The 265,518-nt window shown below is 36.9% G+C and overlaps 14 protein-coding genes and 3 long non-coding RNA genes across 52 annotated transcripts; 8 read left to right on the forward strand and 9 right to left on the reverse strand.

Moving 5' to 3' along the window:
- Positions 1–17,270: 17,270 nt before the first annotated feature.
- LOC113112959 (spermatogenesis-associated protein 48) lies at positions 17,271–28,943 on the forward strand. 3 transcript variants are annotated; one of them, XM_026278956.1, is made up of 8 exons: positions 17,274–18,301; positions 19,498–19,568; positions 20,044–20,182; positions 20,868–20,935; positions 22,500–22,541; positions 22,685–22,792; positions 22,879–22,980; positions 24,926–25,407. In XM_026278956.1, exons 1-8 carry the CDS (start codon positions 18,032–18,034, stop codon positions 25,077–25,079), a joined length of 954 nt encoding a protein of 317 aa, XP_026134741.1. In that variant the 5' UTR covers positions 17,274–18,031; the 3' UTR covers positions 25,080–25,407. The 3 variants fall into 3 exon arrangements, with proteins under 3 accessions (XP_026134743.1, XP_026134741.1, XP_026134742.1); XM_026278957.1 differs by lacking the exon at positions 24,926–25,407 and adding an exon at positions 26,699–28,943 and having other exon boundaries at positions 17,277–18,301; XM_026278958.1 differs by lacking the exon at positions 20,868–20,935 and having other exon boundaries at positions 17,271–18,301; positions 22,647–22,792.
- Positions 18,167–35,720, reverse strand: LOC113112960 (uncharacterized). Its single transcript, XR_003293518.1, has 3 exons — positions 34,718–35,720; positions 24,080–24,428; positions 18,167–18,255 (listed from the first exon to the last, which is right to left on the reverse strand). It is a non-coding gene; the product is annotated as an uncharacterized LOC113112960 (long non-coding RNA).
- On the forward strand, positions 33,468–56,561 carry LOC113112958 (DNA-binding protein Ikaros-like). 10 transcript variants are annotated; one of them, XM_026278945.1, is made up of 10 exons: positions 33,474–33,780; positions 41,289–41,342; positions 42,816–42,935; positions 49,788–50,066; positions 50,563–50,604; positions 52,831–52,998; positions 53,116–53,241; positions 53,656–53,781; positions 54,108–54,209; positions 55,292–56,561. In XM_026278945.1, exons 1-10 carry the CDS (start codon positions 33,483–33,485, stop codon positions 55,993–55,995), a joined length of 2,019 nt encoding a protein of 672 aa, XP_026134730.1. In that variant the 5' UTR covers positions 33,474–33,482; the 3' UTR covers positions 55,996–56,561. The 10 variants fall into 10 exon arrangements, with proteins under 10 accessions (XP_026134740.1, XP_026134737.1, XP_026134730.1 ...); XM_026278952.1 differs by lacking the exon at positions 49,788–50,066 and having other exon boundaries at positions 33,471–33,780; XM_026278946.1 differs by lacking the exon at positions 50,563–50,604 and having other exon boundaries at positions 33,475–33,780.
- Positions 56,562–58,492: 1,931 nt separating this feature from the next.
- On the reverse strand, positions 58,493–63,101 carry LOC113112962 (fidgetin-like protein 1). Its single transcript, XM_026278959.1, has 2 exons — positions 62,947–63,101; positions 58,493–61,970 (listed from the first exon to the last, which is right to left on the reverse strand). The coding sequence occupies exon 2, from the start codon at positions 61,951–61,953 to the stop codon at positions 59,956–59,958; it is 1,998 nt and encodes a 665-aa protein (XP_026134744.1). The 5' UTR covers positions 61,954–61,970; positions 62,947–63,101; the 3' UTR covers positions 58,493–59,955.
- A 1,296-nt stretch (positions 63,102–64,397) lies between these two features.
- LOC113112963 (tubulin--tyrosine ligase-like) lies at positions 64,398–70,922 on the forward strand. Of its 3 annotated transcripts, none has more exons than XM_026278960.1 (8): positions 64,398–64,809; positions 64,904–65,078; positions 65,976–66,054; positions 66,282–66,514; positions 66,599–66,734; positions 66,868–67,137; positions 68,002–68,145; positions 68,867–70,922. In XM_026278960.1, exons 2-8 carry the CDS (start codon positions 64,910–64,912, stop codon positions 69,048–69,050), a joined length of 1,215 nt encoding a protein of 404 aa, XP_026134745.1. In that variant the 5' UTR covers positions 64,398–64,809; positions 64,904–64,909; the 3' UTR covers positions 69,051–70,922. The 3 variants fall into 3 exon arrangements, with proteins under 3 accessions (XP_026134745.1, XP_026134746.1, XP_026134747.1); XM_026278961.1 differs by having other exon boundaries at positions 64,399–64,809; positions 64,942–65,078; XM_026278962.1 differs by lacking the exon at positions 64,904–65,078 and having other exon boundaries at positions 64,399–64,809.
- A 1,251-nt stretch (positions 70,923–72,173) lies between these two features.
- LOC113112964 (kinesin light chain 1-like) lies at positions 72,174–104,583 on the reverse strand. 5 transcript variants are annotated; one of them, XM_026278965.1, is made up of 17 exons: positions 104,214–104,583; positions 97,206–97,482; positions 97,040–97,105; positions 95,839–96,003; positions 95,675–95,753; positions 93,273–93,498; positions 91,691–91,778; positions 90,472–90,573; positions 89,061–89,234; positions 88,309–88,408; positions 87,122–87,174; positions 86,975–87,042; positions 86,749–86,857; positions 85,724–85,858; positions 78,273–78,403; positions 75,325–75,388; positions 72,174–74,381 (listed from the first exon to the last, which is right to left on the reverse strand). In XM_026278965.1, exons 2-17 carry the CDS (start codon positions 97,479–97,481, stop codon positions 74,316–74,318), a joined length of 1,902 nt encoding a protein of 633 aa, XP_026134750.1. In that variant the 5' UTR covers position 97,482; positions 104,214–104,583; the 3' UTR covers positions 72,174–74,315. The 5 variants fall into 5 exon arrangements, with proteins under 5 accessions (XP_026134750.1, XP_026134749.1, XP_026134751.1 ...); XM_026278964.1 differs by having other exon boundaries at positions 85,697–85,858; XM_026278966.1 differs by lacking the exon at positions 75,325–75,388 and having other exon boundaries at positions 85,697–85,858.
- Positions 104,584–105,967: 1,384 nt separating this feature from the next.
- On the reverse strand, positions 105,968–107,794 carry LOC113113281 (apoptogenic protein 1, mitochondrial-like). The gene is given in 6 exon segments (XM_026279421.1): positions 105,968–106,116; positions 106,457–106,547; positions 106,741–106,804; positions 107,079–107,221; positions 107,224–107,269; positions 107,774–107,794. Coding segments are annotated over 6 exon segments (489 nt in total). The 3' UTR covers positions 105,968–105,992.
- A 917-nt stretch (positions 107,795–108,711) lies between these two features.
- LOC113112965 (BAG family molecular chaperone regulator 5-like) lies at positions 108,712–124,127 on the forward strand. 3 transcript variants are annotated; one of them, XM_026278971.1, is made up of 5 exons: positions 108,712–108,881; positions 115,212–115,485; positions 115,580–116,008; positions 116,487–116,710; positions 118,672–124,127. In XM_026278971.1, exons 1-5 carry the CDS (start codon positions 108,859–108,861, stop codon positions 119,195–119,197), a joined length of 1,476 nt encoding a protein of 491 aa, XP_026134756.1. In that variant the 5' UTR covers positions 108,712–108,858; the 3' UTR covers positions 119,198–124,127. The 3 variants fall into 3 exon arrangements, with proteins under 3 accessions (XP_026134756.1, XP_026134757.1, XP_026134755.1); XM_026278972.1 differs by lacking the exon at positions 108,712–108,881 and adding an exon at positions 108,970–109,292; XM_026278970.1 differs by lacking the exon at positions 108,712–108,881 and adding an exon at positions 110,444–110,986.
- Positions 124,128–132,529: 8,402 nt separating this feature from the next.
- On the reverse strand, positions 132,530–147,018 carry LOC113112970 (tRNA (adenine(58)-N(1))-methyltransferase catalytic subunit TRMT61A-like). 5 transcript variants are annotated; one of them, XM_026278986.1, is made up of 5 exons: positions 146,782–146,850; positions 146,328–146,401; positions 145,435–145,824; positions 141,624–141,890; positions 132,530–135,286 (listed from the first exon to the last, which is right to left on the reverse strand). In XM_026278986.1, the coding sequence occupies exons 3-5, from the start codon at positions 145,763–145,765 to the stop codon at positions 134,970–134,972; spliced, it is 915 nt and encodes a 304-aa protein (XP_026134771.1). In that variant the 5' UTR covers positions 145,766–145,824; positions 146,328–146,401; positions 146,782–146,850; the 3' UTR covers positions 132,530–134,969. The 5 variants fall into 5 exon arrangements, with proteins under 5 accessions (XP_026134771.1, XP_026134772.1, XP_026134776.1 ...); XM_026278987.1 differs by having other exon boundaries at positions 145,435–145,819; positions 146,782–146,847; XM_026278991.1 differs by lacking the exon at positions 146,328–146,401 and having other exon boundaries at positions 145,435–145,819; positions 146,782–147,018.
- On the forward strand, positions 146,310–154,052 carry LOC113112969 (creatine kinase B-type). 3 transcript variants are annotated; one of them, XM_026278984.1, is made up of 8 exons: positions 146,310–146,391; positions 150,547–150,734; positions 150,878–151,032; positions 151,262–151,394; positions 151,935–152,106; positions 152,603–152,726; positions 153,397–153,586; positions 153,691–154,052. In XM_026278984.1, the coding sequence occupies exons 1-8, from the start codon at positions 146,381–146,383 to the stop codon at positions 153,867–153,869; spliced, it is 1,152 nt and encodes a 383-aa protein (XP_026134769.1). In that variant the 5' UTR covers positions 146,310–146,380; the 3' UTR covers positions 153,870–154,052. The 3 variants fall into 3 exon arrangements, with proteins under 3 accessions (XP_026134769.1, XP_026134770.1, XP_026134768.1); XM_026278985.1 differs by lacking the exons at positions 146,310–146,391; positions 150,547–150,734 and adding exons at positions 148,480–148,627; positions 149,948–150,152; XM_026278983.1 differs by lacking the exon at positions 146,310–146,391 and having other exon boundaries at positions 150,512–150,734.
- Positions 154,053–154,168: 116 nt separating this feature from the next.
- On the reverse strand, positions 154,169–185,986 carry LOC113112966 (MAP/microtubule affinity-regulating kinase 3-like). 7 transcript variants are annotated; one of them, XM_026278975.1, is made up of 20 exons: positions 185,861–185,985; positions 184,964–185,677; positions 182,846–183,037; positions 181,959–182,012; positions 171,804–171,852; positions 168,480–168,545; positions 168,291–168,361; positions 167,008–167,064; positions 166,626–166,862; positions 166,430–166,549; positions 165,550–165,649; positions 161,525–161,637; positions 161,295–161,445; positions 160,917–161,119; positions 160,723–160,826; positions 160,224–160,463; positions 160,003–160,029; positions 158,028–158,137; positions 156,842–156,886; positions 155,017–155,322 (listed from the first exon to the last, which is right to left on the reverse strand). In XM_026278975.1, the coding sequence occupies exons 2-20, from the start codon at positions 185,015–185,017 to the stop codon at positions 155,234–155,236; spliced, it is 2,082 nt and encodes a 693-aa protein (XP_026134760.1). In that variant the 5' UTR covers positions 185,018–185,677; positions 185,861–185,985; the 3' UTR covers positions 155,017–155,233. The 7 variants fall into 7 exon arrangements, with proteins under 7 accessions (XP_026134765.1, XP_026134758.1, XP_026134759.1 ...); XM_026278980.1 differs by lacking the exon at positions 158,028–158,137 and having other exon boundaries at positions 154,169–155,322; positions 185,861–185,986; XM_026278977.1 differs by lacking the exon at positions 156,842–156,886 and having other exon boundaries at positions 185,861–185,878.
- Positions 185,987–187,326: 1,340 nt separating this feature from the next.
- Positions 187,327–196,095, reverse strand: LOC113112968 (eukaryotic translation initiation factor 5-like). Of its 2 annotated transcripts, XM_026278981.1 has the most exons (12): positions 195,991–196,095; positions 195,606–195,773; positions 193,500–193,779; positions 193,283–193,364; positions 193,008–193,180; positions 192,067–192,178; positions 191,755–191,882; positions 191,511–191,672; positions 189,174–189,335; positions 188,446–188,610; positions 188,219–188,362; positions 187,327–187,852 (listed from the first exon to the last, which is right to left on the reverse strand). In XM_026278981.1, exons 3-12 carry the CDS (start codon positions 193,569–193,571, stop codon positions 187,757–187,759), a joined length of 1,296 nt encoding a protein of 431 aa, XP_026134766.1. In that variant the 5' UTR covers positions 193,572–193,779; positions 195,606–195,773; positions 195,991–196,095; the 3' UTR covers positions 187,327–187,756. The 2 variants fall into 2 exon arrangements, with proteins under 2 accessions (XP_026134766.1, XP_026134767.1); XM_026278982.1 differs by lacking the exons at positions 195,606–195,773; positions 195,991–196,095 and adding an exon at positions 195,128–195,150.
- A 5,923-nt stretch (positions 196,096–202,018) lies between these two features.
- On the forward strand, positions 202,019–205,033 carry LOC113113187 (uncharacterized). Its single transcript, XR_003293561.1, has 4 exons — positions 202,019–202,234; positions 202,786–202,871; positions 203,036–203,114; positions 204,351–205,033. It is a non-coding gene; the product is annotated as an uncharacterized LOC113113187 (long non-coding RNA).
- A 712-nt stretch (positions 205,034–205,745) lies between these two features.
- LOC113113188 (uncharacterized) lies at positions 205,746–211,601 on the forward strand. The gene is made up of 11 exons (XM_026279358.1): positions 205,746–206,104; positions 206,672–207,173; positions 207,841–207,934; positions 208,038–208,151; positions 208,628–208,728; positions 208,842–208,940; positions 209,114–209,246; positions 209,646–209,762; positions 209,867–210,019; positions 210,461–210,582; positions 210,709–211,601. The coding sequence occupies exons 1-11, from the start codon at positions 206,026–206,028 to the stop codon at positions 210,839–210,841; spliced, it is 1,647 nt and encodes a 548-aa protein (XP_026135143.1). The 5' UTR covers positions 205,746–206,025; the 3' UTR covers positions 210,842–211,601.
- Positions 211,602–212,001: 400 nt separating this feature from the next.
- On the reverse strand, positions 212,002–217,858 carry LOC113112971 (tumor necrosis factor alpha-induced protein 2-like). The gene is made up of 11 exons (XM_026278992.1): positions 217,654–217,858; positions 216,426–217,077; positions 215,800–215,911; positions 215,122–215,244; positions 214,930–215,024; positions 214,700–214,792; positions 214,484–214,610; positions 212,996–213,121; positions 212,756–212,911; positions 212,471–212,592; positions 212,002–212,390 (listed from the first exon to the last, which is right to left on the reverse strand). The coding sequence occupies exons 1-11, from the start codon at positions 217,709–217,711 to the stop codon at positions 212,228–212,230; spliced, it is 1,827 nt and encodes a 608-aa protein (XP_026134777.1). The 5' UTR covers positions 217,712–217,858; the 3' UTR covers positions 212,002–212,227.
- On the forward strand, positions 217,089–220,906 carry LOC113112972 (uncharacterized). Its single transcript, XR_003293519.1, has 3 exons — positions 217,089–217,184; positions 219,903–220,037; positions 220,550–220,906. It is a non-coding gene; the product is annotated as an uncharacterized LOC113112972 (long non-coding RNA).
- Positions 220,907–237,196: 16,290 nt separating this feature from the next.
- LOC113112973 (exocyst complex component 3-like protein 4) lies at positions 237,197–250,603 on the reverse strand. Of its 4 annotated transcripts, none has more exons than XM_026278996.1 (14): positions 250,579–250,603; positions 246,231–246,524; positions 245,926–246,006; positions 245,148–245,360; positions 243,551–244,169; positions 242,189–242,306; positions 241,945–242,070; positions 240,769–240,869; positions 240,309–240,407; positions 238,961–239,084; positions 238,554–238,676; positions 238,269–238,421; positions 238,064–238,182; positions 237,197–237,973 (listed from the first exon to the last, which is right to left on the reverse strand). In XM_026278996.1, the coding sequence occupies exons 2-14, from the start codon at positions 246,508–246,510 to the stop codon at positions 237,757–237,759; spliced, it is 2,373 nt and encodes a 790-aa protein (XP_026134781.1). In that variant the 5' UTR covers positions 246,511–246,524; positions 250,579–250,603; the 3' UTR covers positions 237,197–237,756. The 4 variants fall into 4 exon arrangements, with proteins under 4 accessions (XP_026134781.1, XP_026134778.1, XP_026134780.1 ...); XM_026278993.1 differs by lacking the exon at positions 250,579–250,603 and adding an exon at positions 250,404–250,546; XM_026278995.1 differs by lacking the exon at positions 250,579–250,603 and adding an exon at positions 248,262–248,323.
- Positions 250,604–265,518: the final 14,915 nt, after the last annotated feature.

The raw sequence follows: 265,518 nt of genomic DNA on the forward strand, positions 1-265,518 counted from the left end.
TAATTTTTCTTTCAGTTTTAGTAATTTTAGTACTTTAGTAGCCCATTTTATTTATGTTAGTTGTCAAAGAAACCGTCATTTTAAGTTTGTTTTCCATCTAACATTTATATTTTATTTCAGCTTTATTTTAGTTATAAAAATTCACTTAACAAATACGCTTTTTGGTTTTATTTTATCTTTACTTCAATCACTAGAAAAGTTTTCTTTTCAGTTTCAGCAAACAATAACACTGTTTTAGACACTAAATGGCGTTTCTTCATTAGTATGCACCATGTTTTTAAAATTGACCTTTATGGGCATGTCAACAATTTGATTAAGGTCAATATTTTTTTTAAAGGTCAGATTCAAAAACAATTGCACAAATGACTCATGTTTTTAGACGACATTTATCTCTGTAGGGACAGTTCAAGTGTTAACGCACAATGATTGCTGTGATTTGCTCTAAACAAAACAAATCAGCGTTGAAAATGCTGATCATTAACTTAACGCAAGAGAGGCAAAGTGAAGTTGACAATTTCATGTGACAGGATAATATTTGCCAACGTCAGATGTGATTTCAAAGATGCACATTCAATCTTGCATCAAAGTAATTCAGTCAGATTCCTCCTGCCATATGGTAGCTCTTAAATGCAGTTGGGTTTGATGTCGAGGGCTCTGCTGCTAACTGAAAGCTACAAAGAGCAGAACACGGGTTAGCGGAGTAGATTCTACAGTACTACATTTCGAGTGTGTTGCAAACAAACAGAAAAGTCTATCTTCAGGATTTTCTTCAGCAGCCTCATTTACACATAGAGAAGGGGATTAATGAAGAGAGTTTATATTGCAAGGTTTATATTTCCCTCATGATGTTTTATCAGCAGTTAAATAATGTTCAATCAATTGAAAGAGCATAAAACTACACAACATAATTACAGACAGATTATGAATAACGAAGCAGAATTATGAGTCGTATAATACAATGTTACTGGATCACACAGAAACAGATGTTCAAATATTTGTTTATGGTGCACCCCTTCATGCTCTTTTCCTTTAAACCAGGGTTGCCAGACAACCAACGTATCCCTCCTGTAGCAAAACGTGCCTTTGGGCAAGACTGGGGAATTGTGGGAAAATGAAGCCAGATGCGTGCACATACATGACAGAAGAGCTGATCACCCCCCGGCTTCTCCCTGTGCTTCAATCTATCTCATTCTTTATCTCTGATCACCTCCAATGTCTCTTTCTCCCTCTCAGCATCTCAGCTGTGGGGCTCAGTGGATTTGGTATCATGGATTTCTTCATGCGTCCTTTTGTAAAGTTTGACACCCTGCTGGTTGTGCACAATTGCCATTTAAGTGTCTCTTTCCCACAGTATCGCTAACTCCCCCTTCGGCTTTTCTTACATCAATCTACCCATCTATCAGATGAGAATACTTTCTTTTATATTTCCCCTGCTCAGTTCTTCAGCTTTGACCTTAAAATGAGCTTTTATCAGGGCCATTAAGATATGCACGCTTGGCTGTTTTATTTATCCTGCACACATTTTATTTTTTTAAAGAAAACAGCCTTTTTGTGATTGTTTCAGCTCTGTTTGGTCTTACTAGTTAAGCTCGGTTCTTAAAACTAACTCTAATGACTACACAGTCGAGGGTAGCCTGAATTAGTTTGCCCCTTTGAAATCAAATCCCCCAAGTGTATTAATACCAGCAACCCCGTCTGTCTTCAAAAGGGTACTTTTAATGAGGGAATCTGTTACACGAGCTAAAACCGATTACCCTGCGCTGCATATAAAACTTCCCTTAATATTTGAATATCCCCTGGTCATTGAAATGGTAGTAAATGCTTCTCCCTTAACAAGCAACGACATTCATTTCTGGCTTGTAGCCATATTTCTTCATACATGGCTAATAACCTGTTAAACATGTCTGTCAATCTGTGCTGATTTCCTCTGGACAAAACTGCATTCCCACTTCCCGAAATCTGAAGGAGTTTCTGATACAGTAAACACAAACCACTGTGATTTTGTTGGTAATTGTGTTTGTGTAAGGTATAGAATGAACAATAAGCATTTGGCTGCGTTCCATTAGCAGCATGTCCGCAGATAAAGAGGAATTTCACCCTCTGATTTCTAGCCTTATACAGCCTCTACACACCATTAAAAATGGCAATTAAATGATAGCAGTGACTCAAAATTAAACACAGCATCCAATTTATTAAGCTCTGTGATTGTTCATTATAAAAGAGAAACATGCAGAAGTGTAAACCAATCACCAGTTCATGAGCAGAATAATGTTTCAGCTAAAGCAATAATGTCTTATAGGAGTAAGTCAAATCAATGTGTAATCGATGACATTTTATACTATTTTTCTCTGAACCCCCTAAGAAGACCAACAAGTAAAGTGCACCACTGTGTGTAACTGTATTTAGTTGTGCACTGCATTTAACCTGATGACTTTTTATTATTTGTTCAACTTTTGAATCTCATTTAATTGTATAAGATGACCAGGAAACATTTCTATCTCAGAGGCCAATTTACATTTCTAATATTAACTATAAGTTCCAGGTCATTTCCAGTTAACCATGTGACGAGATATTGTATAACATTCTGTCATACTAGTCTACATTTAGTCATCCAATTAACTCATGGCACCCTCGTTCCCCTCAAACTAAACCTCATCTGTGATGACGCGATGCTGCTGCTCTCGCAGTCCCTCTTCAGGGCTGTTTACTCTGGTCCAGTTTTCCACAGCAAAACTAGTGCTAGCAAGTAATTAGAAGAGGAAGATGAACAATAACACAAAAATACAGGGCAGACCCTTCTGTTTGTCAAAACAAACACCACACGGCTGAGGCGATGACCTGCTGGTCTGTCTTGACAAATGAGGTATTATTTCACAGTGCACTGTAAAACAAATGGGGCCATTTCTGTGGAAGCTCCAGCTGGGAAAAAAACAAAACAAAAAAAAACCAAGATGTTATGCTGTACTGGAAAGTCACCAGTGAAATCGATATGCCTGGTTCTCACCGGTCCAGTAGCGCCAGCTGTGTGTGTGTGTGTGTGCTTGTCGTCAGACTGTTGTCAGCAGCCTGCAGCAGAAGTGGCAGATGGAAACGCTGCATTAAGAAGGTGTGATGTGGTCTGAGACGAGGTGATATGCCTAACACCCTCAAAAAACACCTCTACCTCAATCATCCTCCACCTCACAGCTCACGTCTGAATAGTTAGTACAAGAGAAGACATGCTAGTCCCTCCATTAATACCAGAGGGGGGAAACAGATGAGCATTGGCTATCTGTTTTCGTAAGTTGTGCCAACCACCTGTTGCGTCTCCCTGCGAGTGTGTTATTGATTGGCTCGCGTGTGGTTGGAGGGGATGCGAGTGATTGCAGGAGAAGGCTAATCCTGCTCATCCTCTTTTTCGCCGGAGTTATTGTGCTGGGGGAGATGCCTCGTCTCCTCTCTTCACCGCTGTGACCTGAATACGGAGCGCGTCTTGATTCAGCCTGGAAGAGCATTGTTTTGATACGGATGTCTGCATAACAAGATGTCAAGCTGTCTGAGCGTGAGGTCATGTTAACATAAAAAAAACCACTCTGTTCCCTTTGCTTCAAGGAATGTTGAAATCCGTGTATTTGGGTGTCTTTTTTCATCTTTGGGATTGGCGAATCCTTGCTAACAGGGACCCTGTAAGGTTATCTGATGCAAGCTACTGAAAACGGTGAGATTCTGTTCTCATTGTGAAACTTAAGGGATTAACTTGCCCCCAAAAAATCATTCAGTGATCATTTACTCACCCTCATGTCCTTCCAAAGGGAAAAGACTTACTTTTATCTGTGGAGAATTTTTAGTATCGTCCTGGATGCTTTTGTCTATCCTAATACAAATAATGAGGACTAAAGCATTTAAGGATCATACAGCATTTCATAAAAGGCTTATGTGCCGTATTCCAAGTCTCCTGAAGCCATATAATAGCTATGAGTGAAAAACAAACTGAAAATCAGTTTGTTCACACTAAGTCATTTTGTCACTACTTAAAGGTGCACTAAGCGATTTTTGCTGAATGATGTTGATATTTGAAAGCACCAAAACAAACACGCCCATACCCCAAAAGGACCTCGTCCCTATTTTTAAGAACTCTACCCCACACGTTCATACACAAACCTGGCAGCGATGAAGGAATCTCCTGTGCCTGCTGGCCGCAATATACACAAGCAAATCCCAACAAAGAACAATTGTGTGAAAAAGCAAAATCAACGTAACTCATCTATAAAGAAGAAACAAATCAACCTCGGCGTCCAGTTCCAGGTATTTCCACTTAACTCTTTGGTCAAAATCGGTTTTCAAATATTGCTTAATGTACCTTTAGTTTCTTTATGAATCAGTCCGATTCATAAATAAATCATTCAGGGTGGTTTCATTAGAGGAATCAACCGATACATAGAAAAGATTCAACACGAAACTGATTAATTCACAAATTCAGCATTGCTGGTTCTCCCATTAGTGAACAAATCATTTAAGGTGCAGTCACAGTTTTTAGAAAATTTTTACAAACACAATCCAGTCATTTTAATAGGAAATCATGTGATTCTGGACTTTTGTGTGAGATTTCATTATCCACTCAAGTGAGCTTTTATGTTGTTAATGAATCAGTATGATTCTTTTGAAGTACATCTCATTTTAATGAATGATTCATTCATGACCAGACCATCAATTTAATGAACTGAACTCGACTACAGGATCAGTCAGATTGGTGAACAAATTAATGAAGGTATGTTCATGTTTACTATTCTTTACCTAAATTTTGTGAATGAAATTCTTTTATTTCAATCGAATCAGTCCAGACTGAATCAGTCCAGATCACAAAATAAATCATTAAGTACACATTCAGATTGGTTATGTTGAGTTAAATGTGACTACCGGATCAGTCCAATTAGTAACCAATTTTTTTAAGGGGAACATTTGGCACGTTTTTGTATAATTTCAATAGAAATCTACAGGAATAGAAAATATTCCCAACACTGTTTTTCACAACAGTTTCAAGTTGATCACACTGATTCGTAAATAGTGTGAAATTGACTTCTGTGTGAGTGGTGCTTCATAAAATGATTTATAATAAACATTGGACCTTTTTGTGCACAGAATTTCAACAGAATTTTACTAATATGAACACACTTTTATACTGATTTTGACTAGATCAATAGATTAATTTAAGAGGGCTTTCACACTAGCACTTTTGGTGTTCCCACAGATTCGTTTGACGTTAGAGTTTGGTTCATTTGGATAATGTGATTTCTGAACTCATGTGCACACATCTACAAACCATTCCTGAAAAGTGTGACTAACTCGCTGCAGCAGAGAGAGTTTACATCTCATTTCTACTCTCAGAAATTGACTCCCACGTTCTTTTGAACCCTTTGCATTAAAGTCGTGACAAATATATGGATGTGCCATTCTGTGTTAGCAACAAAATTGTCAAACTCTGAGGTAAAAAAATGAAGCAAGCAATCAAGGTTTGGACCAAACAATCAAACCAAGTGTGAAAGCACCCTTAAACATGAACTTTGCTACTTCACTTGTGAACTAATGAAGTGTTGATTTTTTTTTTTTAATCTGAAGTTTGACACCTACAGTCCTCATTTACAGTTATATTGAAAAGAGTGTCCAAGATATTCTTCAAATGTCTCCTTTTGTGTTCACATAAGAGAGTCATACAGTATTAGAGTGACATGAATGTGGCTAAATGATGATATAATTTTCATTTTTGGAACTATGAACTATGCCTTTAATTTTTCTTTAACATGACTCCAAATCATATCTTAAAAGGAAGCAGTTGTTAGCCTGTTTGTTCCTGAGAGGACACAATCAGCACTGAGCAGAAATTAAGGTCTGATGTTGGCCCATTTTTAAACGAAACTATTAAATGTCAAGACAGTTGACAGCAATTAAGGTTCTTAGAAAAGGCATTTACTCAATCGTCTCTTTCTGTTGCAGTCGGTTTCTCCGGTCCAGGTAATTTCGAACCGGTCTTAGGGAATGAAAACAAGTTGGCTCTGCAATTGTGTGCCAGTCTAATAATGGAATCTCGTAAGTCACAAGGGACAGGCTCATTTTTACAAAGCAACAGAGAAAGTCCATTACCCTCTGTGTTGCCTACCTCGTGGTGCCTTTTATTTCTTAATTGAAACTCTTGGCTGTGTTATAGCACGGACAGAAACACTGAGAAACAGAGGCTGTAGAAGAGAGGAGAGACAGCAGACAGCCAGATCCAGAAGCCCTCTCTTCTTTGCCACCTTCGGGCAATGACGGGTCTAAAAATATCTACAAGCTTCATTGGACATGATCTTTCCAGTGAGGACACTATCACCATCCCCACTCATCTCACAGCCACGAGGGAACTAATAACCAGTGACTCCAATGCAAACAGTCAAATTATTTGCAAACTGTCAATAGCTTTGATGGATCAATCATTGATGAGTAAACATACAGCAATAACGTGATTCTTGTTATAGTGCCCAAACAGTCACGTCATATGTTTTTTTTTTAAAGTGTCCTAATATTGTGTCGGAGTCCCCTACAACAGGTTTAAATGCGTCCAAGGTCAGAAAACATTGTAATTTTATCAGATTATACATTTAATATTAGAGTCATTTGCCAATGACTTCGAAATGATTTGTTCCAAGCAAGTTTGGACTAAACCCCTCCCTTCCATAAGTCTACTCTGCTCTGATTGGTCAGCTGGACAAGTCTGTTGTGATAGGCACAGAGAGGAGTCCTTGAGCCAGTTAGCCAGCGCTACCTTTGACAAAGCACCTTTACATAAAACAATAATATAGTGCAAAAAATGTAAAAATTATGCAAGCGAATCGGGCCCACAGCTAAAGTTTAGCTGCGAAATGGTGAACACTTAAAACTAGGGTGACCATATAAGCCATTTTCCCATGATGCGTTCTTGCCAGGATTTCTATATTGCCTAAAACATCCAAAGTAGTTTGACCAATAACATGCAGGTATGGTACATAATCAACCAATCGTGGCGTGTGAGAAGGTGAGATCTACAGAGAACGGTCAAAGCAATGCAAATACACGTACATTTTAATGCATAATGATCCATCTGCTCTGCTCTTATGAATGTCATACAATGATCGATCTGCACAGCACAAACAGCCAAAATCTAGATATTTTAGGCAATATAAAAATCCTGGCAAGGACGCGTCCTGGGAAAATGGCTCATATGGTCATCCTATCAAAACAATAAAGGTGGATAGCCTACGTTAGCCATATGCTAATGTGACTAACTGATGAAGCAATACAGTTTGTAAACCAAAATATGACTACTGTAATATTTGACAAAGTACAACTCTGTCTTAACTGATAACTCGCTCATCTCTTTTATTTTATTTTAGTGCACCTTTAAAATTATTATAAAGTCTGTCGGCTACAATACATTCTTTATTATTCAATTAAATAATTAGAACGTCAGTCTACAATAATCAACATATTCTTAGGAAATATTAGGTTCACAGCGAATTATCAGAACTACTTTGGTAAGATATATGGTGCTCTACCTGGAAACCTAAAGATGCACTAGTTATACATCACATATTAGCACAAAAACCTAATATTTTGAGCACTCAATTGAAAACATACACATAACATATCAATCGTACTAACAGGTTGTGGTTCAGAGAGCTTGTTAGTCCAAATTAAGAAGATTAGAAGCCATGATTAGAGAAACAGTAATTGATAAAATGACATGCACAAAACAAAAGGTGCGACTTGTATTTCTGTGGTATCCTTGAACACAGCATCTTCTTAGAATTATAACACACTAACTAGCAGAAGTGTTTGTGGGCAGGTCAGACTCTGTTCATATTTCCTGGGCAGGCGTGGATTATGCAAATGTCTTACGATGTATACCAGTAAGAGGCAAAAGATTCGAAAATATAACGACTCGTTAAGGATACTGAGTCGACTTTCTCTTTTGAGAGACAATATCTTTATTTATCATGCACTTTTTTGATCAACAATTTTCATTTAAGGATAGCTACGTTATAAACTACAAAAAGAGATATTTTTCAAAAACCCATATGACCTGCTCTTTAAGATGCACCTATTGATTTTTCATTGGTAGCATTTCCACAGAGCAAGTAATGCAGGGGTCATATTATGAATCAGGTCATTTCTCATGCTTGATTAGGTGATTTCTGTTTTTAAAGAAAGTTTTTAGCTGTTAATAATTGCATTTGAGATTTAAAGGTAAAATAAATAAATGAAAATAAATGTCAGGACACAATTATGCCTTCAGAAAGGTAACCATTTAATTTTTACATCACTAGAAAGAATGTCTACATTAATTTATTTTTTATTATTATAATTATTATTATTATTATTTATTTTATTTTTTTGGTAAAAAAAAAATATCAGTTATGAATTTTTTAAGTTTTTGTTTACTAACATGTATAGAACACAAATGTTATTGTTTTTCGAATGACCCCTGGACTTGTGCCATTGCATGTTTTCCAAGCACAAGTAATAAGCTATAATTTTTTGTTTTAAATACATGTTATTTTCATTGATATCTAATAGTGTTTTGTCTGTTGCATTTGTTTCTCCTTGTTTTATTGTTTTGCCCATTTTATTTATTCATAGGTTTGCTGCTGCTATGCATTTTAAGTGCTCTGCAGCTGAACTTCTCTCTGGCAATTAAGCAGATCTTATGTTATTCAATGTGTAAGTGCAGTGATGGTGTTTAACAACACATCGGGTACATTTTTCCCCCCACCATGATAGAGCTGACTAATTTACTAATCAGATTAATGTCTATTATGCATCCGCCTCAAGGTGGGAACTTAATTTGGCTGTAATCTCTAAGAGACCCTTCAGCTTCCTGACAATCAGGCTGATGCTATTGTCTGATTTCTTGCGCATACAAACCACTCCCAGTAAAAGGGTCTGTGAATATAAACCCCAGCACGTTTCGCTCAGCACCTCTGAGTGCTTTTGTTTTTCATTTCCTATTCGCACGTTTTGTGACAGCTTCTCAAAATGTTGCTTCTGATTATGCGCGTGAGACAAGCCAAACCATTCTGTCTCAAAAATGTCAATTGGCTCTGACTGATTTTCATTTGAGCTGTCTTCTCCCAACACTGCATTGATTTGTAATGAGAGAGCTGAGTAAACACTGTCATCTGAGGAAATACATACACTGATTATAAACTTCCCTATACTGAGGGAAATGATGGCTCACAGATATCTGTCCGCTCCCTCAGTCCCCAATGAAAAATATAGAGTGGCAGATTTGTTACTTCATTGGACTAATTGAGTGTGACAGGCAAAGAGCAAGGAAGAGGGAGGGTGATAAAGCAGCACACAGAAGCTGCCAAAGGCCACACTGGCAGGACAAGCTCACCCCAGGTGCTCATGGGGGTTTTATAGGATGACTAGTGTTTGGATGAGCAGTGATGCCGCTGAGGCCAGCCAGGCATGGGAAGACGGGAGACTGCAGAGGAAGAAAGGCCAATGATCACTCAGACTTACGAGCTTTGGCGAGGCCACAGCTTGGGGCAATGTGTCATAAACATGGCTAAATATTCACTTTCATTAACTGAGCATGCATTTGAAGCAGCATACATCATGTTACTTAAGAAATCTCGATTGTTTGAGCAAACATTATGGAGATATTAAAATTATAGTTTAGCTCAAAAAAAGAAAATTCAGAAAACATATATTTTCCATAAAATGACAGTTCATGGTGACAATAAGCCAAAGTTTGGAATAACATCGTTTTTTAATATATTAACTATACCTTTAATTGGTAAAAGTAATCATTTGGATGGTTTATTTTGTTGTTGTTGTTATTTATTTGTTGTTATTGCTACCGAAAGACCGTTGTTCTCAGATACATCAAATGAATGCTTATAAAATGCTCAGATTAATGCCAAAAAGCTATTCTGTTCTGTAATGTAGTTGTGTCTTGCAAAGAAAATGAAATAATTCAATCTATAGTCTCACATAGGCATATAGTCTTTGGGGCAGCTGTGGCCTTATGGTTAGAGAGTTAGACTTGTAACCTGAAGATAACCAGTGAGTAACTTCCACCCTCAATACCACGACTGAGGTGAAACCCTTGAGCAAGGCACCAAACCCCAAACTGCTCTGAGTGTGTGTTCACTACTGTGTGTGTACACTTGAACCCCTTTCACACTGCGATTCTGGAAAATACACGGGTAATGTGTCCTGGCAATTGTTCCCGGGTCACTAGATTTATCACTTTCACACTACCAGTGATTACCCGTAATATGTAATCAACGCTCGTTCCGGGACTGACGCCGGCAATGTTACTAGGTCCTTGACCTGGGATCAATCCCGGGACGTGTTTGCGTTCACACAGAAGGCGACCCGGCAATGTTCCAGCAATTTTTATGTCCAAGATGCAGTGTGAAAGAGGCTTTGGATGGGTTAAATGTAGAGCACTAATTCTGAGTATGGGTCACCATACTTAGCCACATGTCACTTCACTAGTCTAGTCTCAAATATACTTATAACTATAAATATATAACTATAACTACTATCACAAATATACTATAATCAAACTGTCTACATGATGTCGGTGAATTGCAGAGCTTGTTCAAACATATCCATATTGCTATGATCAGATGCTTTCTTAACTGCTGTTTTCTCACCACTGTCATGTTTGTTGTGTGCTCTCAGAGCCTCTACATAACTCTCTCAGCAGCGTGGACGGCGTTGGGATGTTAGTTAACTGTAAGCATTTCCAACTTATTTTTACTTTTAAGAAAAATAACAAAAAATAAATAAATACCAGGGCCTTGAATCACGTTCAGTCTGTTTTTGTATGTTGTGTGCGCATAAGGATGTGCAGGAGTGCATATGTTGCTGGCTGCAATTCACTTAATGAGTGAACAAGATAATAACAGAGTTTCTGAATTCTACATATAGCCCCTTTAACCCTTTGGAGTCAATTAACGCGTATATGCGTTATGAGTAATTTTCTCCTGATAACCCCGAAGACTTAAATTACACTTTCAGTTTTGATCGTACAGATAAGAGCAATACATCAATCAAATCTGTAAAGGGTCTACTTTTTTGTATACAGACATAATAACAACAAAACTTTGTGCATATATAAAATAAAGATAACAAACAAGGTGTGCTGTCTGCAGCCTTTGTCTGTGAAAACTTCTCCAGGCCCCAAAAATATCCTTAGACCTTAAGACATAAAAATGAGAATATTGTATCACTATGCTGTAAAAAATAAAGGTTCTTTACTGGTGTCATTGGTTTCATGAAACATGAACATGTCAATGGAACATGAAAGGGTTTTTTTTTTTTTACACTAAGAAAAATGGTTATTTTAGAAACTTGACTTAAATGTTCTTTGGGGGAACCCAAATGGATCTATATCACTGAAAATATGCGAGACCTTCTCTTTTAGCATTGTAAAAGTATCTAATTTAATAATGCTGGCGTACTGCTGTGAGACATCAAGGTAAATACCAGTGCATTTTGTTTACAAAATAAATGAAATTCAATCTTGATTTTTAAGCCCTGTAATACTTTAATGTACCAGACAGTAAAAGGCACTTTAAGGTCTTTAAGGGAGCAGCTTATTAGAGAGGAAATAAATAAGCATCATCTGAGCAATCAGTGCCGTCTCTCCCTCTTTTTGCTTCACTTTTTATTTCTCACACTTGCACTCACAGTCTCCCACTTTCTTTTTCACAGTCCCAGGCTTTATTACAGGTCAGCATCCATCCTGGGTCTGTTGTCTAATTAAAAAGACACAGCCAAAATGAACCCTGGCCAAAAAGAAAATAAACACACATAGCCCAGAGATCAGTGTAACCAAAAATTTTAAAAATAAGTGGTTTCTAACAAGTTCATCAAGACAAAGCTTTGAAGTTGTGTCTGAAAGTTTACAAAATGTTAAAAGCCTTTATGTTTGAAGGCTGTCACAATAAGATTGATATAGGTTAAATTTTGTTTGGACCCCCCAAAAAAAAAAAAAAAATTGTTGAACGACATTATGGTGAGTAAATGACAGAATTTTCTTTTTGGACTGAACGAACCCTTTAAGAGTTAAGAGACAGAAAAACAGACAGCCTGACAGAAATGGCAAAGTGATACATGAGACATGAAAGCAGCACTGATATGTTGCCTTTGTGTCAATAAAATCCACCCAATCTTTGTCTGTATCTATGTGGGTTAATAGCACTGTGTGCAAAGAAGATATGTTTCAGTTCCATCCTACCATTCCTCCTCAAAACTGACTTGTTATCAGGGCAGGACTTAGGGGACCGGGGCCCCTGGGCTTGAGGTTATGTTTGGGCCCTATAAACTACAAATCCCTTCAACTAGAACATCATTATGGAGTAATACAAAAATACACAAAAAGAAAAAAGAAAGAAAAGAAAGAGTGCTCAAAACTCTTCAGGTCGCATACAGTATATCATCCTCTGTAAAGAAATGAGACTTTATATGAATATATGAGATTTTATCTTTCTTAATGTACGTTCTTTTGAGCTAAATGCTTAATGGAGCTGTTTAAAGTAGCCTTTAGATTTTAATCGACGCAGATGCGATTCAATACATGTGTCCTTCTTCTATGTGAAATAATCATGAATACCAGTTTATGCTGTTTAAATTATGGCCTCAAATGTAATAGTTGGAAGCTGTTAGCACATCTGGCCCTTTTAGCCCTTGTGTGTGCAGTGGAAATGCGGCTAATAATTTCTTAATGGCGTAACTGAATAAATAAAACAAATGTAAGCGGGCAAAGGTGAGCCCTACAAAGCAGAGCCCATGGGTACACACAAGCCCAATGGTAAGTCCGACCATGCTTGTTACTCTAAACTTATGTAAGTTTGTCAGATAGCACAAAGGCCACTCTATCAAAAGACTTAACAACTTCAAGCCAAGTATATTTAGAATACTAAGTTAAACTGTTCTTACGTTCCTCGAACAAAAGATTTAATAAAAGTATAGGCAAAATATAATTTGACTTGTTCTGATAGGTACATTAATTATACAAAGTATACCCTTTTATAGCAGTATATTAATACTAATTGTTTTAGCAGCAGCATAAACCAGTCGTCTGTAATTCATTGCCAAGGTAGTAACATCAAGTGTTATAAATGTAAAAAAAGAAAATATAAAAAGATTTCATTTACGATGTTAAGACCTGTGGAAACGCATCGTCAGTTTGTGAAAAGGGTCCATATTTGACTCTCAGTACCATAACAGATGAATGAGAATCAGGTATTTCAGAAATAAAGTGAATTCAGTCAAAACAGACTGAAGGTCTGTGCCAAGTGGTGGATGGGGCTTGCAAGCCCTAAAGCCAATTAAAATTTTGATGAAACCATAACTCAGGTTTATGCATTGACATTATGTAGGCTTGACTAACAAACTCCACAGCAGCTTCTCACACTATCTCTCTCTCTCCTTTTTCAACCATTTCATTTCCCTTTATTTTCCTTTCTCTTATGTCATCTTCTAAAATATACAGTTGCATTTTATTCTTCTAGTTGAATGAGGCTTACCCAAATTAGCCACCAAATTAGGCACCATGGGATGGGTGTGCGGCTATTTAAATAATGTCAGGGCCTGCGAAGAGAAGGAGGGAGCAGACAAGCAGACTAATAACCACATTTCAGCAACATGGCACTCTCACTCTGTCTTTCTCTCCCCTTTCCCTCTCTCTCTCTCTCTCTCTCTCTCTCTCTCTCTCATGTTCTCTCTCTCTGAAGAAAATTATTTCTTGGACTAAAAATACCCATATCCCTGCCAAAAATACTTTCATCTCCAAGCACCAAAGATGTTCTAATTCATTAAGAGCTCCCCCACTGAATGAACCCCAAGTGAAGGAGAGAACAAATAAATTAAGGATCGAGCATTAATTAAACGGAATAGACACGCTGATGTCAACACAAAGCTTGTCACGTGTTTTCAACATATTATTTGGCAATGTGAAGGGAGCATCTATACTGCACACTCCTGGCGAATTCTCGTTTAGTTCGGGGGGCCGCTCTCAAGGATCATCTAACACTGGTTTATCCAAATGCCTGTGGAGTCTTTTACCAATGGTGTTTAAAAATGTCATCACACTGTTTTTGTCAGGGATAATATGGCCAATTAGTGTGAACACAGACCAAGGATGATAAAAAAAAAGCACAAATTGCAGGCCGTGCTTTGGATGGAGTTCATTCAGGAGTACAATAATTTATAGAAGTGAGCAGCACTCTGGCATTTTAGGCCCATTAATTCTTAATTGTTTACAGAGGAATTTGTTGATGTCTCTGCAAACACCACTGTGGTTGTTTGTGTGGCTTCAAACACACAGGCGATGCATTACTGAACGAAAATGCAAATTGAAGCCTAAAAAACATAAATGATTGTTAAATGACTGTCAAATGGCCTTGATTAATTCAGTTAACCATTAGAAACCTTTTGATCTGTTTCCACATCTTAATGAGCACCATCTCACTGTATATTTTCGCATTGGTGAGCATGAGTTTCTAGTTTAACTGGTCACTGGTTAGCTGGAAAGTCTTTGATTGTGTCACATGTGATTTTCCCTTGTGGTTCCTGGTGCATTGCAAAAGTCATAAAAAAACACTATGCTTTTTGCCTTTTCTAGAAAGCTTGTAAAGGAAAATGATTAATATTCAGCCTTGAAGCTTTATATTTAAGGTTACATCGAGTCGAGTCCATTTTCTGCAGTAAAGAACATAAAGCATGAGATACAGTATCCAACTTTCATTTCTTTTGAAACAAAGCAAGCAATATAAAAGGGTGTATATTATTAAGGGGAGAGTCTGCATTTGAACCTCCACTGAAAACTGTGCTGACTTACTGTTTTTGGATTTTCCTCTCTCTCTCCTGAGACCCGGCGTTTCCAGTCCATACAGCTTCCTGCATGTTTGTTGGGTGTTTATGTTAACGAAGCTATCAGCGCTTATCACAGTCATCAGTACCACACTGTGACACCCAGATATGCAAGGGCATTCTCATCAAGAGTGCAAGCACACACAGCCATATTAATGACAGAGCTGTTTTTATAAACCAATGTAAAGAAGAATATTGCATTTTTATCAAGCCAACCATCTACTAATCTTTGGCCACTGATGCACACTGTATGAGATACATTTTGCTTCAGTGAACATTGCAGACCATATAGAGACCAAAACACCATAGACTCAAGATTATTCACTAAATAATATTTTTGTTATGCTGATTGTAGTCCAAAGCTAGCTTTACTTTTAATGTTTTTATTTTAATATATTAGGTGCATAGGAAAAATAAAAGCAAAAGATCACACAAAAATTATGAATCCCACACAATGCTAATTGAATTCCTGTTTAAACAATGCCTGATAAATGTTGTGTTAAAATTAGTCAGCAGTGTGCATATTAAAATGTAACATATATTTGTTTGATTTACCATAAGAACTTCATTTAAATCGTGCAACAGAGCTTTTGGTTTTTAATAACAGCGACGAGGCTCAAAATAAAATACCTTTCTCACACAGTGTTGCTTTTGCATACCTCATGATTTCTAACTGCTAACAGTACATAACAACAACAAAATATATAAATTAAAAAAAGAATAATAAACATTTACTTGGTCTACATTTCTATAGTGAAAGTGTGTGTGTGTGTGTAGATATGTTTGAAACTGCCAAAAGATGTCTTGTAAGATGTAGGGTTATGCTTGGGGTGTAGTCATGATATTTGACTTTATTTAAGAACCACCATCACAGTGTGAATCACCGTCATAGCTCAAATTGTCTGATCTAGCTCTCCACCTAGTGCCCATTACATGATATTGCGGTTAGTTATTTTATACATCCTATATACCAGGCTTATTCAAATCTTGCCCTGGAGGGCCAGTGCACTGCAGAGTTTAGCTCCAACCCTGATCAAACACTAACAATCATCATTACTTCTATTAATTTACATTTACTGTTCAATTTGGATGAAAAACTAGAACTTGCTGTAATTCTACTCAATAATGAGTTTTAGCTTCGCTTGGAGTCCCAGCATCAATTTACAGACACATGCCAGTAATCTGACCTCCTGCTGACTGCAGTGACACAGCATGCAATCTAATGACAAACTAATGACACAGTCTCCTGGCAACAGAGGACGCTGATGATTACACCTGTGGCTGCCATCTGCATAATCCCACTTCTAGAAGAGAGATTCAGCGTTTACGGAAAGATTTTCTGTTTATTGGTTAATTGTTTGCTTTTATAAATCATTAATGGAGGAGGAACCAGAACCTTATTGTGTAAGACTTCTTCAGGCTCCCTGTGTGAGTTCAGATGAAGTGAGCAGGTGGCTGTGCAGGCGTATGAATCTGCCCTGTGGGAAAGGTCCAGAGGGAAGGGATGACTTTGAGAGCATGGTTGAGACAGATAGACGTGCGTTCTCCAAATTCAATCGTGGAGCCCAGCTGCCTGATGAAAGAGCTCCTCTGGCACCGCTGCGTGGCGATGTGTCTCTAATAGATCCGTGCTCCGGTCAACTGAGTGCAGGGGCACAGGTGCATCTGGAGGCAAAAAGCAGAACCCCATTCATCGACACGGTTTACACTGCATCCGATCTGTGGGTTCCAGCAGGAGTGCGAGACAGGCCTCAGACTCCCCCAACCAGACCTTCGGCTCTGATATATGACATGTCCGAGCACAAGAGGTGGAACTCCAGGATGAAGGCAAACCTCGGTGGTAACTGCAATCTTTTTTTGTTATACGAGTTTGGGCTGACTGCAGCAGTGTGTAACAAAAAAACAATTTAACAGTATTAGACTCTTACATATTTATTAACAAATTCCACCTACTTTGTTATCAGGTTGGACAAGTGCCCAGAGTATTAAACACCCCTCTCAGGACAACCATGAAATGAATGCGGTCAGTCATAGACATGCTCAATTATTCATCCCTGCTACTGTAATAATACTCCAATATGCTGTTTGTTTGAAGCTTTAGAACTTTTCTATTTACATTTAGTAATTTAGCAGCAGTGTTAGGCCGTAACTAATTAATAGTAACTCAGTTATGGCCGTATATGGGTAACTGAGAAATTACAATTAGCTTCAAGCTACACATATTAATATTGTAATAAAAAATATTAATACAACACTTCTACTTGAATGTCACTATCAGTCACCACTGAGTGTTTGAAATAACTTCTGACTGTGATCCAATGTGGATTTTGCTCAAATGATGAGAAATGAGGCAGAAATATGTTCTTAATAATATTCTAGAATAACTTTATTTGGAAGATGCACAGTTACGACTTCAGTGTGGTGTGAAGAAAAAGTAATGTAATTAGTAGTGTAACTAATTACTGTTGCTAGAAAGTATTAAGTAAAGTAACACTATTACTTTTGAAAGGATTGACTAGTAATGAGTAATATATTAACAACACTGTTTAGCAGATGCTTTTATCCAAAGTGACTTACAAATGACGACAACTGGAAGCAATCAAAATCAACAAAAGAGCAATGATACACAAGTAAACTATAACAAGTCTCAGTTTGTGAAAAACTCCTCCCTCCCATAGACGCTGCATTAGAAACACCCACGCATATTTTTTTATTTTTTATTTTTTGGTTATAATACAAAGAATAGTGTTATAAATGTACATACATTTAAAAAATTACAAAATTACAAAAACAAATAATAATAATAAAACTTCTATTTATCCACTAACTTTAAATCACATCTTATTTACTTTTAATAATTTATACAGTATGCTACACTGATTAGGGTGTCTCTGATGCCCCTCACAGCACACGATCCGTTCTCATCATGTAACAGGATCTTCAATAATTGAGTTACAGTGTGAAAGGGGCTGAATTATCTGCCTCCATTGACGCTCGTTGGTTTCTCGCATGACCCAATCAGAGCTCTGTGCGCGTCCCCTGAGGAACAGTTACGTTGGAGACAACCAACACTTTTGAACCCAAACACTTTGTATCTATTCGAATGGTTCCACTGATGGTGAATTAGTAGCTGAGTGCCGTGATCATGAAGCGGTCGGTCCAGTGCGCTCCTCCGGCTGTGGTTGTGGGATCTGAAGGCTGGAGGGATGCGATTCTGCGCGCCGAGGATCTTCTGCTTCAAACTCACGCAGATCTGCACTCATCGACACGCTGCTGCAGCCACAGAGCTGGGACATTTACCTCCAGACTTCCTCAGTTAACAGCTTACAGTGTGAACAGCAGCGTCGATGAGGAGCACAATGAGAGTGACTTTGAAAAGAAAGAGGAATTACGATTTAAATTCATTGGAAGTATGGTAATGTAGCTACATCAGAAGTCGAAACAGTGGCTGATTTGTTACAAAACAAATAATCAAGCAGCGATGTGCCTAATTGCGATTATAAAACTGATAGTAGTAGGCTATTTTACAGCACTATACATTAAATATGCAAATTAAATGAGCTGAAATTAAATAGGTCACTCAAAGATGAATATTCTGTCATCATTTACTTATGTTGCTCCAAACCCACTTTTCTGCATTCCTAGAAACATAAAAGGAGAAAAGGACAATAATTGTAGCCTTTGCTTATATACATGCAGGTACTGTACTATGAATGCGGATTGAGCTTTTAATCTTCAAAAACAAAAGCACCATAAAGGTATCAAAAATGTGTTTATACAATTTATGCTTCTATATTCTCAGAATTTAAACTAGTTTTGTGCAAGGAACAGACCTTATTATTCATTCCTTAACTTCTGCCTTCTCCTTGGCACATCTATGAGAGGGGTAGCGATGCTCAATTTCTGAATTAATTGTTATGTTTTTGATAAGTTGGACTAACTGAATAATTTGTTTATGATTTGAACTGATCTGTCTCTTAAGTTTAACTTACTGACCCCATGACCCTGTTTAGATGAAGATTATTTAACAAGGTTTGGGAGGAACATACAGGTTATCCAACCAATCAGCATGGGGAGAGGCCTGTGTTTATAGCTGTTCCTCACCTCTGTTCCGAGACGCTCCAACGCCTGGTTCCTATCCCAGTCAAGGACTGCGGAGTACTCTGGATTTGGGCCAAATTCTGAGCTTTGAGTCTTCCCTTGGACAGCACGCCAAATATACTGTACATGTCTGTTTCTCAATCCAAACTTTTGTTATGGCATCATATGTAGCATAAAGCGCATGCATAGAGTCATCAACTACTTTTATTATAGCTTACTTTTATGGTGCTTTTGCATATATATATATATATATATATATTGATATATATATATATATATATATTTTTTTTTTTTTTAACAAGGGTTCAGTCCATGTTCATTATCAAAAGAGCTAAAACTAGTGTATTCTTTAAATTATCCCTTTTGTGCTCTTTGGAAGAAAGAAAGAATTGAAAGAAAGAATGAACTTAGCTTATATATTATATTTCCCTATTTTGTCACTCTTTTATATGGGACATTTGCTAAATTATTGCCATCTTTCCACTGTATCTCTGTACTATCCCTTTATAGGATGCAGAACCATCTGTTCTTTCTGCAAGTCCAGCAGCTCGACGATACATCTACACCTCTGCAGCCCAAAGGTCTGATTAGTTGCTCTAAAAACTCTCTTAACAGCACAGCTACCACATTTTATTTCGCAAGACTCTCTCAACTTGACCAAATTTTTGAAAGATTTCTCTTTTTATCATTTGTCTCTTTATACATTTGACAGGCACTTTTATCCAATACTTATAGAGCATTCAAGGTGTACTTCGGGGTATACATTTTGTCAATATATGTGTTCCCTGGCAATCAAACCCTTGACCTTGCCATTGCTAGAGCCATAGTAACACCTATGCTGATGCAAAGATTATATGCTGAAACAAAACAAAACAAAAATGTATAAATAGCTTATCTTTCTTGCTATAATTTCAACTGAAATCAATGTGTCATGTCCATGTATTTATTTGTTTATTTGTTATCAACCAAAAGCCAATGTGCCAGCTGAGTGTTTATACCCCTTATATAGTACATGTAATTATGTGATACATGTGATTGTGATATGCTTTGGTATAGAGCTTATGAGGATGTAGACTGGGACTTCAAGTTACCTCCTCGCCACAAACCACCCTCAACTACTCTGGAGAAAATGGCTGACCCTGTGAGTCAACGTTTTGTGTTGAAGCGATACCACAGCAGACCTGAGCTTTGGCAGGTGAGTCTGCTGCACTGGATGTGAGGTTACTTCCAGTGAAGATCTGAGACATTAAAGGAACAGTTCACCCAAAAATGTAAATTTGCTGAGGATTTTGTCACCCTCAGGCCATCCAAGATATCAATAATTGTATTTCTTCATGAGAACAGATTTTGAGAAATGCAGCATTACATCACTTCCTCTGCAGTGAATGGGTGCCGTCAGAATGAGAGTCCAAACTGCTAATAAAAACATCACAATAATCCACAAGTAATCCACATGACTCCAGGCAATATATCAATACAATGTTCTAACTGCAAACTGTTGCTTTCAGCTAAAACAATTAATAAGTAGAGAGATACAAGTGAAAACAGTTCTTAGCAAACATGTTGGTGTATTTTAATTGTTTTTTTTTATGTGGATTTGTTTGTTAACACAGCTTTTTTGCTTCACAAGATGTTAATTGATGAATGTGGATTACTTGTGGATTATTGTGATGTTTATTTCTGCTGTTTGAACTCTCATTCTGATGGCACCCATTCACTACAGAGGATCCATTGGTGAGCAAGGGATGTTATGCAGCATCTCTCCAAATCTGTTGCTATGAAGAAACAAACTCATCTATACCATGGATGGCCTGAGGGTGAGTAAAATTTCAGCATTTTTGAATGAACTATTTCTTTAAGAGAGATTTCCTTGCTTTCAGGCCATTGGATCCCATTGGAACAAACATCAGTTACGTGCCACATTTAATGCAAGGAAACCCATCAGCTTGTATGTGATTTAAATAACCTTTTCTTTTATTATTATTATTTTTTTTTAGATTCTAAGAGTCTCAGCCTTAAGTGTACAAACACGATTCCAAAAAAGTTGGGACAGTGTACAAATTGTGAGTAAAAAAGGAATGGAATAATTTACAAATCTCATAAACTTATATTTAATTCACAAAAGAACATAGATAACATATCAAATGTTGAAAGTGAGACATTTTTGAAATGTCATGCCAAATATTGGCTCATTTTGGATTTCATGAGAGCTACACATTCCAAAAAAGTTGGGACAGGTATCAATAAGTGGCCGGAAAAGTTAAATATACATAGAAGGAACAGCTGGAGGACCAATTTGCAACTTATTAGGTCAATTGGCAACATGATTGGGTATAAAAAGAGCCTCTCAGAGTGGCAGTGTCTCTCAGAAGTCAAGATGGGCAGAGGATCACCAATTCACCCAATGCTGCGGCGAAAAATAGTGGAGCAATATCAGAAAGGAGTTTCTCAGAGAAAAATTGCGAATTTCAAGAGTTTGAAGTTATCATCATCTACAGTGCATAATATCATCCAAAGATTCAGAGAATCTGGAACAATCTCTGTGCGTAAGGGTCAAGGCCAGAAAACCATACTGGATGCCTGTGATCTTCGGGTCCTTAGACGGCTCTGCATCACATACAGGAATGCTACTTTAATGGAAATCACAACATGGGCTCAGGAATACTTCCAGAAAACATTGTCGGTGAACACAATCCATCATGCCATTCGCCATTGCCGGCTAAAACTCTATAGGTCAGAAAAGAAGCCAAATCTAAACATGATCCATAAGCGCAGGTGTTTTCTCTGGGCCAAGGCTCATTTAAAATGAACTGAGGCAAAGTGGAAGACTGTTCTGTGGTCAGACGAATCAAAATTTGAAGTTCTTTTTGGAAAACTGGGACGCCATGTCATCCGGACTAAAGAGGACAAGGACAACCCAAGTTGTTATCAGCGCTCAGTTCAGAAGCCCGCATCTCTGATGGTATGGGGTTTACAACATCATGTCTGCGTAGAAGGAGGATCCGGGTACTGAAATGGCCAGCCTGCAGTCCAGATCTTTTACCCATAGAAAACATTTGGCGCATCATAAAGAGGAAGATGCGACAAAGAAGACCTAAGACAATTGAGCAACAAGAAGCCTGTATTAGACAAGAATGGGACAACATTCCTATTCCTAAACTTGAGCAACTTGTCTTCAGTCCCCAGACGTTTTCAGACTGTTATAAAAAGAAGAGGGGATCCCACACAGTGGTAAACATGGCATTGTCCCAACTTTTTTGAGATGTATTGATGCCATGAAATTTTAAATCAACTTATTTTACCCTTAAAATTATACATTTTCTCAGTTTAAACATTTGATATGTAATCTATGTTGTATTCTGAAAAAAATATTTGCATTCTGTTTTTATTCACAATTTGTACAGTGTCCCAACTTTTTAGGAATCGGTTTTGCATATTTACAGATGTATATCAGATTGTGTATTAAAAATTGTGTTGTCTCAGTTGTTTTCTATTATGTTTTCAATTAACAGCACCAGTCCATGTCCAAAATCAGGCCATATACCTTTATACTGGTAAGCAGATGCAGAGATCTTAGAGAGTTCAAGTAAAATAATGAACATTACTAAACACACCTGTATACATTATAAATTCAAATCATGTCAGTTGTTTTCTTTAAGGCTTTGAATAATATTTGTGATCTCGCTGTACTGTACAGCGGTACGGTGGGCTCTGAGAACATGGATAGTGTGGACGTCCCAGGAGAGGACTTCATTCCTCTGACTGTTCTGCGCACCACAATACCTCCTCACACCCCTGCCAGCTAGTATGACTCTGATCTGTGTATCCGTATAAACATCAAAACTATTCTACAGAGCTTGTTATAATGAAGGTGTTTTGTTTTCTCTGTAGCAGAACTACTATACCTGGTTACACTGGAAAAGCCCGGTTTGACAGACCAAGGACCTCAGGTGTCAGTCTACCTTCTTTACCATATACTCCACAAACAGCAGGGTAAGTCAGTTCAGTTTAAGATATTTTGTTTTGTCTGCTATGGACTGGCCATCCCTCCATGACATTTCCCTGCCTAGGGCCTGAGACACTGGCACTTATTCCAGCCTCTCTGTGATTTGGGAAAGTGGTCTTACACCTCACTGTAAGACCACTTTGTCTCAGTAGGTGGCAGCAGTGCTTTGATTTCAAAAAGTTCTCCTGTAAGTTACCTTTTGTGGTCAACACCACAAAACTACACACATTCTCTGAAATAAGGCACTTAGTTTATGATTTTTTTTAAATAATAATATGAATTAATAATATATATATATATATATATATATATATATATATATATATATATATATATATATATATAGTGCTCCTGTGACTCAAGTGGTAGAGCATTGCGTTAGCAGCGCAAGGCTGTGGGTTCGATTCCCAGGAAACACATGTTGGGTAGCCTGAATGCACTGGAAGTCGCTTTGGATAAAAGCATCTGCTAAATGCATAATTTAATTTTATATATATATATATATATATATATATATATATATATATATATATATATATATATATATACACACACACACACACATGTCTGGTCAGCTATCCTTGTGGGGACTCTCCATAGGCGTAATGGTTTTTATACTGTACAGACCGTATTTTCTATCGCCCTACACCAACACTACCCCTAAACCTAACCCTCACAGGAAACTTTCTGCATTTTTAGATTTCCAAGAAACTTCATTCTGTGTAATTTATTAGCTTGTTTACCGGTGGGGACCTCAATTTAGGTCCCCACCGTGACACGAGTCCCCATGAGTCTGTGTGTATTCAGGTTTATCCAACCAATCAGCATGGGGAGAGTCCCCACCAGAATAGGAAAACAAGTACACACATACACACACACACACAGTGGGTACGGAAAGTATTCAGACACCCTTAAATTTTTTACAACTTTTTAAAAACACAGAATTGTTGACATTTTTGCACATTTACAAAACTGAAATATCACACTGTTCTAAGTATTCAGACCCTTTGATCAGTATTTAGCAGAAGCACCTTTTGATCTAATACAGCCACGAGTCTTTTTGGGAATGATGCAAGTTTTTCACACCTGGATTTGGGGATCCTGTGCCATTCCTCCTTACAGATCCTCTCCAGTTCTGTCAGGTTGGATGGGAAACATTGGTGGACAGCCGTTTTCAGGTCTCCCCATTCAGGATGCTCAATTGGGTTTAAGTCAGGGCTCTGGCAGGGCCATTCAAGAACAGTTACGTAGTTGTTGTGAAGCCACTCTTATGTTATTTTAGCTGTGTGCTTAGGGTCAGTGTCTTGTTGGAAGGTGAACCTTCGGCCCAGTCTGAGGTCCTGAGCACTCTGGAGAAGGTTTTCATCCAGGACATCCCTGTACTTGGCCGCATTCATCTTTCCCTCGATTGCAAGCAGTCATCCTGTCCCTGTAGCTGAAAAACAGCACAGCAAAGGGTCTGAATACTTAGGACCATGTGATAGTTCAGTTTTTCTTTTTTAATAAATCTGCAAAAATGTCAATATGGGGTGCTGTGTGTACATTGAGGGAAAAAATTAACTTAAATGATTTTAGCAAATGGCTGCAATGTAACAAAGAGTGAAAAATGTAAAGGGGTCTGGGGTATACTGTGCATACATACACACACACATACACACACACACACTATAAAAACATTAATGGTGATCATATATAACTATCTAATGGATAATGCTAATAATTGAAGCCTAATGTTTGTCATTGCACCGATTTGTGTCAGGTTTTAGTGGTACAGTAGTAAACACCTCCTGTAGCATTAAGCACATCACAGGATCACTCTGAAGAGGCGTTAGAGTGTTCATTTATCTTCTGATCTCTTTCTCTGTTTCTGCCTTAGTATGTGCAATGTCAAACTTAGTTTTTTCAAGCTCCTGCATGTTCCCCTTCTGTCAGTGTCTGCCCTAGATTTACAGCTCTTCATCGCTCTGCAGCGTGTGTCTCTGACTGGAGGTGTGTGAACCGTGTCGTACAGCATCACTTAGTAGAACCCAACATGATGTTTATGGCTGAACTATGTTCAGGTCATCTCATAAAGCAGACAGGATGAATAAAGAATAGAAAGTGGAAGAGTATACTATAATTCTCCAGGAAAAATCATGAGGCATTGATATTTTCTGTGGGTTTCTAAAGAGTCAAATCAGAAAGACAGTACCGGGAACAAAACCAGACAGCTTTCTTCCACCCTCCGCCTGCAACGGCAAAAAGTCCTCGGCTTTCAGAATGAGTAGGAATGAATGAGGCATCTGCAGCTCAAGTAAAGAGGAAGAAGGAGGAGGAGGTGTTTGAGAGAAGCACTGGAGGAAAACCAAACTCCTCACCCAGGGACCGGGTGGTTTTTTGAAAACGTGTTTCCTAGCTGGACCACAGAAAAGCTGGTTTACCGTCTTTTTGGAGCAGACCTCTCCAGATGGCCCTATCCAGAGCTGAGCTGCTCTTGTTGCCGGTGGTAATCGTGGTTTTTGCTCAACCCAGATCCATTTTCCTGGAGTCACTGGTGTTCTGAAATCTGTTTCCTTTGCCGATAAAACAGGCCTCCCATCTCTTTTCCTTACAGCAGACAGTCAGCACCTTTACAGCTTCCTCTAACTCTCTCCTCTGTTTTATTTGGTGATAACTTAAATGTCTCCAAACCATTTTGGTTCCTCTGCAGCTTTGGCAACACTCAGTCAGACTCTGACATTGTTTGTTTTATGGAAAATCAGACACAAGTGAATGAAACTCCCTTTTCAAAACATTTATTGACACATAATGAGTCTATGGACTTTTTCCATCAACATCAACATTTTAGGTAAAAATGTATTGGGATAGGCTATATAAGAAAAATGTAGGCTATATTTTAGGTCATATGACTCTTCTCCAGTTCTTTTAAATGTAATTTTTTTTTAACTAAAAATGTCCTGCAGTGTGACAAATTATATATATATATATATTACCTTATTGAATGAGAATGAGAATATTAACCCTCTCAGGCTCAAATTAAGTTTTAGTAACAAGTTTTTAGTACTCCAGATACATAAAATATGTATCTGGACTAATAAGGTGGTTAGTTTTTAACTGTTGCAAATCAGCAATGCCTGCCTTGAGAGGGTTAAAATGAATCAGGTAACTCGATTTACCAACGTTTGTGCTCGTCAAATGACTGGTATTTGCGCCATTATTTAATGCTCCAAAAACATGTCTTGAAGCAGACGCTAATTTGGTAGATTGTGGCGGTCTTTATAGAAATGATATATAGTTTCTATGTTCTTTAATTTATGGTAAATCATTAAATCATCTGTAAATCACCCGCAGATATTTCACTCCTAATAGTGCTGGAATTGCGCTCTCTGCTCTCACGCTTATTTGCCCTGTTTAGTAAATCTTGCCCTATATAACTTATACACACACACACAAATTAGAGTATTATTTGAGATGTAAAGTAGGTACTGTAATTTTTTGTTTAGTTTTTTTCTCACTCAAATCATCTTAACATGCATATTGATTATGTCTTGTGGCTATGTGACTAAAACAGTGAGTATTTTAACATTCACAGATTTAAATGTTAAGTTTGGTGGTAATCAGAAATGCTTTTCTCGTAATCAGGGTTCTGCCACATTTGCTGCTGATTGAATCCAGAATATTCCTTTAATTTGAACATTCCGAGTTTGACAAGTGTTCCATTTTTAGGAGTGGTTCTGGTACCTGGAGCACCCTCGACTTCGGACACAAGGCTCCTCTGTCAGGAATGATCACTACTGTCCCACCGGGAAACCCTTTCCTTCATCCCAAAGCCCCGGTACTTTCCATTAAAAACCTCTAAAAGCACACACAGCATGTTCTTTATAAAAAGAAGAATAATTGATGAAGAAGTCTGGGAAATGAAAGTCTCCTTTTTGATGAAATCTGTGTTTGCGAATAGATCTATAATGATGCTGTCGATGGCTGATTCTCCAAGCCCTGAATAATTAGATGCTTTATTAGCATAATTTCCCTTGATTTAGATGAGCGCTTCTGAAAATGTGGAGGTTATGCCATTGTCTTAAACATTCGGTATGGGTGTGTGTGGGCTTACATATTTGACTACTCACAGATCCTCTTTCGCATGCTTTTATTATTCTGGCTCATACGAACAGCACTTTCAAACTGCTTGTGGAGCTTAAAGCTTCTTTGTGGTTATGCAGCAATAGCAATGCAAATAAAACCTAGCCTGTTATCATAAAAGAAAACAAAAGACATGCATTTCTCAAATGCTCTAGTTTTGCAGCCCAAGAACTGTGGTTTGGACAATAAAAGAGAGAATACCAGTGCAGCTTCACCTGCTTACAGGAAATAGGAACATGCTGGTTTCCTGTTTCCCCCTTTGTCGTCTTTGCGCTTCTGTGTTGAAAACAGTCCGCTCTGGAAGCGGCTCAGTCGAATCCAGCAGTTAAAGCAAACACTCATGATTGAAAAGTGCTCAGAACCAAACATTTTCTTTTCTAAAAGGCCTAAACGGTGTTCAACTTACAAATCTCACGTTGAACACACGGAGCTGCAGAAATAAGATGTCGTTCTAAGTTATGCTTTGCATGATGGGAAAACATTCTCTGTTTTCAGTTAGCTTGACAGCTGAGCCATGGTGGGAATAAAACCCTCTCTGTGGTATTTCCAGAGATGGAGATGTGGTTAACTGATAGCTAACGTCCATCCTGGGGCCAATAAAAGGGATCAGACTAGTCTTTTGTTTCAGGGTCTGAAGTGTTTTCTTTAAGGTGACCTTCAGCCCATCACTATGAGCCCATGTAAGACAAAGTGAAGGCCTTTCTAAAATAAGAAGGACTCAACAAATAGTTATTTAAACAGTCTCATATGTTACTGTGATTTTTCTAAGTATTTTTAATAATGAGATCTTCATCTACAAAAAGGCTACAAACTCATGTCTGAGGATTGTAGGTGTCACTTCATCTGTGAGATAAATTGATTTAAAGCTTTACCTGCAGTTTCGCAGTAATGCAGTGAGATGTGAAGCATAAAAGTGAACAGTCAATACATTTACTAAATCTGACATTATGATGGTGCAGCCACATTAGCGAAATTGTGAAGATGTATGACACACAGCTCACACAGAAGTCACCCTCAAACCAGGTACCTTTCTGCTGGCCGGCGAAACAAACCCGTGTAGTTCACTTGAACCTGCTGCGAAATCTGAATTTTCATTTTCACTTAATTTTTCATGCAAATGATTTACTTTGAATCATGAAATCTATAGCTGTTGCTTAATTTAAGCCATAATATCCATCAGGTGTTTGTCTGCTGTGGTGTTGATTCAGCACTGATACAGAAGTACCAGAGTCAGAATAGTAGAAGAAGAAAATAGATATAAACCCAGAATTACAAGATATAAACTTTACATCTCACCATATGTTCATATCTTGCAATTCTGAGGAGGAAGAAAGTCAGAATTGGCAGATAAAAAGTCACAATCTGGCGGTGACAGGCTTCAACTGAATAGAGTCAGGAGGAGAAATGTGTATTTACAAACTAAATTAGGTACATTTTGATTTCTTGTTGACTTTTCTGGACATATTTTATTTCACCACACTTTCACAGTGAAATGTGCAGTGAGTGTAACTAAAAATATTGAACTATGTCAGAACATATGCCAGACATATGGAGCTGGTTATGTGATGCAAATGTTAAACTTAAAAATGTTTTAAAATCATAACAGTATTGTGTGAAGAACTGTGCAAAAATAAGTATTTATTAATCAATAATCTTCCCCTGAAATCATAATTTCTTTAAAAAGGAATAAACGTTGTTGGTGTTTTACGAGTGTTCACTTTACCTGCTGGCTGGAGTTTTTAATACATTTAGAGACACATTTTCCCAATGAGCCTATGTTCATGTTTTGTAATAAACTGATTCAGAAATCTAGATGTTTTCAGTAAACATGAAGAGAGATCACAAAATTAATTGAGGCTATAGAGTCACCTTTGACCTCAGTGTGCACAGCAATGCCATGTGACATTTAACCTCCGTCCAGTCGAAGTATTATCATATTTTTTTACTAGTCAAGCTCATTGCACTATTCAAAAAGTTCTCCAAAATGTAGAGGCATGATCGTTTTAGACTAACTCCTTGAGCTTAGTTTTTTTTTCTTGTCTACATCGTATCATTGGCTCAATTTTCAAGATGGGGTCACAAACATAATGACTGATTCAGCGTCAGTCCTTTAGGGTCTTCACCATACTCGCTCGGCCGAGAGATTAATTTCCCTCCCGCCGCTTAGTTTTTTTGTGTCATTTCCACATAAAGAGGCTAAATGTCAAGCATGCCTGACTCCCTCCAGTGACACATCCATTCCCGCAGATAATTACCATAAGGAAATTGATGCTTTAGTGTGCAGAGGGGAATTTAATTTACTCTGACATCCCCCTGCATAATGCATTCCCAAAGAAAGAAAGTTTTTCAGCCCAAGATTAAGAATTTAAATACAGCAGACTATTAACGTGATCACCAATCTCGAACAGCTCCAACTTATTTAGGTAGTTAAACCAATTATGGATTACATGTTGTTAAAGTTAAAAATTAAGAGGGTGTGAAAGCTGCTTAAAGATCCATGAAATCAGCAATAAGAGGACGTCTCTGTTTTGCTACTGGATAACATAAGATAATATGTTTATTAGCTGTTGTCAGCTGGCAAATGTTCATCCTATCAAATTTTTATAACAACATTTATTAATCTAGGCTAACGATAATTTAGAAATATATTATTGTTTATTGTTCATTTATGCTTGTTAATAATACATAGCTGATGATTTACAGAACTTGACATTAAAATGTGTATAGGTAGAAATTAACATTTACATTATTCATTGATATTTTGTTTTATAAATATAAGCTAATGCAAACCTATTGTAAAGTATCACTAGAATTTTTCATATATTTTACTTCAGTTATTTAGTACTTTTAGTATGTTTTTCTGCCTTCAAAATATTATTTTAACTTCCATGTAAATCATTTTACCACAGCAAATATTTTATTTTGCGAGTTGATATCTAGGTTAAAAATTAACATTTGTTTTTGTTAGCCTTTTAACCCTGTAGGTCAAGTGGTTTGGAGAATGGATGGATAGATGGTGTTTCTGAATTTATTATTTAAATAACGTAAGGGTAGTGCATTAACACTGCAAAAAAAAAAAATAATAATAATAAATACTATTGAAATTATATTTTATTCTAAATGTTTTTGTATTGTGTTTTACAAGAAAATACTATTTAAGTTTTTCTACTTCAGAATTTCAAATCTAATACAATTAAACATTTTACCAGCCATTTGTAATTGTTTGTTAAATTTACTAGCAATTTCTGTGTGAAAAATGTTTCCAATAAACAATTGTTTCTACTCAGCAAACAATTAGAACTTGGATAAAAACTTTCAACAAAACATTTTTAAAAGAATACAGAATATGAGACAAAATTTGAAATTCTTACACACATTTTGAACCAAATATTCATCGCAAAAATATTTGTTTCTTGAATTGTTAATTTATAATTGTTAATGCAAAATGTTAATTTCTCTATTTAATGTTTAAAACATAACAGTCTGTCGAAATTTATTCAACGGAATAGAACGCATTCATAATAATTTCTCCCCAAAAATGACAGGCTACACATGCTCTCAGTCACACCAGTTTGTGCAGTGTCATGGTGCGCCTCTGTGGCACAGCAAGTCTCCTCTCTGCTCTAATGACTGGAGCTAGAACACAGTTTGCTGAGTCACTCTACACTAAGAGCATTCCCACAACATTGTCCATGTCACAGACAGTTTTTACTCTAGTTATTAAGCTGTCAGAAGAAGAGAACTCTCTGGCTCTTACTGACTTACACAAACAACAGGTTGTCCTGAAAAAAAAAAAACAAGCCCACATCATCCAGGGTTCCCGTTTCACCCCACACCCAACTGCCTGAAAAGTCCTCCTGGAGACAGGAGATAAGAGTGGCCTCCTTCTGAACATGACTCAGCACCAGCAGCTCCTGAGATATGGCTACCTGGAAGGGTCAAACATTTGGATCACCGGGAGCCAAAAAGACTCTTTTATTACGCCAATACCACAGCCATGAGGCAATGTACCGGAAACGTCATTAAAAATATAAGGGGGAAACATGGAAATTAAATGACCCTATTTGTTTAAGCCAAAATTGCTTTCTAACTCATTATTTATTGACTATTTCTATAAATATTAATTCAAAAATTATATCTTTTTGGATGATTGGTAGCAGTATTGTTAGTATTCTGAGTCTAGTGATGTATTTCAATAAAGTAACAGGTCAGATTGCGCTGTCACAATCTTACTATATGTCAAAAGAATGAAATTTGTATTCCATACATTCTCCAAACCACTCGTGCTTTATAGAGTCACATGGACATTTTATTGTTAATCAATTAATCAATCAATAAGCAAGAAAAAAAAAGCTGAAAAAACAAAAACAAATTCTGTGCACCAGAAGATAGTAGCTAAGTAAGTACATCCAGTCTCAGTTGTATACTACTGTTCCTTGATGTGAACTTGAAGTACCCTTCATACGTACAGTAAAAATACAAACTAGAAACTGACAGGATGTACAGCTTTCATCTCAAACAACATCTGTTTAATGTCAGGTTTTCTAAAACTTAATTGAAATCCTATAAGATGCAAATGTATCAAGTGCGCTTCATGACCAGGTGTTATGTTTACAAACAATTAGACATATATATCATATTTTGCATTAACTGTTACGCATACCCTCATGCTAAGAAAATATATTTCCTAATATATGAATGATCAATATATTATACGGAATAATATATTGTGTAAATATATTATAATATATTGAATAATGCATAAGGAATTGATGCTTTTCATATATAGAAAAATATGTGACAATATATTTACTTATATTTCATAATATATGTAATTTTATATTCAGTTATACACTTTATAATATATAGATAATATATGGTGCATGTCTAAAATATATGAAACATATAAACGTTACATATTCTAAAATACAGCCAGTACACAATAGCATAAACAAAAACTGCTCATACTACACACTTAGTGAACAGACTATCACTGTGCTGAAAATTGCACAGCCATTATTGTTTTAAATAAAATAACATAAATTCTAATGATATTTGTCCAGTCATCATTTCTAACTAAAGGCTCTACTCTTCTGCACAAACTTACAAACACAAACTTCACACACCAGAAACCCTTTTACATTTAAATTACAACATTAAACACTAACCGATCCCCCCATATTAAATAATGAGCAAAAACACATGAAACAACACTTAATTTGAACATTTTTACTCTCCTTTAGCCGTCAGAAGCAAAGCATGCTGGGAACTAGAAATTGCTGTGTGTGTATATATGTGTACATAGATTCACATTTATATGGGAGCAATATATGAGCAATATATACAGTACTAAATAAAAAATCAAACAATGAATATTTATTTCTTAATTTCTAAATATATTTACTTGTATCAATACATAGCCGTATATTGTCAATGCATATATTGCTAAAATATAGATTGAAAAATATAAGCACTGGTTTCCAATATGTATTATGTAATATCACATTATTGCAGTATATTCCAATATAGTTTTGTTTTGTAGGTAATGCATGTATAGACTTTAGACTTTAGCATAGACATTTTTAACTTACAATCCTCCCACAGACAATATTCAAAGCCCACCACCATACCTCTTTAATGACTTCTCATAGATTTAATTTATGGCTCTTAAATACAAATACAGCATTTGATAAAGATGACTGTATGGCATTAAATTAAAAGGAATAAATAGCTACATGCACACTTTATATAACAGTTAGTTCTTGTCCTATAATCTGATTGGTCAAGCAGCATTCCAAGCGTGCCAATATTTAGTATAACAGCACTGGGACTTTTCACTGTTTGAACCATCTTATCCATTCACAGCATTCCAGACCGGAGCAGAAGTGGATCATGGAGTGAACTTTCCATACTCTGTAGACTGTGATCACTCAAAGGACTGAGCAGTTCGCAAAAAATAACCGTTTCATAGAACGAAGCATTCGTGAACCAGACATCACTAAGCAGTATATCTGTGGTTCAGCCGTAAACATAAGCTGCATGTGTTTAAATTCAATAAAACATCACTCTTGCTACTGCTATTCCTTAAATCAGGTATCGGAAATCATTTAAAATCATCTGGTGTCCCTTGTAAGTTTAATAAGGCCCTCTAGTGGGCTCCGGCCCTTCCCCTACACAGCAATTAATTAATGAAACCTTTTCCGTTTCTCGTTTAAATTAACATCATTTCATTTCTCATTTAAGAAAGGTATTCTACTAGCATCATTAAAACAGGTGACATGAGATCAAGAGACCCCTGTCTCTCTGAGAGAAATAAATAAATAAGAAATGATCAGTCCACTGTCCCAACCCGCCTCATCCCATCTCATGCATGGCTGCCAGTGATGGTCTACTGGGTGTCAGCTTTTATTGGAACGATACAAAGCGAAGTGCCAAGCTCTGCTGCCTCGATTCCCCGAGCAGACTCGGCCTCTGGAATAAAAGCCTGCAAAATACCTCGCACGAGCACAGAGACATAGCAATGCTGGGCTGGAAGGAGGAAGTGCAGTGGAGAGGGGAGGGACCGCGCGCAGAGTTCCAGACTGCAGCCGCGGCGCTGAGAACTTGTGCGCATGGAGCGGCGGGGGACAGCTGGAAGAGCTTCATACTGCACACTCAAGGAATAGCAGGTAAATAACTCTCACTGGCCGGTCCAAGTGACACATATCACAGACTTAGTATTGAAGAGTGGATAAAAATGTACAGTTCAACTAAGCGAGAGCGAGGAGATCTGGCGTAATGGAAGTTTTTGTCCTGAACTGTAGCAGGTGCAAGCGCTTCAATCCTCTTGACAAGGCGAAAGGCGTGTTTGTCGCGCGCGTAATTACTTTATTTTGCGCTAGGGCTTCTTCATCGGAAGTTTTAAATGTACTTTATATGTTTTGCTCTTCTTTCTCTATTCTTTTCGTTTTCGGCTCATCGTCTTTTTTCCAGTTTTCCATATGGAAAAAAGTTTCCCGATGTCCCAAACGTGGAACTGTGTGGAATTTTTTTTCCAATTACTTAATTGATAATACAAATTAAATAAACCCAATATATTTCTTAGTTATGTATGTTGCTATTTATTTTTATTTTATTTTATTTTTTGTTTAAATGCAACTTTGAACGTTACTTTCATTATCTTTCGATACGCACCTGTTGATCAGAATAAAAATAAAACAACTTCACTACTTGTATCAATGTGGACTTTTGAAAACATTTTGTCCGAAAAAAAGTGTGTTTTAATAACACATACAATATATGAGTAATATGTCTAAGGAAATGTATGAAATCGAAGAGTTCGTTTTCTCCATCCAACTAGGCTACAGATGCATTCTTCAAAAATAGTTTTAGGAAGTTTTACTGAGGACTTTTTTCATTATTATAGAACCGAATCTTTGGTTCCATTAATTTCACTTTCATTTTAACTTGATTTTCTTCATCAGAAATTAAATTCAAAGTGGATTAAAAAAGTGTAAGGAAGTGATCACAGCAAGCTTGTTTTACTTAATAATCCTTACATTTTTTAATTATTTTTTTGTGCGAGTTTCCCCCTTTTTCCAGGTAAAACATATGAAAATGACTTACACGAATTCTTTGGTCATTTTTTCTCCGGTGATGTTTGTGTTTCTCGAGCTTCTCTTTTGTGCCCTTGTTTGGTTTCATGTACACTCGTTAGTGCTCATGGCACAGGTTATATGTGCAACACAAGAGAAACTGTATTGAGCGATTGTGTAAAAATACACCGCGTGCGACAGACAAAAACACACTTCTCACATTTATTTGAGAGAATTGATTCATCAAACCTTCTCACTGAGAAACTAATAAACGCGAATTTACAGTAAAAAATTATTAAATTAATTATTACCAATTAAAAATATAATTACCAAATCTGTAATGTAGGCCTTCATTTGAAGCTAAGAGAGTTAAATATAATAGCCACTTTATATTTGAGTACAGTTTGCTGCTGCGTTAAAATAACTTTATTCTGTCTTTTAAAGGGGAAAAAAGAATGGTTTTCACATCCGCGCTCTTAAAATAAGTTTCACAGTGTTTGTTTATAACTTTTGCGCACTTTAAAAACATAATATCTCCACACGACTACATCTATGGCACTTTGTTTCAGGCACCTTTAACGTTTAAAGCATATTGTATACATTAATGTGGCACATTAAAAATGTAGGCAGAGAAAGAGAGAGAGATGCAGTGATGAAGCGAATGAAATGAGTGCTCTCAATGGCAGTGTAGTGAAGTGTGGCCAGTGTAGATGAGGCTTCTAAAGTCAGCTTCTTTTATTTCTGTGAAAGCCTCAGAAAGCAGTTCCTGCATATCATCTTTGACAGATAGTAATCACTCTATCCTACGCCCTCAAATGTGATGAAATCCCCACTGATGCAAGACAGGCCAGTCAATGGATATCCCATTTGACAAAAGATAGTGAAAAAGCTAAACATTGTTTAGAAGTTCAGTTCTCCTAAGAAATCCTTATTTTCACATTATTTAACTGGTGCAAACCCCTTTATCCAATGCTATTTTTATTAAGATATTCACACTAACTATCCAGAATTGTAAATGTTTATTTTAGGTTATATTAATGTTTTGTTTAATCATGTTTATTCAAATATAATATATATAAACATAGTTTTTTTAAGAAAGTCAAGCTTTTCAGTATTTTTAACATTATTTGTAACGAGAGAAATGTTAAATATTATTAAGTATTATTTAAATATAAAAAATTATTCAGGTGTCCACAAGTATAACTATTACATTTTTTAAATCTAAGATTAAAATCTAACTGACCAAATAAATCTGTGAATAATGAATAATTACATATTTATATATATATATATATATATATATATATATATATATATATATATATATATATATATATATATATATATATATATATAAAATATTGCATTTGTGTTAACACCAATATATTTCTTTGAATGTAGCATCTGTTTGACTCAAATTGCACCATATTTAAAGTGGCTAAAACATTTCTGTTATGACTTAAATCAGTTTTGTTTTTATTGAAACCAAGAAAAATTCCCAGAATTGTTTTGCATCCTTTTAGAATATTGCTGTTTTATGCAAAGGAAAAAATTCCACCATTTAACCTCTGCAATCCTTCTTGACTCATTACATGTAGATTTCATTTATGTAACAATCCCTGAGTAAAATGATGAAACGGCACTTGTTGCAAGTAGTTCTTTAGTTAAGTCATACTCACCTTTGAATGCTTCAAAACACAGCAATGACATTTTGTCTGTTTAACGGTTTTGCAGAGCCGAGTCTCCACCCATCTCTTCAACTTTTTTTTCGCACATAGATCTGTTTTCCTACCCTTACTACTCTGTCTTTTCACACACAAACATACAAACACAAAGACACCCTAAGGGTGTTTTAAAACCCACAGTGCTCTTCCTGTCACTATGATAATGTGCTTGACTATGCTAATCTCCTGTCTTGACTGTGAACAGTGTCCTACACGCATACTGGGGTTTGACAACACATTCTAAAAAATGCTGAAAAAAAGAGGTAACTGAATGTGTGGACTGAGATAACATGTAGGATAGTAACAATTTCAGTTGCACTACCTGTATATAAATAAAGTCTGGACAAGTCATACCAGTTGCCTGCTCTCAGCTGATTATGGTATGATAACTAGTCCAGAGCTGTTCGCTTTTTTAGAGTGGGAGAACAAAGTGCTGGTTTAAAAAATATGTATGAAGAGGCTTATTAGTGAGGAGCATTTTTACATTTCTTCCCCCTCTTTGTCTACACCATCACTATTTCCCGTCTCACATCTGCTCAGAATAGGGGGCGCAGGGGAATACCATACACCGCCACCCACCCAACACACATACACTCTACTTCTCCACTCCATAAAGCTCGTTCATCTGGCTCAGTTACCAAAAAATAGTGCAACAAACTTGGTGATGGTTAGTTTGTGGCATGAGGAATGTGTCGCGTATGATGCATTTTTATTGAATCTAACACAAACCCAAACCTGACCTGACTCTAACCTCAGCCAATTTAATCTAGTGAGAGCTGGGCTAGTGCAACATTCATGGTTTTAATGTTTCCACACATGCTAGAACACATTACCAAACTTTGCTAATATTTACTACTCGCCATATTAACATTATACAGAGAGAAAAAAAAAATGTGCCTAAATTAAAGTAAATATCACTGAACATTTAATCAAGCATATCAAAAGTACATTTCTTACTGTAGTTAGTTTTTTATCTCAGTTTTGTGTGTGTGTGTGTGTGTGTGTGTGTGCTTTAGAATTTTTTTAAATGAGACATATTTGCTGTTATTTTAATCTCCAAAATAGATTTTAATGCTAATCTAAACAGCAGAAAGCACATGCAGTATATAACTCTTATTAATTCGATTGAGAAACCGTGAATAAAAAACTGAGAGAGAGAACATATAGGTTCAGAAAGAATATTTCAGAATAAAACTGAAGCACTCTTACTAGCTCATCTAGAGAGGCTTGTGTTCAGTTCAGTGTTTTTCCCTTTGTGTTTCTTCATCTGTTTGCCCACATTGTTTTGAGCTATGCTTTATAGTTATGTTTTATGGTGTGTTCATTTTCCAAAAAGAATATATTTTTTCATTTCTTAAAAATGCCATTAATTTAAGAATATTTTTTTTATTGTACTGTACTTTATTGACAAAACATTTGAGTCTTTCTTGTATATTTTTGAATTGGACAAGATAACATTTTAAGCTGTTAAATGGTCATGCTAGAGTGTGCCCAGCGTATGGGGCATGTTGTCACATTTTACTCCCATTCTTTGGGGGTTATTAAAGGAAATGAGCACAGTGTTTTAATGAAACACATATTTGTACATATTGGTGAAATTAATGTGGAAAGAATGATCTGAACCCCAAGTGTATTACATAGACGGAGAGAGTAAAAAAACTGCTCTCCCCTACACCGTGTAATTAAAAATTACGGTAAAAAACTGGCAGCTGTGGTTACAGCATTAAAAATACAGTAGCAACATTGTTTTACAAATTTAATTTCAATTTAGAATTATAAAACATGTTTTATTAACTGATATAACGTATATACCAACCTGTTTAGTACCTTTGTAATACTCTGACAACCACCAAAAGCAGGTGATGAGAAAGTCCTGATGAACCAAAGTTCATCACAAACAGCTTCTTCACAAGCTAATATATATAGAAGGTCTTTTACACAAATACTAAACACCATCATGGTAACACACGACACTAACGGAATGAAAATAAACAGAAAAAGATTAGATGTAATTCCTTTATGTTTTCAACATTTTTTATTTTACTGTAAAATTACATGAAATTTCCATCATAGATTTTCACTGTATATATGCGGGGAACTTACCATTAAACAATGAATAGCTTTTTACTTTAGTATTTTTACAGTCTTTTATGTTAAAATCATGATTTGTTTTACAGTGTATGCTATTATTCAATATGGAAAATTACAGAGCTGTTAGAAAGAATTCACACTCTTTAGTTTAATTTTTGCATTTTTTTTATATAGTTTATAGTATTGTAAAATCCTATTAATAATACCATAAATACATTTATTAATTTTTTTTCTCAATGGGACACTTAATTCAATATATTTTGAATGGAAAAACATTTCAAACATCAAAACATTTTCTCAGAAAGGACTATTGGATGTTTAATTTATGAAAAATATTAATCCACGAGTCAAACCTTTACTTTGACTTTTTTCCACCTTAGTTAAATGCAGTATTTCTCCGGTCCTGTCACAGATTTTCAATCATACTTGAGAGATCCTGGGACAGTCAAGAATAGAATTAGCTTGTATTTACCCATCCCATGTTGCTTTTGATGGCAACAAGCGCCTCCTGGTGAAAATCAAAGTCAGACCAGGCCCAAGATACATGGCAAAGAAGCCAAATGCCTTTCTTCTAGCCACTATCTTTAGTGGCCAACTGTGTGAAGTGTTGAAAAAAATGATGTCCCATTTAGACAGTCAAAGAGGTCTGCGAAGATCCATGAGCAGCTCCTTGGTCTTCATAACAGCTGATCTGATCTGCAATTTGCTTGTAAAATATCACCAATACTACTTTATATTTACTTATATTTATACATAATACTGTAAAACCATAAAAAATAATACTGTATGTTTGTAGAAAATATCATTTAAATAAATATGCATCCAGTTTATTTAGCAACACAATCGGAATGAGAATCAATTAATGGAGACAATGGAGATTTTGCATATAAGGATATGAGAAATACACACAGAAAACGTATTACTTTTCAGCTAAATACAATTTAATTGTGTCTAGCTTATCATGTCCACCTGCAATCCTTCATGCACCAGTGACCTTTAAACTCTCCATTTCACACACACAATGACGCCCCGGCACATGCACATTCGTATCTAAAAGCAGTCACAGCGAGCCCACACCAGGGTTTTGGGTGTGCGAGCTGGTCGTAAGTCTTGCAAGAAGCGCGCTCCCCAGGAAGACTGGGACATTGCGACAGACGGTGGGCCGCCGGTTTCCCACTATTTGTTCCAAGTGCATGGAGCCATCTGTCATTAAAAACAGGAAGGCCTATGTCCCCCTTCTCCCAGGAGCTCTCTTCAGCTTGCTTGGCTATTTTCAGGAGCTTCACTTCTCCCTGTGTGGCTGGCGAGGCCGGGCGTGGGGCCCTAGCGGAGCGTCTTGAAGTGGCAGCGAGGCCGAGGCTGTTGTGCCCATCTGCTGTGGGCCCAAGTGGCCGCTACATTATTAATGGGGCCATGAGCGCTGGTGACTTCTCAGATATGCAGGCCTGGCCTGAGGAAGTGCTCACCACTGACTCCTTCAACATTTATTCTGCCCCTCCACTCTAATTCCTTTTCTCATGCTTTCTACCTCTTTAAGATAAGAGTGTGTGCGGCCATTTGTAACTCAAATGTAAGAAGCTTCTGGTGTCATTCAAAAACAGTCCGTCATGCTGCTTGATTTTGCAAACTAGTATTGGTTTTCATATTATTTTAATGTATTGTTATCACAAACTTAAACTGATTTGCAGCACAAAATAGTTTGCTACATTCTCACAACTTTCACTTTAAAAGCAAAAGACAAAACATTCTTAAAGTAATGTTAGCGGAACTTTCTTATAACCTTCATAATATCTTTGTCATAAGGTTCTGAGATCAACATTCCCGGAACGTCCTTAGAATGTCATTTGTGCTTGATGAACTTTCTAAGAAATGTTTTTTGTAACCTTGAATTAACATTTCAGTTATGTCAAGAAAATTGCACAATTTAACGTTCTTAGAATATCAAAAAGAAATCAAATGACATGTTGAAATAACTTATTTTGGGTGGAAATAAAGTTAGTACCATTTTTGTAACCTTATATTAACATTACAACCACAACAAGAAAACTGGACAGTTTAATGTTCTTAGAATATTAAAATAAACATTCAATTTTGGACATTTTAGTGTTTCAGAAAAACTCATTCACAGAAAATATCTGGACTTATTTCCACCTTACTTCTTAATCTATTCATTTCTTGTCTCTGATAAACCTGCTTTGTGTAGTACCCTCTGTGTCTTCTTCTTTCTGTCACCTTACTCATTGCACTCTCTGTGTTCATACATCTGTGTGTTCCTATGTGTGTGTGTGTAAGAGTTGGTCTGCCGGGCTCACCCATGCATGCTCAGTAAATTAGAGTGAACACGAGCGCCAATCAGCTGGTGATGCCAAACACCCGCATCCTCCATGACCCCGGGCCATCTAATTTTCTGCTTAATTTTGCCGCAGTCAGTTTGCATTTTTGGATGATTATGTGGTAGGAAATTAACAATAAATAACAAATGTGGTCTGAAAGCCTGTTCCTTTCGAGACTCCCCACTCCATCGCCGGCCTTGTAGCCCACCAAACCTATTCTCTTAGTTCACCCCGTTTGTCAGAGCGGTAATGAAAATGTCTGTAGTTCATTGTAATGTAATGTGGAAGACAGTGGTGTGTATGGCTGGAATAGGGCTGTTCTTGCCAGGGTGATGGAGATACACAAAGAAAGGGCATTCTTCTTTAATCACCAACCACTTCTCTTATACAGGCTTATTTTTTGAGCCAGCGATCACTGATGATACTCTTTCTCTCTTGGTTTTGCTCCTGTTAGAATACCTGCACAGGATGGAGACTGAGGAGGCACAGGAAATGTCCCAGATAACAGGTAAGAGTCGCCTCTCAGACCGTCAGACGTTCAAAGCCACAGTGAAGTCTGGATGATCAAAAATAGTCGAGCAAAGATAACTGTTTTTTGACTGTTCAGACGGGCTATATATTAAGGTCTACATAGGTGATTCTAGACCAGACTGAGGAGACTCCCACTGACAAAAATGTCGGATTAACTCTTTATTAAGAGGTTAAACAAAAACATTATTCAAAAATGTTTTTGTTCTGCAGAAGAAAAAAGTCACCCTGGTTTGGAATGACACAACCGATGTCTATCTTTTATCAGAAAGCTCCCTTTTCCAGTGAAGTACCAAATCAAGTTTATCCAAATGTGGCCCCATTACTGATATACATCTACTGACAAACAGATTCAATTTTAAATTGTATATTCAGCAAGATTTTAACTCTTGCACATGAAGCAAGAAATATTGCTCTGTGCCACAACACCTCAAGGATCTTGAATCGGCCCGGGGTTCATTCAAACACTTTCCAGGAAAAAAGTTCAATGGAAAAGGGAACACAGTGGGCGGGCAGGAAAAGTGTCAGCATTTGTGTTCTGACTACATTTTTATATCTAAATAAGGTTACAAAATTACACAAGACTTGTTATAGTGAGATCCAAACTTGTTGCATTAGCAAGAGTTACATATTTAATGCCCTGACTGTCAACACTGGGATGCAATACATCCTGGAGCAACCACAATACAACCCTTTTACTTTGAAGGGAAGTGTGCAAATTTTACACTTGTAATGAAAAAAAAAAAAAAAACAGGTTTGCTCGACTTGGGATGGTGTACCCATTTGGTAAGATTTGCTCAATTAAGCAAAATGCATTGCTCCAAGTGAGACACAGATCAGAGCCGAATAAAGTCAGACACAATGACTGTTTCCAAACAGTTCTCCTGAACATTCCCATCACCTGTCATTGGTCAGACACACAGATAGTCCCACCCCCACTTCATGCCCCCACTAAAGCTCTCATTCACTTCAGTTCATCGCAGTCTCACGATGTCCCATTAATCAATGAAGCTGTCTGCACTGCTCAGTGAATCTCTTATTTACATCCTATCTACACATTGTTATAATGAGAGGATTCGCATTCTTGCAAAACTCTGCACTTGACAAAAACTTAGTGTTTTGAGAGGTGAACATTTGACGCTCTCCAGAACACAAATACACACGGGAGCATTTATGCACCAAATATGTTTTGCCAATATCAGATGGTGCACCCTGATTCCCGGGGGATCCTAAGCAGCTGCTTACCTCCCTTATTGGTAAAGTCCGCCCCTGGATATCACTACCTGAATTTTTGGGAGTCAGTTTGGTTGTAAAATGTGATTGTTACAATCTGTACATGGCCATTGCCTCAGCATATAAAACAAATAAATGACATCCATCAATTTTCAGTTTAAAACTATGTAAAATGGATGGACCAGCATCTATATTTGTGACTTCTCTACTCTCTGTTCAGGAGGGGACAGCCCGAATGCTAACGAGGGGGGAGAGGACCAAGATGAGGCAATGCCTGTTCCTGAGGACTTGTCAGCAAGCACTGGCCTCCAACACAACAACCGCACGGACAAACCACTAGGTGAGTCAGCCCAGCCTAAGCTGGGACACAACCACAAAACTACCTCATTTACAGATTAACGCAATACTCAGTCTGATATAGTTACCACTGTAGCCCACTTTTAAAGTCAGCCTCATACAGAACGCTTTAAAATGTAAAACTATCGATGAAATGAGTGCATGTTGTCGTCCCTACAAGATCACAGATCAAATGCACTGGATTGTACAATCACAATCGCAGGGTTCAAAGCATTCAATTTAGCTCATGGTGCGCATCTTCAGATTTTGGAATGAGATGATTTCTCTTTTTTATATTGGCACGTATAGAAAGAAATACGTGTACCTGTAAGACTGATAGTTATACCTACTGTTTCCTGAAACTGTGGGACAATTAAACAGCAGACTGCTAATTTAATGCACTGAAACAGTGTTTACTCCCAGTCTGAGCCTACACATAACATGCTCAGTTGTGCCATGAACTCTTTAACCCACTTATTAGGAAATATTTCTCTCTACTTTTTTTTTTAAACACTTCTCTTCCTTTACTACTTCTGTGGTTTACTCTTGAAATTCTCTATAATTTTTTTCTTCATCATTCATAAGTCCTATTTGGATAAAATGTCTTAAGGATTAAATGCAAATTAAAAATTTCTTGCAAAACTGTTCGAAGAATCATCAATTAACTAACTTTAGCTGGAAAAATGACTTTTAGTTATTGTCCTCTTGTATTATTGACAAACTGTTTTCCTGTTTGACACTGTAAAGCTGCTTTGACACAATCAGTGTTGTGTAAAAGGTTCACTAACATTCAAAAGTGTGGGGCCACTAAGAAAGTTTTAATGTTTTTGAAAGTCTATAATGCGCAACAATTATGGTTTTATTTATTTGATCAAGTAAAATAGGGATTAAAGTAAAATATAATTATAATTCGTGTTACCCTTTTCTATTTTGAGATATTTTAAAATGTCATTAATCTCTAAATTTTCTTTGGTGTCACAATCCTTCAGAAATCATTCTAATATGCTGATGTGCTGCTCAAGAAATATTTCTTATTATTATCAATGTTGAAAGCAATTGTGCTGCTTGATATTTGTGTGGAAACCATGACTTTTTAGAATTGTGGATGAATAGGAAGTTCAAGAGGACAGCATTTATTTGAAATAGGCCCCTTTAGTAACATTGTAAATGCCTTTATTGTCACTTTTGATTACTTTAAGACATCCTTGCTGGAGTATTCATTTCTTAAAAATAAACTTTTTAATGACCTCAAGCTTTTGAATGATAGTGTGTCATGTTTGATCGATAGTTAGTAACAGAATGTTTAAGCTAGTCATTATATTAAGAAATATACCATTATCAGTGTAAATAGAAAGTGGGTTAACTGAAGGCGAAAATGGGTGGGAATAAATTTGGCTAACCAGAAGTTAACAGATGGCCTGTTTAATATCTTGATGTATTTTAGTTTGGAATTTTTCCCTCCAGAAGTTCCAGATTAACTTGGACTTAATGTGTGACCTGCTCACTTTTAAGCTACTGAAAGTAAAGAAAACTGACTAAGAGAGAGAGAAAGAAAGATAAAAAAAAAAAGATGCGAGAGGAAACTGAAATAGGATGTGCAAGAGTTTCCTAAGAAGAACTTACCAAAACTCAGTTTCAGCGCTCACTCAGGGAGATAAAATGTTCAGGAGCAAAAGCAGATAGGCGCAGTATCGCAACAAATGCGAGCGTACGCTCTCTCTGACACGCGACACACACAACTCTGCACCTGCACTTATGCCATGCTTTCACTTCAACTGCCACGATATTCACAAACTTCCACACACACCCACGTTCAAATGCAAGTCCAAAAGACATGCTTCACTCTAAGCAAAACAGCACTTCCATATATCACTCATGTGTTATGTATATAAGAGCAAAGTCATATCGATAAAGTAATAAGAGACCATAGATGCTAACAGAGGCTGCAGTGTTCTCATTACTTGACTGGTGAAAAGAGACCCCTTGTTAGTCAGCTGTTTGATCAGTCAGGATTGACATTAAGAACACTAATAAGAGTATTAAAACAATATTTAACTCAACACCACCCCCTTTTTTTTTGCCCACTTATTCACAACTTTAGAGATGCTTACACTGATTAAAATTCTGATTGAGATGTGAGTGTATTTGGGATGTACAGAAAGAATAATAATTTCATTAGGATTTAGACATAGAATTTTAATTTTTTTTCGGAGGATTGTTCGAGAGAAACAAGGAATTAAAATTCACATGCTCTGAACTCCTCTGCAAAGGTTTGCGTGTGCGTGCATCTGTCTGTCTGCATGTTGTCCCTGAAGATATAATCAGCCAGTGTGCAAGAGGATGTGAAGACAGTATCTTCACAGTGCATCATTGCCTCTCTGATTAAGTGTATCAAGGCAGTATCTGTGCAGACTGTGCAGTACACGGTTCGATCAGACGCATAGCAACGAGCGTAGAACACCAGGAAATCAAAACATATAGAGATGGTTCTTAAAGAGCGCTGTCTCTTTGCTTTCCTGTTATGAAAGACTCCTCTACACTTATGAAAACATTTGAGGATTGAAATGTAATATCTGTGAGAAGTACAAAGAGACTCATTTTAATCCTTCAAATCTTAAATGTATATATTTTTGAAAACTGACAATACATTTTTAATGAAATAAAAGGCCACTTAAGAGTACAAAAAATACACTTCCTAGTTTTAATAATATTTTGCTGTGCTTTAAAGTGTAGTGTTTTTAATAATACATTTCAAGATAATATATATTTCAAATGTTCTAAATTGCAACATCATCATTACAAATGTAAGTCTGTAAGTATATAATTAATTATGACATACAAGTTTCAATAGAAATCACATTTAAGTGTATTTTATTTTGCCATACAGTATATGCGTGTCCAACGCTATCTCACGACCAATTCGTACTTATTTTACGAGGTGGCTTATTCGTACGAATTTGTACGACCTCACTTGTACGATTTTATACTATTTTATATGATTTTAGGGGCGGGGTTAGGTGTAGGTCATGCGTACAAATTCATATGAATTGTGCAAATCGTAAAATACATACGATTTGGCAACAATCGTATGAATTTGTACGAGTGTGGTCGTACGAATTCGTACAAATAAGCCACCTTGTGAAAAATGTACGAATTGCCGTGAGATCCGGTTGGCATGTCAGTGCTTTCAGCAGAACAAGTTAACCACAAGACCATAGAGCTAATGTACTTAAGTCATGACCCAGGTGGGTCAAAAAAGGGTTGATGCTTTATTTTATGGTGGCATTGTCACAGTGTAATTATAAATTTAAGTAATATTAATTAACTAAACTCAGAATTTAATTTCAAATACCTGTAACATGCAATGAAGTGTCCAAAAATAATGTATCAAAAGGTTCACAACCAAATTTGTTCCCGTAATGTGACATTATTGAAAAAAGACACTCATTTAAATTAACTAAAAAAAAAAAAAAAAAGCTAGCTAAATGGCAGCAGAAAAGAAAAAGACTTTGTCGATTTTGATTTTAATTAAAGATTCTGAATATAAACTATTTATTTCCATTAAATCAAACATATCAAGACACAAAACAGCCATTAGCAATAAACAATGCATTTTAATTACATGTTGACTTAAAGCATTGAGCATTAGCATTGAATGGAAAAATAATGCTGTCCAGTGAAGTGCAGAAATGTTTTCATGGTGCAGGGCCGATTTTATCATGTAATTCCTCTTTTTAAATGTATGAGGGTGACAGCCTGCCCTTAAACCTGTTGCTATATCAGATGCAAACATTTCACTAGCAAGTTCCTAAAAATGTGAGCGAAAGCAGGGTTCTTTTTATCACATACGACACACGAATGCATTCACATGCATGCTCAAACATATTCTCTCACCCACTCGCTGTGGAGCCGTGGTTAATGTGCATGTAGCTCTCCTACACCGCATAAGCTATTCATAGTCATTTTCAGCACCTCGACTGGAGCACATACGAAAATTAATTGTACTAGCAAAGCGTTATATTCGTTTATAGTGCCCTCGCCATGAATAAATCCCTTGCTAAAGTGCAATGTGGTGATAACGTTGTAATTGATGTCACAGAGAGTCATAGGTTCAAACAGCCAAAGGAAGACTGACTTATCACTAACATGGTCCTCAAGACACTGAACCACTGCACTTCCAGAGAATTGCTCTGAAAAAAAAAAAATCTAATTTAATCCCGTTTAAAATTAGTCACTGATGTTTGTGAGGTTTGCCTGTTCTATTCTATGTAGAGCTCTTTTGTTTGTCCTTGTCTGTGGCTTTTGACACTTGCTTCCCAAAATGGGTAAATTAGGATGTGTGACAAACGTTATACAAAGTAAAAGCTCCTCTTCCCATCCCCAGTTTAGTCACAACTTCCCCAAAAGATCCATGAGAGACCGTATCATGACAACAAGCCTAGTTCCCTCTGCCAAACGCAGGTCACATCACACTGGTTAAATCATCATATCATTTAAGCAGAAAGACTGTCAGTGGATCTCTCTCTCTCTCTGTGTGTGTGTGTGTGTTTGTGTGTGAGTGAGAGGAAGAGATACATCCTTTTATGGGTGTTAATAGGAGATTGCATTCCTGTATTGACGTTATGTTATTAACTGCTATAATTCATTCACACATTGACACTGAAATCCATATAAACCTTCTTTAAAGTCAACATGAAATGCCGTTTACAACCTGTTTTACTAAATCAGACAAGCTTTATTAAAGTTAAACAGAATATTAAGCAAGAAATAAAATGTAGGACGGTCTATTTGATTGGATTGTGAAAATACTAATATAGCCAGGACACTGGAGGGGAGGGATTAAAAAGTACATAACAAAAACTGTTACTGGGTCAGTTCCCTTTCAAAAAAGTATTTATGTGTATAATTTAGGTGCACTTTAAGTAATAAAATTTACATTTAGGTAATCATTTCCTTTAGGGCTAAATAAACTGCCCCAGTTGTTTTTGTGTGAGAGTTTACAACGGATTTATGACGTAGCTGAAAATGAATGCTGTCATGGGGTTATTATATTTTGATAAAAGTCAAAGATTTTTTTGTTATGCAGAACAATGTCCACCAATGAATAGTGCACAAAAAGACCAGGAACATGCATTAAAGATGAAAATCTCTGGCTTGATTTTATTATGTGATTATGTTCAGTCAAGACCCTATCTGAAATGAAAGAATATAAAGTTTTTAGTCAACTAGCTTTTATCTTTAGATAGTTATTTGATTAGCGTTCAGTCTTTTTCTTAGTCATTGGAGTCGATTATACTGGAAACTGGATCACTTGCTGTAAAACACAAGACAATTCTATATCTATTTTGGAAACAGAGTCTGGCTGCTCACTGTCAGAGAGTAACCTGAACACTGAACGCAGTTTTGTCTGCCGGTACTCTCCAGCTCAATCACATGCTTCAGTTGGTGATCCCTGTAGTCTGAATGCAGAAAATGAAAAAGAAAAACTGTTTCACTTGTTGTGCTTAACAATTCCCTGTCTGTGCTTCCCTTTCTGTCACTTCTCCATAACTCTTGTCCTTTTTTTCGGTTGGGCCGACTCGGGCGCTGAAGCTTCCCCTTTTCCCTTGGATTCCCATATTTCATTATTTCTGCTTGTTCCTCTTGAGGCTGTACAAACAGAGGCTGAAGCGTGGGGAAATCAGCCTGGTACCACAGCATGTTAACCACAGGACCTTTACCCTGAGCTCTAACTGCCTGAAAGACTCGAAATGTTTACTTCATTAGACTAAACTGGCATTTGAACAATGCTCTTGCTTATATATTTGGACATTACAGAGAATAATCTGAATATTTAACAGTTTAATTTTTATTTGATTGTGTGCTCCTTTTTGCATGCTTCTGTAGGCTCGAATGTGAGTCTATGTGTGTGTGTTTACCACGGTTTGCTGGTCTGGTTTACACCGCTGAGAGTCCTCAGTTTCACAGAGCTTCCTGTGTCTCTGTTTCCTGTTTATCAGTCATTTGTTTCAGAGAAGTGTGATGGTGAATGAGATGGTAAGATGGTTTGAGAGCAGGCGGTCTGATAGAAGAACATTGGATTATTTAAGTGTATCTTAAATATATATATTTTTCTTTTTTCTTAAAGGGAGTTGGGAGCCATTATGTAATCAAATGTCTTATGTACATGTCTTATCTTTATAACACATAATTGTCAGTTTATTTATCCATAACACCTGGTAGGAATATCTAGTGTTGGGGAAGCTAAGTTGAAACAGCTACATAGCTAAAGTAGCTAGCTAAATAGCTAAAGTTCCTAGCTACTCATAATTCAAGGACTACAGTAAAGTTTCTTTTTTTTTATTTTTTATTACAAACTACTGATAAAAATGTTTTAACACTACTGTATATGAATGAATGAACATGTACATCAATCATCAGAACAAAATGATTCAGTCAAATGAACCTGCCTTCACTGTGCTTCATAAGAATAGCATTTTAGATTGATGTCATCTGCAAGACTGTGTGCTTTTTTTTCTGTAGCAGCTGAAAATGTTTTTAGATTAGTAACTAGCTACTACTTGCAGTTAGCTACCTACCAACACTGATAATATCTACACTGGTGCTCAACAAATGCTGCTAATGTTCTCTAATGCCAAGTGAATGTTTCAAACATGTAATAAAAGGTGTTGATTTGCACATACGCACACACAAAAGCTGATAATAAAAGGCTGAAGGAAAGAAAATAGTTGCTTTGCAGGTGCACTTTTTGCTGTAGAACAATAAGATTGACAAAAGATGACGCTGTTAGTTAGTCAGAGAAAATAACCACCCAGCCTGCCACTGTACTTAACAGGCCCACTACCCTCTTTTCCAGCCTGTAATATAAAAGTTGAGGCTCGGAGTGACGAGGAAAACGGGCTGGCCTGTGAGATGAATGGAGAGGAGGAGGAGGAATGTGCAGCCGAGGACTTGCGTGTGCTCGATGGCTCAGGGGCCAAAGTGAACGGCTCCCACGCAGGCCCTGACAGCAAGCCGGCCGCCTACCCCACGGCCGGGGGCATCCGCCTCCCCAACGGGAAGCTGAAGTGCGATATCTGTGGGATGGTTTGCATTGGGCCCAATGTGTTAATGGTGCACAAGCGAAGTCACACTGGTAAGCACAACTGCCATCTACTCTTCCCTCCTTATACTATCACTCACAGATCACAGATCACAGGGCGCAGGGCGCAGGGCTGGGTAGGTTGAGAGAGACACACAGAGAGCAGGACAGAGACAGACGCTGGATGTGTTTTAAATGTAACCATCCTTTTCTTTAGCAGAGGCTAGAGTAGAGCAAACTACAGTAAATGTGCATGGCTTGACTTGAACGGATGCTGTAAATTGATGTAAATGACCAATGCGATTTGTTTTTAGAACATTATAGGACACCATTTTTGGATAATGTCCGCAGTTTGTTGCATCCGAAATGTTAATTCGGCCATTATTTGCGTATGTCGTTCCAAACCTGTATGACTTTTTTTTTTTTTTTTGCGGTACACAAAAGAAGATATTTTAAAGAAACACACCGTTTTGGTTACCACTGACTTCCACTGTAAACAGACTAAACACCTTGAGACATCTCTCAAAATATCTTCTTTTATGTTCCACAGACGAAAGAAAGTCATACAGGTTTGGAATGACAAACAGTAAGGGTGAGTAAATGATGACAGAATTTTCCATTTTGGGTGAATTATCCTTTTTAAAGCTTACTTCTAACCTATTGTTGATATAATTATGATGAGATGTTCATATATGTTTTTTTTTGCATTAAAAAAAAGAGGTTTGAAAATGTGTTTAGATTGCTTTATAACACTCCAAATGCAGCACCAACCAAACTAAGTAAGTCTCTCTCATATGACAATTATTTCAGTAGTTATTTTCTCCCTTTCTCAAATTATTCCACTGTGATGAAGCCAAACCAGTGGGTGAGAACTTTTTTCAAAAAAAGGCACTTAACTTCCTCACTTGACAAAGTAGTAATGAAACTCAAAATGCAAGAAAGGAACAGTGGGCTAATGTCAATTCAGAAAAGAACGTATAATAAAAGATACAATGAAGTGCTTCCTGTTTAAATCTAAATATTCGCAGGAGGTGCCGTGCTCCTCAAATGCCTTTTTAATGAGTTTCTTTCTCCGTCTTCTTGCTGCTTCACTGGTGACTCTTATTTTATAGGGCTTTTGAAGAGAGCGCCGTATTAATAGCGTTCTCGGAGAATGCCACAACAGTCGGAGGAGCTGGATATTGGTTTATTCCAGGGGCGCTGATCAGGAAGACTGGCTCTCAAAACACAAAGTGTTTCCTTCACTTTATTTAAATGAGCTCTGCATTTGCATTGTGATGGGCCGCTCTTATTTTAGAGCCGAAGAAGAGGAAAAAATGAGATTTTCAGATCAAATTGACCCAGGCAGTGGTGCATTACGAAACTGGCAGGCAGCGTCTGAAAGCCTCTTGTTCGAGGAGCCAGGCAGCGCGCGCAGAGCGGAGAGCGGCGCTCGCGTGCGGGGTCCCGCCCGCGTGTTTGATTGAGCTTTGGCACGAGGCGCAGCGTTGTTGAAGATGTTGCAGCACGGTGGAGCCGTGTAGGACAGTGACCCCGCATTCACAGCGTAATAGCGCTACAGCGGCGGACGCTTTGCTTCCAGAGAGCCGATGCAGTGTCTCAGACGCTCGCCATTTACATGACCATTTGTCGCTGGCATTCTATGTTCAGGCGAAATACAATTAGAAAGAACTACAGGTGTATATAGTGCATGTTACATCACAATGAGTCACTTCTTTGTGAACGCAAGTAACTTTATCTCACAAGGGTATACAGAAGGCACAAAAAGTATTTGCACTTTTAAGCCACTCGTTTTTGCAATAGGCTCCAAAGCAGCTTTGGATGAAGTCCATTATAAATAAGATGTATATAAGTCAAGTGACATAAGGCTTTATACAAAACAGATTGTGTCAAAGCAGCTTTACAGCAATATAAAATGGAACCGTTTATTTTATGAATCATTCAATTTCAGCAATAAAGCAGGTCTACAGAAGACAATATTAATTTCAATATAAGTGTCTGCATTGCAAAACTCATTATTTATGAAACAAGGTAAATTCAGCTATAAACAGCTGTAATTAAGGCAATAGTGTATCTATTCAGCTCAGCTTAGTTCAATGTTGATTCAGTTCAGTTGATGTTACAAAGTTAGTGTCATTATCCAACTCAATTCAGTTAAGTCCACTTTATATTATTAAGTGGCCTTAACTAGTATGTACTTTTAAATAAAAAATTTGGTACAATGCACTTATTGTGTACATACATGTTTAACAATGTACTTTACATAACAATGTTTAGATTGTACTTGTATTTAAAAATATCTGCATGTGAAATACATCTGTACTTAATTTCTGTAATTACTTTCATAACTCCTTACACCTTAACCCACCCTTAACCCCACCCATACCACCAAACCTGTCCCTTACGTATCCCACCTCAGTAGCAGCAAAAGTGTGTTACAGTAAAATATAAACACAATAAGTACATTGTGCTTATTTTTGATGTAAGTACTTAGAAGTTAAGGCCACTTAAAATAAAGTGGGACCGTTTCAGGTGTCCTATATTGTTGCACTTAACTGTATTCTACTAACATTTGATTGCAAGAAAGTGTCCAAATACTTGAACAGTACATCTACTGTTTTATTATTTACAACCTAAAAAAATATTCTGGTTTAATGTATTGTTTCAAATTGCAATAAACTCAACCATTTTTAAGGTGGATTAAGTGTCCAAATATGTTTTGGGACCACTAGAAAGGAGAACATGCTGAAAAATCTAGCTCCTTTATCATTATGCATGCTTTACAGAATTTAGTATTTTTACTTTTCTCTTCTCCTAGGAGAAAGGCCGTTCCAGTGCAACCAGTGCGGTGCTTCCTTCACTCAGAAGGGTAACCTGCTCCGACACATCAAACTGCACTCTGGCGAGAAACCTTTCAAATGTCACCTGTGCAACTACGCTTGCCGCCGCAGAGACGCCCTCACCGGACACCTGCGCACGCACTCGGGTAAATGCCTCTGTCACCTGGATCATTCAAACATGCCTTCATTTCTTCATTAACTCAAACCTGCACTGATTGCATGAGACTGTATTGTAGTGGAATTTGTTTATTTTGAATTTTCAGTTGGAAAACCTCATAAGTGTGCATACTGCGGGCGCAGTTACAAGCAACGGAGCTCGCTGGAGGAACATAAGGAGAGATGTCATAACTACCTGCAGTGCATGGGCCTTCAGAACAGCATTTATACAGGTGAGTGATTTCTGTTCTTTAATAAATGGAAATGCTGCTAATCTATGACCCATTAACATAGCTTAAATGTGGTTTATTTTCACTACAATGAAAATTAAAATAAATTGTACCGTTGACGTCCAGGTAGTACTTAATGGTGACAAAGCCAAAAAATGTCCCAAATATTCAGAATTACAGAGCTATAATTGAATGTGTAAAATGATGCACAGCAACATGCCTGTAAAGTCCCAAAGCTTAAAAATTATCTTAAGAAAAAAAAAATCTTAGAGTAAGGGCTAGAAAACCATGTATCAGTTGCATGATTGAAGGAACATCTTCATCTATTTTAGTTAGCAGCACATGTCAGAGGATGAGCTCAGGTTAGATAAGGACATCTGAATCTTATGCGTGGTTTCTTTGTCTTGCTTTCCATAGTGAAGGAAGAGAACAGCCAGAATGAGCAGAGGGAGGACATGCCTGCATCTGAGAGAGCCTTGGTGCTAGACAGGATAGCTAACAATGTAGCTAAGCGTAAGAGCTCTATGCCACAGAGGTTTGTGGGTAAGAGTTGAAGTTTGCTTTCATTGTACAGTGTATATCCTAGATCATCCAGATATCATTGTCAAAATGCATTGATGTATTTGACTGAAAGAATTAAGACACAGGCAGCTCCCTCTTTGCTTTCTTTTCTAATGAAATGACTTTTAAAAAATCTGGAAAAGAAACACTATAATGGCATGCAACATCACTGTTGCTTATTGGTTTATAAATTCTTATATATTTGCATTTGCATCTTTTATAAAAAATAGCTCATGAAGTGCTATTAGAGTAATGTGATGTGTTACTAAGCCCATTTCTCTTCTTTTCATGTTGGTATTTTACTGAAGATTATTGTAAAAATATAAAGATTAAAAGGAGACCCCATTTGAGGTTTCTCAGACTGCCAGACTGGAAGACGCATCTGGAGGATCTGTTGGCACCTGCTGAAGGTGCCTTAACGGAAACTATTGGCATCTATGGTTCCATGAAGAACCTTTAACACCCATAGAACCTTTCCATTACACAAAAGGTTCATTTAGTGGAAAATGGTTCTTTAGATTAATAAAATGTTCTTTTAAGAACTGTTCACTCAGAAAAGCATCTCTCAATGAACTGTCTATTTTGAAAGGTTTTCCCCTAAGAGGTTCTTAGGGGAACCCAAAATGCTGCTTCTATTGCATCACTGCGAAAACCTCCTTTTGCAGTCTATATATTATTAAGATAGTACTTCTAAGTATATTTTTCCAGTATCTCAAAACCTTTATAAACCATTATGATCCCAGCTAACAAAAAAAGTATGTTCTAGGAACATTTTGCTAATGTTAACATTAAGTTATAAAAACATCTCTTTTGAATGTTCTCCGACTGTTCAAAATGTCATGAATTAAAATCTTCTCGGTTATTGGAACATTATATTTTATCATTTTGGAAACATTATGGGACTGTTATTTTTTAATGTTCTTTGAACATTCAGAATAAAGTAATGATATAAAAAAAAAATAGTAGACCAAACAATGTTTCAGAAAAAAAAATTGAACCATGAAAAAAAGTATAAATAACGTTTTTTTTTTTTGTGTTTTTTTTTAAAGAACAGAAAAAAATTTTAACCATGAACAAAGTATAAATAATGTTGTTGTTTTTTTTTAAACATTTTTAAAGATCAGAAAAAAAATTGAACCATGAACAAAGTATAAATAATGTTTTTTTTTTTAGAACGTTTAAAGACCAGAAAACTTTGAACAAACATTCTATTAACGTTACAGGAAGAATGTTTGTTCATAACTTTGAGAGAAACTTTTCAGAATGTTGGCCAAAGTTCTGAGAATGTTCCTTATTTTCTGGGATGGATTTGAGTTTAATGCAACTAAGTGTCTTTTCATTTCCACAGTAATAATAGTTAATAAAGACAATAAAAATTTGTCAGAATTTGTGCAGTAATGGTCCAGTACAGTTTAATGATGCATCAATTCTCATTTAACATTTCACAGAACTCAGAGGAGTTAAAACCTTTGCTCTTTTGGCTTTTCCACAGGAGAGAATCGTTTGTCGGAGCTGTCATTCGAAGCCGGCTCAGGTGAGCTCATGCAGCCTCATGTGATTGATCAGGCCATCAACAGTGCCATTAGCTATCTGGGAGCGGAGTCCTTGCGGCCTCTGGTTCAAACCTCCCCTGGCTCCTCCGACATGGTGGTCAGCCCTATTTACAACCTCCACAAGTCACAATCAGCTGAAGTCAATGGTGTATCTGCTAAAGACAGCGCTGCAGAGCATCTCCTTCTGCTGTCCAAGTCCAAATCAGCCTCCATGGAGAAGGATGGCTCGCCCAGCCCCAGCGGCCAGGACTCCACTGACACCGAGAGCAACAACGAGGCCGGGGCAGCGGCTGCAGGTGGTCTCATCTACCTGACCAATCACATGGCTCCAGGAATGCGAAACGGAGGTCTGCCAGTAGTGAAGGAAGAGCAGCAGCGGCATTTTGAGGCCTTGCGGGCAGCGGGGATTGAGCTGAGTATGGCATCATCAGAGGGGTTTAAAGTGCTGAGCGGAGAAGGAGAAGAGTTGAGGGCGTACCGCTGCGTCCACTGCAGAGTTTTGTTCCTGGACCACGTCATGTATACCATCCACATGGGATGCCATGGCTTCCGAGACCCCTTCGAGTGCAACCTGTGTGGTTACCGCAGTCAGGACCGCTACGAGTTCTCATCGCACATCACGCGTGGAGAGCACCGCTTCTGAGTTCACACACAGAGACGTTCCACATACACTTGACTACACACACACAGAACACATTTAACATTTCAGTATTTTTTTAGACACTGTCCAAACACTGGAGTTTTGTGTAACATTGATTTTTTTTGTACATACAGTTGCCTATATATTTCACTGTCTTGTCTATTTTTCTACAATGGTGTGACTTGTATGTAAACCAGTTAGACTTTTGAAAAAGAGAGAACTGTAACTGAAAAAAAATGGGTGTTTGAAAGTGCTACATTTTGTATCATTCCACATAAAAGTGAAGTTTTTGCTGCCCTAAATAAAATAATGCATAGATATATGGTTATAAAATATTTGCAACAGATGTAAACTTCTTACGTAACTCTTACGTCCCTGTGTTCCAACTTTTCACTCTCCGTTTTAAATATATTTTTTTATATTAAGCAGCTTAAAGAAGTTCTGGAAGTTCATATCATTTTATAATTTATTACAATGAATATGTCATGATATGTCCATTTTATGTAACAAGACTCCCTTTTGAAATGCTCCCCTTGTATATTGAACCAAATATATGGCAGTACATATTGTACCTGTTTTTTGTCTTTATTTCATAGCTTTTTTCCCCTGCTTGTTTTATATTGTATTTAAAAATACAGTTTGAAAGTTATTCTTACTACATATTAACATCAACATCCTAGATTAAATATGCTTGCAAAAAATTGTACAATATAAATTTATATAATTTATTCAACCTCTGATAACGTGTCAATTTTTGTAAAGGTAATTGGAGGTAAAAGGCTCATCCAGACTGAGTATCTAACAAATCACAAATTATGAAATGGTGTTTATTGTCACATAATCATAAACATATGCTAAAATAATTAGTATAGACTTAATAATTCATAAACCTCCATAAACTCTAAAGTCCAAGCATCACACTTATAATGCTCACTTGAATCACTTTTTATCTAAATTACTGAGCTAAATGAACATCGGTCAAAGATTTGTCATCTTTCAGACAACTTGCTTAGAGACAGCTGAACAAGAATTTGAGAATAAAATTGAACACCTACCTCTGTTACAATAATTGCATTTTGAGAACTTTAGGCTAAAAAGTCTTCAAAAGTCTTGCTGATTAAGTTTGTAGTTGAAATTAGTAGGGTTTGTAGTTTGTAGTTGGGTTGAAACAGCATTTACAGTACTGTGGATTTATTGTAATAAAGAAATCACCACTTCTCAGGTATTGACAATTAACAATATACAAAACATCATGTTTCTTGTGAACTAAAATGTTTAAGTATTTGTGCTTTGGCACTAATAGACATCTGTAAAAGTGCGCAATGACCAAAGGGAGATGAAGTAAACTAAAGAAGAGCAGATCTGTCAAAAGTGCATGAGGTAGCCCAACCCAAAAGCTCACCAGCTTTTCGTCATGACATGCGTGTCCAGATGGTTGTTGTGTGATTGGGTAGAAACGGGAAGCAGCTGTGGCCAACGCAGAGCCCCCACGCTTCAGTGGGAACTAACCGTGGAGAGAGTGCATTTGCATGAAAGGGATAATTTGGCCAGCACCCCCTCACACCACCCCATCCGCCTCAATCCCAAATCTCACTTCTCTTTTCCTCTTTGACTTATGATACTTAAGCACAAATAGACCACACCCATTCAGAGAAACTTTAAAGATGTCAAAAGCAGTAATAAGAGACAAGAATAAATTGGTCAGGCAGATAAATCAATGCCCCTTGTGTTTAAAAATCTACTGCCAGATTTATCAGTTAATCAGAATAATATAAATACTTATATTATATATATATATTGTTATTTTTATTTTTTTGTAAATTATGAGCAAATATAAGAAAAGTAAATGTATATTACACCCTATACATACAATTAATATTAAAGACTATTCCATATCTCAGCATCATAATGACCACAGGCATTAGCCATTTAATAAAAAATAGTGGTCAAACACTACGATGAAACAATCTTATGTCAGCACCAAAGGCTGTTTTCAAGGAGAAAGTAAAAATAAAATGAACCCAAGCAAGCAATCTTTATACAGAAAGAGAGATCTATTAATGCAGTTTGAAATAACTAATTGTCTAAAAACACACAATGGAAAACAACATTGTAGCTTTATACAAACAAGAAAAAAAGATGATGCAATGGTTAATATTAGTTGTAGATATAGTGTGGAGGAATTCTGTGTGCCTGTCCTTCTATAGTCCAGCTGTAGGCTACCCCTGCTGTTCTGACAGCCCTCCTCCTCTCCTTGGGGATGGACTTACTACTTGCACTGCTGGCTAATTTTACAAAGTTTCAACACTCCGGCCAACCACATAATCCTAAAATATTAATTAACCCTCTTGACAAAAAGATAAAAAATAAATGACACCCTTTTTTCATGGGCTTCCAGTCTTTCTAAGATTGATTCATGAAAATTAGATGACTGATTCATTTCATGTGAGCACAATCTATAATCGGATGCAGATGAAGACGACACAAGAGTCAGAGTCTTGACTGTTAAATCCCATTTTCCTTATGAGGTTTATTAACAGTTCAGCTTGACTCCCTGAAAGAATAGTTTTGCAGTTGCAAGAAGCAAACCAAATCAATCAGCCGTCTCTCTTTCAATTTTCCCAGACAGCAGTCAACACAGACTTTGCGTTTTACGCCAACACAAATCAGCCGTACATTTGACAGTGAAAATATAACGCTAATGCAGTGGCATAAAAACAACAAACACAAAGACATTTCAGGGACGCCAGTCTCATCCAAATAAAGTGACAAGTCAAAACCTGCTGAAGATACAAACTTTACAAAAAATGATTCATTTTGTAACCCGGCCAAAACCATTCGTGTTCAAATTCATTCATTCATTACTTTGTGATTTGGCCTGGGTGAGTTTCCTCACCACTGGACCAGCAACTTTTACCCCTCATGCCATCTGTGGCCACTCATTTAAAACTCCACAATGCTCCTCTCCATCCATCAACAGTAAACGCATCAAGCCACAGCTCTTATCTGCTTCTACAATGCATCATTTTTCACCAGGTTTATGACTGGTGTCATCATAAAAACCTCTCTTTCTAAGACCTGGAAGTCCTGTAGTTAATGAAAACAGCAATTCTGATGGGCTTCCCTCCAACTTTCGTGTAACTGAAAAAACTAAACCAACCATACTGTCCTTTAGGAGGAGGATGAAGAGGATTGAGAGACCATCTTTAAAACCCCTTCCAGGGCCCAAAGACATTCCTCTGGTTTACCAGATGTGGGCCGAGACCGCATTAGCTTAGCAACAGGAAGAGCACTGCAAGAGTTGATCTGTGGGTAACTCTTATCATGAGACCAGAATGCCTGCAGTGTTGCCCAACTTCCCCTCCAAATCCATTCACCAAGACACAACACAATGGGAGAGTTGGCCCTAAGGTGTCTAACGCTCCATCTATGCAAGAGCGAGAGCAGTTAAACATGGAGAGCTGCTGAATTCATTCTGTGCACACAGAAGGTAGGGCGAGCTGGACATTGTACTAGCTGACAGTTCCCTTTTGGATAAGTGCATTCAGAAGGAAACAACATACTCAAGACCCCATGTTCCCTTTTAGTGCAAACTTGGCACATTTCCTCTACATTACAAGGAAAAGAGTTGCAGCTCCAATCAGTGATGCAACTGTTTTCAGGAAGGCACAACTGCGGTATGTTAATTTTGAGGCCATGCACACGGTTAAAAGCTCAGTTTTACAAAATCATGAGTTCTGATTTGAGTCAATCCATTCTGACTGCATAAATGACACTAAATATGAAACTTTGCAACAACAAAAAACAGATTGTCTTTTTACACCACAGCTCTCTAAAAGAATGTTCATGAATAAGATGGAAAAAGACACAAGACAAATCAACCTTTTATTTTAAGAAATTAACCCAGCATCATAGTCATACTAACATAAAACTGATAAATTAGTGTAAACGGAGCACAAATGCTCAGCGACCGCAGCCAAATGTCTTGTTCCACTCTTCATATAGCTCCAGATCTTTAGAAGAGACACTGGGCCGCACAGTTTTGAGAGCCTCCTGGAAGTCATTGTAGAGTATCGGCCGAACCTGATCTGCCGAGATGGTAGCAATGTCACTTAGATGAATGCTTCGGATGGGGCCTAAAGCTGCTTCTCGACACAGCTGTGTCATATCTGCCCCTGAAAACCCCTCTGTGCCCTGTACAACATTCTCCATCTCATCTGCTCCCAGCTGGCATTTCTCACGGGTCATGAGGTTAGTCACTATGTGCCGGCGAGCCTCAGCCTCTGGGAGAGGGATGTAGAGTCGCTTGGCCAGGCGACGGCGAGCTGCTTCGTCAATCTCTTGTGGCCGGTTGGTGGCACCAACCACCAAAATGCGATCTTCTGCTGAGGTGGCGGCACCATCCAGCTGGACAAGAAACTCTGTTTTGATCCTACGGGAAGAGTCATGCTCTCCATCTGTCCGTTGAGAAAGAAGAGAATCGATCTCATCGATGAAGATGACGGCAGGTTGGTGACACCGAGCAATGGCAAAGAGTGCCCGTACCATCTTTTCGCCCTCTCCAACCCACTTTGAAGTGAGTGACGAAGCACTGATGCTGAAAAAAGTGGCTCCGGACTGGCACGCGATGCACTTCCCTATAAGTGTTTTACCAGTTCCTGGAGGACCAAAGAGAAGAATGCCTTTAGGTGGACCTCGAAGGCCAGTAAATATATCAGGCCTCAACATGGGCCAAACTACAATCTCTTTGATTGTGGCTTTGGCAAACTCCAGACCGGCAATATCATCCCAAGCTACCGGGGGGCCATGGTCCATGATCTCACTCATGATAAGTTCAATGATTTTGGGCTCAAAGTTTTTTAGTCGCTCATCAACAGGTTGCATGTCTTGTGGTGCGTTTTCCTTCGAGCTGCCCTCTTCCTCTTGCCTTGGCATAGGAGAGATGAATTTGGAAGACGCCCCACGAGCCCGATTTGCCCCAAGGGATTTCTTGGTGACTGCAGCAACGTTGGCCGCAGAACCTCGCTGACCCTGATGGGAATGCTTTTTTTGCTGGTCAACGATGAACTGCTCTCGTGCTGATCTAAAATTTATGCTGACACCTTCCTCTCTCCTCTGTCCCCTCCCTCGGGGTTCCTGCTCGCCTTGTGATGGGAATGAGCTTCTGTTGCTTTCAGCTCTTGAGCCGTAGAAGTTCTTCCTCTTGGAGGGGTTTGTGGAGGAAAAGTACACAGGTTGATTATGCACATTAGATCCACTTGTGCAACCCAAACTAGAGTGAGACACGTTAGTATTGCCTGTGGAACTGAAATTGTTATGGGTAAACATAGGCATAGTTCCTGTTGGAACATTCTGTGCCAAGGACATATGCAGCGGGGCTCCTTGAAGTCCTCTCGCCCGCTCTGCAGGACCGCCAAGTAGGTTACTGACCCCCCTTCCTATCTCAGCCCTAGGTGGAGGCGCAGTGGGCCCATGTGCCAGAGGCTCTCGTTTTAATCCACAAGAAGGACCAGAGAGATCACTGCCTTTCTCCCCTCCCCTGCAGATTTCAACACCGACAGTGATGTTAACATCTACCGGATCTACAGGGAGAGCACCTTCTTTTGGCCTGTCCTGCATCATCCTTTGCACACACGGCAGGTTGAACACGTTCTCGAATGTTAGGGACGACTCCCATTTGTCGCTATGGTTCTTTTGATTGCGAGCTAGTTGCAGGGCACTCTCTGCATAGTTGTTTAGCCCTGTGCGTGGGTCGTCTGAGTCCAGGACTGCGGCGTACCTCTCCGAGTAGGTCCTGAGCAGGCTGCCAGCTCCAGCCGTAGAGAGCTCAGCACTCGCCCATGCATACTGAATGGACAGGACATGTGCCCGATAAGCATCGGCCGTCTGTTCAGGTGTACAGGAGCCAGACGAAATGTCAAAGGACCTCCTCTGCCACTCGTCCAGGTGTGCTCTGCTCATGCCTGGCGCGCTCCAAACTGCATAAGAAGAGGGCACAGGATCAATCAATAATGTATAAAAGTATAGAAATACCACACAGCAATAGCATGGAAGTTCATATAGGGCTGAGAATTATAGCAAATATTCATACTATTTTTTATAATGACATAAAAGGTGATATAAAACTTCAGCAACACTGCGAATACCACAATAACTTGAATGCACTTAAGTAGCACATTTTCCTATAGTGTGATTTTTGAGTATAAGAACATGAAGGCAGAAATGTTTTAATAGTGTAATAGTTTAATAATTTAAACTTAATTCATGTGAAATCCATTGAAACTATTCTAATGAATCAACTCAAAAATGATTCATTTGAATTATGAATTATGACTTTTATTATTAAAAAAGCTGTCAACTTTTATGTAAATTTAACTTGGCTACAATGGCTGTGGCAATTTATATACATATATATATATAAAATTCTAAGTGAGACAGTAATTTATGAGTATTTGTATATAAATTACATCTAATAAGAGTAACCAGCAAGTTACACTGGATATATATGTGTGTACTGTGTGTGTGTGTGTGTGTTAGTGTGTATGCATGCATAGAGAGAGAGAGGGTAAAGTGAAATATCAGTCAAAATTTCAACAATTACAACTGAATTTTTCATTGTTTTGATGACTTACTCTTTTAAATTGTTTAATGTGTTAATAATAAAGAAAACGCACTTGACTTGTACTTTACTTATAATAAATTCAAGCATATCCAAATGTTATGTGACAGACAAGTGATACACGAAAGCCCACTTTCACCTGAACCCTAATAATGTACTAAATAAGTAAGGTTGTATTAAAAGTATGCCAGTATGAAATATGAGTAGATCATTCAGACAAACAGGACAATGTTTATCTAAACTCGGGAGCTGACAGCAGGAACACACATCACAAATACAGCTTCAAACACACTCTTGTGCTCGTTTTGTGTTTGGTGATGAAAGTAGAAACCTACCTCTGGGATAAAGGTATTTCTTGTGCGAATGCTGTAAAGTTCAGAAATAACTGAAAATCTATACAGCGACGTGGAACAAAACAACCATAACTTTGACCAAACCTCGCGCCTCCTGCTTGATCTGCGCCGATCTACGCAACTTCCGGCCACGCCATACTAAGAACGCGCGCGCCACCGCCTGGCGAAACAAACACAGATTTCACTTTTTTATTATAAATAAATTTATTTATTTAGCTAGTAAGTTAATAAATAAAAGTTGATAGATGAAATAAATTATATAGATTATTAAAGATGTAATTTAATTGTTCGTTTTAGTGTTCATTTGATTTGATTTATTGACTTGTATAACACTGAACACTGATGTCCCAGTAAATAAATAAATATCAGTTTCAGTTCTCTTAACATATTTATTCAGTCCAGGTCTGAAATGTCACTTTGACTAAGACGGGATCCTAGAAAGTGATTTTTGCCTAGATTCTTCAGTCTCATTCTAAGACCTTGATAGCACTTTTATATAAAAAAGAGACTGCATCCGATTTATGATAACATTGTTCATAAACAAAAGTTTGTTGATAAATCATAATTTTCACATCATAAGTATAAGTAGGCCTGTTTGTATGAATCATAATAGTCTTTTGAGAAATGAAGAGATAAGTTATATTTTACCATGCAAATTATAAAAAATATTGAAATAGCCAAATTATATCACAAAAGCCATATTTATGAGAAGAAAAGTGGAAAGTATTACATAAAAAGTCACATTTAAGGGAAAAGTCATATCTATTGACATACGGCATAAAAAAAAAATCAAAATTATAACATACACTAAAAAACAATTGTTATTCTCTTTACAAACATTTAGCATGGTTCACATATGGTTAACACATCACAGATATGGTATATCAGATCAGGAAATTAATTTATTGCGCCAATAAAAGAAAGTTTACTAAACAATAAATATTTTGTTGTCTTCATGAATATATTGGCTAAACGATGCATTTAGTAAAATCAAAATTACAAAACACACTAATCACATTTAGTTTTAAAACAATAATTTAGAGAACTTAAAACTTTGAACGCAACAAGGTGCCTTGAAATTTTACGTTTTCTCAACAAATATTTATTTACAGTGTGGTTGAGTCATAATTTTGACATAAAAGTCGAATTTAAAACACAAAAAAATTACACCTCGTAATTTCTCGTCTTATATTCGACATAATTATTATTTACCATAATTATTATTTTTTTCTTCTTATATAATATATATAATTTTTGTTCAGAAAATCATGACAAATTGTTCCAATATAGGCCAAACTCAAAGTGCCGGGAATTTTCTTTTTTTTCTTCTTCTTTTTTAGCTGACACACAGACTATTATCATTCGCATCATCTTTCGTGCTGTTGAAGTCGCGCACAAGTATCATAAAACTACAGTAACCAGAAGTCTTTGCGGCGTACGTGCGTCGACTCCCAGCGGTACGTCACATCATGAGTTTGCTGGGATAAAGAGGCTTCATATGGGGATTTAAACTGATGTCTAGACGAGCACAGAGGAAGCGAGGAATTATATGCGCAGTCTCGTAGTCGACCTCTATTCTTTAGACTCTGTATTAAGCCAGCTGTGTTTTTAATATCGGCTGTTCATATACAATCATAGGAACGGAGGAAGCTAATGTAGACTGTTAGCTGCGAGAATTCAGAAGCCGAATCGTTCAAGAGTCACACCCTAGTGTTCACTGTCCTCCCTCGGCCACGCGACCGCGGGTACAGATGCGCGGCCACGCTTCTGGGTCCGGATTACAGCGGGACTCTTCCCTGCAAAGATCTCTGTGCTGAAACAACTAAGACGCATCAAGAAAGTCATGTATGTCCGGTTTCACTCTACTTTGTTAGAAGACAGATAACGTTAGTCGACTAGCTAGTGTGTGGTCATCATCACTGCTCTGTGCTCTTAGCAGAAGACTATGTGTTCACCGATGTACACGTTTGTTTTGAGAGATGACAACAGTACTGTGTATGCCGAGGTCGCCAAGATCCTCATCTCTACTGGGAAATGGAAACGACTGAAGAAGGACAATCCTCGGTTCAATTTAATGTTGGGAGAGAGAAATCGGCTGCCTTTCGGACGGCTGGGTAAAGGGTTTCAACAGCTGCATATTAAACATACATTGCCATCTCGTAATAATCATATGTTTTATAATTCCATGCAGTTTACATGTTGTAGTATGCATTGAAAGTTAGGAGTTTCAGCAAGTTATAATGCATCTAACCTACAATATGCACAATTTCAGTAAATCATGTTTTTTTTTTTTCTGGAGATAATGGATAGTACAAGCTATTAAACTTATGATAATGAATGAATGATGAAACGGTGCATGTATGCAGCAATGTAATAATTATCAATTATTAATAATTGAGCACTGAAAACAGGACACAGCCATGCTGATCACAAAGATGTAGCTCTATAATGCAGTCTTGTGGATCTGTATCTGTGTAGTAATATGTAATCAGGTTGACATCAACTTTTTTAACATGAAAATATTAAGCATTAATATCAATAATTTATTAGATTTTATAAAGGTTAAAGAGAATGTGTACCTTAAGTATATACATACACGCGTACATCGGCCCAAGTGTTAAAATAATACAAGTTAGTAATGTTTGTATTAATTTTTTTGTTTTTGTTTTTGATGGTCTCTTTTGTTCCCCAAGGCATTGTGAATTGATTTGGTCAAAAATACAGAAAAGCAGTATTATTGTTGAAATGTTATTACAGTTTAAAATAACTTTTTATTGTAAAAAATTATGATATTTTAAAATGCAATTTATCTCTCTGATCAAAGCTGTATTTTCAGCATCACTACTTCAGTCTTCAATGCCACATGACCCTTCAGAAATCATTATAATATGCTGATTTACTTCTCAAGAAATATTTTTTACTGTTATTTTATTATTTCATTGTAATCGTTGAAATTTGTGCTTTTAGCTGCAGGACGCTGTGATCAACACATTTCAATGTGTCCTCTACAGGTCACGAACCAGGACTGATGCAGCTGGTGAATTATTACAGAGGAGCTGATAAACTGTGTCGCAAAGCATCACTGGTCAAGTATGTGGTTTATTTAAACATATCAGATCAGATTTTCTCTATAACCACAAGTGACTTTAATGAGAGTTTTAAAATGATCTTCGGAACAATACTGTTCAGTTAATGCTTGCTTAAGTAAATAATGTCTTCAAATCACACTAATTTCCTTTTTGCCATGTCACTGAGTTTGAAACCCCTGCAGTTCTTAAGTTGTGAATTATGTTTAAATAAGTACGTTTGATGTTTAGGATTATCAAGACCAGTCCAGAGTTAAAGGACTCCTGTAACTGGTTCCCTGAGTCTTACATCATATACCCAACCAACCTCAACACCCCAGTGGCCCCGGCCTCCAATGGCATCGGCCACATGAAGAGCAACCCAAAGACAGATGAGCGAGAGGTCTTCTTAGCTTCTTATAACTCCAGAAAGGAAAGCGGAGAGGGAACGGTGTGGATCGCCAAATCATCAGCAGGTGCAAAAGGTACGTACCTCCATCGGTCCAAAATGGCAGGTTAAAAGAAGCAGGTTGATTTAATAGTATGAGATTGTTCCTCACTTTGTTCAGGTGCAGGTATTTTGATATCTCATGATGCAAATGAGTTGCTTGAGTTCATCGATAATCAAGGCCAAGTGCATGTCATTCAGAAATATCTGGAAAAACCGCTGCTGTTAGAGCCGGGACATCGCAAATTTGATATAAGGTAAGATGATGCGTATAATCCAGTGTGCAGAACATTTTTGATTTGAAAAGCATAGAATTGCAATGCCCCATCCTAATGGAGTCAAAGCACTTCTAAAGTCAGTTGGTATTCTGTCTGGCTGTCGTGTCTGCAGGAGTTGGGTGCTTGTAGACCATCAGTATAATATCTACTTGTACCGTGAAGGAGTGTTGAGGACGTCTTCTGAGCCCTACAACAGCTCGGATCTGCAGGACATGACCAGTCACCTGACCAATCACTGCATCCAGGAGGAGCACTCGCAGAACTACGGCCGCTACGAGGAGGGCAACGAGATGTTCTTTGATGAGTTCAGACAGTACCTGTTGAGCACACACAGCGTTGCCATGGAAACATCGATTTTACCTCAGATCAAGCATATCATCAGGTGCGCCTTCACCGAAAATCGGATTGCATGTGTGCCTGCAAATGAGTTATACAAGTAGAAAATGGCATAACTGTTTTTGTGTTCGAGATGTATACGGTGGAGTCCAAAAGTTTGAGAACTTACTTTTTCTTTTTTTTACAGTTGAATTTTTCACAAGTATTTTTTTTTCTCTCCTCAAATCAGTATTTTAGTATTACATTGTATATTGTTATAGTATTTATTAATACTTAGATTTGGCTTTTATTTTTTGATTATACATTTACATTTAACTTTGAGTCATTTTGGTTTTTGCTTTATGTTTCTTATATATATATATATATAATTTTTTTTCTTTATTTCATCTGTATTTCAATTAACAAAAACTATTTTAATAGTTAACTACTCTGTTGCTAATTAAATTACAGCTTACATGTTTAAGTGAACATTGAGAATACTTTTTTTTCCACAATTTTTTCTGAAAATCAAATGTTTTTACAAAGAATTAATGATCTTGAATTAGGGCAGCATCTTGAATATTTCTAACTAATTTTGTCAGTTCTTGAATAAAACCTATGAGCTCTGTGTTTTTAGTGCCACACACTGTTTGAGCTACAGGAAACCTAAGGATTTTTTAAATTTCTAATGCAAAATATATAATTTTCACTCCGATTTTTGCACCCCGCTATATTCTGACAGTGACACCAACAGGCTTTCAGTGACTCTCAGTAACCAAATTAACATACAGTTCCTTTAGTTTAGAGATCAATTATAACATAAAATTTTTTCTACAAGACTGAGCTCACTGACACATTACAGAAATGCGTCATTGGACGATGTCTAACCACCTGTGGTGTTCGTCTGAAGTCCTGACTCTTGTCTCAACAGGAGTTGTCTGACATGCATCGAGCCAGCCATCAGCACGAAGCACCTGTCCTACCAGAGCTTCCAGCTCTTCGGCTTTGACTTCATGCTGGACGAGAGCTTTAAAGTCTGGCTAATTGAGATCAATGGGGCACCTGCCTGTGCACAGTCAGTACACACTTATCATTTGTTATGTCAAGAATGTATTTGCTTCTTGCATCTGTCCCAAAAATTTCAAAATCATGCTTTAGTCCCTTATTTTCATATTTGGTGGCTTTATGCATGTAATATTGCTTTTCTTCATCTGGCAAATAATGATGTTCTTGCCCAAGTAATATTTTACAACATATTTTCCAGAAATGCACACTTTTAAGTTGCAAAAAAAAAAAAAGAAAGAACGGCACAAATCACATCTTACATTTAGAAATATTGTAAAATACTGGTAAAACAAGACGTACTGTATAGAAGCATTATAAACACTATTTGAGTTCCCTTCACTCCATAACAAATCTTTATAAATGTAACTATTCAAAACAGAACAGAAATGCAAAATGTAAGTATAAAACAAACATAAATAATAGTGGCATTCATTACAAACAATGTTTGTTATAAATGCCAATCCTAAATTAATTATTTAAAGCCAAACTGAAACTACTGGCTTAAGGGATATAAACTATACAAATAAACTTTGTTCACAAAAAAAAAAAAAAAATCCCAATTTGTGTGCTTTGTACGTTTTGCATGCTTGAGTTTAATTTCATTAGTCGTTTTGCAATAATTAAGTATATTTAAGACCATGATTGCAGTTGGTAAATATTTCTCTCCTACAGATGTTTCTCCAGTTATGAAATTGAAATGTTTATTGAAATGTAAGTTTCCTCTCTTGTAGGAAACTCTACCCTGAGCTGTGTCAAGGCATCGTGGATGTAGCCATCTCCACAGTCTTCTCTCTGAGTGCAGATGCCATCTTATCCTCACCTCCGTTCTCCACTTCTCCATCTCTGTCCTCCAACTCCTGCTCCTCACCCAAGATCAGAGCGCCTCATCACTTCGGCCCATTCATCAAACTATAAACTGCCCCTCCCCATAGTCCTGCCCAAAAACATCAACCAATCTAGGAGGCATAAGGATGTACACCTGATCTTGGGGATGAGCATGCAGGGGATTCATCACTGTCTGAAGAGGACAGAAGGGACATGAGGTCACCCCTGTAAACTCCTCTTCAAAACCCAGAGGAGTCCACAAAGTAACGACTGGAAGGTGAGGAGAATCCTGCACATACTGATGTAGCAGTACCCAGAAAAGTGTGATTTGTTTTTAAAGACAAGCATGCACACTTATAATTGAGACTACAGTTGTTTGAGGGTTTAACACTCAAAAGACGTGACTTTGCAAGCACACATTTGAATAAGAAGAGGAAGGTTTACAGTAGCTCCCTAGATCTGTTGCATCCACAAGACTCCTCAGGGCTTTCCCAGGCACCTTGATCAAACGGAGGGTGGATTTGAGACTTTAGTGCCTTACATATTCACGTCCTCGCTAACACTAACTCCCAACAAGCTACCTGGCTTTTTGTACGTCTGTATGTGTCCCATCAGCTCTGTTATCTGTCAGATCCGGTGTTTTATGCTGATAGCTTAAGTGTGTTTTAAACCGTTTTGAAACCACAAAAGAATCGTTCTCAGATGCATATATGTATGATTTGCAGTGTATTGTACATTGTTGTGATGTCTTCAAAACAGTATTTGGTAGAAGTGGCAGAATATATGTTTGCTTGCATATTTATTTGGTTTTGTATTGTCTTGTTACTTATTCGGACCAGATTTCGTCTTCCCACTGATTCTGTTGCTGTTAATACAGACACATTTTAGGTCTGGTTCATAACTACTTTGTGACAGGCAATCAAGCTCATCTGGGAATTGGGGACACTCTTCCTTCTGCTTGAATTGTCAGGGGACAAATACTAGCATTCAGAACTCGCTTATTATCCAGGAGACAAATCATATATTGAAATGTCTATAATTGTCCATCAGTTCAGTTTAGTTATTCCATTCATTCCCAGTCATGTCGAGTTATTTAAAAAACAAAACAAAAAAACAACCTTTGATGGACTGAGATGTTGCATATTAAAAGCAAGGCTCTTTATACATAACTAGAGGAAGGTAAGAATGCATCACTTCAACTCATTTTCTATTGTTAAGTTTGTTGATTTTTAGCACCCAAGTATTTTGAGTCGTTGAATATTATTTCTCCAGACCTATTCTGCACATGTTCATGACCCGTTTCATCTTTGTGTGCAAGGAGAAACGAGTTCCTGTGGTTGGTGTGGTTCATTGAGAGCAATGGTTGACCTTTACACTGTAATGATGTCTGTGATGCAAATGACACGCATGAAAGTGGATGTAGAAGAAGAAGGTGATATTAAACATGTGATGGTCAGATATCAGTATTGTTGTTTGGGGAAAGAGGAAGGCGTCCTTTTAAAATGGGCTTAGGCGGTATCACATCTTTTTGAATCTGAAAGAAAAGGTTTTGAAGGAAAGGTCTGCCTATTTGAAACATACTGAGAGGGTCGACAACAGTAATAATAAGAAAAGATCAGTAATCCAGTTTTATTATGTGTCTTTGAACTACTTCTTGCCATAAGGTTAGTCACATTTTTACATAAAGATTTTGCTGTACAGTCTTCGCGTTGGCTGTTTCGAGTTGTATGTAGCCTGAATAAGGGAAAACATGACCATCTAGCCAAAGATGAGTGTGATTAAATATCCTCACTGCTGTCTAATAAACTTTACTGGTTTGAGTTAAGTTGTGAAACATTGGGAATGGTGTTGTAATGGTTTTTCTCTGTGTCTGTTTGAGGGAAGATCAATGCAGTGTATGTTGAATTCTTGAAAGCCTAAACGTATTTAAGTCATTCAAATAAAAGCCTCAATCATGTGCAATACATTTGTTTCCTTAATGCTCAAGCATTGTGATTCTGGTTTTAAAAAGCAAGTACAAGTTTGTAACATTTATATTTATCAATTACCTATTATGTTTACATAAAGCCTGTGTTTATTCCTTACTATTATAGGCTAATCAAGTAAACAAAAAAAGAAAAAAGAAATAGTTCACTAAGAACTAGTTCAAGAAATAGTTAAATAAAAAATACATTTTGCTGAAAATGTAATCATCCTCAGGGCATCTAAGATGTAGATGAGCTTGTTTGTTCATCAGAACTGATTTGCAGAAATTGTGCATAACATCTCTTGAGCACCAATGAATCCTCTGCAGTGAATGGGTGCCATCAGAATGAGAGTCCAAAGAGCTGATAAAAACATCACAATAATCCACAGGTAATCCACACAACTCCGTGTCATCAGGTCATGTCTTGTGAAGTAAAAACCTGCTTGTTTGTAAGGAACAAATTAATTATCAAGGCATTTTAACTTTTAACCTTCAAAATACTAGTCCATAATCCATAATAAAGCTTCCTCCATTGAAATAGTCCATTCCCAGCTGTCCTTATACATCACTATATCAAAATCCTCAGATTTATTTGTTTAGAACTGTTTTTGCTTTTAAACTGTGCTTGATCTCTGCATATTATTTCTTTCCTGATTCAGGAAGCAACTTTTTCACTGGAAAGGTCATATTACATACTAACGTGTATTTTAGCCAAAAGCAATAGTTTAAAGTTAAAGTCTTGATGGATTGGTTTATTTCACACCTGCATCTTTTCACAAGATGTTAATTGATGGACTGGAGTCGTGTGGATTACTTGTATAATATTGTGATGTTTTTAATCAGACTCATTTAGACGGCACCCATTCACTGCAGATGATCCCCTAGTGAGCAAGCGATTTCCCCAAATCTGTTCTGATGAAGAAACTCTTGGGACGGCCCGAGAATGAAAAATTTATTTTCATTTTTAAGTGAACCATTCCTTCAAGTCGTTTCTCTTCCAAGTCAAGAAATGTTAATAGTACCATGATAAATACAATTATTTTCCCTTCCCCATTGTGTTCCAGGTAACTTCATAAAGATAAATCAATATATTTCATTACACTGTGTATCAACTGTATATCAGCTTTTTAACCCCATTAAGAAGCACAAAGAACCCAGAACATAGAATACAGTTTATAGAATGAAAGGGAAAAGTTCTAAAACGCTTCGACTTTCCAACAGGGGGAACTAGAATCCAGAAACTCTTACAGTAGAAGAGTACTTCCGTTGTCTTTATTCAAGTTCACCAAACATACACATCAAAACAAACATGGCAGTAAATGAAGCCTGAGCAAGTGGAAGATACATGAGTCCAGTGCGAAGTTGAGAATACACACACAAATATAGACACGTACAACATAATACAAAACATTATGAAAACAAACAGAAATGCAACATCCACAAACAGACAGTATGTCAGGGTTATATCATACAGGCCACAATTAAATTGGAACCATTGAGAGTATTTTAGTGAGTGCCATAACCCGGTTTAAAAAATTACAGCAATGACTAAATAATAACACAAACTGATCAACAGCTAAAAAAAAGGGCAGAATATAAACCATATGAAATTAAAACTTAAAACATGTGAAGGGCACATTTAGTCCCACAAATGTGTAACAAAGCCTGAAATTAGTGACTTAAACATCTGGATACTATGATATATTTATTCGTTTAGAGTACAAAGAGAACCGAAACACAAGTCAAGCAGATATTCCAACTTTTGTCAGTAAAACACTGCATGTGAGATCAAAACCAGCAACACAAAGCAGCTATCCTATTGCACATCGTCACAATGCAGAGCATTAACATGCGTTTTACAGAGAAAACACACTTATACACACACACACACACACACACACACACACACACAAGATGAATGATTACAGGAGGAAGACCCACAGAAAGTGTTACATGGATATGGAGAACAAAGAAAGTAGAAAAAGTCGAGAAGGTCAGTTGAGCAGTGCACTATATTAGCATAAATCCATGACATGATACACTGATATATACTGGGCATTTATTTGACAACAGTATTACAAATTATTAATTACTTTGTAAAATCATGACTCACGTTTGACCTTACAGAGCTCAAACTGTTCTGCCGTCACACTCAAAATCAATAACTTCCACATTCATTCGCAAGAACCTGCCTGAGGCACTCACAAGGCACACTGCTTTCAAACAGGTACTGTAGTTCAACATCTGGGGGCAGAATTCACGTTCCAGTGCATTATAGTCTGGAGTAGCCGTACTTACAACTCCATTTGAGATCATGCTTTATCTCATAAATAACAGAGATGTTCATTTAAACTTGTTATATTAAGTTTATAAACCTCTTTAGTAACTATTTTAGTGCTGGAGCTGGTGTGAGAGGTGAAACCAGTCCATCAACCGATAGCATCTATAAACCAAACGTAACCAATAAAAACTGAGGTTAGCATCTCAGTTTAGTTCTGTAACACACAAAGGGCTGATAGTGTAACATTATCCTATCAAACTGTTCAAAGTGCAGTGTTACGTCGCTAAATCAATCTGTTCTTCCAGTCCTGAGATTGAATCCATATTCCGAATGTACAGATCTCCATGGCATGCGTAAACCACTTTAACTCATTTTCTCTTTTACCACGAGGGAGGAATTTTCCTATTTCTTTTGTTACAAACCAGATCCTCAAAAGCGATAAAAAACGTGCATCATTGAACCATAACTCATGTAAACATAGAAGTTCATAAACACGGTGCAGTTCTCTCTTTATCAAGGGAATACGTTTGATTGAATCAGTACTTCAGCATCGTGGTCCTCTAGTGTTACTCAAGGTAGAAACAACACTAATGTCAATAGCAGAATATTAAGTCACAAAGTGAGAAATTGGTACAAGCTAAATTAAAAACAAGCCAATTTTTATCTCAAAACGCTCAAATATGCACACCTCTGTCTCTATTATCCTTAATTATTAAAAACAGTCCTACAGTTGTTGGTTTTAAAAAGCGTCAAAGTACATCTCAAAATAAAACAAAGGAAAATAAACCACAGGAAAGCAGCAAAAATGCCATTAGAGAGTCTAGTCTCAACCTGAGCCCAATGGCATGATCTATTTTCTGGCTCCGATAAATGTTAATTTTCGCAGAGCATAATGTTGTCAAATTTGTTGTGCACTTTGGTTCTGTCTGACTTTTTACATCAGTTTTCATTTCTACAGCTAACTTACAAGAAATTAAATACATGTACAGAGACACCAGAGCAAAAGTCCCATCCGGAGAAGGTAGTCCCGTCTAAAACACAGTTCACGTCAGCCCAATGATGAGACCTCTTCATACCTCTCTTCATCGGGACGTCCGACAGCACACCTTCAATGCGCCAGGTCAGTGTGACTGGAACTCAGGTCCCGTGACTTCCTTAGACGATTATTTCGTTCCTGACGGAAATGAAAAGAAAGAGACAATAAACAGACCACAGAACATCCTGATGGAAGTGAACAACTGTTCAGGGTAAAGCCACCTCAAGATGTTTAGTGAACTGAATCAGTACAAGAAGCATATAAACTGCAGCTTTGTTTTGCAGTCTATTTGACAGCTTATACCATTCAATCCCATCATTAATTGACATGTTAAAAATTGCATTAATTGACTTTTTGCCAGGACACAGAGTTGGAGAAAGCCAAGAATATATACACTATACAGTAGGGAAGCAGCCATATTTTGGTAAAGGGTGTGACCTAAAAGAAGCCCACAAAAAGGATAATTAAAGGCATTGTCCCCATACTATATATGTGAAAACTAGTATGCAACCTACTATGTCCACCGAGATTCTTTAGTGCATATCTAATTGACACTTGAGGTCACATGACAAAGGCAGTCAAGTGATGCAACTGATGGCATAAGTCACATGACAATAACTACATGCAGAATCCATGCATTAATCTTTTTCTTTTTTTACAGTCGTGAAGTTTGTTCCTCATTTTGGACCATAGGTTTAGTTTACAACCCAAGAAACATAAAATATTGTATTTTTAATTGCTTAAATGTTACAAAACTCTAAGGATCATGTTAGCATTTAGATATAGACCAAAGAACTGAACAATCAGAAAAATATCATTTGATATAGTATTGTTGAGATGACTGTACAGTTGCCTTTAGATATTTTAAATGCACTGAACAATGCACTAGCTCAACTTTAGGATTGTTTCTTAACATGTTTATTATATAACCCAACACCATCAATGGTGATGAAAGGTTTTAGCAAACAACCAATGGTGTTTTTCTGTGAGATCTCACACATTCATTAACGTGTGTTAATATGGTGACGATGGAGCTGTCAGAAGAGAGAAGGAAAGAGAGCAGTGAAGGATGTGGTCTTACGTTGAGTTGACCCACAGGTTTATCCGGCTCGTTGAGGACTCCAAGAGAGCTGGCCCTCTTCATGCTGCATCCGAGAGAGCCACATGCAAGCACGTGAGTTAGGTCAAAGGCCGGGGGTGAGGGGTCACGGTGAGGTTTGTGGGATGGGAATGTATGGGTTAAAACATGTTAATGCAAATTTCACTCAATGATGTTACCTTACAAAACACCACAGTGGAAACACATGCACTGACATACTGTGTTACGTTAGTCATCCACCATTCAGTTTTTGACACTTCTCTCATTACTCACAGATAAATATTTTCAAACGGAACAAAAAATCTGTTTAAACGTACAGTGATAATGACACTGCTGAGATATTTCAATTCAGGCCTCTGATGTTTCACTTATTATGTAAAAGGGGTGTGTTTGTTCACAAATCAATTAATAAATGCCATGTAAATGTATTACACCACGTTTGACATCATTGATGCCAAAATGCCATTTTCAGATATATTTTATCTGAACGTGACATGCTAGATTGAATATGAATGATGCAAAAACATTATTTTACAAAAACTCTTTCACTTTTGCATCTCTCAAAAATATAATGGGCTCACTTTCAGTCTGTTCCTCACACAAAACCATTGTAGTAGTCATTTGGACCACTTTTAGGGTTCCTTTATGCGGATTTCTTGTCCTTTTTGGAACATGACAGGTGTTAAAATGTTTGAAAAGAGATGAGGGTGAGTACGTGATGACATGTTCATTTTAAGGGTTAACCATTCCTTCAGGTCCAGTGTTTTTATTACACTGCACAAAATCATAGAGATGCCAAACAGGATCTGCAATGGATCAGTTTCACATTTCCAGTCTTTTCAGAAGCAGTTGTCGATATAATTAGCTAAACATCTAGAGTGGAGAACAGAGGACTACAATAACTGTTGTATTGTTAATATTTGCTAAAAAAAATTATATACAGTACAGACCAAAAGTTTGGAAACATTACTATTTTTAATGTTTTTGAAAGTAGTTTCTTCTGCTCATCAAGCCTGCATTTATTTGATCAAAAATACAGAAAAAAACAGTAATATTGTGAAATATTATTAAAACTTAAAATAATAGTTTTCTATTTGAATATACTTAAAATATATATATATATTCCTGTGATGCAAAGCTGAATTTTCAGCATCATTACTCCAGCCTTCAGTGTCACATGTAACATCCAGTCTATCACATGATCATTTACAAATCATTCTAATCTGATTTATTATGAGTGTTGGAAACAGTTCTGCTGTCTAATATATTGGATGAATAAAAGTTTCAAAAGAACTGCATTTATAAAAAAAAAAAAAAATATATATATATATATATATATATATATATATATATATATATATATATATATATATATATATATATATATATTCTAATAATATGTTTTCTTTACTATCACTTTTTATCAATTTAACAAATCCTTGCTGAATAAAAGTATTGATTTTATAAAAAAAAAAGAAAGAAAGAAAAAAAAATTACTGACCAGTATTGTGTATATTGTTATTACAAAATATTTATATTTTAAAAACATAGCTTCTTTTTTTTTTTTTTTATCGAGGTATCCTAAAAAAGTATCACGTTCTAAAAAAATATTAAGCATCAGAACTGTTTCCAACTTTGATAATGAATCATCAAATCAGAATGATTTCTAAAGGATCATGTGATAATGATCCTAAAAATTCAGCTTTGCATAACAGAAATAAATGATCATTTAAAGTATAATAAATTTAAAAACAATTATTTTAAATTGTAATAATATATCACAATATTAATAATTTTTTTCTGTATTTTTGATCAAATAAATGCAGGCTTGATGAGCAGAAGAAAAAAATATTAAAAATAGTAATGTTTCCAAACTTTTGGTCTGTACTGTGTATATATATATATATATATATATATATATATATATATATATACACACATTTACAATGTTAATAACTGTGAAAATGAAACTTCTAAAGGGAATTTCAAATAATAAAAAGAAGACATTTGCCAGGGAGTTGGTAGAAACAATGTATAAGAAGATGAGAAGAGAGGTAAAAAAAAAACTTGGTAATTGCAAATGAGACCACAAGACAGAAACTGGAGGAAACAGGCATGCAGCAGACAGCAAATTTGCATGGAAATGTTTATTCAAAATTAAACAAATGTACAACACAGCACATAGAAATAAAAGTCCTCAAATAAAATAAAAAGATCCAAGCAGACATGAAAAGGCATTGAAAAAAGTCACCAAGCAGAAAGGCATAAAAGATAAAGTAACCATAATCACACTCACCAGAAAATAAAGTTAAAATGCAAGGAATAAATAAAAACATAAATTGCATTTTACAGGGTAAGGAGAGAAAGACAGTCACATCTGGCAAATCAGATGCTACAGGGACCCCAGTAACAGACACACTGCATCATCATGTCACCCGTCACCGCAGATGTCGATTCAGGGTTACCAAGGTTTGTGCATGTGCAAAAAACACAGTCCAGTTAATAAAGCAAGCAAATTCCTTCATCCACTTAAAACTGGGTGAAAGAGAAAAAGGCTTTGCATATACCAGCAAAGGACTTTCCTTCAATATAACGTCATCACAATGTGCAAAATCCCATCTCCATGTAGTAACCTCCTGCCTCCCTCACATTAAAGAGATCATTCTATAAATCGCTTTTCAAAACTGTTTTGAGGAGGGGAAAAGCTATTTTTTGGTGTCATCCAGTGTTAAGAGTAATTCAGATTAGGGCATTCACTTTAATCTCCCAATGACCCTTTCAATTATTTTTAGAAAGTCCTTAGCAAGTAAAACTATTATTCCAGTGTATGTTGTGTCTGAGTCTTAATGGTCATAGTTTATTCAGCCATTGTTTAGTCCACAGTGGGAAGGTTTGGTCTCTGAATAGTTAGGGAAAGTTATGATATTTACCCCGGATTTTTAGGTTCGTTTTCTCGTAAGCCGCCTCCTTTGAGCTTGCGGACCAGTTTCTCACTGCTGCGGCGGATAGAGGCCCGCAGTTTACTAAAGGAACCGCTGCGCTTCAGCGAGCCCGAGCCGTCCTGCGAACAGAAAAGCTTCAGCGTCAAAACCACACATCCTCAGTTACATGCTGCACATTAGTGAAAGAGAGCACACACTCATTAACACACCCAACTTACCAGATCAGTACATTTGGTCCTCAGTTGTGTAAGATTTAAAGGGACAGTTCACCCAAAAATGAAAATCCTGCAAATTCTTTGTTGCTAAACCATAAGACTTAGCGTTACCCATAAGTCACATAATTATAATTAACATGAAGCAAATCAGAAGAATAGGATTAATCCATACGGAGTAATATGGAGTACTTGACAAAAATGTATATGATCTTTTTGAAGCTTGAAAATGTTGCTTGCTTGGACTTTCAACAGACAACAATAGTAAAGGATTATATAAAAATAACTTCACCTGTGTCCCAAAGATGAACTAAAGTCTTGTAAGTTTGGAACAATATTAGGATGAGTATAAGACTATTTTAATTTAAGGGTGAACTATCCCTTTAAGGTTATTTCTACATCAATATTATGAACCATTTAACCTTTCATCACAAACAGCTAAAATTCAAAGCATAACAAAATTACCAAAAATTAAAAGTGTGTATATATATATATATATATATATATATATATATATATATACTTTTATTTTATATTCAATAAATTGATTTACCTAAAACACTCATTTTTAAATCTCTTTAAACACAGCTTACACACGACCACAGCTAAATATTCACTATTTTTTATTTAGTTCTTTTTATCTTCATTTGCAACTTTCTTTTAACAAAGTTAAATGCAGAACAAATTTTTTTTTTTTTATCTAAGGCTTTTGCAAAAAGTTCATGCAAACATACATTTCATTTTTAAATAAAGAAAAAAACATATATTTTTTAACATTTCTTAATGCCACTCTATTACTTTCCCATTCATTTTGATTACTGCATGAGGATTCCGAATTATTAAATAATTAAAAAAAATATTTAACTATTTAGAGACTGCTCTCACAAAACAGCTAATTCTAGCTAACAAAACATGAGCATAAATACAAAGATTTATATTCACTACAAAAAATCGAAAAATGTAAAATCACAATTTTTAAAAATGGTTTAAAATTCCTAGATTTGAAATTTCCCTGTGATCGTGTGAACCCTGTAATATCCTGTAGGTCCCCCATACTCCGATCTCTGCTGCAGTCTCTTCTGCTGCGACCTCTCACCTTTGACCCCAGAGCCTGGCTAAGCATCCAGGGGCTTGGAAAAGTGAGGAGGGGTTGATGGAGGGGGAAGGAAGGAGAGGGTTGAAGACGATGCACACTGACCCAGAAAATATATGACCAACACCCTCTATTGAAAAGACAAGCTGTTACAGCAGTCAGCCACAACACATTCAACTCACAAACACACACCAACATCAGGCTTCAGTATTTCACCAGAAAACACACACACATTCAAAAACAGATGAAGAGAAAGAGCACACAGGCAGAGGCTGTGGTGAGCAGTCAGTTTTTATTAGAAGTTATGAAACACAAAAATGCAGCAACACACCAGAGAACAAGTTAGTAAGAGAAAGAAAACAAGAGCATCCGATTCATGCTTCTACTCATCCCTCTCTTTCTTCTCATCTCCCTTCTCTATTGTTTTACTATATACAATAGTCTCACAAAAGTGGTCAATATGAGATGTCTGAAAAAGTGTGTGGAAGCTGAACAACACAACCATGCCACATTAATGCACCGTTCATGAAGTGTGTGTGAGATAGCAGACTTTCAGACAGACAGAGCAGGTCAGAGTTCAGATGGCCCCAGCACTGCAGGACATTAAGGGGAACCAATGAGAACGGTGTCACAGGCTCTGCGGCGTAAACCAATTTGAACTTAAATACAAGAGAAGCTCTGTTCATAGCATTTGAGGCATAATGGCAATTTTCACTGCATATCATTTCCTCCATCATTCTATTATTTTGTCTTTGGTCTTGTGGACTTATTGTGGACAAAACGTATTTGTATACTTCAAAGGTATGGTCACAAGTCCAGAGTAAAACTAAACTGTATTGAATAATGTTTTATTTAACGTGATTTTAAATTTACAGGAAGCTTGAAATTTTACTGCATTGCTGTAACCATGATTTTTACATTTAAAATTATTTTGTGGTAACTGACATTATGCCAAGAATGCTGTTGTGTTTAATCTGTATTGAACCCAGAACACATTGCTTATGGAGGATGTGTTACAAGTACAGCACAAACATTAATCAGAATAGTTTCTTTTAAAGCCGAGTTAAATGTGACATCTTCTCTGACTACGGTTTATTTTCAAGTTCTGTCTTCCATTAAAGAATCACTTCACATCGTTCCAAGTGTGCAGGTTTATTTTCTCTTTTATGCAGACTTAGAATATAGTGCAAGTCATGGACTCTTTTTTTTTTAATGGTAGCTTGACGTATATGGTCAATATCGAGAAAAAAATCAATGTGTGTTCAAATATAAATAACAGCAAATAGGTTTGGAACAACATGAGGGTGAAGAAATAATGAGAGAATTTTCATTCTTGGGTGACCTATTGCTTAAACACCAAGGCAGCTGAATTAAGACAATATAGCCGAGATGAAAATACCAGTCAGTGTTAGAGATGGGAAGGAAAATGGAGGACAGTCCCTCTGGAAAACAAACAGTGAGAGCTTTATACAGTAGGAGCTCAACGGGAAGTTCATTAGAGACACAGTGACAGTTACATCCCAGATGAACAGATAAACAGTTATAGAGAATGAAAGACAAGAAGAGATCTGTCTACTGACATATTAAGGACTGAGAGATTATTATAGCGCTGCAAAATAGAAGAGCGACTTATTTCAGAAGGAAAGGCCAAGGATCTTGGCCAGTTGGGCCGGCTTTAGCCCACAGGAGTAGGAAGAGGAGGAGGAGGAAAACAGCAAAGCTGGAGAGGGGGGTGAGGAAGGTGTCCATCATGCAGAAGGTAAGTTCAACAACCATAACAAGGCATCTGGAGTTACACCTGCCAACCACACCAGAAACAGAGAGAGAGAGAGTGCGAGAGGAGGCAGAGTAAGTACACAAGAAGCAGGGAGAGGTTATAGAGAAAGAGGAACAGAGACAAATCGTTACATTATTACAGAGACTGAACTTGAAAGTTCTTACAAAGAAAGAGTCAGAAAAGAAGAAAGAGAAATAGGAAACATACAAACAAAAGATGGGATGGCAGAAAGATCTAAAACATACTATACGCAAGCAAATTAACACAAACGCTCGAATTCATGTCGCTGGGTTCTGAAATGTGCCACAGCTCACATTGTGTTCTCAAAGACTGCCACAAGGGGCGCTATAGCAGTAGAGCAAGCAAGCGGTCTTCTTCTAGTCAATTTAGTCTTCTGGTGAACTAACAGTTTTTGCTGAGGAAGTTAAAATGTTCAATGCGCAGGAAAACTTTTCCACAAGAATCAGCAGTTGACACTTTTGCAGGAACAAGGTTTGAACCCAGAGACAAGTTTGTGTTTATTCTTACAGTTCCATTGTCCTTAAAGGGATAGTTTACACAAAAATTCTAATTCTGTCATTTATTACTCACCCTCCTGTCGTTCCAAACCCGTATGACCTTCGTTCATCTTCAGAAAACTAATTAAGATATTTTTGATAGCTTTCTGACCCTCTATAGACATCAAGGCAACTGAAACATTCGTTGCCCAGAAAGGAAGGACATCGTTAAAATAGTCCATGTGACATCAGTGGATCAACCATAATGAAGCTACAAGAATACTTTTTTTGTGCGAAAAAACAAAAACAAAACAAAAGACTTCTGTGTCAGTCTTCGAGACATTAACAAGACTACGACGCATGCGTGTGATGCTGCAGACGCAGGAGCCGGCGTTCTGTCTTAGTTTATTATTTGCATATTATGGTTCGAATAAGTAAGGCTCGGCAAAAAATTGCAAGTCATCCTCTCTGTCGAAATCTTTAGACATTTTTGTGAAGACTGTTTTATGTACTGTACAGCATGCATCTTCCTCTGCTTGTAAACAAGGCGCAGTGCATGTGTCTTCTTCGTCATCATAATCTCGTGAACGTGCGGCAGAGACATTGGTTTTCTTTGCACACAAAAAACATGAACTATTTTAATGATGTCCTTACTTCCTTTCTGGGCCTTGAATGTTTCAGATGCGTTGCTGTCTATAGTATAGAGGGTCAGAATGCTCTCGGATTTCATCAAAAATATCTTAATTTGTGTTCTGAAGATGAGGGAAGATCTTACGGTTTGGAACGACATAAAGCTGAGTAATTAATGACATAATTTTCATTTTGGGGTGAACTAACCCTTGAAGTCAATGGGCATTTTGAATGGGTTTTTGGTTAAATTCCTGAAATGAGGTCTGTGGTCAACACAAGCTCAACAGTTTTCACATTTACTGTATGACATAATACACATTAATAATATCCCATTTGTGATGTTTTTAGGTGTCTTGAAAAAGATGGTCACTAACAAGTGGTGAAATAAGACTACAGAGATTGTCTGGGACATTAAACGTCATGACACTGAACTGTTAAACTCATCCACTCACTAGTTCTGCTTTTACAGCCTCTTCGTGCTTATAGTTGGACCCTTGCAAGCAATTCTAGCACAAATTTACAACTTTTAATTTTAAATAAAGATATAAAGAGCAGTCAGAAGCTTAGTGATGTTAAAGCTGTATGACCATGGTCTAGTCCATTTATAACCTAACTATAGCATTTAATTCTAGCAATATAATTAAGCTTCATAATTCATAAAAAGTGTGTTTATTTGTCAAGATTACCTTGAACAAAACGTGAAAAGAATCGTAAACTTTTATTGGTCACAGATCTTATTTTCTGCAACAATCAAAAGTGAATGGACAAAATGTTATCCGTTTTCTGTCAGAGGAACCAGAGAGATGCTAACTTCCAATTCTAACAAAGTTGTGTTTACAAGGTACCGACCGATTTATGTGCCTTTCAGGATGATATTGAACTGTTTTTGCCATTTTATTTGGATCTGCCTTTATTCAAGGCATCAGCAATTTGCTGCATTTGTGTTTGCATTTGCATATAGTATGTTATTAAGTCAGGAAGGAACATGTAAATGGGTATTAAAATGAGCTGAATATACTCCTCAGAAGAACTAATGCTAAACTTAATAATCAAAGGCACAAACAAGCTGGTAAAAAAAAAGATCCAAAAGAGAAAACAATCTTGTGCTACAATGATCGCACATGGGATCATGTGCTTGCTTTGAGGGAAATGGCCAGCCGGAATAAATTCAGCATAAATTCAGCCACAGGCTGGTTTCCATGAGCCCGTTCCATCAACCTTGGGCACGGTCTAAAAATGGCACACTATCAACCCTGAGGACTCATCGGTTTGTGCAAGCTGATATATTATGGACCTCAAATTTGATTGGGAGAGAGATATGAATAGATGAGGACAATAGCATGAAAACGGTCAGGCAAGAGGTAAAATGCAATAGGAGATTTTAAGAGTGCAAACAAAAACGCATTTCACAAATAGGATTAGAGCAGGCATTCAATGAGACAAATCAGAAAAGACAAAAAAAAAAAAAAACACATCAGGAGTACAGAACACACAGCCCACGCCAACATGTGAGAGACCATGCCATGTACGTCAATGTGAGGTTTGCTGATTATATGCTATGTATGTGAGTGCCTGTTTGTGTAATATTAACAAACGCATGTTTGCAAAAGATTAAAACAGTACAGTATATAGTGAAGTCCTGAGCTATATGTGTGTGAGAGAAATAAACAAGGACATATAAGCAAGAAAGACAGAAAAGGGAAATTCAGGTTACTGAGGCCAAACCAGCTTGATGGGAGCCTCCCACAATCTGAGTGGGGCGGGATCTCACTGGGGGGTGCTGATTGGTTGTCTTGGCACTATAGTTACTGTTGCTAAGGCAGCACAAAAGTTGTGACTCAGAATTGCAGAGAGACTACAGCAGAGGGGTGATGATCAAAACAGCAGCTACAAAAGAGCTGCTTTACAGAGATCGAGCAAACAGTCATCTAATGAACCGCTACAGAGAAAAAGTTAATGAATGAATTCTGTTTCGATTTGAGAGGAGTCACATCATTCAGTGTTCATTCAACTTGTGGAATATTTTGATTGTATTTGGCACAGAAATAATTGTTAATATTAGGGTGCTTACTAAAATACAGCAAGTGCATGCATTTCAACAATGCTTGGCGATTATTTTTAATTATTTTTATTTTTACTCTCTAAAGACGTTTTTCATATACACATTTCATATAAATACAGTTAATTAACTTAAAAATTAACAAACATTGATACCTCTGAATATAGAATGTGTTTAAGAATACACTACCACTTAAAAGCTTGGAAACACCTCTTAAAATAATAATAATACAAAATGATAATTCATTAATAACAGAATGTATTAAATGTAAAGATATTAAAAACACAATAATTGAGTTATTATTGCTACTATTATATATAATAACATTATTATAATAAACATCAAAGTACATCGAAGGATCTGCTTGCAAAATTAACTTTCTGCATAAGACTTTAAACCAAAAGGTTGTCAAATCAAACAAATTCAGTCAAGTGTCTCTAAATGTTTAACTGGTAGCATATTACATATAAATGAATATGTATAAAATATACTGTATGTGCTAAATATAACAGTATGCACAATACAATCTCAATGATGAATGGAGTTAATTCAGGGTTGAAAGGGTTAATAGGGTTTCAGCTCTACAAGCAAACAGATCAGACACTTAATCAGCATGAGGACTATGACTGCAACAATGTACGGAGTCACAAAGTATAAAGAGTAACTCTAATACTAATTCTTCGAGAAACACAGGCCTGGAGATGCCTTCTTGAGGGTCTTTTCCCCATGACTTTAAAACTGTTGGTCTGTGAGAACCACAGTACTTAACTGACCTTGGTTACTTTTATACTTTTGATACTAAAGCTCATACAAGCCACTGTTACCAGTCAATAGTCATCTAATGAAATTAAAAAATATATAATTAGCCGCATCTAATTTCAGGTTTGATCTGCTTCCAGTGACTTATGTTTCTGTTTTAAGTAAAGCATTTGATCAATGCAGTGGAACAGATACGAATGCATTATTCTTCATGTCATCTAATTCTGGATGTGAGGTGGGCTGGGTATATCAGGAGGCCCATGAGGGGCTTCATTGTGTCTGTTCTGGTCAGAATTACAAGCTGTCCTGAGTTACTATCCTTCCACTGTGAGACCCACGGGGCATTGTAGTGTGTGTGAGGCTGGGCAGTGTGTGCTGTACTTACCCCGTTCCACTCCACGCTCATACTCACTTCCTCTCCTCCGTCAGGGCCGCTCTCGTACTTCACCGTGTCCGAGTTCAGGCTCTCGCGGCTCCGCTGCTTCTCTCGTACTTCAGGGTCTCCCAGCACCTCCGCCACACGCTGCTTATGTGCCGTGTCCAGACCCTGCAGGAGGAGAGACACAGCAACACACTGGGAATTAACAAATATGATCTGAACTACATCTTTTTTTCAACAACCTATACATATTACCTATTTATAGAAAATGGCACTGACTGTATTCTAGAAAATCTACCTTGATGACATTTATTCAACACTTTCTGTACCTTTTTAATCTCACCACACGTCTGTTGTATAGAAAAGGCATTTTGAACATTTAGAATAAAGTTAAATATTTTACACATTTTATTTCATAATAAACAAATAAATATAAATAAATAAACAGTAATGATAAAATACTGTTGGGGAAAAGTTTGGAATAACTAAGATATGATTATTACAAAAATGGCAGTAAAGAGCTTTAAAATGTTACAAAAAATACATATATTAAAAACAAATATGCTGTTCATTGAACTTTCTATTCATCAGTATACTTACACGGTAATTATAAAACATTCAAATAAAATAAAAAAAGTTATTTTAAAATGATATAGATCCCAATATTACTGTTTATATATATATATATATATATATATATATATATATATATATATATATATATATATATATATATATATATATATATATATATATATATATATATATATATATATATATATATATATACACACACACACACACACACACACACACACACACCATACAATAATTTTTGGCATTGACAAAACCCATTTCTATCGTGAACCCACCCCCCGAAGGCTCTCATTAGGGAAAGACTGCTAAACATAATTGCAGCCAAATGAGCTTTAACTGTAATAGCATTACAGAAATCTTTAAACACCTGGCTACATGCCTAACTAAACCTTTATGAGGCCTTAATAAAAACCTATTGAATCCTGAGTGACAGACACACACACACACACACACACACAGACCTGTTTCCTGGAGCGCAGAGCCGCCTCCTCCAGAGTCTCTGCAGCCTCAAACTTGCCCTGTCTCCTGTAGAGAGCTCCGAGGTTCTTCAGTGTGGTCGTGACAGTGGGGCTGCAGGCGTAAAGGTCAGATAGGAAAACACTTCATTATGATGCTGCAGCGGTAACACCGCACAAACAAATGTGTGTGTTTGTATCAATGTATGCAGCAGATGAGGAAATATCTGACCTGTCTACTTTACAGGCCTTGTACCAGCCACCATACTCTCCAAACGGAGAACCATCCTTCTGCTTGCCCTGAAACAAAGAAAGCACTTAATCTCGCAAAATCTCAGAAACACTGAAAGCACCATCTGGACAGAACAATTGTCCTTACCTTGCTCTGTTCTTCTCTCTCCTCTGCATGCATCCAGATGGGTTTATTTTCATCTGCAGGGGGAAACCAAGGACATAAAAACAGCATCAGTTCAATATCAGTTCAATCCCAAACACACACACACACACACACACACACACACACACACACACACAGAGAGCTATTAGGTTCAATATAATTAGTGATGGTGTTCTAGTGCCTGAGGTGAACAGTGAGTTCACTGACACACATATTGGGAGCTTTTAGCTTACAAATGAGCTCTCTGTTAAAGCTTCACAACTGATCAAAATCTTTACTTGTCAATAAATGTGTGTGTGTGCGAACTAGTGAGAGAGAATGAAAGAGGATACTAGTGCAAAAGTCAAAAAGTTGTGCAAGCATTAGGGCTGGGTGCTATAAATATTGTCTTGATATTTTTAGCTTTCTGACATAAATTAATACATCTCAATATTTATGTATTTTCACTGAAATGGCTAAAAAGAGCAAGAAATTTTTTCCTAAATAAACATCTAACTAATTAGATTACAATTTATTTATAATTATGTTTTTTTTTTTTTTACATAATGTTCACAGTTATATAGTCATATATTACATGCTATAGGGACTAATATAGCAATGAAGCAGTAATAAACAGCACATATTTCTTTTATTTAAACATCTTAAGATAAGAAAAATGGCACATAATAAGCTCTTTTGAGTGATGAGACAAATTCAAAGCTGATTGGTCAGTTTTAAAGATTCACTGAAACTATGGACAATAGTTTGAAATGAGTGGCACATGCCAACAGATACTGACAGAGACTATATTAAACCATTTCGGGCTGAGCTCTCTCAAGCGATCTCGTGATAACAGAATTAGTCTTCTGAAGCAATCTTTAGGAAACAACGGCCAGATATAGCCATTTTCACAATGATGACGAACTTCACATTTCCAGCAACATCATCACACATTTAAAATGAACAAAATCATATTCCCCAGCTCTACAGAGCACGTTAAGCTTCATTATGAATTGTGTGTAAATTCCAGTGTGCTTAACTGAGCTGCTGCTGACATAAGCATAAGACAGCATCAGAACGTCTGTGAGCTGTAGTTTTAAGTTGAATGTTATACCCTACAGAGAACAAAATAAAATATGTTCTGAAAAAAAAAAAAAAAATACTTTGATCAGGAATAAATGATCATGTACCGTCCACAGAGCCAAACTCTCTCTCATGGGCTCTGGTGAGGATCTCTTTATACAGAGTCTCCGCCTGCTTAAACTTCCCCTGCTTCAGATAGCACGAAGCCTGAGAAACAGAACAGATGGATCATAAGAAGGACGGATTTACTTGAATATTATAAGTAGATAACAAAAAAAATTGCATGCTCCAGATTTCACACGAGTATGTATATTCATTGATTACATTATGTGCAGAAAGACATAAACTACAATAAATGCACATAATTAATTAGAAATAAAGCAGTGCTTGTACTTGATTGCAGATTGCAGTGTTAATTTGATCAACGATTACTGGCTGATACATTAGCAAGTCTAATCATATCTGGCAGAAAACCTAAACCTCAGTCTGCTGAAAAATGTCTGAATCGGAGCAGTATTTACTCTAAAAGCTTCTTCCATTACACTAAAAGCTGAATGATCCGTATCTGATGAGTACAATCTGCTGAGACGACAGATATCCTGCAGCAAATACCACCGCAGACTCCACACCATATGGATACATTTCTTAAAGTTACACAAAAGCTGACCGAGTCAGATCATCATTTCAAAATGAACATGTGGTATTGTAAAGGGATATTTGATTGCGAAGTTAATCTATTATTTAGCTCTGACGGTCTGCAGGAGGTTTTGTTGTCTCTAAACAAACTCAAAAAAATGCATACAGTACATGTACAAATGGAAGTGTGCATGTTTAAATGAATGTGTGGGTGTGTCTGTACCAGGTTGTTTTTGGTCTTGGCCACATTGGGGTCGTCGGGGCCCAGTTTGGTCTGGTAGATCTCGAGGGCCCTCTGGTAGTAGTACTCCACCTCTTCATACTTGCCTTGGTTCTGACACAGCAAGGCCAGATTATTCAGCTGCTTGGCAACATCAGGGTGGTCCTTTCCCAGCACCTGACAAACAAAAATAAACACACACCAGGTTATTCAGCTGCTTTACACTGATTGTAGTAGTTTACACACACACAGAGAGACAGGGGATCACCTGGTTATTCGTCTTTTTCGAAAGGTTAGGTCTATTAGTTAAAATAGCCATTCACACAGCACGAGTGTTTGCATTCCACTGTGCTGCTTTCCCATTGTTTTTCTATGCAAACATCCACTAGACGGATGTGTCTTGAGCACATCTTTAGCAGCGTCTTGCACGATACAGCTGTTTTCAGAACGCTGTCATGCGCAAAATGCTGCAAGCAAAATGTTTCTCAACCTTTTAAAAAAAAAAATATATATTTTTTTTATCTCAGTGCCTTGCGTCTAATGTTTTTGCATTTCATGCATTGTTATTCTATATAAATATGCACTAGATTTGACCGCTGCACTTGCGTCTCACATCTTTTGCAGCAACTTGTGCATGAGGTGTTTTAAAGACAAACTGCATTTTTGCATTCCACTGCGCTGCTTTTCTATAGATTTTCTATGTAAAAATCTGATCAATGGATGTGTTTGATCATTGCATTTGTGTCTCACGTCTTTTGCAATGTCTTGCAAATGACATCGTTCTAATATGGCGCTCAAGTTAAAAGTATCAAGTAATATTATGAATGTCTACTGTCTTAATTTCACGTTTGCTCAATTTCTTTAAAAACGAACAAACAAATCTTACGGACTTTTGAAAGGTAGTGCACATTTTGTTAATACCGCCCAAGAAAGGACAATGTGAAATGAAGTTCTGCAGAGGTGAAGCAATGAGAGTTTGGATTCAGCAGGTTGTCTAAGCTCTTTCTCTGTGTGAGACGCAGCACTCGGAGTAAGACTCTCAAGACTTCCAGCGAGAGCTTTATCACACAGGCTTAGATAAAGAGATGGAAATAAATCTGTGACACCGCGTGTCTAACACCATCCTCATCTGCACCCAGGCTGTGTGGCTGCTGCAGGTGTGCTCTTCTACAATGTGTTATTTTTGGATAGGAGAAAAAAGTTGAACAGAGAACTGTGGAAGGGGAAGATCACAACTAAAAAAAGTCAGAACTTCTGAAGTTCCATTCTTTGTTCTTTAGTCTTTTAATGAAAGAGATGAAACGTAGAGAGAGAAAGGCAATGTGCAGAACTCAGAATATGAGTTATGCTTTGCAAAAGCGATTGGGAATAAAGACTAAAGTTATTATAAAGTCATAGGCATGATCTCACTCACCTTTTCTCTGATCTCCAGTGCCCTTTTACACAGAGGCTCTGCTTCCTTGTACTTCCCTCGTTTGCCATAAAGAACGGCCAGGTTGTTCAATGTGGCAGCCACCTGCATACGCAGGAAAACAAGAATATATATTTATATACATAGATGCATTTCAATCATACAGCTACAAAAGTCAAATAAAACAATCAAAAGAACAAATCAACAATTGTGAATTGGTGCAATAATTTATATACAAGCAGTCATTTCATTTTACTGAAAATAATTAGTTGCTGGAAATCTGATCAAGATGAAATGTTCCCATTGTGGGCTACCTAGCACGCATGCAACCATAAACCCCCTGTGTGCTGTGTTACACAACTTTGATTATGACACCTCCGTGCATGTGAGACACATATCTGTGTGACAGACGGCAAGAGTGAGAAACAGGAAGAGAGAAACAGTAGGGCTGGGCGATATCTAGCGAATATTTTGTCTTTTAATGGTATTACATATTCATAATACTATATGTATTTATTCTGAGATTTATTATGGTGTCAAAAAGGGTGATTTCTTCAATCAGCAGAACCATCATTTCATCAAACAGCGATTTCAGACAATTACTAGATTCGGAAGGTTTCATGTAAGCACTAAAAAAAAAAGTCAAAAGAAAGTAAATAATCCAGGCATGTTTTCCCCCAGTTTTCCAATGACACGATGAAGAATTATATTTAGATATTTTCATTCACCAGTATAGCAGTACACATTAATAATACATCTACCAACTTTTTTTTTTTTTTTTATAATATAAATATTATATACAAAGACTTTTGATTGGTGCAAATGCAAACAAATAATGAGGTGCAAGTTTTATATCTGGAGGATACCTTTTTGAAAAGTGCTTTAAAATCATTACGAAATGTTGCTCAATTTCGTATCGGCCAAAAATCATCAAATCGATACATCATTCAGCTTTAGGAAACAGTCTGATAGAAGATAGAGAATGAAACAGAAGAGGTGAAACAGACAGATCTATAAGAGGTGTTAAAGTATCTGACCTCTGCAGAGAATTGTGGGACGCTGGTCCTGATGAGAGGGCAAGACATAAGCTTCACAAACCCAAACGTCAGCAGCCTGTGCTGCGTATTTCAATATACACACACACAATATGCTCACAGCAGAGGCAAGCGGTTTACACAGTTTTCTCCTGTAATGTGGAGAGCACATAGAGCCAGGTTCTTACCGCAGGGTGGTCTCTGCCCAGGGTCTTCTCTCTGATGGACAGTGCATCATTAAGGAGGTTTGCTGCATCTTTGTATTTATTCTGGTCCCTGAAGAGCAGAAATCACATACAAATCAATCGACTGCAATTCGTTGGGCAACAAAGGGCTACTGCTAAGGTCTTTCAGAAAAAAATAAACCGGCAACACGGTGATGGCAAAATAGCCTAATGTCCCAAATGGTTTGCAAACCCAGATATTACCATAGTTTACAACAAAAGCTATAGACGGTTTCATCGGGCGCACACGCCTGGACCTAAGTTAACTTCCGGTCTGTGTTGTGTATATCGGTCTGGCTGCGGTGCCATCTACAAACGCAGTTAAAGCCAAGGTGATGAGTAGACTGAACTTGGGCTCTGGTGTTTGTGCTGCGGGATGCGTTTCCCATACATTTATTTATTTTTGGAGACTCGCCACAATTTTAAAACTGATCGATTTTCAAAAAGGCTTCGTTAAATAAACATGAGTAACGTAACATTACGTAACGTACTGCACATTTAATAATAATAATTACTTACATTTATGTTTAAATATCAAAACGAGGCACGGGTGTTTTTATATCACTGTATTTCTGAAAGAAGACTTGCATGTTATATACCTGATAAAGCAGCATGTGAGCGTACCAGCTCTGCTTCGTTTACAGCTGTTACTGGGGAAACCTCTATTTCTCGCGCTTTATGTCTGTGCTTTAAAACATCTCCTGCTGGCAAATAATGAATTGCATTTTCATTAAGTCCGCCTGATCCACACAGAAAACACATTTTGTTTGTTATCAAAAAATATCTACTCTAGAGGGACTTGGCTGTTGTTATTGATTCTATTTGGAGTCTACCGGAAGTTAAGTTAGGTCCACAAAAGCGCTCACGCGCAGTAACGTTTGTTTATGTTGATGCCGTTGAAACCGTCTATAGATGATGATCTCAACCTATTTGTTTGAAGCACTTGCTGATACCACAGTGCGGTTTAAGGTTCAATAGAGGTGCACCAAGTCATTTTTCTACAAAAATATTGACTCTGCATATTAATAAGGAGAAAGTATTTTAACACGAAACAAACTAAGTAATCTTACTGACACCAAACTTTTGAATGGTAGTCCACATACGTGAGCAGGACTTGTGACTAACATGCTTAAAACTGTACAGTAAAGTCAGCTGAGTGGAGAGTGAACACATACCGTATTTTTCGGACTATAAGTCGCACCTGTATATAAGTCGCATCAGTCCAAAAATATGTCATGACGAGGAAAATAACATATATAAGTCGCATTTATTTAGAACCAAGAACAAAGAGAAAACATTACCGTCTCCAGCCGCGAGAGGGCGCTCTATGTTTTTAGTGTAGACTACAGGAGCATGGAGCAGCATAGAGCGCCCTCTCGCGGCTGTAGATGGTAATGTTTTCTCATGGTTCATTTCTCTCGGTTCATGTCAAATTAAATTTGATAAGTCGCACCTGACTATAAGTCGCAGAACCAGCCAAACTATGAAAAAAAGTGTGACTTATAGTCTGGAAAATACGGTATATATTACGCCGTGTTCTGCTGACCTGTAGACGAGGGCAAGAATGTTGAGCATGGTGGCTACGTCAGGATGATCGTGTCCAGATGTTTTCTCCAGATCTTCCAGAGCCTGTTTGCAGAGAGGAACGGCCACCTCATACCTGCCCTGCGAGGCGTACTGGATCACCAGATTGTGGAGGGTCCTGAGACGAGCGGGGATCTCGTAACCCCCCTGCTGCGCTGCTGCCACTGCACTGCTGTGAGGAGGCTGGACTGAAGCACGAGAGAGAATGAGATACGGTAAAACAAAGTGTATTATACTTGGTGAACATCTTACAACTCAATATCTGCTGTGTCTATGGCTGTTTCACTAGATGGCCATCTGCCAAAACATTGAAAACAACCTTGAGTTGGACACGGAAACCGTCTGCACGGTCACAAAAAATTGGGCTTCATACGGACGGTGTATGTGGATCACGATGCTGGCTCAAAATCATGATGTCAGTCTCAATCCTAGGTCCCATACCTAGTGAGCTGCCTACCTAGACAGTATTTGTAAGCATGCAGGACAGTATAGGCTGCAATATGCCCCAGCAACTTAAGGCAGACATATAGAGGCAGACATATAACTTTTTTCTCAAACAGAATCAGTGTGTTTCAGTTAAGATGATCAATTAGCAAAAGTCAACACGTAGCTTCTTTCTAAGCTCTTCTTACTAATACTGTCGCTTATGTGCACAAGATCTAAAAGCATGTATTTTCCGTTGTGAACCTGCCTCAGACTTAAAAGACCAAAGCAAACTTCAAATTACACAGCTCAAATAAACAAAAAATTATTAAAAAACATGGCAAGTTGACAGTGAAAGGACTGCATTGGCAGCACTTCAGGAATGAGAAGAAGAGATTAATGCAATCTTTCTTAGAGCAGATTAATGTCGTCCTTATTGAAAAAGCCTGCTGGAGATGATTGACTGCAGAGATGCATCGCTGAGAGAGAAACAGCCACCTGGCATTCATGTTTCAGGATGAGGGCTAATCTGAGGACGCTCAGGACTCAGCAGTGTCAGCCTGCGACATACGATGCCACAAACTCCCGTGCACTGGAGCGCTCTCTGTCACAACACGAGCCGTGCTGCTCTTTGATCCTGCTCCACTGTCAACGAGCCAATTATCAGACAGGAGAACAGAGAAAGTGAGGGGATGAAAGGAAATACAAGAGAGGACACTCTTTCTAGCAGAAAATAACTATTGTTTGTTCCCCTTCCCCATCAACCCACTGCACATTTTAGTTTTCCATAAATTACACCTTTTATTTCACTAAATTACAATTGTAGTAAAGTATACTGATTTGAAAAGAGTAAAAGGAGAATGTAATAAATGTAAAATGAATGTAATCCCCCCCCCCCCCCCACATTCAAGAAAATTATATTTCGAGGTTACTGAAATTTTTCATTTCATATAAAAAAAAAAGTGCACTTTGATGGTATCAGATGGTGTTATGATATCACACTACAGTGAAATACAGCGGAGTACAAAAGTCTGAGACCACCCTGAAAATCTGTGATGGTCTCATTTAAACCCAGATATGAATAGAATATTTGTTTGTGTGTATATACATTTATATAAATATAGAGATTCATTTAATATACATGACTGTTCAAAATGTGGAGTCATTAAGTACATTTTTTAAAGAAATTCATATTTCTATAAATTAATTTAAATAAATGAATCCAAAATGACAGTGAAGACTTGTTACAAAAGATTTGAATTTCACATAAAGGGTGTTCTTTTAAACTTTCTATGCAAAGAAACTTAAAAGCATACCGATTTCCGTAAAAATATGAAGATATTAATACTGTGTATGAAATGCTTCTTATGCACCAAATCAGCATACTTAAATTATTTCTGAATGAAGATGGTAACAATGGCTGTTGAAATCACAGGAATAAATCACATTTAAAAATATATTAAAATAGAAAAAAAAAACTGTATTAATAATTTAACTGTAATTTTAAACTGAATTAATATTTCACAATATTACTGTATTTTTGGTCAAATAAATGCATACTTGTTGAGAATAAGAGACTTTTCAAAAACAACTGGAAATCTTACTTAAAAGTTCTGAATGTTAGTACAGAAATTTAATCAAAAATATACATTTTATATTTATAATTAATTATAAATGATCAATTCTTTCATTATAATTTACTTTTAAATAACGTTAAAACTAAATTGGTGACAAACTGTATAAAATTAGAAACTTTTTACTAATGGTCTCTGACTTTGCGGAGACTTGTATACCATACGCCTGAGTGGTCACCACTTTCTAGTATCATGGTATTTCAAACCACAGTGTTTTAATTGGGACAGGTCTATATTTTGAATTGGACTATTTTCTATGTGTCCTGTGTTTTGTCAGGTCAGGGGTCCAGAGATGAGAGCGACTTACTGCCAGGGCCCGGCTCATCCTGCTCATCTGGGAAAAGATCATCCAGTGTCTCCCTACTGGAAACAGAGTCCTTATCATCCTGATGAGGGTGAGATGGAGAGAAGCACAGAGTGAGATAAAGGCTCTATGGTAAATGTGAGGAGGACAATAAGATGGAGTCTCACTGAAGGGCTGAGGTCCTGGTCATATTTCTTGAGCTGGTTCATGAACTCCAGATGTTTCTTCTCCTCCTCCAGCTGGGCCACGCTCTGCTCACTCTTCTGCAGCCGCTGCTGGGTTCCTGCCAGCTCGTCTCTCAGCCACTGGTTCTCCTGACACAGCCTCCGCACCTGGACAACAGGAAGAGCAGCCCCAGGGCATTTTCACTCATTTGGAGAAGCGAACAGAAACAGTGACAGCCCACTTTTTCAGCCGCCCTCCTTCAGGAAAGATTTTCCCTTTTATTTTACCTACCCATAGTCATTAAAAGAAAAATAAATCCAGAGCAAATCCCATATACTATTGTACACTGTAAAAATTATAGTAACAACCCGTTAATTGGTGAACTATTAGTTAACTTACTATATACAGTAAATACTTGCATTATGTAATTTTATTTTAAAATACTGTTAACTGTATGGTTTCTAAAAGTTAAAAACTATTAATTACCATGTCATTTACAGTGAAAAAAAAAACAAAACAACACAGACAAGTTTAGTTTCTACCTTTTATTTTTTATGTTAACTTACAATAAGATGAGTTTGTGTTACATTTATGTTATGCTTAATGCATTATCTCATCTTTGTCATTTCAGTCTGTTCCCGTTATAGTGTCTTTTTGTGTATCACCTCATTTTATGGATATACCACTTATAATTAATTTATCTTTCTTATTCACCACCTGTATTTTTATTATTATGGTGCCTCCATAGTTCTGTTTCCATAATAGATTTGCCTGTTTTCCTGTTTATCACACATCTCTACTGTATATAAATTGCTTCAGAAACAAAGGTGACTTGACTTACAGTATCACTACATTTTAAAGTAAAAAGCAGATTTTCTGTTCATGCACATTGGTTTACTAAAAATATATCACTATTAAATAATATAGTAATATATTTTACAGCTGCCAGTTTTTACCGTAAATTTAACAGGGTACTTGTTTACAGTGTATGATATTTCTAACTAACCAAGAATTTGATTAATAATGTGATTATGACTTGTTCGCACAACTTGGAGCCAAATAATACAATGTGAAATACTATATCAAATTAGAGCGGGGGGATGGAATCGAATTTGAGTTTGGATCTTGCACTCAAACCACACCTGTGTGCCTGTACGCCACCGAACCCAAGAGCACAGATTAATTTTAGATGTGGTGCAGTACCTGTGCTCGAAGCTTCTGTTTCTCTGCCTCCACTGCACCCAGATGCCCTGACAGAGCCATCATCACCTGCACCGATCGATAAAAGAGAGAGAGAGCAGACGTGGTGTTACTATGGTTACAAGCTAATTTATTCAAAAAACAATCCCCACATCATCCCACACTGCACCTGTGCCTCGCTAAGGCCCAGCTCCAGCATCTCCATAGAGCGCTGGATCATGGCTGTCTTCTCCTCAACAGCACGACCCTCCTGGCTCTGTTTGAGGCAGCGCAAGGTCCCCATCAGCCCCTCCAGGATGACCTGATGTTCTGACCGGAGCGCCTCCAGCCCCTGCATGACTTCCCGTGTCCGACATAGCAGCTCGTCCTGGGACAGCTTCTCTCCGGGGTCCCCCTGCTCATCCGTCTCCTTCACACACAGCACGCTCGACATGTCCTCACGCATCCTACAGAGAGATAAGACACGACATAAGAATGAGAACAGAAGTCTGGGAACTTCTCCTGTTGAGATGAGTGTGTTTGTATAATTGATCAGACGTGAAGACACTGAAGGCAATTAAATGAGAGTCGTCTCTTCTTAGTCTTGTCCTTGTTCTAGAAACCCTTAATGAATAATTCGAGTCACTGTAAATGTGAGGTGCGTAGAAAACGCTAGGACTTTCCAACATCTCGAGGAAAAACAATGAATTCCCTACCAACTCCCAGAAAACACCATGGGAACTGGACCTGGAATGCGCTGTAGAAGTTACATGGCCAACTGAACCAAACATCTCCTCAAACTGAAATTGATTTGCTTTTAATCCAGATTTTTTTTTCCTCACTGAGCCAAACATCCACATTGCCTTCAGGAACTTATATAACAGAACTAGGAACCTATAAAATAGCTTGCGTGTAGTAAATCTGCTTAGCCCACTTGCAAAGCTTAACAAAAATTACAGTTTCACTTAACAGTATTTAAGCTGAGGCAACGGGCATCAACTAGATCAAGATCATGTTAGCTCAGATTTAACCAAATTAGCTGAGATGGACTACTTAGATAATCACATTTTTCCGGGTGGTGCTTGCATGGGCAAAACACTCTGATACAATGCTATGGTGCTCTAGTTGGCTGCCAGGCCATTACTATGTGATTGCCAAGACATTTTTAGCATGTGCTATGTGGCTATTAAGGTGTATTTTGTGGTTTTTAGATGGTTGCTTACTGATCAAACATTAGTCTCTAGATATCTAGGCTCATATCTCTTCCTCATTGAACATCTATGGGATTTCAGCTTGTTTTAAAGCCTTCACTTGTGCACATTAAGCCCAAAGTATACTTCAGTTTGAAAGCTTAGTGAATGCCTTAAGCAAGAAGAGTGGAATGTGGAAAATAAGTGTATTCTGCACAGATGGACCCCCTGTCAGTAGATTTTCGACTCATTGCACATGTTGAATTGGCGGCAGGGCCCTAATACAGATTCGGGTGTGCAAAGGAACTGTATTCATCAAAAATGAAATTAAAAATCACATTGACTTATTGAGCAAGACTGTTCTTGCTCTACTGATTTATTCTTCTGAGAGCCATAAATACCATATGTGTGTTGGGTAAAACCATAAATCAAAATGTGAAGTGAACAACGCTTCCCATTTTTGGCACACGTCATCTTCCTGAATGATTATCTATCTGAAGTAGTAAACTGCCATTAATCCCCATGATAGTACTCATGGTGATTAAATAAATGCGCCACGATTCGAAGCCAAATAATACAATGTGAAAATCCGTGGGTGAGGGCGCACACAGTTGCTTTGTTTTGAGTCCACCTTTCATTTTTAATGACAAACAGAAACTACTGCCACCTTCTGGTATGGAGATATTTCCACTCACACAGGTGCTGGAGACACATGCTAGTTGGCCGTGTCTTTGCGGTGTACTCAAGTGCAACATTTCCACCCCAAATGTAGGACGACTTAATGTAACACCACAATAGACTTCCACTGCCGCTAGCTCTTTGATGTCGGTTTAATGTGTCTGGGCCTTTATCATCCACCAGGTGAAATCATAAGTGTTATCTCTAAGGAAAGTGGGAGCAGACCACATCATTTGAGGGATCATTCAAGTCCGTACCACAAGTGTTATGTGAGTTACACACCAAAGTTTAATACTTACAGTATTAATCAGCAATCATAAGTATTAGCTAGTAGCTTGCTTTAGCAAACACAAGAAACATGGAATTCAAAACTAAAAATGACCAAAAATAAGTTCACTCTGAAGTGCAACAACAACGCAACCTTCAAGATTTTGAGAGGCTCCTTACTCTTTCTAGCCTGACACAGTGACACAAAGCAGCTGTCGCTGTTATTGCCAAGACACTACTCACCTGCGAAGGCAGATCACCGTTGCTAAGGCAGTGGGTGAGGCACGTTAGCGTACGCGTACTGGGAGTTATAAAAACCCAAAGAGAAAGAAGAGAGAACCGGAGATTGTTGCCCTTTCCAACGCAATACATCTAGAATAAAGCGAAGATGTTGGGAAAACCCATTTATTGGAAATTAACACGTCTCCTCAGCTTTCTTTTCTCTTGTGAAAACAACCCTACAGTCTCCTCCCTACAATGCTGATGTAAAGAAGAGGTTGGTCTACAAGCTGCTCTAGTGCTTTGGACCTGTGCTGTATTCCTGCGGGACGGGAAATGGGAAGCGAGACGGCAGAGATTCATGTGACCCATAAAGCAGCTTGTCATCTGGCATGTGACAACCACTGAGCAGGAAACACCATAGCATGATGGGAATCAAAGTACTGATTAATGCTGCACAAACTCTTCAGAACCAACCAATTTCCATAGCTCTTTTCCAACAGGCAGCACCCACTAAACACTCTCATTTAACTTAGAACCCCCAATAATGTTAAAAACAATATTAAATGTTATCATTTTTGGTTGATAACCAATAATCTGCGGATATTAAAATGGAAAAACTTTTTATTTTTGTCCAAATTAAGAATAAAACGCAAACTAAATCTAAAACCTATTACAAGTGGCTTCATACATTATGTACACATGACAAACGTATATTAATTTTGAGACTTGCTAAGACTATGTTTGTTTAAGTGTTGTTCATGAAATCTTATATACAATATAGCAAACGTAACAGGCGTATTAATTAGAACAGTTTAAACTGGTCCTTTCACAGCCCCATTCGTTCAAGTACCTTTTTATCAACACCTTAACAGAAACGTGTCCCTTTTAAATCATATTATACTGGAAGCCAATTATCATTACAATAATTCATTTTAAAATAAACTATTGATCAGTAGCGGCTCCTGAGTGTAAATTTAGGTGGGGCAGATTCTGGGTCAAATCACTAATATGAAAAACATTTTGTAAACTTTATATTCTAATCTCGAACACATGCTGAACATTTTTTGGCAAAGATGTCCTTGCGTTATCCTGTGGGTGGCGCAGTAATCTTGACTGACAGGCACGGAGAACAGCATAACATGCTGTATTATAATTGCCTTATAGTATTTAATCACCAAATTTCCCACATTACAAGAGCAGAAAATGCGGATAGGAGTAGAATTCTGCGCAAACCCGCGCCAAAATTCTAGTCTTGAAAATTTTGAAAATCTGACACTAGTCCGTTTAGCAGTTTGCAATCAATGTTCAGCAAAAAATAAATAAACTTGAAATCCATTCGTACGTGTTTAAAAAATAAATAAATAAAAACCTTTACTCATATTTTAAACAGATGAGGCTTTAAGTAAGGTTTTGTTTTCTTCAGTTGCTAAATAGGTTTTCATCACACAAAATTCACAGCTAAACTAAGCAGTACACACCATAAGAAACTATTTTGAACAGAACACATGCATAAACATGTCAAATTCAGCAATACCACCTGCGTGTATGTTGTCTTGTGAGCATCAGTCGTTCAGAACCATGGCAAGATCTCATGATAGACAAGAGCAGAGGGAAAATTTACACTTTTCCAAAGACAAAAGTGCAGTGTGAACAAATCCCAACAGAATGAGATCATAAATGAAAAACACTGCAGGCCTGAACACCTCTTATACGTGATAACAATCAATTCTTTATTACTCAATCTGGAGAGGTTGAGACAGCGAACGCTAAAGATGCAGTGTTAAACAGAGGAAGTTACGGCCTGAAAGCAGAGAGCTGAAGAGATTGAACAGGTTGGGTGAAAGACTCATTAGAGCTATTCATCCGATAGAAGTACTCTAGCAAGACTCACAACACCGTCTATTGGGAAATACTCTCCTGTGGCCTCAGGGGGAAGGGAGAGGGGGTCGAACCTAATGCCTGTAACTATAACAACATCCACGCTGTCCAGTCACAGGAAGAGATATTGCTGACATTACAGGAAGGCCACACACCAAGGGGAACAAACAGGACAGAGATTAAAGAAATAGTTCTCCCGAAAAATGACAATTCTATCATTCACTCGTTCAAAATCTCCTCTTCTGTTAAACACAAAATGAGTACTGCACAAAATTTTTAAAGACTATCCTGGTCATTATTTCAGTAGCCTACAATTTTAGTGAATGAGGGTGTGTATCATTTACAATAATAACCCATACAATAATCCATCCATTTTGTGTGCTATATTCCAAGCCTTATAATGTCTTGTAACATCTTTGCATGAGAAACAGAGCCATATTTAAAGTGACATCCACCCTGCATCATCTAAATAACGTGTCAATTTAACTCTCTTGTTTTTAGTTTCAGCATCATTACTCCAGTCTTCAGTGTCACATGATCCTTCAGAAATCATTCTGATATGCTGATTTGCTGCTCAAGAAACATTGCTTATTATTATCAATGTTGAAAACAGTTGTGCTGATTAATACTAATGTGGAAACTGCAATACATTTTTTTTTTTAATTCTTCGATGAATAAAGTTTTAAAAATGGCATTTATTTAAAATAGATAACTTCTGCAACAATATAAATTTATTTTCTGTCACCTTTGATCAATTAAACGCATCCTTGCTGAATGAAAGCACTCATTTCATTAAAAAAAAAAAAAAGGATCTTAATACCCAAACATTTGAACCATAGTGCATACTGTGAAAGTGCATTCTGGTGCTTCATTTAAATGATCTCTATTCAGAGTGTGATTGCCCTGACACTTCAGTCCAACCCACTCAGCACCTCTGATTTCTCAAACACTATTGTGAATGTTCAAGCACTGTGTTACACTCTTTCTGTGTTATTTTTGGGAAGCATCTTGATGTCTGAATTTTTAAGTGTCAGCTGTGCATGAACAAAAAAGGAAGTGAAGTGTTAGCATAAACAATGAATCAAGAAACCCTTGTTATGATGTTACTTTTAATGGAAATCATTAAAAATCAGGTGTATTGTGTTCCAAAAAATCCAAGTGTGAAGACATTAGTATTAGTATTACATACTAATACTAAAGCAAGCAAAAACACAACAAAAATAGCAGTGTGCCTGTGTTTTTGCACATATATCATTGTAATAACATTTATTATTTTATGTACATAAATACCATGGTATATGAAAAAGGTAATTGTTCAGCAATTATGATGTATATGTCAGGGATACACATTTTTTTTATCAGCCAAGCCTCTTTGACCTAAAATAATCACTTAAGTTACCTTTGAGGTAATATTTTACTAATATTTAGCCACATTCTCAGCTGCTGATTAATAGTCACATGACATGCAGGTAAACAAATCAAATATTGAATCTTTTGAAGTGTTTTTTATTTTGATTGTTTTATTTTAAAATTACACATTGTAAATGTTTATGCTGTTTTATAAATTAAATCATTAAATTATTAAATGATTTAATTTAAATAATTACATTTCTATATTACTACTTACTATATTATTTATTATTGGCTTTTCATTCATATAAACCCCATTTTGTGACAGTTTCAAAAATTTACAGACAGCATAGTCAATGAATAATAAACTAAAGTTATAACTTTGCCATTGATTCCCCGGAGGAGAACTTGCCACTGAAGCCCGAGCTCCACACATTCACACGGCTCAAAGACTGAGATTCCTTCACTAACACACAAACGCTTTCACTGAGCAAAACAAGCCATCTGCATACTAACTAAAAACATCCACGTCAAGCACCTTGTGCTCAGATGATTCCAAGATTTTAACTGTCAGGAATTTATATATATATATATATATATATATATATATATATATATATATATATATTTGGGTAACAATGAATGAGTTCAATGATGGTGGTGAGTCAAACATTATGCTTCTCATTTAAAACAATTAAAACCAATTTCTTGCAGCAAACAATTTCATTTGATACGATTCCTCACTCAGTCAACTGGTCTAACAAGCTGAGACCAGCACAACCAGTTCATTAAGACATTTATTAGACAATTAGGCAGTTCTTAATAGGAAAAAAAAATCTAGAGAGCTGAGTCATTATCATCAAAAATATTTCATGTTGCAAATCTCAGACATATAGCTGAGCTACCATTCAGAAGTATTTATCACTTATTTGGTGCTCAGAAATTAATATTGGTTCTTATGGTTATCAGTGTGTGTGTGTGTGTGTGTGTGTATAGATTATATACTATTGTAGAAATGCCTTATCATGAGGCAGGCTGTGATGTGGTGCAGTGATATTTAATGATCTCCTGGTTTAAAGTGGATAGTTCACCTTCAGTTGCTGGTCCCCATTGACTAGTGTTTTTTTTTTATCATACTGTGGAAGTCAATGGGGATCAGCAACTGAAGTTGAACAATCCTTCAAGGCAGCGGTCCTCGATCCTGCAGACCCCAGTCCTGCAACTTTTGATATGAATCTGGTATATTCAATAATGGATCAAAAATACGTGCTGTGCCATGAACAGAGCTCTGGTGCAGTGACGGACAGTGAATGAACACAGATGTATCCCTGGGTTAATATTGATCTTCTAGATGGTTAAGCGTTGTCTCTGGTGCTCATCTGATGCATGTCACAGCCTCACTGGACTCCTGCCTTCTCTGACTCCCTCTGACTCAACATCACACGTCTGACTCTCAATATCAAGCCTCTGAGCATCAATCCAAACCTTTTACCGGGTCTAATAAAGAGACAGCGATCTCCGAGTGGTTTAAACGCGATGTAAACACTCATTGACAGCGAGCGTCGGACGGGAGCTGAGCGCGTGTTAGCTCGTTAGCATAAACAACATCTTACCGTTCAGCGGAACATCCAGATCACCCACAACGGTAACAGGGCTGGTTCTTCCCCGTCCCACCGCGAACCTCAAATCAGTATAACGCTCTGAAGCCTGTTTGGGAGGGTTGGGGCTGAAATCGGGCAGCCGGGGCAGTTGTGTGTGTGTGTGTCTCTGTGTGTGTCCAGTCTTCCGGAGCTCGACGGGGAAGTTCCTGTCCCTGACAGTCCGATTCCTCGAGCACGAGCTCAAATCACAGAGTGGCGCAGAAACACTAGACTCATAATCACACAGTCGTTGGTGAAACGCTCGGATCTCAGCGCAGACGCATCTGTCTGGAGCTGCTCTGGGTGAAAATGGCGTTGTGTTCCTCCTCCTCCTCCTCCTCCTCCTCCTCATGATGTCATCCCAGGACTGAAGGAGAGCGCTATTGTTTGACAGTCTGCTCTCTGATTCTGAGCAGAAATGTGAGAATACTCTACTCTCTTAACTAGTAATATTAGCTGCACGGATTGTTTCTGTTCATTTAACATTTTAGTTTGCAAATGATACATTGTCAATATAATGCAGTGTGGTATGCCATGATGGCTTTGATTTGGAAAATTCTATAAATGTCCACGTTAATCAAAACCATCATGCCACGTTTTTAATAAAATATTATTTTCGTTTAAGTACGCAATATCAGTAATAAGAATTGTCACATTACTCAAGCTCTTATTAGCCTCAAGTATCATTTTTGTTCATTTTACTTTGAACCTTGTGCTTTTCTTTTGTATATTTCATAAAGGATTAGACAACTTTCCATTTTATTTATGGCAAGCTGCTTTACTAAATATTAGGCACAAGGAGCTGATATCGATTAATCTTAAGATTATGAGATCAATTGGCTAGTAGTTTATGTATTTCTTCTGTGGCAATAAAAGAGCTCAAAGCATTTGGTAATCACTCCGCTTCATCTTTGAGACGTGAAGAAATATGTTTTCCCTTTATTTCACAGTTATTTCTTAAACTGTATTTTTACACCTCGATATGACAATTCATGGATTGTATAGTCCTTGATATTTATTATTTAGCTGTGATAAACTGCATTGACAAAGTAGCAAATAATTTAGCCAAATTAAATGTAATCCTTTTTTTTTCTCACCAAACATTTTCCAAAACCATTTTTGAATTACAGTGAGGCTTTTACTTCATCAGTGTTTTAATTTCAAAAATAAATATATTTTATGTCTAATGTTCAGTTTGAAAAACGTACTTAAAGATACATAGTTCATCAAAAATGAACATTTTAAAACCAAAACTGAATGTCACAATTTAATCACCCTCACGTCATTCCAAACCTGTATTTCTCAAAATATCTTTTTTTTTTATGTTCCACAAAAGAAAGTCATCATAAAGTTTTGGAGGGTGAGTAAATGACTATAGAATTTTGGGTTGGGGGGAACTATCACTTTAAGAAATGCCTGTAGCTTTCTATAGGCCTCTACACATAAGTGCATCTTTCCACTCCACCTGTGTAGCTACAGCAATGTCTGTTAATGATCAGGTTTTGAGCTTAGTTAGAAGATTGAAATTGTAAAAAAGTACTGCTTCGCTCTATTGAAAATTGAGAATGGAAAGTCAAGCCTGATGAACTGCATTACACTCTCATATTTAGAAACACAGGCAGACAAGCATCTTTAGTATTTCACAAGAGTTCCAGATTTTGTTGCAATCTTTGCTCTAATCTTAAATGCTTTCACTTCGACACAGAGACAGCACCATAGAGTCGTGATTGATTTTCAGTCTTTATTTGCATTTCATGTAGTTTTGCCTTTCTCTCGTCCAGTTGCCCTGGTCTTTCCAGTCAGTGTCCTCCATGTGTTATGTAGAGCTACTCTCGCCATCAGAAGTGTAATGGTGAAATTCCTTCTATACCATTCCCTGAATAACAAAAACATTTGTAAGAAATGAATAAAGGGGAATTAACGGAAGAGTACATTACCGCTCTGCATATTTTGTATGTCTGTCTTATTTAACACAGCTGATTCAGATAACAAGCTTTTTTAATAAGATGATTTTTAAATGCTTAATGATCAAAGTTATGTCGTTTTTATTATGGGTGCAAAGCATGTAATGCAGTGTAATACAGTGATGACTGAGATGAACAAATAAACAGTCTTTTACTTCTTAAAGAAGCAAGCATGAGTTATCAATCAGAGGGAATGTAGAAGATTATATACAACATATTATATAATAATAGGTATTTGTGTATTTATTTCACCTGTTATAACTGGCATGCCTTGTAATGTTTTTGTCCAAAAAGTGTTTGTAGAATACTGCCATTTCCTCACTACATAAAGTCCTTTTCCTTCCTGGAGCTGTAGGAAATGACACATTATACACAACAAGGCATGTCCTCAACAACTTTATGATTCAATTATCAGGTCGATCCATATGAGTTCGTAAGTGACTGATCCTTAAACATGTACATTTGGTTATATCTTTGCAAGTTTAGTGTGATACATATACAGTACTGTAGTTAATGTTCCTATTTAGACAGCTCACCATCGTCATCTCTCTCTGACAACCCTTTTGCCGACAGTTGGGATCTCACATATTCCTCCTTTTCCTGTAAGACAAAAAACATAAATAAATGGGTCAAAATTTGCTATGTGGTTGCTTTTTCGCAGTCCAGGGTCAAAAAAGTCCATTCTCTATGTATTTACAGCAAAATGTATAAGCCTATATGACTAAGGAAATAAACATTTACAGCACAAAACTACCCTCTAGTGGTAATAATGGTAAAGAAAGAACTTCATGGAGGATTTCTCAACCTGTTAAATGTGTTTCCTGCATCAAACTGTGTTGTTTTTAAACTAGCACCATACAACTGTGGTTCACACCTTGCTAATTGTGAAGTTCTGGTTAGTCCAGAGCTTGTGGCTCCAGTCTTCAGTCTCCTGTCTCAGACGCCTCAAATTCCTTTCCAGGGGTGTCTCTTTCTCTGGGATGTGGTATATGACCGGCCTCAGGTTTGACAGGCTTGACCAATCCAGTCAGATTCTGATGTTGCTTTTGGACTGAATCTAGTCCTCTGCAATGAAAAGATTCAAACAATGCAGCATAAGAAATTTTCAAAAACAAAACTATAAATCTGGTTGCAATTAGACTGAATTAGACTTTTTCTAATTTATATAAATTATTAAATTTCCATAATCATTAAGAAACTGAAATGAAAATTTAGGCAAATATGTGCATTTCTAAATTAAAAGCATTAATAATTACATTTAATTGGGGTATGTATATATATATATATATATATATATATATATATATATATATATATATATATGTATGTATGTATGTATGTATGTATGTATGTATGTATATATATATATATATATATATATATATATATATATATATATATATATATATATATATATAATGCATGCCATTGTGCATGTAAGTGATAGATGTGTAGTTAACAGTTGCATTGCTGTTAATCTGAAAACAGTTGCTGAACGACAACTCTCTGCTCGCTTGACATGACCACGACAGCACAGGGACCTACTTATTAAACAACAGCCTTTTTTACATTCATCTTTTGAGGAGCCATTGACCTTGACTAAATATATTATTTATATCTTGTATTTGTACTTGTAAGTACACTTTTTCCATTGGGCTCCGTTACAGCGTGACCCTTCAGGAATTTTTTAACATGGTGAATAAATTTAAAACAAAAGTCCTTCACCTCGGATATATATTATTGCTTACTGAGAAAATAATAATAATAATAATAAACGTAACAAATCGCGTCCTGTAACGAGTGCATTGAGTTTTAAGTAAATTATATTTAGATAACAAAATGTACTTGTGATTTAATAAAACTGGACGACCAAAACATACCATGAGTTACGAAACGTTTTTGTGACTATGCCTTCAATGTATCACTGTGACGTATCATCACTGTAAAACAATATATCATACTCACAGCAAATCATCAAATGAGAATGATTTCTGAGGGATCATGTGACACTGTCACTGAAGACTGGGGTAATGATGCTGAAAATACAGCTTTGCCATCACAGGAATAAATTAAATACTTTGTAAAATTGCAATAATATTGCTGCTTTAATGTATTTTGGGCAAATAAATTAAGACTTAGTGAGCATAAGAGGTTTCTTAAAAAAAAAAACATTTAAAAATCTTACTACCTTTCTAATCTTTTTGGTTCTATTTTCTTTACATTTATTATAAAATTATATATATAAAAAAAGACCTAACACTAGCTTGCTCTGTTCTTTTTCTATTCTACCTGTTTTATTTTTATTTATTATATTGTTTAAAAGCCCTTGCTACGTGTAGTGCATTTAAGCTAACTGAGACTTGTAAACACTATTGCTCTTTTGTTGATTTTGATTGCTTCCATTGTACTCATTTTGTAAGTCGCTTTGGATAAAAGCGTCTGCTAAATGACTGAATGTAATGTAATATCCTTCAGGCCGCACAGAGATACCAAACATCTTACATTTTTGGACAGGTGTTATTGGTGTTTAATGAATTCAAACCCATCGGTGGTTTTCGCTTGGCCAGCTGGTTTCCGTCATTAGACATGTACAATCGGTGGGTGTATGGTGTAAACACAATGGCGTTGTTTTAATCTGTAAACAAAACACACAGATGGCTGTCCGCTGGATGTGCAGGTAGGATGGACAGCCTGATATAACTCCTGCTTAATAAGAAAAATACTCGTATAACAATGTTGTTCATTCACGCACACCCTCACCTCGCACTGCTGAGCTCTTAACGAGAGATGACCCGTGTGTTTGCGTGATTTAAACGGACGGGACAGCAGGAGCAGGCGGATCATTTCACGTCGTTTGTGTTGTTTTGATCGGTTTCACGCAGCTCTGATGTTACGTTTACAGCAGATTCGTTGACGTCGTCGCACAGAAAAGATGAAACCACTTAGTGTTGTGGAAGGGAGTTCGCGTTTGACTTAATCGCCTTTATTTGTTTATCCAAACGATGGAGAGAGGTGAGGCAGTGCACCCCGTGCTGCACCGATAACACACGCCCCGGGTGCCGGAGAGACGGGGTTATTCACTGAGCGGGTAAATGTGGTCATGTTAAAAACCTTACAGTGTGAGGGATCCCTCCTGATGTGAAGAATGGTCTCCCCAGAGTGGGACTTCGTGCGTGAACGAGTCGCTGTGTTTGAACGAGTCTTTTAAGTGAACGAGTCATTCTTGTTAACCTCCATACAATTAATTGGTATAGTTCATTTACCGAAGTCTCTCCCTTTTGACTGCTTTCTGAACTTCAGACACTGACTGTAGCTTGATATTTAAATGGTTAGATTTACCAGCATCGTAGCAGACTGGAAATGTCTTTAAATATCTTATGTGTGTATATCTTTTATAGGCCTATCTGTATCATATCTTTATATATCTATATCTTTACATGCTACCATTATACTCTTACAGCCCATTTACATTAAGAGCGATATCAATAAAGTCCACACGTTATGAGGATAACAGAGGAAAGATATTATTAAAATCATATTTTGAGGGGTTTTTTTTTTCGGCTGATGAACAGAAACAAACAAACAAACAAACAAAAAACACTGATAGCCAGTCGGAATCTACCTGCCTTTAAAGAGCTCAAGAAGTTAGAATAAATATATGTCATTATAGAGATTCATATATTTCTGGTACAATAAATATAATGATTAAATTTTAATAGTCTTTTTAATTCTATAAGACAACTGAATCCATGGCACAGCTATAAATTTGGATCTGTTAATGTTGCATCACATTTCTATTTACACATTTTATACGGCGTTGTGCATTATAACCAATCCCACACGATTCTGTTGAGTTTATGAATGCAATGTCCAATCAGAAATCAGATGTATGTCGAAGCAATTGATGTCAGTTTTGGGGGATCTACATAAAATGGTATTTTTACTAATACACATTTTCATATTTAGGGGCCAATCCCAAAGTGCTGTAGCCCCTATTGTATCTGGTTGTTTCTTTATTATTATTATTCTACTTTTTCGTCCTCTCCAATGGGAGTCTATGGCAGCCCTATGAAGAGAACATGGGAAAATGATTAAATTTGGCACACTTGTAGAGATGGTCATTATTAATGATCTGACCAACTTTGGGGTCTCTAGGCCCAACTCTATAGCGCCACCAGCAGTCCAAAATTTCAACATTCAAACGTTAATAACTTTTTAACCACTCAGGGTTGGAGCTAAACTCTGCAGTGCAAGATTTTAATAACCCTATATTACATTGAGGGAAGATGAAAACAAAACACCGTCATCAAATATTTTCTAAAGACAGTAAAAAGACAGAACAAGGTCTGTACAATTAAAAATTCTTGTATGAAATGTTTACAGTGTGTCCGAGTAGTTTTCATTAACAAGGTGTGTATGCCTTGCAGGTGATGTTTTCTATGAGTAAGCGGCACAATCATAACAAAATCACATTCACTTGTCGCCACCTATCGACGCAACGATGTCACTGCATGAAGAGTCACTGAGTGAACTGATTCAAAAGAGTCACTGAGATGAATCACTAGCGCTTATAGTGGGAGGGAAAGGGAGGGGCACGAATGCAGTCCATACCGATGTGATGCTGCTGCTCTAAACGCCAGTCTCACTCCCTGTCAGTGCCACTGCACGTCCACGATCCAGACATTACAGGAGTGTTGCACCGCGCAAAACATTTCAGTAGCGTGTCTGATGGAAACGGAGCCCGCCAGACATGTGCGCGAACATCCTCGGCGCGTTGAAAAGGTGAGAAATGTGCTGCGCATCTTAGGAGGAGGTGCTGAGATAGATTGTGTCGGATAGGGTTGGCTGGTGTTAAGAAGCAATAAAAATGTCCTTCTACGATGGTTTCATTCATGTTAATCCAGGCACAGAGCTGTCAGATTGCAGGGAGCATCTGTCTTGGTGAGGCATGTTCAGGTTTGTGTTATATTCTAAGTCTGCCTCATTGATTTTATAGTTAATGTCACGGAGGTAGCCACATATTCAGTACTGGGGGACGAGCAAGTGTTGTAATTTAAGGTTCAGCCACTGAAAAAAACATTCGGGGGGGCATTATATGTTCCTTGTTCGTTTATCAGGGTTCAGATGTGAGACTCTTCATGAAGGCACAGATGATGATGATGATGATGATGATGAAGAGACGTGTGTTGCATTCATCCTCCAGAAGACAGTTTTCTCTGCCATCAGCATCAGAGCTGCTGTGGACCGTTCCAGAATCTCGACTCCTTCCCTGTTAGTGCTGATGCTGAAGTTTGAATTAACTGTAATAGAGCAGAACTTTGCTCATTTTTAGTTTAATAAAGATAACGGTCTTGTTCTACCAGGACATTGTCCATTAAATTAACGGACATTTCTTTCATTTTAAAACAGCTCAATGATTAAGTCAAAATATGGGTAAAACACACGTGAGAAAATCAGTACGTATACATTATCCTGATGGCTGTGACAATATTTCTGATGTGAATTTCTGGCAACCATCAATTTAATAGTAGCGTTTAAAAAATATGAAACTAGGCCTGCTTTAGGATTATATTGATGATGACGATGAGACATTGGATTCAGCCTCCATGTACAGAGATACTGTGACTTTTTTCCTTCTATTATTATTTTAAAATAAGGCAAACAAGAATAGAAGTACAGTTGCTTAACAACATACAGATTGTTCAGCTGACTAAGTTTCCTATCAACCTCAAACTTTCAACCTTTTTGTTATCAAAAGCTTCATAAAACAGTTTTGAAAGTTGTGAATATGACATGATCCTGGAGGATGAGTCTATCCTTCACAAGCCGATTTCCATCGGTGTTAAATAATGTGTTGGTGACATAAGGTGTTTGTTTTGTAGTCCGTGAAGTGGTTCTTGAGGCTTATTGACAGTGTTCTTGGGGATACAGAAGGCAAAAAAAGAATAATTAGGAAATAGTGCTTACTCATTTGGCTCAAAAAGTGGGGACCATCCATATAAATATTGTCCCAGCCAGGCCATGTGAATTTGAGGTTTAGAAGAGAATTATTTGACTCTGATGTGGCACAATGCCATGAATGGTGAGAGAAGCAGTGATTTATATGGCAGTTCCCATTGATGGATGGCACGTTGGCTCTATGTCTCCTCATAGTCCAAAGTGTTTGTGCCCATATTTACTTGCAAGAAGTTGCAACCTATAATAAGAGATCTTCTGTGGCTTAATTACTGGATCGAGTTGGGGCGACCGGAAGCTGGGTAGCAGGTGGAGAATCTGGACAGATGATATTCTGACTCCTCTTTATCTGACCCTCTCTTCCTACAATCACAGCATGACGTCACATTAACGTTGTAGTTTTGCTCAACTGTGAGAACCAGGACTTCTGCAAGCCAGATGAACTGTTCATAAGTTCTCCTGAACCTGGGGGTTTCTTGGGAGTATTCAAGGAGTTTGTCTTTGATATTTTTGAACTTGACAGTAATGTGGAACTGGTTTTGTTAGATTGGAGCAGATGATGCTTTTCTGTGAGATTGGCCTAAGTATGGTGCTTATTTTTACTTGTATATGGCTACTGTAATCATATTTATTTATACTGCCGTGAGTTTTTTTCTTGACTACGTCCTGGCTGTTTACCTGGTTATATAAAAGGATAAAGCACCCAAGGCGTACTTTTGGAGGGAAAAAAAAGCTATATAGAACAAGCTTGATATCACAGATCCTGAGGCAGGCCTATTTAAGAACCGCATTCTCACTGCACCGTTGTAAATGTAGTGTGCATTAAAGTTATGTTCAGGATTAAATGCAGTTTAATCTCTTTCACCAGCATGTATGTGACATACTCTCGATTACCACAGAAAATAATTTGACTTATGCCTCAGTTTGTAATGTGTGTACAGCTGTAATATTGTATAAATTGTACTGCTGAGGTTTACGTCCCCCATTGATGTACACTGATATAAATCAATATAAATGTAACTCAGGTGCCATTGCAGTTTGGATTCAAATTGCAATTTGTCTTCATGATTGCATTTATTTACATATTAGATTGGTTTCATCTCCACTGCATAAAGACATGTCACATTGACTGTGTTGATTCATGTGTGCAGTTGACATAAACCGAGATGTGTTGAAAATAATGACAACAGCAAAGCGGCTCTGGTGCAGATCCAAAGCCTAAAATGTACATTTACCTATACTTTAACCCTATTCTTTTGCTGCCTTCCCTTGGGAAATGTGCATCTAATGTTGATCAAAAGAACTGCATTTTTATATAGTGCAATAATAATAAATTACACACATGCTGTTATTGTATCTTTAACTTCCTGCTCCATGATCTTTTAGTTACATGTATCAGAATGCATTTACCATTAATTTAAATGCAAGTTCTCAATAGTAAGCCTCCTGCAATCTCTTCCATGTCTGTTATCAAATTTATTTGGTGAGCCCTATGGTGTGAGCCCTAAAGGACCCTGTCTCTTTAAGGACCACGAATATGATCCGTCTGTGACATCATAGACTCTTCCCTGGGGAATAGCAGGGCAGGCTGCTGCCAATAAAATATTGTCTGGGACCTTGAATCTGCAGAGGTAAGACCGCACTGAATGGACTGTGTTTTTGAAGGGCATCTGAACTTAAGGACACTAAGTGAATTTCTTTAAACATGGTCTGCAGTTTGGGTTTGTTGGAGCATTTGGGTTGATGCACTTTTTTATAACGTGTGCTAGCCACGATTACTATCTTTTTGTGGAAATGAGTTGGACCCATGGTGTTATGACTCTGGCAGGTATGAAGTACATTTTTCTAGACCCTCCAGTAAGTTGGGTTGTCACTCATAACCTGACTGTTGTTGTCAAAATCAGATGAATGGATTCATTACAGAAAGCCAGAGTTGGTACGCATGGACCAATGGATGGTTGCATTTCAGATGGACAGATTAAGTTATAAGTTATAAGAACCTTCTGGTTTTCAGAAACTTTTTGTTCACAAAGTTTGCCACCCTAATAAATGGAGGTTTGTTTTAGTGATCATGTCATGCATTCAGACAGTTCCCATTTCCTGCTCTGGCATGCATAATTCGGTTACTGTTTTGTTAATGATGGGTGTATTGGACGCATCTGGCTGAATAAACGTTATTCATCACCGCTGTATACAAAACCTCTCCTGTATTTTTCATCATGGATGTTTACCTGGGTTAGGCATCCACTAAAAATTACACACTAAAGTAATTTGAAAAAAGAAACCTTTGTTTGTCACCGTATGTTTTTCTGATGTCTTTTGGTTCAGTGTTTTATTTTTATTTGATGCAATGAAATTCATGCATTAAATTTTTTCTTAAATGGATATTTCACCCAAAAATGAAAATTGTCATTATTTACTCACCCTCATGTCATTCCCAACCTGTATGACTTACTTGCTTAGATATTTTGAAGAATGTGGTTAATTTAAATAAATAGTTCTCTCTATCATTAATACTCACACTCATGTCTTTCCAAACCCATAAGACCTTTGTTCGTCTTCAGAACACAAATTAAATAATTTTGATAAAATTCAAGAGCTTTCTGACTAGGGCTGAAACAACTAATCGATTTAATCTATTAAAATCGATTATTAAAATAGTTGTCAACTAATTTAGTCATTGATTAGTTGCTAAATAACTTTTATTTGCCATAAGGGGCTCTAGTTATCCACATTCTTCAAAATATCATCTTAACAACATCTCCAAATTCATTTTGAGGCCACTATGTGCCTGTGATAATTATATTTATTTATTCCTTCATTTATTGTATTTTTTTTTTCTATGTAAACTTTTGGGTTCGGTAATTCATCATTTTATTCTGCATTAATTGATCTTAACTGCAAAGTATTCCATGTCAGCTACCCATAAATGTTTACCCATAAAAATAAAACCTTCTATTTGACTTTTCATCCAGTGTATTGACACCATGTCCCAACATCTTCCTCTCACTATTTCCACATCCTGATTAGCTCACCTCTCTTTCTCTTTCAGCCTGTTTAGGAAACCCTTTGATGGTGGGAAGAGGACGATGGGTCATGGCAGTCAACAGCCACAAACTCAGCAGATGCCAGGACCCTTCCCAGGTTATTCACGTCCCCAGGGCCCCTACCCCGGGCAGCACCCAGCCCTGTTACGGCTAGACGAGGTGCAAAGGGAGATTGCCACCCTGGGCCCACAGGTGTGCTCTTACAGCGGCCTGCAGAGCGACAGAGAGTACAAACGACTGGAGCGAGAGCTGACCCGATTGCTGCTGGAGGTCGATCAGGTCAGGACCCGCCATCAACTCCAAACAAACCTTTTGCTTCAAGAGAAGTCACACTTAGTTCATTCTTCTTAACCACGACTGTTTCCCAACCCAGGTGGAGACGGAGGGCCGGCCGGAGCTTCAGCAGGCTCGGAAGTGTGCGGCAGGAGAGGTGGAGGGTCTGCTTCGCTACCTGGAGGGTAATGCCACGCATCCGTCCCGGCTGGCCATTGAGGAACTGACCCAGGAGGCGCAGTGCTTGCTGAATGAAGGGGTCGTAGGGCCGTTCCGACAGGGCCAGGCTCAAGATGCCTTTGAGATCAGTGAGGAGCTGGTGGAGGCTGTGCAGGACGTGGCCATGCGGCTGGCTCAGGTTAAGACGGGAGGGAGCGTTCCTCTCCGAAAGGCCCGTTACAGAGCATTGACAAGGGTCTGTGCAGTACAGGAAATACTGGAGGGTCGTGTACGCACTCATACATTGGCGCTGCCATTGTCAGATGACACACACGAGGCTGTGCAGCGTATTAATCAAGTCATGGCCCAGGTGCGTGCTATTGCAAAAAAATATATATATATTATGAGAAGTCACAAACCCGAATCATTACCAGCAAATCACTGTTACTTATTTGATGTGATGGTACAGCACCTAATTTTAACGGTCAGAGAGAGAGTAGAAAATGGCTATTAAATGTTATAAGTGTTAACATAAGTTAAGAAAATAAAATCAAAATGTATACTACTGTTCAAACGTTTGGGGTGAGTAAGATCTGAAGACATATAAGACTGGAGTAATGCTGCTGAAAATTCAGCTTTACCATCACAGGAATACATTACATTTTTAAATGTATTCAGTTATTTTAAATGGTAATAATTCTTCTCAATTTTACTGTATTTTTAATGTAATCGAGACTTGGTGAGCATAAAAGACTTCTTTACTAATTTCTGAAAGAATTGTCTGATTTCATCTATGAAACATCTTAAACCGTGTTGGCAGTAAATTAAAGAAAACTCCTGTTGTGTAGGTGAGTGGAGCCCGGTGTCAGGAGGTGGCTCTGCTGATGGGTCTGAGCGGGCGTGATAGCTGTGCCCACCTGGCGAGGATCCTTACTGAGCTGCTGGTTGAACTGGACGCCCTGGATGTGTCTAGTGATGCTGCAGTGAGGAACTACAGAAAACAAGTGGTGGAGGAGATCAATGGTCTTCTAAAACATCTTGACCTGGAGGGAGAAGGAGAAGAAACACGCAGGTGACACCAAATACACACACCCACACACATCACTACAATATGTAGTTATCCAGTGAAATGCAATTTTTTGTGTGTGTGTCTGTGTGCAGCATTCAGTTTGTCTTATTTAAAGTTGCAATTTTAAAATATAAATTCAAATTTTATTTTTCTTGTTAAAGGTCCCATGACATGGATTATTTCCTTTTCTTTAAATGCTTTTTAATGTTTCCTTAGGTGTATTTATATTGTTAGTATGATTTTTACATTTAAAATTTAGAAATAAAAAGCATTTTTATATCCTGACATTAGCCCTCTGGCTTGAATGCTCTGTTTGAAGGGGCGTGTCTGCTGTGAGACTCCGAGTAAACCACAACTGTTGTGATTGGCTGACATCTTTGCATTCGAAATGCTTATTACATGTGAAACCCCTCTCAAATATATATATATATATATATATATATATATATATATATATATATATATATATTCCTATTACAGCTGTCGAGATTAACGAATCGTGGAAGTGTTGATTATATAATTATTTTTTCGATCTTTTCCCATCACATGAAAGGCTGCAGTGATGAGCATTGAGTAGACAGAGTCTGTTTATCGTGTGGATGCAGTGATCTCGTCATTATTGCAACACGTTATCTCACAAAATGCTTTCACCACAGCTAACAGCAAACACATGAATACAGTAAAAGCTCTGTTGTGCAGCATAACAGCGTCATTCATTGTAACGGCAGTTTGGGCAAGTGTGCAGATATACTCGCGATGTGTAAAAGCGAGCCTTCTTTGATCGCTCTCTGAAGTCAAATCACAATTTAAATAACAGATTTGTTTCATGCTACTAAGAGAAACAACGTGAAGTTGATTGTTTAGTCACTGTCTTGATTCACTGATGCATAAACAGTATTAAACGATTTAGAAAGAAAGTCTGTGTGAACTTGAATGATTAGCTACACATCAGAAATCACTGATCACAGATCAGGCATTAATGAACACTGTTACTCACTTTGTGAGTTTGTGCCAGTGCTGTCGAATCCATATCATAAAAGTTTGTTTGAAACACCTGGGAGGTAACAATTCTCGTTACAACATCACAACGAGGAGATTCAAGATCAGCCCGTTTGAGCTTCCATTTTCTCAAAGGCAGAGAAAGATAGCAAAATCTCGATTTACACAGATTCAAATTTATATAAACTTGGTGAGCATATACAGGCTAGGGGAACTCATATTAATGTTAAAAAACCTCAGAAAGTGAAATTTTCATGTAATAGGACCTTTAAAAGATGAAATTGTACATATACAAAAGTTTTGAATAATTCATTTTTTTTTTTTTTTTCGGAAATTAATTCACTTATGCTTACTAAGGCGGTATTTATTTGATTTGTAAAAACTGTAATATGGTGAAATATTATTGCAATTTAAGTTTTTTAATTTAATATTTTTTTAAATGTCCTTTTATTTCTGTGATGCAAAGCTGAATTTTGAGCATCATAACTCAAGTCTTCAGTGATCCTTCAGAAGTCTAGAAACGAGAAAATATTAATTTCTATTTATTAAAAGTATTACAATTTTACATGCATTATCGTTCAAAAGTCTGGGGTATCATTGTTTCCACAAAAAATATTAAGCTGCAAGATAATTTCAACATAATGAAAATGTTTCTTGAACATCAATGATTAAGAAACATTGCATCAAATAATTTTTGTTATGAATGTTAAAAACAATTGCTGCTTAATATTTTTGAGGAAACTGATACATTGTTATTGTTATTTTTGTAAAGCATTTATTTAAAATAGAAATCTTTTGTAACATTTGTTTTACAATATAAAAACAAATTGTGATTTTTATATATATATATATATATATATATATATATATAACATCACTTGTATGTGATCAAGAGCTATTTGTAATGGGTTATTCGTCACTTTTTCTATTTTTAACCTATATTACTGAATTCATTGTACCTCCAGGTATGATCTAGCGCAGAATGACTCGATCCGTGAAATCGAGGCGATCAGGGGCCGTGTCTCTGAGCTACGGGAGGAGGTGCTCCGGTACGGTGCTTCAGGACAGGGGACGGAGCTGCAAGCTCTCCTCATGCACCTAGATCAGGTGGACACGGGGCGAAATCCCTGCATTCGTGAGGCACGGCGCAGGGCCGTGCTGGAAGTTCAGGCTCTCATCACCTTCCTAGACCTCTGGGAAGCCCTCGGACGGCGTAACCCCGGAGCAGACGAGCCTCCGTCTCATGCGTCTGTGTGGCGTGTCTTAGCCAGCCTGTGCGACCTGCAGGCTCAGGTTTTGGGCTTTGACGGCAAGAGGGCAGACAAGAGCTACATGGTATTGGAAGAGCTACTGACCAAACAACTACTGGCTCTTGATGCTGTGGACCCTCAGGGCGACCAGGGGACCAAAATTGCCCGTAAGCAAGCTGTTAAATACGCCCAGAATATTCTTAATTACCTGGATATGAAGACAGATGAGTGGGAGTACTGAGAGGCCAATAAAAGAGACTGAGAATAAGGAAAAGCTTTTTTGTCTCTTGTGCAACATGTGAGGACACGGTCGTGCTGAGGATACAGTCCACAGGCGGAATCCTTAATTTGTCTATAAAAGACTTTGTGTATTGCTGTGGGCAGTTAGACTGTTACCCATGATGCACTGCACCTGCTGCTTTTATTGGCCCATGACTGGTCCCTGAAAACTGCCTTTCTTCTGCAAGAAGGAAATGCTGTTTCTAATCCACATGAATCATTTGTTTTCAGGACAATGACCCATGACGATCTTTTTAGTTGAGTCTGTGCTTGTGTGATTGGTGTCTGCTGCCAAAATCTGCTTCCTGCTTTTCCCAACATGCCTGTGTGGAGCACATTTCAGGCTTTGTCATGGTGCGTGTACATCACCCCTTCATTCCTATCCAGTTAAGGCAAGTATAGGCGCGGATGATCCCGTTATGACCACAACAGTTGAGCAATGGGCCATTTCCTGTTAGTCACACATAATGGAAAAGGCATTTCAAGCTGTGTCATAAGTTTAATCTCTTCTCTAAGTGGCACTGTCAGAGCCTGAGCTCTCCTCGATACAATTATTAGCCGAATATAAACAACAACTGGCCCAGTGGAACAATATTTGATCATTTTCTGGCACCTTCTTCATATATGTCCCAGTTTATGTTAAAAAAAACGTTATCTTACGATAGATGAGAGAGAATAATCAGTTTAAAGGTGAAGTGTCATTTCTGCACCATTAGTGTCACCAAGTTGACATTGTTTACACTGTACAAAAATCAATCAGATTTCTAACCCTTCCTGCGGTTTTGTCAGATTTCATAGAGGACTTGTGACCACAATTGCAATGAGATATTGTCTTTGGAGACATTTCTGTTTACTATCAATATGGAGGACAAAAAATAGAAACTAGTTTCTTGTCTTCTGCAATTTTTTTTTTTTTTTGCTGTTAGGCAAAGGTGCCTGTGCAGGCAACTAGGGAATCGAGCAGAGACTGAAAGAGTGTGTGTCTGTGATCATTAAAAAAGAAAAAAAAGAAAAAGTGGTGCATGCTATTTTGGTGGTGAGACTGATCAAAGTAGACCGGGGCATAGTACATTTTCATTTGAGCAGACCCATTCATTCACTACCTTCACACAGAACAATGTGACCCAATATGTGTCTGTGTGTTACACATGATAGATCTGGGGGTTTTGGGATGACCGCATGACGTTTATATTTGGTTCACTTTCATATGTGGGAATAAATTAGACAAAATGAGTCCCACAAGTGACTTTTGTTGTGAACAAAAGGGTTTTCATCATATTTGCACATTGGATTTACCCTTGGTTTGAATCAGACACTGGTATGAATTACACTCTATAAAATAGTACACATAAAGATGCAAAAGTATATTTACTTATTCTGTTTCTTCACTGTTTACTCTCAAACACTGTGGCTTTGTTTGAACTGTAACTATAATTCGGCACTACTGTGGAGGTTTTATTGGCTGATAATGAATAGTTATCTAGAGAGCAGAACAGCCAATGGCCAATGTATGATAATAAATGCAACAGTGGAGTTCTGGATGTAAAAAAATCATATTCATTTTCTCCATAGAGGAATTAATTTGAATGATAACTTGTTACTGTGAACTATATGGTTAATGGATGGGATATGCTTTTTTCTTGAAGCATATTTCATTACTTCAATATATAAATATATATGCAAAGAAATATCCACCACCTGATATTCAAATACGTTTTTGCTTCAAAACTAATGTTGTAATTCAATTTATTTATTTATTTTATTTTTGATTGTCCAAAATATTTGAAATATTTTGATGGGTATTATGCATTGATTATCTAATTGTTTGTAGACTTATGGAAGTAACATTAGGGATTCCCAGCAGGCATATATAGTATATATTGATCTATAACAAGTAATGATAAAAAAAATGTGACAATATAAGTTAAATATTCTAATTAAATACAATAAAAATATCATGTTACATTGTATTATGTAGGCTGTAAACATGTCAGGTTCAGTCGTTTCAGAATGAATTGCTCGAGTGAATGATTCAATTACTCCCTTCTAAAGATCATCCCTTTTCAATTCTTGAATGAATCAGTGTTTTTTAATACAACTTTTGTGCATTGCCTGTTTAGAGCAGTGTATGATATAAACTACATTCAATTAAGTCATGTAAACAACTTTACAAAAAAAAAAAATCATGCTGGATTTGAAAAATGAATTGGGCACTTGAGCTTGCAGTGTGAAATAGTCTATTAAAACCCCTCAGAGACGGTTGAGAAAAGGTTGTAGGAGTAGTTTGTCTGTGGTTAAAACAGCAGGAATATCCAGTTCCACTGATTAAATATTGATCACTGAGGCCAGGTGCTGGTTGTACACTTTCCCCACCTCCTGTACGCCAAACGATGAGCCTCATTTTGGGAAATAATATATCGTGTGATCTGTATAATACTGCGCTGTTGATTCTCTCTCTGCTCATTTGAGCTCTCTTTAGGTTACAATGGTTTGTTCTGAACGAGATCGTTGACTCTGTTAGCTATCTGTTTCAGTCGTGTCCCACTTACTCTGTGGACACTACCCTCTGTCCTGCTCCACATAAGAGCACGTCCAGATAAATGTACTGTCAGCAGTCCTGAAGCAACATCACAGTTATCATCAAAGAAATCACATTGTGCTTGGATTAAACACAGACACTCTTATCGAAGGGCTTTTAAAAAAAAATGATAATAACCACACAGGGGCTAGAAGTCATAAGTAGTGCCCGAGAAAGAAAGGAGCTGCAGAAAAAAGGAAAAAGCAATAGGTTGTAGTCAGAACAGATGAATCCAGACTCCGTCATTGTCTGGCAGAGTCCCTGCGGTGGGCAGAGCTGGCGGTTCATCTGAGGAAGATCCTCCATCAGTCAAGGTGAAATACACACTCCAGAAGCACTTTAAAACAGTCTTGCACTACTAGGTGTTGGCTCTTCTAAACCCACAGAGAGATGGCAAAGATGTGAGATCTCAGTTCTGCGTAACCAGATTTTTCCTGCAGAACATGCATAGGCTGCATACACACTGCAGGTCAATTTTGCGCATTGACTCTCTTCATTAGATCAGTGTGATGTAGCTATTTGTTAATGCAGTGGAACTGCTAATTATACACAATAGATTGTGCTAGAAAATGACAGGAATGTATCTCATTTGCATGTTGTCTTTCCACTGCAGTTCTCTGCCTTGAGGTCGCCAGAGATTTTGATGAACTCGCAGCGATGAGGGGATGCTCACACACAAGATTTATCCTTGATTTACAAAAGCCGCTAGAAGGAAAACAAAATTGGGCAAAATGCAAAGCCGAACCATGAACATAACACAGCCTCTTCAAAAATGCAAATGTAGACTCCCCAAAAAATTGGTCTCAAAAACTGGATTTCTGTAGACGCAGGATAACTCAAATTTCCCAGCTGTTAACGTTTCTAGTCTCCCAACAATAGCTAATAACAACAAACAGGTTTAAACAGTTGCCATGTGCGTTTCTTCTTCACAGCCACAAAATGCTGTCAACCATCACAATTGAATTTCTGTTTACATTCAATATGATCATTTAGGAGATTCTTTTAATTTTAAAAGTTTAAAGGAGTGTTTGCAAAGGTTATTATTATTACAAACTATAACTTAGGTTGTAATGGCCTGCACTGCTTACATATTTAATGTGTAGTTCTTCTCTACCTTGCATTTTTATGTCCATTTAACCTTCTTGTGACTAACTTCACAACTTAGTGTAAACGAGATACTATTTGTTGCTATTCATACTTCGAGCAAACTGTATCTAACACTATTTTCACTCGCTTTTGCTTCACACTCAGTCTAGTCGCAGCCACATTTGAATGTAGTTTTCACACCCAAAACTTTGAAGAAAATATCGAAAAATAGTAATAACTGAATTGGTCCATATTGATCTGTTTTACAGGTGTTTTACCTATTTTTAATAATATACTACATTGTGTTCTGTTGTAGGGTTATTTAACCCTAACATATCATGACCTGACAGAAAATGACCAGCTCCTTTTGTGTTTTTCGACTGATCCACACCACATCTGGAGCATTAGATTAGTTTGATATGGCTATTAAACATGGCACAGAGTTCTATTTTAGTTTTACAGTGTTATGTGTAGTGTAAATCTCCCTCCAGACTCCCTCGTCTCTCCACAGATCTCCGTCTGACGATTGCTCGGTCACAGCTGAGTCACCCTGATATCTGCAAAACTATCTCCATGGCTACAATCACAAATCAAATCCATTCTGACTGTTGAATGGCGCTTGATAGCAGATTATGGCACTTTATAGGTCAATGAGTCCTCTAGGAATATTATAGATTCTCTTGAATGTGGTGAATTAATATTACCTTGATTGTATTACAGGATGAGCTTTCAAAACAGATATTTGACTCCAAGTTCAGGCTCTCGTCCTGCTTTAATGTAATGAGCGAGCATTGCACCAGTCTTTTTTGATTTTGTTTATGGCAATTACAGTCTTTATTAGTAGCGATATGACTGACATTACACAGGGTACAAACACCATAAAACCCATTACTCTGCTCGCAAGATTGAGAATGTAATGAAGAATGTCCATCTTTATTTATACCAAAGTTGTTTTTAACTTCTATTATCTTTTTAATCACTTTAACTAAAAAAAGCTTTGGTTTTCCTAATCTGACCATCTGTCTGGACGAATGTGTTTTTGTGGTGATCTGTGAGATTGTCTAAATGTGCTAGTCTGCTATTTATGATGTTCAATGATATCTGTGTACAGTATATTGTCTGATTATGATAAAAAAAAAAAGAGCACATTACGTTCAAACTGCTGTGGGGATGCTTTGTTCAGCAGAGTGGTTGGATTTTTAAATAAAAGACGGTGATCTGGAAATAACTTATGTTTGTGGCAAGGTATTAATTATGGCCTGGGAGCTTTCAACCTGTTTCCATGGCAACCCCTCACTGTGCTCACAAAATAGGTGTTTAAAAAAGGAATGGGGTTTGCCTGAGATACGGAGCACAGAAAATACCACGGCACACTTCGTTAGCTAAATATATCTGCCTAAACTCATGGAGCTGTGATTCAACAATCACATATCTGTCAGCTGTCTTAATTTCAAGTAAATGTAATTTATAACCTAATACAAATATCAGAACATAATGTTAATTGCCCTGGAGTAGAAAATGCATCTGTCTGCTTCCGATTCGACCGACATGTTTGCAGCATACGAGGGACAGAAGAGAACAGTCAACACATGCTCATGACCCCATGACAGCAAGGACATCACGGTCCCTGGGGAAGAGTGACAGATGCAGAAATACACACAAACACAAGCACTGTCGTGTCCAAAACACTGATTCTGCACTGAACATCAGGAAATGAAGAAAAGTTCAGCTGATGCTTAAATGTTGCCGTCATTAAAGCAGAAGAAAGACAAACCAAAACACGCTGAATTTCATTTTTCATTTAATGTACATATCTGCTGTTCATACGTTTGTGGTCGTGGTAAGATTTTTTGAGAGAAGTCTCTTGAGCTCACCAAGGCTGCACTGATTTAATAATAATAAAAAAAATGCAGTTAAAACTAATATTGTGAAATGTTATTACATTTTTTTTATTATATATTCCTGTGATGGCAAAGCTGTATTTTCAGAATAATTACTCCAGTCTTTAGTGTCACGTTTTGTTATATTATAAATGCTTTTACGGCCCCCTTTTTACTCATTTAAATTTATATAAGAATTGGATTAATTAAAATGTTATATAGCAGGGACCTCATTAAAGTTTTTGTAATAAAGCACACAGGCACATACTGCTGCTGCATATTACTGTATCCTACTATTATACTACATAGAAATGAATCTTGTTTGTATTTACAGTGACCACCAGATGGCATCATGACTTGTGATCAGTTATTCTGTCTAACAGCACACTCTCCAAATGTCAGCATCTGGAGGCAAATGCTAAATGGATAAATAGTCTGTTTAAGTAAAGGTGATTAAAGTACAACAACCCCTTGGTTCTAAATCCACTGACCAACTGGCTAAGAGGAGACTCAATGCCTTAATTATGTGCAGTACAGTAACTGTACAGTCATTTATTTCTCTTGCCTATCATCTGTTAATGGTTCTGTTTTCACGCATCAGTTGCACAGGTTGAATAGTCATTAATCTTATTGATTTAACAGACATAACTCAAAACATTGAGCTATTCATCATGCGTGTTGACTGGCGCAGTTTAACCCTTCAGGGTTACGTGTGCTCACACCCAACCCCCACTTAGACAACTCTAACAGAATCCATGTGATCTGAACGTGCACACGCGAGGGCCATTGTAAACATGTTATGTAACACTATTCCCATTTGATTCAGATCACACTTACACATGCCCACATGTTCTCTCCTATAAAGATCATTGTAAGAGCTTGTGTGCTGTGTAGCATTAAACTGAACAAAATCTGAAATGGTTTCTTATTGGCCTGCTCTTGAGCTCTTTTGAGGTCTAATGGTGAGTGAAGTGGTCTAATACACTGACAATAAATACTGTGTTATATAACTCATCTGGGCAGTTAAAAATGAATGAGCTCTCGCATTGTTTTAAAATACAAACATACAGATTCTGCAGGGTATTTGGAAAATGACAGGCATAACTGTAGATGAGAGTAGATGAAAGTTGTCTCTACCCACATCCTTAGTGGATCTGGGATTTGTCAAGGGTTTCTCTTAAAATGCATGTTTTGAAAGGTTCCTTATACACTAACTGAATGCAAGTCAAATTTGACCCTGTATGGTAAACCAATGCTTCTGGAATACAGCAAACATATATTATGACAAGCTGAACAGCAGCTTTAGCCTGACATTCACAGACCGCTGCTTATTCTGTGAGAAATCCCTCCGAACCCAAGTTCATTAGAGAACCACAGGACACAGCAGGTTTGTTCCCTAACACACAAAACACAATTATTAAAAGGTCATTAAAGGAAGTGTCAAACAAGAACATCTGTCATTGAATAGGACTATCTGGCCAGCAGCCACACAACAGCTGGATATTACCCACAGTTCTTTGAGTGCATTCACACATTAAACACATGGCTTGCAACACTCAACAGAAAAGCATGATAAAGGTACCGCTGGAAAGCCATGGGCTGTTTATCATGTACAGTATATGGAATAAATGTTCATTAAAGATTGATTATGATCTGGAAATATGTTTATTATTTTTTTAATAGAAGAAATAAACACTTTTATTCAGTAAAGATGCATTAAATTGATCAAACATGACAGTAAAGACATTTCTAATGTTACAAATGAAAGTACTAATATTTTAAAATGCTGTTCTTTTGAACTTTCCATTCATCAAAGCATCCTGAAAATAAGAATCAAGTATTTGCAGTAAAACTTTTCAACACTGATAATAAGAAATGTTTCTTGAGCCTCAAATCAGCATATTAGAAAGATTTCTGAAGGTTCATGAGACACTAAAGAGTCTAATTTTGCTGAAAATTCAGCTTTACCATCACAGGAATAAATAACATTAAAAATAAAAATAATAAAAAAATTAATGATTAGTTGTAAGTTTACATCTGGACTGGAAAAAAAATATTATTTCAATTTAAAATGCAAAATTAGAAAACTAAAAATATTTCCTCAACTTTCAGTTTCTCAAACATCTATTTCCATGTGCTTATTTCCCTCATTTGTCCATTAGAGAGCAGCCTCATCTAACACGAGCAAGCACGCACATCTTGAAAACATGAGGACATTTTCCAGTGTGTACGTGTACAGATGAAAGTTGAGCAGGGGGAGGCCTGTCTGAACTCTAAATGTTCCACTTGAGAGTGGAATGTGGCACACCCTGATGTTTAATTCAGTTCAGCATAGAAAACATGATTAAAACAAACATCAGAACACTACACAGGGCACACAACACAGCAAACCAGGCCACTGAGTGATTCAGGACAAACAAGCTCTATAGGAAATCTGTTTTGCAATGTTTCTTATTAGTCATCATCAGCTCAAGAGCAGCAAACAACAAACCACAACTTAAAAACATATTCATAGCAACAGAAACGCAGCATGTTTTAAAAAAAGTTTACTCATCCAACAAATGAAATATATATCCTTATTTACCAAAATCAACCCGGATATATTTCCAATTTACATTTACTTTTGGATGGTAAACTAATTTCTTTGTTTTTGTGCATTTGTGTACTGCCATGCCTCTAGAGACATTTTGATCAAATATTTGGTCATGAAGTGATACTTGTCATAGTCCATGAAAATGAAAAGTTCAGCTGAGTATTAGAACCAGTTTCTCTATTAATGATATTATAACTCTACCTTGCTCATGTAAACAGTGCATTTTACACTAACGAGAGACAAAAGAATGAATCATTTATGAAAAATGTCAGTCGTTTACATCCTTTAGTTAGTTTAGTTCGGTTGCTTTAACTTCACTGAAGAGCAACTTGAACCTACTTTCGATTTCCATAAAAGGTTTCTTTACAACTGGATATTTTCTGTATAAACCCATGTATGTAAAGAAAGGGCCAAAACGCGGAGCCAGTTATTTCTGTCGACAGGAGGAAATGTGTCGTTAAATGGCACAGCAGTATGAATCTGATATATTAACCACTAACCCGAGTCAACCCATGAGTGAAATATGACCCTTTATTCAAATACAGCCACCTCCCCTATTCCTGCCTGCGGACACTGTGACATTCATCCACAAACTCAAGGTCACCATAACCTACATGATTGGATCAAATGGCACAAAATTAATAAACAATGTTACCACAACTTTTGGCAAGCATGAGCACTCTTTCTATAAGCATAATTGTAATCGTATTAAATATAATCCAAGGTCATATCTCATATGCAGCTGTGGAGCAAGTGTTACAAGTTAAAGATGCATATTTCAGTATGGTCTTGATCCCATTTCAACAGATCCATTCAATTATTTGTTGGACAGTTAGATAATGTTCACGGTTTACATACTACAGTATACCGACAGGAATAGCAGGTTTTTCTGCTATCATGTACTTTGGCCAGGAGGAACACGTATACGTGCGCCTCTGCACACGCCTCCCATCATGCATCATTCTGCTCTAGCAAAATGAAAGCACGTGTTTATTGCATATCTCATTTACAATGCAGCAGCCTTATAAAATGTATACATTGTGAGTGTGTTGTGCTTGTGCTTTTTGTCCCCTCAAAATGAACAACTCACTTTCAACTGAGATCATATCTTAAACATTAAATGAGGTCACATTATGTCACAAAACTTGTTATTTGCTCACATTTAAGTATCTTATCTTGTGTGCTCAAACGCATGCGCACTGAACGACAATGAACACAGGAAGTGTGAAAGTATGCTATCTGTACCGGCTTTACTTTTTTACCGAATAGCCTGTTAGTAGATGGTAAAACAGATGCAGTCTAATCACATGCTGCAGTCTGAAAAGAGGTACTTAGTCATCAGCATATGTTAACGGGTTTGATGAATGTGCCTTTGTTTAAAAAAAAAAACAACAACAACAACATTTATTTTAAATCAATATGGTTCATAGACTCATGAGCATGACTAAACACTTCAGATTAAAACTGAAGAGCTAAACAGGGAATTAAAACTGCTCCACTGTACCAAAGTGAAACCCACACAGACAGGAAGAGACTGACAGGAAGAGACTTACTTGATTCTATACTCTGACCTATATATAAAACAACCACAAAACACAGCCAGTAGTGGGTTTACTTTTACATTCAGTCATTTAGCAGATGCTTTTATCCAAAGCGACTTACAAATAAGCACAATGGAAGCCATCAAAATCAACAAAAGAGCAATGACATACAAGTGCTAACAAGTCTCAGTTAGCTTAAAAGCAGTACACGTAGCAAGGTTTTTTTTTAAATGATATAATAAATAAAAAGAAAACACAGGGCTCAGCTGCTCGGATTGAGTTGGGCAGGTGACTCCTCCAGGAGGGAACATTTCATTTAAAAGACTGTAACTGGCTTTATTTTTATTTTTAAGTTTAGTGCTTTAACTTACAGTACACATTTTTCTTTTTATCTTATATTAAATTAAAGTTTTTTGTTAAATAATTATATTTCATTTCAGATTTCAGTTAACAGGATATGTGTATATACAGTCATGGGCAAAAATATTGGCACCCTTGGTAAATATGATCAAAGGAGGCTGTGCAAATTAATCTGCATTCTTAATCTTTTTGATCTTTTATTTAAAAGAAAATCACAAAAATCTTAACTTCCATTGGATATTAAGAATTTAAAATGGGGGGAAATATCATTCTGGAATAAATGTTTTTCTCAAATAAAAGTTGGACACAATTATTGGCACCCCTAGAAATTATTTTGAGTAAAATATTTCTGAAGTATATATTCCCATTCATATTCACAATTTTGCGGACTCCAGGATGATTATGAACATGAAATTATCCAGCCATGACTTCCTGTTTCACAGAAATATAAATAGGAGGGAAAACAAAGCTCAAATGCCCTTAATCATCAATCACAAAGAGAAAAACCAAAGTATATATTCCTGATGTGTAGTAAAAGATAACTGAGCTTCACAAACGAGTGAAGTGGCTTTAAGAAAAGAGCTAGAGCAGTGAAAATTTCCATTTCCACCATCAGGACAATAATTAAGGATTTCCAATCAACATAAAATGTTACGAAACTGCCTGAAAGAGGACGTGTGTCTATATCGTCCTAATGCATGGTGAGAAGGAGAGTTTAAGTGGGGAAAGGACCACAGCTGGAGAACTGCAGTAAATAGTTGAGTCTCAGGTTTAGAAAACCTTAAAAAAAACAGCACCTACATCACCACATGTTGTTTGGGAGGGTTTCAAGAAAAATTATCTTAGCTCATCCAAAAACAAACTCCAATCTATGGTCAGATGAAACTAAAAAATTAGCTTTTAAGCAGCAATCACTCAAGAAGGATATGGTGAACACAGAGATAAAAAGTACCCCATGTGTACAATAAAATATACTGTTGTATTTTTGATGTTGTGTGCCTATATTTCTGCTGCAGGTCCTGGACATCTTATTTAGATACATGGCATCATGGATTCGATCAAATACCAACAGATTGAAAAAAAGGAAAAGTGACTGACTCTGTCAGAAATCTTATAATGGGCCATGTTTGGATCTTTCTAACTGTCAAATGAAGGTTTCGAAAAGTGTTGAATTAAAGGGGGCCGTTAATTGTTGCCAATGTGTATTAGAGAAAAACATTTATTTCATAATGAAATTTCTCCCCATTTTAAATTATTATTATCCAATGAAAGGTTAGACTTTTTAAAATTATTTTAATAAAAGATCAAAAGGATTAACAATGCAGATTAATTTTCACAGCCTTCTTTGATTATATTTACCAAGGGTGCCAACATTTTTGTCCATGACTGTATATCAACCAAGAATCTTGTGTGTGAACAGGAATTGCATAAAACCAAATATCTGATTGCAGTTTCATTAGCTCTTGCTATTTGAACATGAAATATGATCAGAAAATCAGAGAGCAAATTGTGGGTCAGTGGGAGTGCGGAGACAAACTGACTGACCTTTCATTGACATAATTAATGTTCATCCTCCCTCCCTGTCCGAGCAGTATATGAAATACTACTGGAATCGACACAGATTTCTCAATCTCTGAATCAGAAGAGGGAGAAATATAAATTGTGAACTATTGGATCCAAACTGCATCCTTTCAATTATTATGAGCTAAAGAGAGCACTTGAGGAGCATCTGAGGCACAGATCTGGAGTGAATGTGACATTCTCAGGGCAGACAACAAATCTGAATTATGGGCAAATCTGATCTCTGTATATTGTTGTGGCCTTGCCTTTGCATAAAACAATTAGAAATTTAAAAATGGCACTGAACAAATAATAAAACTGAATCAAAGACTCCACAGACAGAAAACCTCTAGCCTCATAAACTGGTAGGGAAAATATTAAATAAAGGCTTGATTGAGCACTGTAAGAACATCTTAATGTAAAACACCAGAATATATTAAGAGAATAAGACAGGAAACAAAAACAAGAAATGATTTTATGAGAAGAATAATTTGTCTTAAACTTTAGACCTGTGATTAAACCGAAATAGGGAATAATGAAAATCATACTGGTCACTGATCATACAAAATCACATATCTGAACTGGCTTGAGAAAAAAATCACATATCTGAACGGGCTTGAGAAAAAAATCACATATCTGAACGGGCTTGAGGCCTTTTAAACCAAGGGGAAGCTGAACAATAAGATCTGGATTTAAAATCAGGATTTCTAACCTGAAGACATGCACTTATGAGTTTATTATTAAACAGAATATTCTCATAGTGAACAAAGGGTTTATGCTCAGTTCATTTTATTATTCTCTAGCTCTTTGGGGTTTTTTTAATCAGAGAAAGCTACAAGCTGCAGGCATGTTATTGCACTCCACTAAACTCATACAGTGCATACTTTAAGCTGACGTTTTGAGACATTTACTCAATAGCACTTTTTTTTTTTATTAATAATCAGTCACCAAATAACATCATCCTGCTCTCCTTTCTCAGAACAATACACTCAATGATATCCACCTAAAACTCAAAAATCAAACGCACACACCTTTGTTTTCCTGTCAAGTTGGAGACGTTCCATCTATTGTTTTATACTGAGCTAATGAGCAGTTCTTAAACTACGTTTATCGCTCTGATACTTCTAGAAGTGTGCTTGGTACCATGTATATGGCAAGGAAGTCCTGGCTGATAAATTGAGCTTGTGCAAGTGTTTTGAAAGCCCAAAGTATCATCAGCACAAGCGGTCTATGTACTCGATTTACTGTACTTTTTCTCCTCCCAGCTCCTGGATTAAGGGCTGAACTGCAGGATCTGAGAGTAAAGAGTGGACAGAGAGACCTATACCAATGAGAATGTGCTAAAAACACTACAACTACCATTCAAAAGTTTGGAGACTTTTTCAAAGGAATTTAAACTTTTAAATGAGTAACATTTCATTCAAATAAATGTGATTCATTAAAAAAAAAAAATCATGGTTTCCAGAAAAATATTAAGCATAACAACCGTTTTGAACATTGATAAGAAATGTTTCTTGACCAGCAAATCAACATATTAGAATTATTCCTGAAGGATCATGGCACACTAAAGAGTAATGATGATGAAAAATCAGGTGTGCAACACTGAAATAAATAATATTGTACTTGTACAAATTAAGTATTGATTTGAATCTGTGTTTTGGATACAAATAAAACATCATGCATAGACTATCTTCTCTTTCTTTTAAATATATATTTATTCACACTAGTACCTGAGAAACTCTACATGGACAGAAATTATGAGAGATCTTTATTTAATCAAAGATGCATAAAAGTGGGTGAGTAAATAATTTTTTGGAATTTTTTGTTTTGATTAACAATTTGAGTTTCTGTGTCATCTGGTCCTTCTCTTTCATATAAAGTTTTCTTTTTTGTTTTTCTTATCCATTGTATATTGTTTTCTGTGAAAACTAACACCGCTACTTGCATTAACAAATCATGTGACCATGGCAACAGTCTATTTTTTTTTTTATTACAAACCCTTTGCCTAGAGAAGGGTTTAAGGGATTATATGCAACACCACAATTGGTGCCAAAGGGGAGCAAAGCCATGTGAAAACTTGTGTACGTGTATTTTTATTGCAAAGAACTTCTTTCACATTGTCATTATGGGGTATTGTTTTTAGAATTTTGAGAAAAATAATGAATTATATATATATATATATATATATAAACTATTGATTTTAATGTTTTTCTCTCTACATTTTAATACCATTTATAATCATCACGTGAAAATAATTATAGGCTTTTATAGTATCAACATTTATCATTCCCAAGATGGCAACCGACCACTGAACCTCACGTGCAATGAAATGGTATAACTTATCAATGTTTAAACTATTAACGTTGCCTAATGCATCCCGATTAACTTTTTTTTTTTTTTATAGCAGGCGGTATTAACTATATCATGTACAATATGCTACTAAACCATTCCAAACACAGCTTGTAACTATATTTCTGACTATTAGACCATCCTTACCATCCTTGTTTCCCAAAAATCGAGCGCAAAAGGTTAATAACACACTGAGCATTTGAGAGAGTGAGAGAATAAGAAATAAATCCACCTCTGTACAGCATCCGTGAAAATCTCAGATTGCAGAAGGAACACCTTTTATGGAGACATTAATAGAAGATCTCTTAGCAGATAATTTCAGATATAACGTACCAGATGTTGGCACATTGTTCTTCAGTATCTTACATTCCACATACAAGAAAGTAATATACACAACAGATACAAAACAGGCCGTAACAGCCTTGAACTGAGAGCACCAGTGGAAAGACACTGCTATCACCACATAAATGAACACAAATGGAAACACCACAATCAAAGCTTTCATGATGTTGTCTGACATTCTGCTCTAAAATAAAACCCGTCATGGGGAGCATAAATTTCCAAGTCACTCTATCTTGTGTTCTCTATGAGGGGACAGATATCTGTGTACTAGCTGCATTCAGCAGCTGACAGTCATACAAAGCCACCATGTAAAGAGCACAAGAGAAAGAAACTATGAAGATAGGGTTTTTTCTCCATTCCAATATAATTTATTGTAGTAAAACAATCAACTAAAAAAAAAAGGCAAACAATAAACAATGGAGCATCAACCTGTACTGAGTTTTTATATATCATGAACTTATAAATTAATGTAAAAGCCCATCTAGCTGTTAACCGTTCTTTTTTATAACTAAATAAAGCTAACAAAAAAAAGACTATACAAAGGTGTGTTCAGGTGACGTCCTTACATTCAAGATATTTAGAGAGTCTGCATTTATTCTTAAAGGAATATTCCACCCCAAAATGAACATTTTGTCATTAATCACTTACCTCCATGTCGTTCCAAACCCGTAAAATCTTCTTTCGTCTTCAGAACATAATTTAAGATATTTTAGATGAAATCTTGAGACTGTCCCATAGACCGCCAAGTTAGTTACACTGTAAGAGTCCAGAAAAGTATGAAAAGCATCTTCAGAATAGTCCATCTGCCATCAGTGGTTCAACCGTTACGTTACGAAGCAACAATAATACTGTTTGTAAGTGAAAACAAAAATAACGACTTTATTTAACAATTCCTTTGTCGAAAAGTCTCCTCTGTGTCTCTCCACATCACTCAAACAGCCTTCTGTTTCAGCCACGCCACAAGGATGCACTGTTTTCTTTCAAATAAAAGCCTAAATACACATAGAAACCTTGTGAAATCAAGTAGAAATCCTTATGGCGCGGCTGACACAGAAGAGCGTAGGCAGTTTGAGTGATGTGGAGAGACACAGAGAAGACTGTTGACAAAGGAATTGTTGAATCCATTTTTGTTTTTTTCTTCGCTAACAAACAGTATTCTCGTCGTTTCATAACATTACGGTTGAAACAGTGATGGGAGATGGACTATTATGACGATGCTTTTCATACTTAACTGGACCTTGACACTGTTATTTACTTGCCAATCTATGAGACCGTCTCAAGCCTCCCGGTTTTCATCTAAAATATCTTAAATTTTGTTCCGAAGATGAACTAAACTTTTGTGGGTTTGGAACGACATGGGGGTAAGTGATTAATGACAATTTTCATTTTGGGGTGAAGTATCCCTTTAAACTCTACAACAGTCTCCATCAGCTTCAATTATGCCTCTAGTCACGTGGTTTGGTAGCAAAGGTGAGGTATCCTGTGTGTCCTGCCATTTCTCTGGGAGGTGTGGCAGTCCTGCAGATCACAGAGGTGTTCCCAGAGTTTGGGACTTCATCTTGACTAAGATCTGAAGCCACCTGGCTGCTCCTGGAGTCCTCCTCCGGTCCGAAGTCTGGTGAGGGCAGAGTGACAGTACGAACGTCATGTACCCGGAGCAGAACCTCCAGTGTGCAGATCTCCTCAAAGCCATGGTCCAATAATGCCTCACAAGTCCTCTGGACCTGCTCTATACATGGCGAGAAGGAACAGATACGACCTCCTGAAGACAAAGCCAAGAAGAAAAGAGAAGCAGTAAGTTAATTATTGACTGCTGTCTAGAGTGAAAACCACCTAAAAATGTCATTCACGTTATCCAAATGAACAAACCTCTGATGTTTTCTCAGCTCAGATACGCATCCACAAGTTGTATTCCACCTAAAATGGGTGATTTAAGGTATGGTTCATGCAAACTCAGAAGTTTTGTTTCTGATGTGAACCGAATGACAAATATTGGTCAAACTGTTTTTATGCCTTTTCTCATTCACTGTCCTAATAAGCATGACTGAATTTATTTTTCATTTCCTCATTTGCCTTCGGCAGAAACTAACTCCCACATTCTTTTGAACCTTTGCATTACGTTCCTGAGAAGTAGACACGTGAGCCATTCTGTCTTGGCGCTTTGGAAACAACTAGTTTCTGCACTATTTTGCTCCAGAAGTTACGAACGAAAACAAATGTATTTTTAAAAAGGTGTCCATAGTTATTACATCTACAGTAATTTGTTGTTCTGTCTCTTCCGTTTTCTGTCTTCAATGGTAAAACAACAAACTGGGTCAGGTGATTTACAACCAAACTCTAGTTTAAACGAGTAAATTTTTTAGCATTATTTTATTTACTGAACTTTTGGAGAGAAAACGTGCAAATCACTGGACAAAGAATGAATCCTTATATTGTACTTGTCGAGCACCTGTGTTTGCACACATTAAGTCGTGGCCTAGTGGTTAGAGAGTTTGACTCCTAACCCTAAGGTTGTGGGTTCGTTTCTCAGGCCGGCAATACCACGACTGAGGTGTCCTTGAGCAAGGCACCGATCCCCCCAACTGCTCCCCACGCGCCGCAGCATAAATGGCTGCCCACTGCTCCGGGTGTGTGTTCACAGTGTGTGTGTGTGTGTGTGTGTGTGTTCACTGCTGTGTGTGTGCACTTTGAATGGGTTAAATGCAGAGCACGAATTCTGAGTATGGGTCACCATACTTGGCTGAATGTCACTTCACAATTCACAATCAACAGGAGTATACTCTGAATGGCTGTGCATATGAGCAAAACACCAAAGTATACTTTGAAATTTAGGATTCGTAGTGAAACCTTACATCAGAAAATGACACTTCAGCATGTATTTTCATGGACCTAGTGGAATAAAACTTTAGAAAACCTCCAGAAATGGTTCTTTAAAGCTGCGGTAGGTAACTTTTGACGGTCTAGCGGTTAATAAACAGAACTGCTTGTGTCTTGCGGAAGAACATCGTAGCCGGAACTACTTCTCTCTGTTTATGTCTATGAAGAATCACAAAGGTACTGGGTTACTCCGCCGCGATATTCCCGAAGCAATCTAAAATAGTCCGAATATAAACACTTATTATAGGTGCACCCTAGTGATTCAGGACAAGCTAAAAACACGGTTTAGAAAATGGATTCATGGTGTACTCGCTTATATACATTTTTCTACATTTTGAACAAAAACAAAGTTACGGACCACAGCTCTGATTGGTTGTTTCTTACCGGGAGCGGATGAATTTCTGCAAATGGCAATAGGACCACTGGGAGGAGCCAGAGGAGCTTGATTTTTTTTCACTGATTATTCGTCTCATATTCTACTGTGAGGACATAATGACAGGTTTAACAAATATGTAAAAAAAATATATTTACAAAAGTTACCTACTGCAGCTTTAATAATGTTTGGATCTCTGTATTACTGCCTATGACTAACTTTGGCCTTAAGCTTGCATCTGTTCCTTATCAAACCACTGAATGAATACACACATATCTAGCACTTGGGTTACATTCTGTGCAAACATAAATATCGGTTTCTTAGTAGTTTTATTGAATCTCCCTGTTGAACAGTAACAAACGTTACTATTTGTAAAACCTTATCAAACACCCAAAAGGGAAGTTAACTATTGTGGCTAATGTCAAGACTGAATCTAGAAATGGGGAACATGGAACAAGAACATTTTTATTCAGTGCTTTTTAAAGGAAGTGCAACTGAGACCTTGTTTTTAGTTTTATATGTAGAGCCACAAATCAGTAACTGTTTTAAACTTATTAGTAGACCCAGAAATTGATATTCCACATATGTTCTGCATTCCTTTCAGGAGTAAATCTGCAGAATTCTGTGGAGTGGATGCAAAGCTGAAGTATTTTACTAGGAGCATCAAACCCAACTGCAAAACGGATTACTGTCTTCAAACAAGTCTCAAACACACCCCTTAACTGCCACTGTAAGAAGCCCACCCCAAAAATCACATTATTGGCTGAGCCAATAGTTACGTCATACTCTGTTAGGCTGCTCAAACAACTAAAACAGTAAAAAGAGAAATCTGCAGAGATTTCAGCAACCTCTGTGGGTGCAGATTTCATGCAGGCCTGCTGAGAATAGTCAGGAAGTGATGTACAGAATACGGTTCCTTATTACTGGAAACATATGTAAAGGGTCAGAGAGCAGTCAACATGCTCTTGTTTGCATATTCTTGCCTTACTGTTAAACGGTCTTATAATAACCTGGATAAACAGAGGAAGGGTGTTTAAGGGTCTGAGACGGTGATTCTCTTCCACTCCTTTGTCATCTTTCTCCACTAACACAAATGGAGGGAATTTGGACTAAAGGTGGTATTACTAACATGCACAAGAATAGCCACTGCTGATCAGAGTAAGAAGATAGACACAATGCTGTGAGGAGAGGAGTATAATGAGGAAGACTCTTTGGATCTGTTTTTTTTAGATTCAATTCAAATCACATTCACTTAATTCACCATGACCTCCACCCTTACTTTCAACATTCATTATAGAACTACAATTTGTAAAATCTGGAAAAAAAGAGCACTAGGTATCATACACATGATGACTTTGTAACAAAAGTCAGAACAAAAACCTTCACCTTGTTTCTAGGAGACACATGACAAATGAAATCAACATATGTTCTAAAATCTACTTAAAATATTAAACATGCTTACAGTGTTTTCCTCCAACATACTATGGAAATTCATAACTCTTTTAGGTTTTGGCAAATTGGTAATGAAAGGTGGGATCTCATTAATGCATTTTTCATCTGTTTGCGCCTGGCTGAATGTTAGGTTTGGACTGGACCTCAGTTTTGTTTTGTTTTCTCTAAAAATATTTTTTTTTCTATGAATCAAATGGAAGTCTGTGCCCATCATACAAATACGCAAAATTCTGCTGACTGGGTTTGATTTTCAGCAACTAGTGTTGAGTCCTCCAGACAACAAATTGGGCATAAGTCTGTGCAAAAACTCATGTATAGTCTTTAGATTGTTGTTTTTGTTTTGTTTTTTGCAACGGAATAGGAATGTATTATGTGATTGTATTGATTTGGAGGACAGCAAACACTGTGTAATATTTTTTACCAATGTGATGCAAGAAATCATTGTTTTATTTGTTACACCTCTCCTGGGAACAAGGCACATGTTTGTATGGGTCTGTGTGTGTGTTGTGTTTGACAACTTGTGTGTGATTCCTATTTTTTCTCAAACTATTTACAAAGTTGGCGTAGTGTTTTAAATCTAGCCTTTTGAATTCATCCAAAAGAAGGGTTCTTAGTCTCTTTTTGAGTGCACTGCTGATGCCTTGAAATTCTGCATATGTAGGCAGCTTCTAGAATTTGAAACAGGGTGATGTATGGCTAAAGACTGTCAATGAAGAGCACTAACAGAAGTATATTTCAAGCCAGAGAGAGATGTTTATTGTGTCATTCCTCTGACAAATAAGGCCTTTCCATGAAAACGGTCATAAACAGAGACATTGGGTCTCCTGGCAACTGGGCTCTGGGAAAGAAAGGAGCCACACCAGCATCTGGGATTCTCTGGGAACTTAAACCAGAAAACAAGACCAACTATCAGGCCAACAACTGGCTTGTAGTTAACCACAGCTTACACAGACAAAGCTGTGCTTTTCTGTGCTGAGAACTGATACATATTGCACAACACAAGTCGAAAGAAACAGAAAGAGGCCAACAGATGCGTGTCTGAGCTTCACAGAGCAATCCCTATGCTCACTTAAGTCTCTCTGCCTGCCCCTTTATGGTCATTACCCTGCCAGCCAAAACATTCAGCATGTGTGTATATTACAAATCAGATTGTGAGTCTCCAAGAGGGGGTGTAGTGTAAAGGAAGGCAAAAATTCCAATTACATGAGACAGAGAGACTTTGAAAAAAAGATGTCCAGGAGATCCTCTCTGAACAAGGCATTGAAACTGCTTTTGAATGCACAATCACTTTTTCCTTTTACTTTTGAGCTTTGTGATTGCACGTGCTCTGTGTAAACTACAGCGCCAGCACTTACCACACATTTTACAAGATCAGATGCTTGTCAGTGGTGCTCAAGATCTGTAAATCATTGACATCATCCTCAGTCATCTTTCCTTACTCTGTTAATGTGGTAAGTGAAATCTCATGTACTGTAATGTAACAGGCTAAAGCCAGCAAGCAGCTAACAATGTACCTTTAGTGGCTCACGTTATTTTATTAGAACGTGTATTTGTTTTCCGTGCCTTTCTGAACACAGACACCAACCCATCCTGCACATCACATCCCCTGCACAGCCTGGAACATAACATTTATTGGCACGATCTGCCATTTTCACTATCCTTGCTTGTTTTTTACAATACCTGCATAGCTTCTGATGATTCAGCTGTGCAGGTTCGGCTGACATAGAACTTGGGTGGGTGGGTATAATGATGGGCGTAACTATAAGTGATCCCGACTGTAATGTCACAGTCAGTGTTATGTTCTGATTTGCCTATTATTTATTGGTCTTTTGCATGCACAAGATTGGTGTTTGAGGCTCACGGTATGTCATTACCTTGTACAGAACTGTTATTATTCAATTATGCCAATGTAAAAGCAGTTATCCATTCTATGCACCGTTAATTCATCCAAACGTTTTAAATAAATTGTTTTATAATTTTTTGTGAACTCATGAGCAATATACCCATACAATTTCCAAAGAGTTTGTAAAGTATGGTCTGTCAAATGAATTTTTCTCAAATGTATTAAATCCCAGCACCTGTTGCCAATAAACGAATCGTTTAACTACATCTCAGCTTCATCCTGTACCAAGAAGGTAAAGTGATAGGTTAAAAGCCAAGGGCTGTGCCTTTTATGAAAATTCCTTTCAATATTTTACCTACGCACGAGAATAATCCATTGCTGACCCCTTACTGGGATACTGACTAGTCTGGGCATGCCCAGCAGGACAAAGTGGGTAGTGGTTCCTATAGAAACAGCCACTTGCCAAAGTGGTCAGGTCACTTCTGAAAAGACCAGTTCTGACATGGCCACTCGATGAAACCAAATATTTGTTTCATCAGAATGATCATTTAGACCACAGACAAAACAGATGCACACACACACAAGCTATGAAAGCTGTTCAAACTGGGAAAACTCAAGCCAAAGATAAAACCAAGATGCAAATATGGAGAGTAATGGCCCTCTGTTAATGGTTCACAGACACTGCATCCATAACAGAGATGAAAACCAACATAGAATACAGATTTAAATCAATTATTATGATTCTCACACCAAACCTCCTGTTCCCTGGAGGTTATCTGGTCATTTCTTTTAAGTCAATGGCAGACGAGGGGAGTTAAAGAGATAGTTCAGACAAAAATGTACATTTGAAAACGAAAACCCTCAAGTTGTTCCAAACCGGTATGAGTTTCATTCTTCTGATGAGAACAAAAGAAGGTATTTTGAATAATGTTGGTAACCAAACAATAGACGGTAACCATTGAATTCAACAGTATGGAAGAAAATACAATGGAAGTCAATGGCTACCATCCACTGTTTGGTTATAAACATCATTCAAAATATCTTTACTACTTCATTCTTTTGTTCTCAACAGAAGAAAGAAAACTCAAACAGGTTTGGAACAACTTCAGGATGAGTCAATTATGATAAATTATAATAAATTTTCTTTTTTTTGGATAAACTATCCCTTTAAGGAAGATATTACACACTGCAACTTTAAACATGGAGTCACCATAGTTTTTTCTTTTGAAAATATATCATTATTTCACTATGTTATTCTTTGAAGTACATTGGAACACAACATAAATATAGTACCACAGTAATATATTGAATCAAAGTACCATAATTACATAGTACTTTTAATAAGTGTGTGCAAACTGTTCATTTTTGTGCTAGAACCACTTTCGTGTCTGAACTGAAGTTGTGAGTTCATAACTGTGGTATTTCTATCTTGTAACTTGAAGACTCATTTCAGTGGCTTCATGTGTGAGGAAGTCATGGGGACAGAGTAACACATGACATTTAGCATTAATATGGTAATGTTGCTTTAGTTATCTCACAGTTGTGCGCTCTCACCTTTGCATTTAATGGCGCTCTTGGCATGTGTGATTGCCTCCCATGGAGAGGGGATGTCTAAAAACACTGCATCGGCTATTCCGGTGATGCCAAAGCCATCCTTGCACACATCCTGGTTTCTAACAGTAACCAGGTGAGACACCTTGTGCTCCTTGAACTCCTGGATGGCCTTTTCAGCTCGCTGAGCGTGGAACTCCACTGTGTGCAGGTGGCCGGTGGGAGCAATGGTCCGCAGAATAGAGTGAGACAGAGAGCCGCTGCCTGTACCTGGAAGACAGGCACAACATCTACTGTGATAGCAAGCCATGGGACTAAGAGGTCCGAGTTTGATATTAACTAACTCACCAGTAAGACTTTGGTTACTCTTTGAAACACAAATAAAGATATTTTATTTTAACCGGAGAGATTTCTGTCCCACCGCTGAAATTCTACTCCACCAAAATATTCAAACTTCACAAAGTTTATAAAGAGACTGTAAAATTAAAACATACGTTTTCCCAAAAGACATGATCAGCATTTAATTTTTATTCACATCAATTTTGATCAACTGTTTTAAGCCAATTTATTATTTAGAAATCTCAATACCACAACTGGCATATATTTATACATAATTTGGGTCATAATATGCACCATAAACAATCTTTAAATCTGTGTAAAAAGGGAGTTACCGGTGATTACATTTTTAATTGCTACTGGAATACCTTTGTAATGAACCCCTTTTTCAGAATAAAGGCATAAGCTTAATTACAAAATGACCTGTGGAATTAGAAAATGTGTACATAAATGTAGTCAGTACCCTCCTCTGTGCAACTAGACCATCTTTACATACACAAGAAGATTCAGATTTATAGAAGAATCAAAATAAAAACAATTCTGCCTATATTAAAGGGAGAAAAAGGTTATTTACAGAGAAACTGACAACACCATAGTGTCTTGCACATGCACACAGTCTCATGATCTACATTTTTCAGTTCACTGCACTATTGTGTGCTTTTGCACATACTAACTGAAAAACGGACTGTTTTCTCTTGTCCTTTTGCATTATCAGCACGTTTTCCTGTTTAACACTGTAAAGCTGCTTTGACACGATCTGTACTGTATAGAGCACAATATAAATAAAGGCGACTTAACTGCAATAAATGGCAAAAGCAAGCATCACTAATATTTCCACAAGAGAACAGCAGAAATATTACATGAATGTTTAGAATTCTGTCCACTACCATGAATATACCAATAACAGAAAACCTCTAATTAAGGGAAATATTGACCTTAATCAAAAAAACACATGCTTATATAAGTGGTAGTTTAAAGTTAAATACAGCAGTCACGTGTGCATGAACATGAATGTTAACACATTCTGGTGTTAATGCCCCTTCTTCCTCTTCAAGAACCCATTAGCAGTTCTCATAGCAACAATAGGGTCAATGTTTGGTCAACAGCATTGCATTCAGATAGAACAGAATCACTGACGTAAGACAAGAGGCTCAGTAGGGGAGAAAGAACACACAGAACGTTTCCAAAGAAATCTCTAACATTATCCTTGAATGATAATAAAGCATCAATACTGCACATATACCAACCAAATCTGTGGCACAGTCAGCCTCGACTGAACACTGCTCAGACACCCACCACAACCTAACTCAATCTTTACAATAGACATTGTTTCATAGCAGTTTAAATAAGCGTGATATCTATATAATTGCTTTTCATGAGCGTACCGTATGAAAAATGTTTTTTTGCTATGCCAAAGATGTTCTATGTGAGATGTTCTATAAACAGAAACTTATTTTAGAGCTTCAATGCTCAGGCATGTCAGTTTAAAGCTTCTGAGAGCACTAATGCAGAGTTAGTGCTTCTGGTCAAATGAGGTGAAAACAAGACCACATATGCTAAAAAGCTTCTCTCTCAGTGATAGATAGTTGCTTTATTCAATGTTAAGCAAAACTTGCCAACATGAAAGATGTTTCTGACTCATGAAAAAAAAAAAGGTGTTTTTTACGATGCAGCAAGACAGTTTTTAATGTGCTAGATGTTCTATAAACAGAAACTTATGTTAGAGATTCAATGCTCAGGCGTGTCTGTTTAGAGCTTCTGAGAAAACTAATGCTGTGTTAGTGCTTCTGGTCAAATGAAGTGACAAAAAAAAAGCCCACATATGCTAAGTTGCTTGCATGTTAAGTGCAAAACTTGCCAACATGAAAGATGTTTCCGAATTATGAATTACATGTATGCAGATAAAGTTGGATTCACTTCTATTCTGAGCTTTCTACAAAGAACAGAATACAAAGTAGTACAATACAGAAATACAATCTGTTATGCTGGGTGAAGAGTGGCAATGTGTGTTATTTTTATTTTTCATTTACACACTTGCGTTATTTCAGAGCAGCTGGGTTCACAGTAAATGCTGCTTCTCACAAACTCTATCTGTGAATTTAATATGCATTTGGGAATGCAATTTGCGCTAGGTTCACTATTTTATTCACATAATTGTCAACATTTTTGTGGGCAGTTGTTTACAGCATAAGTCTGAAAACCCTTAAAAGTATCTATTTCCATAAGCAGTAAAGTAATTTATCTTTGCCTCTGGATGTCTCAGAAGTAGCAATATGAGACATGAAATTTGTTTATGAATAAAATGTCATATAACAGGTCAAATTCCAATATATAAAGAAAAAAAAAATAGGTGGTTGTGTGTACCATTCTATATATAATGCATTTATTTTCTACTCACATGCATGTCATGTAACCAATTACCAACATCAGAGAATCATGGAAATGCAAATGTGTTAAATAATTTCCCATTACAGAAGTACAAGCCTAAAATTCGAAGAATTTCCAAAACGCACAGAGACAGACAACAGGTTAAAACAAGGGAAAACAGTAACAGTGTTTTACAAGATGTAATTTGATGGAATATTTGGGCTTCAATTTATACGACAAGCATTACAAAGTTTCTTCTAGACAAGCTAAACTGATTTTAAACTAAACGGAAGTTGAAAGTAGCATATTTCTACATGTTGAGACATGCTGTCATGGGGCTTATAGCATGAAGCCAGTTTAGTTCACTAGCCAGATAAGTATTACATTAGTTTGCACAAACTGATTTTATTTATTTATTTATTTTATTGGTGATTTGCTGTTTGCTCCTGATGACACGCTTTCTTGTGCATGCACTTCATGAACTCAGGTATTTACACACGACACCATTTTTAACTAAGACAATAAATTTTTTTAATGCATTTTGGTCGTTCATTTACACGACAGTGGTAATTTGGAAACATAAATAGCGAGAACTGAAGTGAAGTTTTTAAAAAAATATTAAAGTTACTGCCTAGTATTGTATACTAAGAACATGAAAATTTCTGAAAACAGTGAGGTCGTACCCATGAAAATTAGGTGTTCGGTCTATAAGAATTTATCAAAGGAGGTTATTATCAAAACATACATTTAAATATTTCCCTTTTTATGTGTGTAGACACATAGTGTTTTTTTACAAAGTGACATCGCCAACTATTGGCCTGGCATGCATAATACAGCATTTTTTTGTCATTTTCACTCATCTATTTAAACGGGAATCGTTTTTGATGATCTTTTAATCTGTATGCTAAAACCTTTCAATTTTTTGTACAATCGTTGTCGTGCAAATAGACACACCGTTTTAAAGCCTAAGTTGACATAGATGATTAGTGTGCCTGAGTGGATTTGTTTGATTTGTTAAGTCAAATCTAATTCTGTAACCCTTGAAGATATAAGTATTGAAGATCTCTAAAAAAAAAAAAAAAAAAAAAAATGAAGAAAGACTCATTGTTACCTGACTCGCAGACGACAGAGCCTGGTTTGAGCTCCAGCATCAGTGTGATGTTAGCGATGTCTGTAGTGTAGAGGATCTGTGTTCGGTGGGGAAGGTTGACAGTCCACAGCTCTGGTGTGGGGTGAAGCACATAAACCCAACCACCCTTACTGCAGGTCACTTTGGACCCAAACCGCTGTCCGATCAGGTCGCTGGAGTGCCGGATGACCCCATAGCGGGTTTGCGTCTGAGCTCCTGACTGAACCATAACAGGCATCATGGACTCATGACCCAGGAAGATAATGACCACATCCCCTTCTTGGATTATCTCGGAGTACTCCACAAAACTCATGAGGTACAGCAGGGTTCAGCTTCAGTGAAGAGTGTGGCCTCCGATGATTCAAAACTGTTCTGCCATAAATAAAAACACATGAATGAACACATTATCTTCATAAGCTGGAAGACAAAACATTCACCGTCATATTTACATGCCCTTATATACTTTATAGACTTAAGTGAGTATTCATAATAACTTATATATATATATATATATATATATATATATATATATATATATATATATATATATATATATATCGTTGTGTTTCTATAAACCTTAGACTAGAAATGTTCTCTCTGGTCAAACTCTGTTAAGAGTAAATTGACTAAACACAACCGCAGGATAAAGCAATTAAAAAATTTGACGTAAAATACAGTCATCATTTTTTTATTGACGTATAACACGGTTATCTTTTATTTATAGGTTAATACGTACACATACCTACAGACTGATAAAATAAATAAATAAATATTTATTACCATGTTATACGTCAACTACTCAAAGTCCAGTCAGTGTGTATTTTGATTTAAATGTTTGTAACCGTTAGTGTCCGTTAGACTCAACATTACATTACCAGTGCCTGTGTGTGTTCCTGCAGTCCTGAGACGGCTCATAACAGCAAAACAAATGGGGCAGATGTAAGTTAACCTGTAAACAATGCATTTAAACATCTTTGTGAACATTTTTATTATTTTATGTGTAAGACTCAGCAAGGTCGCTGTCCTTAATGAGACGAACAGGAGAAACGGAGTGGCTAAAAACAGACTGTATAAAAAGGCTAAAACGCGACTTCGATTATATGAGAGCACAGATATAAATCTTTTTACAAACAGCATGTTTCCTGAGGGCTACACTGAATATGAAATAACACGTTTTAAGGTGCCATCCATTACATCGCGAGAAAACTTATTTATTTTCAATAAGTAAACATTAATGTTCCACGTTCGTTGATGAAATGGAAACGCGTGACACGTTTGAACGTAAGTTACATCGATATGTTTAACAAAAAGAAAGACTCGGAAACTCACCGTTCCTTTGGCAATGATGTAGTTTTATGTTTGGGAAGGAGCAGAGACAGCACGTGTGTGCGGCTAGTTAATTTGATAAACAGCGTGTATCCGTGAATTAGGTGCAGACGCGGTCCACGGAGCGGCTCTGTACATCATGTGCCTGGACTCAACCCGCATTTGAAACGTGATGTGAACGCGGTGCTCTCCATTTACAAATCTACGCTAGTCGCATAACGTCACGACTCAGTCTGTCTCGGGAGAATGACGTAGGAGTATTTTAAAGAAGCATCTGTTGCAGAAATCAAATATGTGCGTGCTGGTTTAACTTTAGATTCACTAAGATAGTGTTTTACAGTCCCACAACCCAAATAAAGCTGAAGTATCCTTTCAAATCAGTAATGTGCTCCTGTTATGTCACCTCATATTATATATCATTTTGCATTATTAATATATATATATACACAGTACAGACCAAAAGTTTGGACACACCTTCGCATTCAAAGAGTTTTCTTTATTTTCATGACTATGAAAATTGTAGATTCACACTGAAGGCATCAAAACTATGAATTAACACATGTGGAATTATATACATAACAAAAAAGTGTGAAACAACTGAAAATATGTCATATTCTAGGTTCTTCAAAGTAGCCACCTTTTGCTTTGATTACTGCTTTGCACACTCTTGGCATTCTCTTGATGAGCTTCAAGAGGTAGTCACCTGAAATGGTCTTCCAACAGTCTTGAAGGAGTTCCCCGAGAGATGCTTAGCACTTGTTGGCCCTTTTGCCTTCTGTCTGTGGTCCAGCTCACCCCTAAACCATCTGGATTGGGTTCAGGTCCGGTGACTGTGGAGGCCAGGTCAAATTCTGACTCTACCATCTGAATGTCTCAACAGAAGTCGAGACTCATCAGACCAGGCAACATTTTTTCCAGTCTTCAACGGTCCAATTTTGGTGAGCTCGTGCAAATTGTAGCCTCCTTTTCCTATTTGTAGTGGAGATGAGTGGTACCCGGTGGGGTCTTCTGCTGTTGTAGCCCATCTGCCTCAAGGTTGTGCGTGTTGTGGCTTCACAAATGCTTTGCTGCATACCTCGGTTGTAACGAGTGGTTATTTCAGTCAAAGTTGCTCTTCTATCAGCTTGAATCAGTCGGCCCATTCTCCTCTGACCTCTAGCATCAACAAGGCATTTTCACCTACAGGACTGGTGCATACTGGATGTTTTTCCCTTTTCACACCATTCTTTGTAAACCCTAGAAATGGTTGTGCGTGAAAATCCCAGTAACTGGGCAGATTGTGAAATACTCAGACCGGCCCGTCTGACATTCAGTTTATATAATAATTATTATTAAAGATACCTTTAGGCAAAAACAATCAATAGTGTGGGTGACAAGCAGCAACACATGGACATCCACATGTATGTAACGTATAAAAATGTTGTTTGTTTTCTTTGTTTTTTATAAAAGTTAAATTATTACATCTTAATCTATTGAAAGTCCTATATAAGTCGTCATTTATTTATTTTATTTTATTTTTTTACAGGTCAAAAACTTTTCCAAGTCAAGTGCACGAGTATTACTTGACTAGGATATAAACTTGATTCAATTAAATTTATATTTCATCTCTATTCTATGTCATCATTATATATTTACATACATTATTATATATGCTACATATTTGTTGTGAGCAGTCAAAATGATTCCAATATCAAGCTCTTCCAATGGGATGAATGGACTGCAAATAGCAGCCGATGGGAGGTGCTTTCCTGTACTATAAAACATCACGATCTAGTGCTGGAGAGCCATCAGACGCCACACAGAGATCTTTGTCTCAGCTCAGTCTAACTCTAGCAGCCCATAACCCACGGTAAGTCTTCATCGGGAAGTTTTCTTCTCTCATTAAACTCGGAGCTTAAGCGAGATTGGCATTTAAAATGCAATTAAGTAAAAGAAGATCCTTTATAAACGGCGCTGAATGATTCTGGATAAGTTTTTGATCGGTAAGTATTGGCTTTCAGCGCATCTCCGTGTGAAGGACATTAGACGCATGGAGAGGGTTCGATCGGCTCTGTGTTAGAGATGAATATGTCAAAAACGATCTCTAATAATTTGAGGTATTAAACTGTATCATGCAGTTTCTGAACATTTCTAGGGCTTTGTGAAAGAAAGCGTCCCATATTTAAGTCGTGGTGTATAATCTCCGTGAACGCCCAGTTTTAAGTCATCGATAGCATCTATCGTACGAAACCGAAATAGCTTCGATAGCATACGAAAGTTTGAGCATTTCAGTGTACAGCACAAGGATGGGTGTTGAAACATATCTGCACCATCTGGCGAGCTAAGTTTGAGCATTTCAGTGTAGGCTACAGCACAAGGATGGGTGTTGAAACAGATCTGCACCAACTGGCGAGCTTTCCCTACTGCACCCTTCAAGAAGGAATGGGAAATGTAACTTAACTTTTTTTTTTTTCTTCGATGGAGATTCCTCTTAACGATGTTCATTTAACGTTAGTAGTTTTAAGTATTAAACATTTGGGAGTGATTTATTTGTTTTTTATATTCCATTTACTGCCATCATCCGTTTGCTACCAACTGATGACATCGTTTCAGATTTTAACCGATATAGCAAAAACCATTTTTGACAATGATTTCAAGTACGTATTTTGAGACAAAAACTTTTCACAACATGTAAAGTCAGAGTTCTTGGTTCATTTTCCAGTTAGAAATAACGAAAGTAATAACTTTCGGTTCATGCATAAGTCGGATTGATTCTATAAACTCAGACTAATGCCTCTTTGATTCATGACAAAGAATCGGCTCATAGAGTCACTCATTTGTTCATTGTATGTGTTTGATTCTATAAAAGAATCAGTTAATAGGATTCATTCGTCACAATCTAGATTCAGTCCTTTAATGATGCCTTCTATGTACTGTAAATATATTCCCAACCCTGTGACTACTTACTTGAACCCTAGCACAAATTCGTCATATATATCGTTTGACCTTTTTAGTTGTATAGAAATGTAGGAATATATATATATATATATATATATATATATATATATATATATATATATATATATATATATATATATATATATATATATATTAGTGTGGAACCTCTTGCCATTCTTTCACATTCAGTGTAACCACCATTATTTTTCAATCCCAATCCCACCACACTCAGGGAACAGCAACCATGCCTTTCGGGAACAGTCACAACCAGCTGAAGACGAAGTACTCCTCTGAGCAGGAATATCCCGACCTCAGCAAGCACAACAACTATATGGCCAAGGTTCTCACACCGGCGCTATATGAGAAGCTGCGCTCCAAACAGACCCCCAGTGGGTTTACACTGGATGATGTAATCCAGACCGGGGTAGATAACCCAGGTAAAGACCCTAAAATAACTCTAAGTCCTCCAAAAGACCCCTTCTCGTGTCATTTTAGAAAACATAGGTGCATTGCGAACAAAAAGTAGTATGATTTTCATTGGGCGTTGAACGGTGACCTTGCTGACTCAATGTTTTAGTGCAGAGATCACTGAATAAAAACAGTTTAAGACCAACCTGTCTGTGCAAAATGCAGAGGCATGTACAATCCAATTCTAGCATAGCCACATGAAAGACATGGCCTGAAAAATATCATGAACTTGATCTTTTCTTTTGGACCAATTTAACCGCGTAAATGGTGCTTACCCATTCAAACCAAATCAGAACAGGTGACTACATCCTTCGACAGCAGTGCGTGGTATTTTACACCCCATATGTTGTTGTTTTTATTTAGCAATGCTAAACTAGCCAGGTTGACCATCAAGCAGCGGCCAGCTGAGGAAGAGTATCCAGACATCACACAGCACAATAATTATATGGCCAAGTACCTCACTCTGGACATGTACAAGCGCCTCCGTCAGCGCTGCACACCCAACGGCTTCACCATAGATAACGTCATTCAGACTGGAGTAGATAATCCTGGTAAAAGAACACGCATAGTCAGTCAGGGCCAGGGTTAGAGAGTCCTAAGGGAAGTCAGATGATATTAAACATGTTTTTATATTTTTTGGCATCTGATGTGCATTGCTACTAATTTGTGTACATGGACTTGTTTTCCACCTCAGGCCACCCCTTCATTAAGACTGTGGGTTGTGTGGCTGGGGATGAGGAGACCTATGAGGTGTTCAAGGATCTGCTGGACCCTGTTATTCAGGACAGACATGGAGGATACAAACCCACAGACAAACACAAGACCGACCTCAACCCCAGTAACCTCAAGGTATGAAGTTAAAGGGACAGATGACCCAAAAAGTATTCTATCATTTGCTCACCCTCATGTCATTCCAAAAGTGTTAGACTTTTTCTTCTGCATAACATTACCAAAGATATTTTAAAGAATGTTTTTGTCCATATATTTAAAGTCAGCGGGGTCCAAAACAACTCACTGATCACAAAATTTGGAACAGTGGTATTGCTTGTTTAAAGACTAAAACTTTCCGTTTCTGTAGGGCGGTGATGATCTGGATGCCAATTACGTGCTGAGCTCTCGCGTCAGAACAGGCAGGAGCATCCGTGGATTCTGCCTGCCGCCCCACTGCAGTCGTGGAGAGAGAAGAGCTGTTGAGAACCTCTCTGTGGATGGTATGTCTCCTGGAGCGCCGCAGTAAACATTGGTTTATTTGAAACAGGATGAAACGTCTGCTGCAATACTATACTGATTTAATACTGCTGCTAAAAATATCACTGCTACACACACAAAAAGTATTTAAAAACCACAAATATGTGTGAGACTAATGATTAAGTTTAGTTAAAGGGTGTGATTAATAATCAATATCTGATGAAAAATATTGATTTAATCTGCAACTACATTGTGAACGTTTAAAAAGATTCATTTGGCCATTTATATTTAAATGCATTATGATGCCCTTTTTTCCTTCATAAACCAAGGGCTCAGTATAGGTTGGCAAATGAAGTAGGGATGCAGTATTTATGTTCCTGAATCGTAGGCTCCCTCTTGTGGTGATGAGCATTGTCAGCTATGACTGGACCAACATAAATATTCCTTTTTAGACCTTTGTAATCCGTTTTCGATGATGTTTCTTTAGAAATAATTTATCTGAAATCAAACAAACCAAAAAAAGATCTAGGATTTACTCACAGATCGGTTTACTCTGTCTGTAGCTCTAGGTGCTCTGACTGGGGATCTCAAAGGAAAATACTACGCCCTGAAAAACATGTCAGAGGCTGAACAGCAGCAGCTCATCGATGACCATTTCCTGTTTGACAAGCCTGTGTCTCCCCTGCTGCTGGCCTCAGGGATGGCTCGGGATTGGCCTGACGCCAGGGGCATCTGGTCAGTGTTCAGGATTAATGCACTGCTTGAGCTGCTTTTAAAGCGTTTTTTTTTTTTTTTTTTTTTAATAGAGAAGTAACCTACTTCCTGTCAGTTTGTTTCATATTCTTCAAAGACAGGTATCACAAGCAGAAAATTCTTAACTGTTTGGTGTTTAGTATTGACTTGACATTAATAGAATTTTGGGTGAAACTTAATTTTTGATCTGACATTTTATTCTAGCTTCACATCTTATGTGGTTTTCAGGTGTCCATCTTACTGTGTAATTACACATTTTGAGTTCTGAGTAACATTAATTGACATGTACTTAATATAGGTTTAAGATTAGGATTTGGTTTAGGGTTAGTTACATGTAATTACAGTATGCATAATTTACTGTTATTACTGTAATAAGTAAATGCAATGTGTAACAAAGATCCTGTAAGTGTAGTTAAGTATTGCATTTCTGTGCATGTTATATATAATATTCCCTCACTTATTTTCTCCTCCTCTCCAGGCACAATGATAACAAGACATTCCTTGTGTGGGTGAATGAGGAGGACCACCTGCGTGTCATCTCCATGCAGAAAGGTGGCAACATGAAGGAGGTCTTCACTCGTTTCTGCACAGGTCTCTCTAAGGTATTCCATCACTGTGATACTAAAGGTCCATCCACGAATGATAACCATATTACCGCCCACACTAATGCACTCTAATGTTCTGATGCAGTGATGCAGCTTTAATATCTCAAACTTTTTAATATCTCAAGTGGATTCTGATTAGCTGTCAAAGTTTTTATCATTCATGAGTGAAAAGTGAAAGTACCTAGTTGAACAAAGTCTGAGTTTCAAAGTTGGTTTGGAGCTGACGAAACTTAACAAATCTGGTTTAGATCAGTTTCAGCAGGTTCACAACACCCGCTATAAACCTTTTAAAAGCTTTATTTGCATGAACTTATCATAAAATTTAAAGATCAATATTGTCAAAATGTAACGCAGTAAGGTTATAAAATATTTGTATGAAGTAAAAGTATCCAAAAAGCACTCTTGACCACTGTAGATATATCACTTTGCTCAAATCTAATTGGTCCAAATGTGAGCAAATCCATCTTCCTGAACCTAAAAGTCTGGAGATTGCAAACATTAAGCTGCTGAAACTGGCTTAGTGAAATAGGCCACATATCATTCCTGTGACCTTATCATTGTTATTCTGTCATAAACGTGCTTGCTCTTATTTCTGGTGTGTGCAAAAGACTAGATAGCTAAGGGTTTGAACAGAGCTGCAAGAAACGCTAACTGCTTGTTCTTTCAGATCGAGGAGTTGTTCAAAAACAAGGGACACGCGTTCATGTGGAACGAGCATCTTGGCTACGTCCTCACCTGCCCATCTAACCTGGGCACGGGCCTGCGCGCAGGAGTGCACGTCAAACTCCCTAATCTCAGCAAATACCGCCAGTTTGAGGAGATCCTCAAGAGACTGAGACTGCAGAAACGTGGAACAGGTAGGAACCGAGACAGTAGATCTAAACCACACAATACTGATTGCCATGAACCGAAATCTAGTGTAAACCGATGTCAATAAGTAAGTGGTGTCTTTGTTCATTAGGTGGTGTAGACACTGCGGCTGTGGGTGGTGTTTTTGACATCTCCAACGCTGACCGCCTGGGCTTCTCTGAGGTGGAGCTGATGCAGATGGTGGTGGATGGAGTCAAACTCCTGATAGAGATGGAGAAACGGCTAGAGAAAGGCCAGGCCATTGAGGACCTCATGCCTGCCCAAAAGTAGACTCTCTTCAACACCTCACTTCCCTCTCCTGTTCCCCTCACCTTTGTTTACTGACTGTTTTTGACTTGTTCTTAGAAGACATGATTTATTTAAGGGTCCATTGTCTCTGTTTTTGTTACACTTACAGATGTCACAGGGCAACATATGGATGAGAATGTCTGAGAATAAAATTTGGTCCATGTTGACCTGCTTTTTGTCTTTCTTCCCTGTTCTATCATCTTTATATAAAGCTCTCAAAGTTGTTGAGTCAGAAAAAAACAAAAAAAAAACAGGCGAGATGAAAAGAGGCAATACAAATGTTGAGATCATTTTGTAGCTGTATTCGATCTCTGCAATCAACACTGTGACAAGTTACAGATAGTTTAATGGAATCTGTGGTGAGTCTTATAAGTGAAAGATAACAAGAACTCCAACAAATCAGTATGAAAATGTGAACTTGCCACATAAAGTACATTATTTACAAAAAAAATACATTTGAGTGGGCAAAAGTGAAATAAATTATAAAACATCGAGATGTTGCTCTAAATAACATTCAAACAGTGAAACTGAGCTCAAATCAGGTTTACTGCAGCCGCTTTCACAGACGAGCACCCTCGATACATAAGAGGTGCAGAGCAAATTTTCAAAAAGCATCTGAGCGAAACCCTTTACGCAAGAGCCGCCCGTAACACACAATACCTAAAACCACCACAGAATAGTGCCTGTTAAAAGCGAAAACAAGGTGTAGTGTCTAGTTTCCATTTCCTGAACGATCAGCCTCGACTCATCCGTCTGAAATGATGGCGATGGCAACGAGTTCCTCTGAACATTCTCAGAGCATCATACAATCGTAACACTGAAAGGTTCTCTGTACAGCATTTACCGACTTGCACGATAATACGATAACGGTGACCCATGTTAAGAAATTATTGCTTTAAGCAATGTTAAAATATATACATTTTTCAAATCCATGTAAGTAAGTGGTTAATTGAAAAAAAGAAAAAAGAAAAGAACCTTCGGACACTGCTACTTTATGATTGTACAGCTTAATTTGTTTGTTTATATTGAAATGAACCATTTCATAAATTCCTCTATGTAGTTAGATTAAAGATATATTCATAGTTTGAGTTCACCAGCAACTTTGGAAGCAATGTTTTTAAAAGCGATGGAGTTGCCAGATATCCTCTTAAAACGGACACCATTAAGTGAGAGCCGGGGCAGTTTGCAAACCTCCATCTCCCACTGGACGAGGCTGTCGCTGCGGCTGTCCCCGTGGGCACAGAGAAGCAGAAAGCATTCGCGCTGCTGGTGACTGCAGCTGTTGGCGTCCAGGACTTTGCGGATCTCATTTATGATGTCGGCTGGCTCCATGGTGCTGGTGGTGTTCATACTCCAGGTGAAACGGAGAGAGCGGGGTTTCCCGTCTTTTCCATCTTTCCCTTCATCTTTCTGCTGATCCCCAGATACATGGCGACTGGGAGCGGCATGGGAATGGAAAAGAGAAAGGCAAGGTTAAGGCAACAGATGCAGAAGAATGTTTCTATTATTGAGGTTATTTATTCACTTATATTCAGATTAGATCACAAAGGTAGTGAAGAATCATTGCAGCAGCTGCATGCATGGGTTATCATCACACATGGGAATTAATGCCAATCAATGCATAGCAGACTAGGGGCATGCACACAAGCAACTCACTTCTAATGCCATCAAATATGAAATAAGGCTTGGTGATAAGAGTAAGAAAAAAAAAAATAGGCCCGTTATTATTTTCAATATACACTAAAAATCTATTATTAAAAGTATTTAATATTATTTAATATGAATTTCTTTTCAGTTGTAATTTATTCCTGTGATGCAAAGCTGAGTTTTCAGTAGCATTACTCAAAAGTAGTTTTTTTGATGATGAAAAAGTTCAAAAGAACAGTATTTATTTGCAATAGAAATCTTTGGTAACATTTTAAATGTCTTTGCCACTTAATCAATTTAATGCATCCTTGCTAATAAAATTATATATATTAAAACTAACTAAATTTACAAATAAATAAACCACTTAATGAGCCATTGGTTTCTATAAGACATAGAAATAGGTACCAAAATGTTTATTTTTATTTAACTTATTTTTTTTTATTTTTTTTTTACAGCTGAACATTTCAGTCATACTGTCCACATTTTAATTCATCTTTTGCAGACATAATGGGAACTAAGTTTCACTTAAAGTGTAAATTAAACAGCTTTTCCCACTATGAAAACTATATACACAGTCACAAATAATTATTTAATACACTGATTCTGGGACAATCTGACGGTCCATAAACATTTCAGCATCACTTGCCCGTTGAGTTTAGTTTGGGCTCCTCTTCAATACATCCTATAAATGCAGTCATGTTTTGCACACATCCAGTCTGCTTTTCTACATTAGTAGCATGCAATTATATAGGATCCTTGCATTCTTTCCTATGTAGACAACAGGTTGAGTAAAAATATTAGTATGCATTATAGTGCATATATGCTCTTTCAAGTTATTTTTTCTAGCTGACTGATGAACTTATGGACACGCAATGGTTATTTTAAAAGTAAATGTATTTTTATGTGCCATTGTTTAAAATGTTTACACGTTTTCCAGTTTGAAACACTAAAAAAAGAATTTACTACAATCTGCAAAACTAGTCTTATGACGCTCTCTGGTCAAATAAAGTACATTAAAATAATTTTGCTACTCCTAGTGTTACATAATTTCAAATAACCAGCTAAATCAGCATGAACATACTGAAAATCATTTTGAACATCACCCAGCCCTAATGTAAATGGAAGGGGAAAAGCACATCACTCAAACACTGAACATGAATATAGCAGACTAACGGCCCTTGAGCTGTACACACTAACACACACTCTTATCTCTCATACAGTGTGCAAGACGGAAAAAATGTCCACAACACACAAAAATAATCAACCAGGAGAGGAAGTAAGGGTTTCCAGTGTCACGGACACCTCACCTTGAGCCCTCAAATCTCCCGCTTCTCTCAAACTCGGTTGAGACTCTTTTATTGTTTATTTGTTGGAAGGTTAGAGATCACGATGGAGCGAAAAGGCAATGGACAGAGACAGAAAAGGAGGAAAAAGGAAATCATTTTTAGTCATTTTAGGGCAAATCACTCACTACACACACAATGAGATCGAGAAAAAGAGACGGAATGAGAAAGCACAAAAAGACAGGGAAGCAAAAAGGAAACCCTGACAAAGACAAAAACAACTTATACGAGACTCTTACGATCAACTTGGACGCCTGAATGTGTACGGTAGTTTGTCACCATGCACTCATTTGAACTGTCATGCTGCTTCCTTTAAAGAACAATATACATCTAGAAGTTCACTGAAAGAGTGCATCATGGGAAAAAGCCTATTCTGAGCACTGGATGCTGACATCAGACACATATACAGATATAGAGGATGTGTCTATACATAGAGTTTATACTGTGCTCTTCACATGCGAGAGGGTGCATGTCATAGTGTGATAATGGAGAAGCCTTTTGCTTTCCATTAAACACAATGTGAAGTTGGAGCTGTTGTTTGTGGGTTTAAACGAGCCCTTACTCTAGACACTCTTCAGCTGCGAATTCCTACAACTGCCTATAGCCAGAGCTGCTGAATCTGGAAGAAAAGAGCAGTTCAAAGCCGACACAAACTGGAGGACGCAGATAAAACGAATAGCCATTACAGAGCCACATGTTTGGAGACAGGGTTCCCACGCTTTCTGACCGATGCATTAACAGGAATCATTCAAATTCACTAATGATGACCGATTCAGACAGCTGGACGGATTTACGGGCAAGAAGAGATTCAGATGTGTTCACATCAATTCAATATGGCATAAAATATGTTTTTGCATAAAATCTCAATCATTAATGTTAGTTCATCAGAATATCTAAACAGCTTAATGGGTCAAATAAATAATATAACAGATCTGATTTTAACTAACTTTTAAAACACTTTCAAATGAACTTTAACTATGACTAATAAATAAAACTAATGCAAAGTGGAACCTTATTACCTTACATACATGTATAATAATGTTTTCCATGGCCGTGGGAACCCCGTGGTGTGGTGGAAAGGGGAGAGGCTGGAGGAGAGGGGGATGATAAAGAAAGAGGAAGACTGTAAACGAGTGGAGCGCAGACTTACTAAGAGTCTTTGCCGCAGGGTTGGAGGGGACTGTGAGGGTGGGGGGCACAGAGGGGGCAGCCGGCCCTGATTTGACGGCAGACTGCCGTTTGCTCGGGTCAAGAGTGACCCTGAGGGAGGAACAGACAGAGAAAGAGAGAAAGAGAGGGAGGGAGGAAGAGAAGGAAACACAGGGAAAGAGAGGGACAGATTGAGAAAGTTTCAACATTAACAGAGCATTTCGTACTGTCAGAGGTTTATCGATCAGTTCACAAATCTGAAGACGTGAAGGTGAGTCCTGAAGCTTCGTCAACACGTCGTCTGCTGTAGCTTCAAACCCTCCTACGAGCCACAACAGACTCCTCCCACCAAAAACCCTTCTTTAGGACGTGCCCATATCCTCTGATAGACTCAGGATAGCTGCGACACGGACCTCCAGAGTGCATCAAGTATACTGATATTTTATATTACAGTACACTTCAAAGGTTTAGGATTGCATTCAATTGATAAAAATGACAGTAAAGACTTTTACAATGTTACAAAAGATCTCCATTTCAATTAAACACTGTTCTTTCGAACCTCCTATTTAAGAATTTTAAATATTATATATAAATATATATAGCAGCACTATCGTTTTTAATTTATTTGTGTCACTGAAGACTGAAGTAATGAGGCTGAAAATTGAGGAATAAATAACATTTAAAAAATGTATTAATGTGAAAAGTAAACAGTTATTTTAAATTGTAATAATATTTCAAAATATGACATTTTTTTACTGTATTTTTGATCAAATAAATGCAGACTTGGTGAACGATTAAGAATTATTTCAAAAACATTTAAAAAATCTTAATTATTCCAAACTTTTAACATTGCTGGTACCGTATTTTTCGGACTATAAGTCGCACATGAGTATAAGTCGCATCAGTCCAAAAATACGTCATGATGAGGAAAAAAACATAAGTCGCACTGGACTATAAGTTGAATTTAACCAAGAACCAAGAGAAAACATTACCGTCTCCAGCCGCGAGAGGGCGCTCTAAGTTTTCAGTGTAGGCTACAGGAGAACAGAGCAGCATAGAGCGCCCTCTGGCGGCTGGAGACTAATGTTTTCACTTGATTCATGTCAAATTAATTTTGATAAGTCGCAGGACCAGCCTTATAGTTCGGAAAATACGGCATATAAATCTGGTAAAGACAACACTACCCATAAACCTGAAGAGAGATTCTCCATTTAGAGATTAAACAAATCACTTTTGCCAGAAAATAACTAAATCGGAGCTCAATAGTAGCCACTCGCTTATGATGCATTAAGTGACTTATTGAAGTCTCCCTATAGTCTCAAACTAAGTAAACATTGGTAAATATCTTGCTACAACCTGAGTTCTGATTTGAGTTCTGCATTTATTTTAGATTTGATCTATTATTTCATAAACTAAGTACATACACAGTCTTGTACCTTTCGTCACTGACTCCTAGAACCAGAAGACCTTAATATTTTTTAACCACCAGATGGCAGTGTGGGTCCATTATGTCGAAACCATTACTAACAGGAGAAATCTTCAACATTGTAGAATTTTCTATTTTTAAATAATTTCATAACATCATTTTATAATTTCAAATGATATAAAGCTATTGCAGATCACAGCTAAACTGACCTCTCTACACACTGTTCAGTTGTGAAAATACCGAAGCCCTTGTGGAATCAGTTGAATGATCCAAACAAATGTTTTTGCAATGCCAGATTAAGTCATACACATTGTTTTGCACATCAGCTTGTGTCATGCAAACATTTTGATTAGTAGCAATCAGTTAAAGAACGGTAGACTGATTCGATCTGATCACACTAGGATGCATTTTAAAGCATGCTGTAATCAATCACTGAGAGAGCATTAAACTCCAAATCACTGCAATCAAATCACTGTGTTAGTGCGTCAGCCCCTAGGCTCCTCTCATTACATTAAAGACAGATTTACACCCCATGAACTCAATGGCCTACCTTTTGGAAAACCTGAATGACATATTTCTAAAACACAAGAATGAAAAAAAGGATAGACATTACAAAGATGGACAAAATAAACAATTTTTAACGAACCCTTAAGAAAAAATACAAATAAATGGAGGAGGAGGTCAGGAAACAGGAAGGAAGAGTCATGTCTGAATCGTATGGCAGTGGCACTGTAGATAACGCTGTGTTTATGCGCGTGAATGTGCGTTCACCTGCGCGTGAGTTTGGAGGTCAGCTTGGTGAGCAGGTTGTTGGCATTACCGCGGCTGCGCGGCTGCGTGGGCGAGGCGGGTGGGCCGTTGTAGGTGGCCATGCGACGATCTTTCAGCTGTCCGTGGAAGGTGCTGCGGCTCGCAGAGCCTCGTGGGAAACGTGTTTTATCAGGAGTGGCAGCAGTGCTGATGCTGTGAGTGGAGGCACCCGGGTCCCGAGAGCCAGGAGACAACGTCACACTACAGACAGAGACAACATCAGGCTGGGTTTCACTAACAAACTCAACCGGTACAGCAAGGTGCTAGGAACAGCTTCAACACACACAAATAAAACACACCCTGAATGTCATGCAAGTGGCATAAACACAGTTAAATATTAGGGTACAAAGTTAAAAAAAAAACCTGCACACTATAAAGAAGAAAAAGAGACATTAAGCAGCCTACATATCAAGGCAAATATTTAGCACATCAATCAAGACACAGGAAGGGCAACCTGTACCTGTTCTCTTTCCCATTAGGAATGACAGAAAGGCGGTCTGTGTTGTTTCTCTCAGTGCACACGTACGTGTTTCTCCTCGAGATGCCTCCCGATTCAGAGTTATTCTGTGTGACAAGAGGAAATCTCCATCATCATGGGAACTAGTGTTCAAAAGTTTGTGTAGTGTATGATTGGAACAGCGATGGTGAACTCACATTAGGTGTGATGGAGTTTCCTCTCTTCCGGTCAAGTATTTCTGTGTTGTTGGGGTTGTTGGCGTTACCCAGGAGAGGGCTGGGGGGGCTGTGAGTGGGCGGCTTACGTGCTGTGACCCCTCCTTCCTGCTTGACGTCACCGTCGGCTGTGACAGGAGCCGTCTTCTTGGAGTTACTCAACACTGAGTTAGCGACCACACCAACTGTGAAAGAAGACAGTTGGGAGATTTTCTCAGCCAATATTCATATCTCTGATTAATTTCACTAGTTAATAGGCATATCATGTAATTATGTAGAGGAGACGTTTTAGTCAGTTGATGGGCTCTGCACATTTTGGATCCAAAAACCTAATGTTTGACTCTGTAAAGAGAAAGTCACCTTGTTCACTATGGCGTCTGGATTTTTTGGATTCGCTGGAGGAGACGCTTCTCTGGACCTTCAGGTGCGATGGTGACTGGCCGTTCATCTCACTGGTCGGTCTGGTCTTCGCCACGGAGAGGTTACTATTGGAGCTGGATTCACTGACCTCCTACAAACACGCAAAATCAGCAAGTCACATTTGTAGCATAATATCAGTTGTAAGTAACCACTTTTCATTCGCAGCTCACCTCATCGGTCTTCCTTCCCAGCAGCAGGTATACGGCTGTGATCTCGTCATAGTTCATTTTGGACAAAGACTCCTGGATCTTCTCTCTGGAGAAGCCCATTCCTACGATCACATCTGACACACACAACGAATTCAGATCAGTTTTAGAGTCTCCTTCTAGATTAGGTCTTTACACCGTACGTTTTTTGTTGAGAGCTATGGTTCGGAACAGTACAGTATGCCATTCCGTTGGGGTACCTAGCACAGAAGGCAACCGAAAGGGCGGAGCTAAACTCAACGCAGAACGTTGATTGGTTGACTGCAATCATCACTTCTGTGTGATAGAAGGGGATATAAATATTCTCCCTCCCTCGTTCCGCTCTGTTGTGATTATTGGGTTTATTTACATCAGAGTGCGCAAACAAAAAATATACCCATGTATTTTATCATTTTATATTCACACACAGACAATAGCCGTTTCTCAATAAGCCTTCTTGTCTGTTCTTGTGGACTTGTGAAACGTCATTGCCCGAACACCCGTGTAATTTTCTAAATATTACTATTAATGTGTCATGAAATGTAGTGTTAAGAGCTTTTCAGGCAAAAAGGTCATTGTTTAAAACTCAAATCTTTGATTTATTTATAAAGAAAAAAGCGCTTATTAGTGTTGGGCATTTTTCAGATCGTCATATCGTCATGTATCAATATCATGATACATGATATTATCGTGCATGGGTGGAGAAAGAGAGAGACTCTTTGTTCTTGTCATAGAATAACTATTTGGTGTTTTAAACTGCAGGTGCCCCAGAGAGGGCCAACTAATCACCAATAATCGGAAAAACATACTTTCAAACATACTGATAAACTAGCGTTAAATATACTGTATTTAAAACAGCTAGTTCATATGGTCGGACGCAACTGTCAAATCACGTGTCCTGTGACAGATTTGCCGCATCTGCACACGGAAGTTATCCGTCTAAATGTTCTGTAAAATCTGTCAACGGTGAAAATCAATAGTAGATCTCATTTAAAGTCCAGCAGTTTAACACTAATATTGGACATAAACGAACACGTTAGATACAAAGTATTCAAAACGGGTAAGTTCATATATTTGTAGTAAAGTAGAATTTAACTGATCATCAGTCATACAGCGCTCCGGACCACGCGCCTCATGACGAGACCGACGCACTGCCACAGAAACAAGAAGGAGATGCTTTCTTACCATTAAACTTCGTGATGGCTCGTTCAGATTACTTGTTATAGTGCAATGAAATACCTTATATCTGCAGACGATGTACGTCTGTTCGTGGATGAGACTCATTCACCGGCTACAGGCGTGTGTGTGTGTGTGTGTGTGTGTATGTGTGAAATGCGGTGCTGAAGTGAAATAGCTGGGCAGTTTGATACCCGAATTATAATAGGCCATCTAATTAAAATACTAATAATTCTTTTTATAATTTAATACATTAATAGGAGAATGAGCCTAATATCGTCTTGACTATCACAGAGAAATCTGCTATCGTCGATACACAATACTATCTATCGTGTCTATCGGCACAACCCTAGCGCCTATTTGAAAAATGTGCAATGCCGATTTGGGAGCTCCAGGCGATCACCGGGCACTCAGTGCTCATGCTCAAGGTTAAAACACTGGTGTGATGCAAGCAACAGCTACAATAAATAAAACCGATAATGGGTGGGTTAGATTTATAGTGTGTAAATAATCAAGCATTTATAATAATAATAATAATCAGTCATACTGGCGACACAGAGGGCCCCCCAAATAAAATTTTGCTTGGAGCCCCATAAATGCTTTGGGGCTACTGAAACGTACTGAACTGAACTGTACCGCTCAGTGGAAACGAGCCTTATACTATTATTATTGCTCATACTTAGGTTTAGTGTTTATGAGAGCACACAAGTAAACAAGTACCAAGAACATGAATGATATCTACAATAAGGGCTGCTGTCTACCAAATCAGACACTAACAGAAGACTACAGCAAGTCTTTAAGAGATTCAGGATAATTAAACATGTAACATGTTAGCATAATCGTAGCACACATCACCCCCTCAGTTGCTATGCAGACACTATAAACCAGTAGGTCGATACCCAGAGATAAATCCAGTTTATTTGTAAGAATGTTTCTGAGTCATCTGTACCTCCTACACATGCTAACAATACACAGATCCATCCTGTAGCCACCCATTCCCTGTTACTTAAAAGAGAAAGCACTGTACCTTCCGTTTTCAACTGAAATAACATTTGTTATGAAACACTTTACAACAAGGGTCTGTACATTAAGATTAGTTACTGCAATGGCTAGCATGCACACGATTCGATAGCATTTACTAATACTAGATAACGGTGATTTTACACACACTACCATTAAAACATTTTTTATTTTTCGAAATCCTGTTCGGCAAGGATGCTTTAAATTAATCAGAAGTGACAGTCAAGACATTTAACAGACTTCTAAAGAGTATTACATTGAGAATAATAAGAAATGTTTCTTAAACACCAACTCAGCGTATAAGAATGACAGAAAGACTATCTTTCTGATAAGAGTAATGAATGCTGAAAATTCAGCTTTGAGTCACAAAACCATTAATTACATTTGAAAATATATTCAAACCAAAATTTCAATATCTTTTGAACTACTAAGATATTTTTAACATTAAGAAATAAAAAGTCAATTAGTAAATGGAAAACAAACAAATATAATTAAATAATAATCGTATATTCATGAATTCACATTAACCTTAATTCATAAATGCTGTAAAATTAATATTAAAAATGGTGTTTGTTAGTTCATGATAGCATAGTAGCACTTGACTGGCCTGTTCTGCATATACATATGAGCATATAGTACATAAAATAAATGGGAAATAACTAGAAACTAATCGTGACCCTAACATTAAACCATGTTATGTCCATTTAGTTACCTTAAATTACTCTGCACAGTAATTAAATTACACAGTACACATATTGTAAAATAAAGTGCAACCACTAATGTTAATAAACTGAATCTCACTGTAAAGTGTCAATTATTTAATTATTTTTTCAATGATCATTTACTGCTCGATATTGCAAACTGGTATTTCTTACCATATTGTTTTAATGCGTTATCTTAATTATGAACACACTGGTTTGTAGTGCAAACAGTTTTATCGTTTTGCTGCACTTATTCTTCACATTATTTCTCTACAGCGTCATGTTGAGGCAATGGATGTAGTGAAGAAGTGCCAGTCGGAGGTTGTGTGATGGAAAGCTCGCTCTATATTAATGCACGTTCCAGAGTGAAACAAGATGGAAAGATATATTTCATAAGCCTGAATTAAGCCTTCTCCTTTCACTCAGATCTGACTCTAATGGGCTCAAGGGAATCCACATGTTGGTTGACTTGAGTGCTTTCCTTCAAAGAGCTAAAGCTCCCTGTTTGCCCTCCTCTCCATACACACATACACAAGGGCCTCCGTGGGCTGCCAGGCTCCAGCATGCTCCTCTCAACGTGAGGCTTCTCTCAAAGTGGGGGCGGGAGGCTAGACGAGCTCAGTCACCATGGATTCAAGTGTTCTTGTTCCTGCAGTATCCTCAATAAGTAACCAGGTGTGCGTTCATGTGTATATGTGGTTATGCTGGCAGGCGTATGTACGCAGCTGCGGATCGTTTGCAGATAAGCATGCAAAGCTGGGGTGCACCGCATTGCCTCGTGCGCCTGCGAGCTACCGTACTGGGAGTCATGTGAACATATCACATTGCTACACGGGAGATCCTCGCTGAGAGATAGCGAGAGAGAGACGGAGGGGGAGACATCTGAGAAGCCAGCTGCTGGGTATTACGCAATAACACACACTAACAAGTGTGCCCCCTATGCCCTCATTTCATTGTCTCTGGATGCTTTCTCTCAGGGTTGTGATGAGAGTGCAGATATAAATATAAATTTCCCTCAGCATGCTCTAATAGAAGTTGATTATGCTACAGTTGCATGGGAATGAACATTGATATGGCGGCAAATGAACTAACTGCAGTGTAGTTTCGTCTTACCTATTCTCTTCTGGTCAGAGATGTCGGCCTCTGGCTCAAGGAAAGGTTTGAGTTCATCATCATCAAAGCCAGCATTGATCCAGCGTTCCTTCATGATTTGCTGATGGAGAAAGATCAGAAACCATCACCTCCAGCCTGAGATCATTTCTACGGCTGGGCAATACAGCTAGAAATTTCTCAATATTTTGATCTTAAAAAAAAAAAAAAACCACTAAGTACATATTTTATTAATTTTATTTACACTACCATTCAAATATTATGCTTTTTAAAGTCTCTTATGCTTTTCAAGGTTGCATTTATTTGATCAAAGTAAGTACTATTGGGAAATATTATTAGAATATATATATTTTTTTAAATGAGATTTATTCCTGTGATGGCAAAGCTGAACCCTCATTATAAATGACTGATATTTGAAATATCGTTATATTTGGCTTTACTGTAACCTTTTATCAATTAAAAGCATCTAAGCTGAATAAAGTCTTAATTTCCTCAAAATAAATTATGGACCCCAAACTTTTGAATGGTAGTGCTCAGAAACAGCTTAAAAAGGGTCATTTTTAACAGAGAATCATTGTAACCAAAAAAAAAAAAAAAAAGAAAGAAAAAAACAGAAAGAAAGGAAAACGAAAAAGAAAAGATGCTGATATTTGAAAAATGCCAAATATCGGCCGATATATCGGCTTTGGAATATTTCTGAGCAATGACTGCTCAATTTTATTTTGGTATAAATATTGAATTTAATCACTCGAAAGTAAGTACAAAACATGTGCTATGAAAAACATCTGACACGCTCTATTAAAAGATAAAAAAGGCAAGGTACAATAAACCAGAAGAGAGGTGAAGACAGACAGACAGAAGATGGATCGAGACAGAGACTAACCTCTAACGTTCCTCTTTTGGCTGGGTTCAGTACCAGGAATCTCTTGAGAAGATTCTCACAATCAGTGGACATGTAAAAAGGGATCCTATATTTACCACGTAACACACGTTCACGCAGTTCCTGTGGAAAACACACAGCAGTAAGTACACGGCGACGCACACAAACACATGTAAACATGGAGAAAGTGAAGATGAACCTTGAGATTCTGTCCATCGAAGGGCAGGGAGCCGCTGACCAGCGTATAGAGTATGACGCCCAAACTCCACACGTCCACCTCCGGCCCGTCGTACTTCTTACCCTGAAAGAGCTCGGGGGCAGCGTAAGGGGGGCTGCCGCAGAACGTGTCCAACTTATTTCCCACCATGAACTCGTTACTGAAGCCGAAGTCAGCGATCTTAATGTTCATATCAGCATCTAGCAGCAGGTTTTCAGCCTGGAGGAACACACAGATCACTTTTATCTTCTTTTCATCTTGTTGGTGTTTTCCATACATGTGCACTTTAATATAATAACACACGTCATATCCCTGTTGTAAGAGTTTTTGCAAAAAAAGAGAAAACAAAGCTATAACTTCTTACCTTCAAGTCTCGGTGGACTATGTGTTTTTGGTGACAATACTGCACAGCTGACACAATCTGTACAAAACAAGCACAAATGGATTGAGATCATTCAATATATCAATTTAATCAGCTGCTTTACCTTTAAATGTTATTTAAACAACTAAATGTGCAGAGAAGACCTGATTTGTAGGTCGATTTTGACGGTGAAAAGCTTTTTTTTGTTATAAAGTACAATTTAAATTTTTGGGTTAAGTAAGAATTTTAAAATAAGTTACTTTTATTCAGTATCTTATTGATGTTAAAGAATTTACAGTAAAAAAAAAAAAAAAAAAAAAAAAAAAATTGGACTGACAGAATGATTTCTGAAGGATCATGTGACACCGGGGACTCCGTATGATGCTGAAAACACTGCTCCGGGTGTGTGTTCACAGTGTGTGTGTGTTCACTGCTCTGTGTGTGTCCACTTCGGATGGGTTAAATGCAGAGCACAAATTCTGAGTATGGGTCACCATACTTGGCTGAATGTCACGTCACTTTTACTTTCATGCTGAAACTACAGCTGTACATCTCATAAAAAAATATTTTACAATGTTAATGTTTTTATTGTATTTTTGATCAAATAAATGCAGCCTTGGTGAGCAGACGATTTTATTTTACTGCTTCATATTTTTACAGCTGTTATATTTTTTACATATCATGTGTTCCCGGGGAATCGAACCCACAACCTTGCGCTTGATATTGCAGTGCTCTACCAATTGAGCTACAGGAACACAAAATACATTACTTAATAAAATTCAGAAAAAGGACATTGGTCCAGGGTAAGCTTGTCATGGGGTGTCGACTCATTAATAGCTTTTTTCCCTAAATTCAATGGTTTGTATTGATTGGCTCTTCTGTTCCACAGAATTGGCCGGACTCAACCCTGCTGATAATGACTAAACGCTCTATCCCCCGCTAAATTATGACACAACACTAAGAGCAACAAACACGCTCGAACTGCAGAGAATACAGCACAGATGAACACAACATTACTTTTACCGCATTCCCACTTAATGTGAGTTTCTTCGGTTTCTCCACATTTTAGTGCAGTGACATTATTGAGTAACCTCACATCACCTACTTGTGTCAAAGGGCTCTTGTCAGATTTAATGCAGTAACAGCCAAGATATGCAAGTTCAGTGGTCTGGGGTCATTACTGGACACAACATGATGCTGATGAACTCATTTAAACTCACAGCGAGTAGAAAACTAATCACGGTGTGTGTCTAACATGTCGACAGAAAACTGTAAGAGAACTGCACCTGTCTAAATTTAGCTCTGGCCTCTTTCTCCTTCATCCTCCCATGAGCCACTAGATAGTCAAACACCTCACCTGCAGGAGACACCGAGCACAGAGAACACAGAGGTCAGAGATAAACACTCGGGAAAGACAAGGAAGAAGCTCATACACACACGCACACACACACACACACACACACACACACACTTACCTCCGCTGGCGTATTCCATCACGAGAAACAGTGTTTTCTCAGTCTCTATCACCTCAAACAGTTTGACTATAAAGACAGAGACACGCAATGATAGAGAAGAGAGAAATAATAAACAAAGGCAAAGAAAAAATTTTCAGGTACAGATCTTGTGATATTGATATTTAAGTCTAATGATTGGTGCTTAAAGAAATTTATTTATATTTATATATATATATATATATATATATATATATATATATATATATATATATATTAGGGGTGTAACGGTTCACAAAATTCACGGTTCGGTTCGATACGATACACTGATGTCACGGTTCGGTTCGGTTCGGTTCGATACGTTTTAGATACAGCAAAATGTAAAAACATCTCAACTTTTCAGAATGCCGCAAGCGCACCGCGGGTCATGTGACAAGAACCAACCAATCAGCTTCATCCTTTCCCGTAACAAGGTTGAGAGCTCAGCCAAGATGAAGGAACAGCTGATCATAGTTGTATATGGATTGCAATTTTGAAATAAATTCAGTAGCAGAGCTACTGCAAGCGATTTTTAGAGCTGCAAATCCATTTATCCTTCGCTGAAATTTCCGCGTCTCATGGAGAGAGCACGTCATTGTTGCTTAGCAAAGACAGACGCCTCATGAGCGCTTCTGCCCAAGCGCTTTGGAAAGGAGGAGAAAGACGTGCTTAGCGTTTTCCACGCGTTTTTAGGCACGATATGTGAACGGCCCCTAAGGCGCTCGCTCACTCAGCACGCGCTGAAGGCTCGTTGCAAAATGTCTAATGCATTTAACAGACCAGAAATATAAGATCCTAAAATAACCAACAGGTCTGGTGTTTGGGTTGGATTCCCTGTAAGCTATAGTGTCTAAATGCTGCAGGGATAGTTTGCTGCGTGCATGTTTCTCCTTTTTTTCGTCTTTTCCCAGATAGTACTGACGCATATATCCCAGATATTCCCGCTGTTTTTTTTTTTTTTTTTTTTTTTGTAATCCCGCTGGTGTACCCTGTCATGTTGCAGATGCGACATACCGTTGTTTTTTTATCCACTACTCTCTTGCCATCACCATTATAGCTTAAAGGGAATCCAAAGTGCACCCAAACACCAGACCTGTTGGTTATTGGAGGATCTTCTCATTTCTAGTCTGTTAAACGCATTGGCTATTTTGCAACGAGCCTTCAGCGTGTACTGAGTGAGCGAGCGCCTGCTGAGTAGCCTAACATAAACATATAAGATGGTGTTTTTTTCTTCTTCGGGAGTGTCAGGGGCGTTGCCTGTTACGTTGTTTGGGTTATTGGGCTACCTTGTTGAACGCATATCATTATATTTCTATCTCTCTCTCTTTTTTTTTTTTTTTCCAAATATAATTAATTACTCCAACGAACCGTTCGGTATACATAATGCGTACCGCGTACCGAACCGAAAGCGTCGTACCGAACGGTTCAATACGAATACGCGTATCGTTACACCCCTAATATATATATATATATATATATATATATATATATATATATATATATATATATATATATATATATATATATATATATATATATATACTCAATATTATAAATAGACAGATAGCACACAATTTTATTTCATCTACATTTGGACTGGTTATTATGATTGCTTGGTGATTTAGGTTTGATTGATGATTTTGATTATGATTATGATTTAAACACTGATGTTATTGTTATCTAAACTAGACTAAAGATAAACTGTAACAACTACAACTATAAAGTAGACTAAAAATATGATCTGTTTTTTTAATAATACAACTAAAAAGTGTATGTATATAAGAAAAAAAATTATAAAAACACTAAGTTAAAGTACTATAATTACTCAAACTGAAAAAAGTAAGCTAAAAAGATATTAAAAACCTGATAAATTACTAAAACTACAATTAAAATTAGAATAGTATTTAAATAATACTAAAACACTGTGATTTAAATAAACAAAAAAATATGGCAATCATTCAGTACCACAGTATACATCAAAACAGTTACATCACTGTTAAAAACAGCAATGATTTTGTAAGAGAGGTTTCACCACCAGCCTCGTTCTCATGAGCTTTATGTTTTCAACTCTTTGGAAATGATTTCTTATTTATAAACCTGTTCATTTAAAAGCATGTTCCACATCTTCCTGTTCAGTTTAATGTCTTTCTGTGGTGCTCTCTCTCTCTCACTTTCTCTCTCATGTTCTAGCACCAACAGTGTGTCTAAATATAGGCTAGTGATACATAAAGCCCCTCTGTGTGAAGACTTGACGAAGTGTCTACCTCTGATAATCACAGTGCTGTTTGCAAAAAAGGAACTGACAACAAATGTGGAAGAATCAATTAAACTAAAAAGAGGAACATTATCTAGGCCACTACGTATGGGCTGTTGTTCCGGTTCAAAAAGGGGGAAGTAGAAACAAGTGTGTGTTTCAGTGTTATTTTGGTATCATATTACATATTATCATGAAAACTTAAAAACAAAAACAAATTCAATACATTATTATTATTATTATAGTTATTGTGTTAAATATTAATAATAATAATAATAATAATAATAATAATAATAAGACTACATTGAATTCATTTTTTTTTCATTCTGTTATGTTTTTGTAATTTTTATTGCTTTATTTCTATTTAGTTTTAATTTATTTTGTCAGTTTTAGTAATTTAAGTACTTCAACTTAAACAAGGGGCTGCACGATTAAATTCATAATTGTCGATTATTCCCATGAAATTGTAACTGTGACTATTAATTAACACGACTAACTTTGAATTATCACAATTAACTCTGAATGATGTTTATACCATTGTTCGATGCAACTGCATGCCGTGTTTTTATATGAAAACAAACAAACTGAAAACACTAACTGAAAAAACCTTTAGTTTTTTTTTTTATTGTTTTAAGCCTCATGTGTCAACTATATATTGGATTGGTTTCTTCTTTAATTTATATATAAAAAAAAAACATGAATGGTTTTATCATTTTATGCTTAAACTAAAACAATGGAAAACCCCTTAAGATAACATGTATAAAGAAAAAAACGCATCTTAAGCACACAGAATAACATAAGTGGTTTAACCGATTAATTGCCGCTTTAAACGATTACATAATTGTGGCATCCATAATTGTTATCAGTATTAGATTAGATCCTGAATTAATTCGATTAGAAATTTGATTAATTGTGCAGTCCTAACTAAAACATTTTACTTTTTTTTGAAAACTTTCACCTAATAGTAATATTTTGTTTCATTAATATTATTATTATTATTTTTTTGAAAATGCATTTAGTTAACAACACTGGTGTGTGCATGTTAACATGCTTACCAATATTTGGGTGGTTTAAATTCTTCATGATTGTGACTTCTCTGGAAAGCTGTTGAAGAGAAGATCATAATTAATTGTAATCAACATGTCACAATGAACTGTGAAACAAAACCTTAGCACCATCTTTCAGCATTAATATGAAACAGGAAGCTAAATACAGCTGGACTGTGTCATTGTCATAGTGAACAGAGTGCTTCCTTTTCAGTGCAAACTAGTGTTAAGTGCTATTCATTATTGATCTCTAAAAATAAAAGGCTGAATCCTCCCCTCTCAGTGGAATGGAAGAGTCATGCATCTTTAATAGCACTATAGTAAGCAGACCGTGTTCCTGAGCTGTTAGCACGTACTGCTCTCCACGTCGCACTCTCACAAGTGTAGCTGTAGCGTCGGAGACGGTGCGAAAGAAGCGCTGCGATTTTGAACCGCAGGGAAACACTTTCAGTACATCATAAACCCAATACAATTCACACCACACTACATTCTGTGTTTGAACCTTTCAAAAACTGAGGCCAAACCAGAACTCAGATATTCAAGCACAACATGTACATTTCCATTCAAACGCAGAGGGGATCTTAGATGTCTCTTTTTATCATTGTAGAAATCAGAAAGTACTGTCAACAGACAGAAAAAAAACAATGTTTTGAGAAATAAAATGTTAAGTAAATTATATATGAACAGACTCTTTACAAATCTTCAGAATAAAAACTGTAAAGTTTGCTGAATGCAAGTGTGGATTTCTGGCTCAGTGCATGAAGAAAAACTCATTTTGAGAAAACAGCCTTTAAAGGCATGGATTCTAACTGAAATACACAGATGCAAATAGATAAAGTGTAATGAAATATACACTTAAAAGTGTATGTTGGATGTTTTATAGTCTAAAAGATGACTCATAAATTCACCAGTGCATTAAAAAAAATTGTTTAATACAAGGTTAGCTTTAAAATCAGGGAAAATAATCCTGAAACGTCCATTAATTTCTAAAAAAAAAAAAAAAAAGTCATTATTACAGTAACATTTTCAATGTCTATAGGTGAAGATATGCGCTGGAGTTCTCAAGCAGAAATAAGCCCATGTTTCTATACAAGGATTTAGACTCCCAGTCGAGCTCAGTAAGTAAAATATTATTATTATTCCAAAGAAATACACATTTTTATTCAGCAAGGATCCATTAAATTGATTACAAGTGACCGTAAAGATATTTATAATGTTACAAAAGATATCTATTTCAAATAAATGCTGTTCCAAAGAAAATTCAGCTTTGCCAACACAGCAAGAAATTACATTTCAAATTAAAGCTGCAAGCAGCATTTTACGGGGTTCAAGCATTTAAGGCCTCTGAGGTGGTCTTGGCTAACCTGGATGCATGGATGACAGTTAAAGACATCCAAAATGAAGAATAGGCTGGCAGACAGACACAAACACTGAAATTAAATGATTAAACTAGTTTTTAACAGTTTAGATGTCATTTTCAGGTTAAACTGTAATCACAATGTGGCAAAATTGTAAAAACTGATATATCTGTATGAACAAAATGGAAAACATTGACTCAATGAGATTTAAAATGTTATAACAGTTAATTTTTTTATGTTTTGGCATGAATTAATGAATCCTTTCAACAGTACTGTTCAACTTTGCTGAATGAGCCCATTAGTGGTCTCCCGCTGCCATCTAGTGGTTCTAAATTGCATTTACTCAAGCAACACTGTGTTTTTAAATATAACTGTTATAGTGTTGTTATTTTTTTTGACCAATCTCTCTTAAATTTTGCATGCTTGTTTAGAATGAAATTATGCATTATTTTACACAGTTTTGATAATTTGTGGGCTTTCTGTTTGTATTAATAGGCCTTAGTGTACACTATGCAAATAACATATTATAAAATTACTGGTTTATAGTTGTCCAAATGCAACTGTTCAACATGTTTTTGATCATTATTGACCTTCAGAGTCTAGAGAATTGTACTTCAGTGGCAGAGGTGGGTAGTAACGAGTTACATTTACTTCGTTACATTTACTTGAGTAATTTTTCGGGGTAACTAATACTTTTCGGAGTATATTTAAAAATGGGTACTTTATACTCTTACTTGAGTAAATTTTTTGGGAAAAATCTGTACTTTTACTTCGTTACTGTGGGCGACGCCCCTCTCGTTACTTTATCTTAATGCAATAAATGCTTCATTTTATTCCAAACGCGCCGTCTACTTTTCTCTGGACAATGAGCGATGCCCATTCGCGAATGATTCATTCTTTTGAGTCAACTCTGTTCAAAGGCTTGATCAAACCAATTGGCAAACGAGTGAATTGGTTCATGAATCAGTTTGAAGGAGTCGTTCAGTTCCCTGAAGCAACGCGCTGAGCGTCTGAAGCGGTTCACTCAGAGTTGTAACGTTTAAGATCATCAGCAGCGTTGAAAACGTGGCTATGGAACTGCACTGAATTGAAAGCAAATCTGCAAAGGCCATTATTTGCTTGCGATGGAGATCCTTATTAGATGAACGTGTGTGCTGTCTACTGTTTAACAGGTAATAACTTGAGCTACATTCGATTACAGTAAACGATACCACTGTGACATTAGTTTGTTGTACGTGTGTGGCTTATAACAGAGGGGAGTCAAGTTGAATGCAGCTTCCAAAAGACAAAAAATAGCCGATTAAGATTTTATTAATTTTAATACAATCACACCGGTGCGAGTCAGCAAGTCATATCATCAGCTGTTAAATTCAGATCTGTGATCGCTTGCTGTTGCTGGCGCTGAGCCAGAGACAGACGTTTTTACAGCGTTGCGCATTATAACCAATCACACACGGTTCTTTTGAATGCAATCAGGCCAATCGGAGGTGTTCCGATGAGTCATCGCTGAAATGCCGGTGCTTCCTTCACTCGCTCGCTGACTGGATACCTCTTTCTGGCGAATTCTCTCGTCAGAAACAACAATGTGCAGATGTGTATACGAATCTGTAAATAAGATATTGATTTCACAGTGTTAACAGTTTAAGTGATTTTCATGGGAGTTTCTGAGAGTGTACTCTAGACTGTCAGTGAAAATGATCTTTAATAATGTAAATGTTATTTGCTCTCTTTCTGAACAATGAAAGATTAGTAGCAATATTTATATCACATTAACTTTCAATGTTAATTTCACATTTAATATAAAGTCAGTCGTATTAAAAATATGTTATGGCATGAAACCTATATATGTTACTTAAGTAAACAGACAGGGTTTTATAATAAATTGGAGTAAAGGCTGATGAAATATATACATTTACACACGCACACATACATTATGTACATTTATCTATATATCTAAATAAAAATAGGCTCCGTATATATGACCCAAAGTAACTAACCACTTGAGTAGATTTTTTATCCGATACTCTTTTACTCTTACTCAAGTAACTATTCGAGACTAGTACTTTTACTTTTACTTGAGTAAATATTTCTAGAATTACTTTTACTTTTACTTGAGTAAAGTTTTTGGGTACTCTACCCACCTCTGTTCAGTGGTTTTATTGATTTTCAGCTTATACCCTATCACTAGTTTGCCAAAGTAACTTTTTGAAATAATCTTGAATATTTAATTAACAGCTTTATTGACAACATTGGTCCCAGAGGCAAAGTTGTTCAGAATGAGGAGATCTATCATATGATATGAAGATCTAGTGTTTTTGAGTGAATATATGAGCATTTTCAAACAATTTGAGGCCATTTACCATATAAATCTTGTGTTTTGAGACCTTTTCTACTGTTATAGCGCCACCTATGGTGCGATCTCCATGAAACTTTGCATGCTTGTTAAGAGTTACCTGTTACATGTTCTCACCACGTTTCATAAAGTTTTGAGTTTTCGTTTAGGTTTTATAGGCTTTGGGGTATGTTTGGCCACACCCCTTTTCTTAATTACCCATTTAACGCTAACCAAAGTACAAAATTGAACATTTTTTTGATAATTATTGATCTAGACAGTCCACAGAATATTACTGCCGTGGTTTGGTTCCGATCGGACAAAAAACCTAGGACTAGTTCGCAAAAGTAGTTTTTTAACATATTTGTGAATAACAATTGAACGATTTGATTGACAGCAATGGTTCTTGAGGCAAAGTTGTGCATTATGAGGAGATCTATCAAATGATATGCATATTGTGTTGATATGTGAAACACCACGTGATTACAGAGCCATAAAACTCGTTAGCGCCAACTAGTGGCCGATTTCTTTCAAAATTCTTACAGACCTTAAGGTTCATGAGTCGAACGTACCCAGCGAGTTTCGTTCCGAACAACATCCGTTAACCCTTTCAAATAGGTGCTTAAAATTGTTTGGCCAATGGCAGCCATGTTTTTTGAGATATGCAAATGTCCTCATAGGTACTTGTGCCCCTTCAGACCAAGACACTGCATACCAATTTTCAAGTCGATCGAGCCAACGGTTGCCTAGTTATAGCCATTTATGTGTTTTTTAAATCTTATTGCGCCCCCAAGTGGCAGAGATGCGCAATTTTTTTTATTTGACCAAAGATTGAGCTCATACATATGTGTACCAAGTTTGGTCAAGATATCTCATTCCGTTCAAGAGTTATAGTCAAAATAACATTTGGCTAACGTTAGCATAGACGCTTTTTGGCGTACTGTTTCGCGTAAGAATCGAAATTTCAACTTTTTTTTGATAATTATTTATATTGAGTGTCCAGGGAATATTTCTGCAGTGGTTTCGTTCCGATTGGTTGAAAATCCTAGGACTAGTTCGCAAAAGTAGGTTTCGGATATAGCTCGATTTTGCGAGAAAACGGTGCGTCGTAGAGCAAAAAATGCAGCTGTGCACTTTTGTTCGGGCTAACCCAAGGATTGCAACGATGCCTTGTTTTTGAGTCTACGGCTAACGGTTTACGACCTGCGGCCAAAAATGTCAAAAATTTTAGTTTTTTGCGCTGTAGCGCCCCCGTTAGGCCGATTGGGCCGGTTCTTTGTATCTGAGTAGCGAGCAAGACTACTACCATCTGACCAAGTTTCAGCTCTCTAGGCCTTACGGTTTGGGCTGCACGTTCAGTTTTAAGGCGGAAAAATAATAATAATAATAAAAATCTTAACAATTACAATAGGGTTTCAGCACTGCGTGCTTGAACCCCTAAATATACAACAATTATTGTAATAAATCGTAACACTTCACAATGTTAAAGTTTTTCTGATCGAATATATTAAATTCTTTCAAAACCTTACCGACCCCTAACTTTTGAAAGATATATATGTACAAAGCCACGTAGGGTTTAAATGAACATTTTTTGCTCAGTACAGGTATATTGCCAGAAAAATGATTGTGAAAATGTCATAAATATTCAATAGAAGCCCTAATACTCACTATATGCAAGTCATATTTTCAAAGTCCCATGATCACTGCTGTCTGAATACAGCAAACTGCCCATGATAAGAGACGTAAAGACAAGGGGGAGAGAGAAAGACAGGGAAACACTTTCCAAGATGCAGATCAATAGTGAATGGTCTCTGCACTATCATCCCAAACATTAATTTTACATGATAAGCTTACTTTCATGTAATTTTTAACAATTCAAGTTCCAAATTAATTTCTGATTTATATTTTCACACAATTGTCTGTCTTTCAAAAGATTTTCTTCTTTCTCTCTCAGCTCTCACACTCTCTCTCTTTGGCGCACCATCTTAACGCTTCTGTGATGACTAAAAAACACCAGTCCACAGCAGAACATCTCACTTCAGCCGAGGGACCAGACCTAGTGTGGAGCTCAGACGCCCGCGCACAATTACACAACAACACACATGCACAGCACACTCATGCTAGAGTCACACAACCTGGAAATTACTCCAAACATCTTTGCTTTACTGTTGAAGCAGTGGAGCTGCATGCCGTGAAGATAGAAACAGACTGAAATACCCAAGAAGGTGAAATGATTTCCACTCACCTTCACACTATTCAGAAACAGTGTTTTAAACGAACTCTATAGTTTTCGTTAATCTGAAAATAATGCTGAAATTAAAATCTAATAAAACGTACTACACTGTATATAAATAATGCTAAAATATTAGTTTTTTTCCCCTGTCACATAATAAAAAAATAAAAAATAAAAACTTACTGCAAATCTATAAAAGTCTGTAGGTGGCTATGTATGAAATAGCGTCAATTATATTACTAAATATTTATTTATTTGGATTGTTTACAGTAATATTACGGTGTTCATTCAAAAATACCAGTATTATACTTTTTTTACATTTATGTATTTGAACCCACTGTTGATTAAGATGACACTGACTGGACTGGTATTAAATAACGTGAACTGTGACTAGGGATGTAACGATATTGCGATATCGCGGTGGTAAACGTGTCTCTATCGTCGTGGTTGGGTTACAATATTAAAAGGACAGGTGTCCGTCAAAAAGCAAGAGGAATATACACAGTCCCGCGGAACAAATCATTGTTAACTACATATACCATGATCCTTTGCGCTGCGTCGTCACAGCAACCGTTGTTAAGCCAATAGGATTGCACGCTGCCCACACAAGCTCACAGCAAGCCAGCATGGCCGACAGCGATACTTGTAAGGATGAAAACAACAAAACCGAAGTTGAGATTGTGCCAGCCCCTGCAGCTTTTAAATCAGATGTCTGGAAACATTTTGGTTTCGCCGTGTCAAAAAACGCAAAAGGAGAGAAGGTGGTGGACAGACAATGGACTATGTGCAAGCACTGCCACAGTAAACTGCGATACAACACAGGAAACACAAGCAACATGTGTCAGTTTGGGGATCACGAATCATTTGAATAAGTTCAGGAGTTCGTAGCGGGTTCGCGAATCATTTGAATTAGTTCGGGAGTTCGTAGCGGGTTCGCGAATCATTTGAGTCAGTTCGGGAGTTCAAAGCGGGTTCGTGAATCATTTGAGTCAGTTTGGGGATCGCAAATCATTTGAATCAGTTCGGGAGTTCGTAGCGGGTTCGCGAATCATTTGAGTCAGTTCGGGAGTTCAAATCGGGTTCGCGAATCATTTTAATCAGTTCGGGAGTTCGTAGCGGAAAAGAAAGTTTCTAAAGAAACCTTGAACATTAGCTAAATGTTAGGTCAGTGTTTTTTTATAAGGCTTTTTGACTGATTATTTTATTTAAGTTTAAGTTATGTTCCTAAATACCAGTTTTAAAAGGCTGCTTTTATTTGCCTTGCACATTTAAACCTGATTTAACTTGATCTTTGTTTGCACTTTAAGGGAATTCCCTATTGTTTACAATTGTTCTAGTTGATCCATAAATACAGCAATACATTGCCTGTTGACTGGCAAAAGCAAAATAAATGTCAGTATGTTTTCGCTATTATCATCACAAACACTATCGTGAGCTATTTAGCAATACCGTGAGCTTTCCCACAATATCGCAATAAATATCGTACCGGGAGGTCAAAATCGAAATTGTATCGTACCGTTTGATTTTGATATCATTACATCCCTAACTGTGACTCTTCTGAGTTTTGGAGTCTCCATCTGTATAGGTGTTATTTACAGCCATCATGACCAGGGTTGCCAGGTTATGACAAGAAACCTTCCCAATCTTTACTCAAATCTAGCCCGATCACATTTGAGGGGGTCCAATCAAGTTTTCTGGTGGGGTTCACCCAATAAAATTTGCGTTCCAGGGGACAAATATCATGTTATTGTAGACGCTTCAACCCACAGACATGAAAGACAATCTGCGGCAACAGTGTTAAAGTAGCCCAATACCACAGCAAAACCGCAGACTTGGCAACATTGATCATGACTGTTGTTGTCACATGATTTTTAGTTTTAAAACAACTTGGAAGCAAAACAGAGACCTCCTTGTCTCAAGTCACTAATGTAAGCTGTTGTGTGAGCAGGACACACTTTTTAGTAAACGCAGTCGACAATCTCAAACACTGCGTGAAAGTAGCCAATGTGCTTATTTTAAAGAGTCAATTTAAAAGAAGAACAACCTTCCTTTCCCAAATACTTGAAGTGTCAAAACATGTAATGTAATGTAAAAAAATTACTTCATCATTAGTACAAAATACACACCATAAACAGAAAATGAATGCAATGCTGATAATTAAAAAAAAAAACACAAAAAGCCCAAAGAGGCCTGATTGGGCCGGTCTCTCATTGCTGCGGTGCGTGAGTCACAGCCGTGTGTTGGCTGACGACCAGCAGGCCACAGAGAGAGGATCTACTCTGAATCCCAATCAATGGAGCTGTGGAAAAACTAATGGTGGCTGCGGCCAATTAGAGACATATCCTAGGCTTGTATATCTCTGAGCGAGTACGGATTAGCATTATCATTTGAATTGGTCTGATCATCCCATGCCCACATCTCTCCCGGCCTTTCATTTCACATTTATCACTCATGTGTAAACCTTCTACTCCACTCCTTCAGACTGTCATCAGGATGCTTGTGTCTTTGCCTGTTCTGCTCTTTATCTCCCATCTCGGACCAATTTGAGGCCCAACTAAATGTCCATCTGTCGTTCCCCCTCATATCCTCCTCCTCTCTCTCCATCTTGGCTGTTGTGAAGACTGACTGTGAACTCCAAACTGTTCACCATAACAGTCAGAAACAGGTGCAATGTCGCGAAAAGCAACAAATGATGGGATGTAATGCTGACTGGGTTTTTATTTCTCTGTGATTGCACTGGGTAAACACATTCATACTACTATCCCAGAATTCCTACTAAAGGAGCATCATTATTTACCATTGCTCAGCAAAACTGAGCGACTGGGAATTTCACGTGATGCCAAAAGTCCTCCAAAGCAGATTTAGCTTATGATTCAGTGGGAAATTGAAATTACCACACTGACCAACAGAAAGCTGCTTGGTTTAACTTCTGTGTGTGCTTTGATTATTACGTCGCTGCACTATTGACAGAAAATTGAGCTTTTTTGCTCATAATTTTGCTAATGTGATTGCACCTTTATAGTGACATTAGAAACGGGAATCATTACCAGCTCCTTAATGAATAATAATATTTTACTTAAATGGTTAGTTCACCCAAAAATCTAAATTATGTCATTAATAACTCACCCTTATTGAAACTGTGTGTACGGTATACTGTCCATGTCCAGAAAGGTGAGAAAAACATCATCAAAGTAGTCCATGTGACATCAGAGGGGCAGTTAGAATATTTTGAAGCATTGAAAATACATTTTGGTCCAAAAATAGCAAAAACTACGACTTTATTCAGCATTGTCTTCTCTTCCGGGTCTGTTGTGAGCGCGTTCACTGCAGTGTATGATATCCGGTTCGCGAACGACGTTTGATGATGTTTTTCTTACCTTTCTGGACATGGACAGTATACCGTTCACACAGCTTCAATGGAGGGACTGAGAGCTCTCGGACTAAATCTAAAATATCTTAAACTGTGTCCCGAAGATAAACCGAGGTCTTACTGGTTTGGAACAACATGAGGGTAAGTTATTAATAACATAATTATGATTTTTGTTTGAACTAACCCTTTAAAGGTGTATAAGGATGAGCAAATGATGACAGACTTATACATTTTTTTTGTTGGACTAGATCTTTAAGTGAACAAAATGTTATGTGAGAACACATACAGATTGCAAGTTGTCTGTGCTGTATTATCTGCAAAAAACTCTCAAATTCCCACAGAGTTTTGTACACATTCGGATAGAAACCCGTCCCAACAAAAGGTTTCAGGTGTGCAGGCTGTTCTCAGTGGAGAGCGTCTTGAGTGGCGGCGCTGCCTGCAGTAGATGGACAGAGTAATGCATCACAGCTGGTGTACTTCAGTGTTTGAGCTCCGAGTGTGAAGGTTACTGCTGGAGGACTTCTCATAATGAGAGGTGACTGAGAACACCAGCTGAAAGGTTACTCCATACTACACAAACCCTTGATAAACGCTCTGGATAGCACAGAAGATCAGCTTTATAAACCTGAGCCGACTGCCAGCATTACCCATGAATCAGTATGGAGCTGCACCACTGCCAAACACAAAACTAACCAAGTAGCCAATATGCAATAGCACACAGACAACAACAATTCCCCCAAAGTCAGGAGCAAACAGAGAATGTGATCGTCCTGTAGTTAAATGACAACACTAACAGCTCTGAATCGTGACACAGTTTTGAGATTTAATACACATAACTCATGCACATTTTAGTATTAAATGTTAACCTCACCTTTTGAAGGCTTGTTGGGTTTAGTTGGGTTTTATCAATAATTTTTATTGCCACCTGAGAAAGAAAAAAAAGAACTTTTAGTTACATTTTACATCATTTGAGGAAAGCTGGCAACCTAAAATATTATTCAATTATATACACTACTGTTCAAAAGTTTGGGGTTGGTAAGACTTTTATTTGATAAAAAAACACATACAGTAAAAACAGAAATACTGTAAAATATTACAATTTAAAATAGCCGTTTTTTAATTTGATATATTTTTAAATGTAAATTATTCATGTGATGGTAAAGCTGTATTTTCAGCATCATTATTGTAGTCTTCAGTATCACATGATCTTTCAGAAACCATTGTAATATGATGATTCGCTGCTCTGTCATCAAATATTATTCGTGCTCAGTTAAAAATAATGGTTTGTATTATTAGAAAAACTGAAAACAGTTGTGCTGTTTAATATTTGTATTCAAAACTGTAACTTTTTCAGGATTCGTCAAAGAATAGATGAAAAGAACAAATTTTATTTAAAACAGAAATCTTTTGTAGCATTATAAAATATCCCTTTCGATTATTTTAATGCATTCCTGCAGTGAAACAAATTATCTTGCAGCCCCCAAACTTTGGAATGATTGTCCATGTAAAAAAAATAACAAGAACAACAACATTAATCTAACATGCATGTGTGGGTCAAAAAATAATAAATAGCTTGTGATTTTTCCAAATTGCATACACGTATCATTTAAATTGATCACACTGCTCAAAGGAGTTTTAAAAAGTGTTGCAATTCCAAAAATTCCCAAAAAGACAGATGAAAGCAGTAAAGCTAACGTGTCTGACTCTGGAAAAACCCCACGGCTCACTGTCGGTCAGGAAATACTCCTGACTCCTCACCTCGCTTCCTGTGAGGATGTGGCGAGCCAGTTTGACCTTGGCAAAGTTGCCCTTTCCAATGGTTTTTAGAAGCCGGTAATTCCCGATGAGAGGGTGCACATCATCTAATCCCGAGCCAGAATTCCGGTTTCGACCACTCGACCGCACAGATCGAGAGGTCACCTCCCCTCGACCATGGCCATTCGTTGTATGCTGTCAGGAAAAAAAAAAAACAAACATGCAAATTACAAACAGTAACAACAAAAACTGTACATGTTGCATATTGGAAAAAGTTGTCATTATCTACACATGGAAACTTTCCAAATAAATGCAGCCTTGCTCACTTTATCCCAGATTTGGCCCTCCAGGAATTTACACAATTTCCGCCCAGTCATGTGAAGACCAGACCACTAGAAATCACTAATATTGACTATACCCATGTCACATCAGTGAGGTCCATTAGCACAGCCACATACATCAAGAGCACTACAACATATCTATATTACTGAGCCATCGTAACAAATGATATTACATCATGAGTCATATGCATTTACATTCACAATTTCTTCAAAAATGATTAAAAGTTAAGCAAAACAAGCCAGAAAAAAAAATACTTTAGATAGTCATATATTGTGACGTTAATTTATTTTAATACGTTCATTCCATTATGCTAACATTTCTCAAGGTCTCTTGTAACCTTGTGAGAGGACCTTTGTGCAACACCAGGTTGCAAATTACACTGAGACTAACAAAGTTGTTCAATTCAGAGGTCATGAGTGCAACTGGATGATGTTTAGTAAGGTGGTGAATCTCATGTGGTATGTAAGGCTATGCTGACACTGCGCTATACAATGCTCCCACTAAATCCTGCATATTGTCCCTGACGTCCCGACTTCACTGTTTTCCACAAAGCTCTGCCGAATCGATTTATAAATCCACCAACAGCCTCAGGCTTGATACAAAATGTACAAAATGCAATAAAACGCAAACAACAGTCTTGATCAAAGGTCACTTACGCTTATTGTTGCACGATGCTTCATTTTAGATTGCGATCCTCTCATTTTTGTGTTGGCAAGCTGAATGGGCACTGAACCAAACAGCCCTGTCTTTTCTGTGACAAGAACTCATCAATACTCTCCCATCCACCGACACCGATCCTGACGAGCTGCATCACTGCTGGAGCCTTTTTGACACCCAGTGCATGTGTGTGTGTGTGTGTGCGCATGTGTGTGAGTGTGTGAGAGAGATTTTGGAGCGGGTGGGGAGAAATAGATGGGTGATTGATACCTCATTTTACTTGCTTTTTTTTTTCAAAGGGGAGCAAGAACTGTGCACTAAAGTGTGTGGATTCTTGTAAGGCATTTTAAATATTAATACTATTAATGTCAATAAATAATCCATATAGAATAACTTTCATGCACAGAAGCCTTTAACTAAATATATTAAGAATTTCAGTAAGCCCACAATGTTCTCTTTTAATTCAGTATAAAATATGAGCAATTCATACACATTTGGATTGAATGATAGATATGCAGTGAACAAGTCAAAGACTGACCTAATGCCACATTATTCACAGGCACCTTTAAGGGGTACCTGCATCAGCGCGCGTGCTCATCTCACCTAGCCTCACTGCTGACGTATGAACAGTAACCTATAGGACAGACTGACGCCAATGCGCAATATCTGCATCCTATCGGCGATTAAAACATGCAAACCCACGCACGGTCACGCACCAGCGTGCAGGACTTTAACTAATCAAGCATATGTTGCACCCATAAGCAGAAAAGCAGCCAAATTACTGATGCACTGGACCCCTGCGTCACTTCAGCCTGGTGCCCCATCTGTCCAAAGACTGGCACAGTACTGTTAATCCACTTACAGCACCCGGTCAGGCCAAAAAAAAAAAAAAAAAAAAAAAGATACGGGATGCGACACTGCCCTTAATTCTGGAGGAAAATCAGATGAATGGTTTAAGAAGGTAGCATCGTATTGACCATAATCGCTGTCTAGGCAGGTTTGAGACACGGCCGTAAATTGCGAAGCGAAAAGATCCAAATAACACACTCACAAGCGATAAATCATCACAGGATTGAGTTAATAGCTACTAACCAGACACTAGAGCATTAATAGGCTACTTACATGTTCCGCCTTGCGCTCGCTGACGGTGGGCAGCGGGGCTCGTGTTGTTGACATACTGCTGATGACAAGCCGCTTTCCCGGGATCACGGTTTAAGGAGCAGGATTTGCGGTGCAACGAAGTGGAAAATATATATTTCACAGATCGCACACTTGGTCAGTAGCATTGATTAGCATCTAAAGCTGGTAACGAACTTGTTAAAAGTTTGGGAGAAATAGTCCGGACGCTCGCTAACGCTACTGCGTTTAATTACCGATTGCAAGCCATCTGATAGATCCCAAAATAGCGAATGAGTCCGGCTAACTTGTGCACTGTTAAAAACATAACACTTCCAGGCCTGGTGTCGCTGTCTGCTTCATATTTCATATATCCAGTTCAAGTAAGAATAGAGAAAATTGCACTTCACGGGGCCTCCGCGGCTATCTCCCCCAAGGATAATCTGCTCATCGAACGATCCTTCAGTTTGACGGTCCGGTACATTCAGAGGTAACGGCAGAGAGCGGGTGATCACAGGCGTCGGGGCCACGGGGAGAACGCGCTTCTTGACGGATCCATTCCACCCGAACAGCCGCGTCTGTAGCCTCTCGTTCAAAGCGAGATCCAAGATGGCTGCCGAACAGCGCAGGAGTTTCGAACCGAGCCCTGAGAGAGACACAGGAAGTGAGGAAACAGACGGATCCCTGTGTTCATTGGCGAGCGCCGCATCCCTCAGACAGCTGTAGGTGTTCATATGGAAAAAAGGCAAAACTTCGTCATACCATAACAACTGAGACACACCTGTTCAATTGAAGTGCAGTTTTACCATCTATGGTTTGACTGTTATGTCAAGGAAGACCGTGAGCTTTATTTAAATGTGCACCTTTTATAAATATTATTAAAAATATTGTACACTGACTGACCTGAGAAACAAGCTTTAGTTTTGTTGTACATGGAGCCGGTCGCCCCCTGTGGGCGTCACCATGTTGCGATCTCAGGACACAAAAGCCACAACCCAAAAGTACATCTGAACAAAACAAGCAAACATAGCGAACAATACAGTACATTACCATATTACACTGAACTAAATTATAAGTGCAACACTTTTGTTTTTGCCCCCATTTTTCATGAGCTGAACTCAAAGATCGAAAACTTGACTTTTACTATGTCCACAAAAGGCCTATTTCTCTTAAAGAAATCTGCCACACCTGTGAGGTGCATGAATTATCTCAGTAAAGGAGAATTGCTCACTAACACAGGTTTAGACAGATTTGTGAACAGTATTTGTGTACATAGAAAAAGTCAAGTTTTCGATCTTCAGCTCATGAAAAATGGGGGCAAAAACAAAAGTGCTGGGTTAATGATTTTGTTCAGTGTAATATCAAAGAATAAATTCCTCGTAGAATCAGATTTGGCTTTCAATGCCAAGAGTGCTCACACACACAATGGATTTGTAAAAAATAAAATATGTATAATATCAAGCAAATAGATATAAATGCCTAAAACACAGATAAAAATGTTTATACAGATTTTATCTACAGATATGTGCAAGGTGAAATGCAGTGTTCAGAAATTGAAAATTTTAATTTTGCACATGAAATATTGAGTAGTACTACTATTGCACATAATATCATGCCTATTGGTAAAATATTAAAATACTCAAACTTAATAACGCTGAAAAAAGTTATGCAAAATTAAATTGCCATCATATTTCTTTTATTCTGGGTAATGGTCCACTTGCTTGTCTCTTTGACAAATATATATTTATGTTTTTCACTGCAGCACAAGTCTTTGCCGACTGATGCTTAGCCTGTTCTTTCTTATTTTAGGTCCCATTACTGGAATACCACATTGAATTATCCCCCTATTCCTTTCCTATGTAATACCAAAAGTCTATAGTCATCCTTTATTGTAATGTTCACTGTTTAAAAATGTATTCCCTGGGTCCATTTGACATTATATTTAAATGGCAAATGTCATGATCATCAAAGATAGAGGGTCTCATACAATGGTAGGTTAGTAAAATAAAGCCATATGCCAGTTGAATCATCAGTTAGATGTACTGGTGTATATGTGCCATCTAGAGGCCATTTTAGGCTTGATGTTCAAACAAAAGTATTTTTCACAATTGTACTACTACAAAACATAAATGAAAAATCTCTCACAAAAATCCACCTAGACAACTCTAGCCAGTGTGACTGGGGAGCAGCTTCTGCTTTTAAGCCAACCAGAAATGCTCTTTGCACATTTGGGGAATGCATATTGATTTGAAAGCAGGGTTTTGGCGAGAAGGCACGTCATTGAAGCAACACAGGTCTTCTATATTAGCTGCCAACCCCTGAAGTAAAGAGAGTGGTGAAATCAAAAGAAGCCAAAATGGACAGATCTGTATTGTAGTTAACCGTTATTCCTGTTTATTTAATGTATTCCATTGTACAGACTCAAGTTACAACCTTAGTAAGTTAAGAAAACAAAATCATCCATATAATGTACAGCAAAAACTTTTTTTTATGATTTCAAAAAAAAAGAAAAGAAAAAAAGAATCAGATATGCAGCATAAACAACCCCATGAATCAAAGTCAAGCTCACAATACAACAACATTGCTCAATACAGACAATAAAGCTCAAAAGTTCTTATTACCTCAGCACAAGCCAATGAAAGAGCTATATTAAAACCATTCTCGTAAATCAGATATAAAGAGAAAGTGGGACAAAACAAGACCGGGGCTAAACAGGAGGCCACTGTGATCCACTTCATCAAGAGGAACAGGAAGTAGCCCGGTTCCAAGATGGCAGCTGCTGTTTCACTTGTCATTTCTTTAAATGGCATCTATATCAAGGTCGTCATCCTCTTCTGCTTTCTCAGGCTTAACGGTCTCCACCTTCAGCTCTCGGGCAGAGGAAGAGTACACAACCTTAAGACCAAAAACAGTTCAAATGAGAAAGATGGAGAATCTGAATATCACACAAGCCAGCACAACACTCTCTCTAAAACAAACTTTAATTCTTGCCCAAAGAAGACTAATGGAATTACTCTAATTACTCTCCCACGGCTCCTAAAGCCATTTCTCTTAATAACGACTACATAATCCTGTGTTTGGCATGTGTAAGATCTATAGTTTGTCAATTTAAAAAGGGGGGTAATTATACCACCCTAGGTTCAATTGTTGATACAACAGTCCTTCCTGAGATAAATCATGCAGCTATAGCTGGATAAAGGGAGGTATGAATGAACTGAGCTAATCCAAAAGTTTCCAACTGTAAAAAGTCTAAGAAATTACCTCAACGTTTTCATCATCTTCCTCCTCCTCCTCTGCCTCACTCCCCTCACTCTCCTCCTCTGCCTCCTTCAGCCATTTGACAAAGGGAGCTGCCTTGGCATGGATCTCCTTGGCCAGCTCCTTGGAAACATACTTCTTGGAAACCTTAGAACAAAAATTCAAGATGAACAGTTCATGACCCTGATGTTATAAGATGCTCTTAATCCAAAATGAAGAGTAGGTTGCACCTTCTCTGCCCATGTGAGGATGACATCCTCCTCCAGCAGGTCGGCATCATAGAGGTCCTTGAGAATGACGGGCACTCGTGGCAGCAGCTGACTTTGATAGAGCTTCACCAGACACTCGAAGCCTCCCAGAAGATACTTCTGAGCTTTCTTATCATTGTGGCAGAACTACAGGAAAAGGAGGATTTTGCACTTTGAGTAGTGATCATATGGTAAAACTATGTACATTTATGATTCACTTTATTTGTTATCTTTTCACAGAACTAGCAGATCATTTAAATGGCTTCATTTATCCAAGCAGTGGGGGGAAAAGTGGTAGATATCAAATCTGCTCGTTTACAGTCTAGACTATATTTAGCATGGCCTAACACTAGAATCACAGCATGTCAGCAGGTCTCGGTGTCCTGCTATAAATACTCGTCTATCACTAGGCTCAGATGGAAACTTTTATTTGTATTCTCAATACTGATTTCGGGGGGAAATCAACCAAATTATGTGTGTAAAACATTAAATTGAGCTGAAATTACTATACTTGGCTTAAGGCACATTTAAATCAGCAAAAAAAAAAAAAATTATTAGTATAAGTGACAGGGCTGTTCCAATTCTGTGGAAATCAGCAGAGAAGAGAGACAAGAGAAGAGGTCTGTACATGCAAATCCTGTGTGGCCCAGTCTATTACATTTAAAATTAAAACTGGTGATTTTTTCCTTTTTTTTTTTAAAGACCCATACCCGCAGGAAGTGACGTTTGTATTTCTTGATCTGGTCTCTGATGTTCTCGTTAAAAAGCAGTTCGCTCAAGATAAGTGGCCCCATGGCTCTCACATCCAGCCTTTCTGCTTCAGCCAGAATCTCCTTATCAGCGGAGACTATTGCTCCACTCTCTTTCTTTTGCTGAGCAGAAAAGAGAGAGAGATGCTCGTCAGTAGTTATTTAACACTACAGTATTGTTCAAAATAATAGCAGTACAATGTGACTAACCAGAATAATCAAGGTTTTTAGTATATTTTTTATTGCTACGTGGCAAACAAGTTACCAGTAGGTTCAGTAGATTGTCAGAAAACAAATGAGACCCAGCATTCATGATATGCACGCTCTTAAGGCTGTGCAATTGGGCAATTAGTTGAAAGGGGTGTGTTCAAAAAAATAGCAGTGTCTACCTTTGACTGTACAAACTCAAAACTATTTTGTACAAACATTTTTTTTTTTCTGGGATTTAGCAATCCTGTGAATCACTAAACTAATATTTAGTTGTATGACCACAGTTTTTTAAAACTGCTTGACATCTGTGTGGCATGGAGTCAACCAACTTGTGGCACCTCTCAGCTGTTATTCCACTCCATGATTCTTTAACAACATTCCACAATTCATTCACATTTCTTGGTTTTGCTTCAGAAACAGCATTTTTGATATCACCCCACAAGTTCTCAATTGGATTAAGGTCTGGAGATTGGGCTGGCCGCTCCATAACATTAATTTTGTTGGTTTGGAACCAAGACTTTGCCCGTTTACTAGTGTGTTTTGGGTCATTGTCTTGTTGAAACAACCATTTCAAGGGCATGTCCTCTTCAGCATAGGGCAACATGACCTCTTCAAGTATTTTAACATATGCAAACTGATCCATGATCCCTGGTATGCGATAAATAGGCCCAACACCATAGTAGGAGAAACATGCCCATATCATGATGCTTGCACCTCCATGCTTCACTGTCTTCACTGTGTACTGTGGCTTGAATTCAGAGTTTGGGGGTCGTCTCACAAACTGCCTGTGGCCCTTGGACCCAAAAAGAACAATTTTACTCTCATCAGTCCACAAAATGTTCCTCCATTTCTCTTTAGGCCAGTTGATGTGTTCTTTGGCAAATTGTAACCTCTTCTGCACATGCCTTTTTTTTAACAGAGGGACTTTGCGGGGGATTCTTGAAAATAGATTAGCTTCACACAGACGTCTTCTAACTGTCACAGTACTTACAGGTAACTCCAGACTGTCTTTGACCATCCTGGAGGTGATCATTGGCTGAGCCTTTGCCATTCTGGTTATTCTTCTATCCATTTTGATGGTTGTCTTCCGTTTTCTTCCACGTCTCTCTGGTTTTGCTTTCCATTTTAAGGCATTGGAGATCATTTTAGCTGAACAGCCTATCATTTTTTGCACCTCTTTATAGGTTTTCCCCAATCTAATCAACTTTTTAATCAAGGTACGCTGTTCTTCTGAACAATGTCTTGAACGACCCATTTTCCTCAGCTTTCAAATGCATGTTCAACAAGTGCTGGATTCATCCTTAAATAGGGGCCACCTGATTCACACCTGTTTCTTCACAAAATTGATGACCTCAGTGATTGAATGCCACACTGCTATTTTTTTTAACACACCCCTTTAACTAATTCAACTAATTGCCCAATTGCACAGCCTTAAGAGCGTGCATATCATGAATGCTGGGACTCATTTGTTTTCTGACAATCTACTGAACCTACTGGTAACTTGTTTGCCACGTAGCAATAAAAAAATATACGAAAAACCTTGATTATTCTGGTTAGTCACATTGTACTGCTATTATTTTGAAAAATACTGTATATGTTAATTTAAATCTAATACACTGTTACAAAGGTAAACTACCATTCAGAATTTGGGGGTCAGCCATTGTTTTAAGACTAAAACTGATCAAAGGACACAGTACAGACACAATTTTACAAAAAGTTGTAAGTCAAATAAATGCTGTCCTTTTGAAACTTCCTATTGATCAAAAATTTGAGGGGAAAAGTAACAGTTTCATCAGTTTTCACCATTGATCAATATTTCTTAGGCAGGAAATCATCATATTAGAATGATCATGTGATTAACGACTGCTGAAAATTCAACTTGCATCACAAGAATAAATTACATGTTAAGAGTGATTTAAAACAGGAATAATATTTCACATCGCTACTGGTTTCACTGTATTTTTGACCAAATAAATACAGCCTTGGGAAGCATAGACCAATTTCTGGCAACCCCAAACTTGTGTAGCTTAACCAGATGTGTCATTAGAAAATGTTTTTACATAAGAAACAGACAGTGTCGCGATTTACTTTCACAAAGTTGTAGAAGATGTTGACCCTCTCCTCCAGGGTTTTCTCCAGGTCCTCACTGAGGGTCAGGTTCTTCGCATGGTCACTGATCTCCTCCATACGCCGACGCTGGGCCTCTTCTGTGGTTTCCTCTGCCCAGTCATCATCATCTTCCTCACCATCCTACACATCAGCGTACACTTTAATGTACTGATTACAAACGACATTAAGATATATGTCTAGCTTATTCACAGGTATCTCTTACAACAGCATCTGGTGCATCGATGTCATTATGGTTCCCAGCATCACCACTTCCAGAGCCATTCTCCTTATCCTTCTTTTTGTTTTTCTTCTCCTTCTCTTTCTTCTCTCTAACACAACTGCTATCACTCTCTGCATTTCAAATCAGTTTACAATTAATGGGGTTTCTAAAGCTTATATGCACTACTAACATCAGAAATGTAAAAAGCCAGCTGTACTAAACCCATTTCCAACAAACATGAGGCATAAATCTGATGCTAAATGTCATGAATAAAATTAGTAGATGCATTTGAACAACACACAGCGTACAACTCACCAGGTGGGTTTTTGAGGATGAATGTGCAGAGTTTGTGCCGAGTGTCCAGCATTCCTCGATTACCACAAGCCTTGCAAGAGCTTCCGATGGTCTGCTTCTTTGGGTTAACATGCTGAGACCAAAAAAGAAAAAACTGAATTACACAAAAGATACTATGAGGAACATTTCTTAAAAAATTGCTGTGCAAACAAATGTTTTAACTTCTACTTAAAAAAAAAACCATTGAGGATTAATTTGCATTGTAAATATCAGCTAAAAACGTGGAACTATGACAAGCTTGCTATTACAAGAAATTGCAATGATTTATTCAAAATGGAAAAGTGTTCACTTTTGTAAATCACAAGTATTTTTTTCCTTCAAAGTTTACTCACAAAAATACATAAACATAGCTTTAACGCACATAAATGTAAATTAATCTACAATTAGTGCTAACTAAGCTAAATGCACCAGGATCAATTAAAAAAAACTCCTATATACAGCAAACATTTACAGACTCTAGAACCAGTGTAAGTATTTTTATAATACAATGAATAAAGAATATTCTTTGTGAAATTAAAACAAATAAATAAAATACTAGTTTTAGTACTTTGGCACTGAATGACAAAATATGTTTAAGTACTAATATAACTTTTAAAATCAAAACTGAAAATATAAAAATGAAAGCTAATAAATACTATAATAATAATAATAATAATAAAAATAATATTAAAATAAAATTCTTTCATAACAGGAATATGTTGTCATCACTTTTGTAGTAAACAAAAGGACAAAAAAATCAGCTGTACTAAACATCACATGCCAGCTGGCCTTCTACTTGCACCAAAAAAATAAAATAATTCTAAATTATTTAAACATTACCTGACTGACCGCAAAAAGTTAAACGGAAACGTACATTTTTAACTGCAAGTTTATTCAGTAAGCAACCCTGATTGTCAACTTACCAGGTCAGTTTCAGGGTTGTCACACTCGGAGCACAGCACAAACTTGCGGATGAATCCGTCCAGCATGTCCTGCAGTTTGTTGGCTTCATGGGATCCGTTTACGATGTAGCGGTCATTCTTAGCATCAAACTGAGTCTGTGCCCCCAACTCACAGCCAAAAAACTTAGTTGGATCTGAGGAAGCAGAAAAGAGTGGAATATATACATCATTGTCCTTTGATGAAACACTTCTGAAAAAATAATGGCTATAATAATTAATTTGAAACACAAACTTACAGGTCGGAGGCCTATTCAGTGCCTTTGCAACATCAACCATGTTGACAATGACCGTCTTGATTCCATTACCTTTGCCTTCCACCTGTAATTGCCAGTGCAATTTTTTTATCTTCTCTAGCATCATATTGTTACTACACACAACATTAAGGGAATATTTCCACTGTGTACATTATATATTACAATAATAATTTATATATTTTTTCTTATTTAGGGGTACCTTGGCAATCAAGCGGGGCATCTTGTAGCGGTAGAACTGGTCTGACACATTGCGGTTGACGTTGACAGACATTTTGAGTGATCTGAGACACTATCAGCAAGATAAAAAGATCCTGAATGGGATTTTTTGGGTATCTTCTGTCTGGAGAAGAGGGGATGACATAAACAACTGCAAGTGTGCTCGGTCTCTGACATGAAAAAGATCTTGCCACAGTGGCTGCAAACTCCTCGCTCGTGGACTAGGTTTCCCCCGCTCGCGTTCCAACAGCTGCGCAACAGCTCTAAAAAGCAAAATTAAATACAATGTATTAAACAACAGTTTCTTACAGTCCTTTTAATTTGATACTTTTTTTGGTTTTATACTTGGTGACATGCATGGATTCTTTCTGAACTATTTTTGCTGGCAGAGAACTAACTGGTACATTTATTTCTAAGGCCAAATCACAGCGGGTCTGTGGAATTCTTGATTCTAATTGGTCAGTGGCGACATTCCGAGGTATGTTATCCCTAGTTATTACACGTCTCTGTGGAATACTTGATTCTGATTGGTCAGTGGTGACATTCCGAGGTATGTTATCCCTAGTTATTACACGTCTCTGTGGAATACTTGATTCTGATTGGTCAGTGGCGACATTCCGAGGTATGTTATCCCTAGTTATTACACGTCTCTGTGGAATACTTGATTCTGATTGGTCAGTGGCGACATTCCGAGGTATGTTATCCCTAGTTATTACACGGCTCTGTGGAATACTTGATTCTAATTGGTCAGTCGCGACATTCCGAGGTATGTCATCCCTAGATAACAACCGGGGAAAGCTGATAATACAGGCTCATCCGGGTAACTCAAGTCGGCGCTGTACTCTTTCTTGAACTATTTTTTCTTGGTGAACGCTTTGCGTTTGTTTAGCTTATAAAATATTAAAACATGATTCAAAATGGTGTACAAATATTTAATTACTTCATCCCGGTATAGAGGACTCGCTCTCGTTTCATTCAAATGTAGCTGCTGCCATTTTGCTACTATGGTTTTGTACACTGTAATGGATTATAAGAGAGATAAACTGGTAAGGTTTTGATTCGATTTGATTCCCAGGGAACACGCATACCGGTAAAAAAAAAAGAAAAGCCGGAATGCACTGTAAGTCGCTTTGGATAAAAGCTTCTGCTAAATGCATAAATCTAAATGTAATTATTTACTTATGTGGCCAGTAGCCGTGTAATAACAAGGAAAATGTACATCCAGACGGTTGTCAAACTGGCATAATTAATATATTTTTATCTTATCACATTGAATAATTATTTACATGAAACACACAAACGATAGCTTATACTATTGATATAAAGTTTTTATGTTTATATTAAATGTTTGTTTAATCATGTCTTTGATTTGAATGTCCATTTCAATCATTTTGAAATTGAGGAGCACTTATTTATGCTACTGAGTTAGACCAGCCAAAACGTTTAAGTTTGTCATTCTATCAACAAACAAGGCAGCTCATAATGGAGTGCAGCATCAAGAATATTACATTTAGGGGTCAATTTAACCATATCTGATTGCTGGGGAATAGTTCCTCTCAATATCTATGACAGGGAACTAGCTCCTATAACTTACTTAAAGGGATAATTCACCTTCAGTTGCTGGTCCCAACTGACTTGCATGCTGTTGTTTTCCACGCTATGGATCTGTGAGTTACGTGACAGAGCAAGCTTTCAGAAATCAATCATGTAGGATTACGATCACGCGCGTGTCCAACGTTTGGTCGAACTGACAGTAAACCAATCGAGATTTTAACAGAAACCGTTAATAGAACTTGAAATGTCCAGAAAACACGTAAGCGTATTTTAAACGTGTTTCATTATATAAGTATATTTGTTTTAACAGACCTCAGTCTCGTAAAGTTGTTTGATCGTCGCGGTGCTGCAGAGTGCGTCACGGTTAGCGCGCGCGCCATTTTGTTCCCCTCCGTCAAGCTAGTTCACACCCATTAGCTAGTTATAAAAGGCTCCCGAACACTCATTTCCAAGACTCAGGTATCCAAAACACATTCACAGGTGTCTAATAGATATTGACAAATCGGTTTATACAAATGACCGTTCAGATACTCACCGTTTTCGTAAAATAAAGACATAAACACAACGCTAGTCGTCCACCGACGCAGTGAAGGATTGACAGCGAAGAGCCTGGAGCTGTTGATGATCCAAAGATTGTAAAAACAGATTAGACCTGGGAACTGATGAGCGATCAGTCGAGGGTTGTCAGATCTCCGCGGAGAAGCTGGGATAGAAAAACAGGGTTAGATTCGGCAACACTCTTGCTGTGACACGTAATATATCAAGCTAAGCAGCTCTCCGATTCGCTATGACAAGAAAAAAAAAACTGTTTTTCAAACGACTGCTATGCCATTTGGTAAACTCAAACACTACAGATGTGTCTGAAACGTGTTAATTGATCAGCATGTAGTGTTGTAATATTGGTTTAGGTCACGTCTTACCTTCCCAGAACCGTCGGTGTTCCACGCGATGGCAGAATGAGCTGATGATGATGGGCGTGGACTTCGCGTGGAATCCGCACAGCCCCGCCCACCGCTGTTATTCATTGGCTACAATTACGTCCTGTTTTCAATTTCATAACGCTGAGTGGCTCCTTTTAACGTCAATCATAACTTTACCACATAATCACTATTTCGGTTTACGTTCTTCTGATGCAACTCATACTGCGCAATGGAGAGCTATAGGTTATGAAAATTAGCCTAGTTTAGGCTTTTTGCATTAAAGAAAATCCAATATCCTTTTAAAGAGAATTTTGAATAAAGGTAGTACAGTGGGTTAAGTCAAGTCTGCTTTGTTGTCAATTCTTCCACATGTACAGTACATACATGCAGAGAATCGAAACTGCGTTACTCTCAGCCTCAGACCCTCGGTGCATACAGATAGCAATAACAGTAGAGTTTAAAAAAAGCTCATAACATGTAGTCTATTGTGACCCAAATAGTAATTAAAATAAACATTTTTAATTTCTATTTAGACGTAGAATTAGAATTAATGTTGTCTGAAGATAATGCCACCAGCACAACAGCCATATATATATATATATATATATATATATATATATATATATATATATATATATATATATATATATATATATATATATATATATATGGCTGGTGTGCTTTAGACATATTTTTCATTGTTAGTTCATGTTATATAATGTATTTAACTAATGTTAACAAATGAAACCTAATTTTAAAGTGTTACCAATATGTCTTTTGAACACTTATCAACTTTTTTGACTCCACCACAGCCCCCAAACCAATTCCCTTCATCCTTATATACAAGAAGACAATCCAGTCATATAAGGCCATGCTAATTTTTAGCATTTTAATTAAGATTTTATTTACATAACAAAAAAATAATAATTTTAAGACCTATTGGACCCACCCTGGAAGTTTGCTGAGACCCCCAGCACCCTGATTGAAAGGGTTTGTAATAATATGTGTGTTTGTATGTATATATAGCCTATATTTATATATATATATATATATATCCAAATCCCTCTCTTGCTTTTGTATAAGTTTTAGTTCAGGCTCTGCTATTTGTAATATATGTTTTGCAATTTTTTTTTATTTATTTTTTAATAATTATTAAGCATTTATGTGCTCACATTAATTGAGACTACAGTTAACTAGAGACTACAGTGAACACTTGGATTATTATAAAAAACACACAAACTTGTAAATCAAAACTTGGTAATGTAATATTAAAAGAAAATGATGATGATAAAAGCTCTGCATGTGTCCCTTATTTAACACACCTGATCATCGGCTCATTAGGAGAGAGCTCACTGAACTGAACAGAGTGTGTCAGATAAGATCCATCTATCGTATCTCTGTTATATATTACCTCTCCTGCAATTATAAGCCTTTTATTATTAACTAGGGATTGTCTGTCATGTTTATCTTTAACATTTTTGTAATACCTGTATTGGATATGGTATTTTGTAACTGATTCTATTATATTCTTCACAGATTACATTTTCATGTTAACTTTTTTTTTTGATTGTTTCTTAGCAAATCAAGCTATAGTACACTCTAAAAAACGCTGGGTTGAGGCCGTTGCATAGGACTTTGGGATGTTTTAACCCAAGTTTGGGTTGAAAATAACTATCTTTTTTAACCCAGCGGGGGTGGGTTGAGGACGCGGACGTGAAGGAGAGCACGCACGTCACGTCAAAATCGTACGTCTCTCCAGTGCGAGCAGCCGCCATTTTCTCAGCGTGATAGAAGCGAGAAGCGAGTGAAAGACTATGGTAAGTAACGTTAAATATTCAAAATGTAAAGTTATCTTTTATTGTTTACCCGGTTGTATGAAAGGCGGAAGGTTTTATGAAAGGCGGAAACAAAGGAGCTTAACGTTATATCTAACGTTATATAAAAAAAAACGGGCGCGGTTTTCGCCTCGGACACGGAGGTCTTAACTGCCTCATGTAACGTTACTGAACGGAGGATGTACTTTTAATATAACGTCTGTGAATGTATTTTGTCATATTTACATAAGATTTTACATTATTTGTTCTCTTTGAGGCGTTAACAGACGGTTATGGTCACGGTTACGCTCATGTGAATTTGTCTTTTTTTTCGCGGTTAAACTGAATGTATGTTTGTCTCCTAAAGGAAACGGCATTGTGTAGTAAAGAGTAGCATAATTATTTTGAGGCTGTTGAAGTGGTAACTGTTAAAAGTATGTTTTACATGTAATATTTCAGACTTGTCCAGCTCCTGTCTTCATTGTCCTCGCGCCAAGAGTTAAAGACACAGAAGCTGTTTGTGTGAGGAGTCACAGACCTGTGTGAGGATGAGGAGGAGGTGTTCTTCTGAAGAGAGGGACAGACGGTTTAAGGAGAGTAAACTTCAGAATAACATCACGTTATCTTTATTTTTACTAAGACTAAAATAATGTTGTTGTTTTTTTTAGATGTTGAAATCCAGAGACAAGATAACTTCATTCTTTTGAGACTGATGTAAGTTAAATTATTATTACTTTTTTTTTTTTTAGAAGATTTATGTTTCTGTTGTGTCCTGCCTGTTAACTTCACATTTTGATGCAAAAACAGTGTGATTTTATATATGTATGTATGTATATGTTAATATTTTATTGAAACCATTGATGTCCCTCTTTGCAGAACTCAAACTAACTGGAGTTAAGGACACACAAGTCTGCTTGTGTGAGGAGGTGGTTTTCTCAGCTTCTTCTGAAGAGAGGGAAAGATCGTTTAAGGCAAGTAAACTTCATAATTTCATGTTATCAGTTGTTGTGTTTTTACTAAGAGTAAAATAATGTTTGTTTTTTGTTTTTGTAGATGTTAAAAGCAAGAGACATGGGAGATCATCATTCCCTTGAGATTTTATGTAAGTTATTTTTAGAAAATACATTTTTCGGTTGTCTCCTGCCAGTTTACTTCACATTTTGATGCAACAACAGTGTGATTATGTGCTCATTTCATTAAGACCATTGATGTCTGTGTTTTTCATTGCAGAACTCAAACCAACTTTGGAGTTGCTGATTTGGAGAGTCATCATTCTTGGTCTTCGCTCTTAGAGGTAAAGTTCACACAAAAAATAATTTACTTGCCCTCAAGTCATTCCAAACCTATAAGACTTTTGTCTGTCTTTACAACATAAATTAATATATTTTTAGTTTTCTCATAATATTTGTTAATCCATTTATAGTTTAGATAATCAGTATTTTCAAGCTTCATAAATATAGATTTATTGAAGAAGTAAATTCTGATATTTATATATGAATACATCTTAAATTATATGATAGCAAACATGTATGTTCAAAATAAAATACTGGTCTCCCAGACCAGCAATGGAGGACACAAAAAGAGAATATTAAATATATTCATATGTTTTCCAAAAAATGAACAGAGTTTGTATGAGTCTGGAAAAACATGGGGAGAGTAAATTATGAACATTTTAATTATTTGGTGAACAAACGGTTTGAAGAGCAGCCCTCCATGTACATGAATATTGTGAGGTATGTGAATGTCATGTCTGTTTTAATGTTTCAGTAAAGAAGCTTTCTGAAAGCAATATTTATTCAAACAATATCACCTGTCCTCACACTAGTGCTGCCATTATAGACTTCATGAGAGCTGTGGTGGACTGAGACATTAAACAACCACACAAAGTGTTGAAACTTTAAAACCGATTATTTACCTATCCTTACGGATGTGAATACACCTCTACCTGAAAATGGATAGTTTAATTAAATGTTTAATTTTTTCAAATTTGTTTCTCTTAGGCCACTGATGAAGAGCAGGCGGTGACTGGGATGAATGCTGGTCAGAGAGGAGAATCTTCTTTCCCCTAAACAGCACTGGTTTTAAAGGAGGACGCTGCCCTGGATGATGTAGAAGATGTCAGATGCTGTGCTGATGGGGCTTCTTCATGATTACATCAGTTATGCTAAAGAGATCATGAAAATTGACCGTGATGCATGATCTGTATTCATGGACTATGAAACAAACTGTAAGTGTATAATTTGTAAAAAAAAAAAAAAGTTAAATGCTTTTTCTGTGTTTAGTAGAAAAGTTTACACTCTGTCATTCATACACCTGCTCACATTCTTTCACACACACACACACACACACGCACACGCGTCTGTTAAAGGTTATAATATCAAAGTTAATGTTGTGATTTATTTGTGTACTGTCATGCCAGAATAGTTGGAAAAAAAACTAACTAATTGTAAATTTATTGTATGTGTTTTCGTATATTTTTATACAATATATACAATTGAACAAAGTCCAATTTGATCTTAAGTTATATTCATCAAATGTTCAATGCTTTGTTTATGAACTCTGTAGCTGTTAATGCCATCCTTTTCTGCATTTCTTCTAACATGTTACTTTTTGACTTTTCTCTTGTTTTTAATAAATATTTTCCTTTTGGTAATTATTATTTGTGTGTAAAAGTGATATTTAAAATGAACAACATTTGTAGGTTTAATGCCTAGCTCAATTTGGGTTAATTTTAACGTAGAAATGCATTGTTTCCCCACATGGCTGCACTCTGCGAGTTTATTTACATCCAGCAGGAGGCGCTAAGAGCGGGAGAGGTAGGTTTCTCCGGTAACGGCTGCAGAGCGGTGCTGAGCTCACAAACGCTGCCTCATCAAGCATATGCGAAATGATATCGAACATTTTCTAAATACAGTAGTTTTCCTTCTGAAATGCAGTGATAAAAAAAACACCCGCTCTGTTTTTTTAAACCCTGCAATATAGTCATTTTAAACCATAAAAAAGGCAACCCAGCAGGCTGGGTTAAATATGATAACCCAACTGGTTGGGTTAAAACAACCCAGCGCTGGGTTCGTCCCTTTTTGACCCAGCGCTGGGTTGTCAAAATAACCCAAATTGGGTTGTTTTCAACCCAGCAGTTTTTAGAGTGTAGTGCTAAAAAATAATAACAATAATAATTTGCTCCCATCCTCCCGCAGCCTTACAGTGGATAAGCAGAGGATAAGTTATAGAGAATGGATGCTAAATAATAATAGTGATTGATCAAAATAGAGAATAATTTCTGATTTACTGTACATGTTGTATTTATCATTTAATATAGAACAGTTCTTTACCTTTCTTCTCAAACTTTCTGCAACTATTTTCGATACTTCAAATTGACCACAATCATATCCTGTGCGTAAGAGAAGAACAAAAACATCATGGTTTTTCCATTTATTGCACCTTTACAACCTCACATTTACATAGATCTAAATCAAACAGACTTCAGACTCTAAAAGCCCTTATTATAAATTGATATTACTCTTGCAAAAATGCCAAAGTTTTGGAGGAAAATAAAAACAGCCAGGAATAAAGATGAGTGGTATCATAGTGAAAGACATGCAAACACAGAGACCACCAATAAGACAGTATTTTATTTTAAGAAAGTTATTTTAGTAACACTTTAGAAATATTTGTTTATGTTAATGCATTAACTACCAATGAGCAATACATTTTCAAAGTGTTAATAATCTTTGTTAGTAAGTTAATAACAATACAACTGTTTTTTTGTTAGTTACTGTTAGCTCAGTTCCAAGAAGAAAAAAAAATTCATTGTTCATGATATCTAATGCAGATAACATATTAACACAGATAACCTTACTGGAAAGTGGTACCATTATGTAAATTGAGTAACTGAGTTAAAAGGGTAATTTTGAGTTTAACATTTCAAATGAATCCATGCACAGAAATGCATTCAGCAGGAGAACAGGAAAGCACAGTCGACTCTTCGATGTCATCTGGTTCAGGTGTTGAACTGAGTGGCGAAACAGGGCTTAATATTCTCAGAACAATTCTGAGTAAACAATCAAACCTGGAGGACGCAGACACTGCAGCTGCAATGCCGAAAATCAGCTTCTCTCACCAGTTCTTCTCAGAACTGCACCAAAAGTACTTTCAAGAAATAGATCAGTTTGTGGAGAGCCACTTTCCCACGCTGCCAGCACAGGTATCTCAAGTAAAGCAGATGCAGGCCTTTCTAAAGAGCGCACAGAGTAATATATGCAATGAGGTTAGTAGATTAACTTTACTGAAAGATGCTGGACTGCTAGTTCATCTGATGGACGGTTCCAGCCGTCACCTCTTTACCAACCTGGACCTGCTCCTAAACAGAGATCTGTCTGGGAAAGAGATCTTCTGCCTTATTATGTGGGAAAAAGATGTTTTTTCTTCAGGTATGTACTGCAAATTTGTTGTAAATGTAATAAACACATATAGCAAACAAGTTCATTTTAAAGTGTTGAAATGAACACAGCTTATTAAAATTATAAGTCCTGAAGATTCAGCTAAATAAAATAAATGCATTTTTTTATGAGCATAAGAGACTCCTTTCAAAAAGGACTTTATGGTATACACCTTATTTTTAACAGCATGGCCATTTGTAACTTAAATGTGCGAGACTTCCGGTGTCATCCACGTCTGGTTATTCTAGCTGTACAAAATCAGTCTGTTCTGCTGCTTGATATTGCCAAATGCTATTCCTTATAGTGTTATTTTAATGTATTATTGTAGTAATAAATAATGGGTTGCAGTGCAAATAGTTTTATAATTACTTTATTATAATTACAGTTTTATATACAATAGCGATTGAATACAATAGGGTATGAATTTCTGTTATTTTAATTCTTTGACTCTCATTAATGACTCATGTAGCAGTATTGCATGAAAGGACCCAAAACATAAAGTAAAACACATTTGTTTCTCTGTCCCACTTTAACTGCCACAGAATGACATCTCCACGACTCTACAGAACATCCTGCACTATGATGAGAAACATGGACATGGAGAGAGAGAGTGAAGCAAGACTTCAAGGTGTTATTTTTAATGGTTACTTATTTCATGTTTTTGCCTTCACAGTGCCTGAATTATGCTATTTTTGATGGTCTGACTTTGATGCACGCTATACAGATACTCTGTAGTGGAGAGCTGCATGGATATGGTGACTAATATTTGGCTGTCATATTTGACTGTTTCAGTGGTTCCCAGATCTTTTTTTCCAGGAGACCCCTAGTCTTCACACTTCACTAGGGGAGAAGGAAACAGGAGAGTACAGAAGTGAGATATTTTAATTAAATGCACACAGAGATAAAAACAGCTAAATGACATTTGACATATGAACTGACATACAAGAGTGTACGGAGAACTGGGAACAGAGAACACTATTTAAAGAAAAACACAGATGGGTCCTAGTTGGAATCAAATAGAAACTAATAGAAATGAAGACAGGAACATGACCAAATAAGGAATAACAGGAAGGGGTAAAACAAGGAAAATCAAGTTCACAACACTGACACCTATTTTAACACTCAACATTTTTAACAACCCCATAAGAAAAAAAAGTAATCTTATTTTTTTTTTTTTTTACATTTTCAATAAATGCATCAGGAGCAGAAACATTGAATCAAGGACATTAACAATGATAGCAGATGTTTAAGTGAAAAAAAAGGTTGATTTATATACCTAAATGTACTTTTTTCTGCTTTTTTAAAACATAAACTCAGTGTTAATAATTTGCCTATCGATTAGTGCGACACAAATCATTCCAAATACAAACAATGTTAGTGATGATGACTCAAGCACTATGGCATGCTAACTGGAAGACAATGCTTCATCCATTGTATGAAAGCTCATGACATGCTTAGCACAGGTAGGCTATGTTTTGATTTCTTCAGCATCTGTGTTTATGATAATGTGTTTAGAGGACAAGACCACAGCTGTACAAGTGAAATTAAGTATTCAAGTCCACAGAATTGTGAAATCCATAAAATCTTATTAGGATTATTTTGGCTGCATCCATTCAGATTATCTCTCTGGGCTACTGATCTAAACAACAAGGATCCTGAAACCTTTCCACACACATTTAATATTTAATATAACAAACTTACACTCCTTTTTCTCTTTAAATGTTCATTTGTAGGCCAATTTAGAAGGTTATTTTGAGAAAAGAGATGGGCATATTGATATCCAGATGGAGGCAATCCAAGTAGTGTGCTTCTTTGCCTGAGATTGCTTCAGTGATCAAAACGGTTTGCTCAGTATGACCTAAAAAAAAAAAAAAAAAAAAAAAAAGATTCTGATTCTCAGCGTAATTGTTCCACATACAGTACAGAACGGATTGGGTGGTAATATTGATCTACAGCTATACTCTTAAATCTTTTGTCCCTCTTAATATCTGGTGGTGGTTATGACGAGTTTTAATCCTTGACATTTGACATAAGAGAACAGTATGTTCTTTCATTCATTACACAAATAAAAAGCTAATGGTTTTAGTAAAGTGATTTTTACCTGCAGGATGGCATTGCTGCCCCGGAGAACCAGCTCCTTCAGAAATGAGTGTTTTGCTTTACAGTGATGTAAACACAAAGGAAATTACCAATGGTTTGTTCAAAAGACTTCCCTCGGGAGAGGTAAACCCAGATCAACAATTAACACTTCACTACAAATGCAGACATGTATGTGATTAAATGTAGCTGCTTTCATTGTGTGAGTATTCAAACAGAGAATGAGGGATTTTGTTTTCATCAGATGAAAGTTTGGTCTTCTTCAGATTGTTTTACAGTGAGCAGTATGTACCTGGTCTGCTGTGCTGGAAGGGTGTGTTATCAGAGCGACAGGTGAGGGAATGGCTGGATGAGATCCGGGAACCCTGCCAAAATCCAGATCCTACACACGTCACCGGTTTTCCTCTGAAGGGGACTTTTTAGTTGTCAATAGCTTGAGGTCAGAGGTCAGTAAAAGTAAGCTATGGAGAATGTTCTCTGAACATTGTGCTATTTATATCTTCAAGCATTCAAATCTGATTTTTCAAATATGTTTGTTTTTTTCACACCTGTCTACAACAAACTGTTGGTGATCCGATCAAAGTGAAAATGCAGTTGAATTGGAAACAATTACCCATGTAAAGACATGTCAGAATGTTTTTTATTTTTTTATTAAATGGAACAATTTATTAAAAATGTACTAACATAAAGCATTTAAATATTAGTAGCCACTCTCTGTATCTTCTAATAGTATGTTTAAGTAAAATTATATTTAAATGCTTAGTTTTTTTATCAAAGCTCTGTAGTTTTATTTTTGGGGCAAAACATATAATGCAATGCAATGCAATAGAATAATTATTGAGAAATTAACTAATAAATATTTATCAAAAGACTTATGTGTAATATTTGGTATGCATTTTAACTTTTTCAAAAAACAAAACAAAACAAAAAACTCAAAATATAAGTGCACCATGACCTGAAGGTGGTCATTTTTATGATTATACTAAAAGGCCTGTAAAGTATCAATCAGATGGCAGTAGGCATGTAATAGATTGTGTACAACCGGTTTTTAAGCAAGGTTTTGTTTAAGTTCATTTGAAATTTGTGTATCAATTATGATACAGTATGCTTTAGGGTTTAAGCTGCATTAATGCACTGAAATTAAATCAGAGTTGTCAGCATGCCAGTAATAGGGAATAGATGGGTTCTGTCTTTACCACATTACTGCTACATGATCTTTAATGTTTGTGTGATGGTTCAATATAAGCACAGGGCACTGCCCTGGCACTTCAAGGGGGCTGTTTTTCAGTTTCATTTTCCCTTTCCCTGTTATAAGATGTAACTTCTTGTCAATATACTTGGTCGTATGTATGATATGATGATACTAGTTTGTAACACACTGTAGTGAATATTTGTATGGCACACCCAAGGTCTAGGTTTCACTTTTGTATTCACTTACACAAAGTCACATGTCATAGCCTTGAAATAGCCTTTGTGATCCAAGACCATGGATTCAGTGAGGTATGAGGAAAGTACCACGCAACCTAAGCTGCATCCTCATTGGCTGGGATGTTCATTTATGAGGGAAACTCCCATGGATTTACCTGCTTTGAGCACTGCAATCTCACCATTCACTCTGATGTATTCTGCGACACAAGCAAGCTTTTTATTTGAGTCAGGCGAGTGTGACGTTCAAACAAACAAAAATGTTAAACGTGTTGAGGAGGAAAAAAAAGAGTGGGAATGAAGAGACCCCTTTAATGAAGAACATAGAGCAGACAGATGGTAAGACGCTCTCTTGTTATTGATCTATAATAGGCATTGATCTCACACATTTATGAAGCCAACATCTTTCCATCTGTATAAAATGCAAGCATATTGTTTTAAAGTTTGCAAAAGTTTGTGTAAGGCCATGGTTTGATTTGGTTTTAGTGGTTAAACTTTCAAATCATGTTATACTTTTTTTTGTCCATTTATTTATTGAAAAATGCATTAAAATTCAGTTTTCACATACAATGTCCTGAATACACATGTTATATATACATGTTATTTTCAGTTATATTATCAGAGAATTTCACTTTTTATGAGAAAAGTTGGTTTGATTTGTAAAGATTTCCCAAAACATGATATTTCTGAATGAATAATTAATGTTTTTTAAAATATGTTCAAGATGTGTGCATTAAAATGTAAGGAAGATGCTACTTTTTATTTGATGGTTTCACCGCATGACATTGAATTTACACTTCACTTGAAACTTTGAACTTTCAAGTTGAAAGTGTTTTCAAAACATGTAACTAAAATAAATTACATTTAAATTAACATACCATTAAATTTTCTATTCCTTTTAAAAAGGGGAACAGACATCTGAATACAGTTCACAGCAACCAGGAGTTCCTGATCTCATTGCTCTAGATGTTGAAGCGAGTAACAAGAGAGTGCTTAATACTCTCCGAATGATTCTGAGTGACCAGTCAGCCCCTGAGGACTTTGACACTGCAGCTGAGGTGTTGAAAACATGGAGCAAACTGAACAACAGCTACTCTCAAGACTGGCTTTCGGAGTACCTTCAAGAAATAGATCAGTTTGTGGAGAACCACTTTCCCACGCTGCCAGCAGAGGGACCACAAGGATCTCAGTTAGAGCAGATGCAACACTTTCTAAAGAGTGCACAGAGTACTATAAATGATGAGGTTTGCCGATTAACACCTTTACTGAAAGATGCTGGACTGCTAGTTCATCTGATGGACGGTTACAGCCGTCACCTCTTTACCAACCTGGACCTGCTCCTAAACAGAGATCTTTCAGCCAATGAAATCTTCTGCCTTATTATGTGGGGAAAAAAGGTTTTCTTCAGGTATGACGCTGATTGTTGTTTACTTTTCTTCATTTAATGTACAGACCAAAAGTTTGGATGCACCTTCTCATTCAAAGAGTTTTCTTTATTTTCAGGACTATGAAAATTGTAGATACACACTGAAGGCATCAAAACTATGAATTAACACATGTGGAATTATATACATAACAAAGTGTGAAACAACTGAAAATATGTCATATTCTAGGTTCTTCAAAGTAGCCATCTTTTGCTTTGATTACTGCTTTGCACACTCTTGGCTTTCTCTTGATGAGCTTCAAGAGGTAGTCACCTGAAATGGTCTTCCAACAGTCTTGAAGGAGTTCCCCGAGAGATGCTTAGCACTTGTTGGCCCTTTTGCCTTCTGTCTGCGGTCCAGCTCACCCCTAAACCATCTCGATGGGGTTCAGGTCCGGTGACTGTGGAGGCCAGGTCATCTGGTGCTGCACCCCATCACTCTCCTTCTTGGTCAAATAGCCCTTGATGCCTTCAGTGTGACTCTACAAGTTTCATAGTCATGAAAATAAAGAAAACCCTTTGAATGAGAAGGTGTGTCCAAACTTTTGGTCTGTACTGTATGTGTAATAAACAACTGAACCATGATCTGTTGAAATATATATATATATATATATATATATATATATATATATATGTTGCTAATCTGTTCCAGTCCAGGCTCACAGCATTTCTTCAGAGTGTATGACCCTCTGCTGGTGACAGGTTGGTTTGAGAGAGCAACGAGGAAGCTGCTGCCAAAACTGCAGGTCTTGCTATACTCCATCTTTGTTATAAATGTTAGCAGTGTAATAGGCTAAAAAGGAGATGTAAGATCTAAAACGTGTCTCTGTCCCACTTTAACTGCCACAGAATGACATCTCCACGACCCTACAGAACATCCTACATTATGATAAGAAACACGGACATCATGAGGACTCAATGGATGAAGAAACCTTCATCAGAGTTCACTTAGATGTCACTCAGGTAAGCAAACAGTGTGCTCTTTTTCCTTCTCAGTGAGATCTGTATACTACAAAACCAGTCTTAAGTTTATTAAGGACATTATTTGGCAGAGACACAACTATTTGAAAATCTGGAATCTGAAGGTGCAAAAAAAAATTTAAATACTGAGAAAATCGCCTTTGAAGTTGTCCAAATGAATTCTTAGCAAAACATATTACTAATCAAAAATTTGATTTTGATACATTTATGGTAGGAAATTTATATATAAAAAAATATCTTCATGGAACATGATCTTTACTTAATTGATTTTTGGCATAAAATAAAAATATATAATTTTGACCCATGCAATGTTTTTTTATTTTATTATTATTATTGCTGAAAATATACCCCAGTGACTTAAGACTGGTTTTGTACTCCAGGGTCACATACGGGGTGATTTTTTTAATGGTTTTTAAATATGATGTATTGCACACTTATTGTATGTTATTTCTTTACAGTGTCTGAATGCTGTTATTAACAATTCTAAAGAATTTAGTCACACCCTGATGTGTACAGTACAGGCGCTCTGCCTTAAAGAGCTTCATCATTTTGTTCAGGAGTAAGTGTCTAAATGTCTTCATATCATCAAACTATTTGTTGATGTATATATGTGTTTTATTTTATTTTAACATTAATTTGAAATGTAACTTCATTTCCCATGTGTTTTTCTAGGTATGTGCATGCAGAGAAAAAATGTCTGGGAAAACAGAAACCCCTGAACTCAAAATATGTGCATCTGTTTCGGCTCATCAGCACCAGTAGGCAACTCAGGTAACTGCCATTGTTTCATGGTTAATATATTTATACATTTATAATTGACTCAAAACCTCCCAGTGTATAATTAAATGGCATTTCCCTATGGATAATGTTCTGATTCATCCTGCTTCAGGTATATAGTTCTGCCATAAAAACGGTTTTATGCATATATTTATTTTGCTGTATAGATTTTTTGCTGATCGACTCAACAATCTGGATGTAAACAACAGTAACGACATCTCAAACATCATTCACATGTTAGAGGAGCTGGAGGATCACGTTCTGTCAGTTGTACAGAAGATGATGAAACACTTAGCAAAGGTAACATCATTACATCATCAACAGTGTATGTACAGAAGAAAAGTTAAGGGATTTCCCAAATTCCTAAAAAGGGAATGTCCCAGACATTAATACTTGTTGGTGTGCATACCTGTCAGGTTTTTATCAACAATGTGCCGTTTGTTTACTTAGTTAATGGATTAGGATTTATGAACTAACAATGAAAAATACTTTTGAAACCTAGAGTGTTCATTATGGATTTTTTTTTTTTATTGTTCATGATAACTAAGCATAAACTAATAAGAGCCACTATGACATAATCAATAAAGACATGTTGTTTTTACTTACTCTAGAGGGCAGGATTTTTTAGTTGTGTTCTGTTTCCCAGTAGACTAGGAAAAACTTGAAATTAAATAGATCTTTGTAAACGCTCATTTCTAGGACTATTTAAGACATTATTTCAAAAAAGATGGTGAGCAAATTCAAATGCTGACAGAAGCGGTTCAGAAGCAGTGTGCATCTCTGCCTCAGACTGATGTGGGAAAAGAGATTCAGGAGGTTGGTTCTGTGTTCAAATTACCAGTAAAAATCAATTCTTCAAGAACAGAGTTATAACTTTACATGAGCTTTTACACTTATTTCTCTGCTCCTCTACACCACAGATCTTTGTGAATGTAGCCTATGACTGCATTTCACACGTATATCTGGATTGCCTGATGAAGAGCAAGTTCAGGCGGCTAGAGAGGAGATGGGGAAATGTTGGAGAGAGGATGAGAGAGGACGCTCTCAGTTTTCACAACACATTTACTGAACTGGTGAAAAATAACTCTATAATATTCAATTAAATTACACAAGTTGACGCCATAGAAGAAACATTTTTGGCTCCCAAAAAAACCTTTCAATGTGCAGTTGTAAAGAAATGTTTAATGATCTAAATAATATTTTTACACTTTAAAGGACCTCGAAAGGTTCCAAGGATGTTAAAGGTTTGTCATAGAATCATAAAAAAACTTTATAAAACTGTACTGAATTTTGGTCTCCTGTTTAGGTTAGAGAATAGCAGAACTGATTTCTGCTATTAATTTTTAAAGCAAGTGATGCAATGCCAACTAAAATGTCCATGAAATGTTTTCAGATTTAATCGGTCAGTGTCAGTTTGTCAGTGACAATGAATTCCTACGAGTACTACTCATTTAACATTAGCCACAGCATCAGTGCAATGCAGTATTTTCATAAGCAATGAATCTGTTTTACAGAGCGGCAGTGATGACCACAGGAACCATCTCCTTCAGAGAATGAGTGAAGTTCTGCTCTGCAGTGATGTAGATGCACTGAAGATTACCTGTTGTGATTTATTCAGGGATTTCCCTCAGGACAGGTAAATAGTAATACTTATGATTAAGTATCTACTTAACTTATGATTACAGGTCTGGAAATATATGTTTTCTTGTTTTGTTTTCATCAGACTGCAGTGCAGTGAAGTCTTCTTCTGCTTGTTTTGCAGTGAGCAGTATGTACCTGGTCTGCTGCGCTGGAAGTGTGTGTTATCAGAGCGACAGGTGAAGGAAGTGCTGGATGTGAGCCGGGATCTGGGTCTAGATCTGAAGCCTATGAAGGGACTTTGCTGTTGTCTTTGATGTGAATAACTCCCTCAGCCAGATTTGTGAAACCTTTGTTTACAAGTTTAAATAGATGAGATGACTTTTGTGAACATTAGTGAACATTAGTTGTTTATACGGGTATATTTATATTTTAATCAGATAAAATATCTTTTGATTTTACTTGAAAATAGGATATAATTTTACTATTTGACCACCTGGAAAAATGTTTTATGACCCTGTCTGGTATGTCTTTTCTATGATAGTGTAATATATTTTGACTGCTATAAAGTAAAATTTAAGTATGGAATTAAGCGAAATCGACTTAACTAAGTTATGTGAAATTCGCTAAGGAAATAAGTAGATTTAACATGGCCAGTTAGAGTTTGATGAATCATTTCTTCTTAATTATTGCAAGTACTCAAGTACTTTCATTAAGTCGTAACTTTATTAAAACAATATAGCACTGAAAAAAAACTATGCTATTACGTATAGCATGTGGATACTAATATAGAATTTCCTTTTTTTTGTCTGAACCAAATTAATGTAGAAATTACATTTGTTTTTCCGTAGTATTTACTTGTCCACAAAATAATTTTCATCAGTGAGGATTGTAAAAACATGTCCAGTCATTTCTTAAATTGTTGTATTATTTAATATTTATATTGGTTGTGTTTTTTTAATTCTTATTTGAAAATAGGAGGAGTGTTTCTTTTATGTAAGATAATTTTATCATACAAGAGTCAGTGGTACTATATGAAGTAACTTTAAGTGTATAACAAGTGACTTTGGTACCTCAATAAAGACATAAATGAACTTTTTAACAAGATTCATGCTTGCTTCTCTCGATCTGCTGGAATGCATTGCATTTGAAATGCATATACATTGTGTGTCTGTATGGCTGATTGAGTTATTTTTCAAACATAGGAAGCAGGAGGTAAAATAATGTACTCTACCACTACATCCTGTGTTCCTGTAGAGGATGCAACTCGTTGGGAAATCTTTATTAACAGATTCTTTCAGGAACTACACATGCATTGTGACCACAGGTGTGTTTCCGAGCTGTAACTTCCAGACTACTTGAGCCTATCACACCATATCCTGTTTGCAGACATCTGTTACAGACCTTCCCTTCCCTCCAGTAATCACCATAAAATGCGGCAAAGAGTGTTAAGATGTGTGTGCTGGAATTAGTTGATGCTGATAACAAGACACATTTATTTTTCATAATCCACATTACATTGGTAAACCGTAGAGTAAAAAACAAAGACAAAGGAATAACACAAAATGTAGAAATGGTGATTTTTTTTTACGGAATTTTATCACAAAGAATTTGAGTATGTACAAAATGATTGCAAAATGATCAAGCACAAGCAGTTCTACAAAAGCAAGCAAATATACACAAGCAATGTTACGACCCAAAATTCATTTGATCATCACTATAGAAAAAAAGCTCTTGCCAAACTGGAGTGAGTCCTGCGTTTCCCTGAGCTGATCCTTGCTGAAAGTGATGCTCTCCCGGATCTCCTTGAGGTCCGATGGAGAAAGATTTCCCTTGAGTCTCAGCCAAGCAGAAATATGACACTCACTGTAACAAGAACACAGACATCAGACATGTGGGCATTTTTTTTTTTTGCATTAATAATTGCACAGCAGAAACCACCATACCTGAGATCAGGGTAAAGCGTCACCAGACTTGCCAGCTCTAACTTTATAGTGTCAGGATCCTGTAGCTTCAGCAGGCCCGCTAAATTGGGAAGGATGTCTTTCAACCAATCCATATTTGATCCCTGTAGTCATGAATGAATGAGGATTTAACAATTAGACAATGCCTTTAAAATAATCATTAAATTTGTTTACTAAGCAATTATTTGTGCATTTGTGCATATTAAACTGGGATAAAACAAAACAGTTGAGCAAAAGAATGAGCTTTGAGTGAATGAGTGTACTTACAGCTGCAGTGAAGTATGTATGAATACGTTCACTGTTTATGCAGAGTGATGATGCTGCCATCTGTTGCTGTGTTTTATCTGAAAGTTTGATTTTTTGCTTCATCATTTTCCGGACAAATTCAGCTAGAAATGCCTTATGCATTCCCCCAAGCAGCTCCTAGTCATCATATCAATCAATGAAATCAATCAGTCAATCAATCATTCTGAATCGGACCGAAATCAGTCTTTTATTTGTTTATACCTGGCAACAGATTTTGTCCAAATTGTTGAATTTCTGAATATGTCTGTCCAGCTCTGCAAGCAGCTCTTCACATACACCCTCGCTGTCGTTGAGCCACTCGCTGGAACCCACCTTCCTGTACAAGTCCTGCAGAAACACATACATTGACACATGGTTATTTTAATGCATATGAATTCAGATGCAGGATCTGGTCATGATGTGCACATGCTCAAGCCAGCATTTATGTACAAACCCAATTCCAAAAATGTTGAGACACTGTACAAATTGTGAGTAAAAAAGGAATGGAATAATTTACAAATCTCATAAACGTATATTTTAGATACAACATTCCTATTCCTAAACTTGAGCAACTTGTCTCCTCAGTCCCCAGATGTTTGCAGACTGTTATAAAAAGAAGAGGGGATGCCACACAGTGGTAAACATGGCCTTGTCCCAACTTATTTGAGATGTGTTGATGCCATGAAATTTAAGATCAACATATTTTTCCCTTAAAATGATACATTTTCTCAGTTTAAACATTTGATATGTCATCTATGTTGTATTCTGAACGAAATATTGAAATTTTCACAATTTGTACACTGTCCCAACTTTTTTGGAATCAGGTTTGTAGTCCTTTCATATGAACTAGACGAGCAGTTAATAAAAGGTAATAGTTTGGCTTTTTAAATACAATGGAAGAATCAGGACGGAGCAGCCAGCTGCTCACATGAGTGTGTTCACTGCCAAGACAAATCACCTTAATGACGGCTTTTGAAAACGAGGAAATAGATTTGTTTGGTCTAGATTAGGGTCTAGTTTATTTATAGCTATGATTAAATAGGATTGTTTTGATAAAGCTAGCGGAAATCTCTGTTATCTGTTTGAATTGCATGTATTAAATATATAAATATTAAAATACATATACATACCTGGGACCAGAGATGTTAAAATATGATTTCTTAAACGTTCAGTAATAATTACTTTTTCAAAAAAAATATATACATAAAATTTTAATAAAAAAATAATATTTTTTAATTCAGCAAGGACGAACAAAATTTATCAAATTTGAAGGTAAAGATTAGAAAAGATTACAAAATATTTATATTTTTAAAAATGCGGTTCTTTTGAACTACCCATTCATGACAGAATCCTGAAAACACAACTGTATCACCCCCAATTTTTTTAACATAAGTGTATGTATGGTTATATATATTATACAAATACTAGTGATAAAATAATAAAAAAAAAAAAATAATAATAATAATAATAATATTTTTCGAATAAAAAATTCCACCATTTCCCCAAATTGGCCCAGAAGCTATTTCTATATAACATTGTCCTTTAAAATGAATTTCATGAATTTTTATTACTTTTACTTTTCTCATGCTCAAATGTTGTAAGATATACTACATCCTAAAATTTAACATCAACATTCCCAACTCATATGCTAAAAGTTTTTTTTACATTTTTTATTACATAACAGTGAAAGAAACTACATTTAGTTTTTACCTTGAGATTCTTAAGCATATTAGAAGTGAAATGTTGGTGGCTGCCTTTTATCATGGTCGCCAATAAAGAGAGACAATCAGTTTTCACATCTTCAGGGAACAGATGTGCTTTGTTTGTAATGTAGTCTCTGTAGGGAGAGAGAGAGAGAATTCAACTTTTCAACATGAATTCAAAAGATTTATAATGATGTTTCAGCAGAATAAAAGTGCCACTCACCTGCACTGTATGAGGCATGAGAGGTTGACCATCAAGACAGCCTCAGTGTTGGTCTGCTTGCTCTTCATGGCCTTCGCATGAAATGCTTTGTAACTGTAAGGATGGAGATCGAATCAATTTAATTTATTTGTGTAAAATATTTAGTATACAGACAAGCAGGAATGATCACAAAGGATGTTATTGATATTCTGAGAAATGAATAGAAAACGAATAAGTTAAAAAAAACTTACTCTGTCAGAAAATGTCTCATCTGACATGTGATCCTCTGTGCTTTGGTCTCATCGCCTAGCACTTTTTGAGCACACTCTACATGTTTATGTAAGCACTAGGAAATGGGGGAAACAAACAAACAAAACATTTCATTCAGAAATCAGTTATTTGCTGAAGGGAGAGAATGGTTGCTTTTTCCTCTTTTTCATTACCTGGATGACATCAATGGCCTGATCACAGCAGAACACCTGGTCTCTCAGCTGTGGAAGTTCTCCCTCCTTCCAGGCTGATTCCTCTCTGTCCAAAATTTTGTGAAGGCACTTCCTCACCTCTCTCTAGTGAACAATAATACGAGAATATTCAGACTGAAGCTTTTTGCTGGAAGCGCAACTATGGCATGATTCTACAAGCAAAATATGTTTTTTATGTCATGCATTGGTCAATTCTGCTTCCATAAAATTAAGATTTTTTTTTTTCAGACTAATGAAAAAAGATTTTATTACAGAAGGATTTTTCAACTAATTTGCCTGATTTATATAATATGTTACGCTGAGAAAAAAAAAGGCTTGTGACAGATTTTGTCAGATTTTCTACTCTAGAATGACAAAAAAATTAAAATAAAAATAAAAAATAAAAAAGAATTCTTGAATCTGGCTTCATCCAGTGTTAATATTTCTGTTGTGCAGATGTATGCATGTTTTAATTAAAATGCCTAATTTGCATATATAAGCATAACATTACAGAAAACTTTAAAACAAAATGTAATGTTGTAATGCAATTAATTAACTGGAGAAGTATCTATTATTAAAAACTCACATTACCCTGTTCACCTTTGGTGTATTAAAGTAACGTGTTTTGTAATATTTAAAGAAATCATAAAGCAACAAAACCTCTTCTATGGTCAAAAACTGCTGTTCCAGTGGTGCAATCTTGTCTTCAGGAAGCAGCGGATCAAGCTTTGAGTGATCAATCACTTCTTTTATTATCCTGCCATTTAGAATACTGTAAACAAAGAAAGACAAAATACAACTCTGAAAATGTTGCATCGCTAGGAAAGAAGAATTACCATATTAAGGGATAGTTCACCTAAAAAAAAAATGACAATTCTGTCATCATTTACTCTGTCGTTCCAAACATGCATTGACTGACTTTCTTCTGCGAGGTGCAAAAGAAGATATTTCGAAGAATGTTTCAACTGTTTTTGTCCCTACACTGAGAGTCAATGGAGTCCACAAATCCTCATCTGTGTACTCAGAATAAAAACAAATACAGGTTTGGCACAACATGATGGTGAGAAAATGATGACAGAATATTCATTTTTGGGGGCGAACTATCACTATATATTACCAATATATAGACCAAATTATAATCAAGTAACCAAGAGAACCATCTGATGTAATGATTATAATAAATGCAATATAACTTGCTCCTGGCTCCTGAGCTTAAGTTAATTGTGCATGTTGTTTGTAAAGTCAAGATAAAACTAAAACACTGTAGTGTCACTTGCTTCTCTTACTTGGGGTAATCCTGGTTCACCAACTGCAATAAAAGTATGCAGTCCTCATCACACAATGTGTACTCTGTGACTTCTCTCAGACTTGCACTGAAGGTCTTATGGTACAGTGTGGCATAAAACTGGCACACATTCATCTGTTCTGGGTAGCAGCCGCTCACCCAAGTTGCAATTTTCAGCAAGTCTTCTTTCAGACGTTTCACTTTGCAAATGATGGATTGCTGCAAGGAGGAACGTATCTCAGTTCTTGAGTCTAACTGTGTTTCTTCCATCCTCCTCTGAACGAGTCGCTCCAGCAGAGCATCGTGGCTCTGTTTACACCTCCTCGGTCTCCATGGTGGGCGTTCCTTGTCTTGAAACCCTTCCCAGCGCATGTCCTGCTCCTCCTCCTGCAGTATGGCTTGGACTGCTTCTTTCAGCACCTCAGGACTCTGGAGGTCGAGGGAGTTTTCCAGCGTCTGCATCACCGACTCCAGCCAGTCCTCGTAGTCTTTTGCTAGTCTAGCCCCTGAATCTTCCTCTTCCTCCACCAGCTTCATTTTGGATCCAATCCCATCCTTCTTCAACTCAAACAGACGGTGTTCTCGGGTGATCAGTTGTTTCCCTGCGTCCACAAAGCGGCATGCTTGTAGATTCTCCTCAAAAGTGGGGACCGCTGAAGAAATCAGAAAAAAAAAGATGCTTTTTTATGTGCGCAAACAACATTGGATTGTATCATTATAAAAATCATTGATATAAACAGTATGATGTATAAGGAAAGAGGTAAGATATTGATATTTGTAATGCACCTCAATTACTGTAAAAACATTTTGTCATTGTCAGTAATTAAATTCAAATAAGTTATCAGTAAAAATAACTGATTTAAGTGGGTTGAAATATACAGTGAAATGATTTACTGCTGACAAAACACTGGACAAAAATTCTAACAATTTTTTATTTTATTTGACTCTGCGCATGTAGGCTATGTCTACAAAATAAGGTTACGTTTTTGCGTTTCCATACAAAACATTTATCAGTACACAAATACAATCGACTGTTGAAGATTTCTGAAAGCATTTAATAGATTATGGAACACATATTCACTATTCTTATAGTTTTCCTTTAATAAACTCCTAATTTGCTGCTTATTGATAGTAAGGTAGTTGTTGTAATGCATGCTAGTTAATAGTGAATAGCGTTCCATAATCTGAAATGGTAACGAGGAGCTCTAACAAGCATTAACTCTTCCTACCTGGATTTTTGTTCTTTTTGTGATGCCATTTAAAAATCTTTTTGAGCTTTTTCCTCATTTCTTCTGAAGGAAGAAAAACAAATCTGAAATCGGCACATGCAAAAAAGAAAAAAATGAATTTCAATTCGATCTTCTTTCATTCACCTACCGGACCCAAATAACAGAGCCAGTTTTTATATGCTTGATGAGCGCGAGGGTGTTGGGTGGAGCTTCTCTGGCAACATCACAGTAAATCCCACTCTACAGCTGTGCCCTGTTATCGTACTTTACTGCGATTTGTCGAGGGGATTTATATAGCAAAAAGAAACAAAAACAGACATGAGAAAAGAAACACAGACATTAGGGAGCTCTAAATGATAAGGTGGGAAAAAATCTTAAAGCAGACTAGTGGATTTATAAGTGTCTTCTGTTTTTCTACTTGATTTAGGTTCTTGGTTGTTTGCAATAGTTTAATTGATAGTTGATACTATTAAAACGGAAGACAATTTACTGCAAAAAAAGGAAAATAATAATAAAATAAATAAAAATATTGGAGCTGTGGTTGTCAGAAATTCACTGTAAAAATAAATAAATTCATAAAAGGTGACATTGGTTTTATGGGATGGCATATTGGTGCCTGATTTTTATTTTACAGCTTATAACCTCATTTTATTTAGTTATATAATGTCAACACTTAAGCTACTTGGAATAACAAAATCTGATTGATTTTTACTGTAACATCTGGTGTAGGCATTAATGTTTTTTATTTTTTTTAATCAGTACCTGCTGGTAAATTTTACAGTCAATTACAAACAGACAGCAAGTACCACACTGAATTAAACTTGAGATTTTGAAGAAAAACTGAAATAGCATTTTCTTGTAAAATATACTCTAGTTATCTTTGCTTTATAAATATTAATTGAAATATAATTTTATAAATCAAATATACATTTTTTTCCTAGTGGTTCAGCCAGATGAAATTTCATTCCTAATGATCGGTCAGTGAAAACAGGCAATACACACACACATATACATATATACACACACACACCTGTGTAATGATAAAAATCTCCATTCTCATCGGGAAGGAGGAGGCGGGAACCGGCGCACAATCAAAAATCACTTTAATTATTCAAAATAAACACAAAACGGCGCACCAGCCCCTCACGGACGACTCTCGGCCCCGCCCCACTCGCCACATACCCCCATTGCCCCTCGCAGGCCGGGGGGTACTCCCGAGACGATGGACGGCGACTGCTCCTCCGATTTTGGGCAGCGGCAGGAGTCCCCCGTTCCCTGCCCCTCCGGATTCCATCGCGGAGGCAGCAGGCTCCAGCCCCCTGGCGAACGGCGCCGACTCCTCCTCTCCCTCAAGGACCGCAGCCGCCCCTCCATATCGTGGGCGGTCGGCAGCGAGCTCGCCCGTCCCCGAGCTCCAGCCCACCGCCTCGAGCGTCCCTGGCGGCACATACTTCGCCACCTCGAGGGTACCGCGGATTCACCACAGTGGCGAGGGATCTTCAGCAGCGCGTCCTTCCTTCTCCCGGGCTTCGGCACCACTGTAATGATATAACCTTCGTAATCATCGGGAAGAAAGAGGCGGGAACCGGCGCACAATCAAAAATCACTTTAATATTCAAAAATAAACAAAACAGCGCATCAGCGCACAAATAAGAGCCAAAACATAAAATAATGCCCCAGGCCTGGTCCTCTCTCGTCCTTCACGGTCGTCGCTCAAGTTTTATATCCTTCCATCTCCTACGTGGGACTCGATACTGGCGGTGGCGCGCAGGTGCAGCTCATCTTCAATCACTACACCTGGCCTCACTCCTCGTTCCCACGCCTCTCGGCCCCGCCCCACTCGCCACAATCTGATTGTCTCATGCAGAGACTTCTGGGAACCTACAACCACATTTCCAATAAATATATTATATTATAAAACTTATCCTATCTATCATTTTTTTCCGTTTTACTTTTATTCTAGTTTACTTCTGAAACATGGCATTTGCAGTACTGAAACCTGATTATGATTAATTGCTTGTGATGTTTCTTAATTGTAAGGATTGATAAGCACCTGCTAAATGTAAATGTACAACTACTTCTTATAATGTCAATCCAAAAGAGATTTGACAGAGCAGGTTCCCTGTCAGCTCTGTTCTCATGTAGCTCTAAAACATTGTACTATGGTATGCTTAACCAAGACTTTATAGCTAGCCTAATTACTCTAAACATATCTAAACATTCCCTCTCTGCATCTTTGAAATCCACAGGATGTCCTGATCCTGGCTTTTCCCGATTGGGAATATCTTGAGTGGTACTGGGAATCCGGAGCCCTGCTTTGATGGAAAATCCCAGTGAAGGGAAAGTACAACTTTATTTTACCCCAATGGCTTGCCTTGAAAAAAGTGAGTACTTTGGGACTGGAAAACTGTTAATTACATTCTTGACCTAGCTTTATCTCATACTGCATTTGACCTGGCTCAGCAGAAAAACACTTAACTGATAACAATGAATTATTGGGAAACAGTGTCAGGGAGAACTAGGGTAAATGCAGTGATACTGAACAGGAGGATTTACCATTATGTTTTATATCAAAAGTCCAGAGGTCTGTTCATCGTTGATGTTTTTGTGCCGAGTGTATCTGAACGATTCATTCTCACATGCATCAGACAATGTTGCAAAACCTTTTTGTATGATGGAGCAACAACTTTCATGCATTGCATGAACTTGTCTGTAACCATTTCTGAAACTGATTTTCCTGAATGTGTTTGTGAATGTTAAGCATATTTACATTTATTTATTTGCAAATTCAAAAAATATGTTCTCCAAAACTAAAAAAAATCTAATTGTGATTACATTTCTAAATAACACTCAAGCAAATTCTAAAGGTTATATTTTATGATTTTGTATTTTACAGTACATAGCAACTTTCCTTAGATGGAGTGTTACTGGATGGCGCCAGTCCAAGATAATGTCACAAGTTTACAGGTCTGTCCAAAATGATAAAATTAGTTTAACAAAACAAATACTAAAAACCAGGTTACAAAAATTAATTAATATTAGATGTGTAGCAACTCAGTCAGGAGTGGGAAAAGGCCCCAGCTTTACAAGACGATCTAACCACAATGATGAAGATCAAGTTAAAAATACACAGACACACGTCTTGCAGACAGGTGTTATAGTCTCAGCATGTACTATGCAAACTCAGTGGTCAGAGCTGAGAATCTCTTACCATGTTTCACACGCAAGCAAAATATACCAACTGATCTACACAACTGTGTTATTTTACAATTATTCATATATAATTTTAAGGTTTTTATTAATGTTTTAAAAATTTTATATTTGCACTTTTCATTTTCATTTTAGTTCATCTGCTTTTTTTCCCTTTTTTTCTAAATATTACAATTTAGGTTAAATTGTTTTCTTATTTTAGTTTCTCTTTTAGATTTCTAATTAGTAATGTGCTTTAATTCAAACTTGTTTCAGTTTTTAATCTGTTTCTAATTTTTATTAAACTTTAGTTTTTCATCTGATACTTAGATTTTATTTCAACGTTTTTAACAGTTTTAGTTTTTGCTCACCCTGCTAGACACACAATGCCAATATTAAACTGATTATAGGTGGACCTTATTGTATAGACTACTGTGAATGGCACAGTTGATGGGCATGAGTGAACTTGCAATGCATGGTTCCTGCTACACTTTGACAATTTTAGCATAAAATGATGCATTCTTTGCAGAACTTCTCTCGTGTTTTGAACCAGATATTGATGAGCATACAAAAAGCACACATTATGACTCATGAATCATACAAAAAGTAAATCATAATAAAAACACTGGGGCAGTGATATATGCAAATACTTTATTTTTAGAAATGTTATGAAATTAAATGTTATAAAAGTTTTAGTCAATAACAGTGTTATACATTTTAGAAATATAAAGCATTTGACCTTTTCATGCATTCAATGTTGCAAAACTGCAAATGTTAAAGTAAAAGGGAAGCAAAATAAGGAACATGATTTCTCAAAATTTAGTAAAGCCACAATATTTTTATTTGAGCATGTCTTGTGAGAGCATTAGAATTACTGACTTTATCTGTTGCTATGTACACAAATCTGACAAACCAGCAAACACTATTGGTATTACGCAAAAGAAGTATTCACTCAAAAAAAAGGTATTTCAATATTTTATTTTATTATTTTTTCAACTTCATATCCTTCCAAGCCTATATGAATTGGAAAGTGAAAGTTGATGTGGACCCGGAACAGCTATTGGCATCCACTTTACTGTTGTGTTGAAAAGATATATATGTTCTGCTATATAATTTATGGAAGCTTTGAAGAACAGTTAAAAACACCCTCTCCTTTTCCATGGGGGTGGAAAATCATTATGATTCGAAACCTGATGGTTGTGTAACAGCTTGGAAACAAAAATAAACCGTTTCACAAGACTGGTCAAGCACAATGTCGGTGGGTGTTCATGTGTGTGTGTTTTACGGTACATCTCAAATGTTTCATATAACATTTCAGTGATTATAAATTAGAGTTAAATCAAAGAAGACTTGAAGTAGGCATGGTGACAGACTAATGCACTCAATAATGGGATATAAAACTAATAGAACATATCTGTTATATTTACGAAAAAAAAAAACCTAAATATGTTTTAATTATGTTATAGACTAGGCTAAACTGCCTCTAACCATACATATAAATCATGTGAAAATATCATTGTTTTTCTTTCAATTTTCTTCAATTACTGTGTCCCCAAAGTCATTTTCCACCCTTTTAGTACATAATCTCTTGCCTTCCAAAACCGACTGCGATTTCATTGAGACGATTTTATAGAAATGACATAATTTATTTTTCCCACTGGAATTCATCTGTACATACTGAGGTAAGCTTTTTTAATTTTTGAAATGTTACCCTGCTTGTCCCACCTTTAAAGTTCCACCCTGTTAGGCTATATTATGGAGAATGTTTGTCCCATCAATTTTTTTTTTAAAACAAATCTGACATAGTCATAAAAGTTCTGTTAATCTGTAGAAGGTTAGCTAAATGTTGATCACTCAATGAGCTATGGCTAACTTAGCTCAACATTTTCCACCCTGTTAGGTTTATAAACTCTAAAAGAATTTAGTGTATATAGCAAATACATTTCTCTCTCTCTCTCTCTCTCTCTCTCTCTCTCTCTCTCTCTCTCTCTCTCTCTCTATATATATATATATATAAGATACTGTGCAAGACCCCTTAAGCTCCCAGGTCACTGGAACAGAACTCGATCTTGGAGGTAAAAAACAAAAGACCACCCACTAGGCTGAGCGTAGAAATATGACAATATTTAATACAATTAACACAGCATCCATTTTTTCCCATCATTATTATCATCATGATAAAAAACAAAAAAATTGGTATCACTAGCCTTTACATTGAATTACCAGGCTTTAGATCATGTCACAGTACTATAACTGCAGCCATGCTGGTTACTAATGATATTATTAAATGTTTGGATAGTAAACAGCACTGTGGAGCTTTATTTGTAGATCTCTCTAAAGTATTTGATTCTGTAGATCATAAACAACTGTTGCAGAGCCTTAGTTGTGTGGGTTTTAGTGAAACAGCGCTAAATTGGTTTAATAATTACTTATTTGAAAGAACTCAGTGTGTCTCAGTTGAAAATGTTATATCTGCAGAACAAACAATTAAAAAAGGTGTCCCACAGGGTTCTGTTTTAGCACCAATTTTATTTTCTATTTATATAAATGACATAGGTTGTGAGATAACCCCAGCTAGAATTAATCTATATGCTGATGACACAATCACAGTAGCACATTCTTTGAACCAAGCCATGGAGTTTCTGCAAGATTCTTTTCGGTCTTTGCAACTGTCATTGTCAAATTTGAAACTGGTTTTAAACACACACACACACAAAAAAAAATCAAATTATATGCTTTTCACCCGTGGTTCCATTAAGACAGATTGCCCGATCTTAACTTTAGAAGGGGACTGTATAGAAAGAGTAAATTGTTATAAATACTTAGGCATATGGATAGATGAAAAATTAGGTTTTAATGTACATATTCAAAATATCTTGAAAAAGCTTAGACCAAAACTGGGTGTCCTCTTTTGTTTAAAGAAATGTTTTCCTTTAGAAGCAAGAAAGAGAATTATTCAAAGTTGTTTCCTCTCCGTATTAGATTACGGTGATGTGATTTATATGCATGCAAGTTCATCTTCTCTAAAAAAGTTAGATTGTGTATACCATGCTGCCTTGTGCTTTGTGACGAGTGCCTCTTCACGCACTCATCATTGTACCTTGTACGAATTGGTGGGTTGGACTTCTTTGTTTCAAAGGAGAAAAATACACATGCTGATGTTTATTGCTAAGGCATTGTTAGGAAAACTACCAATTTATATTTGTCGTCTTTTATCGTATTACACCTGTACTTATAGCACTAGATCTAGAGTTAAATTGCTTTTAAATGTTCCTAGAGTACGTTCAGAGCTTGTAAAACTGCCTTCTCTTCCTATGCTCCTTGGTTATGGAATAAGATGCAGAGTATAATAGAAGCACTCCCCTCTTTAAAAGTTTAAAAAATGTCTTATTGACCAATTTAAGGGAAATGTGTGTATGTTTGGTTAAGTAGTTTTTGTTGTTATTTTGAAATTTTGAGTTTTATGTTTGTATGTTGTTTATGTGAAACTTTCTGTGCTGCCATCTTGGCCAGGACTCCCTGGAAGAAGAGATTTTATATCTCAATGGGACTATCCTGGTAAAATAAAGGATAAATTACTGTTCATTGTTGTGATGGTTTATTGGTTGTTTTTTAATCTAGTTAATCCAAATGAATTATAACATCTTTATTTTTAATCAAATATTGTCACAGATCGCAAGAGGCGAAGACTCAAATGCAGGCAGATGGGAAGACTTTATTTATGTTACCAAAAATAAACAAAAACACAACTGAAACCACCCCGAAGGGGGAAAAACCAAAAGTTACAAAACTTAGACGGAACACAGAGTAGACGGGCATCGAAGGCATTAACTGGTATCTATTATGTGAGACAAACAAGCCCAGAACAGAAAACACAGGAAGCTTATAAAGAAGGGCCATTAGATAAGCAGCTGGGACAAATTAAATCAAGGAATGAGCTAACAAGAGAACAGGTGAGTGGAGTTAGGGGAATGGAGTCCAGAGGAAAGGGAGAAACACAGGTTGAGCAACTAAAACAATGATGAGATAACAAGATGGGCGGGGTTAGAAAATAGACAGGAGAGAGCCCATGGCACCAAACAAACACAACACAAGACATGTGCTCACAGAAAGACAAAGACAGAAGACTGTGACAAATATAAATAAAAATAATTTATTATGTCTGTCCTCTCTAATTTGTAATTATTTCTTAAGCCATCTGCACAGATACTGGTTTTGCCACCATTTATTGTCATAAGGAACCACATCAGTATTTTTTGTTTATAACTATTAATTTATTTTTTGGTATTGTTTTGAAACAATATTATATGCAGTTCCACACGTTATAGATGGGAAACCAATGACAGAAAGCTTATCCACTGTTAGAACCTGTTAAAACTGGTGTTCCACCCTCTTAGACAGGCATATATATATATGTGTGTGTGTTTTTGAGCAATTTTTGTTATTATTATTTACAACCCTGTTGGCAAAAATTGGCCAAAAACCTGTTCTTAATAATTAAGACATATTCTTTTCTTCATCAATAATAGTTTTTTTTCATTGTTTTCACAATAAAATAAAATAGAAATAATAAGATGCCATAAGGGACATATACTATCCAAGAAGCTCATTATTGTTTAACATTTACATTATTAACAAGTAGTGATAACTATCTATATGTCCCTAACAGGGTGGAATATTTTCATGGCCAATGTCTGAACAATCTACCCATAATTATTATTTTTAAAAATATTATTATTTAATTAAGAGTCCCCGAGCTTGTCCAATATCCATTCCTAATAGTTAAATATGTCATTATTTTGGTAGAATTCAAAAAACATAAAAATAATGTAACTTTTTTTCCAACACTTATGAAGCCAAAATGTTACCGCATACCAGAAATGACCCGCCCCCTAAAATGCTTTTCATATACGAGATGCTCATTAAGCGCAGATAAATATGTCAAATATTGTTCCTGTAGTTCAACTGGTAGAGCACTGCCTTAGCAAGCAAGCAAGCGCAAGGTTGGGGGTTCGATTCCCCGGGAACACATGATATGTAAAAATTGATAGCCTGAATGCACTGTAAGTCGCTTTGGATAAAAGCGTTTGCTAAATGCATAATATTAATTTAATTTAAATATAACAATGGAACGTTTTTAGAATGTAGCTGCATTAAAATAGGCTACAGTGTGTGCCACAGAGAGGCAAACAAATGTAATAATAAATGTACATTTTGCAGAAGTGAGCTGCCCTGTCGTGCGAAATTGGAAATGGGTTTGTGCAGTAAATTGCTCAGTGAAAAAAAGAGAAGTAACAGGAACCTATTATTTTTATGTTTTTCCATGGGTCTAATAGACATGATCAAGTTCTTCTACTATGATTTCACCAATAATAAACATATTACATAAAGCATCCATATTTCTCCAGATATTTCCAGTGGAGACAGCTCAGACATGTATTGCAGTCTGGGACTAGCTTAAGCCTTAACATGTGGGAAATATTTATTTATTAAGGTACATTTAGAACAGATAAAAATGTGCAATTAAGGTGCAATTATTCACGAGTTAACTCATGAAAATCATCCGATTAATTGTGATTATATTTTTTCATTGATTGGCAGTTTTAAGTTAAAATTACTCAAATAAAATGAAGGCTTACGCAGTTAAGTCTTAATTGTACTTTCCTTGTGAATATTGGTTATATTTTTTCTCACTTTTCTCATTCTCACTAATTCAAGTTTTTGTATGAATGAACCTCTGAAGGGAACTGATCGTCTTCAGAAAAGTTTTGATCACATTTTCATTTTACCCAATAAAGTATCATTTATGAGCTGAGCTGCTTTGTTTACAGCCGTTACTGGAGAAACCACTATATTTCTGATTTTCAAAAAGCACCTCCTACTGGCAGAGAATGAATGTGCATTTTCAATAATCCAGTCTGAAGTTTTTTTTTTCAGACCAATGCGAAAAATCACCTGCATAAATCCTTTTTAAATAATATAACAATTTATACTTCTGACTCATCCCTTCTCTCAATTGTGAGGTTTATCATTTTATAATTTATTTAGTTTTTTTTTTGTTAAAACCTGTATCTCAACAGTAAATCAATTGCTATTTTGTGGTCTACAACATGAAATAATAAAGGTGTCTTCTAAATTAATGTAAATGTAAATGAAAGAATCCCATTATAACATGTACATAACAAACGTAGAAGATCACAACACAAAAGTAACCTCAAGGTTGATCTAGGTACATGTGTGAAAATGTATAGGGGCCTATTCCTATATTTGCCTGGGGCCCCCTATTCCCTAAATCCACCCCTGACCTGAATTATTGATTTTTTGTGTGTCAAAACTAGTCAGATCTGTGGCCCACATATTACCCCTGAAATGACCACATTTATTAATTTATCCTCCTCCTTCCTTTTTTTTTGTATACTCCCACAAGAAGAAGTGCAAGAGATCTGTTGTTAAAGTAAGGCCTGTACTACATCACATGTCTTACTGAAGGAAAAACAGACCGTGGATGATATCTAACATGTTGGCAGGATTCCTTAAAATGGAATTTGCAACACTGGGGAAAGAACAATCTGCAGTATTTTTGCCTCTGCTTATAAAAAAACATTTTGTTGACCTTTTTATGTTTGTATTTGTTTATGTTATTTTAAACCATTTTTAATATACTGACATGTAATTTAAATTTCCGGGAGTTATCTTAGCCAGTAATTTACTCTGAAGACCAACACATTTAAAACATGTGAAAAACTTATGCACTGCTCTGTTGTGCGTGTTTAGGTTTTTGTGATTTAGATTCCTCTCATGTGACCTGGATTCAGGGGCTTTCCCTGTCAGTTGTGGGCCTTCCCTGTAGTGCTTATGTAATTCCTTTGAATCACATGATTTTTATGTTGTAGTGTGTATATAGTGACATTCCACAAGCTGATACAATAAAACTTTTAAATAACCTTAAAATGTATTTTGTTACATATTTCGCTATCTGCTGTTACCGCCTCTTTTCCCTGTAATTACTGTAATCTTACGCTGCTTATTTTTATGTAGTGCACTTGAGCTGACTGTAAATTATTTTACTTATTCCAAATTCATGTGTCATGAAAATAGCACTAACATAAAAATGGCATGACTCCATGGCTGGTGTTTTATGTTAATGGGTTTGGTTAACTACAGAGCATAGTCAAAAACAGAGAAGAGAAAGTTAAAAATAAATAATTTCTCAATACAACTTCTGTTGGGTATGTTTTGGTTTGGTTTCTTGGTTTGTCTTGGCATTTAAAGGCCACTTTATTCATTAACCATGCTTTTGCTTTTAGTCAGGTTTTGGCAAGGGCAACTGAAGTTTAAATAAGGGTTCAAAACAGATATTTTGCTTTTAAATGTTTATGAAACATCTTGACAGAATGTTAGGAACAGAAAGATAAACTGATTTAAGTATTTGCCAAAACTAGAACTACACTGAACTGTTGAATTATCTTCTGTCCACTACTTTTATGGACTCAGCTGGAAGACAGAAGTAATTAGAGATCAGTATGAGAAAGGTAATGAAGGGGCTTTCTTTTTCAGTTTAAAAGAGGTGTTTATTGATTTCTCCATTCAGCAGTCCATATTGACGTGTGAGCTGTAGAGTCCCTCACTCTCGTTTTCTCCTTTTCTATCCCACATACTATATCCTCATTTTTCAAACCAATAAAAGCAAAAAACTTTGTTTCATGTCTGTTTTCTGCAGTAATTAAGAAACTCTAAACAGTCATGTGGTAAGTGCATGTGCTCCAGCTCCTTATCTGGATGTTGCAGTTTCTATATATATATATATATATATATAATGACTTCAAAACATTTTTACCTTAGTGACTGATTTTTAAATGAATAATACATTTTGACATTTACATCACATAACCAGCTCCATTTGTATAGCTTTTCTTATGTAGCCTCGTATGCAGAGGGTTGGAGTCCTGGAAATACAAGCCATAACACAAAAAAAAATAAATAAAATAAAAACATTCTTTTTTTGAAAAGAAAAGAAAAAAGACTCATAGAGGCCAGCTAAAATATCATGGTGGCTTTAGAAAATGTGGTTTTTAACTTATGTTTGCATTTGCGCACTATAGGCTTAGGGTTGGATTTCATGTACTGTACTGTAGGAATGACCCTTACAAAAATCTGCAATGTTTTTTCATAGTAAAAGTGTAGTAACCAAGTTTTTTTTTCTGTATTGATTATTATTATTACTGCAAATACCATGGTTAAATTATGGTTACCATTGTTTAACTAGTTAGGAGTATAATTTAAAAGTAAAGCAGACGAGATAGGATTAGTGACCACTCAGCATGTTTACTCAATTTACAACCTATGCTCACGTCCTTACATCATGTCCGCATAGATACAACTGTTCAGAATTGACTCTTTCAATAGTAGTGACAATGCAATGATACTCATGAATGCAACATTTTCCCCCTTTTAAATAACATACTTCATGGGGTAACTAGACACCAATAAAAATGTCTTAATCTACTAATTATTAATCAGAAGGCAGTCATCTCGTTCATTTAACCAACCTTTAACTCTCTAGCATATAAAACTGTAAACCATATTTGATAACAGCAGTGGTATAACTTAGATTGTAACAATTCTGTATTATTAGAATTCATTGAGTCAGTATAGCACAACCTGGTATCATAAGCTATGCAGACACAGTGCATGCAATACATCAGATCTAAGGAACAGTCAGTTACCAGCTAGGTTTGTGAACATTATGTTTAGGTCTAAGGGTATGAGTACTGGTATATTAATCAGTGTTCTCAGCAGGAGTTGATGTTGTGCATGGGAATGTAGTGAGTTTGGAAGCATTCAAAATGTTCCTATCGCTCAGAACATATATACCCACCCCCAATTTCTTGTTAACTGTTAGAGGAGTCCACCATGTTTGACATCAGTAAACAGTTTAATTTTATGTGTAACCCTTTGGCGAATAGTCATATGCAACAGGTGCCATCAGTCGTGAGCCTCGGAAGATGAATTTGTCCATAACAGACAGTTCCAGTAGCAGCTGATAGTACAGCAACAATACAACATCCAGTCCGTTGGGTAAAGGAGGTCAAACATTAGAAATCTGTGTACGAAGTTTGGTTAGTGCAGGAAAAGAAGCACATGCAGCATCAACATCAGCAGTGGACAGATAATTACAGGTGGCTGACAGAAAAGTAACAAACTCTTCATTCACATCATCATCCTGAGCTAAAGCAACAGCACTGTTTTTGGGAGAAGCAGGTTAGGGGATACGTGACAGATAATCAGCAGGAGCATTTTGGGAACCTGGACGGTATACCACATCATAAATGAATGACATGAGATGTGCAGACCCCCTTGTTACACAAAGTACAGCACAGCCTACACCTTTAGTGGTAAGCAGTGTTGTCTGAGCCTGGTGATCTGTACGTAGAGTTACATTAGCATTAGCATACCTCTCAACGGCCCACATGTATGCTAATGCTTTTCTACTGTGGCATATTTACGCTCGGCAGCAGACAGTGTGCGGGAAGCAAAGACTACAGTACGTTCAATGTCATCTGGACTGACCTGGGAAAGTATGGCACCAAGAATATAATCTGAAGTGTTTGTGGTGACAATGGTGTGCATTGCAGGGTCAAATAATGCCAAAGGGCTGTTCTGCAAATGTTTTACTATGGTCAAACTTTGTTCCACCTCTTTTAAGTAGCTGAATTCATTTGGAGCTTGTAGGCTGGAAACAACACTTGTCTTTATTGAGTTGTACATAAGGCAGCATCTTCTAGGTGCTGTCAAACGCTCGAAATGTTTTGTCATGTGAAGACATGTCACGTCCATGGAGGATAATATCATACGGATCATTTTCGACCCCTGAAAAACCAGCAAGGATGATGGTCATCATCTTCTGGATCACTACAGGCTCTGACAGTAATCCATAAGGAACGTGGCAAAATCATGCTTTTGAAGCCAGCATGATAACTGTGGAGATGCATGTGTGTGTGATTAGTATACAGGTGAGGGAGTGCGCTGGGCTTGGCTGGTGTGGAGACCTGGCTGTTCTGTGACAGTCGTCAGCACAGGTACCGAGTTTACAGGTAACAACTTGTTCACGCAAAGAAACAACGTATTGTATAACTGTCTCGTGAGGAGCCTGTCAACGTTTACAGAAGGCGTGACGTTCAGCTACTAAAGAAAAAACGCAATCCTTGTTGCCAATTTGTAGTATCTAGCAGTATAATTTAAGAGTAAAGCAGACGAGACAGGAGTAGCGAAACACTTAGCATGTTTACTCAACTTACAACCTATGCTCATGTCCTTACATCATGTCCATATAGATACAACAGTTCAGAATTTACTCTTTCAAAATAGAAGTCAGAATGCAATGTTACTCATGAACACAACAAAACCATGGTTAATTTGCATAAGGGGTTCATTATAAAGAGATAAAGCATTATTTTAGCACTACCCAGCGGACATTTAATTTTCGTACTGCCATGTACAACAACTAACATGATGAAACATTGCCACAGTCCCATTTAACAGTTAGTGAGAAGAATTAACATGCTATTTCACCAGTCACTGCACATTTCACTCTGAAATTAAAGGTAATACAAGAAAGGAAATATAATTTTCACTTTTTTGCTTTATTTTATTTTTTTACAGATTATATCGCTTTATATCGCTATTCTCTAAATTAATTAATTCTCTAAAGTAATGTGTGTGTTTTGGATGTAACCTGCAATAAACCAATCAGAATCCAATCAGAAGCGGAACCAATCAGAAACCATCTCCCGTGTGTGTGTGTGTGTGTGTGTACTCACGTATGCTGTCGTTTCTCAGGGACGCTGCACATCGGAGACGAGAAAGCCAGTTGCATTGCGCCCTGGTGGAGTCACTATTTGCATGGTGGAATTTGCGAGGGCAGAGACTGAACGCTTCTCTTGTGCACGAGATTGAAGTGATTATATATATATATATATATATATATATATATATATATATATATATATATATATATATATATATATATATATATATATATATATATGTTATTTACAGTGGCACAGTCTATTTCAGTTGTCTCAAAACAGCAACGTGCAAAAGATTTGCTTGAACAGATCTCATTTTCTCACAACATGCCCATGGGCGCACAAATGGGCGCAAATGTTTTTACTATTTAAACAACGTGGCACTGTATCCTTCAGCATTGATAAATTAAAGTGTAATTATGAAAAATCACATTTTGTTCAATATAACTATTGAAATAAATTCTTGTGTAGTATATATAGCACCACAATATATATATAAAAACAATTTTTTAATCCCTCATAAGAACGAGTATTGATGCAGGTGAATCTGGGAAAGGTTTTTAAGGCATTTCCAAACAGTTTATAAAATATCACTTGAAATTTGAGACAGTTTCAAAACACCCGCAATCGATCCAGGCCAGGCCAGATATGCACAGATCCAGTCGTACATTACCAGAAGCATTCTAGAAAAACATCAGTGGATTACAGGAAATCCCTGCCTCATTCAGTAACAATGAGTTATGAGTCAGTCGTCCTGGGAAAAAAAGGCAATGGGTTGAGAAGAAAGATCAGGATTGATACTTCTGGGGAAACTCTGCTCTGTGTTCTTCTGCCTGTAAGTGACTATGGGATCTGCTCTTAGGAAATTCGTCCTCCAGAGGAAGAGCTTTCATTTTTCAACTTCATCTTTTCAGTTATTTTCCTACTACACAATAAATTGTTTAAAAGTAATAATAACCCGAATGTCTACAATAACTACAGCCATAAAAAAATAATGTAATTTGTCATCTTCTGCTGTTGCCAACTTGAATACTAGTTACACGACCATCATCTATGTAATATAAAAGTATTACAAATTTATTCATCACAATATTTTAAATAACGCTTTCATTTGTTTAATAATAATGCTTTTTACATTTTCTTAGTAAACAAAACTGCAGCGGACATCACATAGGAATTAATGGAGGACGGAAATGATGTTTGAACAGTAATGCCTGCATTATGGTACCTGATTTTTTTCAAGTGCATTTAATTCAGTGTTCATTTTAAAACTCAAAATCATATGATATATTATGAAATCAATAACCCAAGTACAACCAGCAATTCTGAAAGCAGAAGTTCTTTCTACAAATGTTTAGAAAGTTGTAGATAATGAAAGAGAATGCAGTTTTCTCTATGCAAGATACAACACACGCACGCACATGCACACGCACACGCACATGCAAGCACACGCAAATATCCACTCACCCACACACACACACACACACACGCACACACACACACAATCCTCCAATCAGATTATTTAAATTTTAATACATTCATGGAAATGTTTGCGAAAGTGAAATAAGGAAGTAAAGAATAGTTCATAATTCTTTTTTTCTCAAATTTATGCTTGATTTTTTACATGGGAAAATACCCACAATGTGGTCATATTTATGGTTTTTACAGACGTCATGACTGAGATTTCTCATTACTGTGATTTACCTTTTAAAAAATACCTATCATTTAATAAAATTCACTGAATGATCCCTGACGTAAGTCACTTTGGATAAAACATCTGATAAGATATCACATGCACCTGTCATTCAGTGACATGAATTTGAATCTGGTCAGATTGTCTTTACTTTTGACTGCTTTTGAGAGGAGATGTTTTGTAGAATCAAAGTGTGTAGGCACCACATCTGCAAGCAAGGGGAAACCATGCTAACCAGCAACACTGACTGCTTGGTGTTTTTCTATATTTCATCATCTGGTTAGTTCTGTTGTTTCAGGATAGCAGAATGAAAGTGAAAAGTGAACATGTGGCCAAGTATGGTATCCCATACATGAATTTGTGCTCTGGATTTAACCCATCCATGTGCACACACAGCAGTATATGGTATGCTGTGTTACGTTGTTGGGGTCACTTTATGGCTCTGTGGAGTTAAAACATTATTTATATTATTTTAATTGTATTTCTTTGCCAATGTGACATCAGACATTGTTTATCTCTTATTGGGTCTGTTTGTTGCGAACTGTGTTGGTTTATTTTTAGGAGTGCATTTTATTTATCTAATGTTTGTGAGACTGTGAATAGCAGTTGAAAGGACTGAAACTAAACTATTATCATGCCCTGCTAGATTTCAGACAGGGTGTGGACAAAAAATCAAAAGCAACATTATTTATTTTAACATCAAGAGCATCTGATAAACAACATTCAGTCTGCCAGCCCTGAGCCTATCATACTAAGGAGGAATCTTTGCTTGACTAGTAAAAATCACTAATGATAGAAAAGAGGAAGTGAGGAGAATAGATATCACTTGACTAAACATATGATGGAAATTCCTGACCTCAGAATTAAAGTGAACTGATTCACATTTACGTCTGATTTTCCAGAGTTGAGTCAGGTTCCGGTTGACCCTCCAGAGTCGAGTCGGGTGCTCGTGGACCCTCCAGAGTCAGGGTTGCTCCGCCCTGGTGGCTTTCTGCATCGACCACAAGGAAGTGGTGGTTTTCTGCTCCGCCCTGGGGGGCGTCTGGTTCATCCACACGGAGGTGGTGGTCTTCTGCTCCGCCCTGGGGGGCTTCTGCCCTGACCACAGGTTTGTGGTGGTCTTCTGCTCTGGCCTGGGGGGCTTCCGCTCTGACCACAAGGTTGTGGTGGTCTTCTGCTCCGCCCTGGGGGGCTTCCGCCCTGACCACATGGTTGTGGTGGTCTTTTGCTCCGCCCTGGTGGGCGTCACGTGATGTCCTTCGTGGACTTATGTTTTTTTTTTTTTCTGTCTGTTTCCCTCTAATGACCTGGCCCTCCGTCCCTCCCCCTAGTCCTCCGCCGCTCCACCTCCCTCCTGGTCTCTTTGTCTGTTTGGTTTTCCCTTGGGTTCGGGTGGAGCATCTGGCAGCTGCTCCGTGGAGGAGGGGGTAATGTCACGCTGTCTAGTCTCTGTTTCCCTGGGTGTCCACTAGTGGGCTCACTTCCCCTTAGGCACTTCACATAGGCACTAGAATTCCTTTAGTCTGGTCCTGTCTGCACAGTAATTGCACTCCAGTTAATTGCACCAGGTGCAGAAAACCTATTGTTCAGACACACTCTCTCTGTTTAAATCTAGATTAAAAACACATCTCTTTCGCAAAGCATTCAAATAATGCATCTCATAATTTGTGACTGCAGTTGTATCTGATCAAATGCTCATTATCATTCTTTAGCTTGGGTTAAACTAATTAATTTTACTTGGGCAGAACAGCAGCTAGAGCAAATGTGAAATAGATTGTCATAACACTTTTATTCGCATTCCTATAGGTACAGAAGCCACTTTTAAGAGAGATCCCCCTTCTAGTCTCCCTGTATAGTAATCAAAGCCTAGCTTTGGAGATGACCAGCACAGAGACATATTTTAGGTCTACAGCGAAGAGACAATCCTGCCATTATTCACAAATAACCATTTCTTTCTACAACTATCCAACTTTTGTTTTTGTTTTTTTTATCAGTGAGCGGAAGCATTTTGACAGGAGGACTGAACAACAATTAAAAGAGAGTCATCAACAGGAGTTAATAATGGTGTTAATAAATAAATTGTCATACACAAAATTTGTCTTCTTCTTCTCAAATGGCCCTTGGAGATTTAGAAAGGGTTAAATTTTCATTTGTAAGGACACTGTTCTGTAGCTGTATGACAACCAGTAGTGAATATCAAAGCATAAATAAATATTACATATTTCATTGATGGTCCATATGATTACACTTGATTGACACTTTAGAAATTTAATAAAGTGTGAAGTTGCATTTTAAGGTTAGCAGTACCTTTATTTGATCTTATTTAAAGGTTTAAAATATTTGAACTAATTTCGGTTTATTTGTTTTTATTTTTTATTTGTTTCATAGGAACATCTGGCAATTTTCTGTCAGAAACGTTATAAATGCTATTACAAGCAGCAGCTTATAAAACTAATAGTCAGATAGCGAACAAGCACAGAAGGAAATGAAATAGGCCTATGCAAACACTTGCCATGAAGAAGTCTATTTTATGCAGTATAGTAGTTATATATTGTTGCATGAATAGGAAACTGGTAAAATGATCCACCCCAACCTATATATTAAAGTATTAACAAATTTTGATACAATAAATATGGTATACAGTGGGTAAGGAAAGTATTCAGGCCCCCTTAAATTTTTCACTCTTTGTTGTATTGCAGCGATTTGCAAAAATCATTTAAGTTCATTTTATTTCCTCATTAATGTACACACAGCACCCCATATTGACAGAAAAACACAAAATTGTTGACATTTTTGCAGATTTATTAAAAAAGAAAAACTGAAATATCACATGGTCCTAAGTATTCAGACCCTTTGCTGTGACACTCATATATTTAACTCATATATTTGCTGTCCATTTCTTCTGATCATCCTTGAGATAGTTCTACACCTTTATTTGAGTCCAGATGTGTTTGGTTATACTGATTGGACTTGATTAGAAAGCTCAGAGCCAGAACTGTGGCAAGGCACAGATCTGACCAAGGTTACAAAACTATTTCTGCTGCACTTAAGGTTCCTAAGAGCACAGTGGCCTCCATAATCCTTAAATGGAAGACGTTTGGGACGACCAGAACCCTTCCTAGAGCTGGCCGCCAAAGGGGGCTTCTACTAAATACTGAGCAAAGGGTCTGAATACTTAGGACCATGTGATATTTCAGTTTTTCTTTTTTAATAAATGTACAAAATTATCAACAATTCTGTGCGTTTATGCCAATATGGGGTGCTGTGTGTACATTAATGAGGAAAAAAAAAATAACTTAAATGATTTTAGCAAACTGCTGCAATATAACAAAGGGAAATATTTAAGGGGGTCTGAATACTTTCCATACCCACTGTAATTTAAAAGTGTTCATCACTCCAATAAAGAGAAAAAACATATTCCACAATCATCTACAAGTCTTTCTCTTTTAAAGTGTTCAGATGAGTTGTTTTTTTGTAGGGGTTATTATAATAAAGCACAATTCTTAACCCCACCCCAGACCTTACTGATCTTCAAAGCCTGGTTATGGCCATGAACACAGACCGATTTGATTATTTTATGTCGCCCTGCAAGGTAAGCGGTGCAGACTGTTTTTCATCATCTGTAGCCTAATACTTGGGGAACAAATAAAAACATATTTTATTTGGGAAGTGAAACATGTTCCATCTTCAAAAAGATCAGGGGCTTTTGAAACACAACATCAGCCCAGTAAAAATAAAAATACAATTTTTTAATAAAGGCAAAATTTTGAATCCAGAAAATTTAACCCAAATGTTTATTATTTTTCTATAATTATTGTTATGAATGGAGATTCATATTTAGAGAATTAAAAAAATACAAATCTGATCAGTCGTTTAAGCTAATGATGGAAAGTGCACTGCAGTGTTATAGAGACCTCTGGTGGTGTACAGAAGATGTTTTGATAAGGTTCTCAACTTTTACAACTTATTTTTATTTCTGTAAGAAGTCATTTCTGAGTGAAACCAATCAAGAAGACATCAATTGAACATGACCTGAATGTGATCTCATAGCTGTTCATAGTGGATTACTGAAACCAGCATGCATTTTTGAGAAAGCTTCTCGACTACAATGTGGCATTTAGAAATATCACACTATCAAGGCCTGGTACTATTTTATCATTATTTACTAACAACATTAACAAATGGCATAAGTATGATCACAACATACTACGACCATTTTAGCCCATTCTTTGCCTCGTCTATTTTATCCGAAAAAGCAACAATGTTTCAAGACCATGAAGGATTGACAAGAGGCATGAGAGCATTCCTTATTGCTCATAATATATTAGTATTGCTCATACTCTGAATTAGACTTATGGTCGCTTTCAAACAGTGCAATGATTTTGTCGTCCACTTCAAATCAAATGAAGTGCATTAGCTGTCTGGTACAATGAAGGACAGACAGGAGAAGGGTGTACCAGCCAGGCAGTCTGTGTTGACTGCTGCTTGAATCTCACTAAAGAGAGCCTGCTCTTTATTCCCAGTATTCCCTGTTCTCTGCTTCAGCTCTGCCAGCCGCTGTAGTATAGTATGCTTTTCCCTGCCTCTTATAATTCCCCGGAAGTACAGCACAGCTGAGACATGGCTCTTCCTGAAAGGGGTAAAACTTTAAATTAGAGTAAAATGAACAATTTTAAATTAACAGACCTTGCAAATTTACATCAAGCACTATGACTCTCACCTGATGTCTGGATAGTTATTAACTAATGGTTGTAAATTGTGTTTTACGTCACTTTTTTTGCACCCAATGATCATGCTCAGCTGGTTCCCGACTGGATGAAGCCAATCTAAGGTTGAGTTCTATAGAAAATAATATGATAAGAAATATATAAGGATGTTTCGATGAAAAAGCACAGCTGTGCAGAGTTGCGTTATGGAGTTCGTACCATATCTTGGAAAATCTCCTTCAGTTCCTCCCACTGATTTGTTATCTTAGTGGCAGCTGTCTCATTCTTCCTGTTTTTGCATGAGTAGTTATTCTTCATCAGCTGAGATACATATTCCTTCACCACAAAAAAGTGAGCTTTGTTCACAAAAGCCTAAAGAGACAAACAGTGGAAAAACAGAAAAAATATGGCTACAGCAGAGAACATTAGCCAGAGATGGCAGTAATGAGATGCACATTAATGTATGTGTGTAAATTAATGAAGCAAACTGGTTGGCACTCTCACCTGTTTATGTTTTGGGGTCATGAACTTGCTCTGATCAGAAAGAGTCTTAGTTCTGCTGATCAGCTGTGAAAAGTCTTCATCAAATGAAAACCATTTCCCTGTCATTTGTCTCCTGAGGAAAGGCTACAAACAGAAGCTCTTTACTACTCAATGTTAACTCAATCCACTATCAAACATATACATTTAGTTAATAATCAATTTCCTTTTGTATAATCACAGACATTATTGTTTATGATTTATATACTTCTAGAATCATGCACATGTATGGTTTTGATTTGTATTCCAATAAATACTTCATAAAGGTTGTTTGTCTGTTACATTCTGCCTGACACTGAGAGTCTGGTGTGACTCTCAAACTAATGCCGTTGTTTAACAATGAGAAAAGTGTGCATTTCAGAATCTCACACCTTGACATTTGTTTTGAAGTCCTCCATCACAGCTTGACTCAATCTGGTGGTCAGTCCATCGATTTCATTGTGAACCAGCCCTAGCTGGATTGGGCAGGTGTCTTGATAGCTCTTCATGTGCTCTCTGGAGAAAAAAAAAAAAAATACAGAAATTATATTGTATTATAGTACTGTAGTGTCATCTGTCCAAAACAGAAAATAGGGCTGGGCGATATAGATAAATAATTATCACGATATAATGTTTCATATATCGTTCGGAATCAAGAATCAGTTTTCAGTTCAATTTCTTTAGAACCTTTCTTAAAAAAACACTGTATTTTTAATTTACCCAATTTATTAAGACAAACAACAATTATTTGTTAACTCATTTTAGTTTTAACAATCAAACACAAAATAAATATCTCCATTCTTATATTTTGTATGCAGAACATATAAGTGCTAAGGAGTCCACCAAAGGGCACATGGGCAAAATAATGCTCCTCATTCAATTTTTTATTCAATGCAAAAAAAATATGACTGACTATAAAAAAGTGCATACCATCTGAACTAATATTTATAAATTGAATATGATTTTGTACATTTCAGAAAAGATTATGAACAAAGCAGCATCATTGTATTTAAGTAGCTTTATACAAATCACACAATTGCATTTAATATCAAATGAGGGCAGTGGAATGGAATAAACCCACCACAAAATCTCAATACGTGTTTGCTAAAAGTTCTTTTAACTTTACGTGGCTTTCTATTCATCTCTTGTATGAGACACGAGAGCAACAGTCATAGTTGTGTTTCAAAAACATGCCGAATCGATTGAACCGAACCAGTATCTTAAATAGGCCTACACCGTTTTTGCACTTGTATGCTATTTTTTTATTTTTTTTATTCAAATAATATTATTTCCCAGTCTCATTGCAGACAGGCACGACACTCATTTCAGCATGTTTGCGTGTTCTGTTTGTTCAGTTTTCTGTCTGCTTGTCACTCATAAAACGTGGAGACACATCCAGCGGTTTCCATCATTTCCCACTGTCAAGGACTTCCCCTGCCAAATGCCTGACTGCCTCTATACAGCACAAATTCCAAGTATTCACATGACTGATTGTTATTTTCGAGATTAGAAGAAAAGAAGAAGAAAAGATTATAAGATTAAATGAAAATTCTTCCATTGATATAAATGTGAATGGTAACGAATAGCTTTTCTCTGTCTATTAAAGACCTCCTGGCTTTGTAAACACAAAATCTTTCTGAATGGGTGCTTAGGAAATAATGGAACTAGACTAATGCGGCTAGCTATGTATTATTTCTGCTCCTCCCAAACACTTGAAAAAAATTTATGTAAATGACTTACTTCAGGGCACTGAAGCTGTTGATGTAACTGATGTGATACTCTGCCCAGAGAGAGGAGTTTGACAGAGAACTGCTCCACTCAACAAACGCTGACTCAAACCTACAAATAACCACAATCAGTCATACAGAAAAATAAAATAAAACAAACGAAAAGAATTAAATACTGCCAAAATTGCTATGCAATAAAACTAAAAATAAGGCAAAGACTTAATGTGCTCATGGGACGTGGTTTTGATCAAGTATGCGGGAAAGGTGTGTTGAAAAGCCTTGGAAATTATACGCCAATCTGTTTTACTATAATAACCGTCAAATTAGCACAGAAAGTTATAACAGCTGTTAAGTGAAGGAAACTTGAATAGTTGTCTTCTGTATATAAAATATAGATTACAGAAGCTTTAAGAGCTGTAGATTTACAAAACTGACTTCCACTTAGCATGTTACTGTAGTTATTTATCACAAACCGTTTTGGAAAGGTCTTCAGTTCCTCCAAACAGGAACGCACAACCTTCTGCTCAAGGTTCACATCAAGTGTCCTGGATCCTTGTACATTCCCTTTAATATTCTGGGAAAGAAAACAACATACAGTAAATGTGTTTTGTCCCCTGTTTTTTAATTACAGAGTCCTCGAAAAGATTTGGGCACTTAAACCACTTACAAATGTCTAAATGTCTTTAAATTAGATATTTAAAACCAAGCAGTATCTGCCCACAAATTGTGCATTTGTAATGTACTGATCTTACATATACCAGCACATTACCTATGAACATATTACACTAATATTTGACAAATGTCTAAATACCTTTTGTATTAATTTTTATACATATTTTTGTCATACTTCTTTGTGCGAAATCACAGCATTACAGTTTAATGCTGCCTCCTTGTGAGAATGATTGTAAATATGAGTTTCCTATAGTCAGATATTGGACATGAACAGCTTCTCATAATAACATGTATGAATGGGAAACTTGGAAATCGTTTCTAAATTTGGACACGACATAAACTTAAAGAAGGGGGAAACCATTGCTATTACGACTGCAACTGTTAAGTTCTATTAGTTTTTCCTACAACATCTGCATTGCTTTCTCTGCCGTTACAGTCATGTATGTTTATGTACAGTATATGTACATAAATATACATTCTATGTATTGTACTCAGTAAAAACATTTATTTGACTGAAACTTCAGAAACGTCAGCAAATATCATGGTAACAATAAATATGGAATGTTTATATGGTTGTCAACGAATGAGACACTACATTTTGTTCAAAATCCATTGAAAATCTTCAACACATGTAGGCTTTAATAAGAATTCCCTAAGAATTAGGCTAGAATGATCCTGGTTTCCTGAATGATTCCCATTTATTCTGACAGCAAAGCACTTGAACAGGACAAAATCATAATGAAATCATAAACGTGAAGCAGAAAATTTCTAATAGCATGCAAAGACAATATACGTTTCGGGATCACTATTAGTAAGTTAAAATACATGTCCAATACTGCCCTCTATTGGTAAACAAATGCCCTCGTGAGTTTGTAGCAGTATTAAATGGGAAATCAAAGGACTTTGCTTTAATGCTCATTTTACTTCCATATAAAACTGAGTGAAGGTGAGATAATTAAGAAAGTCTGCAGTCTTACCGTCCAGATGTCCATGTCAATGTGTGAGCTGTAGATTCCCTCATCAATCTCTGGTTTTCTCTTTTCTTTCCACATTTCCTCATTCTCCAACTCAATAATTCTGTTGAGTGATGTTTTCATGTCAGCCTGTCAAGAGCACAGATTACATTGAATTCAGAAACTAGCAGTTATCATCTGACATCATACTGTCAGTACGATCACGCTATTAGTGTTATCTCAGATGATAAATATGCTTTTATGCTACCTGTAAGCGACCACAGTATTTGTCTTTTATCTTATTCAGGAAATTTTTGTCCAGTGTCAGTACTCTCTGATCTTCCTTCAACTCAGGCTGCAGAGAGCTGCTCCCCATTACTTTCTCACTATGGAAACAACAATTAAATTCATAATTAAAGCCATAATCATAACCTTTAAAATAATAGTACAGACACATCTATAATCATAAATCTCATAATCAGTCATAAAACACGTCTCTCAACTCTCAAGGGATATCCATTGAATATTTGGTTCTGTGCATTATTGTGAAACCAAGTTCTTCTAAATGAATCTCATCAACTGGATCTAAAATGAGTATTCATAAGGATTGAAGGCAGCTGGAATAAATCAAGATGAGCTAGTCATCATACTGAACCAAAACTGTGTTTGGGTCATTTAAAAACACTAGACCTTTCATGATTTGAGAAGTGGATGTTTGGAGCTCTGGACATTCACCTGATTGGCACAGTACATCAGTCTTTTGATTAGCTTATGTGAATGAGAATTTGCATCATCCAGGTATGATCAATGACATCAAATGCCACTCATTCTCGGATCAAATGTTATTGTTATGAAAATGGTGTGGTGTATATGTGAAGAATAACTGTAAAATTGTCATGCAAAGCTATTGTATAATTTCAGAAGATCTCAAATATATATTTTTTGTTCAACAGTTTGGCAGATATAAATTATTTAATTAATGCAGATATTAATGCAGTTTGATTATTAATGCTTTAATTAAGCAAAGATGCATTTAATTGACCAAAAGTGACCAAAATACATTTAGAATGTTACAAAAGGTTTTTATTTCGATCCTTTTGTTTAGAACTCAAAAACTGTTTTCAACATGATCATAATATGCAATGCTTCTAGAGCATCAAATCAGCATATTAAAATGATTTCTGAAGGATCATGTGACACTCAAGACTGGAGGAATGATGCAGAAAATTCAGCTTTGCATTACATGACTAAACTACATTTTAAAATATTGAAAACAATTAGGCCTATTTTAAATTGTAACAATATTTCACAATATTACGGTATTTTGATGCAAAATTTGAAATATAAAAAAATTCAGTCTTACCAACCCCAAACTTTTGAATGATACTGTAAATTAAATAATGAAATATGTATTTCATGATACTTTCATGGTATTTTTTATCATTTCCAAACTTGCCATTCTTTTTTTATTATGTGGAACAAACAGCCAGGATATTCTTCCAAAATTCACCTTTTAAAAATATAGTTCATACAGGTTTGAATCAGCATGCTTTCAATATAAAAAAGGGTTTTAAGTTATATTGACCTTCTGTATTTACAAAAACTTAATCTAAACTGAGGAAAACCTCACCTGGGGTAGCGATGAATAATGAACTCTAGAAGAGCATAGTAATCTTTCAGCTCTATCACCTTTTCCAGAAGTCTCTTTAGATGCTCTCCTACAGCCTCGTGATAGCAGGACACATAGGTTTGAAACACATTAAAGTCTTCTGGATATGGGCTCTGAAGCTCATTCTTCACTCTCTCCAAATCCTCCACCACAGCTTTACCCAGACGCCCTAGATGCACTGCCAGCCAGGGTGCGTTCTGCTCTGGGCTGTCCAGATGAACTTTCTTCAGTGTATCTCGAACCCCGTTTAGCACTGCATCCCTCCATGCTTCCCTCCATCCCTGCATCGCTCCTGGCTCCCCCTGCCTCTTTTCTTCCTCTAGGATAATCTGTGCTACATACACCAGCAGCTCTTTATTGCGTGAGGGAAGAGCACTGGAGTTGCGTACGATGTCAAACATTTTGCTCCTTAATGTGCCATAGAGCAGACTGAGATCTTTCTCTTTATTGACTAGTTCGATGGGATAGTCTTCTTGATCCAGAGCTTGATGCTCCTTCTGAAACTCTAGGCGTAGAGACAGTAGATTCACATAGGCCTCCTCTAGAACTTCCCTCTCTATCAGTTTGTTAATCTCCATTACTGCAGAAAATAACAGAAAAAAGGATAACAAAAAGCAAAATATTAGAGTTGTGTCCTGTTACTGACCATAACACAACTGTGTCAACAACTATCATATTTCTGTCATGAATGTTACACAAAGTGCCTAAATACTTTTTGTATTCATTATTATATTAAAATGCTTCTATCTAGATCTCTGCCACATGAGCTCATGTTTTCCAAAAAAATGTTTTGTAATATGCTCTGTTAACCACTGAATAGCATCGAAGTGTTTCTGATGTGTTCTGGGTAATGTCAGCATATGTAATGTGCTTTACAGATAAACGCTAAACAAAACATACTGAACAAAATGTAACTTTGATTGTATGTCCTCTTAATAACAGGTGTGCTAAAAAAGCTCCAGTCTTCAGTATCACATGATCCTTCAGAAATCATTCTAGTATGATGATTTGCCTCTCAAAAACATGACTTATTATTATAACTGAAAAGAAATACGCTTTAATATATATATATTTTTTTTGCAGAAATTATTATACTTTTTTTTCCAGCATGAATAGAAAGTTCAAAAGAACATGTATTTAGACTTTTTTTAAAAACATTATAAATGTCACTTTTGTTTACTTAATGCTGAATAAAAGTTGGGTTACACAACCCAAACTGGAAAGGTAGTGTATATGTGGATTGTCGTTCAGCATGACATATGGTTATACACCATAAAATCCCATTTTAAACCACATTTAAAAAATAAAAATTTTGCATTCCTTTTAATGACCTAATTTTAATTCAAAGAATGTAAAGACCCTTGCTAAGAGCAAACTTTTTTAAGGTGATATTAAGGAAAGTAAAAATAAACGTGAGTACCGCAAATGACCCAAAAGTTATTGGTGTAACACAAATATTAACCAGTCTAAATATCTAAAACATTAATTAAATTTTTTATCTGAAACCATGATGTTTATAAATGCTTTGTCAACTGCAGAGGGACATGCACACACTCACCTGACAAAGGCATAGGTGGTATCTCTGGCAGAGTATATGTTTTTCTGAGCTCCAACACTGTATCTATGACCTCTGTCTGCTCTTCAGAGGAAGTCTTCGCCTCTGTGACAGGTTCAAGTGGTTCTTGTTTTTTTTGTTTAGTACCCAGACCCAAACTCTGCCTGATCGAGGCCCCTCTCTTGGCCAATGAACCTGTTATTTCAACTGCAGAATCTGAGAATAAAACAAACAGTTACTGGAGATGATTTATGTATTATGTATAACATTCAACTGAGCAAATGGTAGTAAAAAAAATATCAACAGGACCATGTAATATGAAAACTCTTTTTTCTTAACCAGTTACTTATATAGTAAAGTATTTTACTCTAAATCTGTCCCTTTTAGTGAATAAACATTCATAGTTTAATAAGAAAATCTAACATCTTTTAATGTACACTAACGCAGTGGATTTGTGAACCCTCCTTACACCTGATATAATAAACATGATATAAAGGACAAGAGGACACAATCTTTGTTCATGCAACTGTTCTATTAATTCTAGAAGTAAACATTGTAAGGTGTGTTGTTTGTTTTTAAATATGTATAAATATGAAAAAAAGTTGTGGTGTGAATTGTGAACTAAAGCTTAAACTCCCAAAAAAAGTAGCTACAAAACATTTCAGCAGCAAAACGTTCTGTATTGTTTGCAACATTTACTATCAACACTTCCTGTCATGATAGCACACATTGTTTTTCGCTTGTCTAGAGGTGAATCTAGTGACATGCAAAGACCAGTCACCTGACATAGTTCTGGCAAGAGAAGCCTTTCCTGCCTTTGGACTCTGAAATGAAGATTGCGAGGGAGATCCTTTGCTCAAACCTGAAGAGAGAAACATGCAAGGAGCTTCAGCTAATTAAAAGTTTCTTAAACTGTTTCTTGTCTAACAGTTCACTTGATTGTTTATGATAAGGGTTAAACTAGCACTGTTGTACACTCACACACTTTATAAGTACCGTAACCTCTGCTTTATAAATTACTGAACTTGAGAAGCCATTGTCACAAAAAGCAACACTTTTCACCACGTCTAGTGGTTAAACACTTACTTGGAGAGTGCGGTGGTCGTAATGGAGAATTTGAGCTTTGGTCATCACTGTTCTCTGACCTTTTGTTTTTAAATACAATAGGGCTCTTTTTACTGACCGCTTTCAAACTTTCTCTGAACGACATCCTGAACCCAAGACTCTTCTCTTTGAGTGGACTTTCCATCTGTTTTTCATCATTTTTCGAACCCTTGGTTGCATCCTCAGCCCATTCTGATGGGTCATTAACCTCATTTCCAGCATCTACTTCTTCTTTTGTAGTTTCTGCCATTTGACCATGCATTAGTCAGATAAAGCCTGCAGAAAACAGATCAAGAACTTTAAGAAATCACGAATTATTGCACTAAAAATACAGCGGAAGGTTTGACCGTGTTGACCATTAGACCCGTGTGTGTTAGAATGCAACTGTTGAATCTATCAGCAAGTTCATCATGATGTCGGGAGTGTTTTGTTTACTGACAACATGGCATTTTTTTTTTTTCACAGGGGTGTAGATGGCATACGTTGTCATAACAACAAAAAGACGTGAACTCATATTAACACACTGAACAGCCAAAAAAAGTGAATGAGTCATGGTGTGTAGTGCCGTTCTACTACAGATCTTTAAACAATTAGGCTACACACACCTCACATATTCCATAAATACCATTATACCATGTACAATTTTTTAATGTGAGATCTCAAAAAGCTCAAATTCTTCAATCACAAACGAGAGCGATAACAATGTTAACCTTCTTAATCTGCCTGGAAGTTTCAATTTAAAGTGTTCAATTTAAAATGTAAAGTCATTTCACAATATGGGTCGCAAACTTAATAGATTTTAACCTCACTTATGGTGAATACTGATAAAGTAGGACACTTCAGGAAATGTTACTTCTACCACAATTTAACCTGAAATTACACTTTTATGGAAAGCTTAGGATGTCTTCCGTCCAAACCCCATATTTCTTTTAGGCAATACAAGTCAAGTGGTCAAGCACATTTCCTTGTGCTTGTTCATTTTGAGTGTTTTTGTTCTACGAGATTAAAGTGTCCACTTATTTAAACCTAACTCTAATTTTAATCCATTCTGAAGTAGCCAACATGTCATTACACTGAACTTACACATCTGTTAATACACTCTACACTGCAGTTCACAGCCAAACAAGAGGATTGCTGTATAAGTTAATCATAAACGTCTAAGACATGGTGTCCCACTTTAGATTATTAAATATAACCTCGGTTTTTAAGATGAAAGGTTGGAACAAGTTTCTGATTTATGGAAATATCTCCTATATTACACCGAAAACAACAGCATTTGTGTTTAACTATGGCATTTTGAGGAAATTACACCATGATACATGTTTGTAAAGGACTGAAATGGACAACACATGGCAGCGTTTTCTCTCTGAACTAGATTACACTACACCAACAGCTCAAATAAATTCGTTACAATGACACATTACAGTAATGTGACTTCAGTTTTCAGCGTTATAGCCTAACACTAAACTCTCTGAAGCTGTCTGTTATTAGCACTTCCACGGAAACCCGGTTTAAAGGTAGCGGAGTAGCTTGAAGGTCAGACACCTTTAACGTGTTCAAAGGTCAGTCAATTCACCTATAACACGTTTACAAACAAACGTAGCTATTATTACTTTAAAATTAGTTTATATATATGTTTGTAATCATCGCACGGTAAATCGATGCCCGTGTTACGGTTTAACTGGTTACCGTGTTATCTGGTGACCAACTTCCTGTTTAGGTCTCCGCTGCAGATGTGCTGGAACGACGGCAGCAGATTCGCCGATTCTGAAAGCACAAACTGACGTGATATTAAGTGCCTAATAAACGCAGACTTGCTCATTGCATGATTTTGATATTCTTGCAGAGATAACAAGTTATATGTATGATCGCCCGTAGCGGCTGAAGTAAGTAGGATAAACCAAAAAATAAAATAAAGTAAATCTGTGTTGGCACGGGTTTCGAACACGCGCTAAAAGACGACGCGCCGCGAGACGACACTCACGAACCACCGAGCCATCGATCTTTACATACCCAGCTGCAGATCTCTGGATTCAACACAGTACTCTCGGCGTCACATCGTGAAACGGGCTGAATCAAGGAACTGTGACCGTGTTAACTTGTGACCTCTGTTTGCAAGCCAAAATCAATTTTACTGTTGCTATAAGTTAACATTTCCAGCCAAAGCGCTTCTAATGCTGCTAAATGATTTGATACGATCTGAAAATTACTCATCGTCAAAAATTACGAATCCCATTAATGTAAACATGCATAACAACAGCCCAACGTTTAAGTAGCTTAGTTCCCATTGGTTCATTGGCAAAACACATTCTTACAGTGGCAGGCTGCCCACATACACTTCTTATTTTACAACATAAAAAAGATATATATCACCTGTCATCTATCCAAGACAACATTTAAAGTGTTACTAAATAGCCACAACTTTTAAAGAGTGTCAAAAACACTAGTAAAAATCAGGATTTCGAAATGGATCCATATCTGTTGGGACATTGTTCCCATGCAACCTCTCGGCCACTGTCAAAATATGTATATGACAAATTTCCACACAATCCCTTTTATTGTAAGATACAATGGATTTATAGGTACAAGGAATTTATCTTGGTGTACTAGACATTTGTGAAAAATACAAAGAAAACAAAATGAATCAAAGAAATGTTAATGCTCAAATCAATCATGCTACAAAAGACGGTGTACACAGAAGTGGTTCATTTCACTGGTTCATAATCACTAAGCTCATTGGTTTGACGATGCCATCACTAAATCAATGAACTGACTTTAGCTGAAAAATGACTGTTGTTCTCCATTTTCCTGTTGACTCTGTAAAGCTGCTTTGACACAATCAGTATTGTATAAAGCACTATATAAACAAAGGTAAAAAACAAATTCATATAACACTTCTAGAGGACTTTTCACTGCTTTACCACACACACACTTAAACACAAGCAGGACAAATCAAATCTTCCTCAATAGGAGGCTGACCAACACAGTTCCAGTGAAACCATAGGTCACATGTGATATTAATCTGTGAAGAATGCATGTTGCACTTTAAAGACAATGTGCCTGTGTTAACTTGTTTATCATCTATTTTGTTTAATAAAGATTATGTGAAATATTATCTATTATATTATCTAAATGCTGCTGAAAACCTGAATAAAAACATCACAGAACATTTTCACAAGCTTTAATGGTTGTAACGGAAATGGCCATTTGGGTTCAATCAAAACTTTGATGGTCTTTGCATGTAAGTCTTTAATGATAATTATATGTAGTCAATTGTGCTTTGTGTCTAGTTGATTTCAATTCAGATGCATACAATCACAACCATTCAAGCAGAAAAAATATGTTGCAAAGTTATTTAAACAAAGTAAATTACACTTTACAGCAAAGTAGTGCAACCTATTATTATTAAATATTGTTCCTCAAAGTGAAATGATGCTTTCTGTACATCTAGTTTTGCAGTTCATAGCCAAGAAGTGTATGTGGGCAGCCTGCCACTGTAAGAATGTGTTTTGCCAATGAACCAATGGGAACTAAGCTACTTAAACGTTGGGCTGTTGTTATGCATGTTTACATTAATGGGATTCGTAATTTTTGACGATGAGTAATTTTCAGATCGTATCAAATCATTTAGCAGCATTAGAAGCGCTTTGGCTGGAATTGTTAATTTATAGCAACAGTAAAATTGGATTTTGGCTTGCAAACAGAGGTCACAAGTTAACACGGTCACAGTTCCTTGATTCAGCCCGTTTCACGATGTGACGCCGAAAGTACTGTGTTGAATGCAGAGATCTGGAGCTGCTTATGTAAAGATCGATGGCTCGGTGGTTCGTGAGTGTCGTCTCGCGGCGCGTCGTCTTTTAGCGCGTGTTCGAAACCCGTGCCAACACAGATGTACTTTATTTTATTTTTTTGTTTATCCTACTTACTTCAGCCGCTACGGGCGATCATACATATAACTTGTTATCTCTGCAAGAATATCAAAATCATGCAATGAGCAAGTCTGCGTTTATTAGGCACTTAATATCACGTCAGTTTGTGCTTTCAGAATCGGCGAAACTGCTGCCGTCGTTCCAGCACATCTGCAGCGGAGACCTAAACAGGAAGTTGGTCACCAGATAACACGGTAACCAGTTAAACCGTAACACCCGCACTCACCTGAGATCCGATTTCCTTGTCAAAGTCAGCCCCTCGCAATTATCGGACACTTTTCACATAAGATATTGCATTAAAAAAAGATGGCAAACGCGCCGCACCGAGAGGTTCAACCTCAAACTAATCAATGTCCCGTAAACACAGAGCTAAACCACACAACAGAGCCTCTGGTATTCACCTTGAAACGTCACTGAGAAGGTGCACTGGGGCGCTCTGGTGGCTACAGAGACGACAGTAGCTTCAGATTTTAGTTTCAGATTCTCTACAGTTCTAGACAGAGTTGATTACACATCACTTTCTGATTCCCATATTCTATGGAAATACAATTGTGCCTACTACTGAGAAAAAAAAAGTGGTTATGCAAAGCATAGTTTCCTTTATGAGCAAAGTAGCTGATTCACAAAACAGCCATTCCAGTGCCTTCTTGGGTTTATTTATTTATTTATACAAATGGTTAGTACATAAAAATTCGGAGTATTTATTATTATTATTTTTTATTAAAATACAATGTTATTATGCAAACTAATTAGTGACATCTACTAAGTTGTTAAAATACATTTTCAAAAGTGTCACAAACGTCCACGTGTCATGAGGACTAAGTTAATGGCACTTTCTGTTAATCTGTAACTAAATGTAAACGTTAATCTTGGGTTTTGTCAGATATTAGCTCAATGACAGGAACAAGAGAAAATAATGCAGCAAAAAGCTTATTACTCTTGCAAGTGCACAGTGTGTGTGTCCTTGTGTGTGTGTGTGTGTGTGTGTGTGTGTGTGTGTGTGTTGATTCTGGGAAATGTAGTTCTTGAGTGACAGTGTTATAGTTTTCCTTTGGATGCATTTTTTTTTGTTTGGCATCTGAAGTAGAGCAAATGCAGTTGTTCATGTTGTTGGAGACTTGTATCATTATTCCCTGTTCTTCCATTGATAAAAGCACTGGTTTTAAAAAGTAACAAAGTAACGCGTTAGAGTACTCTAATTACTTTTTTCCTGAAATATGTAACTTAACGCGTTAGTTTCGTGCGGAAGTAATCAGTAACTTCGTTATTTTTTTAAAAAAGTAATCCGTTATTTTAAGGAAAGGAAAATCCCGACTGCAGCCTGCTTTTTGTCAGACAGTATGCCTAGGTCTACTGTGCCACCTGCGGATGAACAGTATCAGCGGAGCCGAAACTCTGTGATCGTAAAGTCAATGGCTGTGATGCGTCTGTGCCCTGCGCCTGACCCTGTGTGTGTGTGTGTGTTTGTTTTTTATTCGAACTCCCGGCAAGATAGCAGAGAGGACAGTGTTTGGTTTATGGAAGTACGCACATTATTTTCAATTTGTCAACGAAAAAGAAAAGAACATAACGGTAAAATGCACACTCTGTGAGTGACACTTTAAAAAGAATTATTTCGGCTATTAAGCGATTTGTCATTTGCCTGTGTGGCAGTGAAGGATTTAATTCGGTCGGTTTGTTATCATTTTTGTTTGACAGGCAGCTGTTAATTTCTGTTAGATCGTTGGCTGGCTGGTTGTTCATCATTTCTAAATAGCGCGGTCAAGTTGGTTTTGTTTTCGATATTCGTGACACATTCAGCGGTTAACGCCAATAACTCCAAAACGAATTGCCCTAAAAAAATCTAAGCAGTGTGACCGCCAAAAGGGCAAAGCTGAACATGTTTCACATCCTTCTTTTTCTATATTTTCCCTCGATATAATAAGCACGGCCCCATGCAAGCTGTCGCAATGTGCAAAAAGCCGGGAGAGAACGCTCTCAGCAGAGCCTTCAGTTAGGGACCGTGGGGAAAGTGCAAACTTTCTTCGTTTTTTGCTATAGCTCAGTAGGCGTTGTTTTTGTAATAGCTTTTTAGTTAAAGGGCATATAGACATGATAACAGTGTCAATCAATAGTGGGGAACCGTGGACATTTTTAACAACCTTTCTTTTTACCACTACTGGTAGAAAAGGGAATTGCATGTCCAAAATTAACCTTCTTTTTGTAATAACTTTCTACAGAAGAAAGATAGAGAGATGAAACCAGTGTCAATCAATAGAGGGAGAGAGTGGATATTTTTCACATCCTTTCATTTTACCCCAAGTGGCTGATAAGGGAATTGCATGTCCAAATTTAACCTTCTTTTTGTAATAACTTTCTACAGCAGTGAAACAGAGACTTGAAACGAGTGTCAATCAATAGTGGCGGACAGTGGACATTTTTCACATCCTTTCATTTTCCCCTACTGGTAAAAAAGGGAATTGCATGTCCAAAATTAACCTTATTTTTGTAATAACTTTCTACAGCAGGGAGACAGAGACATGAAACCACTGTCAATCAATAGAGGGGGAGAGTGGACATTTTTCACAACCTTTCTTTTTACCCCTACTGGTAAAAAAGGGAATTGCATCTCCAAAATAAACCTTCTTTTTGTAATAACTTTCTACAGCAGGGAGACATAGACAAGAAACCAGTGTCAATCAATAGAGGGGGAGAATGGACATTTTTCACAACCTTTCTTTTTACCCCTACTGGTAAAAAAGGGAATTGCATGTCCAAAAAAAATCTTCTTTTTTTAATAACTTTCTACAGCAGGGAGACATAGACACGAAACCAGTGTCAATCAATAGAGGGGGAGAGTGGACATTTTTCACAACCTTTCGTTTTACCCCAAGTGGCTTATTAGGGAATTGCATGTCCAAAATAAACATTCTTTTTGTAATAACTTTCTACAGCAGTGAGACAGAGACATGAAACCAGTGTCAATCAATAGAGGAAGAGAGTGGACATTTTTCACAACCTTTCATTTCACCCCAAGTGGCTGATTAGGGAACTGCATGTCCAAAATAAACCTTCTTTTTGTAATAACTTTCTACAGCAGTGAGACAGAGACATGAAACCACTGTCAATCAATAGAGGGGGACAGTGGACATTTTTCACAACCTTTCTTTTTTACCCCTACTGGTAAAAAAGGGAATTGCATGTCCAAAATTAACCTTATTTTTGTAATAACTTTCTACAGCAGTGAGACAGAGACATGAAACCACTGTCAATCAATAGAGGGGGAGAGTGGACATTTTTCACAACCTTTCTTTATACCCCTACTGGTAAAAAAGGGAATTGCATGTCCAAAATAAACCTTCTTTTTGTAATAACTTTCTACAGCAGTGAGACAGGTACATGAAACCAGTGTCAATCAGTAGAGGGAGAGAGTGGACATTTTTCACAACTTTTCTTTTTACCCCTACTGGTAAAAAAGGGAATTGCATGTCCAAAATAAACCTTCTTTTGTAATAACTTTCTACAGCAGGGAGACAGAGACACGAAACCAGTGTCAATCAATAGAGGGGGAGAGTGGACATTTTTCACAACCTTTCGTTTTACCCCAAGTGGCTTATTAGGGAATTGCATGTCCAAAATTATCCTTCTTTTTGTAATAACTTTCTACAGCAGGGAGACAGAGACACGAAACCAGTGTCAATCAATAGAGGGGGAGAGTGGACATTTTTCACAACCTTTAGTTTTACCCCAAGTGGCTTATTAGGGAATTGCATGTCCAAAATAAACCTTCTTTTTGTAATAACTTTCTACAGCAGGGAGACAGAGACATGAAACCACTGTCAGTCAATAGAGGGGGACAGTGGACATTTTTCACAACCTTTCTTTTTACCCCTACTGGTAGAAAAGGGAATTGCATGTCCAAAATTGACATTCTTTTTGTAATAACTTTCTACAGCAGGGAGACAGAGACATGAAACCACTGTCAATCAATAGAGGGGGCAGTGGACATTTTTCACAACCTTTCTTTTTACCCCTACTGGTGAAAAAGGGAATTACATGTCCAAAATAAACCTTCTTTTTGTAATAACTTTCTACAGCAGGGAGACATAGACACGAAACCAGTGTCAATCAATAGAGGGGGAGAGTGGACATTTTTCACAACCTTTCTTTTTACCCCTACTGGTAAAAAAGGGAATTGCATGTCCAAAATAAACCTTCTTTTTGTAATAACTTTCTACAGCAGTGAGACAGAGACATGAAACCACTGTCAATCAATAGAGGGGGACATTGGACATTTTTCACAACCTTTCTTTTTTACCCCTACTGGTAAAAAAGGGAATTGCATGTCCAAAATTAACATTATTTTTGTAATAACTTTCTACAGCAGTGAGACAGAGACATGAAACCAGTGTCAATCAATAGAGGGAGAGAGTGGACATTTTTCACAACCTTTCATTTCACCCCAAGTGGCTGATTAGGGAACTGCATGTCCAAAATAAACCTTCTTTTTGTAATAACTTTCTACAGCAGTGAGACAGAGACATGAAACCACTGTCAATCAATAGAGGGGGACAGTGGGCATTTTTCACAACCTTTCTTTTTTACCCCTACTGGTAAAAAAGTGAATTGCATGTCCAAAATTAACCTTATTTTTGTAATAACTTTCTACAGCAGTGAGACAGAGACATGAAACCACTGTCAATCAATAGAGGGGGAGAGTGGACATTTTTCACAACCTTTCTTTATACCCCTACTGGTAAAAAAGGGAATTGCATGTCCAAAATAAACCTTCTTTTTGTAATAACTTTCTACAGCAGTGAGACAGTTACATGCAACCAGTGTCAATCAGTAGAGGGAAAGAGTGGACATTTTTCACAACTTTTCTTTTTACCCCTACTGGTAAAAAAGGGAATTGCATGTCCAAAATAAACCTTCTTTTTTAATAACTTTCTACAGCAGGGAGACAGAGACATGAAACCACTGTCAATCAATAGAGGGGGACAGTGGACATTTTTCACAACCTTTCCTTTTATCCCTACTGGTAGAAAAGGGAATTGCATGTCCAAAATTGACATTCTTTTTGTAATAACTTTCTACAGCAGGGAGACATAGACACGAAACCAGTGTCAATCAATAGAGGGAGAGAGTGGACATTTTTCACAACCTTTGGTTTTACCCCAAGTGGCTTATAAGGGAATTGCATGTCCAAAATTATCCTTCTTTTTGTAATAACTTTCTACAGCAGGGAGACAGAGACACGAAACCAGTGTCAATCAATAGAGGGGGAGAGTGGACATTTTTCACAACCTTTCGTTTTACCCCAAGTGGCTTATTAGGGAATTGCATGTCCAAAATAAACCTTCTTTTTGTAATAACTTTCTACAGCAGGGAGACAGAGACATAAAACCACTGTCAGTCAATAGAGGGGGACAGTGGACATTTTTCACAACCTTTCTTTTTACCCCTACTGGTAGAAAAGGGAATTGCATGTCCAAAATTGACATTCTTTTTGTAATAACTTTCTACAGCAGGGAGACATAGACACGAAACCAGTGTCAATCAATAGAGGGGGAGAGTGGACATTTTTCATAACCTTTCGTTTTACCCCAAGTGGCTTATTAGGGAATTACATGTCCAAAATAAATATTCTTTTTGTAATAACTTTCTACAGCAGTGAGACAGAGACATGAAACCACTGTCAATCAATAGAGGGGGCAGTGGACATTTTTCACAACCTTTCTTTTTACCCCTACTGGTGAAAAAGGGAATTACATGTCCAAAATAAACCTTCTTTTTGTAATAACTTTCTACAGCAGGGAGACATAGACACGAAACCAGTGTCAATCAATAGAGGGGGAGAGTGGACATTTTTCACAACCTTTCTTTTTACCCCTACTGGTAAAAAAGGGAATTGCATGTCCAAAATAAACCTTCTTTTTGTAATAACTTTCTACAGCAGGGAGACATAGACACGAAACTAGTGTCAATCAATAGAGGGGGAGAGTGGACATTTTTCACAAACTTTCTTTTTACCCCTACTGGTAAAAAAGGGAATTGCATGTCCAAAATAAACCTTCTTTTTGTAATAACTTTCTACAGCAGGGAGACATAGACACGAAACCAGTGTCAATCAATAGAGGGAGAGAGTGGACATTTTTCACAACCTTTCATTTTACTCCAAGTGGCTGATTAGGGAACTGCATGTCCAAAATTATCCTTCTTTTTGTAAAAACTTTCTACAGCAGGGAGACAGAGACACGAAATCAGTGTCAATCAATAGAGGGGGAGAGTGCACATTTTTCACAACCTTTCGTTTTACCCCAAGTGGCTTATTAGGGAATTGCATGTCCAAAATAAACCTTATTTTTGTAATAACTTTCTACAGCAGGGAGACAGAGACATGAAACCACTGTCAGTCAATAGAGGGGGACAGTGGACATTTTTCACAACCTTTCTTTTTACCCCTACTGGTAGAAAAGGGAATTGCATGTCCAAAATTGACATTCTTTTTGTAATAACTTTCTACAGCAGGGAGACATAGACACGAAACCAGTGTCAATCAATAGAGGGGGAGAGTGGACATTTTTCACAACCTTTCGTTTTACCCCAAGTGGCTTATTAGGGAATTACATGTCCAAAATAAACCTTCTTTTTGTAATAACTTTCTACAGCAGGGAGACAGAGACATGAAACCAGTGTCAATCAATAGAGGGGGACAGTGCACATTTTTTACAACCTTTCTTTTTACCCCTACTGGTAGAAAAGGGAATTACATGTCCAAAATTAGCCTCCTTTTTGTAATAACTTTCTACAGCAGGGAGACAGAGACATGAAACCAGTGTCAATCAATAGAGGGGGAGAGTGGACATTTTTCACAACCTTTATTTTTACCCCTTAATGACTTTTCTTCAACAGTTTTGATTCAACATATTGGTTGATCAAAACATACTTTAACATTACGACAGAAATTTTTATTTAGTTATATTCATTAACTTTCAGTAGTTTTTTTTTTTTTTTTTTTTTTTGCAACACATTATTTGTATTTATTAATTTATTCTCTGGAAAATTGAATTTGTGTGTATGTGTGTGTGTATATGTACATGATAAGATTTTTTAAGTATATGTTTTAAGATTTAAGAGAGAGGGACACATTAATATTTCCTGTTCATAAATGTAGGGGTGTAGTTAAAATCAATCTCGGCCAATACAGGAAAACATTTGCAAATTTACAAATAAAATATAAAAGATAAACACACACGCACACACACACACACACACATATTTATATATATTTGAACATCACTATTAAAAGAAAAAAATACAAAATTTGTTTTTAAAATAAAACATTAATTAACATTTAAAATTTATTTTATAATATGAAATTTAGAGGTAACGGTTCGGGGCAGCCACCAGCCATTGGAAAGCACCCAAAAAATTATAATTATGATTATGTTATAATATATGTTTTAAGCTTACTAATATTTTACATTTTGTGGGGGGTTTAAATAAATAACACAAGGATCTTGGTAAATATCTAATGTTTGAATACTTAAATGCATTTTTCAATTGTTTTTTGGTTGTGGGACATTACTTGGCACCAATTCTGTGCTGCTCATATTCATATCAGACATTTTAGTTGACAGATGAAGGCTGTGATACTGTAGGTGTTCACTAGATGGATAGGATAAGAAATGTGAGCAAGGTCCTGCTAAATTCAAGAAGATACAATGACCAACAAATACATAAATTATGTTAGTATGTACTGTAAGTATAGTATTATTTCTGCACTACTAGATCATTAAAATAATTTAAATAATGTTTTTACATAATTACAAGTTTTGGTAGTATTTTAAAAATAAGTCTAATTTGTTAACGCTATTTAATGCATTACTATACATTAACTGAATATGAACAATATATATTTTTAGAGCATTTATCAATCTTTTAATGTTACTTGATTTATTTTTGTTCATGTTGATTCACGGTACATTAACTTATGTTAACAGATACACAAATGAAAATTAATAATGTATTTTTAGTATGTAATTATATAATTAATGCTATAAAAAATATTGTTCAAGTTAACATGCACAGTTAAGTACTGTTAACATATTAAAGGAACATTCCACTTTTTTGGAAATAGGCTCATTCTCAAACTCCCAGTTTATACCATTTTTGAATCCATTCAGCCAATATCAGGTTTTGAGACCAGCAGCATGGCATTCAGAAATGACCAAAGAGTATGGGTATTTTTCCTATTTAAAACTTTCCTCTTTTGTAGTTCTATTTTGTACTAAGACCGGTGGAAAATGTAAAGTTGTGATTTTCTAGGGTGATATGATTAAAAACTATACTTATTCTGGTGTAATAATCAAGGAACGGTGCAGCCATAACATGAGTGCAGCCATTGCAGTGATATCACTGCAGTAAAACTCAACTCATTAACTCTGGGGGAGTTGGAGAATGAGCATATTTCCAAAAAAGGGGAGTGTTCCTTTAAACCTTATTGTAAACCATTATCAAAGGTTTATATTTTGTTGTCTGTGTGCATGGTGTTTAACCATTTCATTGCTGTAACCCTTAAAACCAGACTGCCAAACGGTTAATATCAATGCATGCACACCTCTTTCCCAATGACACTAGAGGATGGTGGTTGCACTAGTGACTTGGGCTCGTCATTGCAGCTTGAAGCATTTTGTACTTTAATTTAGTAATGGCATTTTCCACCAGGGAGATGTAATAGCAGTGTCAGTTAATAGAGGGAGACAGTGATCAACTTACACAACCTCACATTTAATCCTTACTGTTGCACAAGGTAGTTGCATTTACAAATTGTACCTTATTTACATCCTGACAATTACGAAATTTATGTAATGCAGAATGATCCTGTTAATACTGTAAACTAATTTGAAACGACAACAGCCAACAGTACAATAGCCTTTTTGACTGAACTGGTATTTAATACACTGATCATAAATTTATACTGATTTTAAAATTGACTGATTTTAACATTTATAAGGAGCTGATCAAAACAAAAAACAACAACAACAACAAAAAAAAACATTCAAGAGTAAACAATATATTTTAACACCTACACTTGTAAAGTACTTTTTACTTATAGAAAACACACAATCACTTTCTCGTCTTCCATTTTTGTACCTCTTTTTTAATCATTCCGAGACAGACAGAGTGGTACCATTTTTCACAGTTGCTGCACTGAATCTAGTGGAAATAAAAATTGTCACAAGTAAACTTAATTTTTAATTATATTGAACATATGTTACGTTCGGGAACCCAGGGAAACACAGGAGACGAGAGATCCAAACACACTGTGAGTTTAATGGGTAATCCAAATTCAGAATCCAACAAGCAGGGGTCAAAACCAAAAATCCATCCAAACAAACAAACAGGAATAGGAACAGGAATAGAACTTGAAACTCGTAAGGTGAGGAAACTGGGTGACAGAAAGAAAGGACTCCATGAAAACAAACAGAAACAGACCGGTTAATATAGGCAGGGTAATGACTATCAAGTGAAGACACCTGAGTGCAATTAACAGAAGTGCAATTACTGTGATGAAGGGACAAGGCTTTGTGGGAATTGTAGTGCCTGCGGTGAGGTGCCTATGGGGAAGTGAGACCACTAGTGGAGACTCAGGGAAACAGAGACCAGACAGCCTGACAACATATTAAGTTAAAAATAAACTGTAATTCATTCTTTTATTACTACATTATTAAGATATTAATAGTAATTTCAGCTTAAAATCATCAAATTGAAATATAGACAATTGAACAAACAGTAAAAATAATAAAACCTTTTGATCTGTATTGACCTAATACAAAATACTACTTAATATTTGATTTAAAGTCATTTCTGTATTAACTGCATACTAATTATCGGCATAATAATTATCTATATAGTTGAAATAATTTAACATTTCAGTTCTACAGATTGTATAATACCTCATCTTCATGGGGAAGTTGTGGCCTAGTCCCAACTGCTCCCCGGGCGCTGCAGCATAAATGGCTGCCCACTGCTCCGGTGTGTGTTCATGGTTTGTGTGTGTGCACCTTGGATGGGTTAAATGCAGAGCACAAATTCTGAGTATGGGTCACCATACTTGGCTGAATGTCATGTCACTTTACTAATTACTAATTACTCAATGAAGGAGCCATGCTTCCAACTGGACACTCTTTTCCACACAGGGAGCAATGCTGTTCGGGTTGAATACTGAAAATACAATATCACAAATCAAAGTTTTATTTTAACCATTTGGTCAGAAAGACAGACAGACCGACCAGTGTATCGACAAACAGATAGACAGACAGACAGACAGACACTAACCTAAAGGATTATTAGGAACACCATACTAATAATGTGTTTGACCCCCTTTCATCTTCAGAACTGCCTTAATTCTATGTGGCATTGATTCAATAAGGTGCTGAAAGCATTCTTTATAAATGTTGGCCCATATTGATAGGATAGCATCTTACAGTTGATAGAGATTTGTGGGATGCACATCCAGGGCACGAAGCTCTCGTTCCACCACATCCCAAAGATGCTCTATTGGGTTGAGATATGGTGACTGTGGGGGCCATTTTAGTACAGTGAACTCATTGTCATGTTCAAGAAACCAATTTGAAATGATTCAAGCTTTGTGATATGGTGCATTATCCTGCTGGAAGTAACCAGCAGAGGATGGGTACATGGTGGTCATAAAAGGATGGACATGGTCAGAAACAATGCTCAGGTAGGGCGTGGCATTTAAACGATGCCCAATTGGCACTAAGGGGCCTAAAGTGTGCCAAGAAAACATCCCCCACACCATTACACCACCACCACAAATTGTAGCTTATTTTTTCTATTTGTAGTGGAGATGCGTGTAGTGGACTGTTGGAAGACCATTTCAGGTGACTACCTCTTGAAGCTCATCAAGAGAATGCCAAGAGTGTGCAAAGCAGTAATCAAAGCAAAAGGTGGCTACTTTGAAGAACCTAGAATATGACATATTTTCAGTTGTTTCACAATATTTTGTTATGTATATAATTCCATATATAATTCCACATTTGTTAATTCATAGTTTTGATGCCTTCAGTGTGAATCTTCAATTATCATGAAAATAAAGAAAACTCGTTGAATGAGAAGGTGTGTCCAAACTTTTGGTCTGTACTGTACATTAAATAGATATAAAAATAAATATAAAATAGGTACATATACATAGTGTTCTTTATAAGTGGATAGCATGTTCTATCTACTAAATCAGAAAGATGTATTTTAATGTTGTCTCATAACATTTTTTTCAGGTACCTTTATTTGTAATTGCATAGACATAAAACCATACATTGTTGACAAGGATTGTGCTATATGTAGTGAAGTGAAGTAAAGCAACATGATGGTGAAGTATAATAATAACAAATACTTGGAATTTGTGGAGTTTATCCCATCCACGTGCACCTGGCATATACTTTGTATATTTACACATTACTCCTGTCATTGTGTCAACAGTGTATGGTTTATATCTATCCTTTATGTTTTTGTAAGCATAATGAACTCTTAACTCTACTTATCACAGTTTTGTTAGTTTGGACTAAGTCTGTCTTTCATACTTTGTCATTTGACCTATATTTTGTCTCACATTTTGATTACATAAGTTCACCTGTGGTGTTGCTAATTATTTCATTTGTTCTGTCTACGTTACGTTCTTGTCCTTTTAGTTTGACTTTGTCGGGTAATGTTTTAGACCTCATGACTGCTATCTGTGGATACCCTTTTCCTATGTCATGTGGAATAAATACCTTCTGAATCTTCTCCTATTTGCACCTTTTTCTACAACCTAGCTTCAGTGTGAAACTACAAAATATAAGGTTCTTTAAAAGTTTAAGATCTTAAGAACTACCATCACCATGTTTCAAGTAAAACACTTTATTAGTAATATGTAGTAACCAAACCACAATAAAATAAATATTCATTCAATTAAATACATATAATTAATTAAAATAATTAGTAACACTATATTTCAGAGTCTATTAATTAACTAGTTGCTTATAAGTATGCATATTTATAGAATATTAGCCATTTATTAGTAGTAAGCACATATTAACAGAGGTGTAAAATACTTGAGTAATTTTACTTGAGGCAGCAAAAGTTTCGTTTCACCCGCAAAAAAAAAAAAAAGTTTATTTATTATTTGTTCTGTTTTGATAGAGCCATTAGCTATGATATACTGAATGCACAAAATAGTGCAAATAAAATCTGTGATGAAAATTTAAATACTATTAATATTTTTGTGGGACTTTTTTCTCATGAATCTAATTAGTCACAAATAACAATTTATCAATATTTGCTAGGAAAAAACTATAAATGCCCAAAATAAAAATTGAAAAGATTAATTGTCCTTTTAGACAGTGACGCTGAATAGACAACACAAATAAAATGGACTTTAAAAACGTTAACGTTTTTTTGTATTAATTCTATGACTCTACTCATTAATTGAACACATTCTAGTATTCTGTTTCGAATATATTTCTAGCCTCTCCATCACATCTTGCTCTTCTGTCACAGTCTTATGTCTTTCTGTCACTGTCTTCTGTGAGTGTTGTGTTTGTTTGGTGCCATGTGCTCTATCCTGTCTTTTTGTGATCCCACCCACCTTGTTACCTCATTATTGTTTAGTTGCTCCACCTGTGTTTCTCAATTGCTCCCGGACTCATTACCTTCACTCCGCACAGCTGTTTCATCCACTCACACACTTACACAATGTAGCAGAAATGAGTCGAACCAGACAAATTAAAGAGTCTATCAGAGCTGTGTGCATTGAAACGAGAGCCGAACTCCTCAGGAAGTCATAAATCAGTTCTAGTGCCACAAGAACCAAGCAAGATAACCAACCAACCAACTTGTTCACACAACAGCTTTCAACATTAACACACAATAGAACAAATTATTGACAATTTTAATTCGAAGAAGACATTGTCAAATTTATTGTTCGTGATTGAAATGCAACGCTGGACATCACATGTAAACCCAGGAGATCAAGTTAAATACTTGCATTGACTTCCCCCCACCAGCAGAACCAGACTGAAATTCCTAAGGGGGAAGGGCTTTAAACCTTTGTCTTCACAGAAAGTCCCTTTGCCAGAGAATGGCAAAGAAACTGCTTTTTGTACATTATATATGGACCAGAATGAACTCAAAAAGACTTATAAATGAATCGTTCCATTGCTTAACTCCATATTCATTTATGTGTAACCCACACCTTTGACTATCATGTATAATCACTTATTGTGTATGTCTTTTGATAACTATAGGATACATAGTCATGTCTAGAATTGATATAATCAAATTTTCTTGCTTGATATTGTCCTGACAATCATTTATTTGTAAAATATATCATAATCATGTTATAGGAATCATGTCCAAAATTAGACCCTGTGAGGCAAGAACCACATGCCTGGTAAGATAAACAAATGATTTATGATACCCCAGAGCCAAGACCATATCTGATTGGTCAAGGCAACATTTGAGGGGTGGCCAACAAGGAAGTTTAAATACTTTGGACACCATGAAATTTTGCTTTTAGTCTGCTTTTAGTCCCTTGCTGCTGCTATTAGCCATGTCTGTTTCTAGTCTCTAGCTATGCTTCTGCTAGCTTGTAGCTTCTAGCCATGCGGTTTAGTCATCACTGTTTGAGCGCAGTTCCTGCGTGCTTCGGCCTGCCTGCTGCTAATATGCCACGATAAGAAGGAACACAACCTAGTCTCGTCAAACTTTATTTCTTTTCTTTTTCCGTTTGAGAGTTTCGTGTTCTGAGTTAAGTTTTGTAACGTCGAGTCTCCGAAGCCTGACCTCGGATGCCCGTTCAACTTCGACCAGCGCACACGACTCTGCACTTTCAGCCAACGCCCAACAACCACGGGCTTCCCAAGACATCACTTCACTACTGAACTTCCAGCCAATCAGCGACAACCGGGATACCCCTTTCAATGGGAGTCCCTTTCACAGAAAACGAAGGCAACGTATCCCCAGATATTTGTTGTGCTGGTGTATCTAATATATTTTAGTCACATTGAGGAACTCAATGCGAGGGCTAATTACGTGATTGATGGTTGTTCATGTCTATGCAATTTAACGTATTGCTGTAAACTTGGAATTCCATATTTCCATTCTCTTAAACTCATCTTTTCCTAACTTTCGATCTTCCTGCAACTTGTGTGAAAGTGTGAGTGCGTGCGTTTATGTGTTAGATTAGTTTATATGTCTTAGATTTATCTAATAAAGCCTTATTCATATTGAAAAGAGAAGTATCTTGTGTTTTGTGCTTACAAATTAATGTCTTAAACTGCCGATCTTGTTACTGTTCTAATTAATAGTGTTTTCACTATAGTTTGGATATTAGTATCCAGCGCAGATTTGATGTTAAACGGCTAGTTCACTGAATCGCAGGGCGTCTCCGTGAACAGCCGTGAAACAGTGATTCTGTTCAAATTCCCTTTAAAATCTTAAATGATTCCCTTTGAGCTAAATTGACCTGTTTCCGTTACAACAAACACACCTGTGCCCATTGTCAATGAGTATATATTCTCCACTCTCTAACCACTCTGTCAGGCTGTATTAATTGTGTAATGTAAATTGTGATTTGTAAATGTTCCTGATACTCGTGTTTTTGCATCTTGGCTGCGTCTGCTCTTGTCTCCGTGATTTGTTTCTGTTTTGTTTTGCCTTGTTGGCCTTTTTGTTCTCATTTATTAAAAAGTATTTATTCCCTGCACTTGGACCCAGACCCTGTTTTTTCCACTGCTCCGTTTCTACCACGCCCTGACATCTTCAAAGGGATAGTTCACCCATAAAATGAAATTCTTTCACCATTTACTGACCTCTGTCATCCCAGATGTTATGACTTTCTTTCTTCACATGAACACAAGCAATAATTTTTTTATTTTTATTTTGAAAATGCAATTCTCTAATCAGCCACTAGGGTTAGAATGAAAGGTTGTGAAAATGTCCTTCTCTTCCTCTATTGATTGACACTGGTTTTCATGTCTCTATGTCCTGCTGTAGAATGTTATTACAAAAGGAGGTTAATTTTGGACATACAAATCCCTTTCCTAGCAGTAGGGGTAAAAAGAAAGGTTGTGAAAAATTTCAACTGTCCCCCTCTATTAATTACACTGGTTCATGTATCTGTCTCACTGCTGTAGAAAGTTATTATAAAAGAGGTTAATTTTTGGACCAATGCAATTCCTTTCCTACCAGTAAGGGTTAATAATTTTTCAGGGTTGTGAAAATGTCCACTCTCTCCCTCTACTGATTGACATTGGTTCATGTCTCCTGTCTCCCTGCTGTAGAATGTTATTACAAAAAGG

Source organism: Carassius auratus, chromosome 13 (assembly GCF_003368295.1).
Source record: "Carassius auratus strain Wakin chromosome 13, ASM336829v1, whole genome shotgun sequence".
Classification (NCBI taxonomy): domain Eukaryota; kingdom Metazoa; phylum Chordata; class Actinopteri; order Cypriniformes; family Cyprinidae; genus Carassius; species Carassius auratus.

Bases quoted from the DNA above. Each gene is read 5' to 3' on its own strand.
- LOC113112964 (XM_026278964.1), bottom strand. From the start codon at position 97,481: ATGCGTGAGGACATGTCGAGCGTGCTGTGTGTGAAGGAGACGGATGAG. The intron at 95,754-95,838 runs GTGAGACTCCAT...CACCCTCATCAG, and splicing joins ACCAGGACCTCAGCCCTTCA to GATGATAAGGACTCTGTTTC. The intron at 87,043-87,121 runs GTAAGGACAATT...TCTTTGTTTCAG, and splicing joins AGAGAGAAGAACAGAGCAAG to GGCAAGCAGAAGGATGGTTC.
- LOC113113188 (XM_026279358.1), top strand. From the start codon at position 206,026: ATGTTAAACGTGTTGAGGAGGAAAAAAAAGAGTGGGAATGAAGAGACC. The intron at 208,941-209,113 runs GTAACTGCCATT...TTTGCTGTATAG, and splicing joins AGCACCAGTAGGCAACTCAG to ATTTTTTGCTGATCGACTCA. The intron at 210,020-210,460 runs GTGAAAAATAAC...TCTGTTTTACAG, and splicing joins ACAACACATTTACTGAACTG to AGCGGCAGTGATGACCACAG.
- LOC113112959 (XM_026278956.1), top strand. From the start codon at position 18,032: ATGAAGCGGTCGGTCCAGTGCGCTCCTCCGGCTGTGGTTGTGGGATCT. The intron at 19,569-20,043 runs GTCTGATTAGTT...GCTTTGGTATAG, and splicing joins TACACCTCTGCAGCCCAAAG to AGCTTATGAGGATGTAGACT. The intron at 20,936-22,499 runs GTATGTGATTTA...TTCAATTAACAG, and splicing joins GCAAGGAAACCCATCAGCTT to CACCAGTCCATGTCCAAAAT.
- LOC113112968 (XM_026278981.1), bottom strand. From the start codon at position 193,571: ATGTCTGTCAACGTCAACCGCAATGTGTCAGACCAGTTCTACCGCTAC. The intron at 191,883-192,066 runs GTGAGTTGTACG...TTTGAAATGCAG, and splicing joins CATCCTCAAAAACCCACCTG to AGAGTGATAGCAGTTGTGTT. The intron at 191,673-191,754 runs GTAAGAGATACC...GCTGATGTGTAG, and splicing joins TCGATGCACCAGATGCTGTT to GATGGTGAGGAAGATGATGA.
- LOC113112969 (XM_026278983.1), top strand. From the start codon at position 150,527: ATGTTGTTGTTTTTATTTAGCAATGCTAAACTAGCCAGGTTGACCATC. The intron at 151,395-151,934 runs GTATGTCTCCTG...CTCTGTCTGTAG, and splicing joins TGAGAACCTCTCTGTGGATG to CTCTAGGTGCTCTGACTGGG. The intron at 152,107-152,602 runs GTCAGTGTTCAG...CCTCCTCTCCAG, and splicing joins CCTGACGCCAGGGGCATCTG to GCACAATGATAACAAGACAT.
- LOC113112963 (XM_026278960.1), top strand. From the start codon at position 64,910: ATGTGTTCACCGATGTACACGTTTGTTTTGAGAGATGACAACAGTACT. The intron at 65,079-65,975 runs GTAAAGGGTTTC...TGTCCTCTACAG, and splicing joins GCTGCCTTTCGGACGGCTGG to GTCACGAACCAGGACTGATG. The intron at 68,146-68,866 runs GTCAGTACACAC...CCTCTCTTGTAG, and splicing joins GGGGCACCTGCCTGTGCACA to GAAACTCTACCCTGAGCTGT.
- LOC113112966 (XM_026278980.1), bottom strand. From the start codon at position 185,017: ATGTCAACAACACGAGCCCCGCTGCCCACCGTCAGCGAGCGCAAGGCG. The intron at 161,120-161,294 runs GTGACTTTCTCT...CTTCTTTCACAG, and splicing joins CAGACGCCATAGTGAACAAG to TTGGTGTGGTCGCTAACTCA. The intron at 155,323-156,841 runs GTGAGGTGTCCG...TGCCGCTCCCAG, and splicing joins GGGAGATTTGAGGGCTCAAG to TCGCCATGTATCTGGGGATC.
- LOC113112971 (XM_026278992.1), bottom strand. From the start codon at position 217,711: ATGAGGAAAAAGCTCAAAAAGATTTTTAAATGGCATCACAAAAAGAAC. The intron at 212,912-212,995 runs GTATAAACAAAT...TATGATGACTAG, and splicing joins TGGACAAAATCTGTTGCCAG to GAGCTGCTTGGGGGAATGCA. The intron at 212,391-212,470 runs GTATGGTGGTTT...TTCTTGTTACAG, and splicing joins ACGCTTTACCCTGATCTCAG to TGAGTGTCATATTTCTGCTT.
- LOC113112962 (XM_026278959.1), bottom strand. From the start codon at position 61,953: ATGAGCAGAGCACACCTGGACGAGTGGCAGAGGAGGTCCTTTGACATT.
- LOC113112973 (XM_026278996.1), bottom strand. From the start codon at position 246,510: ATGCATGGTCAAATGGCAGAAACTACAAAAGAAGAAGTAGATGCTGGA. The intron at 244,170-245,147 runs GTGAGTGTGTGC...TATTTTCTGCAG, and splicing joins ACCACCTATGCCTTTGTCAG to TAATGGAGATTAACAAACTG. The intron at 242,307-243,550 runs GTGAGGTTTTCC...TTGTTTCCATAG, and splicing joins ATTATTCATCGCTACCCCAG to TGAGAAAGTAATGGGGAGCA.
- LOC113112970 (XM_026278991.1), bottom strand. From the start codon at position 145,765: ATGAGTTTTGTGGAGTACTCCGAGATAATCCAAGAAGGGGATGTGGTC. The intron at 141,891-145,434 runs GTAACAATGAGT...CCTGTCTTCCAG, and splicing joins CTCTGTCGTCTGCGAGTCAG to GTACAGGCAGCGGCTCTCTG. The intron at 135,287-141,623 runs GTGAGAGCGCAC...CTTTGTCTTCAG, and splicing joins GAGCGCCATTAAATGCAAAG to GAGGTCGTATCTGTTCCTTC.
- LOC113112965 (XM_026278970.1), top strand. From the start codon at position 110,955: ATGTGCGCGAACATCCTCGGCGCGTTGAAAAG. The intron at 115,486-115,579 runs GTCAGGACCCGC...TTCCCAACCCAG, and splicing joins TGCTGCTGGAGGTCGATCAG to GTGGAGACGGAGGGCCGGCC. The intron at 116,711-118,671 runs GTGACACCAAAT...TTGTACCTCCAG, and splicing joins GAAGGAGAAGAAACACGCAG to GTATGATCTAGCGCAGAATG.
- LOC113112958 (XM_026278945.1), top strand. From the start codon at position 33,483: ATGGCTGCCAGTGATGGTCTACTGGGTGTCAGCTTTTATTGGAACGAT. The intron at 33,781-41,288 runs GTAAATAACTCT...TGCTCCTGTTAG, and splicing joins GCACACTCAAGGAATAGCAG to AATACCTGCACAGGATGGAG. The intron at 54,210-55,291 runs GTGCCTTAACGG...GCTTTTCCACAG, and splicing joins TCTGTTGGCACCTGCTGAAG to GAGAGAATCGTTTGTCGGAG.